Here is a 288,358-nt window from a genome sequence, read left to right as displayed (position 1 = left end):
CGGAGGATCCCACGTGCCGCGGAGCGGCTGGGCCCGCGAGCCATGGCCGCGGGGCCTGTGTGTCCGGAGCCTGTGCTCCGCAACGGGAGAGGCCACAGCAGTGAGAGGCCCGCGTACAGCAAAAAAAAAAAAAAAAAAAAAAAAAAAGACATGTACCACAATGTTCATTGCAGCTCTATTTACAATAGCCAGGACATGGAAGCAACCTAAGTGTCCATCAACAGATGAATGGATAAAGATGTGGCACATATACATATATACAAGGAATATTATTCAGCCATAAAAAGAAATGAAATAGTTATTTGTAGTGAGGTGGATGGACCTAGAGTCTGTCATACGGAGTGAAGTAAGTCAGAAAGAGAAAAACAAATACCATATGCTAACACATATATATGGAATCTAAAAACAAAAAATGGTTCTGAAGAACCCAGGGGCAGGACAGGAATAAAGACGCAGACGTAGAGAATGGACTTGAGGACACGGGGAAGGGGAAGGGTAAGCTGGGACGAAGTGAGAGAGTGGCATGGACATATATACACTACCAAGTGTAAAATAGATAGCTAGTGGGAAGTAGCTGCATAGCACAGGGAAGTCAGCTCGGTGCTTTGTGACCACCTAGAGGGGTGGGATAGGGAGGGTGGGAGGGAGACACACGAGGGAGGAGATATGGGGATATATGTATACGTACAGCTGATTCACTTTGTTATACAGCAGAAACTAACACACCACTGTAAAGCAATTGTACTCCAATAAAGATGTTAAAACACCCTGCCTTCTTCTAGGAGTCCCTCCTCCTGGCTGCAGTGACCCCTCCCTCCCAGGCTCCTGTCCCACGGCTGGCTCATCATGCCTCTGACCTACACCCTCCTCCTGATGCCCTCCGTTTAGTCTCCTGGGGGGGGGCCCTCTTCCTCACACATGAGCCCAATCTAGGATCTGTCTTCTGAGACCAGCTAGTCTACTAAGCCCCCCACCCTGGACTCCTCAGACAGCACCCTCCTATCTGAGTCCTCACCCCACTGGCAGCATCTAAGAGGCTCTGATGCAACCCACCCCTCCCTCGTCCTGTTCTCAACCTTGAGCTCAGGGTCACCATCTCCAGAAGACTCCCTGAACTGCATGTCGGTGCCTGTGTTCCCTACTACCTGAGCACTGGTCCTACTCTCGGGGGTCCTGTGACCGTGTCCCCGGAGGCTGGGGCCGTGCTCTCATCTCGTCCCCGCAGCCTGGCACGTGGTCCACACCCAGGGGCTCCCAGCCCCCTGCACCTCTTCTTCCTCTGAGCAATCTTCCCTTCAGGTCCAGCTGCCTGAGGTTTCTGGGTCTCATCCTGATGGCCAGAGAGGTGCAGGTGGGCAGAGGAAGTAGTCAGGTGGGCTCTGGAGAGCCGAGGCTGGGTGCGGGGGTAGGGCACAGGTTGGAAGACTGTGGACACTATTTGCAAGGCTGCTGCACAACCTGAAACCCCAGGCAGTGGCTGAAGGTGAATGAGATGCCCCAAAGGTAAAGTGGTTCCACAGCGCTGCCTTCTCCCTGACTGTACCTGAGTCGAACCCTGCCCTCTCCGAGGGATTAGGGAGCCACACCGGCTTGGGGCCTGGGCCTGGCGATGGGCTAAAGGAGAGGAAGGTTAAGAAACTTCACTTCCTACCCTCATCAAGATTTAAAATGAAGCTAAAAGGGTACATTAACCTTCCAGCACCACTTGAAATCTGGCTTCACATTTAGTGGGAATTAAAGTAATTGATGAACTTGTACTCGAGATGTAGGTTCCCGTAAATAAAAAGCTATGAGCTCTAAAAATAACACAGGTTTTTTGTTTTGTTTTGTTTTTTCTAATAAGGTAAAGATCAACAGGCAACACACCCCAGGAGGCTCCACGTCAAGCAACTAGGAAGCTGGAGAGGACGGGTAAATGAAAATGTTTATTCAAAAATCAATATATTTATCCTAAAAGGCGTCAGAGAACCACATCAGTAAAATCTGGTCCTGCTGAAGTCCCCAGAGTCACTCTGGGTCAAAGTAGTTTCCAGGCAGTAAGCGGTTAAGATAAGGGTTTCATCTCCGAAGTTGAAGGATGACCCTTGGGTGAGCTTTCCATTGTGTCGACTAAAAAATGTTTTAAAAATCAATATAACAGTGTAAAAAGGATCTTCTGAAGACCGAGTTAGTCCCGTCCAGAGCCAAGTGGGCTGCGATGAGTGATGGAGGAGGAGGGTGTGTAATCCTCCAAGGCTTGCAGCTAATGAGGCAGGAGTATTTGGGTGATTCTTGATGCAAGCGGAAAAACTGTTTCTGAAGAGGTCTAATTGCTTCTGCAGGAACAGATAATACAGACCCAGACCTTCCCATCAGCTGAGACAGTAACTGTACACTTTCCCTGACCCCAAACGGGTCCAACTTATAAATTTTGCAGTAAAATACGGTGGCTGTAATAACAAAGATTCAGTCAACAAACACGCGTGGGGCTCGTGCTGTGAGTCAGGGGCTGAGCTCCCTGCCACCGGGATGGAGATAAAGCTCACGCGGCGAACTCTTTGCCCTCAGGGAGCTCCACTCTGATGTAGTGGCTTTCAAACTCTTCTTTTTTTTTTTTTTTTTGCGGTATGCGGGCCTCTCACTGCTGTGGCCTCTCCCGTTGCGGAGCACAGGCTCTGGACGCGCAGGCTCAGCGGCCATGGCTCAAGGGCCCAGCCGCTCCGCGGCATGTGGGATCCTCCCGGACCGGGGCACGAACCCGTGTCCCCTGCATCGGCAGGCGGACTCTCAACCACTGCACCACCAGGGAAGCCCCCAAACTCTTTAACTGTGACCCATCAGCAGAGTATATATTACATCGTGGTCCAGTGCACAGTCATGTACTGTCCAGAAAAAAAGTAATGAAACAATATTCATTTTTACTTTGCATAAAAACATTTTCTATTCTAGCCTATTTTACTGAAAAAGAAAAATGTGTTAGTTGCCACCTTCAAAATGGATCTCATGACCCACTACTAATGGACAGTGACCAGAAGTTTGGAAACGCTGATCTAGTGGGGGGAAGAAGTGACAAGTGATGTGAGAGGAAGAAAGCACTATATGTGGAGTAGAGAGGAAGGCAGACCCTCTGGCTAGGACTCAGGGAGGGCCTCACAGAGGAGGCGGCATTCCAGCGGGGCTCTGAATGACCGCGTGATGCCTGCAATTTAGACAGGCTGAGCTGGGAAGAGTGATTATATTTGTAATAGTGTCTACATTATTATATTGTTGTTATTAATACAATAAACCTTTCTAACCCTTCTCAAGGGGCTTTCCCACCCACAGCTTTATTGGATCGTCCTGGCAAACCTGTGACTGAGCTAGAGGAGGTATTAGCTGCATTTGATCAACGGGGAAACTGAGGGTCAGAGAGGTAAAGGATTTTGCTCAAGGACGCACAGCGCCTAGACTTTGGCAGAGTCAAGTCTGAGCTCCCGTGGAGCCCCCCGCAGCTGAGCTCTGCTTCCCTTCTGGTGATGGGAGGCTGGGAGCTGCGCTGGGGCGTAAGCACCGGGCTCATCCCCTCTGCTTCTTTCTCTCCAGTTCTCCCTTCCCTTTCCCAGTGCTCCTGCTGCTGCCTTCCTAGCCGATGCCCTGGGTACCTTGGAGGGCACGAGGGGACTCTGACCCCCTCCAAGAGACCTTAGCTGGGTCTCCTGAGTCACAACCAGATGATCCCTCTTCTGGGGGTCTCAACTGGGAGAAAAGAACTTGGGGACCTCAAGCATCCCACCCAGACTCATGGGTAACTGTCCCCGCACCCACTCCTCCTAGCCCCTACCCGAAACTTCCCTTGCTCTCTGTGAAGCTAATCTCCAGTCTGGAGGCCAAGGTTAAAGCCACGTCTTTCTGTTCTCCAAGTACAAGATCTGCTCTCTCCCAACCAGCAGGCTGAATCCCCAGCTTCATGTGTTTGACTTCCTTTCTCTCAAGGAACTTACAATTTAATCAGGAGTCCCTAATAGTACACGCATTCTAGATTGCAATCATTTATTGCATCTAGCCTGGGGCTTTCCTGTCTGTTAGAAATATCAGGGTTATTTCCTTCTTTTAAGAGTTTACGTTAAAAAAAAAAACTTTACAAATAATGTTTGCTGTTTAATGTTCTCCCCTGCAGTATCAATCTGCAAAAATAGAAATCCTTTTTTACAATTCATCTTAAGGATAGAGTTCCAGTTTCTTATGATGTAATGAATGTATTGCAGATAATGGTCCAATAGTGCAAATGAAAGGCGCATATAATCAAAATGATAATGGAGTGTATTGTACTGCTTGTATAATAAAATCCATACCAATATGGAAATCATATCTCAAGGCAACATTCCTCTCTTTGATTTTTGTAATAATTGTACATGTAAGAGCAGGGCAGCGAGAAGTGGGGAGAACAAAGGCCTTTATTGCTTCATTAGGCAGCTGGCGTTCTGATGGTCCGGCCTGTCAACAGCCGTCCCTGAGTTTCCTAGGGAAGCTTCTCCCCTTCCCTCAGAAATGATTTATCGTTCACGCCAGCTCCCTCCTCAGCCTTTTCTCTGTGAAGATTCACAATTAGGCTAAGTGAGCTGTGATGGCAGTTTTGACCAGCACACCCTGCTTCCTGGGCCGGCTCAGTGTTTGGGTTCGATGGGAGCCGAGCCCCCAGAAGCTTTGCTGGGAAGAGAGAAGAGGCCTCGCTGGGGCCTGATGGAGCCTCAGAGCTGGGTCCCTTTCTACCCCACCCCCAAATTCTGGCACAAGTTGCCCCGCCTCAGTTTACCAAGCCTTTGGCGAGATGTCCTATGCGACAGGCACTGAGCAAAGGAGACCAAGAGGAAGGGACAGGGACCCTGGCCACACAGCCTCACAGTCTAGACAGGTTGGTGCGTGCCACTGAGCCTGCACGGCGTGGTGTGCAATTAATGGGAAGATGTCCACTCCGGAGTCAGGCTGGGGTGGACCTTGGTTTATGCAATGACTTGAGTATGACTTTGGCCTTGGCCTTGAGTTCTGCCAGGTCCTCAGGGGCCATGTTCACTGCTCTTTCTACTATACGTGGGGCTTGGTCTGTGTGTGCCCAGTCTGGGTGGGGAGATGTAGGGCTGAGGGGTCTGGATGAAGGCCGGAATGGCAGCCTTCAGAGGCTGGGCACTGGCAGGGTCTCAGTGACCGGTGGGCCTCCCTCAGTGTCTGTTCTGGCACAACCTCGCTTCAGGCTCTCCTCACTGGTCCCTCTTCTTTGGCTCCTGACCTCAGGCTGCCCTGGACTGACCATCTGGGCTTCTGACCCTTTGTTCAGGCCTCCTCCCCTCCCAGGCTTTGGGCATGGATGTGACCCTGCAGGTGGTAACCCTGCCCTACGGGACCTGTGTGGGTTGGTTAACATCAGCTTCCTCCTGGCCTGTGTGGGGTGAAGTTAATAGCAGTCATTGCCAATCGCAGAGCACAATTTGGCATTATCCCAGTGGGTTCTTCAACAGATGTTTCAGGTGGGTGCTTTGTTATCCCTGTTTTATGAATGAAGCTGCCATAGACATCATGTGCAGGCTTTTGTGTGGACATAAACTTTCAGCTCCTTTAGGTAAACATCAAGGAGCATGATTGCTGGATCATGTGATAAGAGTATGTTTAGTTTCATAAGAAACTGGCAAACTGTCTTCCATAGCATCTGTACCATTTTGCATTCCCTCCAGCAATGAATGAGAGTTCTTGTTGCTCTATATCCTCATCAGCATTTGGTGTTGTCAGGATTACAGATTTGGCCACTCTAATAGGTGTGTAGTGGTATTTTGTCATAGTTTTAATTTGTGTTCCCTGATGACATATGATGTGGAGCATCTCTTCACAAGCTTATTTGCCATCTGTTTATCTTCTTTGGTGAGGCGTCTGTTAAGATTTTTGGCCTATTTTTAAATTGGGTTGTTTGTTTTCTTGTTGTTTCGTTTTAAGAACTCTTTGCATATTTTGGATAACTGTCCTTTAGCACATGTGCCTTTTGCAAAAATTTTCTCCCAGTTCTGTGGCTTGTCTTTTTATTCTCTTGACAGTGTCTTTCACAGAGAAAAATTATAGAATTTTGATGACACTCCTTTTATCAATTCTTTCTTTCATAGATTGTGCCTTTGGAGTCATGTCTAAAAACTCATTGTCAAACCCAAGGTCATCTAGATTTTCTCCTATGTTATCTTCTAGGAGTTTTATAGTTTTGCATTTTACATTTAGATCTGTGATCCATTTTGAGTTAATTTTTGTGAAGGGCATAAGATCTGTGTTCAGACTTTTTTTTTTTTTTGGATGTCCGGTTGTTCCAACACTATTTGTTGAAAAGGCTATCTTTCCTCGCGTGTATTACCTCTGCTTCTTCATTAAAGATCAGTTGACTATATTTATGTGGTTCTATTTCTCTCTGTATTCTGTTTTACTGGTCTATTTCTTATTCTCTCACCAATACCACACTGTCTTGATTACTGTAGCTTTAGAGTAAGTCTTGAAGTCAATAGTGTCAGTCCTCTGACTTTGTTTTTATTCTTCAATACTGTGTTCGTCATTCTGGGTATTACGCTTCTCTATATAAACTTTAGAATCAGTTTGTCAATACCCACAAAATAACTTGCTGGGATTTTGATTGACATTGCATTGAATCTCTAGATCAAATTGGGAAGAACTGACATCTTGACAATATTGAGTCTTCCTACCCATGAACATGGAATATCTCTCCATTTATTTAGTTCTTCTTTGATTTTGTTCATTGGAGTTTTATAATTTTCCTCGTATAAATCTTGAACGTATTTTGTTAGATGTATACCTCAGTATTTCATTATTTAGGTGTTAAATAGTATTGTGTTTTTAATTTCAAAGTCCACGTGTTCCTTGTCATTAAAAAGAAGCGATCAACTTTTGTATGTTGATCTTGTATCTGCAACCTCGCTGTAACTGCTTATTAGTTCCAGAGCTTTTGTTGTTGTTGTTGTTTTGCATTTTCTACATAGATAATCATGTCATCTGCAAACCTATATTTCTTGCTCCCCAGTAAGTACACCTTTTATTTCCTTGTCTTATGGCATTAGCTAGGACTTCCAGTATGATGTTGAAAAGGAGTGATGAGAGGGGACATCCTTGCCTTGTTCTTAATCTTAGTGGAAAATCTTCAAATGTCTCACCATTAAGTATGATCTTAGCTGTGGGTTTTTGTAGATATTCTTCATCAAGCTGAGGAAGTTTCCTTCTATTCCTAGTTTACTGAGTTTTTATCATGAATGGGTGTTGGGTTTTGTCAAATGCTTTTTCTGCATCTGTTGATATGATCATGTGACTTTTCTTCTTTAGCCTATTGATATGATGGATTACATTAGTTGACTTCTGGATGTTGAACCAGCCTTGCATACCTGGGATAAAAACCACTTGGTCATGGTGTATAATTCTTTTCATATATTGTTTGATTCAATTTACTAATTTTATTTTTTGAGGATCTTGGCATCCATGTTCATGAGAGATATTGATCTGTAGTTTTCTTTTGATGTAATGTCTTTGTCTCTTTTGGTATGAGGGTGATACCGGCCTGATAGAATGAGTTACAAAGTGTTCCTTCCACTTATATCTTCTGAAAGAGATTGTAGAAAATTGGTATAATTTTTTTCCTTAAATGCTTGATAGATTTCACCAGTGAACACATCTGGGTCTGGTGCTTTCTGTTTTTTTTTTTTTAATTAAAAAAATTATTTATTTATTTATTGGCTGTGTTGGGTCTTCGTTGCTGCGTGCGGGCTTTCTCTAGTTGCGGTGAGTGGGGGCTACTCTGTTGCAGTGCATGGGCTTCTCATTGCAGTGGCTTCTCTTGTTGCAGAGCATGGGCTCTAGGCATGCGGGCTTCAGTAGTTTCAGCACGTGGGCTCAGCAGTTGTGGCACACAGGCTCTAGAGCGCAGGCTCAGTAGTTGTGGCACATAGGCTTTGTTGCTCCATGGCATGTGGGATCTTCCCGGACCAGGGCTTGAACCCGTGTCCCCTGCATTGGCAGGCGGATTCTTTTTTTTTCTTTTTTTAACATCTTTATTGGAGTATAATTGCTTTACAATGGTGTGTTAGTTTCTGCTGTGTAACAAAGTGAATCAGCTATACATATACATATATCCCCATATCTCCTCCCTCTTGTGTCTCCCTCCCACCCTCCTTATCCCACCCCTCTAGGTGGACACAAAGCACCGAGCTGATCTCCCTGTATTATGAGGCTGCTTCCCACTAGTTATCTATTTTACATTTGGTAGTGTATATATGTCCATGCCACTCTCTCACTTTATCCCAGCTTACCCTTTCCCCTCCCCATGTCCTCAAGTCCACGTCTGCATCTTTATTCCTGTCGGCAGGCAGATTCTTAAACACTGCACCACCAGTGAAGTCCCTGATTTCTTGTTTTCAATTTCATTGACTTCTGCTCTAATTTTTAGTATTTCTTTTCTTCTGTTTATTTTGGATTTAATTTGCTCTTCCTTTTCCAGTTTCCCAAGGCAGAATCTTAGATAATTGATATTAGTTCTTTCTTCTCATCTAAGTATATACATCTGATGCTGTAAATTTCCCTCTATGCATTACTTTCACTATATCTCATAAATTTTGACTGGTTGTGTTTTCATTTCTATCTAGTCCAAAATACTTTTAATTTCTCTTGAGATTTCTTTGACCCATGTTATTTCTTTCTTGACCAATATGTTGTTTACTCTCCACATATGTTGAGATTTTTCCAGTTACATTTCTTTTTATTGATTTCTAGTTTAACTCAATTGTGGTCTGAGAGCAGATATTATATGATTTAAATTCATTTAAATTTGTTAAAGTGTTTCATGGTCCATAATATGGTCTATCTTGATAAATGATCCATTTAAACTTGGGAAGAATGTGGATGAAGAAGTCAATAGATGTCTGTTATATCCAGTTGATTGATGGTGTTCAACCATGTCCTTACTAATTTTCTGCCTGCTGGATCTGTTCATTTCTGATAGAGGGTTGTTGAAGTCTCCAGCTATAATATGGATTCATCTGTTTCTTCTTGCAGTTCTATCAGTTCTTGCCTCATATATTTTGATGCTCTGTTGTTAGGAGCATACACATTAAAGATTGTTATGTCTTCTTGGAGAATTGACCCCTTTTCTTTATGTAATGCCCTCTTTATCCCTGATAACTTTCATTGCTCTGTCTGAAATTACTATACCTACTCTGGCTTTAAGTGGTATTAACATGGTATATCTTTCTCCATCCACTTACTTTCAATCTATATGTGTTTTTATAAAGTGGGTTCCTTATAGATGAAATGTAGTTGGGTCTTGTTTTCGGATTCACTCTGATAATCTCTGTCTTTTATTTGGTGCATTTAGACTATTGACATTCAAAATGATTATTCATATAGCTGAATTAATATCTACCATATTCATTACTTTTTTCTATTTTTTCCTTTGTTCTTTTTCCTATTTTTGTCTCTCACTCTTTTTTCTGACTTTTGTGGTCAAGCATATTACATGGTTTCATTTTCCCTCCTTTCTTATCAGATCAGTTACACTTTGGGGGGAGCTTTTTTAAAAAAATTTTTACACCACTTTGCAATATACATTTATTTACAGTTAATCCCAGCCTACCTTCATGTAACACTGCTTCATGGGTAGTGCGGGTACTACATAATAACAAAATAATTCTAATTCAAATATATTTTAAATTAGGATGAGAGCTGTCATGATTTCTACTCATGATGGGGATATAGTAGTTTCATACTCTGGTCCACATCATTTTTTTAAATTGAGGTATAACTGACATATTATATTAGTTTCAGGTACAACATAATTACTTGATAATTGTATGCAGTTGACCCCTGAACAACATGGGTTTGAACTGCATGGGTCCACTTATACAGGGATTTTTTTCACAACATATACTATCATATAAATATGTTTACAATCCATAGTTGGTTGAATCCACAGATGTAGAACCTGTGGATACAGTGTGCTGACTATAAGACTTTAGCATAAGTGGATTTTGGCATCCATGGTGGGTCCTGGAGCCAGTCCCCTGTGGACACTGAGAGATGACTGTTTACTGTGGAATGATCACCACAATAAATTGTCAACATCTGTCACTATAGATAGTTACAAAGGTTTTTTTTTCTTGTGATGAGGACTTTTAAGATCTACTTTCCTAGCAACTTTCAAATATGCAGTACAGTATTATTAACTATAGTCATCATGCTGTACATGACATCTCCATGACTTATTTATCTTAAAACTGGAAATTTGTACCTTTTGACCCCCTTCACCCTTTCTCTCTGTAGATCCAAGTTTCTAATGATCCAAGTATCATTTTCCTTCTCTCTAAAGATCTTCTTTTAACATTTCTTGCAAGGCTGGTCTACTGGCAACAGATTCCCTTAATTTCTTTGTCTGAGAAAGGCTTTATGTCTCCTTCACTTTTGAAGGATAATCTCACAGGGCACAGAATTCTAGGTTTGTGTTTTTTTTTCCCTCAACACTTTAAATATTTCATTCCACTCTCTTCTTGCTTGCATGGTTCTGAGAAGGTGGATGTAATCCCTATCTTTGCTTCTCTATAGGGAAAGTTTTCTTTCCTTTGGTTTCTTTCAGGATTTTTTCTTTACCTTTAATTTTCTGTAGTTTGAAAATGATATGCCTAGGTATCTTTTGGTATTTTTCCTACTTGGTGTTCTCTGAGCTTCCTGGATCTGTCGTCTGGGGTCTGATATTAATTTGGGTGAAATTCTCAGTCATTATTGCTTCAAATATTCCCTCTGTCCCTTTCTGTGTTTTCTCCTTTTGGTGTTCCTGTGATTCATATGTTACATCTTTGGTAGTTCCCACAGTCTTTGGATATTCTGTTCTTTTTTTTTTCTTTCAATTTTTTTTCTCTTTGATTTTCAATTTTGGAAGTTTCTGTTGTCATATCCTCAAGCTCAGGGATTCCTTCCTCAAGCTGTGTCCAATCTATTAATGAGCCTATCTGAGGCATTCTTCATTCCTATTATAGTGTTCTTGATCTCTAGTATTTCATTTTGGTTCTTTCTTAGGATTTCCATCTCTTTGCTTACCTCGCCCATCTGTTCCTGCATGCTCTCTACTTTATCCATTAGAGCCCTTAGTATATTAATCATAGTTGTTTTATTTAAAAATTTTTTTTAATTTTTAAAATTTATTTTATTCAAGTATATTTGATTTACAATGTTGTGTTAATTTCTGTTGTACAGCAAAGTGATTCAGTTATATGTACCAACAGATCTACATTTTTTTCATTCTCTTCCATTATGGTTTATCACAGTATATTGAATATAGTTCCCTATGCTATACAGTAGGACCTTGTTGTTTATAATCATAGTTGTTTTAAATTCCCAGTCTGATAATTCCAACATCCCTGCCATGTCTGGTTTTGACACTTGCTTTGTCTCTTCAAACTGCGCTTTTTGCATTTTAGTATTCCTTATAAGTTTTTAGTTGATATTTGGACATGATGTACTGGGTAAAAGAATTGCTGAAAATAGGCCTTTAGTAATGTGCTGGTGAGGTGGGGGGAGGGCCTTTTAGTGAGCTTGTGTTTGTGACTTGACAAGTGTTTCTCAGCTTGCTTTTTCCTCCCCCCTAAGGTGGGACAGAATGGCTAGAGTGGACTTGAGTGGAGTATTTCCCTTCCTACACGTCAGTTAGGTTCTGATAAACCCTTAACAGGTTAGATTCTGGTTAACTAGTTTCTCCCCAGGGAAGGCCTTGTTAAGAGGATAGAGTGCTCTTTAAAAAAAAAAAAAATTATTTATTTTTGGCTGTGTTGGGTCTTCGTTGCTGCATGCAGACTTTCTCTAGTTGCGGTGAGTGGGGCTTACTCTTCATTGCGGTGCGCAGACTTGTCATTGAGGTGGTTTCTCTTGTTGCGGAGCGTGGGCTCTAGGCGCATAGGCTTCAGTAGTTGTGGTGCGAGGGCTCAGTAGTTGTGGCTCATTGGCTCTACAGCGCAGGCTCAGTAGTTGTGGCGCACGGGCTTAGTTGCTCCATGGCATGTGGGATCTTCCCGGACCAGGGCTCGAACCCGTGTCCCCTGCACTGGCAGGCGGATTCTTAACCACTGTGCCACCAGGGAAGTCCCGGATAGAATGCTCTTGCATATTTTATAAAAGTTCATTTCCCCCTCCCCACAGCGTGAGGGGAGTTTTCTGATATTTACTAAGAGAACCTGGTAGAGCTCCTAAGGGCAAAATTCACAAAGACCAGGGGTCCCGCCTAGACCGGGTCTCCCTGGAATTTTAAACTCTTGGACTTGCCCTCATGGAGCCTCCAGCAATTTGTTCAGGTTTTTCTAGCCTGGCACTGGTTCCTGTGGAGGTTTCTACTCCATTAAGTTGCGATTCTCTGTACCTGCCTGTCTCTCTTTCCAGTTCTGGGGCAGCCGTTTGCCCTGTAACTTCACTTACTGATCAAAGAGTTGTTGATTCAGTTTGTTCAGCTTTTTGCTTGTTGTTAGGATGGAGTGGGGACTTCTAAGCTCCTTACCTGTAGAACTGGAAATCTTTTTAGATATTTAAAAAATATAGCATTTGTGCCTTTTTATTGTGGTAAAATATACGTAACTAAAATTTACCATTTAAAAAAGTCAGTTCAGTAGTACTAAGTATATTCACATTGTTGTGTAAACATGGCAAGACTGGGATCTGTCCCCAGGTAGCTGCCACTGCCACCTGGAGGAGAGTTGGCACCAGCAGCAGGAATGGGGCATGCTCCTCACTGAGCCATCCCAGTGGTGGCTGGACAGCGTTTCTGAGCTCCAGGTCTCTGGCCCCACCCCCACCCCTCCACCAGCCATCCGGCCTGGGCCAGGGCTGTGTGGTACAGATGACCTCCCCACGACTCCTTTTCTGTCCTTGGCACCGAAGGCTCTTGCACTGCAGGGAACAGCTCAGAGGACTGGATTCTGCTCCAGGCCCCACCCCTCCGGACTGTGGGACTGTCTGCCAGGCAGCAATCCATCCAGCCTTGGTTTCCTCTTCTGTACAATGGGGCAGTGCTGTCTGCCCAGCTAGGCCCCTGGGGCTTCGGGGAGCACACACCAGCGGCACCATGTGGAAACATTTTATGCACATTGTGAAGAGACACACAGACTACTTAGTAATCAGGAGTGTATGTGGTAAAACAGAACGGCTTTTTGTTTTTAAAATTTGGGTATTTACACAGAAGCACTCTCACAAGCATGACTGTTTGAGCGGCTCATTTATTTATCTTGCTGTGTAAAAAAAAATAAGACAGGAGCCCCTGTGGAAGCCACCAGCACTCTCTTCACAGGTCTGAAAGTTGATTTCCTTTGTCATCCTTACATTTCCCAAGGGCTAGCTCAAGTCATCCAATATCAGTATGGCAGTTTCGAGTTAAAAGGTAATTATTCTTCTTTACTGTATCGGGGACACAATTTTTTCTTTTTTAGTGATTTACTCTTCTTTGTAATTACAGATGTGGTGATTAGGATGTCTTGTATACCACATTACAGATTTTTTTATATGATTTATCCCCATCAGCAATTTAAAACTCTTCCTTTATAAGTTTTTATTCCTGTTTCTGAGACAGTGTTTAGGGACTAGGGCTGGTCCCAGGGCCTCTATGGGGGCTATTAGAGTCACTGTGTACACATATAATTAAGGAATTTCAAAACACAGATTACCGCCTTTGGGGCCAATAGCCAGCGCAGTTATCATCTATCATGTCAGTTCTCAAGACGGCTCTGTGTGTATTTGGTAAAGTAAATTAACATACAACAACTTGTCTTAAAATAATGCTCAAATTTAAGATGTAGCAGGAAGCAGTAAAAACAATCAATCAAGGGATCCAGGGAGAGTCAAAATCTCATATTTAAAAGAGGAGGAAATTCCCGCCTGGTGCCTTTCATCACCTGTAGATTATGCACGAAGCTGTCGAAATTCTCTTGGAGTCCCTCTTCACCTGCTTCTGTTTTCTGGCCAAACTTCTGTTGGATTTGCATCATCTGTGAGCAGACCTCGGGCTTGGAAGGGACCTTTGGAGCCTCATCTATGACATGTATTTTAGCCTTTGGAAATGTATTATTGTAGAGACAATGGAACAGCATTTCAGAGTTTGGAAAACAGGAGGGAAAACACCCATCAGTCTAGCAGCTGAAGACGAGCTGTCTCAGATACCAGCCCGATGGGAGGCCTGCCTCTGAATTTTATGTCCAAGCTGGGACTGCTGGCCTCAAAAGCCTGCTTCTGGTTTTGAAAGTTGGTGCTTTCCCAACATTATAGCATTAAAAAAATTTTTTGCTACTAATAAAATCATGTTCAGGACTAATATTAATGCTTTAAAACATACAATTGTTCTTTGGAGCCCAGTTAACAGAAGCAAATTCTTGAAAACAGATGTGTTTGTGGTCTGATGTTGATGTGGACGAGGCTTTAGCTATTCGTATGGGTGAGATGTTTCCCCATCTCCTAAGAAGGGAATGAAATGATGACGCTTCACAAACAAAACCCAAAAATCAACCATTGTTATCCTGCCCAGCAATAACTACTGGCAGTATTTTGGTGCCTGTCTTTTTAGACCTGCTTGATGTGCATTTTATTTAAAAAAATTTTTTTAATTAATTAATTTTTATTTTTGGCTGTGTTGGGTCTTTGCTGCACACGGGCTTTCTCTAGTTGCTGTGAGCAGGGGCTACTCTTTGATGTGGTGCACAGGCTTCTCATTGCTGTGGCTTCTCTTGTTGCAGAGCACGGGCTCTAGGAGCACGGGCTTCAGTAATGGTGGCACGCGGGCTCAGTATTTGTGGCTCACGGGCTCAGTATTTGTGGCGCACGGGCTTAGTTGCTCCATGGTATGTGGGATCTTCCCGGACTAGGGCTTGAAGCCGTGTCACCTGCATTGGCAGGCAGATTCTTTTTTTTTTTTTTGCGGTACGCGGGCCTCTCACTGTTGTGGCCTCTCCCATTGCGGAGCACAGGCTCCGGATGCGCAGGCTCAGCGGCCATGGCTCACGGGCCCAGCCGTTCCGCGGCATGTGGGATCTTCCCGGACCGGGGCACGAACCCGTGTCCCCTGCGTCGGCAGGCGGTAAGTCAGCGAATATTTGAGCACATGATTTTTAACGGCTGCAAACGATTCCATCACTCAGCTGAGACCACTGTTTCTGTACTCTTTGCACTACTTATGAATTTAGGCTCTTCATGTCCTTTCTTTTTGCTATTAAGTATGATGCTTCAGTGAGCATCCTCTTAACGTGCATCTTTGTGCATGTCTACTATAAAACCCTAAAGATAAATTCTTAGAAGTGTGGATACTGTGTCAAAGATTGTGAACATGGACATTACCATTTATTCCTCTTAAAAATAGCATTTTCCTTGGTAAAAGAAGCAAATTGCTTTAAGACAAATCTGCCGCACTGGTAGTATTCATGTAGAATATCTTGGCAAAAAGGGCTGAAGGTGAGTGCTGGCAACAGACCCTACTCCAGAGCAGAGACAGAAAATGACAAAGGGACCCTGGAGCTACAGCTCCCTGGGGAGGGGACTGCTAACTCCTCCCCAAACCGTAGGTAATCCTCAGTGAGGAGGGGGACAGCCAAGATTCTTTACCTTTTGAAGATGATTCAGTCAAGACAGGGAAATGGAATTTGGAGTTTTGTAAAAGGAGTGGTTGCTGCACAGAACTGGTTGTAGTAGCACTGTGGTTGGAATCATGATCACAAAAGGTTCTAGATGCTTTATTCAGTCAGTCAGGTTACAGAGTCAGGTTTTCACTGGGTGGAATTCTGTGGGTTATCAGCACTACGAAGTGAGCAGTATGTTGGCTACAAAGCTGTTTCTTTTCAATTTATTAGAGAAGAGCTGGGTCCCCAGGTGTAATTCATGAGCTGGTTTTGACAATATATTTCCTTATGGCTCTCACCTCAGTGGGAGTTTGTGGTTCCTGCCTTCTCAGAATGCAGCCACCTGTGTCTTATGGTAACAGCTCTCTAATTTTTCTAAGAAGTCCACTATTCCCCACTCTCAGTCTATGTGGTGTGGATTAGGTTGGTCCTACCCTTGGGATCCAGGAGATGACACATCACCTAGACCAGATAATCAGAATATGCTATCTCCCTGGATTACCATAACTGACCTAGGAACAGGCACCTGGCCAAGTTCACCAGCTCAGAATGAATCTCAGAACTTTGCTTGAGCAACTGTTGAAAGGTGCTCCTTTTTTTCTTGAAATTATAGTTGGACTATGTTATAATTAAGATTTTTTTTTTCACCAAAAGATACCAATAAGGGTATCTATCCAAAAGCAGCAGAATACACATTCTTCTGAAGTACACATGGAACAGTCTTAGAATAGACCATGTTTTGGGACACAAAACGAGTCTCAGTAAATTTAAGAAGACTGAAATCATATCAAGTATCTTTTCCTAGAACAATGGCATGAAACTTGAAATTAGTTAAAAGAAGAAAGCTGTAAAAATCACAGATACGTGGAGACTAAACAACATGCTACTGAACAATGATTGGGTCAATAAAGAAATCAAGGGAGAAAGAAAAAAAATACCTGAAGACAAATGAAAATGAAAATAGGACATACCAGAATCTGTGGGACACAGCAAAAATGGTTCTAAGAGGAAGTTTATAGTGATACAGGCCTACCTCAAGAAACAAGAAAATTTTTAGGGTTTCCCTGGTGGCGTAGTGGTTGAGAGTCCGCCTGCCGATGCAGGGGACACAGGTTCATACCCTGGTCTGGGAAGATTCCACATGCCGCGGAGCGGCTGGGCCTGTGAGCCATGGCTGAGGAGCCTGTGCCCCGCAACGGGAGACGCCACAGCAGTGAGAGGCCCGCGTACCTCAAAAAAAAAAAAAAAGAAACAAGAAAATTTTTAAATAAACAATCTAACCATCCACCTAGGAACTAGAAAAAGAAGAACAAATGAAGTCCAAAGTCAGTAGATGGAAGGAAATATTAAAAAATCAGAGTGGAAATAAATGAAGTAGAGACGACAACAATAATAGAAAAGATCAATGAAACTAAGGGCTAGTTTTTGAAAAGGTAAGCTAAATTGACAAACCTTTAGCTAGAACACTAAGAAAACTAGAGAAAAGTCTCAAAATAAAAGAGAAGTTACAACAGATACCACAGAAATACAAAGGATTATAAGAGAATACCTATACGCTAACAAATTGGACAACGTAGAAGAAATGGATAAATTCTTAGAATCATACAACCTTCCAAGAATGAATCATGAAAAAATAGAAAATCTGAATAGACTGATCACTAGTAAAGTGATTGAAATAGTAATCAAAAACCTGTCCCAAGGGGCTTCCCTGGTGGCACAGTGGTTGAGAGTCCGCCTGCCAATGCAGGGGACGCGGGTTTGTGCCCCGGTCTGGGAAGATCCCACATGCCGCGGAGCGGCTGGGCCCGTGAGCCATGGCCGCTGAGCCTGCGCGTCCGGAGCCTGTGCTCCGCAATGGGAGAGGCCACAATGGTGAGAGGCCTGCGTACCGCGAAAACAAACAAACAAAAAACAAATTAAAAAACCTGTCCCAGGGCCTCCCTGGTGGCGCAGTGGTTGAGAGTCCGCCTGCCGATGCAGGGGATACGGGTTCGTGCCCCGGTCTGGGAGGATCCCATATGCCGCGGAGCGGCTGGGCCCGTGAGCCATGGCCGCTGGGCCTGCGCATCCGGAGCCTGTGCTCCGCAACGGGAGGGGCCACGGCAGTGAGAGGCCCGCATACCGCAAAAAGAAAAAAAAAAAAAAAAACCTGTCCCAAAACAAATGTCCAGGAACAGATGGCTTAACTAGTGAATTCTACCAAACATTCAAAGAAGATTTAATACCTATCCCTCTGAAACTCTTCCAAAAAAATTAAAGGGGTGGGAATGCTTCCTAACTCATTTTACAAGGCCAATGTTACCCTGATACCAAAACCAGACAAGAAAAACACAAAAAAAGAAAATTAAAGGCCAATGTTCCTGATGAACAGAGATGCAAAAATTCTCAACAAAATATTAGCAAACCAAATACAACAATACATTAAAAGGATCATACACCATGATCAAGTGGGATTTATTCCAGGGATTCAAGGATGGTTCAACATCCACAAATCAATTTGTGTGGCACACCACATTAACAAAACAAGGACAAAAATAATATGATAGCCTCAATAGATGTAGAAAAAGCATTTGACAAAATACACCATTCATTTATGATTAAAAAACTCTCACTGAAGTGGCTGTAGAAGGAACATACTTCAACATAACATAGGTACTGGCACAAGGATAAACAAACAGTCCAATGGCAGAGAATAGAGTCCAGAAATAGACCCATATGTATAAGGTTAGTTGATTTATATCAAAGGTTAGTGGCACTGCAGTGCACTAGGGAAAGAATAACCTTTTCAGCAAGTGGTACTGAATCAACTGGATATCCATATGGAAAAAAGGAAACCTGAATCTTATCTTATACCATATGTAAGAAACAATTCCAGGTGAATCATAGATCTACATGTGAAAAATCAATAAAGCTTCTAGAAGAATCTGTGGAGAATATCTTTTTGATCTTTGGGCTAGGCAAAGATTTCTAAAACCAGACACCAAAAGCACTCATTATAAAGGACAAGATTAATAAGTTGGACTATATTATAATTAAGATTTTTTTTCACCAAAAGACACCAAAAAGGGGGTGAGAAGCATGCCTCAGAGTGGGAGAATATATTTGCAATAATTATATTTGACTAAGGACTCATACCAGAATTACCAAAAAACAAAACAAAACAATAAAACACCCCACCAACCAATAAGAAAATGACAAACAACTCAATAGAAAAATGGGCAAAAACCTTGAATAAATGTTTTACAAAAGAGCAATAAAGAGCCAAATGACCAATAAATATCTGAGAAGGTGCTCAACCTCATTAATCACAGGGAAATGCATATTAAACCACATTTAAATACACATTTGAATGGTTAACATTAAAATGACTCAAAAAAAAAAAAAAGACTCACACTACCACATTTTGGAGAGTATGTGAAACAATTGGAAATCTTATTTACTGCTGGTGGAAATGTAAATTGGACACTTTGGAAAACATTTTGGCATTATCTACTAAATTTGAACATATACATACCCTGTGATCCAGTGCTTCAACTCCTAGGTATATGCTCAAAATAGTTAAATATATTTATTCATCAGAAAACATTTATGAGAAAGTTCATAGCAATACTATTTGTAATAGCCTCAAACTGGAAATAACCCAGGTGTCCCTCAACAATAGAATAGAGGATTAGATTGTGGCATATTCATACCATGGAACACTCTACAGTGATGAAAAAGAGCAAATTACAATTATATACAACAATATGGATGAATCTCCTGAACATAATTTTGAGTGAAAGAATCCAGATGCAAAAGGGTATGTACTATTTGCTTCCATTTATACAAAGTTCAAAAATAAGCAAAACAAACTGGTGGTGATAGAAGTCAGAAGAGTGCTTATCTTCGTGGGTGGGGTGACTGGCAGGGGCATAAGGAAGACTATGGGATGATCAGAATGTGCTCTGTGTTGATTTGGTTGGTGTGCTCGCTTTGTGAGCATTTACTGAGCTGTGTACATTTCACTCTGTGTATTATTCTTCATTAAAAAGCTTAATGAATGACCCCATGTATGACCATGGGAAAGGTGTGCCTGATTCAGTGTGAGGGCAGTGTGAGGGGGGTTGCTGTCAGGAGGGACCATGGGGAGAGCAGGGGAGCACGGCATAGATTCACCTGTACTGCCCAAGAGACACAGGATCTGAATTTTTGCCTTATTTCTGCCCTTGGCTGTAGGATCTTGACCAGTTGTGATGGTTTTCTGGGCCTCTCTTGGACTGGATCATGGGTTCTAAACCATGGGCTTCATGGATGGGCTTTGTAGGTCTGTAGACTCCCTGAAACTGTAAGTCTGTGTGTATGTGCATTTTTCTGGAGAGAGGACCACAGCTGTTTACCTCAAAAGGTTAAGAGTCACCGAAGTGATGATTTCCAAGGCATCTATGGCTTTGCCTCCCATGGTTTTCTGGGGCACAGGCAGTCTGGCAGACGGCACATTTTATACTGGGTGGCAGCAGATTTAAGTCATTGGAATTAAAGCAGCTGGTGGCAGACAGAGAGTGGGTGGGCAGGGGGCCTTGAAGGGAAAGCTGAGACCATTCTTTTTTTTTTTTTTTTTTTTGCGGTACGTGGGCCTCTCACTGCTGTGGCCTCTCCCGTTGTGGAGCACAGGCTCCGGACGCGCAGGCTCAGCGGCCATGGCTCATGGGCCCAGCCGCTCCACGGCATGTGGGATCCTCCCAGACCGGGGCACAAACCCACGTCCCCTGCATCGGCAGGCGGACTCTCAACCACTGTGCCAGCAAGGAAGCCCCGAGACCACTCTTTTATCCACAATCATGGGGTTAGGTCATATCAGAGAATGTGCATGCAGAGGTGCGTGAGGGCTTTCTGTGCCAGAGATGAGGCAGTCTGTCTTCTTGCGCAAGACTGTTACGACTATGATTTCTTTTTTCCTGACAGCATCTACGAAACCCTTTGCAGTAAGAATTCCTAGTTTCTGTGATGTATCGCTTTGGGGGCACCGAGGGGTTGTCACAATGAATCACGTCATTCGTGAGCACCAGGGACAATAGGAACTGTAAGACTCCATCCCAAAAGGTCAACTTTTCTCTTGGAAAACATGTCACACTCGCTCTTAACAGCAGGAAGAATTAGAAGCAAGTTGCTGGGACCAGAACTTAGCCGGAGGATCTGCGGAGCACTTTCCCTTTGTTTGAGACGTGAAGTGACGTGATTATTATTATTTTTTTTGGTGAGGGAGGTATCTTGTTGTAAGTGATGGATAAACACATTTTATTAATATTGATTTATGGTACCATTTTAGAACCTTTAGAAGGTTTCACATTTGCATGTTTAATGTGGTAATGTCTGAATGAGAACAAGTCCACAGGGGGCCTGGGGAGAGGTCCAGCCCACTTTGTGCAGTGAATGGGAGAGGCGGCCCACGCTGCCCATGGAGGCTGCAGCCATGGTGACCCTCCTGTGTTGGGAACTTCAGACCCTTCTCTCTCTCAGCACTGCAAAGCGTATTCCATTGTTTTTTTTGTTTTTTTTAAAATAAATTATTTATTTATTTTTGGCTGCGTTGGGTCTTCGTTGCTGCGCACAGGTTTTCTCTAGTTGCGGTGAGTGGGGGCTACTCTTCGTTGCAGTGTGTGGGCTTCTCATTGCAGTGGCTTCTCTTGTTGTGGAGCATGGGCTCAAGGCGTGCAGGCTTCAGTAGTTGTGGCTTGTGGGCTCCAGAGTGCAGGGTCAGTAGCTCTGGCGCACGGGCTCAGTTGCTCCGCGGCATGTGGGATCTTCCCGGACCAGGGATGGAACCCATGTCCCCTGCATTGGCAGGCAGATTCTTAACCACTGCCCCACCAGGGAAGCCCCCCACTGGGTTTGATAAGGAGGAAAACGTTTCCAAGTGTTTGAACCCACAGCTCACTAAGCCCTCTTCATAACTGTGTGAACTTGAGCACATCACTCAAATTCTCTGAATCTCGACTTCCTCGTCTATAAAGTGATACGGATGATTTGGCAGCTCAGAGCTGTCATGATAACACATGTGCTTGGCCGCCAAGAGCACTCAGCGAGTGGTGGCTGTTATCATCATCCTAAAAAGCAGAATGAAACCAGGGCTTCAATAGCAAGGGCTGTGCGGGCCCAGGAAGGAGGGAGTCATTCTACGGGGGAGTTGGCGAAGACTTCAGGGACAAGACATTTGATATGAACTTTGAAGAATAGGGTTTTGAAGGAAGAGACAGAGAGAGGGCATTCGGGCAGAAGGAAGAGTCTTGAGAAGGGATGCGGAAGTGTGAGGATACACTGGATATTTTGGGGAAAGGGAGCTGCCTTGTGTGGCCAGAGCTGACGTTATGTGGGAGAATGCAACACGAGGTGAGAAAGTTAAGGTCAGCTCACAGGAGACTTCGGTTTGTTGGGCGAGGCAGGCATTGCCAGTGAGGCCCCAAATGCTCCAGTCATTCGCCACGACGGTCCTGTCTTGTTAATGCACCAGCAGTATCTGGAGATGAGGACGGTGGATTCCGGGGGCCCCTCTGAGAGGCCATGGCATCACCCTTCTGCTCCACTGGCCAATTTTATCCTAATGCTAAGGCAAAGGCTAGATTAGACAGTGAAGGTAAATATACACAGAGAAAGCTACAAAAGTAAAAATATAAGCGAGGGATTGAGCTGTTAATCACATTGCAGCATTTCGAAGAGGGAAGTTTACAGCTATACAAGCCTACCTCAAGAAACAAGAAAAATCTCAAATAAACAATCTAATGTTACACCTAAAGGAACTAGAGAAAGAAGAACAAACAAAACCCAAAGTTAGCAGAAGGAAAGAAATCATAAAGATCAGAGCAGAAATAAATGAAATAGAAACAAAGAAAACAAGAGCAAAGATCAATAAAACTAAAAGCTAGTTCTTTGAGAAGATAAGCAAAATTGATAAACCATTAGCCAGACTCATCAAGAAGAAGAGGGAGAGGACTCAAATCAATACAATTAGAAATGAAAAAGGAGAAGTTACAACAGACACTGCAAAAATACAAAGCATCCTAAGAGACTACTTCAAGCAACCCTATGCCCATAAAATGGACAACCTGGAAGAAATGGACAAATTCTTAGAAAGGTATAACCTTCCAAGACTGAACCAGGAAGAAACAGAAAATATGAACAGACCAATCACAAGTAATGAAATTGAAACTATGATTAAAAGTCTTCCAACAAACAGAAGTCCAGGACCAGATGGCTTCACAGGTGAATTCTATCAAGCATTTAGAGAAGAGCTAACACCCATCCTTCTCAAACTCTTCCAAAAAATTGCAGAGGAAGGAACACTCCCAAACTCATTCTATGAGGCCACCAGCACCCTGATACCAAAAGCTTACAAAGATACTACAAAAAAAGAAAATTACAGACCAATATCACTGATGAACATAGATGCAAAAATCCTCAACAAAATACTAGCAAACTTGAATCCAACAACACATTAAAAGGATCATACACCATGATCAAGTGGGATTTATCCCAGGGATGAAAGGATTCTTCAATATATGCAAATCAATCAATGTGATACACCATATTAACAAATTGAAGAATAAAAACCATATGATCATCTCAATAGATGCAGAAAAAGCTTTTGACAAAATTCAACACCCATTTATGATAAAACCTCTCCAGAAAGTGGGCACAGAGGGAACCTACCTCAACATAATAAAGGCTATATATGACAAACCCACAGCAAATATCATTCTCAATGGTGAAAAACTGAAACCATTTCCTCTAAGATCAGGAACAAGACAAGGATGTCCACTCTCACTGCTGTTATTCAACATAGATTTGGAAGTCCTAGCCATGGCAATCAGAGAAGAAAAAGAAAGAAAAGGAATACAAATTGGAAAAGAAGGAAAACTGTCACTGTTTGCAGATGACATGATACTATACATAGAGAATCCTAAAGATGCCACCAGAAAACTACTAGAGCTAATCAATGAATTTGGTAAAGTAGCAGGATACAAAATTAGTGCACAGAAATCTCTTGCATTCCTATATACTAATGATGAAAAATCCAAAAGCAAAATTAAGGAAACACTCCCATTTACCACTGCAACAAAAAGAATAACCTAGGAATAAACCTACCTAGGGAGACAGAAGACCTGTATGCAGAAAACTATAAGACACTGATGAAAGAAATTAAAGATGATACCAACAGATGGAGAGATATACCATGTTCTTGGATTGGAAGAATCAATACTGTGAAAATGACTATACTACCCAAAGCAATCTACAGATTCAATGCAATCCCTATCAAATTACCAATGGCATTTTTTACAAAACTAGAACAAAAATCTTAAAATTTGTATGGGGACACAGGAGACCCCGAATAGTCAAAGCAGTCTTGAGGGAAAAAAAATGGCATGGGAGGAATCAGACTCCCTGACTTCAGACTATACTACAAAGCTACAGTAAGCAAGACAATATGGTACTGGCACAAAAACAGAAACATAGATCAGCGGAACAGCATAGAAAGCCCAGAGATAAACCCACACACCTATGGTCAACTAATCTATGACAAAGGAGGCAAGGATATACAATGGAGAAAAGACAGTCTCTCCAATAAGTGGTGCTGGGAAAACTGCACAGCTACATGTAAAAGAGTGAAATTAGAACACTCCCTAACACCATACACAAAAATAAGCTCAAAATGGATTAGAGACCTAAATGTAAGACCGGGCACTATAAAACTCTTAGAGGAAAACATAAGAAAAACACTCTTTGACATAAATCACAGCAAGATCTTTTTTGATCCACCTCCTAGAGTAATGCAAATAAAAACAAAAATAAACAAATGGGACCTAATGAAACTTCAAAGCTTTTGTGCAGCAAAGGAAACCATAAACAAGACGAAAAGACAACCATCAGAATGGGAGAAAATATTTGCAAAAGAATCATCAGTGAAAGGATTAATCTCCAAAATATATAAACAGCTCATGCAGCTCAATATTAAAAAAACAAACAACCCAATCCAAAAATGGGCAGAAGAACTAAATAGACATTTCTCCAAAGAAGACATACATGGCCAAGAAGCACATGAAAAGCTGCTCAACATCACTAATTATTAGAGAAATGCAAATGCAAACTACAATGAGGTATCACTTCACACTAGTTAGAATGGGCATTATCAGAAAATCTACAAACAACAAATGCTGGAGAGGGTGTGGAGAAAAGGGAACCCTCTTTCACTGTTGGTGGGAATGTAAATTGATACAGCCACTATGGAGAACAGTAGGGAGGTTCCTTAAAAAACTAAAAATAGAACTACCATACGACCCAGCAATCCCACTACTGGGCATATACCCAGAGAAAACAAGAATTCAAAAAGACCTATGCACCCCAATGTTCATTGCAGCACTATTTACAATAGTCAGGTCACGGAAGCAACCTAAATGCCCATCAACAGATGAATGGATAAAGAAGATGTGGTACATATATACAATGGAATATTACTCAGCCATAAAAAGGAATGAAATTGGGTCATTTGTTGAGACGTGGATGGATCTAGAGACTGTCATACAGAGTGAAGTAAGTCAGAAAGAGAGAAACAAATATCGTATATTAACGCATATATGTGGAACCTAGAAAAATGGTACAGATGAACCGGTTTGCAGGGCAGAAGTTGAGACACAGATGTAGAGAACAAATGTACGGACACCAAGTTGGGAAAGCGCCACGGGGGTGGTGGTGGTTGTGTGATGAATTGGGCGATTGGGACTGACATGTATACACTGATGTGTATAGAACTGATGACTAATAAGAACCTGCTGTATAAAAAAATAAATAAAATAAAATTCAAAAAAAAGAGCTGTTAATCATATTGCAGCATTTCACAAAGAACAGGTTGAATTTTCCAATGAAACGATGACTACAGCATATAAATTAATCTTTTGTATAGGAAGAAATGAAAGTCATTAAATGCCATTGTCTTATTTTAAAAGCTGCAATATCCTGCCTGATTGCAAGTGCTTAGAGGAAGATGATTAAACGGAAACCTTATCTTCACTGTTCCAAGGAGAAAATTGGAGAAAAGTTATCCAATTATGGATGATAAAGCAGAGAAAAAAATTCGAGAAGAGGCAAACATGGGCAGCAGGTTATAAAGAACATGTTCCCCCCTGTGATCTACTCACCGTCAACACCCAGAAACGTGCACAGCCATGAAAATTATTGCATTGCTTTAACCTGCTGTCGGACGCCAATAGTATTTGTAAGTTCTTTCTTTAACCCATTTCCAGGTTCCTATTATTGGTATGATTGCTATTTTGTTATCTATCCCTATAGAGGAAACTAAGGAGTTTCAAACTGGCCATGGGAATGTGGGCACGTTATTTATTATTCCTGAAACTCAGTCTCCTTATCTGTAGGCTGGGTCTGCTGGGCATTATTGGCGAGGTTATGAATGAGAGCAGGTAAACCAGGGTTTCTCACCGTTACACTATCGACATTCAGGGCCGGATAATTCTCTCTGGTGGAGATGGGGGCTGCCCCGTGCATTGTAGAGCATCTAGCAGCATCCCTGGCCTTTTCCCATTAGCACTGCCCCCGCTCCTGACCCTGCAGTTGTGACATCCAAAAATTTCTCTAGACATTGCCAAATATCCCCTGGAGGACAAAGTCATCCCCGGTTGTGAACTACTTATGTAGGTAGAGCGTCTGGCTTTGTACTTTGCAGAGTCCACAGTCAGTTAAAATAGTAGCTATTACTGCTACTCAGTCAAGACTGGCTTACCGTTGTTATTGCTATCACAATCTTCTAACAGTTGCTTTCAAGCCTAATGTTGTTGCTAAATATACCCAATGCGTAATGACTTAGAAATTATCCCCAGATTTCTTTCCTTTTTATTTTTTGCCAATTCAAAGTATTAAATTTCTAACTTGGAACTCATGGGTCTGGTAAAATAAGATCGTTTTCCTCCAAAGGAATAAATATTTTCCCTCAGTTTTAAATTAAAATTTTAGATTCTCTATTTTCCTGGTAAATAAAGCGATGGGGCAGGTACCATCTTTGAAGTGAATATCACTTGAACCACACCTGGTAGAAGAAAGAACTACTGAACAATGATCATGTAGAAGGTACCATGTGGTATGCAACTACTCTCTAAGAATATGTTTTATGAACATGAATGCACATTTCAAGTAATTATCAGCTTGATTACATGGATATGAACATGGGACCAAGGCCACATAGAAACATCCAGCAATGATAGGGACAGAGCCACTTTCCCCAAATGTTTACATCTGTCTAACTAATGGGGATTCTATTTCTCGGAGGAGGAAGAAATTTAATCACAATTAGCACTCTATGTGGATAATTTCCATTCCCTTTAGACAGGTATTTTATCACCAAAGGAGAAATTCTGGGAAGAGGAAAGAGGGTTTTCTTTCGGGTCAACTAAGAGAAAGTATCTATATTAGTTTTCTAGGGCTGCTGCAATCAATACCACAAACTGGGTGGCTTAAAACAACAGAAATGTATTCTTTCACAGTTGTGGAGGCCAGAAGTCTAACATCACAGTGTTGGCCGGGTTGCACTGCCTCCAAAGAGGAAGCATCCTTCCTTTCCTCTTCCAGCTTCTGGTGGCCCCAGGCTTTCCTGGGCTTGTGGCCAAGTCACTCCAATCTCTGACTCTGTCTACACATGGCTTTCATCCCTGTGTCTCTGTGTCTTCTTTTCTTTTCTTTTTTTAAAAAAATATTTAGGGCCTCCCTGGTGGCGCAAGTGGTTGAGAGTCCGCCTGCCGATGCAGGGGATACGGGTTCGTGCCCCGGTCTGGGAGGATCCCATATGCCGCGGAGCGGCTGGGCCCGTGAGCCATGGCCGCTGAGCCTGTGCGTCCGGAGCCTGCGCGTCCGGAGCCTGTGCTCCGCAACGGGGGAGGCCACAACAGTGAGAGGCCCGCATACCGCAAAAAAAAAAAAAAAAAAAAAAAAAATATTTATTTATTTTTGGTTGCATCGGGTCTTAGTTGCAGCACGTGGGATCTTTTGTTGCTATGTGCGGGCTCAGTAGTTGGGGGGGTGGGCTCAGTATTTGGGGCACGCGGGCTCTGTAGTTGTGGTGCATGGGCTCAGTAGTTGCAGTGCACAGGCTTAGTTCCCCTGAGGCAGGTGAGATCTTAGTTCCCTGACTAGGGATTGAACCCACGTCCCCTGCATTGGAAGGAGGATTCTTAACCACTGGCCACCAGGGAAGTCCCTCTGTGTCTTCTTTTCTGTCTCTTCTAAGGATACTCATCCAGGATGATCTCATCTTGAGAGCCTTACATTAATTATACCTGCAAAGACCCTTATTCCAAGTATGGTCACATTTCAGGTTCTGGTGGACATACTGTAGGGGGGCACAATTCAACCCACTAAAGCATAATTTTCCCATGTGGAGCTTTTGAAAGTTAACCTGGATGGCTGATCACCATTAAAACTTCATTAAGCCCAACTCTTGCCAAATGGGGGGTCTTTCCTCCCTCTTGCAGCCTTCAGATTTCCCTCAAAACCAAGGGGCAATGGGCAAAATGATCAGAGAAGAATATTTAAGCATCCTAGGTCCTGCTTTTGGTTCACCTCTTCATGGAGCTGCAGGTGTGAACAAGGACCTCTTGGCTGTTGGTTACAGCTCCACTAGAAATGTCAACAGCAGGGACTCCCAAGGCTTTGCTATGCCATTGTAGGCTGGAGAGAGAAAACACTCTTCTTGAAATTCAAGCACTTCTAAATTTGCTGATGGTGGTCAATGAACTCATCAAGATGGAAACTCTGAGAATAAATAGTTAACCTTGAAACTGGGAACACAGACAGAACTTGTAGTTTGTTTTTCCTTCTTTGAATATCAGTTGACGTTTTTATCTGTGGCTGTGGAGGACTCTCTGTAAGTACTTCTCTCTTTGTGGGTGGTTCTTTATTGGAAATTCTCTACTACATGACGAGCTCAGGACTTTTATGTGTAGAAATGGAGGAATTTGAGCTGCCTGATTTTTGAGCTCCTGTTCAGCTAAGATATTTTTTGACATTGTACCAATTAAATTAAAATGGAACTCCTCCCCTTTAGTCGAAAGCTTTCAATTTCTCTTCAGTTCTAGATTGGCTATCACTGTTTCACCTATACCCCTTCTCCCTTCGATCCATCCACCCACTCATCCATCCATCCACCCACCCACCCACTCATCCATCCATCCATCCACCCACCCACCCACTCATCCATCCATCCACCCACCCACCCACTCATCCATCCATCCACCCACCCACCCACCCACTCATCCATCCATCCATCCATCCATCCACCCATTCATCCATCTACCCACCCACCCATCAATACATCCAACTGTCCATACAGCCATGTTTTCTCCTACCATCCCTCCCCACTTCCCTTCCTCCTTCCTACCCTGCTTCTCTCCCTCCTTTCATCCAACTCTCCATTTATCCATCCATCCCTCCTCTATCCATCCCTCCCCCCTTCCTCCACCCAACCATGCATTCACCCGTGTTTCCTCCCTCCCTCCTTTCCTCTCCCCAACTGTCTATCCATTCATATTTCCTTCCTCCCATTCATCCACCCCTCTAGTATACAGATTTAATTCACGAACTGCGGGTCAGGCACAGTGCAAGTAGGCTTTGGGGACACAGTGGTGAACAAGGCAGTTGAGCAGGGGTGGCCCAGGTTTATGTGACCGGAAGCTTATCCAATTGGGGGCCCTCTTCAAAAGAATACAAACTCACAAATACAAGATTGCTAGAGCGGTCCCACCGCCTCAGAAGGGGCCCATGCAAGTGAGGAGCCCTGAAGTTTAAAATCTGTTGGCTTCTTGGCAAATCCTCCCTTGCAGATGTGGTCCCTGCTTTCTTGGAGCTCAGATTCTGGTGTCACCCTACGAGGGGTGGGCCCCTCTGTCAAGCAGGGATTTAGGTAAACCTGGCTGGAACCCCTAAGACCACGCCTGCGAGAATCTGGAGTCTCCCACACCCCGTTTCCTTCATCCTGTCCCCGCCCGAATCTGCACATTGCATTTCAGTTCTTTCCCCGTCACCTGTACACAGGTTCAACCTCTTTCATTGGTTTCCATAAAAGATTCATTCCCACCAAGCTTTTCGCGAGCATGGCGGCTTTCGAGGTTACTAAGCTGCCACGTTGCGCTTTGTACGGCCTCTGCCGTCTCACCGCCTGACCGCCAGCGTCCTGCCTCTTCTTTCCCTGCTCCATCAGCTCACCCTCACGGGGCAGCTCCAGCCCTTCAGGCTCCTGGAACCTTTGCTTCTGTTCCAGTGGGTTTTTGCCAATTAATTTTTCCCAACGAAGGTGGGCGTCTCCCTGAGAGAAATTCACATGCTAGCTGCCGGAGAATATTTTCTCTGCCTCATTGTACTGGGTAAGTATCAGGATCATTCTATCAGAGGGGAGACGAGGCTAGGAAAGGAGAGCTCTGGTTGGGGCTCACCTCAGCTTTCCCATCCATAAGAATGGGAGCAATTCAGGTGAAGCTGTGGGAACAAGAACTCCGGTATGTGAGGCCCCTTCATGGGGTCCAAGGGGAGCAGCCTCGACAGCAACCAAAGGGCTTCTTGTTTCAGATGCTTCTCATGCCTTGGAGTCCAGGGAATGACTGCTCCTCGCGTCCACTCCTGCATGGCCCGAGGCTCTCTAATTCCTCAGATGCCTGCAGATTTCCAGCCACCATGCTCAGAAGGGTCTGATTCATTGCACTCCATTGCTGGTGTTTTGTTTTGTTTTGTTTTTGCTATTGTGCTGGAATCTTCCAACTGCTGGGGCAGGACTTCGTTCTCTGTTTAAAGCTCACCATCATCCACAGGGCTGCGGAGAATTTTCTGTGCAGCATTTTATCCATAACAGTAGAATAACCACAGAAACTTAGCTCCTAAGCAGCTCTTTTCATCATCAAAGCATTTTGAAAATATTAACTAATTAATATACAAGACAGAATGGTTAATAAGTATATTTTGAGCAAAGCAGCCACAGTGCTTCAGAGCAGGAGACCTTGGAGAGTTTGCAGGCGCTTTGGGTGGGTCTGGTCCAATGGCTACTTGACAAGCTTTGGGAATCAGGAGGGAGGATGCCCTGCCCACCACTGGGCATGTTCAGTAATTCTCTCCACTGTACCCCAGATGGGACGCTTACACCTGTCTGTTCTGACTGCCAGAGCATACTTTTTTCATCTCCTGCAGCAAAAGTTTGGAGGTTCTAAATGGTCCCAAAGACCAGCTCCAGATTGCCCCCAAACCATGCAACTCCCAGCCTGAAACTCACAAATGGTGCAGCTTAAACTGACCAGGCCCCCAGGAGGACTCAGCTGAGAGCAGACCTGTTTCTTTTCACCTCAATTTACTTGGCATTCAGTCCCGTTATTTCTGACATGCCATTTGGATCAAGCTCAAATATCTTCCAGTTGCCTGGAAAAGACACATGCATGGCTTTAGAGGCTACACATGAGGGTCACTCTGGGCATCTCTGTAACCAGGCAGGAGACGGATGGCTGATGGTCCCACAGCTAGGACGTCGGGGGAGGGGCTCGAGCCTCCCCGTGATGACCCAGTCTAGGGCTCCTCCTTTCTTTTCTTTTTTTTGGCCTCGTTGCGCAGCTTGCAGGATCCTAGTTCCCCGACCAGGGATTGAACCTGTGCCCTCGGCCGTGAAAGCGCGGAGTCCTAACCACTGGACAGACAGGAATTCCCAAGGGCTCCTCCTTTCATAACAAACTAATGATTCTTAGAATGATACCTTGTCCCCACTCCATCTGGATTATAAAAATGCACATAATTTGATTACACAATAAAATCAAAACCCGCCCAAATGCAGCATCCTAAAACTCCCCAAATTTACTGTGGATGCTAATTTCCAGGAGTTTGCTGTGCTACCATACCCAAGTCAGGAAATTAAAGGAACCGTTAAACTATTTGGAAACATTCAATGTCAGAATCTTTATAATCTAACTTTGTAGTAACCCCTCAAAACGTTACAACCTGCGTTTTTTTTTTTTTTTTTTTTTGCGGTACGCGGGCCTCTCACTGTTGTGGCCTCTCCCACTGCGGAGCACAGGCTCCGGACGCACAGGCTCAGCGGCCACAGCCCACGGGCCCAGCCGCTCCGTGGCACATGGGATCCTCCTGGACGGGGGCACGAACCCGCGTCTCCTGCATCGGCAGGCGAACTCCCAACCACTGCGCCATCAGGGAAGTCCCAACCTGCATCTTTTTTTTTTGTGGTACGCGGGCCCCTCACTGTTGTGGCCTCTCCTGTTGCGGAGCACAGGCCCCGGACGTGCAGGCTCAGCGGCCATGGCTCACGGGCCCAGCGGCTCCGAGGCATGTGGGATCCTCCCGGACTGGGGCACGAACCCGCATCCCCTGCATCGGCAGTCAGACTCCCAACCACTGCGCCACCAGAGAAGCCCCAACCTGCATTTTTTAAAAAAGTATTTTCTCTACAAGAATCTTATCAGCTGTACAAAAATCCGTACAGTTTTTGTACTGAAGCTATTTATTGATGTTGAGCCGCACATCTGCCTCTCCAGATGTGGCTTTCACTTGTCCGCCTGGCACACACTCCACTGCAGTGAAACAAAATTCTGAACGTGGGTCCCTCTGTCTGGACTGTCCCTATGCAGGGTCCCATCCTTCCCTCAGCACCCAGCTGAGGGTCCACGTCCTTGAGAAAGGCTTCCCTGAACTCGCAGACATCATTGCTCCCTCCGCTGCCCCCGCCCCCCTACATTCTGCTCCACACCTGTCCTGGCACTGCTCATGCCCCCTTGAGTGGGGTGATTCACACTCGCTCCGGTGGTTCTTTCTGGACCTGGAGCCTCCCGAGGACTGAGCCCCAGTCTCCTTCTTGGTCACCTCTGCTCCAGCGCCTCACACAGGGACCCAGGAAGGATGCGTCCTGGTGGGGGCTGTGGGTCACATTGTCCCTGCCCAGCTTCTGCCTCTCCTCACCCTCACCCACTCAGCTGGTCGCTCAGGTGCCTGGGGCCATTTTGTCTCATGGGTCCAGAGGGTGAGGTTTCCACGACAACCCCTTTATAAGTGGATGTTTGAGGTCATGGCTGCACAAAGGATAGAGCAAGCCTGAAACACTGACATGTATGTTTCCTGCATCTGTAACATCACACAGTTTTGTTGCCATAACATCTGAAAGTGTATCGGCTGGTACTCCAGCTAAAGCAACTTCAGCTGTCTTCTGGCCCCTGAATGCAGTTTTAGAGGGCCTATTTATAGCATTTCTTATATCTCCCTTTCTAGAAAACTGAGGCTTGGTCGTTTAAGTATCTTTTAGTTTTTACGTTTTTTAAAAAAGAGAAGTGAAAATAGGATGAGACCCCCCTGCCTTAGTGATATGAATGAAGGGAATAGAATTCTACCTCCTAGATAACGTTTCTGGGTTTTCCCAGTGAGTACCTATCACCACGAGCTGTGAGGAAGCAGGGCTCCCTGCTGTTGCTGAAGGAAGACTCAGTTTCCCTTTTACCTCATATCAGCCCTGCCCCCTGCCCCACCCCACCAGCTTCACAACTACTTGCCCAAGGCATGTTCTCACTCTTTCATCTTTGCCACTTTGATTGTCAAAAAAATGATACCGTATAGCTTTAAAAGGGTATCTATGTAAAACAAGCACTTTCTTAAATTGTGGTTGCGTGATCAGCTCTGAAAATTTCCTTTTCAAGCTACTGTGTGATGTTCCTACTTCTCCTTGACTGCGGATTATTGGGCTAGCAATTTCTGCCTATTGGTTTTCTTCAAAAGAGGAAAATTCATGGCTATACTTACACATTTAGATGGCAGTTTTCAAAAGGAAATAAATTATGCAAACCTCCTAAAAGTCCTCTGATCCGATAGTCAACCTGGGTTCTCACCCACTGCTCACCTCCCATCTCTCTTTGGCCCCTTCTCCGGCGGCCTGAGCCCGCCTCCCCTCTTGGAACATGTAGCCTCCTTTCTGTCTTAGGGGCTCTTTCTGCCCACTCCGTTCCCAGAACAGGGGTTGCCACTGAGTAGAACTTTTTGCTAAGGGATGAGTGGATTTCACAGACTCCAGAGAAGCACATGGGACACAGACAAGTAAATCTGCTTAGTTGTCCAAGAACTGGGCTCAGCAACTGACCTCAGCTCTTCGTAGTAAAGTCCTTGGGTAAACTGCTCAACATCAAGGAGCATCCGCTTTTCCCATGTGAAAAGTGGGATCAGAGTACCAGGTCTGATGTGAAGTGTGATGGAATCAATGGCAAAATGCCATGCCAAGGGGAGGCATTAATTACCTTCAGATAACCGAGTCCTAAGCCAAGAGCCATAGTTAAGGTCTTTGGGGAAAGTGATGATTAGCAGATTATATTTCATTTTAGATTTTTTTTAAAAAGTGCCATTTGGGATCAGTAACCGAATGAAAATTTCCGGTCCTTGATCTTTGCTGTCTAGTGAAGTTGGGCTGGTTGAGGACAAGAAGTGCTTGCTGTGTGGTCTGAGGGTGGCCGTGGGCACTGTACCCAGGGGAGGGGCAGGGGAATGGGCACTGTGTGGCCTGGTCAGCCTGGAGCAGCTTGGCTCCACCCAGCCTCCACTGAGTGTCACTTACTTTGTGCCGGGCACAGTGCTGGGAACAGGTAAGCCTGACCCTGGGCCTGGCTGGGCTTCTAGGGGAGACACAGAAGCAGGGCTGGCATGTAGCCAGTCCACCTCTATCTGGCATATCTGCCAGCATCTGTCCCATGTGTCCAGGTGGGGGCCATATGTGTTGTTAAAGATGTTGAATATCACCTGGCATGTAGGTAATGCCCATGTTCTATTAGTGTCAGGTACCCAGTGGAAAAGGGGGGCGTGCTGGGCTCAGGAGACAGCAGGTGTGGACTGGGCAGGGTGGGAGGGGCCTCCTAAGGACATCGTAGTGAAAGGGATGAAAATACATACACCACTGTCTGTCAGTCACCCAGAAGACGGGAAGCATCCCAATACAAATGCAAAGTACTGTCCCTTCATCCACAAACCTTTCTGTCCTGCAAACATGGGCTGAGTGTCTACTATGTGCCAAGCACCACATCCAAAGTTGACACCAAAAAAGACAAAGACTCTGTCCTCCTCCTCCAGACCTCACGGCGCAGTGGACGGAGACAGTTGCTCACGTGAACTTGATGAAAGTGACATCAGAGCTTCAAGTCAGCGGAGGCTGTGCCTGTTGGCGAGGGTGTTAAGTGGGGACCAGAGAAGGATTTGGGGGAGTCCAGGAGAAGGGCCTGGAAAGATGAGGATGGGCAGGATTCAGGTGGGTGGGCGATGACGACGGGAGGAAGGAGGACAGTCCGGGAGGAAGGCAGGCGTGAGCGAAGGCAGGAAGGTGGGACCCCATGTGCATGTTTGGAGACTGGAGGGGAGATGGTTTTCCTGGAGAACAAGGTATGAGGGGCTCTCTAAAGGAGGAGTGGGAGATAATGGCTAAGACCCAAGTGGGGCATACTGTGTGCTAAGCCCTTTGTATCCATTACCACACAAAAGTCTTGCTCTAGCCCTGTGAGGGGAGTCATTTACCCGCCTTTTCCCCACGTGACAATGAGAATACTGAGGCACCTGCCCAAGGGCAAACAGCTGGTGAGACCCCAGTGACTGAGATTTAAACCCAGGTGCTATGGACTGAATTGTCCCTCCCAAATTCATATGTTGAAGCCCTAACACCCCACATGTTGGTATTTGGAGATGGGGCCCCCATGATGGAATTAGTGGCTTTAGAGGAAGAGCAAGAGCAAGAGCAAGAGGTTGCTGTCGCTCCAGCATATGAGGACATAGTGAGAAGGCAGCCAGGAAAAAAGCTCTTGCCAGGCGCCTAATTGGCTACAGCTTGATCTTGGACTTTCCAGCCTCCAGAACTGGGAGAAATAAATGTGTGTTGTTTAAGCCCTCCAGTCTGTGGTCTTTTGTTACAGCAGCCTGAGCTGACTAATACACCAGGTTTGTCTGGGCCTGATGACTCCTCTCAACCAATCTGGGGCCACCCCAGATGCAGCCCCTCAACAAGTGTTCCCCAGGCTCCTTCACCAATGCCTACCACAGAAAGAGCTGTTCATCCTCTTCCTTGGGATGCACTTGGCTTCGGAGTTTCTCTGAGTTCTTGGACCCCACTCCCCCAGATAAAGCTGAGTGTTTCCTCATGGCAAAGCTAGGAAGCCAACCCCAGGCTGCAAAGCTCAGCTCCACCCCTGGGCTGCTTTCCCCCCAGAGAACACACTACTCTAAAAGAATCCTTTCTCCTTGTTACCTTCACACCAAGGTTATCTACTCAAGTATGTACTGAGTAAATGAGGTTGTTTGGCTTATGGATACAAATAGATACTGCTTTTTTGACTTGCAAAATGAATTTCACCGTGACTGGCTCAAACTTAAGTATGCTAATGCTCAATGAACCAGTTGTCTATTTATTTCTGTTTATGCCTGCAGACCCATTAGCAACTTTTTCTTGTTTTCTTTTAGAATATTAAACGATTCCAACATATTCTAAAAATTAGTTGATTAGCTTGTTAGGGCACATTTTAACTACTAACTCTGCCGAACCAAACGAGAAAATGAAGGTAATTTTGTTTGCAAGGAATGTATGATTCGGAGCTGACTGTTGAAAGATGTGCCACGTCAACGTAATGAGGGAGTGTAATATCTTAGTTTGCATCAATATGGAAATAACTGCATGCTTTGACAGACCTGATGCTGAAGGCAGCACCCGCCTGCTCATTACGCATTCCGGCTCTGATTATGAAAAATAGTGTGTTTTCTTTTAAAGAGGAATCCACATTATCAATCAAACCACACCAATTATTTCAGAAAGAGATCACAGTGAAACAGACATGGGAGCTTTTCAGCTAGGACAGCACCTGATAGGCAGGCTGATCTTAAAGTGTGTGATATTTTTATTCCATGACAGTTGTTAGTATTAATTAGGAACACTAACGAAGTATTTTGTGCCGTGGCACCCAGACAACCTGCTTTCCCTGCTATCATCTGGATCTTTATTATTTTGTTTTAATGAGCCCTGTCTTAAATAGTATCAATGCACTTCTAGTGATAGCTCTCTCATCCAGCCTGATTTTCCAATGCTCTTCAAACAGGGTTGTCATATCAGGGAAATAAGGAAAGGAAAGGGGAGGGAAAAAGAAAGACAACAGGAAAACCCTAGCCTGTGATGAGCAAAACCAAAACAGAGGTATGCAAATGAGATGCTCATTGCAACGGGATATGTTTCCTTGTGTGTGTGTGTGGCATGTGGGTTTGATGATTACCCACTTATTAGTTTTATTCTAACCTTGCAGATAGGTTAGAGGGAAAAGTCCAGGGGCCAGAACTGTGGCTCATGAGCCATGCTTAGGAAGTGGTCACTATAGTTTGCATTGATCCCCACTGGACTGCCAGCTGTGTGGGGAGGGGACAGGTCTCGCTCGTGTCTGGAGGTATTCTTGTCAGGTTATTCCCGAGACCTGATACAAAGTTGGCACTCAGGAACCGCTTGCTAACTGAATGACTGAAAGGAAGGAGCTTTCTCCTTCTAGTTTGAAACCTCCATCTAGATATACTTGGAGAGACAGAAGCACACGATTTTCTTGAACAAAACACAATGAAAAACCTAGAAGAGGCCTGGGGGACACTGATTTAACATGCAGGAATCAAACAGACCTGGACACACTTAAGGTGTGACATCGGGCATGTTGGGCCACATTTCCCATCCTCAGTTTCCTATGGAACAAGCGGGGGTGTGAATCAGGGATAAAATAAGGGAGGTGCTGGCAGAGGATGCATTCCAACCTCAGCAGGTCATCGCTCAGTAAATACTTGTTGAATGAATGAATTGGGAGAGAACGGTGCCCCTCTTGGTGCTCTTGCCCTTGAATTCCCAGCATGGGGGCATGTCCACCAGAGAGGTCCTGGTGGCTGTGTTGTTCCAGCGGTGGAACTGCTGGGTGGTCTGGGTGTGGGTGTGGATTTGCGTGGACCTGCCCGTGCATTCCGTCAGCACTCCAGGACAGTACAGAGAAAGCCCAGAGAGACACGTGCACTCACTGAGCCCTCTCCCTCCATGGGCACTGAACTCTGGCCGGGCGCCCATCAGTGCTGCTTTCCTGAGTCAGACCTGTTCAGGCGTGCTGCCACTACAGAGTGCATGAGAAGGCTGCTGAATAGCGGGTCCCTGCAGTTTTGGGTGCTACAGAGACCGTGGAGTCTCTGGCAGTGGGTGCTGAGGGGGGACATCTCCTGGACCGAGAGACTCAGCATTGGTGTTCTGGGAATTCCTGAGACCAGTTCCTGGAGAAGGCCTTCCTTTTTTTTTTTTTTTAAATAAGGCAGAGGGTTGTTTGTTTTTTTTTTTGTTTTTTTTTTTGGCTGCGTTGGGTCTTCGCTGCTGCTCTAGTTGCAGTGAGCTGGGGCTACTCCTCCTTGTGGTGCGCGGGCTTCTCGTTGCGTTGGCTCCTCTTGTTACGGAGCACGGGCTCTAGGCACGTGGGCTTCAGTAGTTCTGGTGCATGGGCTCAGAAGTTGTGAGTCACGGGCTCTAGAGCGCAGGCTCAGTAGTTCTGGCGCACGGGCTTGGTTGCTCCGCGGCATGTGGGATCTTCCCACCCAGGGCTCGAACCCGCATCCCCTGCAGTGGCAGGCGGATTCTTAACCACTGCGCCACCAGGGAAGCCCAGAAGGCCTTCCTTTTGCAGAGCAACATCCCCCTCGCATCCTGTTCCAGAAAGTACCACAGTGCTTTCAATTAACCAAACTGGTCTTTGCCTCCTGCCTGACCCCCATCGGCCCCATCTTGCACCAAAATCTGCTTGTAGTCAGCTGTGGGATCACAAAGGTGGTATTAGATCAGGCCAACAAGCAGCTAAGCTGCACTTCTAAATTGGGAGGATTTTTTAAAGAAAGAGGTGGATTGGCATGGTCATTTCCTCCTTCAAAATCCAAAAGGGCAACGGTCGAGGGCCTGACCCTGGATGAGTCAGAGGTGGCTTTAGGCTTGGTGGTGCGGTGGGATGGGGAGAAGGCGGACTTCAGAGCTGGCCAGACCTGGGTGTGAGTCCCCTGACTCCACTCAGCAGCTCTGTGACTTGGGGACAAGCACTTAACCTCTGTGTGTGCCTCAGTTTCCTCATCCTCTAAAGGTTGGGAGAACTGACCAGGAGCAGACAGGTAAGGCATACGGCTCAGGCCCCCAGTAACCCATAAAGCACTGCTACGTGTCAGGTGCTTAAGTGCTTTGCATAGATTAACGTGTTTAATTCTCACAGCAATCCTGTGGCTGTGATTCTATCCATTTTGCGCATGAGGAAACTAAAGGTGAGGTGTTCTTTCTCTTTTCCCTTGGGAATTATGATCTGGTGGGGGGCACTGACATATACCAGTTCCTGTAAATAGGAGCGGGCTGGTAAGCCCATCAGAGGTCTACAAAAGGTACTGGGAGAGTGGGGGTTAGGATTCACTTAGCTTAGGGTTAGGATTCACTTAGCTTAGCCCATCAGAGGGCTACAAAAGGTACTGGGAGAGTGGGGGTTAGGATTCACTTAGCTTAGGGGTGGTGGGAAGGCTTCTTGGCAGTGGTGGGTTTTAACGGGGCCGTGAGAGACCAAAAGAATGTTGCCGGGTGGAGGAGGAAGAGGGTAGTTCGGATGGAGTGGAAGCAGAGGCAGAGGGCGGGGGTGGGAAGGGTGTGGGAGGAGTGGCGGCCCTGCTGGGATGTAGCTGGGTGCTATAGCTGTGTGTGTGCGCGTGGGTGTTTGCACGGGTGTGTGTGTGTGCGTGTGCATTGGTGGGGGGCGGAAGAGGAGGAAAGCTCGGCCAAGCCCTTTGAGATTTATTCTGCAGAAAGCGGTCCTATCTCGCAGGTGCAGACTGTGAACCTAAACCACCTTTTAACTCTCTGTTATCGAATCCGTCCATCTTTTTAATAAGATGTTTTTAATGGCAGTGAAAGCCTGCCCTTTCCGATCAAGGTGGACCACTAGACTTGACATTTAATGGAAAACAGAGACCAGGTATGCAAGAGGAGGTGAGCAAGACAAGCACACGTTATTACAGAAATGATCCTGTAAAGGGGGTGGACATGTCTGGCTTCTGCTCAGGGACTTTGTCTGTGCCCGGCTACATCTATCTATAGATGCAGCTGAATTGCTGCACACCAGCAATGGCTGGCAGGCAGCAGGACAATGCGGGGAGATTCTGGCTTCTCTGAGTCTGCTGACACATCACTCCCGTCGGGAAGTTTAAGGGACATCTGGGGAAACAGCTGTAACAGAAGGTCAAATGTGCTAAGTAACCCAACAGGGGCATGTGAAGTGCCGGTGGGGGCACGGGCATTTTCCTCCGGGGTCTAAGGGAACGGCTCTATGGGGCAGGTGGTCATGCAGCATCGGGGTGGTCATTCTATTAGAAGAAGCAGCCTGAGCAAGATTTACTGGCCAAATGGAGTGACCGTCAGCCAGTAGAGAGAGTGGGCACTGATGAGATAGGAGAGGAGGAAGAGAGGTTGGTAAAGACTGGAGACCTGGCGCGGGGGGGTGGTGGTGGTCCCGAGGAGGTGCTCATCTAGCGGAAGGGACCTGCAGTTCTGATCCAGGAGGAAAAGGCTTTATCGCAGCCATCCCCAGGCTCAGGAATTCTCAGCAGCCTCTGAGGACCCCCGGAAAGGGGGAGGGACAAACGGGTGGCCGGGGTGCTCAGGCTGTAAGCAACAGAAACTGCCTCTAGACCTAAGCAAAAGGGAATTTATTGTAAAAGTGATCAGAATCAATGGGAAGACCAGAGACCTGGCTCAGAAGTAGGCAGAAACCAAGGAAGCCTGTTGGGGCTGGATGGGAGGACGCAATCAGAACAGTGGGAAGAGCCTTGCGGCAGGAACGCTGCAATCTCCATCATTCCTGACTAACTTGTCTCCCTGCTCAAGACTTTTGCTGACCAAGGGCTCAGTCTCAGAGCCTTGCACGAGCTACAGGCCTGCCCCTTGGCTTGGGGAAGGAAAGCCCTGTCTCCAATCCCACAAGGGAAGTGAGTTCCCTTGAGGAGACTGGAACGTTATCACAGAGGGGAAGAGATGGGTGGCCTTGAGCTGCTCCAGAGTCCAGCATAGCTGGACACATGGTTGGAGAGGCTGTGGCCCACATCTGGTTCCCAGAGCAGGCTGTCCTTTGCCCTGGTGACCCCGAGTACCATGTGCCCCACACGGGCTGGTGGCCTGGCGCTCTGGGCCAGACGGTTCCAGTGCCCTCACACTGCAGAGTGCGCACATCCTAGCTGCAGTAGACCCATGTCAAACAGGAGACAACTGTTCCCAAGCCTTTGCAGGAGCAAAGGCAGGACAACATTTCAGCAGCTTAAAAAAAAACTCTTCTAGCGTAAGCTATTACTCTACCAGGAATACTGAAATAAAAGCTGGGAAGATATGACATGTTCTGATAGACTGAGCCATGCAAAAATGACAAGCCATGTGACAAGACGGTATTTTGGGTTTGGGATAGAGTTAGAAATAATTACAGTATAACCGAGCACAGCTTTCCCACCCCTCTCGCTGTGCTGCTGGGCTCTTGTATGTGTAGACTGAAGAGAAAGGGGAATCATTTGACTCTAATTTCAAGCCTTGTTCCTCTAATGGTTTCTTGTGGAAGGATGTTAAATAATGAGAATTATTACAGAGCCTTGTGCTTGGAGCTACTCTTGTCAATGGCAGCTGTGGCCTGTGGGTTTGCCATTTTTCTCCAAGATTGGTTTGTAAGGCCTGTCTACAGATGTTTGCAGATGATTTCCTCTTAAACTTCGTCACTATAATTTGGGTAGGTGTCACCAGATGAACATGGGTATCTTGAGCTTGGCCCTATAGGTCCAACCATTTGGACTTTTCAGAGTCATGGAAAACTAGGAGAGCAGAGATTAGCACACAACCAAGCCCCCAGTGATAGTCCGTGAAAATGGTATTCATTCCTCCTCTTGATCCCTTCAACTCTGTTCCATTCAAAGATGTATGATGACCCTTAGTGAAGCTCAGCTGTGCACCTGGTGCCCAGGCTGAGGACGTAAGGTGAACGGGACGTGCTTCTCCCTCCAGAAGTTCATAGAAAATAAAGCCACTGGTTATAATAGTGTGGAAGGCATTCTAATAAAGACATGCACATGGGGCTTAGGAATTAGAGAATGGACTCCCAAGCCAGCTTTGAGTGGACAGGAATCTAAGAGAGGATGATGCTTGAGCTGGGCATTGAAGGGTATATTGGCCAGAACAGAAGTCTGTTCCAGGTAGGGGGCTTCATGAGTCATGACATGGTGGCGTGCAAGCAAACTGCAAGTTTAGGGAAAAATAAGGATGACAGGGTGGCTGGAACAAGGCAAGACCCTAGTTTTTTTTTTTTTTTTTTGCGGTACGTGGGACTCTCACTGTTGTGGCCTCTCCCGTTGCGGAGCACAGGCTCCGGACGCGCAGGCTCAGTGGCCATGGCTCAAGGGCCCAGCCGCTCCGTGGCATGTGGGATCTTCCTGGACCGGGACACGAACCCATGTCCCCTGCATCGGCAGGCGGACTCTCAACCACTGCGCCACCAGGGAAGCCCCAAGACCCTATTTTTAACTTTAAAGCTATTATGTTTTCCTGATTGTTGTAATAATAAATATATAAAGATAACTATGGTTAAATTTTTGGTGTTCCTGTATAATCTTCTTCTTCACATCTTCCCTCTTCTCCCCCTCCTCTTCTATGGCTGTTTCCTTCTAGTCATTTCTCTCTCTATCCCTCTTGCTCCAGAATTGGGATAAAACTGAACATATTGTTTTATACACTTTTATCACTTACTGATTATGTTATGGACATTTCCCTTGTCATTAAGTATTTAATATCTCATCATATGGATGTACTATCATTTTTGAAACCATTTCTCTACTGTGGAACATCTAGTGTGTTTTCAGTTTTTGCCTTATAAACAACACTGTAATGAACACGAAAATAAGAACTTTTGTCCATGTTTCTGATGATTTCTTTAGGATAAATTCCTAGAAGTCTAGAAGTGGAATTAAAGGGTATGACTATTTCTAAGGTTCTTGATCCATATCATTAATTGCTTTCTTTAAAAAAAAATTCACACCAACTTCCAGGTAAAGATGGCAGATTGAACATACTCATTTTGCCCCCTCTCCCCAACTACAGAAAGGGGATTTTTTTTAAAAAGGCATAAACATGAAAGGAGAACAGCAGCATAATCTGGGAATCTGGGAACCAGATGGACGAGTGGTAACTGCTTTAGTAGATTTGAGAAGACTGACTCCCCAGCCGGCGGTGGAAAAAACAGAAAACCAACTCATTGTAAGCAGCCAAATCCTCAAAACACGCAGGAGCAGGTGGCACAAGGGATTCTCTGGGAAGCTGAAAGTTGTTCCAGAGCAGTTGGATCCCTAGATCTCCCCCCTACTCTGTTGGCTGGGTGCGGAGTGAATCCCCTCCACCCCTCTACCTTGCAGAAGCTTGGACATTATTCTCTGCAGAAGGTAAAACTGAGCAACTCTGCACTGGGCCATCAGACCCAACATGGGCTAGGATGGGAGTGCTGATGGGCTAAGTGAACCTACACGCGGTGGTTGCAGGGACCCCCAGATCTCACCTCCCCCGACTCCTGGAACACTGACAGCCAGGCTAGGATCTCCAGGATGGAGACTGAAGGAATTTTCTCTAGGGAGTTTGTCCAGCACAAGGGGAAAGACTGTAAAGATGCTAATGCACAGATATTTTAGATGAACTTATAGGGAAGTTCATGCTTGACGTTCCCTAGCTACACACTCAGAGTTTCTAAACAGATGTTTTAGTTCCTCATGTTGAATCATGTGAAGGTGACCAAGGATTACCAGACATCTAAAGAAAGAGGCCAAAGCAAACTATCAGAAATATGGACCCCTACCTCACACCACACACAAAAATCAATTTCGGATGAATCATAGATCTAAATATGAAAGGTACAATGATAAAGCTTCCAGAAGAAAACAGGAGAATATTGTCATGACCTTGAGGTAGGCAAAAGTTTCTTAAAAAGGATACAAAAAAGGCATTAATTATAAAATAAAAAATTAATTAATGGGAGTTCATTAAAATTTAGAATTTCTGCATTTCAGAAGACACCAGTTAGAAAATGAAAAGGTAAGTCACAGAGTGGGACTAGATATTTGCAATTCATACATTAGACAAAGGGCTTCTATCCAGTTTACACAAAGAGCTCCTACAAATCAGTAATTAAAAACCAATTAAAAAACTGCTTGGAGATTAAACGACTTCTGGAAATAATGACTGGAAGATAAAGTTGAGGAATCTCAGAAAAATAGAGCAAAAAACCAATGGATGAAAAATTAAAAAGAAGATGAGTGGACCAGTTCAGAAAGTAGGAAGAGAGAAAATAGAAAGGAGAAAATAATAAGCGAACTAATTCAAGAAAAATTTCCCAAAGAAAAGGACACAGGTTTCAGATCGAAAGAACTTGTGTATTTACCATGAATCAAAATAGAGCCACATCATGAAATTTCAAGGAATTGAGGACCAACAAGCTATGAGCTGTCACAGAGAAAAGAAATAAAACAAACCCATTTTAAGAAAACAAGTCACATTCACAGGGACAGGTGTCAGACTGGCTTTGGACTTCTCAGCCTGGAAGCAATCTGGAATCTAAAAGATAACAAGCAATGCCTTCAAAATATGGCAAGAAAATGATTTCCAACCCCAAATTCTACTCAGCCTAACTATCAGTCAAATCTGAGAGTACAGTAAACTTATTTTCAGACTTGCAAAGTCTTAAAAACTTTACATCCCATATGCCCCTTTCTCAGGAAGCTGCTGCAGTTTATATTTTACCAAAATAACAAAGTTAACATAAAGGAAGATTGGGAGACAAAAAACTGGAGAAGTACCAAGGAGAGAGGCAAAGGAGCCCCCCAAATGATGGAGAAGGGCCCCAGCTGAGAACGAAACATGAAGGGCAACAGAGCAAAGCAGTGTAAGTTGAGACAAGGGTGCAAGGTTGTCACCACCAAGATGACTTCTGCTCTTTCACTATCTTTTTATTTTCTGCACTAAAAATATTTTTTAAATTGTGACGATATACACAACATAAAATTTGCCACTTAAACCATTTTAAGTGTACAATTCAGTGGCACTGATTACATTCACAAAGTGGTGCAACCGTCACTACTATCTATTTCCAAAATTTGTCATCACTCCAAACAGAAAATTTGTACCCATTAAGCAATAACCCCCCATTCTCTCCTCCCCCCAGTCCCTGGTAACCTCCATTCTACTTGATATGAATCTGACTATTCTAGGTACCTCATATAAGTGGATTCATACAACATTTGTCCTTCTGTGTCTGGCTTACTTCATTTAGCATATTGCTAGTAGAAGTTTCACCACGTCATGGCATATGGACTTCAATCCTTTTCTCTGTTGAATAATATTCCATTGTATGGATATCCTATATTTGTTGATTCTCATCCTTGTAAACCTGATGATGCCCAATGGACCTTTCCTGTGTTTGGCATCTTGGACCATCCCTGCTGCCTGCATCAGCTCAGGATATTTGTTGCATTTCACAGAGGTGTCCTGTTTTGACCTCTCCTTGATGGCTAGGGGTAAGTCATGGTGAGCTCAGGGGCAGAAAACAGCCCACTCCCCCAGACCTACTCCTGCTGGATCCCCAATATGTGCCCACACCCACACCCTGCCCAATACCCCGACTGGGGTGAGACCAACTTCCACGAATTACTCACGGCCTCTCTCACTGACACCACAAAAGGGACTCAATAATTCTCGGAATCTGGAGCCAGACCAGATTCTGGGTTCAGGGAATCTGAACCAAGAGACTTATTCATCATATCACCTCTTGGAAGCCTTCCCATAACAGCAAGAATACTGCCCTTCCAGTACACAGTGAGGCCTATGCCTGCTACTCAGTTTTCATATTAATTGTCATTAGATTCATTTATATCTAAGCAGTTGTTGATAAAGCAATAAAAATATTTGACTGAGAAAAAAGAAAGGTTAAACTAGCCTACATCTAGTCTAAGAAAAGTATCCATTTCACTACACAATATACATTTTTACTATTTGCTAATTTGATGTGAGACATAAAGGTATTACAGTTTTATTTTTCTTTGTTTTGATTATTGGTGAGACTGGCCAAGTTTTCTTATGTTCATTAGTCGTTTATATTTATCTTACGTTCTTCAGCCTATGCATTAAAAATTTTTCACATTGAAAGCAATGCTGAGTGTGTAGGGGCAACTTTTCATAACAAGTCCTACTTCCTTATGTACTTTTGCCCACCCGTTAGCATACTTGTGGAGGAAACAGTGGCTGTAAAATGGGGTTATGTAAAATCCCTGGACCCAGTGATTGCCATCAAAAGTACAATGCTGGTTATCCAGAAAGTCAAAGTTGCCACAGAAATTAATAAGCAAAATGTGGAATCGCTACAAAACCAGGAGGAGTGTTTGCTTTTCCTTCTAATCACATCCATAGCAAGCACAGGGGTTCATGAAAGCCCAGTCCCCAATGCTCTGTGTGCAGAGACAGGAATGCTTCTGGGATCTCAGGTAGGAGTCTCCGGGGGATACTTTAACCTGTTGGCCTGTAGCTCTGGGCCCCGTGATTTTTGTCAATATCCTGCTGAAAAAATGCTCAAGATCGCATCCACTGGTGTGTTGAGAAAAGTGACAGGTGACCAGTTTGTAGCCTCACTTGATTATCTGCCAAGGGGTCAGCATCTCTACTTGTGCCTCTTCCCCCTAATTGAATTCCTTAATTATCGTCATGTGTGTTTAAAGCAAGGAGATAATATAGACACCTGCCAACGTTTGTGCCACGTGGCTTTTAATAACCTTGAATGTAACTTAGGTGTCCTGTAGGGAAAGGTTAAGCCAGGTCCCATTCACTTGAAGGAATATTATATATTTGTTAAAATTAGGCTTACTGGGAGTCTGTAATAAGACAGAAAAATGCTTATAGAATGTTGGTAAATAAAAAGAAATCAGGACACACTGCTGCATTACTGTATTATCACAACCACATAAAAGAAATAATCCAGCCCAGAAAAAAAATCCTGGAAGGAAATGCTATGAAAGGTTACACTGGTTGTTCCTGGAAGTGAAACTATAGGTAAGTACCCACACTCTGATTCTTCCCACGTCCACAATTTTCTTTAATGTGAAAATTACTACTTTTATGATGACAATCATTTGTTAGAAATAAGAAATGGGTGTAGGCTATCCTGTGTTTAGTAAAACCACCAGGAGTGCTGACAGTTTTCTCCCAAGAGCTGCCTCAACTCCCTGGGCTTAGTTGTGCAGACATATTTGAGAGCATTGCAACTTGCTTCTATGTTTGTTTTAAAAACAAGAGCAGGTGAATGTGCCGGACATGTGGATTCTGTCACTCTGCCAGGTTGTGTGTGAATTAGCACAATCTTTCTACAGGACAATCTGGAAACACTCAAGAAAAGCCTTGTGATTCTGCATATCTGTTGATGGAGCAATTCTACAAATAGGGATTTCTTCTAAGGAAATAATCCTGGATGTTTTTAAAAGTAGAGTTGTAAGGTTGTCCATCATAGCAAAGCTTAAAGTAATGAACAACTGGAAACAACAAAAGGAGGCTGGTTAAATAAATTATGCTACATTCATGTAATGGCATCTTATGCTTCTGCAGGATATTGAATAAAATGGAAATTATTCAAAATATATTATTATATGAAATAGGCTGATTATAGAGTGGTATATCACAGTGTGATCCATTTTGTACTGAAATACACGTGTGCTAATTAAAAGTAATGGAAAAATATACACAAAATTGGTAACTATTGCTCTGTTTCTGGATGGCAGAAATAGGGGTGATTATTTACATTTTGGTTGATAGGTTCCTTCATTCATCCAACAAATGCGTCTTACCTGTCTTACTCCATGGAGCAGCTTTTGTCAGCGAGGGTGTGTCCTGGGTGAGGCATGTGCTGCGTGAGGTCTGTTGCGCTGGCCTGTGAGCTGCTCAGCACACAGGGCCCCAGCCATGCTGAGAATCCTTCAGAGTCCAAGGCGAATGGCGTAAGCCTTTGGGAAACAAGCAACACAGTAGATCGGTCAGTGCCAACGGGGCTTTTAAGTGGATCACTGCTTCCTCTAAAGGGATTGCAGGGAAAGAAGGAAGTCCTTTTTTCTGGCCTTCCTGAAAACAGTGTGCCCTGAGGAATCTTTCAAATCACATTTTTCCCCCCAGTGGTCTATCCATCCATCAACCCACCCACCCAACCACCCATTCATCTACCTACCCATGCCTCCCATCTATCTATCCACCCACAAATCCGACCACTCATTTATCTACTTATCCACCCATCTACCCATCTATCCATCCACCCACCCACCCATCAACCCATCTACCTGCCCGTGTATCTACTCATCCACCTAAACATCTATTCATTCATCCACTCACCCATCCATCATCCATCTATCCACCCACATGGATACTTATCCACCCATCCAGCTGTTTACTCACCCACCTATCCATCTATTCACCCATCCATGCACCCATTCTTGTATCCATGCATGCGTCCATCCAACTGTCTTTTTTGTTTCTTCATTCACTTCAAAAACACTGACTGGGATCTACAACTTGTCAGACCCCATACTTGGTTGGTGCCATACTTGATAAAGGACACATGCTCCACCCTCAGGGAGTTCACAGTGGAGGATGTCTCCATCACTCACATAAGGAAGGACTCAACAGTCCTTGGTGTGGCTTAGTAACCAAGTGGCAACCTTGGGGCCCCCACCCAGACTTGGTTGGGAGGGTGTGTGGGGATATGGGAAACAAACTTCCTGGGGGTGGAAGCATTTGGGAGTTTCCTCTGACACTAGGAAGGGTTTTGTGCTGGGACCTGGACTCCATTCCCTCAGACTTCCTGGGGAGTGGCAGGCCCTTAGGGTGGACAGGGGTATGGGTGTGCCTGGGGGGGGTCATACAGAGCCCTTTGTGCCCAAGCTCTCCTTTCTGGGCCCATGAACTGCACCATGGAGGCCAACATGGTCGAGACCAGATGGCTCTTCCAGGAATGTTCTGATAATGCGAGACCTCTAGGGCCTTGGTGACTCTAGGAAGGGGATCAGAACTCCCCAAATGACTGAAATTGAATCACCAGCTAACTCAGTCCATGGGGCTCTGACAAGATTCAATTTAACTCAGAAAAATAAAGATGATGACATTTACCGAGTTTTTGTTGCTATGGACTAAAATTCTACCATCTATGCCTTTCTCGATCTCAGGGAGTGATTCAAATAGAGACCTGGGTCAAAATCCGTTGATGCTGAAAATTTTAGTCGATCTGCAAGATTCTTTCCCAAGAGGTAGCAGCTCACACTCTCACCAACTTCTCTGTACCCTCGTCAGCTCACACTCTCACCAACTTCTCTGTACCCTCGTCAGCTCACACTCTCACCAACTTCTCTGTACCCTCGTCAGCTCACACTCTCACCAACTTCTCTGTACCCTCGTCAGCTCACACTCTCACCAACTTCTCTGTACCCTCGTCAGCACTGGATACTACCCACACTTTTAAGTTTCCACTCTATGATGAGTTAAGAACAGTATGCTAACATGCATTTCCCTGACTACTGATGAGGTTGGGCCTATTTTCATGTTGATTGTTTATTTGCACCTTTTCTTCTGTGGCTTGGCTTGTTATAATTGCAGGTGCTTTGCCCACAGACTCTCCCTATTTTTGGTACGTCCCTGGGAAACCTTTCTCAGTCATTACATATGGAACTAGGTGTTCGGTCCTTTGGTAACTGCACTTAGCTCGGACCTCGACCACAGCATTTATTTTGTTTGGTTTTGTATGTGGGAAGTTGATGAATCTGTTTACTTCCTGCTTCCTTTCTCAAAGGATTGGAGGCTGCATCATATGTAGTGTTTGTCTATTTGTGTCTTCTGCCAGACTGAACTCCTTGATGGCAGAGACTGCGACCCATTTAGCTTCGTGCTTATCCCTTCCACTATTTAGCTGAGAACTCTGAATGACGTCTCAAAGCATTTTCCTACACATTATTTATAGATCATAATTTAAAAAAAGAAGTACCTTTACAGTGGAGAAATTTGGCAGATAGTGCCTTACCTAAGTGGTCAGTGCCAACGTCACCCATAGAGGGCTGAGCTAACATGGGTACTTGGGACCCGTTGTCACGTGTCATGGTTCTGCCCAATGTGCGTGGCCCGAATTTAATGACTAACCCAACAAACTCCAATTGAGGGCCGCATGTCAAAACAACTGGCTGTTCTCTTCAAAGCTGTCAGTGTCAGGGAGGCAGATAGGCTGCAGATTTGGTCCAGGTTAGCCATGGACACCAGGGCCATGAGAGTTAATGCACCATGTGTCCAGGGAGTGGATCCTGAGTCAGAAAAATGCTGCTTCCCAAGACATTCTTGGAACAACTGAGGATTTGGGTATGGACTCTATGACAGTAACATTGTGTCAAGGTTACATTTCCCAAATTTGATAATTAGACTGTGATTACACGAGAGATTGTCTTTGTTCTTATGAATCTATGCTGAAATATTTAAAGGTTGCAGGTCATGGTTCTGCACCTTATTCTCAATTAGTTCAGCAAAAAAAAAAAAATCATTACATATGACGGGGGAGGGGGGAAAGGGAGGGATGGAGGAAGAGAGCGCACACAAATGTAGCTAAACATTAATAATCGATGAACACAGTTGTATAGGTAAATGTATATGAGCACTTAGCACCGTACTATTGCAACTGTTTTTAAAAAATAGCTTTGGCATTTTCTAAAATAAAAGGTTATTTCTTATGCTGGGCCAGGATATCAACACCCTCACAAGCTGTATTGAAATCAAGCGTCTTTTCTGGAGGGGTCCAGGGCTGGGGGACAGGCTCCAGCACCTGCCAGAGTACACTGTCTGTAACATGAATGCAGGTTCATAGCAACGTCTTTGCGTCAACTTTCATAAACTTCAGAGGGCAAGAGGGTTTAGAATGCTTTCTAATACTTCTTTCATCTCATCTCTTACTCTATCAACCCAGGACTGATTTATCCAAAACCAAACTCAAACACAAGGCTGTTGCTTAAAAAGAAGCAGACCCTTGGCCATTTTCCAGGGAGTCTGATCAGCTCAGCTGGTCATTCCAGAAGACACTGCCCCAAACGTTAGGTTTGAGTCATGCACTGGTTCTGATTTCAGTTGCTCTCAGTAGATGTCTATTCTGAGCAAGTTAACTGAATAATCCCTCTCTCTTCTATCCTGAGTTTTGCAGATATGAGCCATAGAAAAGCTTTTGGTTGCCAGATGTGGAATGGAATTAAGATTCATGAAAGAAGTGTGATTTACAGTGGCACCAGAGCAGTGGGTGACTGACAGGTGACTGGTGTAAGATGAGGAGCAGTGAGTCCAGGATCCACGTGCATCTCACCTTGGTGTAAATTGGATTCTCACTGGGAACACACGCACATTCACAGCAACCTTTTCTTGGGTTCGTAGGGCTGTTTCTAGAATTGAGAGACTGTGCCTACACCTTGAACAAGTTAAAGGAAATTGCTGAGGAGAGCAGAGTTACACTTAAGAGGTCTTCTCCTTACAGCCAGGATGGCTGGGAATATTAGGGGGAGAGAGGAACAGACTGATGGCGCGTGGGTCAGGGGGTCAGGGCTGCTCAGGCAGTGCTGGGGAGGAAGTGTTTGTGAGGCTGCATTAGAACGAGGCAGAGAAGGAGCTGGGGGGTGATGGTAAGGGCAACGGAGGGGGTAGGAAGGAGGATTTCCTGGGAGCAAAACTGGCCAGCCTGGGGCCAAGGGTGGTGTTACCCCAGGGCGCCTGCACTGGCTCAGCTCGGTGGGTGTTCCAGCTCCCTCGGGAGCAAAGGATGAATCTGGAGGAAGGGCTGGAAAATAAGAACCTGGATCCATGGTCCTGGGAATGGAATGATTTAGTCTGGAGAAGAGGTGGGTGTGGGGTTTGGTCGGATAGGCCAATACGTGAGCCAGGCCCATTTAGATGCAGAGAATAAAGGTAACCATTTCAGAGTCCCTGCCATCAGGGGACAGAGGGACATAGGTGAAGCTTCTCCCTCATCCAGGGTAGTGGCTCCAGGTACATGGATTTCACCATCTAGCTTGATCAAGAACACAAAATTCTGGGCACTGACCCTGAGTGGCCAACTCTTCCTTTCTTTGAGTCAGGAAGACACTTAAAAATCCCAAATTCACCTTCTCCACTTACCATCATTTTAGAAAACAGGGGACTTTCCACCATCATGAAAGTAGGAAGGACCAGCTCCCAGAATGGAGGACAGTGCTTTACATGGAATACGTTTAGTTTGGTAGGAACGCATGTCTTCTTTACTTTTCTCATTTTGTTCAAACCAACGCAAACTTCATGGAGCGGAGCCTGTGGCTTCAATGGGGCAGATTAACCCCAGGGCCCAGTGACGCTCACCTGTTAGCTGTGTGGCCGCCCTCCAGAGGGCCCCGGGCCTTCTAATTAACTGGAACCGGGATGCCTCTGTGGCTCCCTAACAAAGGGACTGAGGTAATTGGAGGCAGGGAACTCCTGGACTTAATGCGGTGATTTGATTTGTGACCTTTACTTCCCATTTTAAGCGGAAGAATGAACAACTATAATTGTGTACTGTGTTATTTTTTCTGTATTTAACCTTCGACATTACCTCCAGGCGAATACCTGCTCTTCCTTGGGCTGCTGGAAAGGGCTTCCTTGTTTATTCATTTAATTCTCAGCCCTCCCCCCACCCCACCCCAAGCTGACATTTTCAGCTGAAATGGAAGAAGGGAGAAAATGGTAGGTAAATCTTTAAGCTTCTCTGTGTCTTGATTCTGAGCTGAAGACTTTCTCTCCTGTTTCAGAGGACCTGAGCTATTTGACTGGATACTTCAAAATTCTGGCCCCATGTCCTTTAGGCGGACGTTAGGGGTGCACTGTGGTGACTCCCCATCACATGGTGCAGCAGCAAGCAGTGTGGGGAACTGGCTCAGATCAAGGCAAGATGGGTGAGGGGTGAAACTTTCCCCTTGTTGGTGAACGAGGACTGAATTCTGGCCAATGAGACGAGAGTTTTCGTCTGGCAGCTTCTGCGAAAGTGCTTCCCTACTTGTGAGAGTGCCAGGATTTCTTTTTCCCTCTGAAGGTGAACAAAGAATGCTCTGAATGCCACAGTCAGCTGTCCCAGAACCCCTGGAGGATGAAGTTGATGATGAAGATGGGAGACCCTGGATTTGGGTGATACTGTTGGCTGCCCCGTCAACACTGCCTGGCATCCCATCTACCTCGAGTTTGGTGTCCTGTGAGCCTGTGACTTCCAGTTTGTGCAGGGGTTTTGTTTCTTGCAACCAAAAGCCTCCGAACGGATGCCACGCCCTACGTTCTTCCCCTTGTTTAACCTGAGTAGGTGCTCTCCTGCTTCTCATGAATTCCTCCACCATCCCTTCTGCATTCTCTGGGGACTTGTGTGTGTGCTCAGAACTGTTAGAGAAAACTGATGAATGACTTGTCCCTTCTCCTTCCTGTGTCTCCCAATTTCCTCCTTTCCCCTATTTGGGTGGTCTGAGCTCCATACCCTCCAAGACCCAGTTCAAATGTCATCTTCCTGACTCCCAGGAAGATGCCTCCATTGTGCATTGATTAAGGGTGGGACCAGCCAGGCAGCTTCTAAGGGATCAGCATTATTAGGAATGGTTTCAGTGTGTGAAAAAGATCTGATACCAGTGGCTTAACGGAGACAGGGATCTATTTCTCACTTGCGTGGAAGTCTGAGCAGGAACGTGGGTCTGCTCCATGAAGTCGTCAGGGTACAAGCTCCTTCTCTCCTGTGGCTCCACAACCCCTCACGTGCTGCCCTTGTCTGCGTGGTCCAAGATGGCGGACCACCATGTCTTCACTTTGACTAGCAGGAGCGGGCAAAGGGAAAGAGGAGAGCTTGTCCCTTCCCTTTAAGATACACCCTTACTTTGGCTCACATCCTATTGGTTAGAACTGAATTAAATAACCTTAGCTAGCTGCACAGGAGTATGGGAAATGTAGTCTTCATATTCTCAGTGCTTGTGAGTCTAGCTAAAAGTCTGATTACAGTGAAAGGAGGAGGGATTAGGCATAGGGGAAACTTGCAGTTTCTTCAGAACATCACTGGCATCAATCACAGATCGGTGCTCGGTAATGCACGTTTCCACATGACTCCTTACCCAACAGGTGAAATGTTACCTGGTTCCATTCCCACTAAAGGAGAAAGAAGCTACTGTAACGGAAACCTCCTTGCTAGTGTCAACCCAGTGAGCAATTGTGCAGCAGGCTCAAGCAAGGCACAGAGCAAGCTCAGGCCACACCCTCCAGCTTAAATATGACCTCATTTCCCCCGATGATACTTGCCTGATTTGGTAAATCTCCGAACGTGCAGAACGTACATTACAGCAGCATAAGAAATGCCCTCTCCGACACGGCCATGCTGAGCCAAGGTGTCATGTGCAGAGCTTCTTCACACAGCCCACCAAGCTCAAGAATCAGGTGCAGCCATTTCATGCAAGGAACTCTTGTCTGAGTTTCCGGGAAGAAGACCACTGCATGCGGTACCCTAGGAAAAAAGTGCCAGGCATGTGTGCTGTCTACTGATTAATTTTAAAAGACAAAAGTGAATACACATATCTTGAGTTGACTGTCCCGTGAGGAGCCTCAGCACATGTCCCGAGCTGAGGGGTCTGCTCAGCTGTTTCACGAGGAACTCTGGTTTGAAGGGCCGGGGGCCAGGCCTCTGCATGGGGCCTGCTATGAGCAAGTGAAACAGACTAAGCACAAAGGGAAAAACGGTGGATGGGCTAGGCCTGAAGTGAGATTGCCAGATTTATGTCCTTTCCAGAGGAAATGTGGATCCTCTAGCAACAGGAGTAATGGAAGATTTCCCTAAATCTGCCCTCAAGATTTTCCTTGATTGATCTGTGGGTATGGAACCCTTCAAAACTGAATAGTGTCAAGAGACAGGACCTTCAAGATGGTGGAGGAGTAAGACATGGAGATCACCTTCCACCCCACAAATACATCAAAAATACATCGATCTGTGGAACAACTCTTACGGAACACCTACTGAATGCTGGCAGAAGACCTCAGACTTCCAAAAAGCTGTGGGGCTCACAGGGTCTTGGTGCTCTGGCTGGCTGTCAGGTCTGAGCCTCTGAGGTGGGAGAGCTGAGTTCAGGACATTGGACCACTAGAGACCTCCCGGCCCCATGTAATATCAATAGGCGAGAGCTCTCCCAGAGATGTCCATCTCAACGCTAAAACCCAGCTCCACTCAATGACCAGCAAGCTCCACTGCTGGACACCCTATGCCAAACAACTAGCAAGACAGGAACACAACCCCACCCATTAGCAGAGAGGCTGCCTAAAATCGTAAGTTTACAGACACCCCAAAACACACCACTGGACGCGGTCGTGCCCACCAAAAAGACAAGACCCAGCCCACCAGAACACAGGCACCAGTCCCCTCCAACAGGAAGCCTATATAACCCACTGAACCAACCTTACCCACTGGGGGCAGACACCAAAAACAATGGGAACTACGAACCTGCAGTCTGCGAAAAGGAGACCCCAAACACAGTAAGTTAAACAAAATGAGAAGACAGAGAAATACGCAGCAGATGAAGGAGCAAGGTAAAAACCCACCAGACCTAACAAATGAAGAGGAAATAGGCAGTCTACCTGAAAAAGAATTCAGACTAATGACAGTAAAGATGATCCAAAATCCTGGAAATAGAACGGAGAAAATACAAAAAACGTTTAACAAGGACCTAGAAGAACTAAAGAGCAAACAAACAATGGTAAACAACACAATAAATGGAACTAAAAATGCTCTAGAAGGAATCAGTAGCAGAATAACTGAGGCAGAAGAACAGATAAATGACCTGGAAGATAAAATAGTGGAAATAACTACCACAGAGCAGAATAAAGAAAAAGTAATGAAGAGAATTGAGGACAGTCTCAGAGACCTCTTGGACAACATTAAACAAACCAACATTCGAATTATATGGGTCCCAGGAGAAGAAAAGAAAAAGAAAGAGACTGAGAAAATATATGAAGAGATTATAGTTGAAAACGTCCCTAATATGGGAAAGGAAATAGTCAATCAAGTCCAGGAAGCACAGAGAGTCCCATATAGGATAAATCCAAGGAGAAACACACCAAGACACATATTAATCAAACTATCAAAAATTAAATACAAAGAAAAAAATATTGAAAGCAGCAAGGGAAAAGCAACAAATAACATACAAGGGAATCCCCATAAGGTTAACAGCTGATATTTCAGCAGAAACTCTGCAAGCCAGAAGGGAGTGGAAGGACATATTTAAAGTGATGAAAGGGAAAAACCTACAACCAAGATTATTGTACCCAGCAAGGGTCTCATTCAGATTCGACAGAGAAATCAAAAGCTTTACAGACAAACAAAAGCTAAGAGAATTCAGCACCATCAAACCAGCTTTACAACAAATGCTAAAGGAATTTCTCCAGGCAGGAAATACAAGAGAAGGAAAAGACCTACAATAACAAACTCAAAACAATTAAGAAAATGGTAATAGGAACATACGTATCGATAATTACCTTAAATTTAAATGAATTAAATGCTCCAACCAAAAGACATAGACTGGCTGAATGGATACAAAAAGGAGACCTGGGGCTTCCCTGGTGGCGCAGTGGTTAAGAGTCCGCCTGCCGATACAGGGGACATGGGTTTGTGCCCCAGTCCAGGAAGATCCCACATGCCACGGAGCGGCTGGGCCCGTGAGCCATGGCTGCTGAGCCTGTGCGTCCGGAGCCTGTGCTCCGCAGCAGGAGAGGCCACAACAGTGAGAGGCCCCCGTACTGAAAAAAAAAAAAAAAAAAGGAGACCTGTATATATGCTGTCTACAAGAGACCACTTCAGACCTAGGGACACATACAGACTGAAAGTGAGGGGATGGAAAAACGTAGTCCAGGCAAATGGAAATCAAAAGAGAGCTGGAGTAGCAATTCTCATATCAGACAAAATAGACTTTAAAAAAAAGACTATTACAAGAGACAAAGAAGGACACTACACAATGATCAAGGGATCAGTCTAAGAAGAAGATATAACAATTGTAAATATTTATGCACCCAATATAGGAGCACCTCAATACATAAGGCAAATGCTAACAGCCATAAGAGGAGAAATTGACAGTAACACAATAATAGTAGGGAATTTAACACCCCACTTTCACCAATGGACAGATCATCCAGAATGAAAATAAATAAGGAAACACAAGCTTTAAATGACACATTAAACAAGATGGATTTAACTGATATTTACAGGACATTCCATCCAAACACCACAGAATACACTTTCTTCTCAAGTGCTCATGGAACATTCTCCAGAATAGATCATATCTTAGGTCACAAATCAAGTCTTGGTAAATTTAAGATAATTGAAATAGTATCAAGTATCTTTTCCAACCACAACACTATGAGACTAGATATCAATTACAGGAAAAAAATTGTAAAAAATACAAACACATGGAGGTTAAACAATATGCTATTAAATAACTAAGAGATCACTGAAGAAATCAAAGAGGAAATCAAAAAATACCTAGAAACAAATGACAATGAAAACACGACAACCCAAAACCTATGGGATGCAGCAAAAGCAGTTCTAAGAGGGAAATTTATAGCAATACAATCCTACCTCAAGAAACAAGAAACGTCTCAAATAAACAACCTAACCTTACAGCTAAAGCAATAAGAGAAAGAAGAACAAAAAATCCCGAAGTTAGCAGAAGGGAAGAAATCATAAAGATCAGATCAAAAATAAATGAAAAAGAAATGAAGGAAACAATAGCAAAGATCAATAAAACTAAAAGCTGGTTCTTTCAGAAGATAAACAAAACTGATAAACCATTAGCCAGACTCATCAAGAAAAAAAGGGAGAAGACTCAAATCAACAGAATTAGAAATGAAAAAGGAGAAGTAACAACTGATACTGCAGAAATACAAAGGCTCATGAGAGATTACTACAAGCAACTCTATGCTAATAAAATGGACAACCTGGGAGAAATGGACAAATTCTTAGAAAAGCACAACCTTCCTAGACTGAACCAGGAAGAAATAGAAAATATAAACAGACCAATCACAAGCACTGAAATTGAAACTGTGATTAAAAATCTTCCAACAAACAGAAGTCCAGGACCAGATGGCTTCACAGGCGAATTCTATCAAACATTTAGAGAAGACCTAACACCTATCCTTCTCAAACTCTTCCAAAATATAGCAGAGGGAGGAACACTCCCAAACTCATTCTATGAGGCCACCATCACCCTGATACCAAAACCAGACAAAGATGTCACAAAGAAAGAAAACTACAGGCCAACATCACTGATGAACATAGATGCAAAAATCCTCAACAAAATACTAGCAAACAGAATCCAATAGCACATTAAAAGGATCATACATCATGATCAAGTGGGGTTTATCCCAGGAATGCAAAGATTCTTCAATATAGGCAAGTCAATCAATGTGATACACCATATTAACAAACTAAAGGATAAAAACCATATGATCATCTCAATAGATGCAGAAAAGGCTTCTGAAAAAATTCAATGCCTATTTATGGTAAAACCCTCCAGAAAGTGGGCATAGAGGGAACTTACCTCAACATAATAAAGGCCATATATGACAAACCCACAGCCAACATCGTTCCCAATGGTGAAAAACTGAAAGCATTTCCTCTAAGATCAGGAACAAGACAAGGCTGTCCACTCTCACCACTTTTATTCAACATAGTTTTGCAAGTTTTAGCCACAGCAATCAGAGAAGAAAAAAGAAATAAGAGGAACCCAAATTGGAAAAGGAGAAGTAAAACTGTCACTGTTTGCAGATGACATGATACTATACATAGAGAATCCTAAAGATACTACCAGAAAACTACTAGAGCTAATCAATGAATTTGGTAAAGTAGCAGGATACAAAATTAATGCATTTGCATTCCTATACACTAATGAAGAAAAATCTGAAAGAGAAATTAAGGAAACACTCCCATTTACCACTGCAACAAAAACAATAAAATACCTAGGAATAAACCTACCTAAGAAGACAAAAGACCTGTATGAAGAAAATTGTAAGACACTGATGAAAGAAATTAAAGGTGATACACACAGATGGAGAGACATACCATGTTCTTGCATTGGAAGAATCAACATTGTGAAAATGACTACACTACCCAAAGCAATCTACAGATTCAGTGCAATCCCTATCAAACTACCAATGGCATTTTTCACAGAGCTAGAACAAAAAATTTCACGATTTGTATGGAAACACAAAAGACCCCGAATAGATAAAGCATCTTGAGAAAGAAAAATGGAGCTGGAGGAATCAGGCTTCCTGACTTTGGACTATACTACAAAGCTACAGTAATCAAGACAGTATGGTACTGGCACAAAAAAAGAAAGATAGATCAATGGAACAGGATAGAAAGCCCGGAGATAAACCCATGCACATATGGTCACCTTATTTTTGATAAAGGAGGCAAAAATATACAATGGAGAAAAGACAGTCTCTTCAATAAGTGGTTCTGGGAAAACTGGACAGCTACATGTAAAAGAATGAAATTAGAATACTCCCTAACACCATACACAAAAAAACTCCAAATGGATTAAAGACCTAAATGTAAGACCAGACACTATCAAACTCTTAGAGGAAAACATAGGCAGAACACTCTATGACATAAATCACAGCAAGATCCTTTTGGACCCACCTCCTAGAGAAATGGAAATAAAAACAAAAATAAACAAATGGGACCTAATGAAACTTAAAAGATTTTGCACAGCAAAGGAAACCATAAAGAAGACCAAAAGACAACCCTCAGAATGGGAGAAAATATTTGCAAATGAAGCAACTAACAAAGGATTAATCTCCAAAATGTATAAGCAGCTCATGAAGCTCAATATCAAAAAAAAAACAACCCAATCCAAAAATGGGCAGAAGACCTAAATAGACGTTTCTCCAAAGAAGATATACAGGTTGCCAACAAACACGTGAAAGGATGCTCAACATCACTAATCATTAGAGAAATGCAAATCAAAACTACAATAAGGCATCACCTCACACCAGTCACAATGGCCATTATCAAAAAACCTATAAACAATAAATGTTGGAGAGGGTGTGGAGAAAAGGGAACCCTCTTGCACTGTTGGTGGGAACGTGGATTGATACAGCCACTATGGAGAACAGTATGGAGCTTCCTTATAAAACTAAAAATAGAACTACCATATGACCCAGAAATCCCACTACTGGGCATGTACCCTGAGAAAACCATAATTCAAAAAGAGTCATGTACCACAATGTTCATTGCATCACTCTTTACAATAGCCAGGACATGGAAGCACCCTAAGTGTCCATCGACAGATGAATGGATAAAGAAGACGTGGCACATATATACCATGGAATATTACTCAGCCATAAAAAGAAACGAAATTGAATTATTTGTAGTGAGGTGGATGGACCTAGAATCTTTCATACAGAGTGAAGTAAGTCAGAAAGAGTAAAACAAATACCGTATGCTAACAGATATATATGGAATCTTAAAAAAAATGGTTCTGAAGAACCTAGGGGCAGGACAGGAATAAAGACACAGACATATAGAATGGACTTGAGGACATGGGGAGGGGGAAGGGTAAGCTGGGACAAAGTGAGAGAGTGGCATGGACATATATACACTACCAAATGTAAAACAGATAGCTAGTGGAAAGCAGCTGCATAGCACAGGGAGATCAGCTCGGTGCTTTGTGATCACCTGGAGGGGTGGGATAGGGAGGGTGGGAGGGAGACACAAGAGGGAGGAGATATGGGGATATATGTATACGTACAGCTGATTCACTTTGTTATACAGCAGAAACTAACACACCACTGTAAAGCAATTGTACTCCAATAAAGATGTTTAAAAAAGAAAAGAACAAAAAGAGAAATGCCCTTTCCGCTGGCAGCAAAGCCTGGGTGAGAATTTCCAAATGCATTTGAGGTCAGCCTTTGTTGCCATTTCCATGCAGAACACCTCTGTCCTTAGCACATGTGAGGGACTGATGCCTTCCAGCCTGGGGGTCTCAAAACTTGGCTGAAGGAAAGGCCGTGTCAAATAAGCTGTAACATTATGTTGATTACATACAATAAATTGCTTATTTCAATCATAAAAAAGGTACGTTAGTCTTTTTTTTTTTTTTTGTGGTACGCGGGCCTCTCACTGCTGTGGCCTCTCCCGTTGAGGAGCACAGGCTCCAGACGCGCAGGCTCAGCGGCCATGGCTCACGGGCCCAGCCGCTCCGCAGCATGTGGGATCTTCCCAGACCGGGGCACGAACCCGTGTCCCCTGCATCGGCAGGCGGACTCTCAACCACTGCACCACCAGAGAAGCCCCGTTAGTCTTATTAATAGGAAAAGAATTTCTTCTGCCTGTCTGTTACACAAATATTTTAAATGTGTTGCTTTGAAGGAGGGCAAGTAATTATCCTGCTCCCAGGTAAGCCACATGTTTACTGGATTCAGATAGACTCTGGATTTTCATTATTTGTTAGTAAATCTCCCCCACACCTCCACCCCCCACTCCCCCATGGACTAAGATTCTTGAGGACAAGAATGTGCCTAAAATCTCAATATCCCCAGATACTGGTAAAGCCTTGAGAAAGCAGAACAATGGTCCAGGCTGATCAGTATTAGGATCTTGATGAAGGTTTCTGTGGCCAAATCAGTTGGAGCATCGCTGCCTACGACATTCAGCTTTTGGAAATTCATAGCCCACATTTGAATACCAGAGGCCCTGAGAAGGATTGCTGTAAATAACTCAGTTTAACTTTGTTCAGTCCAGTGTGTCTCAGCCTTATATAACCACCCTTTTTTTGGGTTATAGTTTGGTTTCTTTAAAAAATTATTACTGTGATGTATTTTGAGCATAAAGAAACTCTAGAGACTAGAGTAAGTACCCTGGTGCCTACCATCCTCTATGTTCAGTGTTAACATTTTGTCAAATTGTTTTGGATTAAAAAAAGAAGTCAGACACTTATTGAGTTGATGAGGAGCCTACAACGGGGAGTGATGGACTTGTACTTGGTGGGTCCCCACGAGACTTGACCCCCGTATTCATGCTCCACAGCATTACCAATAAGCCCTCCTGAAGCATTTAAAAATAAATTAAAAAGAAGGTGGAGCCTGGGAATCCTGACCTGGGGACCATGGCTCCCATCAAGAGAGCATTGAGAAGAGAAGTGACCAGGGGCTGGGAGGTGGCAGGGGAGGCAGAATGGGAAGCACAGATGTGGTCAGAGGAGTAGAAGGGGAAGCTCAAGGTCCATGGCCCCCGGGAGCTGGGGAGGGAGGTGTGAGTAGGCAGCTGGCGGCCAGCAGCGCTCAGCGTGGTAGAGCAGTTGAAGAAAGAGAAGCTGTCCACAAGGTCACGCGGTTTAATTATCCAACATCTTTACTGCGCTCCTGAGATGCGCCACTTCCGGGCTGGTTACGGGATCTCAGCACTATTTGATGAAGCGGCTTTAGTGGAGTGCTGGGGCGGGAAGCCAGGTCTCAGGTACTTCAGGTGGGGACAGGAGCAGCAGACGCAGCGGGACTGGAGATCAGGCGTGGCGGCCCTGGACGGGGCTGCAGGGCCAAGTGAGAATGTCCGTGTTAAGACGGTGGATCGAGAGAATCATTGGAGACAGAGGAGAAAAGACCTCAAAAAGAGGAGAGCGGGAAGGAGCCAGTGGGGGAAGGACTGATTCGGAGCTGGAGGGAGGGTGCCTTGAATGAGTGGCCACCAGGGCCTTCTGAACCCAGCTCACACGGAGCCAGTGGGTTCCCTCTGGGGGCTGCTATTCTGGATGAGGCCAGTAGCTGGCAGTCACAGCTTCACTGATTTCTGATTAGGGAGGAGGTGGTCTTGAAGGATGTGTTGAACATCAAGTGGTCCCAACTGTGTTGAAATCCTTCGGGGTTACTCATTACTGTCTCCCAATTGTGTGCTCTCTTCCTACGTTATCCAACCCAGGGGGCACCTGGCAATTTGTAACCATTTCTCTGCGATCACTGGGGCCCAAATCAAGCCCAGAGGATTGAAGAATGTCATGATAGTTCTGATGCCTCTCTGCCACCACTCTGCTGGCCAACGAGCATTGGCATATGTGACTCCATTCTGTCCAAAACTAATTCGGTGCTTAAGAACGCAAGCACTTTGCAAAGACCATCTGTTTACACTTCTGCTTAAGGAACTCCACTCTCCTGTAGCCTCCTAGGATTGGCTTCAATAAATCCTGACATGGAGGGATATTTTTTTGGTGGGCCTAGAAATTGAATGTTTTCCAAATGGTACATTACTGATATTAAAACCGATTTGTGCATCACCAGCCATCAAAGAAATGTACTAAATAATATCTCCAGGAATGAAAAGGCAATTGAGGAGCTTGTCCATGCGCATTTATCAGCAGAAACACTGGCCTCAGCTGTAAAACTCAGCAAGAGAGAAATCTATGGATCCCGACACACAAACAAAGACTCCCTAGGTATATGCAGACTTAAATCCACCTAAATCCACCTCGAAACAGCTGACAAAAAGCAAGCTGTCCCAGGCAGCCCTAGCTTCACTTTCTTCTCCCAGCCTGTGGCCACCAGGCACAAATTGAAGATTTTTGATGAGGGAGGCCTGGGCACGATTCCCGACCCCAGCTCCCCCCCACACAGGGACCGCATGTGATCTTGCACAAGCTACTCAAACACCCCAAAGTCTCCGTCTCCTTGGGAGTAAAGCGTCGTCCTCATAAGGTTGGGTGAATAATAAATGACAAATAGCACACAATAGGTTGACACATCTTACTTTACTTCCTTCCTGTCTACAGCTCTGTGCCCCTCCAGCATGTGTGTGGACACTGAGAAGTAAGTCAGTTTATCCTGCCTTCGCTGGGGTGGGTTTGCTTGCTGACTGTTTGCTGTCTCAAAGAATGTAATTTCCTAACGCTAAACAGAGTAGGGGATATTTAATCAACGTTTTGTTGAATGCATAAGGATCGCATACAGTATAATTCAGTGAGTAACTTAAGTAAAGCAATGGCATAAATATTTAAAGACTCCTTGAGGATGCAGCTGTACATCTGTATTGATTGCTGCTGCATGTTTTATAGACATTATGAATTTCTGTACATCATCTCAATGAAGAAGGACAGATCTCCCTATGATTTGAAGGCGGGTCACGATTTCTACTGGTCGTGGAGAGTGGAGTCTATCATCTGCCTTGTCATCACTAGGGGTTTCCAGGCCAGTCAAGGGGCTTCCAAGGGTGATTGCAGCAGATTTCTTCTGAATTTTATAAAATTATTTAAATATCAGGGCTGTGGCTTTCAAATCAGAATCACCAGAGGTACATGAAACATTTGACTCAAATTTTACTTTTGGAATACTTTAGTGACACGTTTTTTAGGACTGTAATTAAAAAAAAATCATGTCCATTCAAATGTGTTAAGAGTCCAATTTTAACCAGGTGGGGCTACCAGTCCAGTCACATGGACTGCCCCTGGAATAAGGCTTCTGGGGTTATCCCTGTGCACAGGTCTGAACTTTCAATACATGTGTTGCTGTGAGGGAGACTGTGGCTCTACCCTGGTCTTTTTCTGAATTTAGGTGTGTACACCTAATCTCAGAACCCATATGTTGTGTCCAGTTAAAGGCGAGGCAAATTCAAATGCATCTGCCTGGCACATGTTCCCATAATGCAAAATCTGTCAGGCTGACAGTTACATTTGTGCTTTGATAATGCTGACTTATGATAGTTTTAGAACTTGTGAATTTTAAGTGTTTATGTCTGACTTATATTCGACAAAACGTGGAGACAGTTGAGAGCAGAAGCAACGTATTATCTAACGGAAAGCAGAGGAGATTATCTTCGTGATCGTGGCTTAGGCAAAGGTATCTTAAATAGGATCCACACACTCCCACAAATGCTATCCACAAAAGAAGATTGCCAAAATTTGACTTCATTAAAATTAAGAACTTTTGCTCATCAAAATACTAGGGAGTAAAGGGAGTTAAGGGAGTGAAAAGGCATATTGAAGACCCAAGAAGATACCTGCTACACATGTAACTAACAAAGGACTTGTATCCAAAATATATAAAGAGATCCTACAAGTCAATAAGAAAGAGATAACCTAACAAAAATGGGCAAAAGGACTTCCCTGGTGGCTCAGTGGTTAAGAATCCGCCTGCCAATGCAGAGGACACAGGTTCGAGCCCTGGTCTGGGAAGATCCCACATGCCATGGAGTAACTAAGCCTGTGCGCCACAACTACTGAGCCTGCACTCTAGAGCCTGTGAGCCACAACTACTGAGCTCACGTGCCACAACTATTGAAGCTCACGTGCCTAGAGCCCGTGCTCCGCAACAAGACAAGCCACCTCAATGAGAAGCCCGTGCACTGCAACGAAGAGTAGCCCCTACTCGTTGCAACTAGAGAAAGTCTGCAATGCAGCAACAAAGACCCAATGCAGCCAAAAATAAATAAATAAATAAATAAATGGGCAAAAGACTTGAACAGGCACTTCACTAACAGGATATTCAAATGGCAAATAAGTATGTGAAAATTGTTTGACATTACTCATCAGGAAATGCAAATTTAAATCATAATGAGACATCACTGTACATTCTCCAGAATGGCTAAAACTGATAAGACTGTTAATACTAAGTGTTGATGAGGATGTGGAGCAATTAGAACTCTCATCCTTTGCTAGTGGGAGAGTTAATTTGTCCAATCTCTTTGGAAAACTGTTTGGCAGAGGGCCTCCCTGGTGGCGTAGTGGTTAAGAGTCCGCCTGCCGATGCAGGGGATACGGGTTCGTGCCCCGGTCTGGGAGGATCCCATATGCCGCGGAGCGGCTGGGCCCGTGAGCCATGGCTGCTGGGCCTGCGCATCCGGAGCCTGTGCTCCGCAACGGGAGAGGCCACAACAGTGAGAGGCCCGCATACCGCAAAAAGAAAACTGTTTGGCAGAATCTAGTAAAGCTATGCAAGCATATATTCTATGACCTAGAAATTGGAGTCTTAGGTAAATACCTAAGAGATATAAGTGCACATATCCCCCAAAAGAATGTACAGAAGTGGGCTTCCCTGGTGGCGCAGTGGTTGAGAGTCTGCCTGCCGATGCAGGGGACATGGGTTCGTGCCCCGATCCCGGAAGATCCCACGTGCCGCGGAGCGGCTGGGCCCGCGAGCCATGGCCGCGGAGCCTGTGTGTCCGGAGCCTGTGCTCTGCAACGGGAGAGGCCACAGCAGTGAGAGGCCCGCGTACAGCAAAAAAAAAAAAAAAAAAAAGAATGTACAGAAGTGTTCATACCAGCTTTATTTTAAAACTGGAAACAACCCAATGTTCATCAAGAGTAGATATACAATGGACTACTACACAGAAAGGAAAAAGAATAAATATTGCTATAGGCAACAACATGGATGACTCTCACAGACATAATGAAGAATGAAAAAAAGCCAGACACAGAAGAGTATATACAATGTAACCATTTATAAGATGTTTAAGAACAGGCAGAACAAACCTATAAAGGAAGAGGTCAAAACAGTGATCGTGTGTGTGTGTGTGTTCACACTTGTGTGTTTGTGTGGTGTGACTAGTAAAGGAGAATGTGAGAGTGTTCTAGGGCAGTGGTGCCCAACCTTTTTGGCACCGGGGACCAGTTTTGTGGAAGACAATTTTTCCACAGATGGCTGGGTGGGTATGGTTCAGGCAGTAATGCGAGCAATGGGGAGTGATGGGGAGCGGCAGATGAAGCTTCACTCACTTGCCTGCTGCTCACTTCCTGCTGTGCAGCCCAGTTCCTAACAGGCTGCAGACTGGTACCAGTCCATCGCCCTGGGGTTGGGGAGCCCTGTTCTACGGTGTTATATCCATTCTATATCTTGATCAGGGTGATGATTACTTGGGTGCAGAAATATGTAAAACACTAGACTAGAAATCAGGGTGGAAATGTTTTCTGTAGAGAGTTGGTTGCTAAACATTTCCTAGCATACCACTAGCTCCCATTTCTTTTCCATCTTTATTGTAATGTTACATATATGTAGTAAGAAAGTATGCAAATCTTAAGTCTTCTCTCGATGGATTTTTTTTACATATTTTTTGAGTTCCAGGAATTGCAGAGACCTGCACGAATCATGTGTATCTGCTTTTAGAATTGGTGAGTGTTAACAGGCAGAAGACAGGGTGTATTTTAGGTAACTATTACAGATGATAATGACTTTTGTTCTTGTTGGGCTTGAGTCCACGATAAGTATCTGCATGGCTAAAATTTTAAAGTATTTTAAAATCACTTTATGTGGCATAACATAAGCATCTTATAACCCACTCAGTCTCTGTTAGTTTATTTAAAAAATCTTCCCCCCTCTTATAATTGCCTTGCTTAATATACCGTATATTTTTAAATTATCCAACTTAGAGGGTTTGGGAAGACCTAAAAAAATTGTCATGTGTCAGAACATTAACAGCATATTTAGCAGTATTTTTTTTAAAGCCAAAGGCCTAGAGGATAAATTTATCAAGTGTACATTACAGATATGATTTCTTTAAGTATCTGTTTCTGCTCCATTTCAAACATCCTCATTGTCTAAACTGATGGATTTTTATTTTAATTAGTCTTAAATTCCAGGAGAGTGATCTTAATGTATAAGATGTGGCAGTTGACCAATGGTGAACCATGAGCCCAGTTCTGTCAGAGAGAAGCTGACAGCCACACAATGGCCTCTGGAGACTCAACTTTGGCCCCAGGCTTGTTGAACCAAATCGAGGCCAATAGAAGTTCTTGCTTTGGTAAGACATGGGAAGAGTCTGGCACTTTCTTCAAAAGTGCCTTTTTATTTTTTATATTTTAAAGTATGTATTTATTTATTTATTTTGGCTGTGCCGGGTCTTATTTACAGCACTCAGGTCTTCGTTGCAGTATGCAGGATCTTTAGTTGCGGCACGCGGGATCTTTTTAGTTGCAGCATGTGGACTTCTTAGTTGTGGCATGCAGGCTTCCTAGTTGGGGCATGTGAACTCTTAGTTGTGGCATGCATGTGGGATCTAGTTCCCTGCCCAGTGATTGAACCCTGGCCCCCTGCATTGGGAGCATGGAGTCTTACCCACTGGACCATCAGGGAAGTCCCAAAAGTGCCTTTTTAAAAACATGTTAAAGGATGCAAGTAAAAGGAAAAAACCTCTTGCAATGGATGTCAAAATCCCAGCAAGTTATTTTGTGGATGGCAACAAACTAATTGTAAAGTTTATATGGAGAGACAAAAGACCCAGAGTAGCCAACGCAACATTGAAGGAGAAGAAAAAAGTCAGAAGACACTACCTGACTTCAAGGCTTATTGTAAAGCTATAAAGAGTGTGGTTCTGGAGAAACAATAGACAACTAGATCAACAGAGTAGAGGAAGAAACAGAGAAACAGACCCACATAAATAGAGTCAATTGGTCTTTGACAAAGGAGCAAAGGCAAACAATGGAGAAAAGATAGTCTTTTCAACAAATGGTGCTGGAGCAACTGGACATCCACATGCACACACAAAAAAAACCAAAAAAAGAATCTAGACATCTGCAGTGGATGCAACCAGCTTATTTGATGCTGGGAGGTGGAAATGTTGGATGACATGCCAGAGCAGGGCTACCAAGGGGAGTGAGGACATCTTTCCTGAAAACTCTAAGAAATCCTGCCTAATTAGGAAGGTCAGCATGGCCTTCTAAGGTTGCTGGGATTCTACAGCATTTTTCACCCTCTGACTAGGCTGCCTCTGCTGCTCTTCTTTTATTGTGCCCAGGGGTGATGCAGAACAATCAAAATGTGTTGAGGTTTATTATACCCAACCAGGGGCTTCCTCTCTGAGCAAATAGGAGTGCAAAATAAATACTCATTGGCTTTTTCCAGGCTTATCTAAAGAGGCTTGCTAATGGTTGCTTCCAAAAAATATATTTCGCCTCTTTGAGTAGAAGAAAATCAATAATAATATTAGGTTTATGTGAAGGTCAGTCGGTTTAGCACTTAGTGTCTCTCAACCTCAGGTTTTAAAGGAAGCGATGAACAAAGATTATTTCTGACAATCCTGCATGGGAAATGTCTTGACTGAGATTCTTGGACTTAATAAAAGATTTATGGTGGAAATTCTGCAAGTAATATCTTGTTAAAATAACTTATGTTCTAACCTCAAGTGACAAGTGATTGCTCAAACTTGTTCCTACGGCTCCTGGGCCTTCTCTTTAATCTTTTATTAGCTCTGGTCTCCAAACTTGAAATACAAGGGACAACAATTGTTTTGGTCCAGTATCTTTTTTTTTTTTTTTTTTTTTTTTGCGGTATGCGGGCCTCTCACTGTTGTGGCCTCTCCCGTTGCGGAGCACAGGCTCCGGACGCGCAGGCTCAGCGGCCATGGCTCACGGGCCCAGCCGCTCCGCGGCATATGGGATCCTCCCAGACCGGGGCACGAACCCGTATCCCCTGCATCGGCAGGCGGACTCTCAACCACTTGCGCCACCAGGGAGGCCCTGGTCCAATATCTTTGATATGAGTGTCTCTTTGCTGTATTTAGAAATGTGCTCTTTTTCTGAATTACAAATGAAGAAAATGTCACCATTTGATGGTAATGGATGGCATTTAAGTGCACTCTGAATGTTGTCTTGCTTAAAAGACCCTTATAAGCAATCTTAAGTGATAGGCAGAGGGTGTTTTCTGGGATAGAGAAGACAGTGGGAAGAGTTCATAGCTCTGGTGGTGAAAGCCGGAAGCACTGCTTACCCTTGGTTCTCTAGGAAATGTTGTACTAAGATCTTTATTGTTATAAAATTAAAATAAAGAACAGCACAAGTTCTGGATATTTCAGAGAGGAAGAGTAGTCAGAATCATCTGGTGATTGTGGGCAGGTGATACTAGTTGTCTATGGTTAGGGACTGAACTGTGTCCCTACAAATTCATATGTTCAAGTCCTAACCCCCAATATTATTATATTTGCAGATGGGGCCTTTAAGCAAGTAATTAAGGTTAAATAAGGTTAAAAGGGTGGGCCCTAATCCAGTATGATTGGTGACCTTATAAGAAGAGGAAGAGACATCAGGAATGTGCACACACACAGAAAAGGCTGCGTGAAGACACTGAGAGGAGGTGACCGTCTGTGAGCCTGGGAGATTCCTCATCAGAAACCAATCCTGCTGGCACCTTCATCTTGGCTTTTCAGCTCCCAGAACTGTGAGAAAATAAATATCTGTTGCTTAAGCCGCCCAGGTTGTGACACTTTGTTATGGCAGCCCTATAGCATGTTAATATATCCACCCATCAGGTGAGACCGGCCTCCCTTGCAGCTCAGGCATGAGTATGTGGCCCATCCTAGCTAATGAGAGATAAAGGGAAGTGTCCTGGAAGCTTCTGGATGAGACTTTCCTTCTGATAAGGGGGGAGGGAGAGAGAGAGAGAGAGAGAGACATGTGGGGAGAACCCTTCACCCCTCTCTTCTTGCTTTTGAATGTTATTGTGTGAGGATGTGAAGCCCGGAGCTGCTGCAGCCACCTTAAGACCCTCTGGGGCAGGCCAGGAAAGTCTCCAGGGCGTGGTTCCAGAGCACCAATGCCGTAGAGCCACTGGTCAGCCCTAGAAACTGCTAGGGCTGTTTCCCTACACTCTTTGGGATTTGAGAAAAATAAACCCCCTATCTAAGCCACTTTACTTGAATATACAAGCCTGGGTTGAAATACGCTGATACTGTGATGAAAAAACAACAATAACAAAGGAAGTCTACTGAAAAGTCTCATTCCACATGGTACCATACCAGAGGATTTGTCTCATTGTGGAGAAGTCTCATTAACCCAAGCCATTAGAAAGTTGAATCTTCAGCTGAAAGGTTTCTCGGTGTTGGCAATACCTACTGACTGTAAGCAAATATAATGGCTGTATGTGCTTCCAACATAATTGGCATGGACTGACACTCTGCATTTCCCAGTTTTTTTCAAATATCCCCCTAAAGATCACTAGAATTTGCCCCCTTTTAATTTCCTCCATGAGCAACCAACCCATCATCTTGCTTTTGTATAGTTCCCATGACCTCCCTCTTGGGCCAAGTCGCTTATTTTTCTTTTTTTTTTTTTTTTTTTTTTTTTCTTTTTGCGGTATGTGGGCCTCTCACTGTTGTGGCCTCTCCCGTTGCAGAGCACAGGCTCCGGATGCGCAGGCCCAGCGGCCATGGCTCACGGGCCCAGCCACTCCGCGGCATATGGGATCCTCCCAGACCGGGGCACGAACCCGTATCCCCTGCATCGGCAGGCGGACTCTTAACCACTGCGCCACCAGGGAGGCCCCAAGTCGCTTATTTTTTATTTTAAAAAATTCAAATCAAAGTAACACTTGTGTATGGTTACAAAAGAAAGTTGTACGAAGGGACTTATAATGGGTCTCCTGCCCCACTGTTCCCCTCCCAATCCTGCTCCTCGGAGGTAATCACTTAAACCATTAAATCATCATTTATTAACTTTATATTCCCACGTTCCCCTTCCCATTTAATTATAATCATTTAGTTTTCTATAGTTTGTACCCATACTTAATTATCTACAGTTTGGCAGTTTCTTAAAAAGTTAAACATAAATTTACCCTGTGTCCTAGTAATGATTCACGCCTAGGTATTTACCCAAGAGAAACAAACACGTATGTCCACACAAAGACTTGCATGAGAATGTCCATAGCAGCACTATTCATAATAGCCAAATGGTGGAAACAACCCAAATGTAGACCAATGTATGAATGGATAAATAAGATGTGCTATAGCCATACAAAAATACTATTCACCAATAAAAAGGAATGAAGTACTGGCACATGCTACAACATGGATGAACTTTAAAAACATTAAGCTATGTGAAAGAAGCCAGACACAAAAGACCACATATTGTATGATTCCATATGTGCAAAATGTCCAGAAAGGGCAAATCTATACAGACAGGAATGTTAGTGGTTGCCAGGAGCTGTAGGTGGGAAGAGGGAGTAATTGCAAATGGGCGCAAAGTCTCTTCCTGAGACAACAGAAATGTTGCACAGCCCCATGAATTTTTTAATAAGCATTGAATTGTACACTGAAGGAGTGAATTTTATGGTATGTAAATTACACCTCAAGAAAGCTGTTAAAATATTTAAAAAATGACATAATTCTTTATTTCTTGTTCCATCACATAGAAACAGTGCTCTCTCCTTTCCCTTTTGTAAGGTGGGACTGTTATTGCTCCATTTCCCTACCCCTCACCTCTCCTCTTCCACTTTCTAACTTCTCTAAGTTGTATATTTACTTTGGTTCTGCAGGGAATGCCAGCATTTTATTCTGTCTATCTATGAATAAACTCTATAGAATTAAAGTCAGTAACAAGCATTTACATTAGCATGATTATGCAAATATTTTTCAGAAAAGAACTTACACTATGACTGCATTTCCTTCTCAATGGTTCCAATGTCCTTTTTCCTGGACCACTCAAAAGGGAATATCCAAATGGATTCTGCATTCCATCAATTCATTAAAATAATGTCACACTTTACTTTTCTTCATATTTGAGCAATGCCTCGCTTTTACCTTTGAATCCCTCCTCTGCCCCTGGATTAAAAAAAAACTTTCTATTTTAGAATAGTTTTAGATTTACAGAACAATCTTGAAGATAGTACAGAGAGTTCTTATATATCCCACACTCAGTGTCTGCTATTATCAACCTTGTACATTAGTATGGTATATTTGTCTCTATTAATGAACCGATATTGCTATGTCATTATTAACTAAAGTCCATCCTTTATTCAGATTTCCTAAGTTTTAATGTAATGTCCTTTTTTTGATTCCTGGAACCACAATACATTTAGTTATTTGCCTCTTCAGGTTCCTCTTGGCTATGACAGTTTCTCAGACTTTCCTTGTTTTGATGATCTTGACAGCTTCGAGGAGGACTGGTCAGGTATTTTGTAGGGTGCCTCTCTACTGGAATTTGTCTGATGTTTTTCTCATGATTAGATTGGGGTTATGGGCTTTGGGGAGGAAGATCACAGATGTAAAGTGCCATGATGATTACATCATATCGAGAGTACAGACCATCAATATGACTTATCACTGTCGATGTTCACCTTGAGCACCTGGCTGTGGTTGTGTCATCAGGTTTCTCTGCTGTAAAGTGACTTTCCCACCTCCCTTGCTGTCCTCTTTGGAAAGAAGTCACCATGGGCAGCCCACACTTCACTAGTGGGAGTCAGGCTCTACATCATTCAAAGTGGAACATCTACATACATTGTCTGGAATTTTTCTGCACAGGAACTTTGTCTATTCGCCTCCATTTATTTATTCAATCCTTCATTTTTATTAGTATGGATTCATGAATACAGCATGGATTTTTCAATCTCCCTAAATCTATGTAAACATAGTGAGAGAAATGATATAGCAAAATCCCAAACCCATGGATATTTATGACACAACTAGGTAGCACCAGATTGTCTCTATTCACCCCAAAATACAGGTGGGTGGGAGAAACACCAAGAGCCATAAGACTTGCATGTTATCAGTGTCTGTGCAGGAGGGAAGTGGAGGAGGAGATGGAGTGGCATTGAATGAATCTCAGTACAGGAGACCCCAAATACCAGGAGGGACTCATGGGAAAGAAGGAGGGGAAAGCAGGCAGTAGCAGCTGGACTTGGGGGGGGTGGTTCTGCCCTCTCTCAGTAAGAGTCAACTGCAAGGGGCTGTGGTACGAATTAAAGGGGTCCCTCATGAGGGAGAAAACGCTGGGAATATAATGAAAATTGAGCAGGATATGGATAAGAGAAAGGGGGGAAAGAAAAATCCAGGTCAAAAGGGGGCAGAGGAACAGAGGCAGGAAAGCCCAGAAAACAAGCCACAATACTTAGGGCACCACAGACGAACAACAGAAGAGGGAGCTCGGTGAAGTTAGGAAAGCTTGTTTTGGACCCTTCCTCATTCTAAAAGATCAGGAGAACTCATTTCCCATAAAAAACGAGTAACGGAAAAGTATCATGGCCAGAATTCCAAAATTATTCCAAAATTATCATTATTTAAAAAGGAGAGCAGAATAACAGCCCTACAGACACCTGTGAGAAAGGCATACTCAAGAAACAGATCAAAACTGCAACGCGAGAGAAGAAAATGTGAGCCAAAGGTTTTGTTTTTTCTGTTTTGTTTTGTTTTGTTTTTTTTGCATTACGCGGGCCTCTCACTGTTGTGGCCTCTCCCATTGCGGAGCACAGGCTGCGGACACGCAGGCTCAGCGGCCATGGCTCACGGGCCCAGCCACTCCGCGGCATGTGGGATCTTCCCGGACTGGGGCACGAACCCATGTCCCCTGCATCGGCAGGTGGACTCTCAACCACTGCACCACCAGGGAAGCCCTGACCAGAGGTTCTTAATTTTTAGTGGTCTAACTTAATTTTTTTTTTTCTTTTTTTTTGCGGTATGCGGGCCTCTCACTGTTGTGGCCTCTCCCGTTGCGGAGCACAGGCTCCGGACGCGCAGGCCCAGCGGCCATGGCTCACGGGCCCAGCCGCTCCGCGGCATATGGGATCCTCCCAGACCGGGGCACGAACCCGTATCCCCTGCATCGGCAGGCGGACTCCCAACCACTGCGCCACCAGGGAGGCCCCAAACTTAATTTTTAAATTAAAAATTTTTTTCCTTCAAGGTTAGTGCTCAATGTTATGTTTAAGAAATCTCTGCCTACTGCATGGCCATGAAGATATTCTCCTATTTTTTTCTAAAAGCGTTTTTGCCTGCCTTTTCACAAGTTGATCTTCAATTAACCTGAAATTGATTTTGCTAATGATGTGAGGTGGTGGTTATGATTCATTTTCCCCACATGGATATCCAATCGACTCAGCTTCATCCATTGAAAAGATCATCTTCTGTTACACTGATGTGTCTCCTCTGTCAAAAGTATAGTGATTGTACATGTGTGTATCCCTTTCTGGATCCTGTGTTCGGCTCCACTGCTCTATTTGCCAATACCACACTGCCTTCAGTGCTGCAGCTTGGCAATAAATCTTGATACCTGGGAGTGCAATCTTCTGCCTTTGCTCTTCTTCAAGATTGTCTTGGTTATACTTGACTTTTATCATTTCCTCATAAATTTTAGAATCAACTTGTCAGTTTGTATACACATTTAAAACATTTTCTGAATTTTTATTGGGATTGCATTGAGTCTATAACTCAATTTGGGAAGATTTTACATCTTTATAATATTGACTCTTCAAATTCACGAACGTGGTCTTCCTCCCTCTCTCCCTCCAAGTCTTCTTTCATTTCCACTGATACTGTTTGCCTTTTGTTGTATGTATAGGTTTTGTAACATCTTTTTGTTAAACTTATTCCTGGATATTCTGTTTTCTGATGCCGTTGTAAATGATATCACTTTTGAATTTAATTTACACTGTGTTTGTTGCTGTTACCACTGATTCCTGTATCTTGACCTTATATCCAGTGGCCTTAAATTCACTTAGTTGTATCATCTTTTACATTTCTCAGATTTGAACATGTCTATGAATAATGGAAGTTTTATATTTTCTTTCTCTATCCTTAAACTTTTTTCCTTGCCTTATTGCACTGGTGAAGACTTCTAGTACAATGTTGAAAAAAAAGTATATACATATAGCTGATTCACTTTGTTGTACAGCAGAAACTAATACAACATTGTAAAGCAATTATACTCCAATAAAGATATAAAAAATAATTATTAAAAGTAAGAGTGGGCAATCTTGTCTCATTCCTAGTCTTAAGCGGGGAAAGATTTCAATATTTCACTGTTAAATTATGATGTTTGGTGTAGTTCTTTTGGGGGGTACTCTTTCTCAGTTTAAAGAAGTTTCCTAATATTATTTATGTTATGAATGGATATTGAATTTTATTAAATGCTTTTTCTGAATCTATTGAGATGATTATATAATTTGATAATGTGGCGCATTATTTTGATTGAATTTAGAATGTTAAACAACTTTGCATTCTTAGAATAAATGCTACTTAATAATGATGTATTATCCTTTTAGTCTATCGTTGAATTTGATATAGCTGGATTAATATCTACCATTAAACATTAATGATTTCTAACAGTTTCCATTTCTCGCCCTTATTCTCTGTTCCTATTTTTTGTGACTTTTAACCTTTGTTTTTCCTGAGCACTCAAGCATTTTATTTTATTTAAAAAAATTTAAAAAATTTTTTCTAAAATTTTTAAAGGTTACTTTCCATTTAGTTATTACAAAATATTGGCTCTATTCCCTGTGCTGTACAATACATCCTGGAGCCTATCTTACACCCAATATTTTGTGCTTACTACTCCTCCACCCTATATTGCCCCTCCTCCCTAGTGGTAACCACTAGTTTGTTCTCTATGTCCATGAGTCTGCTTCTTTCTTCATATATTCACTAATCTGTTGTCTTTTTTAGATTCCACATATAAGTGATATCACACAGAATTTATCTTTCTATGTCTGACTTATTTCACTTAGCATAATTCCCATTAAGTCCATCTATGTTGTTGCAAATGGCAAAATTTCTTTATTTTTTTATGGCTGAGTAGTGTTCCATTATATATATATATTCTTTGTTCCTATGTTTGTCTTCCACTCTTGTTCTGCCTTTTGTTGTCTTAACTGAGCATTTTAATAAATTTCCATTTTTTTCTGCTTTCTTAGTATATCAGTTATCCTTTTTTTCCCCACATTTTTTAGTGGTTGCCCTAGAGTTTGCAGTATATACTTACACATAATCCAATCCACTTTCAAATAACACTATATCGCTTCACAGGTTGTGCGAGTACCTTATAATAACAAAATAACCCTAATTTCTCTTTCCTAGCCCTTGTATTGCTGCTGTCATTCATTTCACTTGTATATAAACATACATTATATATATGATTATACATACATAAGCTACATAATTGAATACATTGTGCTATTATTTTGAACAAACTGTTATTTGCTGGATCAATTAAGAGTAAGAAAAATAAAAGTTTTTATTTAACCTTCACTTATTCCTTCTTTGCTGCTCTTCCTTTCCTTATGTAGATCCAAGTTTCCGACCTATATACTTTTTCTTCTCTCTAAAGAAATACTTTTAACAGCTTTTGCAAGGCAGGACTACTGTAACAAATTCCCTTGACTTTTGTTTGTCTGAAGTCTTTATTTCTTCTTCACATTTGAGGGATAATCTCACAGGGCACAGAATTTTACTTGGGTTGGCCAAAAAGTTTGGTCGTTTTTTTCCATAAGATGGCTCTAGTTAGCACTTAGTTGTCTTTAGCTTAATTTGAAACAATTTTGTTACATTGTATTGTGACAGCTGTCATATCACCGTGTATTTTAAAAAACTTATCAAAATTGGTGAATTTTTGTGTAGCCATTTTAATATTGAAGATGGAAGAAAAAAGCAACATTTTTGGCATAGTATGCTTTATTATTACAAGAAAGGTAAAAACAACTGAAACCCAAAAAAAGCTTTGTGCAGTGTATGGAGAAGGTGCTGTTACTGATCGAATGCATCAAAAGTGGTTTGCGAAGTTTCATGCTAGATATTTCTTGCTGCACAATGCTCCACGGTTGGGTAGAACAGTTGAAGTTGATAGCGATCAAATCGAGACATTAATTGAGAACAATCAACATTATACCACGCGGGAGAGAGCCGACATACTCAAAATATCCAAACCAAGCACTGAAAATCATTTACACAAGCTTGCTTATGTTAATTGCTTTGATGTTTGGGTTCCACATAAGTTAAGCGGAAAAAAAACTTCTTGACCATATTTCCGCATGTGATTCGCTACTTAAACGTAACAAAAACATTCCGTTTTGAGAACAAATTGTGACGGGTGATGAAAAGTGGATACTGTACAGTAATGTGGAATGGAAGAGATCGTGGGGCAAGAGAAAGGAACCACACCAACCACACCAAAGGCTGGTCTTCATCCAAAGAAGGTGATGTTGTGTATATGGTGGGATTGGAAGGGAGTCCTCTATTATGAGCTCCTTCCAGAAAACCAAACAATTAATTCCAACAGGAACTGTTCCCTAAAAGCAGCAGCACCTGATGAAAAGTGTCTAGAATTAGTGAATAGAAAATGCATAATCTTCCATCAGGATAACACAAGACTGCACATTTCTTTGATGACCAGGCAAAAACTTTTACAGCTTGGCTGGGAAGTTCAATTCTTCTGCTGTATTCACCAGACATTGCACCTTTGGATTTCCATTTATTTTGGTCTTTACAAAATTCTTTTCATGGAAAAAATTTCAATTCCCTGGAAGACTGTAAAAGGCACCTGGAACAGTTCTTTGCTCAAAAAGATAAAAACTTTTGGGGAGATGGAATTATGAAGTTGCCTGAAAAATGGCAGAAGGTAGTGGAACAAAAGGGTGAATATGTTGTTCAATAAAGTTCTTGGTGAAAATAAAAAATGTGTCTTTTAGTTTTACTTTAAAACTGAAGGAACTTTTTGGCCAACCCAAATAGGTTGGTGGTCTTTTTCTCTCAAGACTTCAAATATTTTACTGCACTCTCTTCTTGCTTGCATGGTTTCTGAGGAGAAGTTGGATGTAATTCTTATCTTTGTGTCTCTACAGGTAAGGTTTCCCCCCCACCCCGCCTCTGGTTTCTTGCAGGATGTTTTCTTTATATTGGCTTTTCTGTAGTGTGAAGATGAGATGATTAAGTGTAGGTTTTGGGGCATTTTCCCTGCTTGGTGTTCCCTAAGCTTCTTGGATCTGTGGTTTAGGGCCTGATATTTATTTGGGGGAAATTCAGTCATTATTGTTTCAAATGTTTCTTCTGTTCCTTCCTTTCTTCTTCTGGTGTTCCCGTTACACATATGTGACACCTTTTGTAGTTGTCCAGCTGTTGTTGATACTGTCTTCTCTTTGCTTTTCAGTTTTGAGGTTTCTACTGAAATATCTTCTAGCTCAGAGATGCTTTCCTCTGCTGTGTCCAAATAAGCTCATCTAAGGCATTCTTCACTTTTGTTACAGTGGTTTTAATCTGTAGCATTTCTTTTTGGTTCTTTCTTAGGATTTCCATCTCTCTGCTTACACTGCCCATCTGTTCTTTTTTTTTTTTTTTTTTTTTTTTTTTTTGCGGTATGCGGGCCTCTCACTGCTGTGGCCTCCCCCGCCGCGGAGCACAGGCTCCGGACGCGCAGGCTCCGGACGCGCAGGCTCAGCGGCCACGGCTCACAGGCCCAGCCGCTCCGCGGCACATGGGATCCTCCCAGACCGGGGCACGAACCCGCATCCCCCGCATCGGCAGGCGGACTCTCAACCACTTGCGCCACCAGGGAGGCCCTGCCCATCTGTTCTTGCATGCCCTCTACTTTATGCATTAGAACCCTTAGCATATTAATCAGAGTAGCTTTCAATTCCCAGTCTGATAATTCCAACATCCCTGCCATGTCCTGTTCTGATGTTTGCTCTCTCTCTTCAAATTGAGTTTTTTGCCTTTTAGTATGCCTTATTGTTTTGTTTTTTTTTTTTTTTGCGGTATGTGGGCCTCTCACTGTTGTGGCCTCTCCTGTTGTGGAGCACAGGCTCTGGACGCGTAGGCTCAGCAGCCATGGCTCATGGGCCTAGCTGCTCCGTGGCATGTGGGATCTTCCCGGACCAGGGCATGAACCCATGTCCCCTGCATCGGCAGGCGGACTCTCAACCACTGCGCCACCAGGGAAGCCATATACTTTTTAATTGGACATGATGTACTGGGTAAAAGGAATTGCTGTAAATAGGCCTTTAGTAATATGGTGGTGAGGTGGGGGGAGGGGATGTGTTCCACTGTCCTATGATTGGGTCTCAGGTTCTAGTGAGCCTGTGCCTCTGTGCTGTGTGCTTCTCAGTTTTTTCCTCCTCCCTTAGGTGGGACAGGATGGCTGGAGTGGAGTTGGGAATTTCCCTTCCCCAATTCAGTTAGGCTCTGATGAAACCCCAGCAGGTTAAGCTCTTGTTAACCAGTTTTCCCCGAGGACAGGGATGGACAAGTGCTCTGGCATTTGTCAACGTGGTTCCTTTTTCCCTTCCTCTGCTGGAATCCTGAGGGGATTTTTTTTCCCTCTGATATTTATTTTGGGAATGTGGTAGAGCTCCTGGAAGTAAATCTGACAATATTTTGGGACTGGGTCCCCCTGGAGTTTTCAACTTCAGACTTGTCCACATGGAGCCTCCAGCAATTTGTCAATTATGGTGCAGGTTTTCCTACCCCAGCACTGGTTCCCTCCATGGTTTCTGCTCTGAGTCTCTGCTCTGGTAAGTCATGACCCACTGTACTTACCTGTCTGTGTCTCCAATCTTGGGGGCAGAGGTTTGCCCTGGGTTCTCCCCTCTCTTATGGATCCCAGGAGAGTTGTTGTGTTTTCATTCTATTCAGCTTTTTACTTGTTGTTGGGATGGAGTGGCCACTTCCAAGCTCTTGATGTGCAGAACCAGAACCTGGAATTTATCATTGAATTTGATTTACTCATATTTGTTTAGGTCTTTTGCACCTATGCTCATGAAGGATATTGGCCTGTGATTTTCCTTCCTAGCTAACTGTAGATTCTAGAATAGCTTGCTTTACATCAGTGGTTCTTACTGGCAGAGAGACTTGCCAGTTTATAAACCTCATCTATTACAGTCTGGAAAGAACTGTTGTGGAGAGCACCTACACATTCTGTCAGGCCAGTTGGTATGTGTGTTTGAGCCCACCCGAGTGTTTTGTATTTAAGTAAATTGTATCACCATCCATTGGTGGGTCAGACCCCAAACCGTATTCACCACTGGTTCCTCTCTTTACCCCACACGTGGCATCCAACATACAGCAATTCCTGTTGGTGGTACCTCCACGCATATTCAACATTCAAAGTACTTCTCACATCCTCACTGTCTTAGCCGCTGTCTCCCTTTGCCTGGATTACTGTAACTGTCTCTCAACTCATCTCCCTGCCTCACTCTTGCCTTCTGCCCCCACAAACCATCCTTCACTCAGAAACCAGAGAGATCTTTTTAAAAATCTGTATCTAAGCATGTCACTTCTCTGCTTTTATCCATCCAATGGGTTTTCATTGCAACTAGGATACAATCCAACCTTCTTACGGGGATTCAGATAGGATGCAGTCCTTGTCTACCTTGCACATCTCATTTCCTCCTCCTTTTTCTCGTTACTGGGATCCAACCTCCTAAGTATTCCATCAAATTACCAGGTGTTATTCTCTTTACAGCCCTTATCTCTATACAACCATATTTGTTTGTGTCGTGGTCATTTTCTGCCTGCCTTACCCCCACTCCCTGAGAGCTGGACATTCACTGACTGCCCAGTACTTAAGACAGTGCCTGATCCTGGAGGGTGCTGGAGACGTGTCTGTTGACAACCTGCTTTGTGTAACCGTCAGCCTAGTCCCACCTGCAGTTTATCTTTCAGAGTTTCCTTAAACTCTCTGCTTGGCTGCAGACTCCCTTTCTTGTTTTTCAAGACTGCTTTTAAAAATCTTTTAAAAAAAACCCCTCCTCTTTTTCACTTCAATGGAACCTTGCAAGGTAAGAGAGTCAGGTGTATGTACTTAGCCTGACCATGATTTTAGTAGTATCAGCCCTCACAATTTTATGGTTTTCTCTGGCACTATTTAATGTATTCATCCATTTCACTAGTTATTGAGTGCTTGCTGTGAACCAGGTACTGTGCTGGGCACTGGGGAAATACCAGTGAACAAAAACAGACAGATTCCTGTCCTTGTAGCTGGGAAGACCAGCAATAAATAATTAACATAACAAGAGAAAAATTATATAGTATGTCAGGAGGTGATAAGTCATATGGAAAAAAGAATTAGAGCAGGCTGAGGGGGGTCCGAGGTAGTGGGTATGGAGGTGGGAGCAGGTTGCAATATTTGGTAGGGGTGCCAGGGAAAGTGAAAAGGTGAAATTTGAGCAAAGACTTGAAGGAGGAGAGAGTTCACCAAGTAGCCATCTGGGAGAAGAGTGTCCAGGCAGAAGGAATACTAGGCTCTAAGGTGGGAGCCTGCCTGGAGTGTTTGAGGGACAGCAAGGGGGCTGATGTGACTGGCACAGAGTGAGTGAAGGGGAGAGATATAACAGAAGAGGTTAAAGAGGGACAGGGGGCCAGGATACTTAAGGTTGTTGCTATAGACTGAATGTGTGTCCCCCCTCCCCAAATTCATACGTTGAGGTCCTGAACCCTAATGTGATGTTATTAGAAAGTGGACCCTTTAGAAGGTGATTAGGTCATGAGGGTGGAGCCCTCATGAACGGGATTAGTGCCCTTATAAGAGAGACCCTAGAGAGCTGCTGCACCCCTTTCACCACGTGAGGATAGAGTGAGAAGACGACCATCTAGGAACCAGGAAGTGGGCCATCACAGGATCTGCTAGCACCTTGATCTTGGACTTCCAAGCCTCCAGAAATGTGAGAAATAAATTTCGGTTGTTTATAAGCCACCAAGTGTATGATATTCTACTACAGCAGCCAGAATGAACCAAGACAGTTGTAGTTGCCATTGTAAGGGCTTCAGCTTTTACTCTGAGTAAGATGGTGGCCATTGGAGGGTTTTGAGCAGATGACTGTTATGATCTGACTTATATTTTGAGAGGGTTTCTCTGGTGCTGTGTTGGGAGTAGGCTCTGGGAGGGCAAAGATGAAAACAGCAGATCCATTTGGAAGTTAGTGCAGTGTTCCCCACCTGCCACCTTAACAGGGCAGTGACAATGGAGATGGTAAGATGCGATCAGATTCCGGAAATGTATATTTCTAATATTTTCCTATAAGTTATTACAAACTTTTTTTAAAAAATTCATTCATTTATTTATTTATTTTTGGCTGCATTGGGTCTTCGTTGCTGTGCGCAGGCTTTCTCTAGTTGCAGTGAGTGGGGGCTATTGTTCATTGCAGTGTGTGGGCTTCTTATTGCGGTGGCTTCTCTTGTTGCGGAGCACAGGCTCTAGGCACACGGGCTTCAGTAGTTGTGATGCGCAGGCTCAGTAGTTGTGGCTCATGGGCTCTAGAGCACAGTCTCAGTAGTTGTGGTGCCCGGGCTTAGTTGCTCCACGGCATGTGGGATCTTCCCAGACCAGGGCTCGAACCCATGTCCCCTGCATTGGCAGGCAGATTCTTAACCACTGTGCCACCAAGGAAGTCCCAAAACATTTTTTTAAATACAGAAAAAAAGTAGTCTTTTAAAAATTGTCTTTTCTCTTGAAAAATGGGTCACATTTTCCTGTTTCTTTGTATGTTGAGTAATTTTGGATCGTGCATATTGTGAATGTTATGTTGTAGATACCCTGGGTTCCATTACATTCCTTTGAAGAGTGTTCATTTTTAAAAGCAGGCACTTAACCTGGTTGGATTCCGAGTGTGAACTGTCTGCCCTGAGGTGTGTAGCTGCTTAAATATGAGTTCAGTTCTTTTCGCATCAGCTGGGCCTCTAGAATCTGCCTTTTCATATGTGATTTGGCATAAGCCAGATATGTGGATTAAGTTTACACCCAGAATTTGGGGCTTCATCTTTATTGTTCTCCCCTTTCCAACATTTTCCCCCTCATTTTCTATCAGATATGGTTGTTTGAATTCTCTCTCCTTGTTCTTCAAATGAGAAAGACTAGAGGCTTTCTACTAGACTTTTAACTGCTCCATGGGGTGTACATTTGAGCCTTCACTAGGATAACACCCATCGAAAGTGGGAAACGCATCCAGGGTCCTTCACTTCTTCCAGGTGTTCACTCCCCTCCAGAATCTGTCTGCTCCGGGTTGCTCTCCAGTGCCTTTGGGTAATTATATTTTTATATTTTATTATCTGAACAAGTCTATTTGATTGGAACTTCTCAGTAATAACCATAATTGGATATATTTTGAAGTTAGAATTTGGGGCTTGAGAGAAATTTGGTTTTATTCCAAGGAGTTTTAACTAGAAATATGTAAAGATAGAGTCAGTACCAATAGAGTTGGGTAAGACTGGAGATGATGCAGATTTGGGAGGGAAGATCAGAAGTTCAGTTTTGGACATGCTGAGTTTGAGATGTCTGCTGAGTAGGCCATTGGACAGGTAAGCTCTGAGTTTAGGAGCTACTGCTCGACTAGAAACATGCATATTTTTGAGATTGTCAGCATATAAATTTTATTTAAAGTCATGAGACTGGGTGAAATAACTGAGAGAGTGAGTGTGGACACAGAAAAGACCAAGGACTGAGCTCTGGGGCACTCCAACATTAAGTGGGGAGAAGAACCAGCAAAAGACTAAGAAGAAGCAATCAGTATGGGAGGGAAACTAAGAGAGAGTGGTATCCTGAAAACCATACAAGGAAAATGTATCACAGAGGAGAAAATGCTTCTAATAGGTCAAGTAAATGGAAACTGAGAGCTGGTTTAGCAGCATGGAGGTCATTGGTGGTCCTGATAAAAGCCTTTTTGATGGACTGCTGGTGGTGAACATCTGACTACAGTGGGTTTAAGAGAGAATTGGAGAGTAGGACTGGGAGTATTAAAGGGTTTATTTAGAAGGGGTTTGTCAGGAGGTGTGGGGCAAGCATAAGGATGAGGGTGTCATCAGGGTGGTGCTTAGAAGCACACGATGCCTCGAATTGTTAGGGTAAAAGGGAAACCAGAAAGAGACTCACAATAAAAGCTCAGTTGCCCCCCAAATTCTCAAAATGTGGAAGAAACTATGAGGTGGGATAAAGGAGTGAGAAGGCCAGGAGGAATGAAGGCGATAGCGGTCAGAGAGTGGTGCCCTGACATTGAGTATTTCCACACTGGAGCAGTCCAGTGTGATGAAGAGGTCCGGAACGTAGCCATCAGAGTGGATGGCAAAGGTGGATGGAGATCAGTGGAGCTAAGGTAGTTGAGAAGTCATAAGGCCTGAGATGGATGGGGCATGCATGCAGATGATGAAGTCATCCACATGTTGGAAAGGTCTGGGGTGGGGAGAAAGACTGGCTCACTGGACCCAGTTGTCAGCGCTGGATGAATGAGGGGAAGTAAGTGGGAGATGAGAAGATGACAGTGAGGAGACGTGGTTGAGGCAGGTACAGCTGGATGGTAAGAGCCCAGCAAGAACGGGGGTTGCGTGATGGTAAAGGAACGACAGTTTTGAAGTTTCGCCCCCACCATTCTTGCCCCTGTGGCGTTGGCACAGAGGGAATGAACATTCCCGAGAGATCAGGGCTTTGAGGAGAGCAAGGCTTAGGCTTAATTACTCTTGTAAACATTAGGGGGATTATTTTTGCTCCATCATTCAAGCCTTCAATAAAAATAGTCAATACCAAATACTTTTCAGTCCCAGAGCTGTTGCTTCTTGACATTCTGTGCTCATGATGTTTCTGCAAATTGACTGTTCGGTGTTTTGTTTTACCTATCAGGGTTAGTGGTAAGCCAATGAACAAATATTTTCTGTCCCCAGAGTCTCCTCCAACTTTGAAATAGTTACTTCCCACTTCCTCCCCTGCCCCATCTCCCCTGGGGCTCAGCTGCCTTCGGTCCTTAGCCCTTCTGAGCGTTCAGGTCTCAGCTTAGTGCAGTTGTCCTGGACAATCCCCCCATCCTCCTCCCTAATCTGTTCTTTATTTCAACACCCTCTGCTTTTCTTTCATAGAACTTACTCCAATTTGTAATCAATTTATTGACAGGTTTCATTTAAAAATAATCTATCTCTCTGATTAGAACATCATTTCACTAGAAGCAGCGTCATCTGTCTTGTTCACCACCCATATTTCCAGTATCAGCCATAGTGCTTGGCACACAGCAGGCATCTAACTTGTTGGGCAGGTAATAGTATCTCCATTTTATAAATGACAACAATGAAACATGGAGAAAGTGATGAAGCCTGGATTCCAGCCCACGTCACCCAACGTTCCTATTTCCATAATCCCTCCTGGAATTAGGGAACGGCTCATTCTCTAATTCATCATGGTGGGTTAAAATGGCCACAAATTCTTTATCACATTGAGAGGTGGTGCATATGTCCCATTCCTCTGATCCCGGCTGGTCCTGAATTGACGACAGGGATGCTGCACCAGTGCCAGGCTCGGCCTCCCAGGGGAATGGCGACTCTGCATCCCTCCCTCTTGGAACACTTACTCTTGGGGCGCCTGAACTGCCAGGTGAGACTACCTTTCTGGAGAGACCACATGGCAATACCATGTGGGGAGGGAGAGTGGCCCAGCTGACCCAGCTTCTCAGTAGAACCCCTCCAGATGACTCCAGCCCCAGCTGCCAATCGGCTGCAACTTCACATGCTCGCAGGTGAGAGCAGGAGAAGAAACTTCCCGCTGAGCCTGTTACCCCACAGCACCACGGGAGATAAAATGGTTGTTGTTTTAGACAGGGTGGTGACTGGGGTAAGGCAAGAAGGCACCCAGGGCACAGGTATAAGGAGGAAGGAGGTGCCCACCCTGTACTTGCTGGACCTTGAGAACGAGTATCTCCTTAACCGCAGTGCCCTAGGGGCCTCACTTAGTCCTGGGCTCTAGTTTTCAGCCATTCGGTTTGGGTGGTTTTTACCCAGCACTAGAGAATTAAAACACTGTGGTACCTGGCACAGAGCAGGTGCTCAGGGACACACAGTAATGGAATCAAGTAAGGTACAAATCACAACTTCCAAATAAGGTAATTTCCATAGGAATCTCTGGCCCTGAAATATTTTGTATCGAACTTTCTTTGACACATCATTCTTATACATTTCCCTGCCATTCTAAACTCTGTCATTTTCTCCACTTCAGCAAATATTTCTGAGCATCTACTTTGGGGTCGGCACTGTCCAAGGTGCTCAGGGAAGGGTGGGGAGAGGGCAGGGGAGACAAATGAACAAGACGTGGTTCCTGCCTCCCAGGAGCTGAGCACAGAGCAAGGCAGCCCTCTGTGGACGGCTGAGGTAGCCGAGTAGGTTCCTATAATCCCATGGATCATACATCTTGTTCGTAATGTAAGTGTAAATATGTCAATCACACTTTTTCATTTTTATGTTGTTGTAACCATCCTTTTCTTGTTGGAACGTCTAACGGAGGTTTGGCCCCTGAGGGCTGACTGGCCACCTGGTTGGCTGCCCTTTCCCGTCCTTGGGTCTGGGGGGCCGTGTCAGTGGTGTTTCTCTTTCTTCCAGCCTCTTCTCTCCCACGCAGGGATGCAAACTCTCTGTCTCAGGGGCCAAGCAGGAGATGCAAATAAAGGTCAAGTGGAGGGCAGGCCCGTGGCCAAGTGAGGCCCTCGTTCCCTCTGAAGGAAGGCAGGACTCAGCAGATCCAGTCTGTGGAAAACACAGGCTCAGTGTTCTACATGGCCAGATTTTTTTTTTTTTTTAAAGATGTTGGGGGTAGGAGTTTATTAATTAATTAATTTATTTTTGCTGTATTGGGTCTTCGTTTCTGTGCGAGGGCTTCCCCTAGTTGTGGCAAGCAGGGACCACTCTTCATCGCGGTGCGCGGGCCTCTCACTATCGCGGCCTCTCTTGTTGCGGAGCACAAGCTCCAGACGCGCAGGCTCAGTAATTGTGGCTCATGGGCCTAGTGGCTCTGCGGCATGTGGGATCTTCCCAGACCAGGGCTCGAACCCGTGTCTCCTGCATTGGCAAGCAGATTCTCAACCACTGCGCCACCAGGGAAGCCCAACATGGCCAGATCTTAATAAAAGATGGATATCTGGATTTTTCCTTGAAATTGGCAAAAGAATGGTGATAGATGAAACAAAACTTGTCTGTGGTCCCCACTGGACAGGGGTCGGGGATGGTGGACACCTGGCCTCTAGCTCTCTCAAGCCACTGGCTGTGTAACGTTGGCCAAGTCATGTCCCTTCTTGGGTCTCATTTTCTTCATCTGGAGAATCATGAGTCTGGAAGTTTCCGTCTCCAAAGAGTGATTTAGCTTCAGGATTTTGGGGCCCCAGTACATGGTCTGACATATACTCCACTAGGTGGTCAATAAATTGATGTTGAACTAATCAAAGAATGAATTATTCATCTGGCCTTTTTGCAAAGATAATCAACCTCAGAATAAAGTCTTAGAGAAGTTCCTCCTTTTTCTTAAAGGATTCTCCACTGTTTTCTAAAAACTTCCTTTGATGCCGTTTGCCAGCCCCCTAGTTTTCCGTTTCTTTTTTCCGTGAAACCTTAGCTTTCGGAAAAGCAGACCCCCAGACCCCTCTGCAAATCTCTGGTAGTGCCGGATGGCATGGTCGTCCACCCTTTGGCAGAGCTTCTGGGGTGGTCCTGATGTGCTCCCGTGGTCCAGGGCCACTGATGGGAAGACCACACCCCTTCCGTATCAGATGGGTGTGAGCTTCTGAGAACCAGACTCCCCTGAAGACACAGCCCAGGGCCGAGGAGGAGGCCGGGCCTGTGGAGATGCCGTTAGCGGCTCAGCAGCCAGAAGGGAAACTGCTGACGGGGTTCACCCGTGGCTGTGGAAGGACAGGTGACTTCCCCAAGCATCTCCAGTCCAGGTGACTGCATGGCAGCTGCATCTTCTCCTTACGGAAACCCCTACCTGTGCAAACGAAGTCAGCCCTAACAGAACAGGATCACAAAGATGCTGCAGATTAAGATGGGGTTTTTCAGTACACATAGAATCACAGAATTTTTAAACTGAAGGGACCTCAGGAAAGAGGACAACTGGAAAAAGAGACTGACTGACTATGTGTCACCCACTCTTCTGAGAGCTCTATTTCACTCAATCCTCAGATGAGATGAGGCATTATTATACCACTTTACCAATGAGAGATGGAAGGCTCAGGTGAGGAAGGTAATTTCCCCAAGATCACGTAATGTGTAAGCTGTAGAACCAGGACTCAAACTCAGAATTATCTGGCTCCAAAGTCCTCATTCCTCCTGAGAAATCTAGAGCCAATTTACCAGCTTCATCTCCTTCACTTGATAGGTGAATAAATGCGAGCTCAATGGCTTTGCCAAGGTCAAGAGTGAGTGTGAGAGTAGCTGGGGTTGCTCATGCCCCATGTGTTTTCCATGGCAGGTGTGGCCAACCGGAGTCCTTTGGCAAAGCGTCCGACTCTGGATGACGCCAGGCTGGTGGAGTCAGGTCCCCAAGCACCAGGGATAGAAACCCTTGTGCCACCGCCCCCTCTTCATGGCATCCTCAACCCCGATTCATTTTGGATCAGGCCAAGCCAGTCACCTTCCAAAAGAAGCTACTGGAATGGTCATCAAAGGCCACCCTGAACATGGCTTGGGACATAAGAGCTTGTGGGCAGCGGTCCATATGTAGTAACCCACAGAACCCCTTCTCCTCTCATCTCCCCTTGGAGTGCCGGCAGGTTTGTGGCCCAGGGATTTCACTCAGGGCCACACTGGGGAAGCAGTGTTTGCTGACCTCTCCCCCTCCACCATCCACCTTGACCTGTGAGTTTCTGTGAGCTTCACAGCCGTCCTCAGATTCGTTTCAGCCTGGAAAGTTCTCCTGCCGCTAAGCCACCTGTCAGCCGGCACCTCCCACACCAGATGGCCGTCCCCTCCCGCCCCCTGTGCAGTCCAGCCAAGCCCAGGCCTGGCGTGGACAAAAGAGGTCCCGAGTGGCTGCGGCCAAGGTCTAAGTGTCCATCTGGACGCAGGTATCACAGAGCTGCAGCGCTGCCACAGAAAAGACTTTGGCAGGAGGGAGGTTCCCCGGTTTCTGGCCTTTGATTCCTTGTCAGTCTTGCTTCAAAATCAGACACTGTGTTCAGACGCCCAGCTTCTCAGGCAGGTAGGCAGCCCGCCTGGAGAAAGCCTTCCAAACACCTCCTCAGGTGGGGTGAGTCTGCTTTAGCAACCACTGAGGGCAAACCATCCCCTTCCTTTGCCAGAGAGAAGCCTGACCACAGATGGCTCCCCGCTCTGCCTGTGCAGGGCCTTGAGGTCTGCTGTCCCAAGGTCATGGCCAGCAACCCTTCCTGCCCCACTCCCCCACAGTTCCCCACCCCGGCTCCTGGGAGAGCCTTGAACTTTTTTCAGTGCCATCCCTCCCAAAGACTTCCTTTTAGCTCTTCAACTTGACCTCATACTGAGTCAGTCAAATGAAAGCAGGAGGCAATATTACTGTATCAAATTGTTTACAAAATAGAAAACTGAAGAGGAAGCTGTGCTTTGTTTTCCACACATTGAGAAAACTAAGGGACCTACTTCTTTTCAATTCTCTCCTTTTTCTACGTGAGCATAAGAAGGCTGTTGAAATGGCCTTGTGAGAAGCTTGTTTTTGCTTTCAGCCAGACCCTCTCCCTTCAAATCCCACTGATAGGTAATATATTCTGAATTAAAAAAAAAATCCCACTTCATTCTGAGTTTCCAAACCAGCATAACCCACTTCTTATTCTAAACAAGTGAACAAACATTAGTCTTCAGGGCCAAGATGTCAGTGTTAAAAAAACAACAAACCATAAGTCCAAGTCTTTACTACAAGCATTAGATGATAACTGCGGATTATCCATGCTTTTTCCTTACATCTTTTATTTTTTCTCAAGCAGTAGCTTCAGGAAGCATCTTCGTTTTCATTCCAGTGCGGCCTACATTGGATTCAACTTTTCAAAATGGCACCAGAAATATCTTATCAGTTTCCACAGTAACTGGTAAAATGGAACCCATAAGAATGATCCTTTTCTTTTATGAGAGACATGTTGGACCAGGGCAATCTTATTTATAATAAGCCTGTCTGGGATGGTGGGTGGATTTGGCAAAAGCGAATTAAATGTCGAACTTGCAGTTCTACTGGACTTCAGACAAACATCCATGTTGACTGAACACTGATTTGCTGGCACTCCTCAAATCATTGTTCTGCTATCTCAGCATCCCAACTCTTGCGATCTTTTCCATTTGCTTCTTTATGGATGGGCAAGTCACCTGACAGTAGCCGCCTGGACAAAGCTGGCATTGCAGTTTTGCCATTCTCGCTCGGCTGTCATCTGACGCCTGCCATCACTTGCCAGCCTCATTTACACATTGCCAATTCTAGGAGGAGAATCAGATCTAATTTGAGCACCGTTTTATCTGCTTATTTTACACACAGATGTGAGTACATTTCTCTCTCTATTACATAAGTATTTAAGCTTTCATTCCAACTGTCTTTAAGCAGTTACTACAGCAAACAACCAAATAGACAACCCCCGCGGTGCCAGAAATACCTTTTCACGGGCCTTGTTCTTCAAAGGCTCTCAAAAACAGAATGTTGTGAAATAAAGCAAGACTAGTGCAGGTTACAATAAAGTCACCCCCAATTAGCCAAGTGTCTCTCTGAACTATTTCATATATTCTGAAAGTGCGTGCTGAGAAGTGGTGGGTGGAGTGAGTCTTCTATGTTGCCAGTTTTGGCTCCTCCAAATGAAATATTAATATTACTACTGCTACATTTGGCAATATAAGGAAGCTTCCAGTAATAAGTTGCTTGTATTCATTGCAGGTTAGCAGAACCACAATTTATGTGGTATAATAGGTGTGTCCCCAGGCACACAGATTGATCAGCGAGTTACTGAAACCCTTGAGGATAATTCATTCACCCCAGTGAAGGCTCACCAGGAGAAGTGGATAAAGTGCTGCGTCAGCAAAACCTTGCTCCCATGAGTCAGGACTCAGTTATTCTTTTTGGCTGGATGATCCCAGATGCAAATGACTTACTGTTGGTGTCCACGCAGTCAATGGGTACAAATAAGCCATTTTATGGGTACAAAGAATGTGTCTCTGAGTGCAAAGAATTTCAGTCTGACTGATGTCTCTGGTTATTCTGGTGGGCTTTGTAGAGAGGACTGCCATGTAGTATTGGAGTTTAGAGGCAGGAGGCACCCCACCAGGATGGGAAAGATGAGTCAGCTCAGGCTGCTATAATAAATACCTGGGGGTGGGGGCTTAAACAACAGACATTTATTTCTCAGAGTTCTGGAGGCTGGAAGTCCAATATCAGGGTTCTAGCATGGCTGTGTTCGGGTGAGGGTCCTCTTCCTGGCTTGTCGATGGCCACCTTCTTGTATTCTCACATGACCGAGACCACATAGTAAGTATTTTCAGTTTTGTGAGCCATATAGTCTTGTAGCACTAATCTTAGTCAGGAAGGCTCTACCATCATGACCTAATTATTTTCCAAAAGCTCCACCTTTAAATACCATCACATCGGAGGTCAGGGCTTGCATATGTGGATTTTAAGGAGACACAGACATTCAGTCCATAACAGAAAGTGATGGTTATAGATGCCTTTTTGGGAGGGAGACTAAGAGGATGACTGATGAAGGACCAGCAGGGGGCTGAGGAGGATAGAAGCAGTCACACTAAGCTTTGGTGGCTTAGAGCATTTACAAGGTTCCCCTACCTCATCCTGCCACGTTGAAGGCTCTTTGGAAATTTAAACTGTTCTATGCTCCACACCCCTCAGCTTACCACACCCCAAAGCTAAACACTTGAGCTGAAGTTTGTGGTTCTAGGCCCAAAACTGAGGGGGGAAATGTGGTTCCTTGTTGAAGTTAAACCCAGAGGAGACTCTAGAAGGAGAGGGTTCTGGTGAGCAGAGGGCATACAGGAGAGCAGGATGCCACTGTCCTACTCTGCTTGGCCCAGGAAGTCTGGCAAGTGGAAGCTCTTTAGGTAGAACCATCTTCAGGCACCTCTTCACTGCATAAGTCACCAGGATTAATAAGATGAGAACCCCTCAGATAAAACATCTATTTTCCAATGACATCATTATTTTTGCCTATGGATGAGGTGTCCTCGTGAAGGAGTTTCCTGTTGCATAAGAAGACTTGCTTCTTTAGGATCATTTCGGGTTTGTGCAGAGGTAGTGCACTAAACAGAATTCTGGGCTCAGAAATTGTTTCCCATCATGAGCCGCTCAGGTCTGGAGATTCAATAGCTCCTGACCACTGTCTCCTTATTTTCTCCCTGGAGCCCAGTCCTACAACCAGAGGGGTCAGCAAACTTTTTCTGGAGAGGACAAGATAGTAAATATTTTCAGTTTTGCAGGCTATGTAGTCTTGTAGCACCTGCTTAATTCTGCTGTTATTGCATAAAAGTAGCCATAGACAATATGTAAACAAATGGGTGTGGTTTCAATAAAGTTTGAAAGTTTTCAATAAAGTTTCAATAAAACTTTATTTACAAAAACAGGAAGGGGGCAGGATTTGGCCCCTGCAGTAGTTTGCTGACTCCTAACTTAGATGATGTTGGTTGTTCAGCCAGCTCAGACAATAAATCATTCATTTGTTTAACCATGCATCTTACTCTGTATCAGAAACAGTTCTAGGTGTTTGGGATATATCAGTAAACAACAGTGACAAGAGTCCCTACAACTCTGTGCTCTTAGAACTTACATCTTGGTTGGGGAGGCAGACAACAAATCAATGTGATGGTTCCCTTCTATACATCTGCTCTCCATCTTCTCCACCTCACCCTAGAGATGCTCTGTGCTCCTGTGGCCGACATGGGCTGTGTCAAAACACTCTCTTGTTTCCAACTTCCTCCCATTGGTCTAGCCCATGAGAGGCACAGGCAAGGAGGATTTTTATTCCTCCAGCTTCTCAAATGCTCAGTCCGTAATACCTATAGTTGGGTGTATATCTGTATACAGATATCTATAGCTGCATACATAGGTGTATTTCTAAGCAGCATAACTGTGCTCAAGAGAACATATTAGAATCCCAATAGCACAGTGGTTAAGAGTATGGAATCAGACAGACTTGGGTGACTTCTTGGAGCTTCTGTCTTCTCAAGTGTAAAATGAAAATAATAATAAACTGCCAAACTCATAGGGTTGCCATGAGTGTTAAATGTGATAATGCAGGTGAAGTACATAGCGCAGTGCCTGGCACACAGAAGAACCTCAGAAAATGACAGCAGTGATCAATATATAATATGTGGTATGTTGCAGGTCATGTTGGTGAGTTAATTTAAATATTGTGCTTACTATGAACTCATCCTTTCGTGTCATGAGTATAGTAGGCCTAAGGGCAGGTACATGGAGAGATTCAGTTGGCTTTGGTACAATGTGCCTTATACTGATCCATGATCTGGGGGTGTGGGCTCATTAGGAGACCCTCCCACCTCCACCGCCACCACAAACGATCCAACCAACCCAACAAAAACACAATGGGTTCTCACAGCCACCAATTCTGAGACAACTACACTCATCTTGAGTCCCTTCCTTAACTCCTGGGTGGGTGACAGACCAAGGACCATTGCTGAAGTGAGTAGTGTCATCTGCTTTCTGTGCAAGAAGTGGCATGAGTGACAATATATATAGACTCCTGGGCAGTGGCCACTAACCTGGGCAGCTGGCTGGGACTGGAAGGTCAGAGACAAGGCAGTGGTGTCGAGGCGCATGGATGGACATATGTGAATGGGCACAAAGTGTGAAGTTTTTTTAAAAATAAATTTATTTATTATTTATTTTTGGTTGCGTTGGGTCTCCGTTGCTGCGCGCAGACTTTCTCTAGTTGCAGTGAGCGGGGGCTAATCTTAGTTGCGGTGTGTGGGCCTCTCATTGTGGTGGCTTCTACAGTTGCGGAGCATGGGCTCTAGGCACACGGGCTTCAGTAGTTGTGGCACACGGGCTCGGTAGTTGTGGCTCATGGGTTCTAGAGCGCAGGCTCAGTAGCTGTGGCTCACGGGCTTAGTTGCTCCGCGGCATGTGGGATCTTCCCGGACCAGGGATGGAACCCGTGTCCCCTGCATTGGCAGGTGAATTCTTAACCACTGCGCCACCAGGGAAGTCCCCCAAAGTGTGAAGATTTTTATATCACATATTAATGCTCACTGGAGAGCATCTACTACAAACGAAGAACTGAACAACAAAGGAGACAAAATGACTCAGCCAGGTGACATTAACCAGACTCCGTCACTGGCCACCTAGAAGTGACAATACAGGCACATGAGTGGAGGGGCCATGAGGGTAGAGGTGAGGGCTATGCGTGCGCTCAACAGTGTGGACTCCCACTTACCGGGGTCACTCTAGCTCTTGTCGCCTCCGAATGTCCAACCCGCAGCAACAGAGACCCATGCCAAACCTTTGATATGGCACTATTCCTTGAAGAGACCAACCAGTCACTTGGTGGCAAATCCAATTCATAGGGCCCCTGCATTCTGGAATGGCCCGCGAGTCATCCTCCAAGGGATAGATGCTTATTCCAGTTATGGGCTTACCTTTCCTGCCACAGAGGCTCAGCCAGCACTCCTAACTGGTGGCTTACGGAATGCCTGATCTGTAGCCATGGAATCCCACGTACTACAGCATTCAACCAGGGGACCCACTCCTCAGTGAGGGAGGTGTGGGACCGAGCCCCTGACTGTGGGATCCACTGTTCGCATCTGACACTGCACCAGCCTGCAGCAGCCGGCCTCAGTGAAGGCTGGAACAGCCTTCTGAAGGCTGTGCCAGCTCAGAGGCAACACTCTTGAAAGGCTGGTGTGCCAGCCTTCAGAACACAGTATATTCATTAAATCAGACACTGCCCTATGGCTGGGCCTGCCTCTCTAGTAAGGAGAATGCACCGTTCCAGGATCTAAGGAGTGGAAGCAGGTGTGGCCCTGCTTACCATCACGCCCAGTAACTGACTGGGGAACTCTGTGCTTCCTGTCTCTGCAGCTCTGGACTCCCTTTGAAAAAAGTTCCAACCTGACAAACACTACCTCAGTCAGGTAATCAAGGTTAACCTCAACAGTGATGTCCTATTGATAGCATATACCCTTGAAATGATGTGATGAGAATGACACTATCCCTCTGTCAAAACACACACCCTAGCCTAAGATGAGATAAACATCAGGCAAATTCCAACAGAGGGACATCCTACAAAACCCTTGACCTAGTACTTCTCAGAACTGTCAAGGTCATCAGAAATAAGGAAAGTCTAAGAAACTATCACAACTCAGAGGAGCCTAAGGAGATAGGATGACAAAATATGGTATCCTGGATGGGATCCGGGAACAGAAAAAGGACATTAGGGAAAAACTAAGGAAATCTGAATAATTATTATAATTTAATTAACTATATTTTAATTTAATTATCATTCAAGAAATAATGCATTTAGTTAATAATAATGGGTGAATGTTGGTTTATTAATTGTGACAAGTGTGCCATACTAATGAAAGATGTTGACAACAGAGAAACTGGGTGCAGGTATATGGGAACTCTGTACTATCGTCACGATTGTTCTATAAATCTAAAACTATTCTAAAATAAAAACTTTATTGAAAGGAAGTTTTTCGCTCTCAAAGGGAACCCACTCTTGCCGGGAGACACAGCAAGGGTCTCATTGAACTAGAAGCTTTGGCTGTTGCCCGGGAACTTTGGACTCTGGTGCCAGGGACCAGCAGATGAGGAATTGCCATCTTGGCAAGGAAAGTACCACGATCAGCAAAAGAAAGGGCATTTCTTTTCCTGTCCTTTTCGATGACGTTTGGGAATTTTGTGCCATAGCGTGACCATCCTGCTCTCTGGGTTCTCTGCTGTCCCAACTTTCCATGTCCAGCAGACCTGATTCGGAAGACACAGGACCTCCAGCCAGATCTCAGGACCCTGCAGAACCAGCTTCACCAACTCTTATATAGGCCGCCGTGTCTTGGGAGCCACAACACTTTTTTAAAAACTCCGTGTTTCAAATACATTTTCTGGCAAAACAATGTTATCTTTGTAAGATATCCCCAGGATGCCCCTAAGAGCCTGTTTAATAAATAATGGTGGAGTGGAATCCAGAACAGAACTTACCAGGGTGTTAGGTGAGACGCCCTGGAGTTCGGAGTCAGGTGCAAGTTCCAAGCCCAGCTCTGCCACTCACTCACTATGACCTTGGGCAGGACGCTTCGTATCTCTGAGCCTCCACTTTCCTATAAATCACATGGGAAGGTACAGCTGTTTCACAACCTGTAAGTACTAAGTGTGATGACAAATCTAGACCGGCACTTAATACCACTTTCTTTTTCCTCCTTAAATTGAATTATAGTCCCCCTTTCCACCAGGCTGGCAGAAAGCTCCATGTTAGTAATTACTGAGGGCCCCTCCCTTCCTTCAATCACGGACATTTTCTTGGTGGTAAGAAAACGAAGAGAAATTTTCCAGTCTTCCCATCCTCATGGACCTGCAAGACCCTTCACATGCAGGGGCATGGAGGGGTGCTGCCCACCTCCTCACCTGCCATTTTTTGGTTCATTCATTCATTCATCAAAAGTGGTTAACATCCAACTGCGTATTGTGTGTCAGACACATTTCTAGGCAGTGTAAGAAGCGGTCAAGGATGGAGCAGAGTGGACCTGGGGGTGCAACGCTGAGCTACCCATCAGCAGCAGAGCACTTATCCCTGCAGCTGCAGGATGAGTGAATGGGCTGCTGACGGCTCACAGCTCTGTCCCTCTCAGGCCCTCTTAAGGGGAGCCTGCGTCCGTCCACTGGGTGGTCACTGTGGGTGTACAAATGCCTGGCCCGTTGCATCAACTCTGAAGGGCTGCCCCTTTTCTCCTTCTGAAATTCCATCTTCAAGTAATTTCCTCAAAAGAGTGGATTAGGAATAAATTCTTGTATTTGAACACCTTGTATTTGAACAACTTCGTTGAACACTTTTCAACGATCCCTCGAGTGTACCATATGCTTCCAGCCAGGACCTTGGTCAAGGCACTGGGTTCAAAATGATACACCTGCAGAATTCTGAAGATGTTGCTCTACCGCCTTCTAGCATCTATTTTGGTGATGGTAAGTCTGATGCCAATCCAACTCTTGTTCCTTTGTAGGTATGTTTTCTCTCTGGAAGCCACTAGGCTCTTTTATTAATTCTTGCTATGAAATTTTACAGAGATATATCAGTTAGGAATGCTTTTAACTGCAAGTAAAACAACCTCCTCCTCAAAAAATCCAATTAACAGCAGCTTAAGCAGTACACTTAAGAAGTAGATGGTCCCAGGTTAGAGGCACCAATTCAGTGGTAATATTCAGGGCCTTTTCTGTGGGTCCTGCTTTACCAAGATGTCGAAGGAAAGGAGTCTTCTCATTCCTGTGCCTGTCACCTCATGGTTGGAAGACACCTTCCACACCACACCCTGCAACTAAGCAGAGGCAAATCGCCTCTCTCTACGAGGCTCCAACCTTACTGTGAAAGAAAAGCCCCACACCCACCCCGTCCCATAACATCTCGACATCTCACTGGCCAGAGCCTGGCCGCATACCGACCCCTGGACACTCGCTACCATCTGAGTGTTTGTGTCCCTACCAATTCCTATGTTGAATCCTAACCCCCAAGATGATTAGGAGGTGATTAGCGATCAGCGGATGGGGCCTTTGGGAGGTGATTAGGTGATGAGAGTGCAGCCCTCATGAATGGGATTAGTGCTCTTACAAAAGGACCCCACAGAGCTTCAGCGCTTCTTCCACATGTGAGGACACAGCAACAAGTCAGCCAACCACAGCCTGGAAGAGGGCCTTCACCGCAACCCAACCATGCTGCGGCCCTGATCTGGAACTTCCAGCCTCCAGAAGTGTGCAAAATAAATGTTTGCTGTTTATAAGCCACCCAGTCTGTGATATTTCATTATAGTCTGAACACACTAAGACAACACTCATTGGTGAAAGAGAATGTAATTTATTATAGTTGTTAAGACCAATTATAATTCATTCCCTGGGGTTAGAAGGGGGTATACTTTCCTGATGTCATAGGATGTCTGCCTGCTACATCGGCCCCCATATTGGAGACCTGTTAGCAGGAAAGAAAGAGGGAAATTGTTTTGGGTCAGCTGTAGAAGATGTCTGCTTCCTATGTCTACATGTGGCCTTTTTACTTTCATGCTTTTAATTTGAAGTCTCATTTTTTCTTTTACCCTGGGAATTTCCCCCCCATTATTTCTTTGATAGTTTCTTCCTCTCTGTCTTTTCTATTCTTTCTTTTCAGAATCCTTTAAAATGAATATTGGACTTACTGGATTAATCCATCATATTTATTAACTTTTCTGCTAAATGTCCTGTCTCTGTCCTTTTTCCATCTTTTTTTAGATTTCCTTGACATCATCTTCCAACCCTTGTATTTTTTATTTCATTTTACTTTTTTATTTCATGTACTATTTTATTTCAGATCTGTTATGTTTATATACATATATATTTCAACCCTTGTTGTCTGTTCTTTTTATAACATCATATTATTTTAATGATGCAATATAATCTCAAATCTCTCTGAGGATAACAGATAGTTTTAAAAAAATTCCTTTTCTATTTCTTGAGTTATCTCTGTTTCTTGAAGAGTTATTTTTGCTGATGTTCTTGTTTATTTATCTTTCCCTTTAATGTTGCAGATTTTCCTCAAATGTCTGGTGCATTTAAAGAAGAGGGGATAAAAACGCCTGTTTGGGGGCCTGAGGCTATGTTTGGGGCCTGCTGACCTGAAGGTTTAGCATTCCTTAGGGTGCAGGGGCCCTAAGAGTCAGCTTCTGCGATGGGATTGCCCCACATGCCAGAATGTCTGGGCCAAGAGCACCCTCACCAACAGCCCTTGTTCACCCTAGATTTTTATTAAATAAATTGATTTAGAGAAGAACTCTCCATTTTCTTCCCCCTAGGTAGTAATGCCTGGCCGACCCCTGTTGGGCCTACAGAGAAAGGGATGTGTGAGTCTGTGTGGGGGCTTGACCATTCAGAATAGAGACCTTTAACAAATGCCTATTTTCAGCCCAACTCCTCACTGCTGCCCCCTGGAGGTCTGCAGTTTCCAAGTCTGGAGACTTTCTGGGTACCTGTGCGCCAACAGAACTCTCCTGCCCCCCAGGTTCTTCCTCACTCTGCTCCGTTTCAGTAACCAAGAGTCTCCCGTTGCCTTTACATCATCTAGAAATTCATTTAAATTACTTATTCTCTGATGGCTCTCTTCAGGTCCCTTCACTGGTGCATGCTCCTACATTTTAAAATTTCTTCAGTATTATTTTAATGGGGTCTCAGGAGAAAGGAGAATGCTGAGGCTCAATCTTGACCTGGAAAGCTACTGTGGAGGTTCTTTTTTTTTTTTTTTTTTTGATAGCTTCATTGTTTAAAAATTTTTTTAATTTTAAATTGTGGTAAAATACATATAGCGTAAAACTTACCATCTTAACCATTTTTTAGTGCACAGCTCAATAGAGTACATTTACATTGCTGTGCAACCATCAGCACCATCCATCTCTAGAGCTCTTTTCATCTTACAAAACTGCAACTCCACACCCATTAAACAACAACTCCCCATTCCCTCTGACCACTCCCTGGAAACCACCCTTCTCCTTTCTGTCTCTATATTTGACTACTCTGGGGACCTCAGATAAGTGGAACCTATAGTATTTGTCTTGTTTAACAGGCTTAATGTTCTCAAGATTCACCCATGTTTTAGCATGCCAGAATTTCCTTCCTTTTTAAGGCTGAATAATATTCCATTTCATGTACATACCACATTCTGTTTATCTATTTATCCATCAATGAACACTTGGGGTGCTTCTACATTTTTGGCTATTGTGAAGAATGCTGCTGTGAACATGGGTGTACAAATACTGTTGAGTTGTAAAAGGGCTGCTATGCAGGAGATCAACAGCCAGTCAACTCCAAGTTAGATGTATTTGTGTGCCAATTTCCCATTGCACTGGGATGAAATCATCACCATCATCACATTGCCATCTATGTAATACTCCAGTGTCTGGAGTTTTACTTGACATACCTCTTCTAGGTCCATTATCATAACTCATGAGGTAGCTAATGCTGATGGCATTATTTTTGCATTACAGTTGAAGAATTTGAGCTACAGAGAGGTTAAGTGACTTGCCTAAGCTGGTAAGAGCTACAACTAAAACTACTGAATAATTCTCTCAGCTTGAAAGACATTGTTGGATTGTTGTATTTGCATAGACTCTGCTGTGGGTTGACTATGTAGACACAGCCATGGAATGATTATCTTTAATCTAGTAAATTTAATGCAACTTTTCCTAACTGATGAGACAGGTTGACATCGTAAATTTCATGTGAAAAAAAGAAATCTATCTGAAGCTCTGCCAGCTAAGACAGAATATCAGATATAATCTAACTATTAAAATTATAGAGATTCATTTCTCTTTTTTTATGGAGAGGAATAAGGTAAATGCTCTTGGGTTGTTGGCATTATGTCTCCCATTTGTATATTCCTTCTAAACATGAACATTATGTTGTTTATTCATCTGTTAATGACAGCTGATTATCAAACCATAAATATACATGTTAGATCTAATGGTTTGTGAATGTTAAGCATCAGACAGAAATATTTGTGGATATTTAGAGAACTCTATGTCTTCATCCCAATCACTACCTAGCTTGTCAGTTTTCTGTAGAATTATCTGATTCTTTGTGCTGTCAGCCAAATCATGTGTTAGGCAGAAAGCAGATTTTTTTCCCCATTATTGCTATTTTTTTCTTCCTGTCAGTAAACAGATTAAAAAAAGAAAGAAACATAACTCTCTTGTGTAATCTAGGCTACAGATGTCACATTTTTTCTATTTCTTTTGGAAAATAGCAAATGTGATTTCTTAAGGCTTTTCATTTTCAAATCATTTCAGGGACGTTAGCAAATACATATGCAGTCAGTATTTTTGTACCATATATTCAAGAAAAATAACAGATATGAAGATGCTAAAGTTCAAATTAAGGAGCCTTCATCCTTCAGCCCTAAAGTCCCATGGTACTTATTTAAAATTAAAAAATATTTAGCTACTAGCAGTTTGCTCCCTGAATGCCAGGATACATTAATTTATTTTCTAAGCAGAACCAGAGTAGCCTGGTGTTTAAGCTCTGACAGTATGAGAATAGGTGCTGGAGAAAAACACATCGTTCCCCAGGGTACAACCAGGAGCCTCTGAGAACTTTCCTTACAATGTCTTCATTCTTCCATTCACCCAGCAAACAGTGAAAAGCACCTACTGGTGCCAGGCCTGCACTCAGCCCTGGGGGAACAGAAATGCCTGCGCTGGAGGTTCTCAAGGCTGGTAGGATGGAAGGTAACATGGCACAGCGGAAAGGGCTTGGTCAGAATCCTGTACTTACCTGCAAAGAGTGTGGCCTTAACCTCCTCAAGCCCTTCTTTGGCAGGGATGAAAATATACACCCCAAGGAGCTGGGAGATTAACTGTTTTACCCACAGCTGGCTCAAGGCACAGAGCTAGAGCCCTCAAGACACTCCTCATTTATTTCCATTTCTTTTACTCTCCCTGATTCCTTCCAATGGAATTTCTATTCCACACACTCTACCAACAATGCTTTCTTATCTTCCTCCATTTTTGCTGCTGCACTGGACCCTACTGACCCTCAAAGTCTTGCCTTTTCTCCAGCAACACTGTCCTGTTCTCTTATCTCTCTGACCTCTTCTTTTCTGGAGCCCTTCTCTTCACTTTCTCAAATATTGGATTTTCACAAAGTCTCTGCTCATTTAACCCTTCATAATAGTGTTCTTTTAGCATCAATCATCTCTTCAAATCCTTCTTCTTCCTTAGGCATCACTAATGTCCATGTTCCTGGCTTCGATCATCACCCTCACTCTGATGACCCCCAAACTGACATCTCTTGTTATTTTCACATTCAAACCTGTAGCTTGAATTTTCAACCGAATAGTCAACTTGGATGTTCACCTTCAACTCCAAAATCTCTAATGTTATATAGATCACCTTTCACCCAAACTCCCCTACTAGAATTTTCTTTTTTTTCTGTCATTAGCACCATTTTCTCAACTATCTACAAAGGAAAAATGAGACTCAAATCTAATTTTTCTTTTCTTTAACTGCTTTTTCATTTACTTATACCATTTTTATTGTCCCCTCTTTCAAAACATTTCTGAGCAGAAAAGCATTAGATTAAGTCACAAAAAACAACAGCAATTTAAATTTTTATTTAAAAATTTATTTATATATATATTTATATCTTTATTGGAGTATAATTGCTTTACAGCATTGTGTTAGTTTCTGCTATATGACAAAGTGAATCAGCTATATGTATACATATATCTGCATATCCCCTCTTGAGCCTCCCTCCCACCCTCCCTATCCCACCCCTCTAGGTGGTCACAAAGCACCGAGCTGATCTCCCTGTGCTATGCGGCTGCTTCCCACTAGTTATCTGTTTTACGTTTGATAGTGTATATATGTCCATGCCACCCTCTCACCTCATCCCAGCTTACCCTTCCCGCCCCACCCCCGTTGTGTCCTCAACAGCAATTTTTAAAACCTCTAAATAAATAAACCCATAAACTTATAAAGCAGCATATACAGTATGATCCCAATTTTGTTATAGTTGTATTATTTATGCCTCTCTCTCTCATCTGCCAATCAAATCTATCTACAAATGTGCATAAAAATGGACTGAAAGAACGTTCAGAAAACGTTGATGGTAGGTGTTCCTCAGTAATGGGATTGTGAGTGAATTTTACTTTCTTTTTTACGTTTCATTTCCCTCTTTATTTTTAATTTTTGGACTTTTGATGCCCAGAATAGGACTAATTATAAGCCTTAGTTTATGATACACACTCACAGTTTGTCCCTCTTATTTACCCTTTCGTTTAATTCTTTGATGACTGCAGTCAGCATCTATGCCCACCATCTAATAACCCAAGCTCTTAAACAGTAACATAAGCTTACATTTCCTGTGTGCTAGACCCCACCCCCAACATCTCCTGGGTCCTACCAGCAAGGCCTAAGGGGTCCCAATGGTCCACATCCTGTCCAACACTTAGGATGTCGTGTTTCTTAACTTTTGCCAATCGAATGGGAATAAAATAGCATTACTGTGGTCTTGGTTTGCACTTCTTTAGTACCAACAAAATTCAATATCTTTTTGTATATTTACAGGTTATATATATTTTTTCCTCCTCTGTGAATTTATGGACTTATGGCCTTTCCATTTTTCAAATAGGTTGTTTGTTTTTGTTATACTGATTTGTAGGAATAAGACAAGGATGCTCACTAATGCCACTGCTACTCAATACTGTCCTAGAGGTCCTTGTCAAAGAATAATAAAGACATGAAAAATAAAGACATTAGGACTGGAAAGGAAGAAATATATGACTATCATTATTTGTAGATAATATTAGTGAGTACATAGAAAACCCCAAATAATCTACACATTTTTAGAATTAAAGGTGACTTTAGCAAGGTGGTTGAATATGAAATCAAAAGACAAATGCCAGTGGGATTTCTCTATACGCCAGCAGTAAAGTTAGAAAATGTAATATTAAGAAGGTCATAATTATAAGAGCAAAACAATACTGTACAATACCTACAATTAAACAAAATAAAAAGATGCAAGAGAAAATCTTAAAAATATGAAATTCCTCAATGAGACACAATTAGAAGCCCTAAGTAAATTGAGAGAAATCTGATGTTCCTGGATAGGATTTTAACCCGCTCCCCCTCCCCAATCTGGAATACTCCTCCCATTCATTAGCCTGTGAAATTACCCACCACTATAAAAACTGACACCACCATGCCCTGGTGCCTTTCTCACCTTCTGAGATGGCCCACACTCTGTCTGTGGAGTGTGTTTCTCTCTAAATGAATCCACTTCTTACCTATCACTTTGTCTCTCACTGAATTCTTTCTGCGATGAGACATCAAGAACCTGAGCTTCATTAAGTCCTGAAACCAGATGTGTGATCTCAACTGGAAGACTATGGGTTTTGGCAGGGTTCAAGTCCCAGTCTGGGTTTTGGCTGGGTTCGAGTCCCGGCACGTGGGTTCAAGTCCCAATCTGAGGTGCACGGTTTCATCCTTACCCAATGAGACAGAACACATGTGCAGAGATGCAAAGGTATAAGGTTAAAGGAAGAAATATATGTCTTAGTGTGAGTTTTCCTGGAAGCAGAGCCTGAGACAAGGATGTGGGTACAAGTAGTTTATTTGGGATGAGATCCCAGGAAGTAGGAGTGAAGGAGCAGGGAGAATGAGACAGGGAAGAAGGAAAAGCAAAGGGGGCACTTCATCCCGTAACAGTGGGCAGCAGGGGCAGGTTTCAACTGGGATCTTCTGAGAAGTCGATGAAATGGCTCCAGAATTGTCCCCTGATTGCAGGACAGGAGACAGAGTCTCCGGGATGGAAGGTGGAAAGATGGACAGCATGGGTGAAAGGAGTTGGCTCTCACACAGATCTGCCTACACTAGTCGGGGCTGAAATCAGGGGTGGTCCAGAGGATGTGACCTAGGGTGCCAGAGGAGTCCACTATAGACTGATTCCATTTGGTTGAAAGAAATAGTTTACACATACATAAAAGACAGGCATGAGAAGCTCTCTTCACTGTGATCAGATTAACTGATGCCCTCTATTACCTTGATGAAACGTGGTCCATGTTTGTGTAGAACGCCTGGACTAGTAGGTTACTCTTTAGAGCCCGCATTCTCAAATGTTAGGGAGCACCAGAATCACCTGGAGTGTTTGTTAAGCCATAGATTTCTGGGCTCCACCCCCAGAGTTTCTAATTCAATAGGCCTGGGCTGCATTGGAGAATTTGCATGTCTAGCAAATGTACAGGTGATGTTGATGTTGGTGGTCTAGAGATCACTCAGTGAGAACATCTGTGCATTCTCCCCACCATCTGGGTTGTGTGATTACCCAGAGTCTATTGTGTTCGTTCCCAAACCTGTTTATGTCAGTTGTACTTGTTACCGCAACCACATAATTTAATTAAGTGTCAAATGAACAGATGAAACGTGAGGGGGCAGAGAAAAATACACGTGTCTGTAAAATACGAGTTGAATGCTATTGAAAAGATTCTACCTAGATGAGTCACTGAAAAAGTACTACAGAATCAGGAGTGGTCAAGACAATGGTTCAAGAATCAATAATTGAAAATTGAAAATAGGATATTATTCAAAAGACTATTTGCAAATATCTTTTAGTTCTTGCTTCATTATAAAGTATCTCAAAATAAAAATGTATGCCAACGTATTCACAGTATGATCTATGTAAAAAGTACATCTGTAATGCCCTTGAGTACTTGACACTCTAAGAAGAGGTCTTGCACCTATATTAGAATATTGTCAAATACATATAAATTTGTTTTAATTTAAATACAGAGCTTAAGGTACTTATGAATTTTTTTCTGATTCCCTGCTTGAACCATTTTGATCAACTGACCTACCCTGATCCGACTGAATGGGAGAACTTCCACCGCCTCCACTATGAATCTTTCTGCAGTTTTTTCCCCCAGTCATGAAGCTGGAAACTAGAAATTCCAATGAGGATTCCTCAATGTCCTAAATAGTATTTCGTTATTTAAAATGTCAATTTAGTGTTTCAAATTGGCAGCAATGTATAAAATGTACAATTTTGTGCTATCTATTTGAATCGTTACCCTACCCCCAAGTACACACAGAATAAAATCTAAACACTTGGTGTGTCATTCAAGGGCTCTCTCTGACCTGATCAACATCTGTCTCTCACTCCCTGTCACTTCATTCTTCTCCCCTTCATATCCCTTGAATCACACATGAATTACATTTCCTAATTATGCAATATGTACCTTTTTTATGAGCTCTTTCCTCTGGTTATCCATCTAGAGACTCCTATTTATCCTTTAAAGCCCAGCCCAAATGTCCCATTCCCGGGAAGCCTTTCCCAACTCCCTCCTTTATTCTAATAGTCCTTTGTGCATGGTCTTTGATAGTACTTGTCAGATTGCTTTGGATTTTTTTGCTTTGGTTTCAGTGGAACCCATAGAATCTTAGCTTTCAATGTCTAGGACATTTATGATCTTTTACCACATTTTACTTTACCACTTTACCATAGGTTTATTCCAGTTCTAACACTTGGAATGGGCTCAGTGACATTGTTGAAAAATATGAATGGGGTTTCCCTGGTGGTGCAGTGGTTGAGAGTCCGCCTGCCGATGCAAGGGACACAGGTTCATGCCCCGGTCCGGGAGGATCCCACATGCCGCAGAGCAGCATGGATTTGACAATCACAGTGACTAGGAATTCACGATGTCTGAATACATAGCAGAGATGCAGGGAAGCAGTGAAGGGAACCATCAAGAACATATCCTCAAGTCTCTACCTGAATCTAGGGATGAAAAGCAAAACCTCTGACAGTCATGACTTGTTTTCTTTTCTGGATGACACAGCAAAAATGCTTGCCACCAGATGAGACAGGAGAGCAGCCATCTGGAAAAATAAATAACCTAAACTTCACACTGTACATCAGGATAAATTCTAAATGAATCAAAGATTTATAAGCAAAGTAGAAAACCGTAAGTTTACTACAAGAGAAATAAGAATTCCTTTTAAATCTTGGAGTGGAGAAGTCCTTTCTAACTGTGACAAAAGAAAACACTGATAAATTTGGCAACACAATAGTAAAAGTCTCTTGTATGGCAAAACAACCACAACCATATCACACACAAAAAAAGAAAGCAAACAAAAAACTTGAAAAGCAAAGCCAAAAGACAAATGAAAACTGAACAGATAAATCATAATTCGTACCATAGTAAGAGGACTAATCCTCCGAATATGTAAAGAGCTCCTAAAAATTGATAAGAAAAAAAAACCCAAACCAAAACCTCAATAGAAAAATAGGCCAAATGATATGAATAAATAGAAAAGGAAATACAGATTGTTCTTAAACATATGAAAAGATGCTTAACCTCTCTCAAAATAAGAGAAGGGCAAATAAAAATGGAGACGCTATTTTTCATTTATTAGACTGGAAGAAAAACATGTTTGATAACACTCTGTTGGTGAAGTTGTGGGCAAACACGTATGTTTATACGTTGCTGTTGGGTGTGTAAATTGGTGCAGCCCTTCTGGAAGGCTATTTGGCAATATCTATCAAACATATATCCCTCTGACCCTGAATTCCAGTTCCGGGAATTTGTACTGTAGCTCACATGTAAAATGACTTATGTACCAGGTTATTCACTGCAGCACTGTAATCAGGAAAGCCTGGAGAAAATCCAAGTCCATCAACAGATGGCTGGTTAAATGGATGATGCATCCACACAATCTCTATTTAGACAAAGAAAGATCTCCAAGACACACCATTATGCAGAAAAAAGCAAGGGAAAACCGTGTACATGATATACTACTTTTATGTAAAGGTGTGTATGGCAGGTGGGGGCAATAGAAAAATCTATATTTGTATTTGCTTGATTTGTGTAAAGAAGCTTGGAGAAATACATTAAGAATCTCAAAACAGAGGTTATTCATGTATAGAGATGGAAATGGGTACAGACTGAGTGGAGAGCAGACTTTTTCCTGATTACCTTCTCACATTAAAAGGTGTTCGATCTTTGTGAATGTGTTAGCTATTTAAATAATTTAAAACAAATTAGGTATCACATCTTAGCCTGCACTGGTAGAGTTTTGGGTAGGATGACCTCCCTCCTTCTTAAGCTGGTGATTTGGCAAAGGAAGATTAGAGAGAATTTATGTTCTTGGGTGGTTTGAGTCTTTCCATTAATAAAAGAGCAAATAGAAGTCATGTACTAATCCAGGACTCATGTTTTCTTACAATGGTTTTTAGTGAAATAAAGGGATTTAAATGTGTGGTCCAACCTACTTTTGAGACCCATCTTAAACTGAGTTTTGGAAGTCTAGAACTGAGGAAGCAGAACCGCAGGAAGGGTTTTTGGATCAGTCACTTGTAGCTTCAAAGGCAGAGACAAAGGAGAGGTGGCGAGCAGCAGGGTTTGGCAAAAAATTCAGCACACGCCAATTTTACCCAATTACCTGGATCTTTCTAACACAAAGAGCCTGTAGGTAAAAATAATCCTGGACAAGTAACATCATTCCTTATTTTATTTTGTGCAACTCAGATAAGTATGACTCAAATCCACAGCACATCCGTGTCGAAATTCCACAGACCCTCTCTTAAGGGGAAGGAATGTCGTGCTTATTCATGCAACACGTACTCCCTGAGTGAATAACTGAGTGAACAAGGCTTTGTGTCTCTATCTTTTGGGAAGAACTTGCACCACACAGCCGGCAGGGTAAAAAGGAAATTAAGATGCATGTGGCTGGCAGACCAACTTGATGAGAGGTTCTCCCTTAATTAAAGAGAACGTGAGGTGAAGTCGTTGTCTGCAAGTTACAGACTTTGAGAAATTGTCTCAATAAAGGAGAACTTCATTTGGCCTTAGGTAAAAGCCAATCAATAAATTAGTTGGCTGAGGGCAGAGACGTGAAGAGAGAGAGAATAAGGGTCAGGCGAGGGATCTGTGTAAAAACAGGGTGGCGGGCGAAGAATCAAGGGCGGTGGGGCGGGGGGCGCCAAGCAATCTACAAAAGGTAACAAAATAAAAGGAGAGGAAGAGCCGCTCCATCCCCAGTGTGCATTTCCCTGTGATGGATGAACTAGCTGACCTTCGGTAGTGGTGCTTAGCCTTGGGAGAGGGGACAGGGCGGAAAGGGGGCCCACTGTCACAGCGCCCGTCATCCATTTCCCACACGGGATTGTTTCCATTAGGATAGAGGGGGGAGCCAGCAGGAAGTCACCGTCTTTGAGGAGATGTCCCGGGCCCTGCAATTCTGCTCTGAACAGTTGCTGATGAAGCTACCCGACTCTGAGAGGTGTCCTGGCCGAGCCCGGGACCTCTCCGCGCAGGCCGCGCGCTGAGGGCTGTGCTCCATCACCCGCAGGCGGGCGGGCGGAGCAGGTGCCGGCGAGGGCTCCCGCTGGCCTTGTAAAGCCTGAGTCACGGTGACAGAATTCTTCCCATCATCGTTTATGCGGCACCTTCCCGGCTGCATTACCGTCATTTAGCCTCCTTCCGACATCCACAAAGCACTTCCCTGCCGTCTGTCGGTTATTTCTCACTCTCCTGAGGTTCGCCGTTCTCATCCGCTGTCTTGAGGAGAGGAGGGGACAGGAGAGGAGAGAGATGGAAGGACTCCATCCCTGGCTGCTGCCCTCCCGAGGCCTCCTGTGCAGGCTGGGAGCCTGGCTTCCCTCCGAACCGCCCTCCTGCCTTTGGAGGTGGCACCTATCAGGTGAGTGCCGCAGGGCTGGACATACGGGGCCTGGCATCTGGCCCTCTCTCCCCCACTGTTCCATTTTACGACCGTGGGCAAATCTTTCAGGCTGTCTTGTGTACCCTGAGCTATAAAATGAACAAATTATGGTGGCCCCCTTTTTTTCCCCACAGCGATGTCAGGCCAGGTCTTTTGTTTTCCCCTACTGTAATAAACTGGAGAGACCAAATATGGGAATCAAGAAGACTTCACCGCCCTCTGAAGAAGGCCTCATTTCCATGCTCTCCTGCTCACCTGCATCCTTGCTGAAAGGCACCTCTGGGAAGGGGTCCCCACCCCCTTCCCAACTCTCCAATGGCCCCAACTCAGCAAAGTCAAAATGGGTCCCCAGAGTGGCCTGCGGCCCACCACGGGTTTGTCCCCTCCCCATCTCTTACAGCATGGCCCCCTGGCCCCAATTCCTGCCCCCCCGCAACCGCTCTCACCTGTTCCAGCCACACCTAGCTCCATGTGCTTCCCATACACACCTGTATGACCCCTCCTTGTAGATACCTGTACCTGTGCCTCTGACTCGGCGCTTGCTGGCTCCCAAAGCTGCCTGGTCCCTCACCTCCTGGGGTTGGCTCAGATGTCACCCTCTCTGGGAGGGCTTCCCTGACCGTCCTTGGCACCCCTGCCTTATTTCCTCCACAGCACTTACACCAGCTGACATGCTCAGCACCCTACCTATGGGTTCGCTTGTGTCTCTCTCCCCAGACCAGGCTGTGAGCCCCCTGAGGGCAAGGATTTTGCTGCTTTCTTCCCTTCATCTTCAGTACCTTCACTGGTGCCTAGCACATGGTAGACAATAAATGTTCACTGAATAAGTGAATATAGCTTGATTGTAGCAATTAATCATAATCATCATAATAATAAACTAGTAATAAACATTTGTATTACAATCTGCAAAATGCAAAGCCCCATAGTATTCATGTATTTTCATGTATTGCAGGCACATTTCTTAGTCACAAATTTGAATGTGCAAATGTGATCACTTTCTGTATACTGGGAGTTCGCTTGTTTCCAAACCCCAATTCCAACTGAGGACAGAACATTCCATCTTGCCAATACAAGGGAACTCAGCATATTCACCAGCCCCCTTCCACCTCCATGGCTGGCTCCAGGGCACCAGCCTCTGGCCTGCTGCATCCTCTCAGGCTGGGTTGGGTGAGGAAGTGGCAGTCTCCTGATGTGCCTCACCCCCACCTGGCTCTCCTGGGGTGCTAGTCCTGGGAAGGCCCACGTCTCCCTGCCTGTGCCAGGCTGGGGAGCCCACAGGCAGCCTCACCCGGGAGCCCCTCGCCAGGCCCCAGGCCATCTTTTCCCCTCCACTCAGGCATGAGATGACTTTGCCGTCTCATCTGATGCCCTGAGGAAGCACAGGCTGGTCCCCCGTTCCTACGGTTTCCATAGTCATTACTCTCCTCGGATTCTCTTCAAGGCTCTTCCCTCTCAGAGTTCGAATGGGGAATAATGTTGGGTCTTCTGACCCGTCAGGGGCATCTGAGATGCCAGCCTGGGTGTTGGGAGAGGAGAGGGCCCCTCACTGGTGTTTGGACCCAGCCTCCTCTCCCGGTTCCTCTAGCCTTTTCCTCAGCCTCTTGGAGTGGCAGGAGAACCACGCTGCCGGTGGCATGTTCTTCCCTCCACTGTGGTTCACACCCTATTTACCAGGTTTCAGTTTTGATGGGCCAGCCAAGTTTTCAGAAATCCCCAAAGTCATTTCTCTCTTCAGCACCTGCCACTTGCAAACCAAAGGCAAGGCTGGCTGTCGAACCCTGGCTAGGCGTGGACTTTTGAAAGTCTGTTGGAAACTAACTCAAAGGGAAAGCACAGCAGCCATCCAGAAGGAAAGATATGTTGAAAAATATTTCAAAATTGTATCTGCATGCAAACGCATTGCTGAAATACAGTTTACCCAAACATTTCTACCTGCCTACATAAGAGCATGTGACTGTATAGTCCTATTGTAGAGACAAAACAGAGCCTTCACAGGGAGGAAGGGCACTGCCATCCTGAAACCCATCATTTGGTTCCAAAACTTGGGTTTTTTCTATGTCAACATTGCCTCTTTGGTCTCAAACTTGGCTCTCTGTTAAATATTTGATGACCTGTTGCTCTCATTAGCCTAGAGACCATATCTGATTGAATTCCATGTCTTAAATTTAACAGACCTGTTAGATGTGGATTGAATACAAATTTCCACTCCTCAAAGGCAGCTACCCTTGGGGGGCTTATTATAGAAATCACCCCTTTTCTGGTGTTTGTTCCTCTTTTCCATCTCTCTGTAGTGTATCTTGCTGGATAATTTTGGGGGGGGGATATTTTCTTGCCGAGGCCAGATTAATAGGTGCTTTATAACATTTTCAAGTAATAAGTCTCATTAATTTTTCTCTTTAATAAATGCAAAACAGAAAATAAAATTATTGTTGCAAACAAATACTTTACAGACAAAAATCAAACACAGCAAACACAGCATCAGACTGACATATATACACTACCATGTGTAAAACAGATAGCTAGTGGGAACCTGCTGTATAGCGCAGGGAGCTCAGCTCGGTGTTCTGTGATGACCTAGATGGGTGGGATGGGGGTGGGGTGGGAGGGAGGCCCAAGAGGGAGGAGATGTATGTATACATATAGCTGATTCACTTCGTTGTACGGGAGAAAGTAACACAACATTGTAAAGCAACTATACTTCAATAAAAAGAAACACTATAGAAAAAAATGTAAATGTTTATTTTCCTGGTTTTCTCTGTATCTCTCCCCCTCCTTCTTTAGTCATTCAATCATTTTTGAATTCATTCATTGAACAACTATTTACTGAGCAGCTATTATGTCCCGGGGGCTGCCCAGGCACCTGCTGGGTGCTGGTACACAGTTTTCTGGTGATACAGTGTCTACCCTCAAGGAGCCAGTGATGGAGGAGGAGGCTGGGGGTATGGGAGGCTTCCCCAAGGAGAAGACCCTCGAGGTGGGCTTTGAGGAGATGATCAGGGGAGAGAGGGCTAAGGGTGAGAACCTTGCTCCAATTTCCAAACACACTCCTTTCCCTGCTGTTACTAGCCCCCAGGTTTTGTGTGATTCCATGTGGTTTTGCTACTCCATGCTTATACCTTCTGTATCATCCTTTTGATAAACTCTCCTCAAATAAAATAATTAAAATCTGCCCTTTGTTTCCTGCCAAGCCCCTGACCGATACAACGGCTTGGGAAGTTGTTTGATTGCCTTGTCTAGGCTACGAGCCAAGATCCAACTGTGTGTTTGTGTCCGTGTGAGGCGAGGGATTGGGGTGTGTTCCCTGGGCTCTCCCAGATGGAACTGGATAGAACAGAATGCTGGAGAAGACCCCAGGGGTGAGAAGCAGAGAGGAGGAGGAGAGGGTCCCTAAGGGTGGGTGGAGGTGGCCTGAGAGCCTGAGTCAAGGGCCAGTGCCTGACGAGGAGCTGCAGTTGGCCTGAAGAGAAAATGAGCCATTTCCAGCCCTGAACAGGGTGTAGACATCTGTATCATTCTTCTGAGCCCTCTGTGCAAACTTGACTAATGGTACAACTGTTTGATGATGGGATCTTACACCCTTCTATCCAACAAAACGTAGCAGTGGGATGTTTTTTTCCTAAAAGACCAGAATAATTGGAGACAACCAAATGTTCAACAACTGGGGACAGGTTTAGTTTGTTTAGTGAAATATTATTTAGGCCCTACAGATGATAGTTATGAAGATAACAGGAAAACATGGAAAATGTTTCAGTATGTGTTAAAAAAATGGTCTGTTCACTATGTAAAAATATGTAAAAAATAAAAAAACTTTGAAATTAGGGTGATTGTATTCATTAAGGTAATCCAGGTAGTCATAAAAGAGAAACTCTGAAATCTCAGTGGCTTAATGCACTAGAAGTGAATCTTCACTCACAGCAAGTTCAATACAAGTACTCAGAGCCCAGGGCTCCTTCCAGCTCATGGCTCTGTGACGACACAGTGAGGAAGGTGGCTGTCTGCACGCTAAGAAGAGAGTCCTCAGGAGAAATCAACTTGCTGATACCTTGATCTTATACTTCTAGCCTCCAGAATTGTGAGAAAATAAATTTGTGTTTTTTAAACCAGCCAGTCTGTGGTATTTTGTTACAACAGCTTGAGCAGACTAATACATGACCCCTCCCCCCACCAACTTCTTAGCAAGACTATTTGTCCCTTCAAAGCTCAGGTAGGATGCCACTCCCTCTGGGAATCCCATCCCTACCCCAAGCTTCACTGAACATCTCTCCCTTGGACTTTCCCAGTGTCCTGATGTTACTCTGCGCACATTGCTTACGAAACCTTATGGAGAAGGTGAGCTCCACAACAGGAGGGACCATATCTGTATCTGCATGCACCTGGCATGGCATCTTTGTCACACAGTGAACACTCAATAAATAAACGGCTAGCAAATGAATGAAGGAACAAATATTTCTAAACCAACAACAGTAGAACAAGTAGATAATCATCTGGACTGATTTAAGGCTGGCCAGTGGCAGTCTTTGAGCTGTGTGGCAAAGAGTCAGAGAGGTTTCTGTCCAAAAGCTGTCTGGAGAGATGTTATTTATGCTTGACTATGCTGAGCTTAATAATCCAAAAGGGCTATTATGAATATGTTGAATGAGAAACAGGGCCCCTCTCCTTAGCAGGGTGGCTCATCTGGGATAAGCTCGGAGGCTTGCAGGATTTGGAAATCTAATTGTTTTTCTGTAATTTTTGATACCGAGTCTGTAGTGACTCTCCTGGCTGAACTGAAGACGTCACAAGTTTCCTAAAACAGTATATGTCCAGACACGTCACCTTTCTGGAAGGTGCTCTTCGCTCCTCCCTACTCTATTAGGTCGGCTCTTTAAAATTCTGTCTTTCTTTCAAGGGTCCCTTCAGTCCCCTCTGCTCTCTGAAACCTGCCCTGCCCACTGCAACCTCAAGAGCAGAGCTCTCACTGTTGATTTCAGGTCCATGAATTATACTTTCCTCCCGAAGTCACCACAGGATGGTGGCATTCAAGAGACCCTGGGTTGAGGTGATGTCAACAACAACAAAAGAAGGCAGACTAAATCTCTCTGAAAATCATCTCCTCTATAAAAGCCATGAGAACATTAGGAGAAATGGTAAAGATCAATTTTTCTTAGAATTCTGGAAATTAACCAAAGGCTTGCAGTAACCCGAGGAGCATTTATTCAAGAAAAATGGTTGAATATCAGTATGAAAAGCAAGATTTATGGCAATTTTATTTGCCTTATTCTCACTGTCCCCTCCTCAGCTCTACAGTAAACTTGAAAACCAACAGCCTGCAATCACAATGAAAACCAGCAGCCTGGCAGCCACTGGAGGGGTCAGAACAGCATTGAAACTCCTTCCAAATTCCATTACCAGAGAACTGTCACTGTTTGGCCAGTCTAGTTATTTCCTGGAAGACATCCTCACAAGGCTGTATTTATTTGATCTGACTCAGAGCTCCCCCTGTATGAACAGCAGACAGAATTTGTCAAAAACAATTAGAGGTAATTGTTTAACATTGCAGCTTCCTGAGGTGGTAGATAACAGTTGGGCAAACAATACACAAACCAAGAAGTTTAAAGGGAAAAACTAGAAAATGAGATATCCATAGGGAGATTCGGAAATCTCTGACATCTTGTTAGGAATCTAGAAGGCCGTGTACATGTTTTGGGATGTGAACATGCCCCGTGCTATGCATATGCTCAGGAAAGACCTGAGAAGGCCCTAAGTTCTCAACTTTGGCTACCTCTGAGTTTTTGTACAAGAAGGAAGTGAAGGTGAAGATGGAGTTGAGGCCTGGTTGAGTGTTAGGAGTGCCCAACATATATACAGAGACTCTCAGAAAAGACTGGGAGACATATTGGTTACAGGCATATCAGGAAATCTCTGTCCAATCATTAGCTGACCACTAAGACAACTGAGCAGAGACTTCAGTGGCCACACAGACAACAAAGAATAAGATTTTACAGAACTGGCTCAGAAAAGTCTCTAAAAAACCAATAGCAATTACAACAAACAGCAACAAAAGCAATCTCTGGGGAGGGGGGAGAATCTGATTTACAGAGTTGTCACATTATATTATCTTAAATATCTAGTTTTCAGCAAAACAAAAACACAAAAATGAAACAAACCACAAGACTTGCAAATAAACAAGAAAGTATGGTCCATACACAGGAGGAAAAAAGTCAATGGAAACTGTTCCTGAGGAAGCCCAGACATTGAATTTACTAGATAAGGATTTTAAATTATTTATTTAAAATATGTTCAAGAACTAAAGGAAACCATGTATAAAGAACTAAATGAAAGTATGAGAATGAAGTCTCACCACATAGAGAATATCAATAAGGGGATAGAGATTATGAGAAAAAAAAAAGAAATTCTGGATTTGAAAAGTGTTATGATTGAAATGAAGAATTTACTAGAGGGGCTCAATCACAGATTTGAACAAGCAGAGGACAGAATCAGAATAGCTGAAGATAAGTCAACTGAGATCTTCCAGTCTGAGGACAGAAAGAAAAAAGAATGAAGAAAGATAAACAGATCTGTGGAACTCCGTGAAACACACCAAAATATGTATTCTCAGCGTCCCAGAAGGAGAGGAGAGAGAGTAAGGGGCAGAAAGAATATTTGAAGAAATAATGGCCAAAAACCTCCCAAATTTGATGAAACATATTCATCCACACATTCAAGAAGCCTAGCAAATTTCAAATAGGATAAACTCAGAGATTCACACCTAAATACATCATAATCCAACTGCTGAAAGACAAAGACAAAGAGAGACTCTTAAAAGAAGTAAGAAAGAACTTGTCACATATAAGGGATCCTCAATAAGATTAATACCTGAGTTCTCATCAGAAACTAGGGAGGCCAGAAGACAGTGGGATGGCAATATCAAAGTGCCAAAAGAAAGATGGTCAAGCAAGAATTAAATCCAGAAAATTATCTTTCGAAAATGAGGTTAAAATAGTTCCAGAAGAACAAAAACTGAGTAATTTCATTGTTAAGAGACCTGCCCTACAAGAAATGTTAAAGGGAGTCCTTAAGGCTGAAATGAAAGGACACTGGGTGGCAACTTGAATCCATATGAAAAAATAAGGAATACCAGTAAAGGTATTTACATAGGTAAATATAAAGGGCAAAATTAATGTATTTTTATTTGAAATTCTTTGTTTCTATCTGATTTAAGAGACAAGTACAGAAAGCAATACTTGTAAATTTGTGTTAAATGACATACAATGTATAAAAATGTAATTTGTATGCCAATAATAGCACAGAATGAGGGAGAGAATGGAAATATATAGGAACATAGTTTTGGTATAATATTGAAATTAAGTTGATATTAATCTGAATTGTATCATTGTAAATTAAGATGTTAATTGTGATCTCTAGGGCAACCCCTAAGAAAATAACTACATTTTTAAAAAAGCAGAAGAGATGACAATGGAATTAAAATGGTACATGAGAAAATATTTAACACAAAAAGGCAGTAATGAAGGAATAGAGGGGAAAAAAAGACATACGATATATCAAGCAAATAGAAAAATGGCACATATATATCTTATCAGTAATCATAAAATGTAAACGGATTAAACCTTCAATTAAAAGGCAGATATAGTAAAATAGATTTTAAAAATGATTCAACTATATGCTGTCCATAAAAGATGTGTTTTATTTTTGTTTTTTTAAAAATATTTATTTGTTTATTATTTATTTATTTATCTGGCTGCACTGGGTCTTAGTTGCAGCACGCGGACTCTTAGTTGTGGCATGTGGACTCTTGGTTGCGGCATGCATGCAGGATCTAGTTCCCTGACTAGGGACTGAACCCAGTCCCCCTGCATTGGGAGCGAGGAATCTTACCCACTGGACCACCAGGGAAGTCCCGAGATGGGTGTTAGATTCAAACACAGAAATAGTTGAAAATCAAGGAACAGAAAAGATAGACCATGCAAATATTAATCAAAAAAGAGCTGGAGTTGTATACTAATATCAGACAAAACAGACTTTAAGCCAAAAATTGTTACTAGAGACAAAGAAGGACATTTTATAATGATAAAAGACATCAAGAGTATATGCAATAATAAACGTTTATGTATCTAAAACAGTTCCAAAATGCACGAAGCAAAAACTGACAGCATTGAAGGGAGAAATAGACATTTCAACAATAATAGTTGGACACTTCAACACCTAACTTTCAATAATAAAGACAACCAGACAGAGGATGAACAAGGAAATGGAAGACTTGAGGAAACAAGTCTCAATAACTTTACAAGGGTTGAAATCATACAAAGTATGTTCTCCAACCAAAATGGAATGAAATTAGAAATCAGTAACAGAAGGAAATTTGGGAAATTCACAAATATGTGGAAATTAAATAGCATATTCTTAAATAACCAATGGGTGAAAGCAGAGATCACAAGTGGAATTAGAAAACTCTTTGAATAATGAAAATGATAACACAACATACCAAAACTTATGGAACACAGCTAAAACAGTGATTAGATGGAAATGTATAGCTCTAGAACTTCCCTGGTAGTCCAGTGGTTAAGACTCCATGCTTCCACCGCAGGGGGTGCATTCAGGGGGCGCGTTCAACCAGGTTCAATCCCTGGTCAGGGAACTAGGATCCCACATGCTACGCAGTACGGCCAAAAAAAAAAAAAAAAATTTTTTTAATAGCTCTAAATGCCTATAGTAACAAAGAAGAAATATTGTGCACCAATAATCTAAACTTCCACCTTGGAAACTAGAAAAAGAAGAGCAAACCAAATTCAAAGCTAGCAGAAGGAAGGCTATAACAAAGACACAGGTGAATTAATGAGATAGAGAATATAAAAACAATAGAGAAACTCAATGAAAACGAACAAGATAAAAAAATTGAAAAATCTTTAGACTGATCAGGGAAAAAAGAGAGAAAACTCAAGTTACTAAAAGCAGGATTGAAAGATGGAACATTACTACTAAATACAAAGGATGATGTACTATGAATAACTGTACACCAACAAATTAGATAACCTAGATGAAATGGACAAATTCCTAGAAAGACAGAAATGACCAAAACTGACTTAAGAAGAAACAGAAAATTTGAATAGAAGTAAAGAGATTGAATTAGCAATCAAAAAGCTTCCCACAAAGAAAAGCCCAGGACCAGATGGTGGAAACTAATAATTTCCACCAAACCTTAAAGAAGAATTGGCATCAACTCTTCACTAAATCTTCCAAACATAGAAGGGGGGGACCACTGCCCAAATCATCCTAGAGATCAATATTACCCTAATATCAAAACCAGACAAAGATATCACAAAAAAACTACATACCACTATCCCCTATGAATATAGGTACAAAAGTCCTCAACAAAATACTAGTAAAGTGAATCCAGCAACATGAAAAGGATTATATTCCATGTCTAACTGGGATATATCCTAGGAATGCAACATTGGTTCAGCCTATAAAAATCAATGTAATACACCATATTAATGGAATAAAGGACAAACCCCATATGATTATCTCAATAGATGGAGAGACCCTGTGTCCAAATCCTGTCTTAGCCACTCACCGACTTTGTTGTCTTGAGCAAATGCCTTGACAACTCTGAGCCTTAGTTTCCTGAGTGGTGAAGAATTAAACCAATTAATATAACCAGCATAATCAGTATATTCTAGTAATTCTTACTGGAGAATGTGGGAGATTCCAATGCAGTAGACCAGGAGTAGGCTCAGGTATGTGTATGCACATTTGGTTAAGAAGCTTTAACTGAAAAGAAAATATATGTGTTAATGTAAAAATTACAAAGACATATATGATAAAAATCCTCTCCCTGGTAGTGAACAGTTTTATATTTTTTGTGGCATGTATGCTGTCTCCTTCCCCCTTGGGTGTGTGCCATGTGATGCCACTGGGAGCCACATCTGCTGAGATTGATACTCATTAACAGGTGTGAGAAATCCCAGCACATAGTAGGTGTTCAATGAATTTTATTTGCTCTTCTCTGGATACACTTCTTGTGCCCATGGTGTGATTTTTATGGAGCTCACTATTATTCACATTGTTGTGAACTGAATGCTTTGTCTTCTGAACTAGTTTATGAACTCCTTCAGAGGAGGGGCCTATGTCTTTTGTCACTTTTATGCTCACCAAAGGGTCATGCAGATAACAGGTGTGTAGATTTACTTTGAAAAAATATGTTGTTGAGGCCTTATTAGAATTGATAAGCTAAAGGAAACAATTTTGCTCTTATTTAAATTTGTAATGTCACTTGGAAATATTATAATTTAGCAAAAATGCACTAGATGCACTATTCTCGTTTCCCTGGTGGCACTTAATTGATCACAGTTCTAGTGCTTGGGCCCTGCAGAGTACAATTACGACAGCGAACAGCATGGCACTGAGCACGCAGTAGGTGCTTAAACAACTGCTGAATTCACTGAAGAGTGGTGCGGTATGGGCTCATTGTTCTTGATGAGAGAACAAAGAAAAACACAGAACCTGTTTAAGACATGAAAGATGTTAGTGTCAGGATGGGCACATTTACCTATACCAAATGTGCAAAGCAGCCTTTTGGAGACAAAAACAAAAGGTTATTTTGAAGGCAATCAATTTTGTTTAATTTTAACATAGCCACATTTATGCCAAGCGATTAGCATTTTCTCGTTAGCTTAGCAACTGTGATATGGCTAGAATATTTGGCAAAATGCTGATTTTAGAACTCAGATGCTGTGCCAACCTTGCTAAATGATCTAGATATAATTTTTAAACCGCCCAACCACTTCCCAGTTGTTTACGTGGGCCCTAACAGCTTTTCATCAAAAGAACGATACTTTCCTTGGTGGAAAGAAAGGTATTTAAAGTGCTGAAAATAATGTTGAATATTAGGAAAAAAGGCAACACATGTGAGGTGTTTGTAAGGTAGAGATATTGCATATTAAAGAAAAATCAGTCCCTGGAGGAATCTGCCACAGTCATTTTCATACGGCCAGAAGCTACGAACGAGGTCCTGGTTTGCTGCTCTCCTGGACCACACTCCATGGGGTGGCAAGTAAAAACGAAGAGCCTGTACAGCTCACACTGAAATGCATTTCTATTTTGATTTTGCCTTTTCATGTCAATTAGAGACTCTTTGTTAAAATGATTACGTAATTTTTGCAAAACTACATTACTGCAGACTGGAGGATATAAAGCCTCTTAAATGTGACTAACGTACTCACAAATTCCTGCCCAGAGCACAATTTCTCAAGGGGGCCTTCTGCATATCATCTTTTTAAAGTGCAGCGGAGAAAGATGTAAATGCCCAAGAGATACAAGCGAGGCTTTTGGCTGAGATGGGGGATAAACTCCTTGTTCACATAGTCGACAGAGGTTCCAGGAACTTAAGCGTCCTTTGCTTTGGAACACATCTCCATGCTCGGCTCCTGTCTTGTGATAAGGTTACACTGAATGGGGCTGGCATCCTTCAAGGTTACTGTTCCAGAAAATATTTGCAAATAATTTGATGTGCTGTCAGCTAGCAGGCTGCAGTGAATTCTTATAATTCAACATACTAATGTGGGTTTTCATGCCTTAAGCTATAAATAAGTTGGATAAGCAAAAGTTTCTGTAATGTTTATTTAATAACAATATTTAAAAAATAAATCTTTATTATTCCATTGCGCTCCGATGGAAGTCTTCCACTCTGACGGCTGTCTGTGACCTCAGGCGAAGGTTTCTTCCTTCCTTTGTCTCATTTGATATCACTAAAGAAACATGCTTGTTTTTCTTTTCAGGCTTTTGGAAGTAGCACTCTGATGCTGCTGCTTACATGCTTCCCATCCAAGTCTCTGCTTGTTAAATGACTGAACTCAATTCAAGTTGAAAAATGCCAGCGGGATGGTGCCTCCCTGGGCGCAGGGCCCTGGGCTGGGGCCACAGGAAGTTGAAGCAGTCACCCCTGGACCTGGAACCCCAGGCTCATAAAAGACCGATCATATCACAAAATCAGTGCCCCTGGACTCCAGGAGAATGCAGAAGAGATTCATTTATCGGTTGGTGGAGGAGGAGGTGACCCTGAGTGACACCTACAGAGATGAACATAAAATGTCACCAGGTGGAGGCGCAGGAGCCAGGCTGCGGGCAGAAGCACCTGACGGCACAAGGCTGAGGAGGCGGAAAGAGCGCGGCTCATCAAGGCAAGACAAACTGCAGCGGCCATTTTTCTACTAAGCATCTGGAATGAGGTCATTCAAACTACGGATCAGCCGAGTATACCTGCATGGCTCGGGGTGTGCAGGAGACCTCCAGGAACGTCCTGAAGCTGGGCGCAGCAGCCTAGAGCAGTGGGGTTGGGAGTCAGCAGGTAACAGGATCCTGGGGACTAAAAGGCATCTGTCCGACTGGGGGCGCCCTTTCCAGGGCCCGTGGCTACATGCCCTTCCTGTGGGGTTGCTGTCACTGGTCCTAAAGGAGTCTGGCATCTGACAATGAAAGGACACTAAAGTGACGCTCGTGCTTAGCTGACGCTCGCGTGGCCCAAAGTGCCCCACGCGCTCATCAGGGTTGGAGTGGCGGATGCTGCGAGGTGGCAGAGGCAGGAGGTGGGGAACAACTTTGCAGCTTCCTGTTGTCCCCAGGGCTGTTCCCAAAGCCAGGGCGGGTCCTGCCTTTGGGGAATTTGGTCCGCGCGCAGAGGCGGCCAGCGCACAGGGCACAGCTGGGAAGGAGCAGGCTAGCATCCACATCCTCCCCGGAAGGAGGCGTGGCCCTCAAGCTCCTGTGCCTATTTTCTTAGAAAATAACTTTATCGAAATATAGTTTATACACTATACAATAGGCCCATTTAAAGTGCACAGTTCAATGGTTATATATTCACAGAGTTGTGTACCGACCACCACGATCAATTTTAGATTACTTCCATTACCTCCAAAAGAATCCTCACACCCCTCACCTGTCACTCCCCATCCCATCCCTCTCCATTTCTCCACGCTCCCAGCCATAGGCAACTGCTAATCTACTTTGTCTCTGTAGGTTTGCCCGTTCTGGACATTTCATGTAAGTGGAATCATAATATGTGGTCTTTGTGTTGGCTTCTTTCACTCAGCATAATGTTTTCTAGGTTCATTCATGTTGTAGCTATAAGCTCCCTAAGTATATGACACGTGATAGGTGCTAAAACATATGTGTTGAATGAAACAATGCACAAATTATAGTAGCTGTGGGGCAGTCACAGTCCTGGACTTGCCACGCAAAGACCTGGGTTTCTTCCCCACCCAGCTCCGCCACGTGCTGCCCTCTGAACCCGGGCTCTCATTCCGCCTCACTCATCAGCACTCATCTGCACCACCAGGAAAGTGGTCTCTGGTTCATGAAGACTTGAATGACTCAGAGATTGTAAATTATTTTTGTAAATCGTAATGTCACACCTACATTTAGGGAAATACTACGAACAGAGCAGTTAAACAATACAAAACAATTTCAGCCTCTGACCAATAGTCAAGAGCTTAGCAGCACAGGTAACAATTTTATTAACACTTTTTCTCCTTCCTCTCCTGCCCCACAATAAAATATACAGGTAAAGTAAAGGTTAAACCAGCCTTGCAGGTATTTTCGTTGCTTTTTGAGCATACACAGTTTGGGGGGAAAGAATTTACTCATTAGAGTTATACTCCACTAAGCAGAAATTTATCTACAACTATGATTTCTTTTTATATTTTAAGTAAGTAGACTAGCTTTTTTTCCTCAAGCAAAGTCATAATTGTATTTATTTTAAATTTATATCCTGTCTGCTTCAAAAAGAAATTTGAGGCAGCCAGGAAAATCATAAGCTATAAAATGAGTAAGCTCCATTTTATACTAATAAAATAAAAGTTAGGATCTCATCAGTGAAACAACTTCTCTTTGTGCTGTACTGTGTGCAAATATTTGGATTACTAAAGTGAATTTATGAAGCAATTACTTTTAATGCTATAAGAGGAAATTAAGTACTCATTGATTCTTGATTTATAAGCTAGAGCTAAAGATCATGAAAAAGCAAATATAACTTAATTAAATGTCCCTTGGCTTTGCTACTCTTGAGGTCTTCACTCATAAAGTTAGTAAAACAAACCATTCCTAGAACATAAATATATATTGGTTCTTCCAGTTGGGAAGGCAAATAATTTACTGGTTAAATATATTCAGCAAAGTTAACCCAAGTGAGAGATTTTCCCAGTGTCCTCCGGGGCTTAAAGAGATAAAAGCTATTGTTGTAGTTTTAAGGAAACCATTGTCCTGGGAAGGATAGGCACTAACTTGCTGTAAAAAGGAGTAAACAAAGGGCATCTCTTTTTTTTTTCTATTAGAAAATATATTTTAATATGCTCACAAAATGGACTATAGATCTGTGAATGAAATAGAGCTTTATAGTCTATTCACTGGCTACATACTTGTGGTTATTCATTGCTGACAGTGAATGCATTAACCTGGGATAATTTAATTGAATCTCCTAGTAATGTTGCTATTTTTCTACTCTGAAGTGTAAATGATTTTTAAATATTGGGTCTAAAATGTAACACTTCAAGTAATATACAGCAAATCAAAAGCCAGTGCAAGTCCCCTTTTGTGCTTCATGAGTTACTGATTGGAACAGAAAGAAAAAAGAAAGGAGAAAGAAAAGAAAGAAAAAACACAGCAGCAAAACAGTGTCCAATGGAAATAGACCCACTGGCCAAGGAGTGCTCACTGTGAGGAAGCTCCTCTCACATCTCCTTTTCCTCCATCTCCACTGTGATAGATGGAGTCAAGGTTTAGGCTCCCTACATAGCTGAGTCAAGGGAGGATTTATTCAGATCAGTGGTAGATGAGCATGAACATTAAGAGTTGCAAAGTTTCTCATGGAAAATAAAAGCTTTGAGAAATTCTCTTCTTCATCATTGGGACAGACTGGAATCTCATCCTCAATGGCATATCAAACCAGTTTGAGGAAGAAAGTACCAAGAGAACTGGCTTTGTAGATTCTAGCCAGGAAGCGTTAGGGTAATAATTATGGAAAATGGAATATGCTGACTCCAAGAAGATGAAATTACCACCAGCAGGGCCTGGACTTTAGAGACACTTTTTAAGGAAGTATTCACGGGCTGGCAGACTCTCTCTTGGGTTGGTCTTTTTAAAAAAATTTTTTACATCTTTATTGGAGTGTAATTATTTTACAATTTGTGTTAGTTTCTGCTTTATAACAAAGTGAATCAGCTATACATATACTTATATCCCCATATCCCCTCCCTCTTGTGTCTCTCTCCCACCCTCCCTATCCCACCCCTCTGGGTGGTCACGAAGCACCAAGCTGATCTCCCTGTGCTATGTGGCTGCTTCCCACTAGCTATCTATTTTACGTTTGCTAGTGTATATATGTCAATGCTTCTCTCTCACTTCGTCCCAGCTTACCCTTCCCCCTCCCTGTGTCCTCAAGTCCATTCTCTACATCTGTGTCTTTATTCCTGTCGTGGCCCTAGGTTCATCAGAACCATTTTTTTAGATTCCATGTATATGTGTTAGCATATGGTATTTGTTTTTCTCTTTCTTGCTTCACTTTGTATGACAGATTCTAGATCCATCCACTTCACTACAAATAATTCAATGTTGTTTCTTTTTATGGCTGAGTAATATTCCATTGTATGTATGTGCCACATCTTCTTTATCCATTCATCTGTCCATGGACATTTAGGTTGCTTGCATATCCTGGCTATTATAAATAGTGCTGCAATGACCATTGTGGTACATGTCTCTTTTTGAATTATGGGTTGGTCTTGGGATTAGGCAAACATTCATAGTGGTTGGTTGGCATTAGGGGCATTCTGCAGTGACAGAGATGTTTTCCTCCTGTTTTCTGCCCTATGACTGAGTCCAAGACGTTGGCCTCATTATGTTCTAATCACAGGTACCAACTGGTCCAGATTTGCATACTGGGTGCACTAAGAAATACACTAAAAATAAAGAAAATCAAGGTGAAAAGTTATATTAGGTTGCTAGGGGTTCCATAAAAAGTACCACTGACCAGGTGGCTTAAACAACAGAAGTTTATTTTCTCATAAATCTGTGGGCTGGAAGTCTGGGATCAAGGTGTCTGCAGGGTTGGTTTCTTCTGACTAATGACCAAGCAGATATGAAAAATAAACAAGTAGAACTTTAAAAATGAAAACCAGAATGATTACCATTAAACTCAAGGGAACGCAATTAGACACAGCTGATGAGAGTTAGTGAAATAAAGGTAGCTCTAAACACTTTCCCACAGTGAAGCACAGAGAGATTAAGATACGGAACAGAAGAGAGTGACAAAGAGATGTGGCAGATGGAATGAGACCTATGTCTAATTGGTGTTTCTGAACAAGAGAAGAGAGAAAATGGTGCAGAAGCGATATTTGGAGAGATAATATGACCAGTCATTTTCTACAACTCATGAAAAATACCAATCCAGAGATTGAGAAATTTCAGTGGATCCTAAGCAAGATGGATAAATAAAAGGAAATCCTACACATAGACCCATTACAGTGAAACAGAGAGAAACAGAGACAATCTTGAAAAAAGAAATCCAGAGTGAATTAAATTACCTTCAGAAGAATGACAATTAGGCTGATCACTGACTTTTATTTTTTTAAATTTTTATTGGAGTATAGTTGACCCACAACGTTGCGTTAGCTTCAGGTGCACAGCAAAGCAAACCAGCTATACACACACATAAATCCACACTCCTTCAGACTCCCCTCCCACACAGGCCATTACAGAGCATTAACATCTTAATGTTTTTTAAAAATTACTTAATTTATTTATTTTTGGCTGCATTGGGTTTTCGTTGATGCACGCGGGCTTTCTCTAGTTGTGGCGAGTGGGCTGCTCTTCCTTGTGGTGGCTTCTCTTGCTGCGGAGCGTGGGCTCTAGGCTCCCAGGCTTCAGTAGTTGTGGCACGTGGGCTCAGTAGTTGTGGCTCCTGGGCTTAGTTGCTCCGTGGCATGTGGGATCTTCCCAGACCAGGGCTCGAACCTCTGCCCCCTGCATTGGCAGGCTGATTCTTAACTACTGCACCACCAGGGAAGTCCTCACTGACTTCTTAATAGGAACAAAAGAAGCTCAAACAGGGTGGAGTGGTATCATCATCATCCAAAGAGTCAATCTAGAGTAACGTATCCAGTAAAATATCTTTCAAGAAAACTGAGAGACTTTGCAGAGACTTTGCAGTCTCTCAGTAGAGCTCTTTCAGAATTTCCTTTTAGAAGGAAGTTCTAAAAGATGGACTTTAGGCAGAAGGAAATTGGTCCAGATGGAAGGTTCGAGATGTAAGAAGGAACTAAGAGGGAATAAAGTTTGTGCAGCTTAGCAAACATGGACTGAATAAAACAATATTAACAATTTTTCCCTGGGTTGATAAAAAGATAAGAACACTTACAAAATAGCACTAATGTCTGGAGGGGATGATCAGAATTAAAGTGTTGTTAGGTCTTGTATTGTTTGAGAGGAGAGTAAAGATAGTCGTTAGTTATGCATTTTGGTAAATTAAATGTGCATGTTAAAATCTCCAGGGTAATGATTAAAATAATGAAAATGAGATTTATAATTTCTGAAGTAATAGAAGGAAAAGGGAAGTACCCAAGTATAAAAAGTCTAAAAACAAACAAAAAATATATTTTGTTTAGGGATACAAATGCACGATAAAATTATTAAAAAATAAGAATGATAAACACCGAAGTCAGGACCATGGTTACTTGGTGGGAAGTGGAAGGAATCAGAAGATCAGGGAGGGACAGGCAGGGGAGTGACTTCAAACATAATTGAAAAAAATTTTTTCTTAAACTGGGTGATGGGTACATGATCACTGAATTGTTGTTACTTACATCTTAAATGTAATTCATAATTTTTATACCTACTCAAATTTGATTACAAAGAGATTTTCAAAAGAAAAGGAAAAAAATACTCCCAAACACTTTCCATTTTTTTGCAGACACTAATAACTCTAAGGACTCAGATTTCCATCAAGGGCTCAGCGTCTCCCCTAAGCCCTCTGCGGACAGATACAATCCCGCTCCATCAGCAGCTCAGCGCACTGCACAGAGAAGGCGTTCAACACATGCTGCTGGGTTTGCGTTTAGATTGGAGCTATGATTATCAGTAGGATGACTGTACTTATAAGTTAAAGGGACTGAATTTAATTATTTAAATTATTTAAATAAACAGTTTTTCGTAGCAAAGCTTAAATAGTGTCTCATCTCTTTAGGGGGCTGTCTTGATTTGGGTTCCTCTAGAAGCAGATCCTGAGATAAGAACTGAAGGGATAAGTAGTTTATTTGGGAGGTAATCCCAGGAAATACTGTCAGGGGCACAGGGAAGTGAGGCAGGGAAGGGAAGGAAGCCGCAAAGGCGGAACTATGGAGCCAGTCACTGGGGTGGGCTCCGTCCCTCTGTGGCTCCATAAAGAGGGAGCAGTGTCCCTCAGAGTTAACCCAACCACGGGGCCTGGCCACTGGGTATTCTCACCACCTCCCACGTCACCAGGGGAAGCTGCTTCCTGAGCATCCCCTCTTGCAAACTTCTGACCTGTCCTGTGCACAGCCCAGACCTCTCCCTGGCTGGTGCTAAAGCCCCTTGGCAGAGAGCTGCGGTGTTTGCATTGCAGTAAGCCTCCTTCGGCTTGCTGAGGTGAAAACTCAGGGGGCAGGGGCAGGACACCCACAGCACCTGCTAGAGCACTAGAGGCCTTTTGGGTGGAAAGCCAGACAGGGGAGTGACGGCAAGCCTGGCAAACCTGTCTCCCCATTCAGTCTTCGGGCAAAATTTAAGGGGTTAGAGGCAGAAGACTAGATTGGCTAGTCTCGAATCAGTCCATATCAGCTACTCCGGCTGCTGGAAGCCCGCTTGTCCTCATTGAAAGACTTCTCTCTCCGTAAAGGGCTCCAGTAGCAGCATTTCTATTCTTTGAGTTCCCATCCTAGAGACATGGGATCCTGTCTCTGCTAAATAACTCCAGGTTTGATTGAGCAACAACCTGTTTTAAGGAAGCAAAACCAGTTTCAGCTGGTCGATGTTTTACGTGCTGCTTTAGCATCATTTGGGGCTGCTAATCAGGCCTCATCTCTTTGATTTGTTAGTTACAAGAACCAGTACGTTCCATTTATTATTTAAACAAATTTGAGTTGGGTTTTTAAAATTATATCAGAGCATTTTTTAAATATTTATCTTTGCCTGTTATTTTACTTTATTTTTTATTTCATTTATTTATTTTTGGCTGCATTGGGTCTTCGTTGCTGTGCGTGGGCTTTCTCTAGTTGTGGCGTGCATGCGGTGCATGGGCTTCTCACTGCAGTGGATTCTCTTATTGCAGAGCACAGGCTCTAGGCACACGGGCTTCAGTAGTTGCTGCACGTGGGCTTAGTAGTTGCAGCACGTGGGCTCCATAGTTGCAGTACTCGGGCTCTAGAGCACAGGCTCAGTAGTTGTGGTGGCTTAGTTGCTCCACGGCATGTGGGATCTTCCTGGACCAGGGCTCTAACCTGTGTCTCCTGCATTGGCAGGCAGATTCTTAACAACTGCACCACCAGGGAAGCCCTCGAGTTGGGTTTTCTATCACTTGCAATGTGAAGAGTTTTCACTACCACAAAAAGTATAGTACACAATTAAGATTAAATTGTCATAATCTTTATTAACTAAGTAAAACTAATCACTGAAATATATAAAGGAAAACTCAAGAAATGCAGGAGAAATAAAATTGTAATGGAAGACTTTAAAACTCCTTTTTAACAACCAAAAAGAAAACAAAAGTGAGCAGGTGGAAGTCTGAATACTATAATTAACAAGGCAGATCTAACAGATGTATTAACTTTACAATGTATACCTGTGCAGGTGCCAATGGTACACTTACAGATTTTTCATGATTAAACTGCAACAAAACTTAATGTGTTCCCTAAAGAAGAAGAAGTACCACAGTCTCTGCCAAATATTCTGGGAGCTCATAACAATGGTGGACAAGAAACAATCCCCCCAAGCCTCTAAACCAAACAAGAGCTGTCCTTTCTAAACCATTTTTTGAACCAAAAAGGAAATAAAACTTTTAACTATAGAATATCTGGGAAATAACTACAATAAAAGTACGACTTTAAAACCTTTGAGATATAGCTGAAGTTGGACTCTAAGGGCATTTTCTATTAATTAAAATAAGAAAAGAAATAAAAGAAAAAAGAAAAAAATACATAACTCAAGTATCCAAGTCAAGTAATAAAAAGAATCTATTTTCTGCTCAATTTTGCTATGAATCTGAAAATGCTCTAAAGAAAATAAAATCTGTTAAACAAAGATTTCATAAACCTCAGGAAAATGGAAATAGAAAACTGAGACATAAAACTAAATATTAATAAATTATAAAATGGGGGGCTTCCCTGGTGGCACAGTGGTTGAGAGTCCGCCTACCGATGCAGGGGACACTGGTTCGTGCCCCAGCCCGGGAGGATCCCACATGCCGCGGAGCAGCTGGACCCGTGAGCCATGGCCGCTGAGCCTGCGCGTCCGGAGCCTGTGCTCCGCCACGGGAGAGGCCACAATAGTGAGAGGCCCGCGTACTGCAAAAAAAAAAAAAAAATATATATATATATATATATAAAATGGTATCACTAATAAATAAACACAACAGATATTTCTTGGGAGGTAGGGATCAATGCATTGTATTAAACTACTAACTAGCTTAGTCAAGAACTAAGAGAGAAAGCCCAAATATACAAAACTAGGAATCACACAGGGAAATGAAACATGGAGACTGATAAAATTTGAAGGATTCTAAGATACCACTTTGCTTAATTTTATGCCAATCCACTTAAATATAAGAATGAAATAAATGATTTCCAAGGAAAATACCCAAGTCCACAATCAATGGAAAGATAATCAGAAGATCTAAATGGGCTGATAACCAAGGAAAGAGGAAGTAGTTTAAGAAGTCTTAGCCTACACAGGTTCCAGACCCAGAGGGTTTCATGGGCAATTCATTTAGACCTTCAAGGAACAGATAATTTCTATGCTTTTTGAGCTCTTTCAGACCACAGAGAAACAAGAAACACCTCTTAGAAAGCCAGAATTTGTAAAAGACAGCATGTAACAAACCAGCCAGACTACTGACAGACAAACAGCAGGACAATTTCACTTAATACCTGGGTGAAAACTGGAATCCTCTACTGAAATATAGAGTCCATGGGATATTAAAGGAATTATGACCAAGAGGAAGTCTCAGTAGAAGAGTAAAGATGGTTTAATATTATAAAATCTATTAAGATATTCCATCATATATTATCAATAGATAACCAAAAGCTCATCTGATACGTTTCAATAGCTACTCCTATTTTTACAAAGCCCATGCTAAAATAGAAATAAATGGATACTTGCTAGATATAATTTTATGTGTGTGTGTGGTATGTGTGTATTTTATAACAAAACAATAGCCAATATCCTGCTTACTAATAATACACTGGAAGTAATGCTCATTAAAGTCAATAAAAGACAAGAGTGCTGTTATTATAATTTGAGAGTTACCACTAAATTCCCATGCAACAAGGTTTTAGCAGTTTATACTCACATCAACTGAATATGAAAGTGCCTGTTAACCTACACTCTTAACTACATTATATATTATAACCCTTTTAAATCTTTGTCAACTTGATGTAGAAAATAATATTTTATAGTAGTTTTAATCATTTCCTTAAGTATCAGTAAGCTGAATTTTTACATGTTTAAAAGCCATTTGTACTTTTCTGAATAACCTATTCAAGTCCTTTGCCCATTTTTCTTTTTGGTATTGTTTGATACTGTTGAATTTGTAAATTAACAATATTAATCCTTTGTCATGGAGCTTATAAATATTTTTCTGTTGTCTTTAATCTTATGTTTTTGACATGAAGAAATTTAAGTGTTTTTATATAATAAAATATTCAATCACCTCTAAAGTTTTCTGGCCTTGGTGCTTATATTGAGAAAGGATCTCTTCCAAGAGCATAAAAATACTCCCCACTGTTTTTTTCTAACAGTTTTATAGTTATAGTTACAGTTTTACATTGAACCCTCTGAACCACCTGTAATTTATTTTGGTGTAAGGACGGAGGTAAGGCTACAAAGAGCTAGCAAGTTTTCCCATCTCCACTTAATGAGTAATTCATCTTTCACTCACTGATTTCAGGCATTGTCCTTAAACACTATTTTCTTTTGTAACCTCAGGTTTGCTTGTGTATATTCCACTTGTCTGATTATTGCTGTGCCAGTACATATGGTTTTAGAAACCAGCATTATTGGTTCTAATATTTGCCAGAGCAAGTGCGCCATTATTCTTGTATTTCACATGTTTTCTTGTTATTCTCACAAGATGGTTCTTCTAGGTCAGCTCCAGAATTATTTTTTCAAGTTCCAAAAAAAGTTCTGCTGGCATTATGACTGAGACTATTGAATTCTAGTTTGATTTAGAAAGAAGTACTGTATTGAGTATTTCTACCTAGGAGTAAAATATATTTCTCTACCTTAAAAATCATTTTTATGTTCCTCAGTGGAGTTTTATAATTCTATTCATGTATATCCTATGCATTCTTCACTAACTTTATTCTTAGGTGTATTATATTTTTGATATTAGTGTAGATTTTCCATTTTATTTCTTTAAATCATGTTTTGAAACTGGTTATTGCCTATATATTGAAAGCTATCTGTATATTAATTTTAACTGGTAACCTACATGGTAATATAAATAACAATATTATGAAAAATAACTATATTTTCTAAAAAAATTATAGTAAATAGAGTGGCATTGTTTTACGTTTTTACAAATCCCTTTAATGTTTGGCTTAATGCAAGATGGCTTGATTCTCTTATCTCTTTCTGCAGTCAATTTATTGTATTATCACATATCGTAGTCTGGAAAACTGTATTATGTGCTAGTGAAAGAATGAGAGTGAAAAAATCAAATAACATCTTTATGTTATTATAATATTCTCAGGGACCTCCAGCGGTCCCCAAAACACACTTTGAGAACCACTGCTTATAACCACTATTATTAATTTTATTTACACAGGCTATAAAACATAATTTAAAAATTTTACTGTTTGTTGAATGTCTACTTTGTGCTAGACCCTCTCCTGAAGTCTTCAGGATAATCCCTCAGGGTAGGCATCATTACCTCCTGCCCCATCTTCCTCTCCCTGGTTTAGAGATGAGCAAACTGAAACACAGAGACTCAACCGTTTCTCCGAAGTCGCACACTGGAGGGCAGTGGTGCTAGAACCCATATCCAGGTCTACCTGACTTCAAAGCTCAAACTCTTTCCATCATCCCTGTCTCTCAACATATTTCATTAAAAACACTATATTAAGGTGAATTAAATGACAGCAATTTCTTTGAGTTCTTCCCTCAGTGCTCTGTTTAAATGCAACATGGTATTATGGTACTTTGTGTGGTCAGGACCCAAGCTGACCTAAGCCCTTCCCTGGCCCCATCTATGCAGGACAACCAAAGCTCCTCCACATGCTTCGCTGCCATTAATTCTGACGAATGGCTCAGAACACGCTTTTAGCATATTGCATCACACGCTTTGGCAGAAGGACGATTATTCTGTAATAAATGAAAGGATCACATCCTCTTATGAAGAACAGGCAGCAGTGGAAGATCAATTTCTTAAAAAGATTTTCTCTTTATTACTGTCAAGGGGTTAGATCTAGGATAGTGTAGCATACAGATAATAAAGGTGAAATACAGGATACTTTGCAGATAACTACTATCCACTTTCTTTTTTCTGACAGTTATGGAGGGAAAGGAAAACCACAGATGTCTGATAAGACCCAGAGACATCCTTTCATTATGTGTCTTAAGAGACAGGAACAAGTGAGAGTAGAGGAGATCACAGGAAAAAATTAGGAGGATAAAGAAAAAAACCGAAGAGTCCCGTATTATATGGGTGGTTTCTGATTACTGCACATCTGCAGACAATATTTGAGATTTATTTCTTCTCTCTGGAGCTTCCTTGCTGGACTAAAGTTGATGTCTGGAGCTATGTATAGCTTCTGTGAAAGGATCCCTTGGCAAATTAAATTCTACGGTTTTGTCTTCATTCATACTACATACTTTATACATCTCTGCAAATAACCATTGGAATTTAAACTAGAAAGCAACAAAATAGTCCTGGCTGTAGGTCTAAACAAAATTGGAACATTTGACTATTCTGAAGTCATCATCCCTGATCATCTTTTTCTTTTAACACTTTTCCCATTAAAACAGTTCTTTCTCGTTTTTAGAATGATCATCAGCGAAGAATGAAAACAAAGATGCTACTGCACAGTTTCTCAAAATAAGTCTCTATGCTAACATCATCCATATGAAAATAGGAAGAAAATTACCATAAAAATTTAAAAGGAAAGGAAAGGAAAAAGGAAAAAATACAAATTAATCTGCACTCCTTGCCCGCATTGGCCTGGCCTTGAGAACATAGTAAAAGTCCTTTACAAATGACCACAAGTAATTGTGGGCAGATTCAACTTTTAATGGAATTATTTCAAGGTCTAAACTTAAGGTTCCCATAAACACAATTCCAAATCTCAAAGTACTCCAAAGGCCTTCACCCCAGTCAAGAAGGAAAAGTAAGACACCCCTCACTATATAAACATCACTAAGACAGAAGCATGCCATGCTATAATATCGAAGGTGGGGTTCATGCTGATTATAATTGATGAACTGACCAGGTTTCAAGTCAGTTTGGGATCTGGGAAGTTTCTAGATACACTTTAAGTTCAGGTAACAATTTATCCTTTTTCTATATTTGTTTTTAAGTGATCAGCTAACTGAAAGAAAGAGAAATAAGAGTATAGATTACAAAGAAATTATGAAACAGACCACATGAAAATGAACATAAATGTAACAGAGTAACTAGAGAGAAAAAGGGAAAACAATTATCCATAATTTCACCATCTTAACACTGCTATTTGTAGCATTTTAATTTTTTTCCCTTCTGGTCTTTTTTGCTATGTGCTTATGTATGTACACACTCTTTTTTTTTTTTTTTAAAAATGGTCGTAAAGTGAGAGAGTGGCATGGACATATATACACTACCAAACGTAAAACAGATAGCTAGTGGGAAGCAGCCGCATAGCACATGGAGATCAGCTCAGTGGTTTGTGACCACCTAGAGGGGTGGGATAGGGAGGGTGGGAGGGAGGGGGACGCAAGAGGGAAGAGGTATGGGAACATATGTATATGTATAACTGATGCACTTTGTTATAAAGCAGAAACTAACACACCACTGCAAAGCAATTATACTCCAATAAAGACGTTAAAAAAAAGCAAAAAAAAGATCATATTCATATTGATATAACTTGTATCTTGTTTTTTAAAATTTAGCATTTGGTATCATTAGCATTCACAAAGTTCCTACATAATTTTAATAATTCATTTAGTGGATGTACCATAATTGATTATTCCCTTACGACTGTTAAGTGCATGTTGCATCTAAACTTTGTGTGTATGTATATAGAATATCTTCATGCATACTGCTTTCCCTTTTTTCATCTTTTATTTTATCCCTAATTCCCACTTCCCCATTTCTGACTTTCTTCACTAAGGTTAAGATCCATCCACATTGCTATGTTGTTGTTTCTGGCTGCAGTAAACATTCCTTGGTGTGCAATCATCCCACTCTATGTAAGCTGTCCACTCTCTAGGGCTGGGACCCTGGGTTATCTCCAACTCCCCTCCACTACCAATAACCCTGTCCTTTACATGTCCCTTTTTGAATGTGTTTGAGAATTTCTTGGGAAGGTGTATCCAGGGTGAGATTGCTGGATCACAGGGCTTGTAGTACTAACTTTGACCAAGAACAGCTGAGGTTGCTTTCAGAATGGTTGTGACTTTCTATGTTCTTACCAGGAGTACATGGAAATATTGTATCTCCATGTCTTTTCCAACACTTGAGGTCATCTCACTTCCTAATTTTTTCCAATCTCGTAGATGTAAAGTGGTATGTCATGGCTGGTTTAATTGTCACCTTCTGATTTCTAATAAATTTGAGTGTCTTTAAATTGGCCTGCTAGCCTTTTGGGATTCCTCTTCCGTAAATTGCCTTTCCATACTTTTCCCCCATTTTTCTATTGGGGCTGTCCTTTTTTTTAGATTTGCGGGAATTCCTTCACTATCCCAGGTATCTTTTGTTGGTTTTAGACACTGCAAATAAATTCTATGCTATCATCTTACTTTAATCTTTATCTATAATGTCTTTCATGGACCAAAAATCCTTTCTTTTGATGTAATTAAATTCATCTTACACTTTACGATTTGCGCTACTGAAGTTTCATTTATAAAGTCATTCCCTTCTCCTAGATCATAAATACACTGTCCTATACTTTATTGTATGGACTTTATTATTTCATATTTACAATTAGGTTTGATCTGTAGTCCACTTTTGAATGTGGTGATAGGTAGGAATCTGATTTTTTTCTCCATATAGTGAGCAATTTCCCCAACCCTATACAACAAAATAACCTGTCCTGTTCAGATTGATTTGTGCCACCTTTGTCATATATTAGGTTCTCATATATACACGGATCCGTCTCTATCGCATTAGTCAGGCTGTTGTCTGCTCTTATACTAATTTCACATTTTATTTCTTTGTAGTACGTTCAAACCAATGTTGACTTTTCTTTTTCACAGTTAATTTAGCTAATCATGGATTTTTTTTCCCTATTTATATGTCAGAATAAGTGTCCTGAGTTCCTAAAAAATTCCAGATGGAACTCTGGTTGATATTACTCTGAATTTATACAGTAATTTGGGACAGTTGACATTTTTATAATATTAAATCATCCTACCCAAGAGCATGAAAGTCACTCCATTTATGCAACTTATGATCTATGCACTTCTATTGGAGTTTTAAAGTTTCCTCCAGAAAGCTCTTGTATATTCTTTGTTAATTCCTAGGTACATTGTATTTTTTCTACTGTAAAGAGTATCTTATTTTTTAAATTATATCTTCTAGTTGGTTATTGCTGGTATCTCCTAATCTAGCAAACTTGCTGAACTCTTTTATTAGTTCTTTTACTGATTTTAAATAAAAATAGTTACTTAATAATTATTTCATCAAAGTTTTAAAATTTAGTTGCACACAGTTGTTCATAATTTTCTTTCATTACATTACATTTAAAATTTCTATTATGACTATTAATTTTGTCCTATACATTTGATATTTTGCTTGTTAATTCTGCTCTTTTCAAGTAGATGAGTATGCCATCTATACATAATGACAGATTAATCTCTTCTTTTCTAATCCTATGTCTCTATTGTGATGTGAGACAATACTAGTTAAGAGTGGGCTTTCTTGTCTTGTTTCTTTCTTAAAGGGAATGACTGTCAAATTTCTTCACTGAGTATAAGTTTTGGTGGAGGTTTCTGACACATAACCTCTAATAAGTTAACACGCACTCCTATTCCTCGTTTGCTAAGAACTATTTTAAAAACCATAAATGTGTTTTTGTCATATAATTTTTAGGAATCAATTTTGATAATCCATTGTTATTTCTCCTTTAATTCATGAATGTGCTGAATTACATTCATAGGTATTCTGAGGATGAACCATCCTTGCAGTTCTGATATAAACCCTACTTGATGATAATTTATTAGCTTCGGTTCAGTTAATATTTTACTTGTCCATCTATGTTCATAAGTGAAGTGAACATGCAACTTTCTTTTCCTGTGTTTTTCTTATCTAGTTTGGGAATCAAGCATACACTAGCCTCATCAAATCATGTAGGTAGCCTTTTCTGACTTCTGGAACAACTTGTTTAAGATAAAAATGAATTATTCTAGGACTTCCCTGGTGGCACAGTGGTTAAGAATCCGACCCCTGGTCCAGGAAGATCCCACATGCCGCGGAGCAACTAAGCCCGTGCGCCACAACTACTGAGCCCACGTGTCACAACTACCGAAGCCCGCAGGCTCTAGGGCCTGTGCCCCGCAACGAGAAGCCACCGCAATGAGAAGCCCAAGAGCCCCACAACAAAGAGTAGCCCCCGCTCGCTGCAACTACAGAAAGCCTGCGCAGCAGTGAAGACCCAACGCAGGCAAAAAAAAAAAAAAAAAAAAAAGAATTATTCTATAAAAAATTGGTACAACACCCTCATAAAACCACCAGGGTACTTTTTTTTGAGGGAGGGGAGATGAGGTCTTCGAACACCTTTTCTATTTATTTAACATTTATTTCATTAAAGTTTTAAGATGTATTTGCACACTGTTGTTCAAAACTCCTTTTTATTACATTTTAAAATATGCATTGTGCCAGTAGTAATTTTGTCCCTTACAGTTGATAATTCCTTTTTTCATTTCTTTTTTTCTCTCAATCAGTATTGCCAAGGCCTGTCAGACTTATTAATCTTTCAAAAGAAGTTTTGTTTTTCTTTAATCTTATTTTTTTAATTATATTAAATTATATTCTATTCATTATTTCTTACCTTCTTATTTGGTTTGGATTGCTCTGTAAGCTTGTTTTCCAATTTCTTACCTTAGCTTTACTTTAATTTTTTGTTTCACCTTTAAAATTTGTTTTTATTGAGGCATAATTTACATACAGTGAAATGAATGATGTCTGTGTACAGTGTGATGAATATTGACAATTATATACTCCAATAAACCCCAAACCCCAATCAAGATATAGAGCATTTCTGTGATCCCAGAAGTTTCCTCCTGCCTTTTTCCACTCAACCTTCACCAGCCCCCTAAGAGGCAAATACTACTTTGATTTCCATCACCACATATCAGTTTTGCCTTTTCTTCAACACTGAGTAAATGAAATCATACAGCAGGCACTCGTGTTTGGCTAGTTTTGCTCAGCATATTTTGAGATCCATCCTTTTATTACTAAAAAGTATTCATTGTATAATTAAAATCATGATTTGTTTATTCATTCACCTGCTAATGGACATTTTGAGGGGTTTTTTTCCCCTCCAGATGATCATGAATAAATCTTCCAAGAGTATTTTGTACAAGTCTTTTTGGGGACATCTGTTTTTGTTTTCCTGGGTAAATCCCTAAAACTAAAATTACTGAGTCATAGGTCAGATATACGTTTCATTTATCAGACACTACCTATGTGTCTTCCAAAGTATTTATACAATGTGTCACTTCCACTGCCAGCGCAGGAGAGGTTGAGTGCTCTGTGTCCTTGCGAACATGTAACGTGTTCGTCTTGTTGACTTCAGCCAAGCTAGTGAGCGTGAAGCGGGTTTCTTGTTGTGGTTTCAATCTGTATTTCCCTCATGATTAATGATGTTAAACACCTTATGTGCTGATTGACCATTCATATACCTTCTTTTTTTAAGTATCTGTTTAGGTACTTAGACTATTTTTAATTGGATTGATTATAGTTTTATTATTGAGTTGTGGAAAATATTTGCACAGTCTGGATTCAAATATTTTTCCAGATATATGTATTAAGATCATTTTAATCAATCAAAAGAAAAGGCAATTTTTCAGTGACTTGCCTTTTCTTTTTCTTGATAGTATCTATTGATGACCAGAAGTTTAAAATTTTGATGAAATGCAATTTATCAATATTTCTTTCATAGTTTGTTCCTCTTTTTGGTTCCTGCTAACAAATATTTGGTAAGATATTCTCCTGTTTTTTTTTTTTTAATAAATTGACTTATTTATTTATTTATTTTTGGCTGCATTGGGTCTTGGTTGCTGCACACAGGCTTTCTCTAGTTGCGGCGAGCAGGGGCTACTCTTCGTTGCGGTGCATGGGCTTCTCACTGTGGTGGCTTCTCTTGTTGTGGAGCACGGGCTCTAGGCGCACGGGCTTCAGTAGTTGTGGCACGTGGGCTCAGTAGTTGTGGCTCACGGGATCTAGAGGGCAGGCTCAGTAGTGGTGGCACCCTGAGTAGTGGTGGCTTAGCTGCTCCGCAGCATGTGAGATCTTCCCGGACCAGGGCGTGAACCCGTGTCCCCTTCACTGGCAGGAGGATTCTTAACCATTGCACCACCAGAGAAGTCCCTCTCCTGCATTTTCTTAAAATTAAGTTTTATATAGGATGAGCAAGAGAGTAGCAGTACATTGTTTTCTTCATATACAGGCAGTCCCTGACTTAAAATGGTTCAACTTATGATTTTTTTTTATCATTTTATTGATATTTTCAAAGAACTAGCTTTTGGATTCACTGATTTCTTTTTACTATTTGTTTAACATTTTATTGATTTCCATCTATATGTTTATTATTTCCTACCATTTACTTCATGTTTAATTTGTTTTTCTTTTTTCCATATTCTTAAAGGGGAAGCATAGATCATTAAGATTAGACTATTATTCCTTTCTAAAACACGCATTTAAAGTTATACAATTTTCTCTAACCACTACTTTAACTTCAACCCCCAAAGTTTGATATGTTGCATTTTCAATAAAATTCAGTTTAAAAATTTTCTAATTTTTCCTGTGATTGTTTCTTTGCCTCATGTGTTATTTAGAAGTGTATTGTTTAATTTCAAAATATTGGAGCATTTTATATTTGCAGACAGTAGACTGACAAGGGCTTAATTTCCAAAATATACAAATAGCTCATATAACTCAACAACAAAAAAAACAAACAACCCATTTGAAAAATGGGCAGAAGACCTAAATAGGCATTTCTCCAAAGAAGAAATACAAATGGCCAATAGGTGCATGAAAAGATGCTCAACATCACTAATTATTAGAGAAATGCAAATCAAAACTACAATGAGGTCCCACCTCACACTGGTCAGAATGGTCATCATTAAAAATTCTACAGGGCTTCCCTGGTGGCGCAGTGGTTGAGAGTCCGCCTGCTGATGCAAGGGACACGGGTTCGTGCCCCGGTCCGGGAAGATCCCACATGCCACAGAGCGGCTATGCCCGTGAGCCATGGCCACTGGCTGAGCCTGCATGTCCGGAGCCTGTGCTCCACAACGGGAGAGGCCACAACAGTGAGAGGCCCGCGTACCACAAAAAAAAAAAAAAAAAAAAAAATTCTACAAATAACAAATACTGGAGAGGATGTGGAGAGAAGGTAACCCTCCCACATTGCTGGTGGGAATGTAAGTTGGTAAAGCCACTATGGAAAACAGTATGGAGGTTCCTCAGAAAACTGAAAACAGAAATACCATATGACCCAGCAATCCCACTCCTGGGCATATATCCAGACAAAACCCTAATTCAAAAAGATAATGCACTCCTATGTTCATAGCAGCACTATTCACAATAGCCAAAACATAGAAACAACCTAAATGTCCATCAACAGATGAATGGATAAAGAAGATGTAGTAAATATATACAATGGAGTACTACTCAGCTGTAAAAAAAGAATGAAATAATGCCATTTGCAGCAACATGGATGCAACTAGAGGTTATTATACTAAGTGATGTAAGTCAGAAAGAGAAAGACAAATACCATATGATATCACTTATATGTGGAATCTAAAATATGACACAATTGAACCTATCTATGAAACAGAAACAGCCTCACAAACATAGAGAACAGACTTGTGGTTGCCAAGGGGGTGGGGGGTGGTAGAGGAGGGACGGATTGGGAGTTTGGGATTAGCAGATGCAAACCATTATATATAGAGTGGATAAACAACAAGGTCCTACTATATAGCACAGAGAACTATATTCAATATCCGATAATAAAGCATAATGGAAAAGAATATTAAAAAAGAATGTATATATATGTATAACCAAATCACTTTGCTGTACAGCAGAAATTAACACAACACTGTAAATCAACTATACTTCAATGAAAAATGGAGCATTTTAAAGATATTTGTATTGATTTCTAATATAATTCTATAGTGGTTAGAGAACTTACTATGCATAATTTCAAATTTAGCAAGACTTGTTTTGACCTCTGTGTCCACTTAAAAAGAACTTGTATTTTGCAGTTGTTGGGTGAATTTTGTCATAAATATCATCAACTTAAGCTTGATAATGCTATTATCTCTAGCATTAGCAAATGCTATTATAATAGCTATTATAATGTTGTTATTATGTTATAATGCTATTCTCTTATTTGTCTGACGTTTTGTCTACTGGTCCATCAATTACCGAGACTGGAGTGTTAAAATCGTTAACTATACTTTTTCCGCCTACTTCTCCCTACAGTTATTTTGTTTTTTAATGTGTTCTCATGCTCTGATTGGGTTCATACACATTTAGGATTGTTAGGTCTTTCTGATTAGTGGATCCCTTTTCATTAAAAATCTCCCTCTTTATCTCTTGTAGTACTCCTTGTCTTTAATTTTATGTTTAATATTAATAGAGCCACACCAGTTTTCCTATAATTTATAATATAGTTAAGATTTTGATATCTTTTTCTATCCTTTTACTTTTGACCCACTAATGCCTTTATAGCCTTTATATTTAAGGTGAAACTCTTGTAAAGAGCAAATAGGTCTCGCTTTTTTTTTTTTTTTAATCCAATGGAATTAGGCTAAAGTCAACTGAGAATAAAGAATACATTACACCAAAATGGGTCCAGGAAACTAGTAGGAAAGTGAGAACTGTTTTAGTAACCAAGAAGGTGTCTGGCTAATATGAAAGGAAGAACATTTTAAATCCAATTATCCAGGTGGCCTGAATTTACTAAGCTATTTCTTAACCTCTAGTTTTATGTTTTCTTGACAGTCCTGATCCAAGAATGCATTACAGGAGGGCGGAAGTCACTTAATTTTAACCTCTTAGGGGAAAAACAGCAAGTAAAAAAATCAAGTAAGAGATTTTTTGCTTGTTCCTCTTTAGAACCCTGCCATTACTGAAGATGTGCTCACTGGATAATTAAGTACTCTAGCGATAATTGGGGCATTAAGACGCTGGAACAGAAAGACGAGATTTCATTATTTTCCAATAACCTGTAGTCTCTAGGCTGTGGTGCTCCTACAATCAATATTTTTATCTCTGTGAGGGCAGTGTACATTCATTTTGTTACACATCTAGCATTTCCAAAGAGGCCATTGTTTCACACAAATAGAGTCAGCCCAGTACTCTGTTATTATAATGAATTCTCCTCCAAGAGGCATAAAGTACTAGGAAAATTGCAAACTTCTGTTTTAACCAGCATGATTTCCAGCAGTTTTAATGGATTTTTTTTTAAAAAAGAAGAAAAAAATCACCCTGACAACAAACAGTTGTGTTTATCATCTCTGCCACGAAATAGTAAAGATCTGACTGCTGTTCAGGTAATCAATTTCCATGAATTACTAATAACAGTTATAAGACCGATTAAGTCTCCCAGGCTCAGCAACTCAACAGTTGTGTGTAAGCTATAATTTGCATTAAAAATAGTCATCTCATGATACAAATCCTGAGACCATACTAACTGCTAACTTTTATGTAAGAGACATGGTTTGTTATTTATACAACACGTGCTTGCACCTAACTGCACAACTAAGGCTTATCACAGAATTTTTGCATATCAAACATTTTAATTTAACCTCAAAATTTAGTTTCTCAGTTCTCAACCTACCATGGAAATCATGTTTTTAAAATTTGCAATTGTAACATAGTACAGACTGATTTTTTTGAAGGAGTTTGCTAAATAATGAGAAGAATATTAATTTAGAATTCAGTCTTCAAGAAACATACTGGATCATAACTTGGAAGTGCTATTTACAAAACTCTCCCTGAATTGTGTTAATGTCTGCTTCATGAAACAGGTTCTATGCCTTGCTGCCTTTGAAATCTGAAAGAGGAAGATTTTGTTTTTATTGTCTTCTGACTATATATTTGCATGCCTCTGACTTTGATTCACTCTGCTCTCTGAATGTGAAAAATGAAAAGGCCATGTTTATGTGACACTCGCTAGGACAATAGCCAGGTCCCTCTTGGTAGCTGAAAATCTAGATCATGAATCTTGATGGAGAAAGATGTCGTTCCATAAATATGCAGGATGTCCTTAAGCCAAGAGATCTATCATGTTGGCCTTATTTGTCAGATGCAGAAGAGCAAAGCTGTTCTCCTGAGATGCTTGGGGGTCCCAGCAGAGGCTCCCTTCTGGAAAGAAGACTTCCGCAGGAAGCTGGTCTGAAGACTGTTTTCTTCCCGGCTATGCTTCCCAAAGAATGTCCGTCAAAGTGAAAGATAAAGAAGCATTACTTAAACTGTGCAGAGAAAACTCCAGCAATCAATACCATCTACAACCCTAATCTTTTCAATAGGTTAGGCTGTGAAATTTGGTTAGAAGATCAATTTAGGTATGTTTTCCGTTCAGGTGTGAAGTGTGTTTTATCCTGACGGTGTGGAATTTCACCTTTTACTGTTAGTTATGAATACAAATCAGAGGTCAGAGCTGAAAATTTGGGCTTGGAATAATTTCCCCATTAGTCCTATGTAATGCCAGCCTTCTAGACATTTAAGCATTTTGAGATAACATACGAAATGTGCAGCATAAATTTTTAAATCTAGCCTTCTATGAAAATGATTACACATAATACCAAATAACTACAATTTATGGTTCTCTGAGAAAACAGGAGGAATCAAATTATTCTTGAAGTCAGATTTCACATGGCTATCAATGGGCTGTATGAGACCAAGTGACAGGTAAAAATGGTACCCGTCACCACCAAGTAGATAGTGTGACCTTAAGTTCCTTTATACTCCATGCACTCCTATATTTGAGCGTGTTTTTCTAAATTCTAAAATAGAATGGCCATGAGAATATATACTGCCCATAACCCAGTTATATTTAGGAAATGATACTCTTTGCTACCATATGCATTTGTGAATGTGTAGGGGAGTATTTATCAGGGAGGTGGCAGTGGGGTGAGGGGAACAGTTTGGAAAATTAAATTGTACAAGTTAAAAAAATTTTAAAGAAATTTTAAAAGACAAGCCAGTCATCTATATTCTGAAGAAATTTTGTATCTATTTTTGCTTTTCACTAATGAATGTTGGATCAACAGTTGTAACTTAGACACATTTTCAACAAATTTTTTTTGTCTTTTAATTTCAAAGTCTTAAAATGCTAAAGCAGGTCGGGATGACTGAAACTGTGTAGTTCAGGGTTCCCCTCGAGGCAGGAATTTCTTAGGGAACAAACATTCCTACAAATAGTTATCCAGAAGCCACTGGAACCTTCTGTGAGGCCCACACTTCTTCCCTTGCGAGGCAGGCTGCACAACCGTTGCTGGTAGAAGAGTCTTTCTCGTTTGCCACGGAAGGTCCCTCTCTGTGACATGCATTCTACCGTGGCACCACATCCTCTTTAACGACAGAGAACAGCTTTTCACAGGAGGACTCTTCAACCTTGGGAGGGGATTCTAGCACCTTCAAACCCTCCCTTCTCCAGCCTAAAGAGGGTTTCACACTCCTTCCTTTAAAAAGGATAGTAAAGGGCTTCCCTGGTGGCGCAGTGGTTGAGAGTCCGCCTGCCGATGCAGGGGACACGGGTTCGTGCCCCGGTCCGGGAAGATCCCACATGCCGCGGAGCGGCTGGGCCCGTGAGCCATGGCCGCTGGCTGAGCCTGCATGTCCAGAGCCTGTGCTTCACAACGGGAGAGGCCACAACAGTGAGAGGCCCGCGTACCGCAAAAAAAAAAAAAAAAAAAAAGCATAGTAAAGGGAGCAAAAATGGCTCTCAACCTTGTTGGGTCATTGTTCCCTTGGAAAATCAGATGCAAGCTGGCTTCCTTTCCCTTTCTAAAGCAAATAGACACATGCACTTGCCCTTAAAAGTGGATGGCAATCTCAGGGGTTGCAAGAGTGCAGGTTGAGAACCGCTGGGTCTCATAGGGGGTGTTCTGGTTGTCACAGGGAGCACCAGAGGCCAGTGAGCAGCACTCGGCGTGGAGGTGTAAGAGGGGAGGATCCACTGAGGGAGCACTGGGCACAGGGAGTCGTGGGGACATTTGTTTTTATTTTGATTCTTTTCAGTGAAACCACTGGCACTGGGGTGTTTTGTTTGAAAAACTAAATGCAGATGAATTCTGGTTCACTAAGGGCTGTGGATGTGCTGAGGATCTGATCGTGAATGCGGGTGCATGTTAGCGTCTGGCTTGGCCAGCATCACACATTAACCTGGCGGGAGGCCCCAGTGGCTGAGAGCGCTCTCCCTTGCCGCCCCCATCCTTACTGTTGCATGGCCGTCATCATGGGAAGAGCAGCCAGTCTCTCCATACGGCAGCTTATGCTTTAGAACGAACAGCAATGACGCTGCGGCCTCGTAATAACGAGTGAGGAACAATTTCATTTTCCTGTTACAGATGAGGAAACCAATCCTCTGAGAAGATAAATGACTTGCTCAGGGTCACGGGGGTGAATGTGTCCAGGACCCAGCCGGCCGGGTTCCCCGTCACCCCACCCAGCTCTTCTATCCACACAAAGCCAACTCTCACCTACTAACCCAGGGAGCTGCACAATAATCTCACTAAAATAGAATGAAAAGGGCCATATCCTAGCCTTTCCAAACCTCACTTGTCTAAGGCAGTGTCTTCACACAAGTGGGTTTGAAGCCCTAGGAGTGAATCCTTCACTGCTGGTCCCAGAGGAACCAGGGATGACCGGATGGGAGGAGCAGCCTTGGCAAGGGGGAGTGACCCATGGAAGGAGGTGATGCCATCCCCTGCGAGGAGGGGATCTGCTTGACCCCCAGCTTCAGGAGAACAAGTGGCCTTCCCTGAGACTTTGTTCGGGGGCCGGATAACATCTAACAGTAAACAAAATCCTTAAGAAATCACATCTTGCCCCTGGCCCCACCCAAGAAGTGTGAGGATGACAGCCAGCTCCATAAAGAAAACACAAACACAAACACAAACCCCACACACATGAGGAGATGCATTAGGCTGGCGACCAGCTGTGTGTAGCTAATCTCTGCTTTTGGGTGTCTGATGCCAGTGTCTGTTTGACTTCAGCAATGTCTGCTCCATATTTATGCTCTTCACTTTCTTTTCTGACCTTGAAGACGCATGGAAATATTTTCCTCCGCCACCCTTCCGAGCTTCAGAGGTGAAGTCCGTTCACGGCAAGGAAGGAGCACTGGTTGTTCAGACTTTGGGCTGGAAAGCTCTGTAGCAAATCAAATGCCCTCCCGATATGAGACAGAAGGCACATCCCCAGAGAGGTCTCTTAGGCTGGCCAGAGAGGGGAAGTAAGTGCTCCCGTGTGCTGCCTTTCAGGCTCTCCAAACAGCTTGAGGCCACGTGACCAGGAGGCCTGAGCAGGGCACGCGTGCCAATCAAGCAGAAACCAACCCATCAGGGCCCGTTGCAGAGACTCTGAGGGGGGACCCCGTGTTTTGCCAGTTTGGGGATGGCCCTGGCCTCACCCCACACAATGCAGGATACTTTGGGTGCTGAGGTGGGACTTTTACTAGGAAAACAGATATAAGTGTGTTGTAGGTGGGCCCCAGTACAGGACCCTGCTCACTGCCAGCATGTGCCTCAGGCACGTCTTACAGGAGGGAAGCATTGCTCACTGTCTGGAAGTGCCGGCTCTGGGGCTGCTGCGCACCTCGCTTCCTCAACCCAGGCTTCTGTTAGAGATGCCAGCTGAGCCTTGGAGGACGAGATGGTTAATCTTATGTGTCAACTTGACTGGGCCACGGGGTGCCCAGATGAACTATTATTGCTGGGTGTGCCTGTGAGGGTGCATCTGCATGAGATTAGCATTTGAATCGGTGGACTCAATAAAGCAGTTTGCCCTCCCCAGTGTGGGTGGGCATCTTCCAATCCACTGAGGGTCTGGTGAGAAGAACAAAAAGGCAGAGGAAGGAGGAATTCGTCCCCTTCGCTTCCTGCCTCACCGACTGAACTGGGATATCTATCTTCTCCCGCCACTGCACTGGAATTTACCCCACCGGCTCCTCTGGTTCTCAGGCTTCGGGGCTCTGAAGGGAACTGTACCACTGGCTTTCCCGGGTCTCCAGCTGCAGACGGCAGATCATGGGATTTCTCAGCCTCCACAGTCGTATAAGCCAACTCCTCATAATAAATAGATAGATAAATAGACAGACAGAGAGATAGATAATTTCCTGCTGGTTCTGTTTTCCTGGAGAACCTGAGTAACCCAGAGGACTTGGGACCATGGGACTCTTTCTAGAGTCAGGGCTCAGACCTGGGTCTACAAAACACAAAGCCAGCACTCTTCTGACTGGTCACACTGCCCCAGAGCCAGTAAGATGGCAATATTCACAATAGGATGGTCTCCCCCACCTACTCACAGGGCCCGAGATGACCAGAGAGGAGGCTGAGCCGCATGTGCAAAGCCCCTCAGATGGTTTTAGGTGCGGCACCAAGATGGGCAATGCTACCAGCGCACTCACTCAGGGACAAAGTGATTCCCTTTCCAATTCCCTCTGGATCACTTTGGTTCCAGTCACAAAATCCCAGTTGGGTGTTAGTCTTTAACACCTTTCCAACGTCCCAGGCTCAGAGCCTCCTGCAGACAACAGCTTCAGGCCAGCTGTTAATAACACTTTTTTTGCGTTCACTGCATTTGCTTTTATAGTTATTTTTTTTCCCATTTGTGACAAGTGATACTTTTCACTTACAGACGTGACGTGACATTTAAAATTTAAAAAACAACGTATTATTTTACAAAAGGTAATCAATTTAAAGAAAGATTCTAATTAATTGAGAGGACAAATGGTGCACAAATTTCACCAAGGTTTGGAAAACACTAGTATTAAGACCTAAAATGCAATCTTGGTTTTGAACCCTGGCTCTGCTGTTCCCTAATCATGTAGCTTTGTACAGATCATCTAATTATTGTTAAATAATGAGATACTGAAAACGGAGTTCTCCTTGGTGTATAAAATAATAATCAATTATTTATTGCTATCGTTATTGAATAGTTATATTTAAGAGTATCACATCTCAGTCATGCTTGTAGTTGTCATTTGTTGCTATGACAACTATGGGTGGACAAGGAGTGTGCAGAGAGTGCCCGGATACTGTAGGATCTCGGATGGAGGCGTGAGGGCTGAGACCTGGGCAGGGAGGGAAGAGGCTCATTGTCCTGCTTGGCAGTAGGAATTGCAGAGCTCTTCATCAGAAATGGATTCCTGATGGCATCACAAGGACAATACGGTGTTTGTCAGCTGGGCCAGGGACACAGGCTCCTGCTCTCTTGGGGAATGAAAGGGTCTCTGCCAAAGGGGGATCCAGAGAGGGGCTTCAGGGAAACCCAGAGCTAGACGCCTGTCGCTGTGTTACAGGTAGGGGCATGTCAGCCAGCAGCACTCCCTGCAGCAGAAAAGCCAGCCCCTCACGGGGAGGGGGATCCCAGGGTCCATCTGAGTCCACAGGGAGACGCTTGCATCTACTCCTGCGGGCGCCTCTGGGAGATGCTCCTGCAGATTCCTGTTTGCCTCGTCCTGGGAAAACTTAGAAGAGGAAGGTTCTCGGCATATTGTGTGGCTCTTCCCACAGTTTTGGGGTCGTGACTCATACTATTTTTCTGACTCATCTACTGCTTTATTTCACCTCTTTTTAAAAAAACAACTTTCTGAGGTAAAGTTGACACATAATAAATGACACATATTTAAAGGGTAAAATTCGATGAATTTTGGCGTATGTACACACCCATGAAACCATCTGCACAGTCAAGACAATGAACATAACTGTTTCCCCCAAAGTTTTCTTAGTCGTCTGACCCCCAATCCTCTCTGCACCTCCATCCCCAGACAGATCTGTTTTCTGTCATTATAGATGAGTGTGCATTTCACAGAATTTTATATAAACAGAATATCACAGTATATATTCTTTCTTTGTCTCCCTTCTTTCAGCATAAAAAATCATCAGTGCTGTTGTAATAGTTCATTCCATTATATTGCTGAGTCCATCATATGGATATATCACAACTTGATAATATGTTCACGTGTTGATGGACATTTGTACTTTTTTCCAGCTTTTGACTATTATAAATAAAGCCACTCTGAAGGTTTGAGTAGAGTCTTTGTATGAACATATGCTTTCATTTCTTTTGGGTAAATACTTAGGAATGGCACGGCAGGTTTGTATGGCAGGTCTATGTTTAACTTTTTAAGAAACTGCCAAAATGTTTTCAGAAGTAGTTGTATCATTTTATATTCCAACTAATCGTGTATGGGGATTCATTTCAGTTCTTCCAAATCCTCCCCAGCACTTGGTGTGGTCAGTCTTTTCCTGTTAGCCATTCTAGTAGACATGTAATGATATCACATCAGGGTTTTAATTTGTATTTCCCTAATTGAGTACTGATGCTAAGCACTTTTTCACGTGCTTATTTGTCATCTGCACATCTTCTTTCATAAAGTGTCCGTTTAAATATTTTCCCATTTTTAAATTGGGTTGTATTATTCAATTATAAAAGTTCTTTAAGTATTCTAGATACAAGTCTTTTGTCAGATAAATTTTTACAAATATTTTCTCCCAGTTTGTGGCTTGCCTTTTCATTTTCAAAACAGAGACTTCTGGGCCTCCCTGGTGGCGCAGTGGTTAAGAGTCCGCCTGCCGATGCAGGGGATACGGGTTCGTGCCCCGGTCTGGGAGGATCCCATATGCCGCGGAGCGGCTGGGCCCGTGAGCCATGGCCGCTGGGCCTGCGCATCCGGAGCCTGTGCTCCGCAACGGGAGAGGCCACAACAGTGAGAGGCCCACATACCGCAAAAAGAAAAAAAAAAAAACAAAAAAACAAAACAGAGACTTCTGAAGAGCAAAAGTTTTAGTTTTAATGAAATCAATGTAATACATTTTTTATTATATTGTGCTTTTTGTTTGTTTTTGTTATATTTAAGATATTTTTGCCAAATCTACATCATTAGGGTTTTCACTTATATTTTCTTTAGAAGTTTTATAATCTTAGCTCTTACATTTAGATATATATTTCACGTTAATTCTTATATATGGTGTGAGGTAAGTGTTGGGGTTCTTTTTTGCATATAAATCCAATTGCTCCAGCACCATTATCCTTCCCCTATTACATTGCCTTGGCCCCTTTGTTGAAAAGCAATTGATCATGTATATGTGGGTTGACTTCTGGACTCTATTCTGTTCCACTGATCTCTATGTCTATGTTTATGGCATGTTTATGGCAGGACCACACTGTCTTTTTTTTTTTTTTTTTGCAGTATGCGGGCCTCTCACTGTTGTGGCCTCTCCCATTGCGGAGCACAGGCTCCGGACGCACAGGCTCAGCGGCCATGGCTCACGGGCCTAGCCGCTCCGCGGCATGTGGGATCTTCCCGGACCAGGGCACGAACCCGTGTCTCCTGCATCGGCAGGCGGACTCTCAACCACTGCGCCACCAGGGAAGCCCCATACTGTCTTGATGACTGTAGCATTTTTCTTTTTTTTTTTTACTGAAAAAAATTTTTTTATTATTATTTTTTTGGCTGTGTTGGGTCTTCGTTGCTGTGCGTGGGCTTTCTCTAGTTGCGGCAAGCGGGGGCTACTCTTCGTCGTGGTGCTCGGGCTTCTCATTGCAAGTGGCTTCTCTTGTTTCAGAGCACGGGCTCTAGGTGCGCAGGTTTCAGTAGTTGTAGCATGTGGGCTTCAGTAGTTGTGGCTCGCGAGCTCCAGAGGGCAGGCTCAATAGGTGTGGCACACGGGCTTAGTTGCCCTGCGGCATGTGGGATCTTCCCTGACCAGGGATTGAACCCGTGTCCTCTGCACTGGCAGGCAGATTCTTAACCACTGCACCACCAGGGAAGTCCCATGACTGTAGCTTTTTAATGAGTCCTGTAATCAGGGAGTGTACATTCTCCAATTTTGTTTTTTTTTTCAAAATTGTTTTGGATATTCTAGGTCCTTTGCATTTCCACGTAAATTTTAGGGTCAGTTTTCCAGTTTTAACTTGCCTTCCTGCATGATGCTTGGTCTAGGCATTTTTGGTTTACTTGGGCACCTAGGAAAGGTGGTGAGTGCAGCCCCTCTGGTCCATGAAACAACAGGCTAGGGAAAACACCTGTGTCTCTGTCGCTCTCTTTCCCTGCACCCCTGCTCCTAACTTGTATAATTATTCAATGAATACTTCTGGCAATTAAAATTCTTGTTATATAGTCATAGTCTATGTCAACCATGTCTTCATGGTTGAATCTCTTTCTCTCATCTGGATGCCAGCAATGAGGATTCGTGGTACAGATGAAGACGGTGGAACACTTATTTTAATAGGCTAGAAGACTTCCTGGCATGTTTTGAGTAAATTGTGCTACAGTCATGCAGAACTGGATTAATGTCTGTTTTTTTTTTTTTTTTTTTTTTTCTTTTTTCTGTACGCGGGCCTCTCACCGCTGTGGCCTCTCCCATTGCGGAGCACAGGCTCCGGACGCGCAGGCCCAGCAGCCATGGCTCACGGGCCCAGCCGCTCCGCGGCATATGGGATCCTCCCAGACCGGGGCACGAACCCGTATCCCCTGCATCGGCAGGCGGACTCTCAACCACTGCGCCACCAGGGAGGCCCTAATGTCTGTTTTATAAATAAGAACCAAATGGTATCACTTTGTCTGTAAAGTGTAACAGCCAGTGTCACCCGGTTACATCTCCGTCTGCTGTGTTAGGAAGCATTATCGTCCTTACTGTTTTATGTTTCTCTCTGAAGTACCAGGAAAGGACTTTATGTCTCTCTGAAGTACCAGGAAAGGACTTTATGTGACTCAGTCTAAGAGAGCTTTGTATCACAGCCTAGAGCTGACAAACACAGAATCCAACCCCACTGGCCACAGGACACAGGGCTGGGCCTAGGGTAAAGCTGTGAGGTACCTGGAGCATAACATGTACTAGCCGTCTGGTGACCCTGAAAGTGAGTGCCACATGAAAGCTTGCACCCTGGGTGCCTCCCTCTCCTCACCCTAGTCCTGATTTGCAGGACAGTTGGCCAGGGAATATTTTGGAAACCAAAGTGGACCTTAGTCATCAAGGACTTGCGTTTTCAGCCTAGTGTCATGCATTTTCTATACTCTTTTTAAATTAAAAAAAAAAAAACTTGCCCTCCTTATGCTTCTCCCACCTCCCAAGTCAAACCAAAACAAAACAAAAAAGACACAACTCATCCCCTGAACTGAGTTCACACAGTGGGTTTTAATTAATTTAATTTTTCATAAATCAAACTTTTCTTTTGGGAGGTTTCTACTTTGTGCCAGGCCCTGGGCTATGACAGGAAAGGCTGGGGTGGCCCCTGCCTTCCAGGAGAGCATGACCTCATAGGAAGAGGAATAAACCCATAAATCATTAAAGGCAAAAGGGAACTGGAAGATGCTGCAAGAGAGGGGCAGGTGCCTTCTGTCCTTGCTCAGGGCAGGGAGGGAGCTCTTCTACCTCCAGGGAGAGTCTCAGGGAAGAGGAGGTGAAGGTTAGCACCCATCAGTTTTTATCACCCTGTTAATGGCAAACAATTATGACAACATGGCATCACAGGTAGGGAACACTGTAGGAGCCCGTATCTGCTAAGTGCTTTATGGCACTTTCTCCTTTAATCCCCATAAGAATCTGATGTATACATGTATACACACACACATGTATACACATATATATTATATCTAATGTATTGTGTGTGTATATTTCCCCCATTTTACAGATAAGAAAACTAAGGCTTAGAGAGAGGCTAAGTCACTTAATTGGGATTTATTATTATTAGCAGCTAGTAAGGATAAAAGCCAAGACTTGAACCCAGGCAGTCTCATGTCATAGCCCAAACATTGGCAGAGAAAAACGTTTCTTTACGTTAAATGGACTCACGTTGAGCCTTGGGTGGAACTATTTTGGCTCTTTTTATTTGGAATGTTACAATATTTAAGTGTGTTGAAAGGTATAGCTCGATGCGTACTTTCCATCCTAAAGCGTGTGCGCTGATGGTCGTGAGGCTTCTGCTCTCACATGGGTGTGCGGGAGGACAGACCACACCACCCCTTTGTCCATGTATTCATGGAGCTAAATAAGACTTTACCAGCTACAATAACACCCGTCAGTTATCTGTGCTATAGTGTAAACAATGGAATTCTTATTATGTACTCAGAAACCACAAAGCCATTTCCATGGAAACTCTGTTTTCATGTCATATCTTTAATGAATAGGTAATGAAAGAAATGCTGCATTTACAACTTCATTACTAGTTAAACAAATGAAAAGCACACACTCACACACACACAAACCAGCCGTAAATGTGAATTACGGCCATTGTCATGTTTTAGAGCACAGTGAACATCACAGAGGAATTTTCAAGGCTGTCATTTTGGATTGAGTGGATGGAGGGAAGACAAAAAAAGAAAATATGTTGCCAAAACCCTACCCACCATGCCAACAACTTGCAGTGTTAGTCTCACTCTTTATCTCATTATGATTTTAATAATTTTGGCACAGAATGGGTCCCCATGCCCAGGAACAAGTATGTCTGGGAGTGGAGAAGGAAAATGTCAAATGGAACCCTTGTTTCCTTCAGATACCCCCAGCTGACCTGCCTCTTTTTTTTAAGAGGATATGTTAAAAATGGTAGTCTTCTTTGAGCCTTTCCCATCACGAGAAGGTTGACGAGATAGGAATCTGATTTGCTGTTAAAGGATTGCTTTAATGTAACATAAAAGATTATCTACTCACTGCATCTAATTGCCGAGGGGAATCAGTTCTGTGACATCAGTGCAAGTATCTTAAAAAAGCCTTTTACAAGAATTATTAACAAAGAATGTGTAGCCTCTATTTTGATGGTCTGATCCAGACGTGTGAGCAGGTCTGAAGGGACAGTGATAGAACCGCAGGATGACAGGGAAGAGGAAGGGGCCATGACGCCGTCTCCACATACTCAGCTGCCCACCACCTCCCGGACAAGTAGACTGGTGCTTCCCTGCCACTGCCCACACCCCTCTCCACCCCGTGCCATGGATGGAACGTGCAGATGGGGTACAACATCTCAGGGGCAATTCGATCGGCACAGAAAATTCTAGAAAACCTTATTCCCGTTCCATCAAACCGTCCTGTCTTCCGATCCTTGCCCAGGTCAAGTGCCTGATAGCTCAGGAAATGTCTCATGTTTCCCTGCATGGTTATGTACCATCAGGCGACCCAGAAATGACGTCCAGTGGTTCACGGAGCGGCACGTCCTCATTCACTAGACCCCGTCATTTGAGGTTTGTGATAATCTCAAAGATAACTGGGCTGAAACTCATCTTCATCCATTACTGAAGAGAGCAGGCTAAGAAAATCCACAGGGAAAGAAAGATTTCAGAAAAGATACATAGACTTCTTTCAAATGCCCTTGGTGGCGGGTGGGGGAATGCTCATTTGTCTAGAAAACATAACTTATCTATTCATTAAAGTTCTTTCCCTGAGAGCTTTGGACAGGTGATTTTTTCTAGTGTAACTCAGAGTACTTGAAAATCATAAAGCTGCATTTCTTTAATAATACTCTACGGAGGAGAGGCATCATGCTGTAATAAAGAAAAATATTGTTTGGGCTCCCTTTGAACTTGCTGTGTGGCCTTGGAAATTCGCTTCTCTGGGTTGTTTCCTTATCTATATATTGAATGGGTAGGACAAGATGGTCTCTGAGGTTTAATGTTTTGTGAATTCATGTGCTTTTCACCAAACCCCAGGCTGACCCACCTCCACTAGGCTGAAGCACAGAGGTGCCTGTGTGAGAAGCAGCTGGACACAAACACTGCCACTGGAAGGACCCCCAGGGCTCCTGACCTGATGGAAGCTCCTGCTCTTCGTCTCTGTCCATGGTCACTGTAGTCTTTGTCCACACATGCCCATGGGCAAACCGCAGCTTCAGCCTCCCTGGGGGATGTTGTCCTGTGTCTTTGAGGCACCCCTGATGTGAACTTGGGAGGGCTACATTGCCAGTATTATACGAGCCAGTCTCTAACACACCCTCCAAACTCAGCACAATCCATCCAGCCATTTCTGTGTACTATACAGGAGCATCGACTCTGCAGTGGGTGGGGGGAGGTCACGGCCCTGGACTTGCTGTCAGACCTTCTGGGCTTGGGGTCCAGCTCTGTGAACCTGGACAGATCACTCCAAGCTTCTCTCTGCAAGTGAGAACACCAATACCTACCCCCCAAATATCTCTCTAGGTAGATCTGAGGACCACCCGAGAAAGTGGGGGTGGAATTGATTGATAAACTGTAAAGTGCAATACAAGTATTACAGAAAAAACAGAGCAGACACACTCATCTTCCTCTTAGACTCAACCAGCTGCTGTCAGTCCCAGTGCTGACCCCCTGAGGGCACCTACCATATTCAAGTTAGGTCAGGTCATGGCTATATTCTGCCACATTCCTCTGTTTAACGCTTTTTTTTTTTCCTCTTTCTTTTTAGAGATTAGCCTTTTTTTCCCCTTAGTTCTACTCATAGCACCTTCCACAGTGCTGGGCAGAAAGGATTCCACAATTATAATACTTTACATATGTTTTGGTCGTTTGACAACAAACAATTATAGAATCTACACAAAATACAAAGTGGTTTTTCCCTATAGATGAGTCACCTTCTAAAGGGCAAAAGATCCTTTTGATGAACACTTTCATTTCTGGAATTCTACCCTAAGGATATAATCCAAAATATATAAAAAGTTTTATATGTAAAGATGTTCATTGAAGAGTTATTTATAATAGGGAAAAATTTTAATTAATATAAATGTCCAAAAGAGGAAAAGAAGTCAATAAATTTGAGTGTCTCAACTATGTAGATTATAGTGCAGCCATTGGAAACAGTATCTGAAAGAGTGGAAGTGCTACAGTTTCACATCCAGGCAGGAAAAAAACAAGAGTGCAGAATTACAGACTCACACCTAATCCATTTATTCAACAAACATCTCTTGAGCACGTGCCATGTACCAGGCATTGTTACAGGCCTGGAAGTAGAGCCCTGCACAAGGCATGTGGGCTCCAAGCTCTAGTGGAAGAAACACACCAGCGTAGGGGGGAATGGGTGGAGATCTAAAATAAGCCAGCGAATAAACAAACAAGAGAAATGCCAGGTGGTGAGAGAGCTGCACAGAGAGAAAGGACTGGGGCCATCAGGGAAAGCCTCTCTGTGGATGGGATATCTGAGCTGAGGTTTGAATTACAATATGGAAACACACCTGACAATACCAATGGGACAAGCACTCCAGGCAGAGGAAAGAGCCAGTGCAAAGGTCCTGAGGTGGGAACAAGGGGGATCATTTGAGGAACAGACAGAGGGCACAGTGGCCAGGGGGACAGTTATGAGCGAAGGTTGGAAAGGAAAGCAGGGCCATGTTCTGAGGCCTTATTAGTAGGGGAGTCAGCCAGGAGGCTGAGATGAAGATAGAAGGAACCACAGGAGAGGGTGGTATGTGGGACCCCAGGAGGGGGATGGAATACTCAGCTGAGGGCCAGGGGTCCTGGCCCTTCCAGGGGTCAGGAAGGTGGGAACAGAGAAGAGAAGGTTTTCACAACACGCAGACAGTTGAGGACACCAGTAAGAGACATATATCTCCCTGACACCAAATCAGAAGCCTGGCTGGAGCAGGTCAAGGACATGGGGACAGAGACTGCAGTCAGTTCTTCCAAGGAGTTCTGATGAGATGGGAGTAGAGAACAGGGTAATAGGTAGAGGCGATGCAGGGCCTGGGGAAGCCTTTTCCCTGCCAAGATAAGCACTAGTGGAGCCCTTTTATACTGTTGGGAGTGAGGAGGGAGACAACGATGATTCAGGAGAGGAGAAGCGAGTCACTGAGAGGGTGCTCAGGTAGGAGAAGGACCAGCCTGGATACACATGGCGGGGGGCAGGGGCCACTGGGTTGGTGGTGCTGGTCATGGGAAGATGGGGCCATGACTCTCACTGCTCCTATTTCCCCAACTAAGAATAGTTACCAGGTAAGACAACAGAGCTCTGTGTGTGTGTGTGTGTGTGTAAGTGATTTCAGAAGAAAGAAGTTATGAAGCAGGGATACGTTGGGTGCCCATTAGGATTCGTCGCTGTGAGTTTTACACTCTGGTGAGAATGGCTATCATCATAAAGCCTATAAACAATAAATGCTGGAGAGGGTGTGGAGAAAAGGGAACCCTCTTGCACTGTTGGTGGGAATGCAAACTGATAGAGCCACTATGGAGAACAGTATGGAGGTTCCTTAAAAAACTAAAAATAGAGCTACCATATGATACTGCAGTCCCACTCCTGGGCATATATCCAGAGAAAAACATACTTTGAAAAGATACATGCACCCTAATGTTCATTGCAGCACTATTTACAATAGCCAAGACATGGAAGCAACCTAAATATCTACCAACAGATAAATGGATAAAGAAGATGTGGTACATATATACAATGGAATATTACTCGGCAATAAAAAAGAATGAAATAATGCCATTTGCAGTGACAAGGATGGACCTAGATATTGTCACAATGAGTGAAGTAAGTCAGAGAAAGATAAATATCATATGATATCGCTTATATGTGGAATCTTAAAAAATGATACAAATAAACTTACTTATAAAAGAGAAATAGACTCACAGACTTAGAAAACAAACTTATGGTTACCAAGGGGAAAGGTCAGGGGGAGGGATAAATTAGGAGGTTTGGATTAACATATATACACTTCTATATATAACAGATAATCAATAAGGACCTACTATATAGCACAAGGAACTCTACTCAATACTCTGTAATAGCCTATACGGGAAAAGAATCTGAAAAAGAATGGATATATGTATATGTATAACTAAATCACTTTGCTGTACACCTGAAACTAATACAACATTGTAAATCAAATTTACTGCAATATAAAAAAAAATTCATGGCTGAGAGTTTTAAAGTCTCCCCCACCACCAGCATGACCGTGAGCTTCTCTCTAACAATGTCCAGCTGCTCAGGTGGGCATGGGGTGGGAGGTGTGACCAGGATGCTTACATGTACCTAATGCCCAAACCAAAAAATGGTGAGGAGATAGACCAAAACGCTTGTGGTGGGTGTTTTTCAGTGGTGAGATCATGGCGAGATTTCTTTTCTCCTTTCAGTTTTATATATCTTCCAAATTTCCTATATGGAATTTTAATAATAGTGGGAAAATAATTATAGTTTTTAAAAGAAAAAATATGGATGAGGGTGGTTACAACTCCCCATATGTCAGATATTTTTCATCTGGCAGGGTTGCTCAGTGATGGTCCAGCAAAATATTCAAATCAGCTGGAGAGTATTTCCAATTCACTTTTTTTTTTTTTTTTGCGGTACACGGGCCTCCCACTGCCGTGGCCTCTCCCGCTGCGGAGCACAGGCTCCGGACACGCAGGATCAGTGGCCATGGCTCACGGGCCCAGCTGCTCCGCGGCATGTGGGATCTTCCCGGACCAGGGCACAAACCCGTGTCCCCTGCATCGGCAGGCGGACTCTCAACCACTGCGCCACCAGGGAAGCCCTCCAATCCACTTTTTAAAAGTCAACTTTGTATTTTGTGTAATTTGAGATTTAAAGAAAAGTTGCAAAGATAGAGAATTTCTATGTACCATTCATCCAGATTCCATAAATTGACAACATATTACATAAACATGCTGCATTTGTCAAAATTAAGAAACTATCACTGGTGCAGTACTATAAACTAAGTCACAGACTGTAATTGAATTTTGCCGGTTTTCCCACTAACATCCTCTTTCTCTTCCAGGATCTAATCTGGGAAACCACATTGCATTTAGCCAATTAGCTCTAAAAGATTCCTTGGCCAATGTGCAAAAATTGTTAATTTTATCTACTCCATAGTGTCACTGTGAGAATTAACTGAAGAAATCTGTAGGAAAAAGCTTTGTAAACTAAAAAGTGTGACACTGTACTGAATGATGATGATGATGATGATGATACAAACTTCACATTGGGGTTAAACCTGTGTGCTGAAATTGAAGGGGAAATGAGAATAGAAACTTGCATTTGTAGACCATCTTGTACTTCTTTATGTGCCTGCAAGTCTCATCTGCTAATAAAAAGCCACCATATACTGTTTACTGTATATGTCAAGCACTGTGTTGTGCGTATATTAGTTTCCTGATGCTGCTGTAACAAAGTGCCACAAACTGGGTAGCTTAAAACAGCCTAAGTTTACTGTCTCACAGTTCCAGAGGCGGAAGTGCAAAATGAAGGTGTTAGTAGGGTTGCATCCTTTTCAGTGGCTCTGAGGGAGAATCTCTTCCACGCCTCTATTTTAGCTTCTTGGGGTTGCTGGCAATCCCTGGCTTTTTTTGGATTGTAGAAGCATCATTCAAATCTTTGCTTCTGTCATCACAGGTGTTCTCTCTCTCTCTCTCTCTCTGTCTGTCTGTCTTTCTCTGTGGCTCTGTGTCCAAATTCCTCACTTCCTATAAGGGCACCAGGCATTGGAATAGGGCCCACCCGTATCCAGCATAACCTCATTGTAACTCTGTTATGTCTGCAAAGACCTTATTTCCAAACAAAGTCACATTCACAGGTTCTGGGTGGGCCTGAATTTTAGGGGGACACTAGTCAACCCAGTACAGAGCTCTAATTCATTAACTCATTTCATATGGTAGTTCTATTTGTAGATTTTTAAGGAACCTCCATACTGTTCTCCATAGTCGCTGTACCAATTCACATTCCCACCAGCAGTGCAAGAGTGTTCCCTTTTTTCCACACCCTCTCCAGAATTTATTGTTTCTAGATTTTTTGATGATGGCCATTCTGACTGGTGTGAGATGATATCTCATTGTAGTTTTGATTTACATTTCTCTAATGATTAAAGATATTGAGCATTCCTTCATGTGTTTGAAGGCAGTCTGTATATCTTCTGTGGAGAAATGTCTATTTAGGTCTTCTGCCCATTTTTGGATTGGGTTGTTTGTTTTTTTGTTATTGAGCTGCATGAGCTGCTTATAAATTTTGGAGATTTAATCCTTTGTCAGTTGCTTCATTTGCAAATATTTTCTCCCGTTCTGAGGGTTGTCTTTTGGTCTTGTTTATGGTTTCCTTTGCTGTGCAGAAGCTTTTAAGTTTCATTAGGTCCCATGTGTTTATATTTGTCTTTATTTCCATTTCTCTAGGAGGTGGGTCAAAAAGGACCTTGCTGTGATTTATGTCATAGAGTGTTCTGCCTATGTTTTCCTCTAAGAGTTTGATAGTGTCTGGCCTTACATTTAGGTCTTCAATCCATTTTGAGCTTATTTTTGTGCATGGTGTTAGGGAATGATCTAATCTCATACTTTTACATGTCCCTGTCCAGTTTTCCCAGCACCACTTATTGAAGAGGCTGTCCTTTCTCCACTGTACATTCCTGCCTCCTTTATCAAAGATAAGGTGACCGTATGTGCGTGGGTTTATCTCTGGGCTTTCTATCCTGTTCCATTGATCTATCTTTCTGTTTTTGTGCCAGTACCATACTGTCTTGATTACTGTAGCTATGTAGTATAGTCTGAAGTCAGGGAGCCTGATTCCTCCAGCTCCATTTTTCATTCTCAAGATTGCTTTGGCTCTTCGGGATCTTTTGTGTTTCCATACAAATTGTGAAATTTTTTGTTCTAGTTCTGTGAAAAATGCCAGTGGTAGTTTGATAGGGATTGCATTGAATCTGTAGATTGCTTTGGGTAGTAGAGTCATTTTCACAATGTTGGTTCTTCCAATCCAAGAACATGGTATATCTCTCCATCTATTTGTATCATCTTTAATTTCTTTCATCAGTGTCTTATAATTTTCTGCATACAGGTCTTTTGTCTCCTTAGGTAGGTTTATTCCTAGATATTTTATTCTTTTTGTTGCAATGGTAAATGGGAGTGTTTTCTTGATTTCATTTTCAGATTTTTCACCATTAGTGTATAGGAATGCCAGAGATTTCTGTGCATTAATTTTGTATTCTGCTACTTTACCAAATTCATTGATTAGCTCTAGTAGTTTTCTGGTAGCACCTTTAGGATTCTCTATGTATAGTATCATGTCATCTGCAAACAGTAACAGCTTTACTTCTTCTTTTCCAATTTGGATTCCTTTTATTTCCTTTTCTTCTCTGATTGCTGTGGCTAAAACTTCCAAAACTAGGTTGAATAAGAGTGGTGAGAGTGGGCAGTGTTGTCTTGTTCCTGATCTTAGTGGAAATGGTTTCAGTTTTTCACCGTTGAGGACGATGTTGGCTGTGGGTTTGTCATATATGGCCTTTATTATGTGGAGGAAAGTTACCTCTATGCCTACTTTCTGCAGGGTTTTTATCATAAATGGGTGTTGAATTTTGTCGAAAGCTTTCTCTGCATCTATTGAGATGATCATATGGTTTTTCTCCTTCAGTTTGTTAATATGGTGTATCATGTTGATTGATTTGCGTATATTGAAGAATTCTTGCATTCCAGGAATAAACCCCACTTGATCATGGTATATGATCCTTTTAATGTGCTGTTGGATTCTGTTTGCTAGTATTTTGTTGAGGATTTTTGCATCTATGTTCATCAGTGATACTGGCCTGTAGTTTTCTTTCTTTGTGACATCCTTGTCTGGTTTTGGTATCAAGGTGATGGTGGCCTCGTAGAATGAGTTTGGGAGTGTTCCTCCCTCTGCTATATTTTGGAAGAGTTTGAGAAGGATAGGTGTTAGCTCTTCTCTAAATGTTTGATAGAATTCACCTGTGAAGCCATCTGGTCCTGGGCTTTTGTTTGTTGGAAGATTTTAAATCACAGTTTCAATTTCAGTGCTTATGATTGGTCTGTTCATATTTTCTATTTCTTCCTGATTCAGTCTTGGCAGGTTGTGCATTTCTAAGAATTTGTCCATTTCTTCCAGGTTGTCCATTTTATTGGCATAGAGTTGTTTGTAGTAATCTCTCATGATCCTTTGTATTTCTGCAATGTCAGTTGTTACTTCTCCTTTTTCATTTCTAATTCTATTGATTTGAGTCTTCTCCCTTTTTTTCTTGATGAGTCTGGCTAATGGTTTATCAATTTTGTTTATCTTCTCAAAGAACCAGCTTTTAGTTTTATTGATCTTTGCTATCGTTTCCTTCATTTCTTTTTCATTTATTTCTGATCTGATTTTTATGATTTCTTTCCTTCTGCTAACTTTGGGGTGTTTTTGTTCTTCTTTCTCTAATTGCTTCAGGTGCAAAGTTAGGTTGTTTATTCAAGATGTTTCCTGTTTCTTAAGGTGGGATTGTATTGCTATAAACTTCCCTCTTAGAACTGCTTTTGCTGCATCCCATAGGTTTTGGGTTGTCGTCTCTTCATTGTCATTTGTTTCTAGGTATTTTTTAATTTCCTCTTTGATTTCTTCAGTGATCACTTTGTTATTAAGTAGTGTATTGTTTAGCCTCCATGTGTTTGTATTTTTTACAGATCTTTTCCTGTAATTGATATCTAGTCTCATAGTGTTGTGGTCGGAAAAGATACTTGATACAATTTCAATTTTCTTAAATTTACCAAGGCTTGATTTGTGACCCAAGATATGATCTATCCTGGAGAATGTTCCATGAGCACTTGAGAAAAATGTGTATTCTGTTGTTTTTGGATAGAATGTCCTATAAATATCAATTAAGTCCATCTTGTTTAATGTATCATTTAAAGTTTGTGTTTCCTTATTTATTTTCATTTTGGATGATCTGTCCATTGGTGAAAGTGGGGTGTTAAAGTCCCCTACTATGATTGTGTTACTATCGATTTCCCCTTTTATGGCTGTTAGTATTTGCCTTATGTATTGAGGTGCTCCTATGTTGGGTGCATAAATATTTACAATTGTTATATCTTCTTCTTGGATTGATCCCTTGATCATTATGTAGTGTCCTTCTTTGTCTCTTCTAGTAGTCTTTATTTTAAAGTCTATTTTGTCTGATATGAGAATTGCTACTCCAGCTTTCTTTTGGTTTCTATTTGCATGGAATATCTTTTTCCATCCCCTTATTTTCAGTCTGTATGTGTCTCTAGGTCTGAAGTGGGTCTCTTGTAGACAGCATATATATTGGTCTTGTTTTTGTATCCATTCAGCCAATCTGTGTCTTTTGGTGGGAGCATTTAGTCCATTTACATTTAAGGTAATTATCGATATGTATGTTCCTATTCCCATTTTCTTAATTGTTTTGGGTTCGTTATTGTAGGTCTTTTCCTTCTGTTGTGTTTCTTGCCTAGAGAAGTTCCTTTAGCATTTGTTGTAAAGCTGGTTTGGTGGTACTGAACTCTCTCAGCTTTTGCTTGTCTGTAAACGTTTTAATTTCTCCATCAAATCTGAATGAGATCCTTGCTGGGTAGAGTAATCTTGGTTGCAGGTTCTTCTCCTTCATCACTTTAAATATGTCCTGCCAGTCCCTTCTGGCTTGCAGAGTTTCTGCTGAAAGATCAGCTGTTAACCTTATGGGGATTCCCTTGTGTGTTATGTGTTGTTTTTCCCTTGCTGCTTTTAATATGTTTTCTTTGTATTTAATTTTTGACAGTTTGATTAATATGTGTCTTGGCATATTTCTCCTTGGATTTATCCTGTATGGGACTCTCTGTGCCTCCTGGACTTGCCTGACTATTTCCTTTCCCATATTAGGGAAGTTTTCAACTATAATCTCTTCAAATATTTTCTCAGTCTCTTTCTTTTTCTCTTCTTCTTCTGGAACCCCTATAATTCGAATGTTGGTGCATTTAATGTTGTCCCAGAGGTCTCTGAAACTGTCCTCAGTTCTTTTCATTCTTTTTTCTTTCTTCTGCTCTGCAGCAGTTATTTCCACTATTTTATCTTCCACATCACTTATCCGTTCTTCTGCCTCAGTTATTCTGCTATTGATCCCATGTAGAGTATTTTTCATTTCATTTATTGTGTTTTTAATCGTTGCTTGATTCATCTTTAGTTCTTCTAGGTCCTTGTTAACTGTTTCTTGCATTTTGTCTATTCTATTTCCAAGATTTGGGATCATCTTTACTATCATTATTCTGAATTCTTTTTCAGGTAGACTGCCTATTACCTCTTCATTTGTTAGGTCTGGTGGGTTTTTATCTTGCTCCTTCTCCTGCTGTTTTTCTGCCTTCTCATTTTGCTTATCTTACTATGTTTGGGGTCTCCTTTTTGCAGGCTGCAGGTTTGTAGTTCCCGTTGTTTTTGGTGTCTGTCCCCAGTGGCTAAGGTTGGTTCAGTGGGTTGTGTAGGCTTCCTGGTGGAAGGGACTAGTGCCTGTGTTCTGGTGGATGAGGCTGGATCTTGTCTTTCTGGTGGGCAGGTCCACGTCTGGTGGTGTGTTTTGGGGTGTCTGTGGACTTTTTATTATTTTAGGCAGCCTCTCTGCTAATGGGTGGCATTGTGTTCCTGTCTTGCTATTTGTTTGGCATAGGGTGTCCAGCACTGTAGCTTGCTGGTCATTGAGTGAAGCTGGGTGCTGGTGTTGAGATGGAGATCTCTGGAAGATTTTCGCCGTTTGATATTATGTGGAGCTGGGAGGTCTCTTGTGGACCAGTGTCCCGAAGTTGGCTCTCCCACCTCAGAGGCACAGCACTGACTCCTGGCTCCTCAATTTGGGATGATTCGTTGTCTATTCATGTATTCCACAGATGCAGGGTACATCAAGTTGATTGGGGAGCTTTAATCCGCTGCTTCTGAGGCTGCTGGGAGAGATTTCCCTTTTTCTTCTTTGTTCTCACAGCTCCCGGGTCTCAGCTTTGGATTTGGCCCCGCCTCTCCGTGTAGGTCTCCAGAGGGCGTTTGTTCTTCGCTCAGACAGGACAGGGTTAAAGGAGCAGCCGCTTCAGGGACTCTGGCTCACTCAGGCCGGGGGGAGGGAGGGGCATGGAGTGCGGGGCGAGTCTGCAGCGGCAGAGGCCGGTGTGACGTTGCACCAGCCCGAGGTGCGCCGTGCGTTCTCCCAGGGAAGCCGTCCCTGGATCCCGGGACCCCGGCAGTGACGGGCTGCACAGCCTCCCCGGAAAGGGGGCATGGACAGTAACCTGCACTCACACACAGGCCTTGTGGCGGCAGCAGCAGCCCCAGCGTCCCACGCCCGTCTCTGGGGTCCGCGCTTTCAGCCGCAGCTCGCGCCCGTCTCTGGAGCTCCTTTAAGCAGCGCTCTGAATCCCCTCTCCTCGCGCACCAGGAAACAAAGAGGGAAGAAAAAGTCTCTTGCCTCTTTGGCAGGTCCAGACTTTTTCCCGGACTCCCTCCCGGCTAGCTGTGGCGCATTAGCCCCTTCAGGCTGTGTTCACGCTGCCAGCCCCAGTCCTCTCCCTGCGCTCCGACTGAAGCCCGAGCCTCAGCTCCCAGCGCCGCCCGCCCCGGCGGGCGAGCAGACAAGCCTCTCGGGCTGGTGAGTGCCGGTTGGCACCGATCCTTTCTGCGGGAATCTCTCCGCTTTGCCCTACCCAGGTACGGGGGGAGTTTCTTGCCTTTTGGGAGGTCTGAGGTCTTCTGCCAGCGTTCAGTTGGTGTTCTGTAGGAGTTGTTCCACGTGTAGCTGTATTTCTGGTGTATCTGTGGGGAGGAAGGTGATCTCCGCGTCTTACTCTTCCGCCATCTTCCCCAGAAGTTCTGTTCTTTTATTCTGACAATACTCTCCTAAAACCCACGTCAACATATTATGGAAACTTGCCATGTAACCAAATGCTGTGCCCAGTGCCCAGCCTTGTAAATGTGGGTAGGATGGAGGTGGGGTCAGGGCCAACCATGAGCAAACAGAGGGGACGGCACATGTAAAAAACACCTCTCGCCAGGTGAAGCCCAGATGATGTCATGACATGCCGGGCAAGTGCAGGATCCCGGGGAGGTGAACTTGGAAAAGCTCCTGTGACAGAGGGAGGTGAGGGGGCATCAGAGGCAGACACTTGGGAGTCGAGACCTTGAGAACTCCCAACCCCGCCAGCCAGGAGCACCCCGAGGAGAGTCAGGTGGTTTAATTCTGGCACAACAACATCATCTGTCACATTAAATTCATGCTTTTAATTGGACTTCTATAGTTTCATGGTTTTGTTTGTATTTAATCTTTAAGTTTGTTTTGGTTTTTATAGATGTATAAGAGCTATAACCATAAGGAAATTATACCTAATTTATGTTTGCACATATTTGAGTAATATTATAATAAAAAGAATTAAGGTCAACCCAAGGAATTCATGAAGTTCTGTTCTAGATGGAGAAAAACCAGCCTCTGCTCTGTCTTGCCTCCCAGTTTCACTCCTGCCAGGACCTACCAAGGACAACGTGCTCTCACCCCACTTTGCGGGGAGGAAATCTGGTCCCCAGGAAGGCAGGTAAGTTCCCAAGTGACGTCACACAGGTGGTTTACAGGAGAACTGCGAGGACCCACCAATCGGTCAGGACTCCAAGCAGTATGGGGCAGAAAACTCAATTCAAACCAGCTAAAAATTTAAAGGGAATTTATTGGTGCACATGACTACATAGATCAGGAGTAAAGCTTACTTTGGGCTGGGTTCGATATGGGGTTCAGTATATGACCAGGACTTGGGTTACCTCTTCTTCTTAGCTCCTCCACCATTTCTCAGGTCAGCTTTGCCCCCAGGGTCCCAAGATGGCCACCAGCAGCTTCCTGGACTTGCTGCTTCTCCACTCAAGCCCAGTGGGGACATAGCAGCCTACAGGAAACCCCCATGCACCCTCTTGGCTCTGACTGGGCTGCATGCCCATCTCCAAAGCATCCCTAGACCCAGGGGAAAATGTGTGCTAGTTGCCTTACATTTAGGTTATGTGCTCCTCTCAGAGCCAGGAGCGTGGATAAGGCCACCAGAAGTGCATGGATTGGGGGTGACATTCCCCAGAAGGAAACCACGTGAAGTTACTGAGAAAAGAGTAAATGGAGGCTGGACACAAACCTAACAGATGTTAATGTGAAAAAACACAGCGGTTGCAAGCTCTTATCTGAGTTTTTATTCCAACTCTACCACTTTTCTTGTTGTGAAACCTTGAGCATCTTGACTTCTCAGTACCTCAGTGTCTTCAGCTGTCAAATGCGAATCATGATAATATCTATATTTTAGTGTTTTGGGGGCAGGGTAAAAATTAAATCAGACAATATACTTAAAATGATTAGCCCAGCATCTGGGAAATAGAAATCCTCACCAAATGTTAGCTGTTATTCACACCAGTTTTTAATCTGGTCCCAAAACACAGAGGCCAATAGTGAGGATAATAATGTCCAGGGTAAGGGCTGGTGAGGGATCCTGAGCTTGACAGGTGAAAAACCTGTACTTGCTCAGAGTAAATACACCCGGCTCATCCCCTAATCATAAAACCTCTTAAAACTGGTGTTGGTGGAATAAACAAATGAAACTTAATTTAATTTAAAAGCTGTTGCATAGCAAAGGAAACCATCAACAAAACGAAAAGACAATGACTGAATGTGAGAAAATATTTACAAATGATATGACTGATAAGGGGTTAATATCCAAAATATATAAACAGCTCATACAATTCAATATCAAAGAAAACAAATGACCCAGTTAAAAATAAATAGGGAGAAGACCTGAATAGATATTTTTCCAAAGAAGACATACAGATGCGCAACAGGTACGTGAAAATATGCTCAGCATCACTAATCATCAGAGAAACGCAAATCAAAACCACAATGAGATACCACCTCACACCAGTCAGAATGACCATAATCCAAGAGTCTATAAATAACAAATGTTGGCAAGGATGTGGAGAAAAGGGAGCCTTCCAACACTGTTGATGGGATTGTGAATTTGTGCAGCCATTATGAAAACAGTATGGAGGTTCCTCAAAAAACTATATATAGAACTACCATATAATCCAGCAATTCCGCTCCTGGGAATATAACTGAAGAAAGTGAAACACTAATTTGAAAGAATACATGCACACCAATGTTCACAGCAGTATTATTTACAATAGCCAAGATATGGAAGCAACCTAAGTATCCATCAACAGAGGAATGGATAAAGAAGATGTGACATATATATATATATTATATATACACACATACATAATATATACACAATGGAATATTACTCAGCCATAAGAAGAGTGAAATTCTCCCATTTGTAACAACATGGATGGACCTAGAGGGTATTATGCTTCATGGGTATTATTAATTAGTATTATGCTTAGAGGGTATTATTATGCTAAGTCAGACAGAGAAAGACACAAATACTCTATGTTATCACTTATATGTGGAACCTAAAAAAAAAAATGAATGTATATAACAGTACAGAAACAGATGCAGATATAGAGAACAAACTAGTGGTTACCAGTGGGGAGAGGGAAGGAGGGAGGGGAAAGAGAGGAGTATGGGATTAAGAGATGTAAACTACTACGTATAAAACAGATAAGCAACAAGGATATATTGTACAGCACAGGGAAATATAGCCATTATTTTGTAATAACTTTAAATGGAGTTTAATCTATAAAAATATTGAATCACTATGTTGTACACCTGAAACTAATATAATATTGTAAATCAACTATACTTATGTTAAAAAAGTGGGGTTGGTGGCAAGGTTTCCTTAAAGGTGGAAAAGTTCAGGTTCATAGATGTCCTGTGTCAACAATGCAATGCATGCCCCTGTGTGGGCGTGTGTGCATGGGTGTGTGCATGTATGTAGAACGTGTGTGAGTATATGGACATGTGAGTGTGTGTGTGTAGGGGATCTGGAATACTGATTTTTTAAAAACTGGGGTATAGTTGCTTTACAATTTTGTGTTAGTTTCTGCTAGTTTCTGCTGTACAATGAAGTGAATCAACTATACGTATACATATATCCCCTCCCTCTTAGACCTCCCTCCTACTGCCCCCCATCCCACCCATCTAGGTCACCACAGAGCACCAAGCTGAGCTCCCTGTGCTATATAGCAGGTTCCCACTAGCTATCTATCCTACACATGGTAGTGTATATATGTCAATCCCAATCTCCTGATTCATTCCCCCTTCCCCCACCACCGGTGTCCACACGTCTGTTCTCTACGTCTGTGTCTCTATTCCTGCCCTGCAAATAGGTTCATCTGTACCATTTTTCTAGGAATAGTGATTTGAGGTCCTCAGACCAAGCTCAGTTTTGGAACCACACAGGTAAGAGGATACCAAAGGGCAGGTGGCCTGTGGGGACAAGAGCCTATGAACCCTGGAAACTGCCAGAGGCAAAGGTATGGCTCAGGGACCCCCAGGCCTCGCCTTTCTCCCTCCTAGTGAGGCTGTGATCTTGCTGCTACTGACTCTGGTTCAAGGACCAGGAGGACCCCAGGTGTAAAACTGTCCCTTAAACGGAAGCAACTGGAGAGAATGTGTGAGTCTCTCAGCATGTGGTGGGAATCTGAGTATAAACAGGCAGTGGAGTAGCAGGAATTCCTCTGTTTTCTTTGCAACTCTGTTGGGACCCAGCTGTGCTGTGCAGGGAATGAGGTGAACGGGGAAAGGCCAAAACCCAAATCCAAACCCCAAACCAAAACAAAAGCAAAATCTTTGCCAGTGCACTCCGCACCTGCTTCTGCTCTGTGGAGCTGCCCCGCTCCTCACACCAGGTTCTGAATCCTGGGGACTTTTACCAGGTGTGTGTGTGTGTGTATTTGTGTGTGTGTGTGTGTGTGTGTGTGTGTGTGTGTGTGTGTGTGTGTGTGTGTGTGTGTGTGTGTGTGTGTGTGTGTGTGTGTGTGTGTGTGTGTGTGTGTGTGTGTAACTCCCTTGGCTGCCGAGGCAGTATCTTTCCCTACCTGGTATTATAACAACAAACAACCCCTCCAGTGGGCATTAGGCTGCATAGGGTGATGTGCCAATGAGCAATATTCCTTAGGATGGGGACAGAGAACACTATTCAGCCTTGTTCGTCTGTAAAGAGGATGTTCTGTTTCAACTAGTTCCAGGTGATGAGAAATTCACCAAGGTGATTTAGATGCCTTAAACATTCTGTTGAAAGTTTTGGTTTTCTAGATAGGGCTCTAATTCAAGCTCATGTTGAAAATTTAATTAAAAACCATGAAAAGGAAATGCAGGGAATAAATCAGTGAGGGGGCTGCTCAGGCGAGCACATTTTTTTTAACAGCAGGTTTCTTTCTGATAGGCAATCTGAGGACCTGCAGCATGAAGGATTGAGAATCGTTCTTGAAGACAAAACTGCAAAAAATAATGTGTGGTAATGCCTTCTCAGAGTCATCTGATTCATAACCAGGGTAAAAATGGAAGGGCATAATTACTGCTGTGCACCAAAATTGATGTAAAGAAGGTTTATCGTTGGGCATTCATAGTGCTGAAAATTGGGAAATAATCTAACTTTCTAAAATAGGAAAACAGTTAAATCATGTTATTTTCACATGCTGGTCTTTAATGTAGTTATTAAGAATCAAATTTGAAAAATATTTAATGAAAGGCAAATACCTATGACTCAATGCCCAGTTTAAAAAAAGAGGGTTCAAAACTCTGTATATTGTATGATCCAAATTTTGTGTTAAAATATACAGAGAAAAGACTGGAAGGAAATCTTTAATATGATAACAATGGAAGTGAGATGTATGTCTTCACTGCTGAGTGGGGAAATTGGTGGTATTCTTCTTCTTTCTTCTTCATGCTTTCTTTACAAAACTTTTGCAAATGCACATATGTGTGCATATATATATACGTGTATAATCATACATATAATGTGATATAAACATTATGTATATATCACATTTATAATCAGAAGGCTTTTCTTTTTTTTTTTTTTTAATTTGGCCATGCCGGGCAGCATGTAGGATCTTAGTTCCCTGACCAGGGATCAAACCCGTGCCCCCTACATTGGAAGCGTGGAGCCTTAACCGCTGGACCGCCAGGGAAGTCCCTCAGAAGGCAGTTTTGAAGATATTCAGAATAATGGGAAATGGACATTGATGTTCAGAATAATGGGAAATGGACATTGGGGCTGTAAGTACATATTGTCAGTAGATTAAGAGCTTGGACAGTTATCTTGAGAACCCTCACTGAGCTGTGGGAGAATTCAAAACATCAAGTCTTCCTGACTCTAAAAAAGCTTGCCTTCACTCTGCCTCTTGCTGATGACTGCAAACTTCTGCCTTCCTCCTTCCTTTTACACCCAGCCTTTTTTTTTTTTTAAACTTTTTACTTTATATTGGAGTAGAATTGATTAACAGTGTTGTGTTAGTTTCAGGTGTACAACAAAGTGATTCGGTTATACATACACATGTATCTATTCTTTTTCAAATTCTTTTCCTAATAAGGTTGTGCGGCGTTCCCTGTGCTGTACAGTAGGTCCCTGTTGGTTATCCATTTTACATATAGCAGCGTGGACATGTCAGTCCCAAACACCCAGCTGCCTTGAGCTTCCCACGTGCACCTCCGCTCCTCTGACCTGATGATGATTTGACTTCTACTCCTCAGCTCCATGGACAGTCTTCTCCTTTAGAACGCTGGTGACCTCCTGATGTCTGAATCCTCATTTGTCTTAGTCAGCTTGGGCTGCCGTAGCAGAACCAGAGCCTGGTGGCCTTAAACAACAGACACTTACTCTCACACAGTTCTGGAGGCTGGATGTCCAAGATCAAGATGCTGGCAGGTTTGGTTTCTGGTGAGACCTCTCTCCCTGGTTTGCAGGTAGTCACCGTCCCGTTGTGTCCTCACATAGCCTTTCCTTTGTACATGCACACTCTTTGTGTCTCTTTCTCTTCTTAAAAGGACACCAGTCCTACAGGCTTAGGGGCCCACCCTTACCACCGCATTTAACTTTACCTCCTTAAAGGCCCTATCTCCAAATACAGTTACAGTGGGAGTCAGGGCTTCAACATGTGGATTTCAGAGGGGACACCGTTCAGTCCATGACACCATCCTGCCAGCACTGATAGCTCTGTGTCCACCATCTTCCACTTGGCTTCTAGGTACCATGCTCTTCTGCTTCTGTCTGCCTCTCGGGTATTTCTTCTCTAGCTTATTCACTATTATACTTTTTTTTTTTTTTTTTTTGGCTGCATTGGGTCTTAGTTGCAGCATGCGGGATCTTGCTGTGGCGTGCAGGGATCTTTCGTTGTGTCACGTGGGCTTCTCTCTAGTTGTGCTGCGTGGGCTTCTCTCTAGTCGTGGCATGTGGGTTTTCTCTCTCTAGTTGTGGCGTGCAGGCTGCAGGGCACATGGGCTCTGTAGTTGTGGCGCGCGGGTTCCAGAGTGCGTGGGCTCTGTAGTTTGTGGCATGCAGGTTCTCTAGTTGAGGCGTGTGAGCTCGGTAGTTGTGGTGCGCAGGCTTAGTTGCCCCGAGGCATGTGGGATCTTAGTTCCCTGACCAGGGATTGAAACTGCATCCTGCATTGGAAGGCAGATTCTTTTCCATTGGACCACTGGGGAAGTCCCACTATTACACATTTTAAACTTGCTTCTTAAATGTTCAGGCTCCTGGGGCCCTCCCTAGCCCCCCTGTTGTCTTATCCTGAGTGATCTCATCAACCTCTGGAGGTCTGTGTGCTGATGATGCCCAAATCTCCACCTCTGACTCTCCACTTCTCTCCCCAGCTCCTGTCCCATCATTCGTACTGCCTACACCAGTCATTCTTAACTGCGGACAATTCTGTCTTGCAGGGGACATTTGGCCATGTCTGCAGATGTTTTTGGTCATCTCAGCTGGGGTTGGGGGCGCTACTGGCATCTGTGGTTGCTGCTAAACATCCTACAGTGCAGAGGACAGAATGATCCAGCCCCCGAAGTCAATAGTACTGAGGCTGAGAAACCCTAGCTACATCTTGGCTGAAAGTGTCCCCCCATCTCCTCTGTTTCCCAAACGCGAACCTTCCTTTCCAAGCTGTGCCCCTCACACCCAGGTCATCCAGATGAATTCCCAGCTCCCACACCCTCTTCACCCGCTGCCTCAGCTGGGGGATCATTTAGTCTCCCTGATGCTGCAAATTCTTTGGGCTCAAGACTCGCTCCTCTGTACATACTGTTTTTCTGCTTCTGGAAGATCTTTTTTGTTCAATTTGAAAAATATGTAAAAGTATACATTGGGGAAAAAAATCATCACAATCTCACACTTGATAGGTGAAGTAGAAAGCCCTTCAGTCCCTCTAATTTCACCCCTGACAGATAACCACTGATGACAGTTTGGAGTGTACCCTCCTAGTTATTTTTTCTGAAAGGATATGACTATAGACATGCACACTTAAAAAAAAATAAAATGGAATTGTGCTATATGTATTGTTCTGCAAATCGTTTTCATCCTTTAAAATTATATCATTTCCCAGCTCAGTATACACAGCTTTTCCTCATTCTTTTTAACAGTATCTGGTGGTACTGTTCCGCTCTTGTAATACTACAAACTTTTGTAATGTAAAATAATGTGTTCATGACTAGGGCTAATAAATTATTATGAAGGAACTATAACCCCGGTAAAGAGCTATGGGCCTAAACTATTGGCTAAGTCAGAAAACGTGTCAAAATGCATGGCCACTTGCAAAAATTTGGTTTGAGTTTGAAAATAAAACCTCCCTGCCCCACCTCCCCTCCCCCCCACCCCGACCCTGGCTTTTTTTTAAAGCTCATGTGCTACCTATTGGAGATTACTGCGATAGTCTTACATTTATCAACGAAGTTTACAAAAGCTTGGAATAAGAAACTCTCTTCCTCAGAGAGCCTAAAGAGGAGGCAAGGGCTTCCCTGGTGGCGCAGTGGTTGAGAGTCCGCCTGCCGATGCAGGGGATACGGGTTCGTGCCCCGGTCTGGGAAGATCCCACATGCCGCGGAGAGGCTGGGCCCGTGAGCCATGGCCGCTGGGCCTGTGCGTCCGGAGCCTGTGCTCCGCAATGGGGGAGGCCACAACAGTGAGAGGCCCGCGTACAGCAAAAAAATAAAAATAAAAATAAAGAGGAGGCAAGCCCTATGCAGCCCAGTCCTCCTTCCTACCCCCGTTCACCCATTCTCAGCCCACGAAACTTAAGCATAATTCCGCCTTCAGCGCACTACCAAAAAAAAAGTCATTTCAACACATTTGAGAAGAGTGGGTGGATGGCCTTCTGAATTGTTTGGGAATTTTTGAGTTATGAGTCCCTGACATACACAAATACTACAAATAAATTACCAAACAAGCATGAAGTGCTCAGAATCCTTTGCTTCCAGGTGTATGTGTTTATAAACAATTAGATTCAGCAGAACCATAGAAGGATATTTTTGTTCTATTCTACTGAATACAACAATGAAGTCTGGTGGAATAAAGAAGTCCTTGCTCCATATAAAAAGTAACAAAAGCTCAGTGTACCTCAGCGATGTTTGTCTTAACAGGATTCCTGGAATTTGTACTGTTTATGTTAAGAACATACTACTCAGTTCATTTATAAAGTCAGCTAACCAGTGGCCATGAGAAAAACAGTACCCTATAGAGTTTCAAGACTGAATTTCTTTCAGAAGATATGTGGGTGTTATTGAATCAGAGACCCAAAATAGCAGATTAACTGACCAAAGCTACCTAGCACATACAGTTGGGGTAGTAAAATACCATAGGAATTTGGATTATGCACTCAAACCTAAAGGATCTTTCAGGCTAATCTCTTCCTTTTGCCTCAGTGGTGTTTTTAATCTATGTGGGTAATTGAAACAATCTGCATTTTGACTGTGAGTGGTCTGAAAATGAAGTGACTGCAAGTTAGAAATAAGACTGTGTAGGGTCAGGTGGTCTTTAATACATCAGGTGATGAAATGAGATCTTTCTTGATCTTGAGGGCATACATGTTTATTCAGAGCTTCCTTAGTGTTTACGTAGAACTGGAAGGGCTGGGGGGGGGTCACCTGGTCCCACCCTCAATGCCTGACTTTATAAATGGGGAATCTGAAGGTCAGGATGTCAGCAAGTCATCTGGCTGCTCAGGGGTAGAAATGAGTTTGATGCGAGTCTCCTGAGGAAAGTTCAGTATTCATCAGAGGGCAGAACTTGAACTTGGAAGGGAAACTGGAAGTGTAGTGGCCGTGAAGAGTCCTTAAATCTGAGCACAAACTTTGTCTAAATCCTTGGCTAGTTTCTGAGCTATGGCAAGCATGTTCTTTTAACACTTGGAAGGTGGATGCAAGGGCACTAGGTGCTGTTGTAGCTTGTACATACTGTGGCTGATTTACCAGCTCACCTTGTTGCTGGGGTGGGTGTAGCTAGGTCTGCAGCTCCCTCATTCCTGCCAGGTCCCTGCAGCTTCTCTGGTCCAAGCCCATGCTGAGATGCAGAGGCAGCAAATGGACATAAACTGTCTGATGATCCCCTATCATTACTTAAAGTCAAATCCCTTAGAAAAATTGCATATTCTCTGTCATTCTTATTGGTTCTTATTGTTGTTGTTTCAAAATCACACCCTGAGTGATATAGCATTCAAACAGAAAAAAATAAGAAAGCTGCAGTGACTATATTAATGTTAGAAGAAATAAATTTTAAGTCAAAGAGAATTATTAGAGACCAAGATGGATAATTCATAATGGCAACAAGGTTGGTACAGCAGGAAGATACGACAGTTACACTAAATGTGGGTCCCTATAGTAACAGAGTTACAAACTACAGGAAGCAAGATGGACAGAACTAAAAACAGAAATAGACTAATCCACAATTATAGTTGGAGATGTCAGTACTCCCATTTTAATACTGATTTTAAAAAAGCAGTAAAGATGGACAAGATTTGATGAACACTATCAACCAACTGGACCTGTTGACATTTATTCCACTCAATAAGAGCAGAATGCACCTTTTTTTTTTTTTCAAGGACATGTGGAACATTTACTAAGATAAACTGTAAAACAAGTCTCAATAAATTTAAAAATGTTAAAACAATACTCTAATCACAAGAGAATTAAACTAGCAATCAATAACAGAATCATCTTTGGAATATCCCCCAATATTTGGAAGTTAACCACTTCTAAATAACCAATGGATCATGGAAAAACTTTCAAGAGAAATTAGACAATATTTTGAGCTGAATGAAAATGAAAACACAATTTATCAAAATTAGTGAGATACAGTAAAAGCAGTGCATAAAGTAAAATGAATATCTTTAAATGCTTATGTTAGAAAAGCAAAATGTTCTCAAACCAGTAACCTAAGCCTCCATTTTAAAAAGCTAGAATTAGGTAAGCAAATTAAACCCAAAGTAAGAAGAAAGCAGGAAATAATGAAGAGTGGAAATCAATGAAACAGAAAACAAAAAACATAAGACAAAATAATTAAAACCAAAAGCTTATTTTTGGAAAAATATCAAAAAATTTAATAAACATCTACCTAGACTGATCAAGAAAGAAAGAAAGAAGAGAGATTGGTTCAAGATGGCAGAGTAGAAGGACGTGTGCTCACTCCCTCTTGCAAGAGCACTGGAATCACAACTAACTGCTGAACAATCATAGACAGGAAGACACTGGAACTCACCAGAAAAGATACCCTACATCCAAAGACAAAGGAGAAGCCACAATGAGATGGTAGGAGGGGCGCAATCACAATAAAATGAAATCCCATAACTGCTGGGTGGGTGACTCACAAATTGGAGAACACTTACACCACAGAAGTCCACCCACTGGACTGAAGGTTCTGAGCCCCACGTCAGGCTTCCCAACCTGGGGGTCTGGCAACGGGAGGAGGAATTCCTAGAGAATCAGACTTTGAAGGCTAGCAGGATTTGACTGCAGGACTTTGACAGGACTGGGGGAAACAGAGACTCCACTCTTGGAGGGCACACACAAAGTAGTGAGCGCATCGGGACACAGGGGAAGGAGCAGTGACCGCAGGGGAGACTGAACCAGACCTACCTGCTAGTGTTGGAGGGTCTCCTGCAGAGTCTGGGGGTGGCTGTGGCTCACCGTGAGGACAAGGACACTGGCAGCTGAAGTTCTGGAAAGTACTCCTTGGTGTGAGCCCTCCCAGGGTCTGCCATTAGCCCCACCAAAGAGCCTGGTAGGCTCCAGTGTTGGGTCGCCTCAGGCCAAACAACCAGCAGGGAGGGAACCCAGCCCCACCCATCAGCAGGCAAGCAGGTTAAAGTTTTACTGAGCTCCACCCACCAGAGCAACAGCCAGCTCTACCAACCACCAGTCCCTCCCATCAGGAAGCTTGCACAAGCCTCTTAGATAGCCTCATCCGCCAGAGGGCAGATAGCAGAAGCAAGAAGAACTACAATCCTGCAGCCTGTGGAACTAAAACCACATTCACAGAAAGAGAGACAAGATGAAAAGGCAGAGGGCTATGTACCAGATGAAGGAACAAGATAAAACCCCAGAAAAACAACTAAATGAAGTAGAGATAAGCAATCTTCCAGAAAAAGAATTCAGAATAATGACAGTGAAGATGATCCAGGACCTCAGAAAAAGAATGGAGGCAAAGATTGAGAAAATGCAGAAATGTTTAACAAAGACCAAGAAGAATTAAAGAACACCTAGAAAAATTAAAGAACAAACAAACAGAAATGAACAATACAATAACTGAAATGAAAAACACACCTGAAGGAATCAGTAGCAGAATAACTGAGGCAGAAGAACGGATACATGACCTGGAAGACAGAATGGGGGAATTCACTGCCACGGAACAGAATAAAGAAAAAAGATTGAAAAGAAATAAAGACAGCCTAAGAGACCTCCGGGACAACATTAAACATGACAACATTTGCATTATACGGGTCCCAGAAGGAGAAGAGAGAGAGAAAGGACCCGAGAAAATATTTGAAGTGATTAGAGTCGAAAACTTCCCTAACATGGGAAAGGAAATAGCCACCCAGGTCCAGGAAGCACAGAGAGTCCAGGCAGGATAAACCCAAGGAGAAACACGCTGTGACACATAGTAATTACACTGACAAAAACTAAAGACAAAGAAAAATTATTGAAAGCAACAAGGGAAAAACAACAAATAACATACAAGGGAACTCCCATAAGGTTAAAAGCTGATTTTTCAGTGGAAACTCTACAAGCCAGAAGAGAGTGGCAAGATATTTAAAGTGATGAAAGGGAAAAAACTACAAACAAGATTACTCTACCCAGCAAGGACCTCACTCAGATTCGATGGAGAAATCAAAAGCTTTACAAACAAGCAAAAGCTAAGAGAATTATGCACCACCAAACCAGCTCTACAACAAATGCTAAAGGAACTTCTCTAAGTGGGAAAACCAAGAGATGAAAGGGACGTACAAAAACAAACCCATAAAATTAAGAAAATGGTAATAGGAACATACATATCGATAATTACCTTAAACGTGAATGGGTTAAATGCTCCAACCAAAAAACACAGGCTCACTGAATGGATACAAAAACAAGACCCATGTATATGCTGTCTACAAGAGACCCACTTCAGACCTAGGGACACATACAGACTGAAAGTGAGGGGATGGAGAAAGATATTCCATGCAAATGGAAACCAAAAGAAAGCTGGAATAGCCATACTCTTATCAGATAAGATAGACTTTGAAATAAAGAATGTTACAAGAGACAAGGACACTACATAATGATCAAGGGATCAATCTAAGAAGATATAACAATTATAAATATATATGCACCCAACATAGGTGCACCTCAATACATAAGGCAACTGCTAACAGCTATAAAAGAGGAAATCGACAGTAACACAATAATAGTGGGGGACTTTTAACACCTCACTTACACCAATGGAAAGGTCATCCAAACAGAAAATTAATAAGGAAACATAACCTTTAAATGACACAACAGACCAGATATATTTAATTGATATTTATAGGACATTCCATCCAAAAACAGCAGATTACACTTCAAGAAAAAAAAGGGAGAGGACGCAAATCAGTAAAATTAGAAACAAAAAAGGAGAAGTTACTACTGATCCTACAGAAATACCAAGGATCATAAGAGACTACTACAAGCAACTGTATGACAATAAAATGGACACCCTGGAAGAAATGGACAAATTCTTAGAAAGGCAAATCTCCCAAGACTGAACCAGGAGGAAACAGAAATATGAACAGACCAATCACAAGTAATGAAATTGAAACTGTGATTTAAAAACTCCAAGAAACAAAAGTCGAGGACCAGATGGCTTTACAGATGAATTGTATCAAACATATAGAGGGCTTCCCTGGTGGCGCAGTGGTTGAGAGTCCACCTGCCGATGCAGGGGACATGGGTTCGTGCCCCGCTCCGGGAAGATCCCACATGCCGCAGAGTGGCTGGGTCCGTGAGCCATGGCCACTGAGCCTGTGTGTCTGGAGCCTGTGCTCCGCAATGGGAGAGGCCACAAAAGTGAGAGGTCCACATACCACAAAAAAATAATATATATATATATATATATATATATATATATATATATATAGAGAGAGAGAGAGAGAGAGAGAAGAGGTAACATCTATCCTTCTGAAACAGTTCCAAAAATTGCACAGGAAGGAAACCTCCTAAACTCATTCTGTGAGGCCACCATCACCCTGATATCAAAACCAGAAAAAGATATCACAAATAAGGAAAATTATAGACCAATATCACTGATGAATATAGATGCAAAAATCCTCAACAAAATACTCGCAAACAGAATCCAACAACACATAAAAAGGATCATACACCATGATCAAGTGGGATTTATCCTAGGGATGCAAGGATTCTTCAATCTACACAAATCAATCAATGTGATACACCATATTAACAAACTGAAGAATAAAAACCATATGATCATCTCAATAGATGCAGAAAAAGCTTTTAACAAAATTCAACGCCAATTTATGATAAAAACTCTCCACAAAGTGGGCATAGATGGAACCTACCTCAACATAATAAAGGCCATATACAACAAACCCACAGCAAACATTATTCTCAATGGTGAAAAACTGAAAGCATTTCCTCTAAGATCAGGAATAAGACAAGGATGTCCACTCTTGCCACTATTATTCAACATAGTTTTGGAAGTCCTAGCCACAGCAATCAGAGAAGAAAAAGAAATAAAAGGAATCCAACTCGGAAAAGAAGAAGTAAAACTGTCACTGTTTGCAGATGACATGATACTGCACATAGAGAATCCTAAAGATGCCACCAGAAAACTACTAGAGCTCATCAATGAATTTGTTAAAGTTGCAGGATACAAAATTAATGCACAGAAATCTCTTGCATTCCTGTACACTAACATTGAAAGATCAGAAAGAGAAATTAAGGAAACAATCCCATTCACCAATGCAGCAAAAAGAACAAAATACCTAGGAATAAACCTACCTAAGGAGGTAAAAGACCCATACTCAGAAAACTATAAGACACTGATGAAAGAAATCAAAGATGACACAAACAGGTGGAGAGATATACCATGTTCTTGGATTGGAAGAATCAATATTGTGAAAATGACTATACTACCCAAAGTAATCTACAGATTCAATGCAATCCCTATCAAATTACCAGTTGCAGTTTTTACAGAGCTAGAAGAAAAAATCTTAAAATTTGTATGGAGACAGAAAAGACCCCAAATAGCCAAAGCAGTCTTGAGGGAAAAAAACGGAGCTGGAGGAATCAGACTCCCTGACTTCAGACTATACTACAAAGCTACAGTAAGCAAGACAATATGGTACTGGCACAAAAACAGAAACAGATCAATGGAACAAGATAGAACGCCCAGAGATAAACCCACACACCTATGGTCAACTAATCTATGACAAAGGAGGCAAGGATATACAATGGAGAAAAGACAGTCTCTTCAATAAGTGGTGCTGGGAAAACTGGACAGCTACACGTAAAAGAATGAAATTAGAACACTCCCTAACACCATACACAAAAAAAACTCACAATGGATTCGAGACCTAAATGTAAGACCGGACACTATAAAACTCATAGAGGAAAACACAGGAAGAACACTCTTTGACATAAGTCACAGCAAGATCTTTTTTGATCCACCTCCTAGAGTAATGCAAATAAAAACAAAAATAAACAAATGGAACCTAATGAAACTTCAAAGCTTTTGCACAGCAAAGGAAACCATAAACAAGACAAAAAGACAACCCTCAGAATGGGAGAAAGTATTTGCACATGAAGCGACTGACAAAGGATTAATCTCCAAAATGTATAAGCAGCTCATGCAGCTCAATATTATAAAAACAAACAACCCAATCCAAAAATGGGCAGAAGACCTAAATAGACAGTTCTCCAAAGAAGACATACAGATGGCCAAGAAGCACATGAAAAGCTGCTCAACATCACTAATTATTAGAGAAATGCAAATCAAAAAATACTACAATGAGGTATCACCTCACACCAGTTAGAATGGGCATCATCAGAAAATCTACAAACAACAAATGCTGGCGGGGGGGTGTGGAGAAAAAGGAACTCTCTTGCACTGTTGGTGGGAATGTAAATTGATACAGCCACTATGGAGAACAGTATGGAGGTTCCTTAAAAAACTAAAAATAGAATTACCATATGACCCAGCAATCCCACTACTGGGCATATACCCAGAGAAAACAAGAATTCAAAAAGACACATGCACCCCAATGTTCAGTGCAGCACTATTTACAACAGCCAGGTCATGGAAGCAACCTAAATGCCCAACGACAGATGAATGGATAAAGAAGATGTGGTACATATATACAATGGAATATTACTCAGGCATAAAAAGGAACGAAATTGGTCATTTGTTGAGACATGGATGGATCTAGAGACTGTCATACAGAGTGAAGTAAGTCAGAAAGAGAAAAACAAATATCGTATATTAACACATGTATGTGGAACCTAGGAAAATGGTACAGATGAACTGGTTTGCAGGGCAGAAATAGAGACACAGATGTAGAGGACAAACGTATGGACACCAAGGGGCGAAAGTGGTGGGGGGGGGAGGTGTGATGAATTGGGAGATTGGGATTGACATATATACACTAATATGTATAAAATGGATAACTAATAAGAACCTGCTGCATAAAAAAATAAATTAAATAAAATTCAAAAAAAAAAGAACGAACGAACACAAATGTACCATTATCATGATGAATGAGAGACGGGATTCTACAGGTACTTAAAAAAACAATGAATTATTAATATTAGGAAAAACTTTATGCCAATGAGTGTGATAACACAGATGAAATGTACAAATCCCTTGAAAGACATGGATTACCAAATGAACTGAGGTAGAAACTAAAAAGATGAAAAAGTGAATCCTCTATTAAAATCACTCCTGCAGAGAAGATTCTAGCCACTCATGACTTTACTGGTGAATTCTATCTAATATTGAAGGCAGAAATAATACCAGTCTTCTAGAAAATCTTTCAGAAAATACAGAGAGAACACATCCAACTTACTTTATGAAGCCAGAATTACCCTGATACCAACCCAGAGAAAGACATCAGAAGAAAAAATATTAGAAAATCGAATCCACTAAAGCAACAACAACAACAAAACAAATACTAGGAATGCAAGGTTGGTTTATCATTAGAAAATTAACCACTGTAAACCATTATATTAAAAGAATAAGGGGAAGACCATACAATTATCTAAATAGAAGCAGAAAATCACATGATAAAATACAACACCTGTTTCTGTAAACTCTTTGCAAACCAGCAATAAGATAAAACTTCCTCAAACTGATAAAGAGAATTTATAAAAAACCTACAGCAAATATCATACGTAATGATGAAATAGTGAACACTTTCCTCTCTGAAATCTGGAATGGTCAAAGGATGTCCACTCTCACCACATCTATTCAGCCTTATACTGGAAATCCTAGCAAGTGCCATAGGGTGCACACACACACACACACACACACACAGGCATACAGATCGAAAAGGAAGAAGTAAAACTATTTTTTATCCTCAGGACACATGATTGTGTACATAAAAAATTATTCCCAAGGAATCTCCAAAAAGGTACTAGAACTAATCAGTTATGTTAGTAAGATCCCAAAATATAAGGTCAGTATAAGATTCAATGATATTTTAATGTACTAGCAATGAACAATCAAAAAATAAAATTTTAAATACCATTTACAGCAGTATAAAAATATGAAGTATTTAGGCATAAATTTACTAAAATATGTCCAAGAGCTATACACTTCAAAATATTGGTGGGATAAATTTAAAAACATAAAGAAAAGGCGAGGTATAACATGTGTATGGATTAGAAGATTCAATATTGTGAAGATGTCAGTGTTCCCCAAATTGATCTACAGATTCAACAGAATTCTGATCAAATTCTTCGCAGTTCTTTCTGTAGAAACTGACAAGCTAAACTAAAATGTATATGGAAATTCAAAGGACCTAGAACAGCCAAAATAATTATTTAAAAAGAACAAGGTTGGAGGACTCACACTACCTGATCTCAAGATTTAATATAAAGTCACAGAAATGAAGACAGTATGGTATTGGCATAAGGATAGACATACAGGCCAAGACTCTTATTTATACGATGAATTGTTTTGCACAAGGTAATTCAATGTGAACTCTGGGTCTTTTCAAAAGAACAGTTGGATAGCCGTATAGAAAAAGTGAAACTCAATCCTTCTCTCTCACCATACTAAAAGATTAATGTAAAATAGATCATAGACATAACTGCATGACCTTAAAACTATAAAACTTCTGTAAGTGAGCATCAGAGAAACATTTGTGACTGTTGGTTTAAAAAGATTTCTTAAACAGCTAAACAAAAACAAACAAAAAAACTAAAAACAAAAAAACCCTTTTGTTCTTCAGCCAAGTTGAGAAAATGAAAAGGTAAGCCACCACCCGGCAGAATATATTTGTAAAGCAAATATAGCAAGGGGCTGGTGTTAAGACTATGTAGAGAACTCTTACAATGCAAATAACAATAAAAAACATGAACCCAATTTTTTTTTTAAAAAGGAGCAAATGATTTGAACAGAAATTTCATAAAAGAAGATTGACAAATGGCCAATAAGCAAATGAAAGGATGCTCACAGAAACAAATTAAAACCACAATGAGAGACCACTAATCAACCATCTGAATGGTTAAACAACAACTAATGACATCAAGTATTAGTGAAGATGTGGAACAAGTGGAACTTTAATACACTGCTGATGAAAATAAAAAATGGTGCAGCCACTTTGAAAAACAATTTGGCAGTTTTACTGAAGTTAAACCTACTTGCCAAATGACTATCAATACCACTTGTAAATGTCTACACAAGAGAAATGAAATATGTCTACACAAAGACTTGTACATGAACGTTTGTAGCAGCATTATTCATTATAGCCCAAAACTAGAAACAACCCAGATGTCTTCATATGGTTAATGGATAAACACATTGTTGTTTATCCAGTCAATGGAGTATAACTCAGCCATGAAAAGGAACAAGCTATTGATATAACAATACAGATTTATCTCAAAAAACGAAAGAAGCCAGACACAGAAGAATATAGGCTGACAATTCTATTCATATAAAATTCTGGAAAAGGTGAAACTACAGTGACACCAAATAGGTTGCCAGGGGTCAGGGTTGGAGGTGGGGGGGATTGACTGCAGCAGGGAACTTTTAGAGTGATGAATATGTTCTATGTCGTGACTGTGGTGGAGGTTATGTGACTGCGTACATTTGCCCAAACTCATTCACGGTGTACTTAACAGAGGTGAATTATACTGTATGTAAATTAAACTCCCCAAATGTGTCCCCCCAAAAGTAAGAATAATTTCTGGACAGATAAGGACTTCAAACAGGAAATTTCCAAAAAATTACATGTTCTCCTCCCTTGTTGTACATACACAGTCTATCACTGAGAAAGCAATAAGCTGATTCTTGCTTAAGATTAAGAGACACTAGGCAGAGTTTATGAATCCCATCATTACATGGGATATCAGAGGACTGTTCCCATGGATCTGCCACACCCCTGTGCAGTAAGTGTGGCTATCTTTTCCCTCTCTCCTCCAATAGCTTCAAATCTCAGAGACCTTGGCTCAAAATGAGTTGTACACCTGCAACTTTTTCCTCTTGTCTAGCATACCTTCAGGCAGGACCAACCCAATAAGACTATTTTATTTTCACAGTTTACCTAGGGGCATTTGAACTTCCCTGGTACCCGATTTCACTGCCAATTCCTCCTTATCTACTCCAAATCCTTAATGACTCCATTTTCTCTCATTCCCTTCCTTTTCTCCCCTGAAAGCCAATGAAGCAAAGCTTATAACCATCTTCTGTAAAATAACCATTCACACCCCTGAGGTATGATCATTCAATCACACTCCATCCTTGCACACTGAGCTAAATACTCCTTGTGTTCATGCTTTTCATATTTCCCCATATTTCTCCCCAGAGAAAGGCGCCCTGGGCCTCTGGTTGAGAGTGCACTCTGGGAAAAATCATTGTTTTCCAGGAGCCCAGGATTTTGTGTTCCAGGAAGTGAGGAATGGGTTCTGCTACTTATTCATTGCACAACCCTGGGGCAAGTGGCCTCTCTGAGCCTCAGTCTCTTCATCTGATTATTGGGAATCATAATATCTATGAGAGGTGCTGCTGATGAGCACATACTCACTAATTTTCCTCCTCCAATCTTGCTTCCCAATCCAGAAACGTGCTAACTTCCCTTGTACCTTGGAAAGTGTCCCTTGGCAAGTACTATGACTAAACTCTACTTATGTGGGTGATTAAGATATTGCTTAGACACTGTATTTTTGAAAATTAATGAAGCAAGATAATAATAGCTAGTATTGATATAGTCTTTGGTCTGTTATCTTAATTATGCTTTATGAAGCTACTATAAAACTGTTAAGTAAGATTACTGCAAGTTAATTAATATTTATTATACTCCTGGAAGCAAAGTAGAGCCTTTATAAATCAGGTACAGTGAACTAAAGAAAATTCTTCCTGAGTTTGCAGGATCCAGTGCCACTGATGCTGTTGATCTGCAGCTAAATTAACCCTCAATTTTCAGCCAGTGCTGCTGAAATAAGCAGGAACCCTCATGTATGAGGCCTGGTGTGAACTAAGAACCAAGAAGAAAGAACTAAGAAGTCATTGAGGACCTGCAAATTACAGTACTTGAGATAATGCCTGCAAAATGACAATAACAGCCCTTTTTTTCCTTTTATCTCCTATTTTTCCTTTAGTCTTGTCACCAGCTTCCCAATTTGTTGTCTTTCCATTAGTATACACCTGTTCTTTCAGGGGAAGGGAAAAGAGGCGGTGGCAGGGGTAGGGAGGGAATGAAAGATGTGAAAGCACTGAATTAAAAGTAGCTACTGACTTGTCAATCAAACTTTGATTTTGTGCTTCATCAGTGTTCCATTTACCTGTTCTTGCTTTATGCTACGTGGCCTGGTGGTGGTCTGTGATTTGGTGACTTAGTGAGTAGTAATATTGGGTGTCCGTACATGCTTTAATTTACATTATCTTATAGCTGCCTTTGATAAAGCTAAACATGCTTTACACATAGCCTCTCTCCCCCTTATCATCGCAGATTTTCTATTCAAGTTTGTTCCAGAATTGGTTTACATTTAACTATCTAATGGAATGTGGACCAATTTGAGGACAGAAGGGTTGATTACCTTGTATCTAAAAGCCTACCCTGCACTCAGAATAGACAGGTGTGTGTGTATACTCATATGCACACGTAAGTCATTTATAAATATTTACATATTACCATATGTACAAGCCATATTTCTAGGATTTGTCTAGATGTTGGGATTTACCTACACTGTGGTATCGGGGAAGGCATATGACATCTAGCAGAACAGCCCTGAGAGCCAAGCCTGCCTCTAACACTCACTAGCTATGTAACGATGGAAAGTCACTGTGTACTCTTACTGCCCCAGTTTCCTCTTCTTTAAAATGAGGACCATAACACAATAACAATAATTCCACCCATCGCTCCAATCTTATACCTTATTATATTTTCCAGGCACAAAAACCATGCATTTGAAAAATGCAAAATTCTGCCCAAGACTAGTTATTGCTTCCAGATTTTATGGTAAGATGGATATCCAGGTTGTCAGACTGTAATTGAATTTGGTACAATCTGAATACAAAATCTCTCTAATGATTTTAAAAGATTTAAATTCCATGCTTTTCTAAGATAAGTTTCTACTTCACAACTATTAGGATGACTATTATAACAAATATTTTTAAGCCCTCAAAACAACTAATATTGGCAAGGATGTTGAGAAATTAGAACCCTCCTGCATTGCTGGTGGGAATATAAAATGATAAAGCTGCTGTGGAAAAGAGTATGGTGGTTCTTTAAAGAAATTAAACATAAAATTACCATATGATCCAGCAATTCCAATTCTGGGTATGTATCCAAAAGAATTGAAAATAAGGACTTGAACAGATATTTGTAAACCAATGATCATAAGAGCATTCACACTAGCCAAAAGATGGAAGTGGATAAACAAAATGCGTTCTCTCCATACGATGGAGTATCATTCAGCCTTAAGAAGAAATGAAGTTCTGACACACTCTACAACAGGGGTGAAATTGGAGGACATAATTAAAAGTGAAAGTAGTCAGACACAAAAGGACAAATATTGTGATTCCACTTATAGGAAGTACCTGGAATAGTCAAATTCATAGAGACAGAAAGTAGAATAGAGGCTTCCAGGGACTGGTAGAAGTGGAGACTTACTTAATGGGTACAGAGTTTCAGTTTGGGAGAATGAAAAGTTCTGGAGACGGAGAATGGTGATGCTTGCACAACAACGTGAACGTACTTAATTCCACTTATTTAAAAATGGTTAAAAGGTAAATTTTGTTATGTATATTTTACCACAATTAAAAACTTTTCCCATGCTTTTTTTCCTGATCTAGCTACTTTAACTACCGGTCTTTTAAATACTACATTTCAAAGTTACCCAGCTTGAAAGACCCAGTAGAAACTGGTTAACAAGAGAAATTACTGGGGTGGGACCTTGGTCATGTAACCATCCCCCCGCACCAAGTTGTGAAATGCTTTCTCTCAGCTGCGGTAGCTCTTATTTTAAAGTATAACCATGTGTTCAAGTTTTATACATACCTATATCTCATTCCATAGTACTATCTGTATCCTATTCCATACCTTTAAAAAAAAAAAAAAAAAAAACTTGGGCTTCCCTGGTGGCGCAGTGGTTAAGAGTCCGCCTGCTGATGCAGGGGACACGGGTTTGTGCCCCGGTCCGGGAAGATGCCACATGCCGCGGAGCGGCTGGGCCCGTGAGCCATGGCCGCTGAGCCTGCGCATCTGGAGCCTGTGCTCCGCAACGGGAGAGGCCACAGCAGTGAGAGGCCCACGTACCGCAAACTCTTTTATTTATTTTATTTTTAATAAATTTAATTATTTTTGGCTGCTTTGGGTTTTCATTGCTGCGCGCAGGCTTTCTCTAGTTGCGGCAAGCAGGGGCTACTCTTCGTTGCGGTGCGCGGGCTTCTCACTGTGGTGGCTTCTCTTGTTGCTGAGCATGGGCTCTAGGTGTGCGTGCTTCAATAGTTGTGGCTTGCGGGCTTAGTTGCTCTGCGACATGTGGGATCTTCCCGGATCAGGGCTCGAACCCATGTCCCCTGCATTGGCAGGCGGATTCCTAACCACTGCACCACCCCGGAAGTCCCCATACCTTTTTAAAAACAATTTTATTTATTTATTTGGTTGCACGGGGTCTTTGTTGAGGTAGTCAGGCTCCTTAGTTGCGGCATGCGAACTCTTAGTTGTGGCAGGCATGTGGGATCTAGTTACCTGACCAGGGATTGAACCCGGGCCCCTGGCATTGGGAGCACAAAATCTTATCCACTGTGCCACCAGGGAAGTCCCCATACCTTTTAAAACGAGGTGGACATGCACCCTTTTCAAAAAGTGTTCATTTTATGTTATTTTGTTGTTGGGTTTGGTTTTGTTGGGGTGGTGGCGGCTTTTGTTTTATGTTTTCTTCCTTGTTTTGCTTCCTTTCACGGCAACACGCTTTGCACTATATGGTCACGCCTTCGTTTCCACCACTGTCCTTTCTCATCCTTCACTTGTCCTGACTCTCGAAGCCTCCCAGCTAATTTATCGTGCATCAGTGAAAACGTAACCCTTCACCTGCATCGTACTTTCAGACAATCTCAGATCCGTCTGGTTTTCTTCCAAGGAACTTCTAACTCGCCAGCCGCCCCACAGCTGCATTGTGTTACTTCCTCTCCTCTCCTACCTGAAGGCCCTGTCTTCCTCAACCAAGACCTTTTCCCTGATAGGTCCCTGTTCACCTTCGGGACTGGAGCATTCCCTCATTTCTCGGTACATTTTCCTCCATGTCCACCCCTGCCCTGGAACTAAGTGCTCCCCCAACACTGTTCACTCAGGTCGAATGCACCACAACGTGCGTGTGTATTGGCTCCTTTTCTCTCCTTCCCCTGCCAAGAAATTTCTCTGCCTAGCATCCTGCTTGTTCTCAAGTTCATTTTCATTTCGCTTTGCTGGTGCTCTTTACATAATGTTTCTAAATAGGAAATTGGAAATTTAAGAACGTTTTCTATGTTCTTTTTTTTTTTTCCCAAATGATATTGTAGCATGAAAAACATCTGATTCCCAAGAAAACCTCTGAATTTCATGATGGTTCCTCTCCATTGTTGGGCTAAATTCGCTGCCTTTTCATCACCTTGGCGTTTAGTCACATTAGCCTGATTGTTCCATGAGAAGATTTCAGTCTCTGCCTTGCCTTTTATTGGCCCTGGTCCCGAGCAGCCTTCATGGGAGGGTGGATTTGAACGTGGTGGTCTGCTGTGTCCTGGGCAGGGAGGCAGCTCAGCATTGCAGGTCAAAACGTGGCTCTGAGCCAGACATGCAGGTTTGGGCCCTACATCCACCACTTGCTGCACCCCAGTCAGCTCTGTGAACTTGGGCAGATAACTCAGCCTCCGTGAGCTTCTGCTTCCTCATCTGCAACATGAAGGGGCTTTACAGTATCTACCTCTCTGTGGGAATTGATGAGCTAACACCCAAAGGTCGGTGCCATGAGTTGACAATCACCCAGCATCTGGACTGCATGCTCCCCTGGGCAGGACCTCGCTTTCCCCGCCTTGTCCCTGGGTGGGGACCCAGGGTGCCATGCGCAACCTGCCTGGCTGGCACACAGCGGAGTGTGAAGGGGGCAGGTGGGGGATGAAGACAGGCGATGCTCTCTGGTGCCATGCTTGCCTGACCCTCAGGGCCTTCCCTTTATGACACTCGCCACCCCCTTGGCGGATGCCTCATTCACAAGCCCACACTAGAAACACGTACACCCTTCTTGTGCAGCCTCCTCCTTTCAGTTCCGGCATGTGCTTCATACCAGACGTCACGTTTCTTCTCAACCTGGACGCCCTCAGACTTTTCTCTTGTCTCATCCCGGGAAAGCTTGCCTCGTCCTGCCAGATCCAGACCCAGTCCCCAGTCTGGGCTCACCAAATGGCTTACCTCTTCTTCCACCTCTTTTATACCCCTGGGTCTCTCTCCAGGAAAGGGAATCTGTGCTCTGCCTGCCTTGCATTGTTTGGAAACCATGTCCACCTTTATAATGAAAGGCTTGTGCAGTTATAGTCTGATTTTAGTAACACAGGGGCTTCCCGTCCTGGAGACAAGGCTTTTCCCATTTGAAAACATGTCTCAGCCTCTGCCCTTCCTGTGAAGGTCACACCAGAGTGCAGGCTCTGGCACCGGGCAGTCTGGGTTTGAGTCCAGATCTCCTACTCTTTAGCTGTGTAACCCGGGGCAAGGTACTTAACTTCTCTGTGCCTCATTCGTACAACGGGCTTTTACATCTCACAGGTTGTTGTGGGGATTAAATGAGATAATGCCTGTAGGATGCTTAGTGTTTAGAACGTAGTAACGTTCCCAGTAAATATTTCTGAGACTCCTACCACCAGTAGCTAGTCTTGCCGTGCTTTCTAATTTCTGCTTTTTGTTCAGCCAAGCCACCCAGAATCGCAAGGACACGTTGTGCTGGGCAGAGCTCATGTCCAGTTCCCGCCCGGGTCAGCACCCACATCCGTCCTTCCGTCCTGCCGTCTTCTCCCCTGGGCATTCCCACGGGAGCTGGCGGCACTGCATGAGGACTCACGGACGCTTCCTCTAGGCACCCGGGTGCAGCTCGGCTGAAATCTGTCCTCCCGTCTCTGTGCCTCCAGCAATGGCCACTGTCAGTTACTGGGCCAACAGTGAGAGCCAGCACAGGGCGAGGTGACACAGACGGTCTCGGGAACCCGGAACACGTGGTGGTGACAGATACATACGTGAAGCTTCAGAAACCGACGCGGAGGCTCAGCGAGAGGGGTCGGCCGTGGGGGCAGGTGGGCGCGCAAACCACCTGCGGGTGGAGGCCACAGAGGGCCGGGAGGGCGTGATGCTGAGGTGGGGCCTTGGGGGCAGCGCATTCCAGGCAGAGGGAAGGACTTGAGGGAAGCCCAGAGCTAAATGCAGCCACGTGTTACCGGAGTGTGAGGGACAGAACGCTGCGACTCCGACTGAAGTTGATCAAAATACCAGCTGGATGGCTGATAAAACCTCCTGGAGAACGCAGCTTGATCCTCAGGCTGGCTCCCTAATAAATCCGCCCCCCCCCGAAAAAAATTACCTCCCCAAACTGCTGGCCTCTTCCTCAGGGTAGAAGCTGCCCAGGTGTCACACCACACGGGATGAGACAGATCCAGAGGGGCCACATGAGTGTCATCCCTCTCCCTGTCCCGTGCCCGCTGCCGTGTGGGAGACACTCCTCTCTGGGAACTGCGGAGTGGAGACGTGGGCCCTGCACTGACGTGCCCACCACCACCCGCTGTGCTCCATGCCGCTCTCCCCGCTGCATGCGGAGCCCAGGGTTCACCCCTCTGTAGAAGCTCTGTCTACACTGGGAATTCTTGCCTGTCCTGCCAACGCTGGGAGCCAGAATCCTGACTGCAGGGTCCACTGTTGTGTATCAGGAGCTGACATGAATGTGTAACGCTACTTGCACTAATTTCAGAGTCAGAACTTCATAAAGAAAACCAAAGGATGTACTGAAATATCATGTAGGCACCTCGAACTCACAGTGCTTCTCTACAACCAGGTCCTCTTTCAGTGTCGCCTGTTTCAATAAATTGCTGCACCAGCCAAGCACGGCAGAGCCATCCTTAACACTTCCTCTTCCATCCACTACCAAGTCCTGCCCATCCTACCTCCCAAATATCTGCCCAATCCATGTGCACCTTTTCCTCTTCCTCGAAAACCCCAGTCCAAGCTACCACCACTTCCTTCCTGGACTCCTAAGAAAGCCACATGCCATTTGAACATCCCCAATCCATTTTCCAGCCAAAACCAGGGTGATTGTTTTCAAAGTAGAAACCTAGCGGTGTCTCCACCACCCACTCCCTTCTCTGCTCCTAGGATGGAGATCCAAGTTCTCACCAGGACCAATGGGGTTTGCACGGTCCCAGCCTCCTGCCTCTGCTTGTTCCCACACAGAGGCTTCCTCTCTCCCTTCTCCTCCCCTATCTCCTGGACCTCTGCTCACCTTCCACCTGGGAGCTTCCTCACCCTCACTGTCAGGCCGATGCATCCCTCAGAACTCTGCCCATACGGAATTCCCTCAGGGAAGCTGCCCTGACATTCCCAGCAACCTCAGATACCTGGTCACCTGTCCTTGGAGCCCCTGTTCCCGCCCAGCCCTCACCAGGTTTCCTTGATCAGGCTGCAATCAGCATGATCTTTCCGCCTCTCCCACCAGCTTGTATGTTCCCTGAGGAGGGCTTTGCTCCCCTCAGTCTCCCCAGGGCCTAGGACAGTAGTAGAGACACAATATAAATTAATGAACTCCTCACTATGAATTTAGAGGCCATCAAAAAGAGTCCTACCAGTGGGCTCCTTAAGTATGAAATCTAATGCCAAATCCCTATGTAATTTTAAACAGGTCTTTCACTAAAACTGGGGGAGAAATGTCATAATGAGAGCTACATGGAGGGTACGTTTTGCATACATTTGCAGAAGTGGAGAGGTGTGTAAAATGACATTCTCTGGAAAAATTCCCAGACTATTAATATTAACCCAAGGTTAAAACGAAAAGTTATTTCCCTGGTGAGTTGCACTGAACAGGAAAGTAACACGTGAGGGTGGAGCATCATCTCACGGACCTCTGAGCTCTTCATGACTTTGGAGGAGGGAAAAGAAACTTCTCAGAGCAGGCAAGGGTGAGGCAGTAAATGTCTCTGCAGCAACTGCTCTAACAGATTTATTTGTGGTTATAAGATGGAGCAATACAGACATGGAGTTCGTCGCATCTATCATTAGGGTGCTAATGAGAAAACATCACACACATATCACCTCAAAGCTGCAATTGAAAGAATCACTGTATCACTGGAAGGAGCTAGAAATGGAGTAATCAACATCCACAAAATCTATTGTTCCCAGGGTGCAAAATTGAGGGATTATTTCTACTGCAAGTCAGAATGAAACCTGTTTACGTTTGTCAGCAAAATGATCACATTTTACACCATTAACATTTGGCAAGATGGAGCACCCTCCATTAGCTAATCTGTAGATGCCCCAACCACGGATCTGGGAAAACAAAGAGCCTGGCGGTGCTGACTGGTCCCCACCGAGCCGGAACGATGAGTGAGGGCTGCGTCTGGGTTACAACTCAGGTAAGGCGGCATCCTCGTGGGTAAAATGGAATGGTTCATTAAAACAATTCAGGATCTGGTGACTGCTGGGAAAAATGTCACCGGGATGCATTAAATGTCAGGAGGTACTCAGGCGCGGACCGCTGGCACATTCAGATATGCATGGGGTGGCCATAAAAGGCCTGGGACATAGCAGTAAATAAGATAAACACCCCTCATTAACTAACGTCCCAAGGACAGAGAGCAGGCTCCATGTATTTGGCTCTAAACATCGCCACTTGAGCCCCCAGTGCCAAATGCTGAGCTGGGACCCCTCCCCGTCCTCCAGCCCGGCTTTCTCCTGGGGATGCGGCCACTTGACAATGTCCTCTGGTTTCAGTCCTTCTTGGTGGAATCTAGCAAATGACTTTTCCCAGCTTCACCTGGCCTCCAGTCCTAGCCGTCCTTCTTGGCTCAAAACTCATTTGTCATCTGGGAAGTAAGGTTCACAGGAACCACCCACCTGCGGGCCACTGGACATTCTCCCCAGGGAGAGGAGCCCTCACAAGACGCTGCAAAGCAAAACTTGCCTGGTGTGGGGATAGATGTGGTTGAACAGTGAGCACTTCATGGAACACAGAGGATACTCCTAATGACTTGCTGGAGATTATCCAACAGATCCATCAACAGTGCCAAGACTGAAAACTAACCATTGGTCCCCAAATTTTCCTTGATAAATGGATTTGTGGAGTTTTATACATGTGAATCTAAGAAAATATTTTGAAATAGAAACAAGATTTATTAAGAAAGAATCATCACTCAGAATTTGTGCTGACACATAATGGGTGCTCAAGTATTTATTGAACAAACAAATGAAAGAGTGAATCCTGATTCCAAGAACAGACGTGTTACCATGGAGTAAAGTAAAGCATTCCATCTTATTACGCAAACTGTTCTTAGCAGAAGTATGACAAAAACCAATCCACATGAAGCAAATAAATGCAGGGCCCTGGGAGCAGGGCTGCCACAGGTATTGTTATGCAGAAGGATTAGCAATTGTGGAAACTAAGAGCCATCGAGGTAAACGAACTTTAGTCAGCAAACGGGGCCATTTAATATGTACTAGCTGGACAGCTTACAGTTGTCCATGGCTGGGCTAAAATCCAAACTGGAATCTTCTAGCACAGAAGACTCACTAATGGACTTTTCCAATGTGATCCCTACTGCCGTGATGAAACATGAGACGGATGTGAGCTCCAGACAATGGTATCTCTACTTTGCATTTGCATGGTGCTTTGAAAAAGTACTTCTATCCATTATGTCATTTGCACACACAGTATCTCTGGGAGGAGAGTGAGGGTGATATCGCCCTCTGTAGAGATGGAAAACCGAAGCTGCAGGAAGCGTCCCTTGCCCTTGGTGGCCCCGGGGTCAAGGGGGAGCTGGACAGAACCTTCTCCCCTCCTCTCAGCTCTGCGTCACAGCAGGCAGGTAGCTACATATGAACAGAGAAAGGGACGCAGGGGCCAAACAGCAGGAAACCACGCAGCTTGCAAACAGCAGGGGTCCATGGGCAAAGAAACGCAGAAACTTCCAGACTGACAGGAAACCACACATGTTGGGGTAATAAGTGTCCTGGAGACAAAGACAGGCAGGAAAAGGGGGGAATCTCCAGCGCCTCAGTGTAACTTGTTGCTCGTTAAGCTCTCATCACAATAAAATGAGCCTTGCAGATAATAAGCACCCACCAGGCACCGAAGCCATGACACTTCCGATCAAAGCTAAATAAGGACAAAAATCCCTCCTCCCCTGGGGAAGGTGGCGGTGAGATGAAAGCCAGGGATTACAACCCCCAAACCCCTCCCTTTCCAGTGAATATTCCGCCCCTTCATCTGTATGCCCCACATAACCAGCTTGCCAAAGAAACTCAGGGCAGCTATGCACCTGAAACTGCCTGCTCTCTTTTCAAGAGTGTCCTATCGCTTAAATTTTCACTTTGCTTTCTTAACTTCCCTGTCTCGTCTCTGAATTCTTTCTGCCATGAGAGACAAGAACCTTTTACCAGGAACATCTGGACCTAGCAAGAGACCAAGTCCCACTGGGACACTAAATTCCTCCCACCTCTGGCTACTTGTCTGTGTGTTCCCTCTGCTTAAAAAACACCCTTCCCCACCCCATCCCCACATTCTGTAGGTAGAGAACTTCACATCTCAGCTTAAACAAACTTTTCAGAGAGGCATTCACAGGTCACCCCATCCAAATTTGTCCTACTTTTCGTGTCCTTCTCAGAACTCATCAAACTGTGTAATGACCTGTTTATTTCTGTGTATAAATATCTGCCCACCTCAGGAGCCCTAAGCTGCACAAAGGGCAGAGACCCTTTCGGGTTTGTTCCCTGATAAAACCTGCTTCACTGGCATCATCCCCACCTGCACTGTGTCTGTTATCAACCTCTAAGCTCCAAACCCAGCCGCTATACTCCCCTTGGAGTCGGGGGCTGTTTCTGCAAACACCAGCTCTCCTTTGCCAGCTGGTCTCAATAGGGGGCGCTAGAGGGAGCCTGGGCAGGTGGCAGGTGGCAGGTGGCAGGAGGAGGGAGGAGGGATTTGCTCCTTCTTGCTGGCTCTTCCTGCCAGAGTTTCCCAAGCAGTTTCCAGGTTTTGTTTTCTTTTTTCTTTTCCTTTCTACATTCCCTGAGGTTTCCATCATGCCCTTAGGCATTCACTCCCCAAACCAGAGGTCTGAGTCCCAGCTCTGTAGGTTCTCTCCACCAAGGGCACAGGTCACATAATGTATATAATTATACATATATTATATGCATAATCATCTCAATGTTCCCCCAGCCCCAGTGGGTGGTGGCTGCTTCCTGCAGTTACTACCTGCATTCCCCTTTCACTTCTTCGGTCCACCAATCCTTGCTAACCAGTTTCTCATATTAAATTCTCTCTGTTAAGATAACTAGTGTAGTTTCTGTTTCCCTGACTGGACCCCTGCTGATACAATCACCAAAGTCATCATCATGGTTAATATTTACTGAGTGTTTATTACACACCAAACACTGCTCCAAGGGTTTCACGTGAATCCTTCTAATTTTCCCGATTAATTGAGGTAGGCACCAGTCCCTGAGACTTACAAAAAGAAATGGAGAAACAGATTCAGGAAGTTGCCTAAGATTTCACAGCCAGTAAAAAACAGAGCCGGGATGCTCCTGAATGAATGAATGAATGAATGAATGAATGAATGAGGGAATGAAGCCCTCGGTGCGCCAGGACCAAAGGCGCGTTGCCGCGCAGTGAGCCATCCTGGCGTCCGCTCCCCACACCTTCCCACTTAGAAGCCCTTAATGTGGTTTGGTCTCCAGTCTGAACACTTGCAGGTACTGCTGTTCAGCCCATTCTTAGAGATTGGCCCGAACAAGACAAGAAAATCTCCTTCCCTGAACCTCAGTCTCTGTGTTCAGCCGCCTCGGTCAGCGAAGGTCGGGGAAGCGGTGAGCACCAGGCAGGTGGTGGGAGGCGGAGCCAGGGGCCATCTCAGGGGGTACCTGAAGGGATGTGGTGTCCATCACATAACCCCTGCGCTGCTCTTGCTTCTGCCTCACAAAGTCCTGGAGGGCCACCAGGAAAGGCAGAGTGCTTACTGGGGGCATAATGGAGAGGGTTGAAGCTTCAAAACATTGGTGGATGCCTAACGCTGAAGAGGAACTACGCTTTGGAGTGAGGTTGTTAGGAGTAACCCTGCCGCGCTTGGGCTGAGGGTGCTCTGGAGCAGTAGAGGCTCTCCTCCACTCTGCAAGATAATTACTTCAATTTCCTTCACTCACATGGACGTTTAATTTTATAACATTGCTATTGGGCCCAGGAAAAATCCCCTCAGAGCCCATTATTAACTTCCTGAAAATGGAAAGCATCATCTCAGAACAAATAGCTAAAATAATATTTTGCCAGCATTTTATTTTTGCGTTGTGAAGGGGGAAGCTAAGCAGTCTTTTGGAGTTTGGTGTGTTAGAACAAAGTGCTTTAGAAACAAAGGAAACTGAACCAAATGGTAAGGGAGATGGGGGGAGACTTTTCTCCTCCCGACAACCTTGGAGCCCAGTCATCACTCTTCAGAGAGGGAATGGTGGACCAGGGCAGAGGCGAGACCTGCCCCTGAGGAGACCCCGGCCTCCCGCGCCATGCCTGGTGCTCCTGTGTGGCGGTTTGGACCCTGGACTCTTCCCCATCCACTCTGCCTCTTGCATCCACAAGCTCAGAATTTGGCATCTCTCAGTTACGCCCTCAAATAATCAACTCGTGTTAACACACGGCACTCTCAGCCACAGCTGGGCTGAGCATCTACCCACACTGTCCTGTTTTCTGGGCCTTTGGGCTGGCAAATGGGATTCCATTTCTCAACACCCAGACTGAGAGTTTAGATCAGGCTTACCCCAGGGCCGGGAGCAGCTCGGTTCACTAACCATCCTGAAAGCAGAGAGAATGACAGGGGTTTTCTTCCTGCCCGAGTTCCCTTACTACCCCACGCTCACTGCTTCACTGCTCACCCATCACCGATCACCGAGGATTTACTGTGGGGCTTCCTGGGCCCACCTTTGCCTCAGCACGCGTGAGTGTGGGGCATCCTGTCCTGCAGCCTGAGCCCCTCAGTGCCGGACATGGGTGCTTGACACATGGCTGGCCTGGCGGTCATCCTGAAGAAATGCATTTATTAATTTACTGGTATAGGAAGCACTCACTCTGAGACGTATTCAGAAACACGTTTTAAAACTATAATCCAGAAACGTAGTTTAAATTTTAAATAAATACACTAACCAGTGCAATTTGAACAAGGCTGCAATGTGGTGAATTTAGGAATCGATGCTGACATTGATCTTGGAATTCCAGTCCCCCCCCCCGCTTCAAAATGCCTGGGTTGTGGGTTGGATGAACTGGAGGTTGTGCAGGAACGTTCTAAGGATGCAGAAAGCTAGGCACAGAAGACTTTCCTTGGGGGCAGAGGCCAAGAGAAAGGACTGGGCTGACCTGCCATGGGAACAAACTTGCTAATGCAGATGCTCATTTTAATTATACCTTCTGTGTTAGGTACTAATATGTTAGATGCTGAGTTAAACAGTCCCCTCCGGAGAAACTTCCCTCCCTCCTCACCACCTTCCTCCCCACCTCCCACTCTCCCATCCCCAAAGCCTCTTCCACACACGCTTCAAGCTTTATTTCATCCACTTAATGCACTCTGCTCTGTGCTCAGGTACTTAAAAATCTCCCATTACTATCACTCTGGCTCTTTTACGGCTTTTTTTATTTGCTCTATCATTTCACAGTCCAGTTGCTCTTTTTGGTCAGGTGGACTATAAAATACTCCAATAACAAGTTCACACCAGGAGCCTGTGGCGGGCTCAATCCATAATGGCTGCAGACTCTTCTGTTACTAGCGTGTCCCAAGTCAACACTTCCCAAAGGCTGCACATTCTCCTCCTACCTGGAGAACTGCTTTCCTCTCTCTTCTGTTGACTGCTCAGAGGGTATCTCCTTTCATACTAACAATTTTCCTTTCAAATAATCCAGCTTTTTCCAGCCTTACTTCTTAATTATCTCTCTTTTCTAAAGGTATTTTTATCTATTGCTATACACTTAATATTATTTCTCTCTATATTGACGCTGGTAACTATGAAATAAAATCGGTGATGTAGCCCGTCTCTGTGGAATGTCTTCACTGGCATGCGACCTTTGCCTCTATCTTCGTAACACCTTCGCAGGCTCAGTACCCACCTGGGGAGGGACAATGGCTAAGAGCGCCCCCGCCCGGGGGTCAAACCTCACACTACCTGTTCTGTGTCCTTGAGCCTCTCTGAGTCTGTTTTCCGTTTCATCTGTGAGATGGGAAGAATAATAGCTCCTCCCCTGGGGGTCGTCCTGAGGACAGGACCTGAGTAAGCACCTGGTACACATGGGGCTTATTACCAGGGGTCAGAGGGAGCATGTCTCTCTCCTGGGGGCACATCTCGTAGAAGAACACAGTCCTTGCCGATCCCCTTCTGGCCTCAATCTCAACCAAGAACGGCCCAGACAGAATTCAAAACCCCGCGTCACTGCTGCCCGGCCAAGGCCAAACCTGCGTCAGCCAAATGCAGCTTGTCCTGAGTAATTAGCCTCTGCATAAGGACGTGTGGGTGTTCACTTACTAATTCAGATCCAAGATGACTCGTAGGCTTCTATCACCTCATTTCATTAATCCAAATTTACTTTAAAGTTTATTTTCTAAAAGCATCTCCCAGGCTTATAATATCAGTAGAAATCTTGTATCAACGAGGCCAAATTTGAGAGTATTATTATTATCGCTATCTTTCTTCAAAAGAATTTTTTATTACATATTAACTGTATACCAGACTAAGGGTGAGGTGCTCAGCAAGTATCTTAACTTGTAAAATGCTTTGAGGTGGGTGTTATTTTCACCCATTTTACAGATAAGGAAACTGAGCCGGAGAGAGGCTAAAAGTCTTTCTTTGCAAGGTCACATCGCTGGAAAGCTAGTGGCAGATGGGATGCAAGCTTAAGCTTGTCTGACTCCTGTTCTTGGACGTTCCCTCCCAAATCCGCCCTCTGGAAGAGGACTGCATCTCTCGGGCCCCACCTGGTCCCACGTGGGCTCACATACACTGGCCTCTCATTTCCCAGTCACTTGGAATTCCGATATCATGAGTTAGAAAGCGCCAGTGTATCAAAGTGTTGGTGGGTCCAGAACATCGGCTCGGTGTATGAAGGATGGAGTATTTATTACCTGCAATCATTCTTCACACTGAACCCCTGCCACACTAATTGCTGGCTGGAACATAATATGGAGCTATCCAATGACAGCAGTACATTCATATCACACAAATATTTTACATAAAATTTGTGTACTTTTTCTATCAATTCATCCCATTACAAGTAATAACCTAAAATTGAGATTCTTGGGACTTCCCTGGTGGCGCAGTGGTTAAGAATCCACCTGCTGGGGCTTCCCTGGTGGCGCAGTGGTCGAGAGTCCGCCTGCCGACGCAGGGGACGCGGGTTCGTGCTCCGGTCCGCGAAGATCCCACATGCCGCGGAGCGGCTGGGCCCGTGAGCCGTGGCCGCTGAGCCTGCGTGTCCGGAGCCTGTGCTCTGCAACGCGAGAGGTCGCAACAGTGAGAAGCCCGCGTACAGCAAAAAAAAAAAAAAAAAAAGAATCCACCTGCTAATTCAGAGGACATGGGTTCGAGCCCTGGTCCAGGAAGATTCCACGTGCCACAGAGCAACTAAGCCCGTGCTCCACAACTGAGCCTGTGCTCTAGAGCCTGGGAGCCACAACTACTGAGCCCGCACGCCACAACTACTGAAGCCTGCGTGCCTAGAGCCCGTGCTCTGTAATAAGAGAAGCCACCGCAATGAGAAGCCTGTACAACACAACAAAGAGTAGCCCCGACTCGCTGCAACTAGAGAAGGCCTGTATGCGCAGCAAAGAAGACCCAACGCAGCCAAAAATAAAAAGATTAATTAATTAATTAATTTAAAAAATAAAATTGAAATTCTCCCCTCTTCCAACTTATTTTTCTCCCAGATATTTTATCCTTTTCTGAATAGAAAACACCTGAATAAAAGATGAATGGATCAATTCATCAGTAGGACATGAAATCTACTTATTGTCCCAGGTAACTATATTTACTTACAACGTACCCTCATCCATTTCTAAAAATTATTTGAGGTGACTCATGGTAACAAATATACAGATGCCAAGTTCATTAAGACAAATTAAAAAAATTAAAGACTGCAGAGATGGAGAGGAACATATGGTATTCAGCCAAGTGAGACCCTCACAAGAGTGTTATGTCCAGTGGAGATTAATTGTAACAGTATCAGTCATTACATCTGCCATTTGTTAGCACATCCTCTGTTTCACTTGCTTTATATACACTATTTCATTAAAGGCACCCAACCAGTCTCCTGGCAGGTATTATGGTCCCTGGTTTCAAGACAGAGTGACAGTCCAGGGAATTACGGTAATTTGCCCAACGTCCCAACTTCCGCAGGCCCCGGGAATGCTCTGATGGCCTTCCTGGCCTGGTCTGGTTCGAGAAGCTGGCACTGCCTCCTCTGGCCACACAGCAGCTCTGTCCAGCACGTCCAGCACTTCCCACGCCTGTCTCTGAGCAGCACATCCTCCCCGCACTCAAACAAGCCTCCACTGCCCTGAGCAGGCCTTGGTCTAGTCCTTAGCCCACTGCCCAGCCACACAGCCTGATCTTCGGGACTGAATGTACTCCCCCCAAATTCATATGTTGAAATACAAGCCTCTAGGGGAATTCCCTGGTGGTCCAATGGTTAGGACTCCACAGTTTCACTGCCAAGGGCACAGGTTCAATCCCTGGTAGGGGAACTGAGATCCCACAAGCAGCAAGGTGCAGTCAAAAAAAAAAAAGAAAGAAAGAAAGAAATACGTCCAAGCCTCGAATGTGGTACTATTAGGAGGAGGGACCTTTGGGGGTGATAAGTTCATGAGGATGGAGCCCTTAGGGATGGAATTAGTGTCCATATAAAAGAGACCCCAGAGAGCTCCCTCACCCTTCCTCCATGTAAGGATATGAGAAAAACGGCCGTCTGCAACCCAGAACAGGGCCCTAACCTGACCATGATGGCGCCCTGAGCACTTAGGTACAGCCTCCAGAACTGTAAGCAATAAATTTCTGTTGTTTTTAAGTTACCCAGTCTGTAGTATTTTATAACGGCAGCCCAAACTGACTAAAACACGTGCCAACCCATCCTCTTTTCCATTGGGTCACCAGCTTTCCACAGCTGCCCCTGGGTGACTTGTGTATTGGGAGGACCCAGTGAACATGCACTGAATAACTGAATGAATCACTAAGCGAGGGAAAGATGAATGGGTGACTGGAGAAGCCACAGGATCACACCCCTGGACCCAAACCCACGTGTGCCAGTGTCTCTAAAGCTCAGGCTCTTTTCTCTGTACCCTGGCCTCCTTGGCATGCTGTGACCTCTCGGGCTGTACACAAATATGCCGAAGCTCTGAGTGCATGGCACAGCCTCAGGCCACTGTCCATTCTAGATTCCCTGGGGACCTGTCTCCTGCAGCTGTGTGTTGCTGCAGCCCTGCCCTCCCTTTGCCACCATCTCCACATTTTGCAGAGGCTCCTTGGCAGCACAAAAGTCTAGCCACTGCAGTTCCAGAAGGCTGGACGTGCCCTGGTGCCCTGACACCTACAACAAAGTCATATCTTGCTAAAGCACTGCCAGCCACTCCAAAGCGAAGGCCACGGGGTTTAGAACAGGACCAAACTCGACTGTCTCACAAGTTTCAGCCTCTGTCTTTGCCTTGAGAAGTAACAATGGAATATTCCATGAGAGTCACACGTGGCTTCCTTATAATGCCAGTTCAATACATTGTTTTGACGGAAACATCACAAATCCGTTTTGTGAAAATCCAATGATATTTGCACCCAAGAATTCAATACTAGGACATGAAACTCAGGGAAAGAAATAATCAAATTGTCCACCCAGAGTGGAGTTAAAACTGTCATAAACATTGATCCTTCATTGCAGGGAACAGAAATAATAAACAGTTGCTGAAATTGCATAGCTGCAGAGATTTCATTCTCTAATTGTCAAAAAGCATTAAACATCAACTATTTATTCTGCAGCAGAGGAAGGGAAAACAGACTTCAGTGCATCCCTTCACCAGAGGTTGTCCCTAATTGTCATGCATAGATTGCAACAGAGGTTACTGAGAAAAATTGTTTGCATTTATTAATCAAAAGGAGTCAAAGGCACACAAGATATCATCAAGGCTCCCTTGTGCTGGGGGTAGGCTGACAACTAACATTCCTGATGAAGTGTTTGCAGAGTGTTTGCAATCTGTTCAGAACCTTTTTTCTTTGCAGGTGCAAATCTTTCTATCTGAAACATCAAAGAAACAATTGAAAATTAAACATAGTAAACATCGCGATACAGGTTTCAATCTTCCATTTTTTTTAAGACAATGCAAGAGGTATAATTAATTTCAAAGCAATGTTTGTGTTCCTTCAAAATTCATTTGTGCACATTAGCATTTCATTAGTTGCCTGTTAAGCACCGTTGCTCCTCTCCCCCTCTCTTTTGCCCCTTTCGTTTTTTAAAAATTAGAAAGTTGAACTGCTCCCGAGATGTCTTTTACACCAAAGCATCCATGCATAGATTATTATCTTGCTCAGTCTGTTTGATCAGTAGAATAAGTCACAACTGCTTGGGTAAAGTCAGGCAGCAGAAAATAGATTAAGGGAGAAAGAATTCCTTTCTGGTGATGGTAAGAACTTCAGAAGCAAATACAGCCTCACCGAATTTTGCTACTGAATAATGTGTTTACTACACTCATGGTAGGTGCCTTTGAATATGTTGATTTTCTTAAACTGCTTCTCCACACCCTCACTCCATTTAGTTCTAAACTCATTTCCACACAACCAGCATATATTACTTTGTTTGACATCTAAACATTAAAAGTGCCTTTTTCATATTTTGTATTTAACCAATATCTGGGTTTTGGACATTACATTCAACTGGTGATATTTCCTGCATCATATGAGTTAGATACTAATAACCTTCTCCCTTAAGGTCTATTAATTTTATACATCCTGGACAGGAGATCGACTTTCTTAAACAGTTGCAAGGTCACTCGTGTTAATAAAAATATAACCCTTTATTATGCTCCATAAAATGGCACAAGGTAACATGAATTCTGTGGTTATTAATATTTTTTTAGTAAATAAGAATAATGTAGGCTTCCCTGGTGGCACAGTGGTTGAGAATCCGCCTGCCAACGCAGGGGACACGGGTTTGAGCCCTGGTCCGGGAAGATCCCACATGCCATGGAGCCTGCACTCTAGAACCCTCATGCCACAACTACTAGGCCCACGTGCCTGGAGCCCGTGCTCTGCAACGGGAGAAGCCCCTGCAATGAGAGGCCCGTGCAAGCCAACGAGGGGTGGCCCCCACTTGCCACAACTAGGGAAAGCCCACGCGCAGCAACAAAGACCCAATGCAGCCAAAAATAAATAAAATTTTAAAATATTTTTTAAAAAAAGAATAACGTTTAAGGTTTTGATTGAACATATTTATTAAGAGAGAACGTGTTATTCAGTTACTTTGTCCAATATTCAAGTATGACACATAATTATTCTATTTGTATTTAAAATTCTTAATTTGTGTAGCTCCAGTGGGTGGGGAATAGAATACCTGTTAACAAAAATTCAGCACGGGAGACCAAACAGGCCTTAACCCTAGTGGATTGCCTCAACCCCTGCCTCCTGGGAGAGCTGTATTTGACGCTTGTTCTGTGAACAACTGGTGCAACAGGACAGGTTGTGACCCGCGGTCTATCTAATCAGTGCCAATTCCACAAGTATTTATCGAATGGCTACTCTTCAGTCGCCAGCAAGAGCCTTGTAACAAGCTGGGATATTCCACAGCATTGGAATGTGCTCATGAATACCGTGCCCACCTGCTGTAGCACCCCTTTCCAAAAGTAAGACTGGACGAAGAGAAATTTATTTTTAAATTGTCCTTGACCATCACAGAGTCTTTTAGGAGCGCTGTAACCAGAAATTCATAAATATTTTATTTGGGTGACTTCAAAGCAATGATATAGGATGACTCTTGCGTCCCCCTACTCAGTACTGAAAATGACTGGAGGAACTGATATTGCAAAACACTCTACAAAGTGTTATCAAACTAAGAACAATCAAGATGGCCCATCGACTGTCTGGACAATCGGTCACAGGCTTGGAGACACAGCTGCACACATGCAGTTCCTTGACTTCACCTCAAGGAACTGGATTTGGGGATGTGCTGTTATCTCTCCCCTTGTGCCCCTCTGCTGGGCCAAGATACAGAGACCGTAACCACCACCAGCAGGGTTAGTTAGTTAGTTAGCCACCTGGTAGATCTGTAGTTAACCTCGTACCCTAAGGGAGAGAGAAGGAAGGCTCAATTAGTGACTAGTCCACCTTGTCCTTGTTTTAAGTCTGGTCCGTTTCTTTGGGTAGAGAATGCTAACCAAATCTGAATGGGAATAAGCCAAGGTGTTTTGGTCGTTAAACCAGGATGAGAAGTTTCTGGCTTCCCTGCCCTTAGCAATTTTGAGGAGTTTTCTTTTTAAAAACTGGAAACAAGCTTTGAGTATTCCCAGGAGTTGTGTGAAATGGCCTCTGCTCTCCCTGCTGTGATCTTAAACATTAAACCCCACGACGTTCAAGGAGCATAAGGAAAAAGGAGGGGAAATCAGAACGGGACTGAAGAAGATCAGTTTTCTGAAAGCTCACTCTATCACTTTATCAAAACTTCTGACTAGGAGCAATATTAACTTCTCAGATAAGAAAAGCCAGGGTTCTACAAAATCGCAGACAAACCTAAAGGAAAAACCTTCAGAAGAGCAATTTTCCATGCCGTGGGGCTCCCTTCAGGTGAGTGTCAGCCCCGCACCCGGCACGGCTGCCCGGGGGTCCTCGCGCTTGCTCTGCGGGATCCTCAGGCTCAGGGCGCTTACATCTTCAAGCCATAGCGCGTTAAAACGCCTGATGAGGTCACTTGGAAATGCACCAGTTTAAAACTGTCAGCCTCTCTCAAGCAAGTAGTCATTAAAGAACATACTCAAGCTCCCCAGTAATTTACTTGTTCAAGATGTCCCAGAGGCTGCGTTTTGATGCTGGAGACCGGCAGGCAGAAAGCACAGATTAACAGCTGAAGGCCTGCTCTCCAGAGGGCTCACAGCTGGAAGGGCATTTACGTCCTGTGAGCCTTCACAGACAATAGGGTATGCAGGCTTCATGTGCCCAGTAATGAAGGCTAAGTCTAGGGTAGCTCTGTTTATTTGCTAGGTCGGTAATTTCAATGACTGATTTTCAAAGACTTCCTTCAGAGAGGAGAGAAGTGATTCCGCTAAGATGTAGAGTTAAAGCGTCTTCAGTGAGAGATGCTGTGTTTTTCTTTTGAGAGCCTAAGTCTCCATACTGATCAAGAAATACAAACTCCATTTTACATGGAGCACGGTGATTTGAACTGTGATGAAAACTGAAAGTGTAGAGCTTCCAAAAATTTCATATGCCTACTGAGACTTGAAAACGATGAAATTCTGGAGAGATTAAAATTTTCTATTCAAGTCAAGTAAAAGAACATGGGATTGATTATTTTATTCCCTTTTCTTGGTTCCAAGATGACTTGCTGTGTGATCAAAGGGGAAAACATTCATTCATTCATTTTATAGGAAACAGTTACTGAGTACCTACTATGGGACAAAGCCTGAGCTAATTTCTGGACGTAAAGATGAAAATACAAGATGAGCATGCAATCAGGAAGACACTCATCTACAACAGGCATCAACCGAGTGCCAGTCAACGTCCCCCTCATGCTAGGCACCAGGGGACAGACCATCTCTGTCTTCATGGGGCACAGGTGTCCTGCATGAGACACAGACATGAAACAAGTGACTCCACAGTTACTTATTGCTGAGTGTGGCCAGTGCTGTGAGCCCCTGGGATGGGGAGACAGTCCTTGTGCAAGGATCCAGGAGATGCTTCCTGAGGAACTGACGTAAGTGCTGGCAAAACAGGGCCACCAAAGAAAGAATGTTTTTAAGAATTATATTTGAAAAAAAATTATTTTAAACCACCAATGTGGTCATTGTGTGAAAAATCAGAATTTTATTGAATGGCCATGTGTTTATTGTGGGGTTTAGTACTGTCTTTGTGTTTCATCCCATTTTGTAGACAGGCACCATCATCACTCCTCCAAGCTTCTGAAAGTCTCGTTTTGGTTCTGGACTGGTTCTGGACAGGGACCAGAGAAGGTGCTGCCTCAGGAACCAGTTTAAGGATTCTGAGCTTTGCTCTAACAGCAAGGGGATTTTAGGCAGCTCAGTGGTATGGTCAGATGTGCATTTTTAAGACCCTTCTGTGTGTTTAGGGGGAGGAGAGTGGGAGAAGAGAGGAAATATAAGGAGACTGGTGAGAAGGCACAACAACAAAAAAATGATAATAATTAACTACTACTTACCGAACACTTCCTTTAAACACGGTCCAGCGGGAGCAAACTGCTCCATGCTGGCAGGAAAAGTTCCAGGGGGTGGGCTCAGGCAGGAGGCACTGCTCCGTTTAAAGGATAAATAATTGATTACTTTGCAGGCAGATGGTCTGGGGCAGGGCTTTCCAGGCAGAGAGAGAAGGATGTGAGCCTGAGTCTCAGTGGGGACCACAGGTGACTTGGGATGATGGCACAGGGGACACCCCTGGGAGCATCGTGGGAACTAAGGCTGTTCAGGCAGGGAACCGTGAAGGAGAGCAGAATCCGAAAACTATGGGGAGTGAGGGTGGATTCAAATTTGGTGAGAGGATATGGATTCTTAGAAAGCTCGCTCTGGGGGTGATGAGGAGGAGAACATGTGGTGGACAGAGCTGGACTGTTCCATTAGTTCTGCTGAGAGGCCATTTCAGTTGATAACCAGGGCAGTGGCCATGGGGCTGGAGTCAATGTGTCTGCCTTTTTGATTTCACCATCACAAACGTTTCCGACGGTAGGAAGGGGCACAGCGGATTTTACCAAATAGCACTAAGGCCTGGTGACGAAGCGGGGACAGCTCACCTTCAGTAATGGACCACCCCCTTCCCTGGCCCTCGCTCGCGAGCCTCTAGGCCTCTTGAGAGGAGGAGCATGTCATGTTCGCTGCTGCATCCCCAACACCTAGTACAGGGAGGGTCAGCCATATAGTTTTTATTTAAGAAAGTGAAGCTCAGTCGTGCTGATGGGAGGACGATGATGTTCCTAATGAAATAGAAGTAATGTTTCCAACTGGTCATGACAGCACTGCATAAACGTTTCTATCCATGGCCGTATTTCAGCCCAGAAGACTTCTGCATGATGGGTCCGGGGGATCGCTGCTCTCTAGCTACGGACAGCCCCCGTCCCACTTTAGTCCTCCCCTTCAGAACAAAGATGAGTGAAATACCAGCTGCTGTCTGCCCCACATCCTGACAGTGAGCAACGGAAGCTGCCCCCTTTTCTAATCCAACTTTAGAATCATCCAGCATAAACTCATCTTTCCCTGTTGAGATCTCAATTCCCCAAATTTTGGGGGGGGGGGGTTACGTCCTCCCTTGCCACGTCAGGATAAATAGACCTAGACCTAATTTTGTTGACTACAGATGTGCCCTGGGTCGTCTAGGGCTCATGGGTCCCTCGCACTCATGGGATGGATGCTGAGGAAGCAGGAGAGCACACCGGGTTTGGGGGTCTGCCAGGCCTGGGTCCACTTCTGTTACTTACTAGCTGGTGAGCTTTTAGTGAATTATTTGGCCTCTCTAAATTTCAGCCTCCTCATCCATAAAATGGGGATAACACCTTCCACACGGGGTGGTACATGAGGGCAAAGTACTGTACCTCATAAGAAGAGTCTAGCATGTGGCGCACAGCAAGGAAGCTCTGCCCAGTAAGTGGCAGCTGCGTGGACCTGATGCTGGAAACTCCTTCAGACCTACTGTGACTCTGACAGAAGGCCATACACAATCAATAACGTCGGTAATGTTCCCAAGTGTTAGTTTGGAGTCTGCATGAATGGAAATTTCTGGAAGTACAGGCACCTTTCACCCAAACAGAGTTACTCTTTAAGACTGATACAGAAAAGAAAGGCACAGCACAGACAGAATGAGGGGTATCCTTGTCAAGCATGAGAGACAGAGTTAAACAGTAAACAGTAAACCAATGTCTTTTTTTTTTTTTTTTTTTTTTTTTTTTTTTTTTTTTGCGGTACGCGGGCCTCTCACTGCTGTGGCCTCTCCCGTCGCGGAGCACAGGCTCTGGACACGCAGGCTCAGCGGCCATGGCTCACGGGCCCAGCCGGTCCGCGGCATGTGGGATCCTCCCGGACCGGGGCACGAACCCATGTCCCCTGCGTCGGCGGGCGGACTCCCAACCACTGCGCCACCAGGGAAGCCCAATGTCTTTTTTTTTAATAGTTGAATTCCTGAGTGATCAGCTACTACTGCCTGGAAAAACCCTTCCAGATGGTATCATGTGCCTTCAAATAAGTGGCTGTAATAATAAAAAGTTACACCCACTCTAACGTATGTGGCATGGAACAATTTATGAGAGCTCAGTACCGCTGACAGGCCCAGACTGTCCCCCAACACCCAATGTGAAAAGAGGTCTGAACCACCTGGAGAGTTGAGGTTTCTGGGAATCTGCAGAGTAAATTGCGTTGGGTTTCCTGGAGTTGGTATGTTCCCTTAGCCTGTAAAAAGCTGATAGGTTAAGGAGGAGCCCACTTCCTGCTGCTCCACATGTGACTGACTCGGTGCTTCTTGGAAGAAAGTCTCTTATGGACTGAATGTTTGTGTCCCTCCCCAAAATTCGTATGTTGAAACCTAACCCCCCAGTGAGATGGTATTAGGAGGTGGGGCCTTTGGGAGGTGATTAGGCCACCTAATCATTAATGGGATTAGTGCCCTGATTAAAGGGCCCGTGAGAGCTCCCTCACCTCTTCTGCCATGTGAAGACACAGCAAGAATATACCAGCTATGAACCAGGAAACAAATTCTCACCTGACACCAAATCTGCCAGTGCCTTGACCCTGCACTTCGGAGGATAGTGAGAAATAAATGTCTGCTGTTTATAAGCCACCCAGTTTATGGTGTTCTGTTCTAACAGCCGGAACGAACTAAGCGAGTCTCTTCTAGAATCAAGACCCAACAGAGATAGTTTTAAAAACAGGCCAAGCATCCCATCCCTGTTTCATCTCATATTAGGTCATATTTAAAATATGCAGTGGCATTACCCACTGAAACTCATAAACATGGATATCACCTACTTTAATGGCTGACTAAATTCTTCTAGATTTTTCACTAGATGTTACCATATTGTGGTGCACATGTTTGGAGCTACAAAATATTGGAATCTCAAGTGTCAAATACTATTTCATCCAAGTTCTAATGCACATGAGACAGCTTTCTGAACTGAAATCCTAGGTACAAAAATACAAGGTATATACATCAGCAATGGAGGCAGGGAGAGAAAATGCTGGAAGAGTCCCGTTTGCCAAATTCCATGGACACTTTTGCAAAAGGTGTCATTACTTCCTCATTCCCACTGGTTCCTTAAGGATATAGTTTTAGAACAAAATTATTGAAGATTTGAAATATACAGTAAAACAGAAAAAAAGAAAAGGGAAAAGATTTACACAATCTCAGTTTTGTGGGGTTTTCTCCACTCCATCTCTTGTATACACAGTTTTTGCCTTTTTTCCCTCCATGATTTAGATTTTCTGTATGCAAGTTTGCATTGTCAGTAAACATCATAGGATATACTTTTACTGTTGTTATTATACATCTTTCATAAATATCATTTTATACATTTCCAAAAATTCCATTTAGTGGGTGTTCCGTAGTTTACATGGCCATCCTCCTGTTGCTTTAGACAGGTTGTTTGCTATTTTTTTTTCCTTTTACAACTTACATGGCAACTTAACTTGTGCATTAAGTGGTTTTAAATATATGTTTTAGATTATTTACTTGATTCAAGTATGAGATATGAGACTATTGGGTTTAAAGTAGGTAAGATTTCAGGGCTCCTGAGACTTACAGTGTATTTAGAGGATGCTTATCTCGTAAATCACTGACCATAGGTAGTTGAGGTGGCCAGAGCACTGAATCACATCAACCACCTGACTGGGTCCAACATGTGCTGGGTCTTTACATGAAGTGCCCTGTGCTAAACTTTGTGGGAGGAAAAGAACTGATGACACTGTTCTCAGCCTCAAGCAGCACATCTTCTACCAGCTGGGGGTTGTCACTAGAATATTTGTGCATCCTCCCTCATCTTCCTCATGCCCGTTCTCTCCTCCTGGGCTGGTTCTTTCCTTATGCTCTCCCCCACCTCCTGCTCTGTGGACCACATGCCTGGTTTCCTTGCCCTCTGATTTTCAGTTGGGTCAATGGACAGCATGGACAGGAGATTAGAGAGAGGTAGGTGGTAGGAGAAGTCTTACCCCATCCCCTGCCTCACTGCAGTTCTGGTGGCTTCTGCGGTGGCAGCTGCTGTGGGAGGTCCCTCTTCCAAGCTCTTTGCTGGGCCCTGGTGGCACAACTCCCTCCCTTTGCCCCACAAGCTTTAGGGGTGGGAATGGTTTTTTTTTTACTGCGGCTGGTCTCTGAGTGCTTCACCACTCCTTGTTATTGCTTTGACCATCCCATCTCTGCAAAGAGTATGTTCATTAAACTCTCCTCCCATTAAATTCTCTGAGCTTCTTCTGTTTGCTTTCGAGGCAGATACACCTCCTACCCAGCTTAGGCTCCAGTTGCTCCCTGCCCCACTCCCGCACCTTCTCACCTGCCTGGCCAAGCACAGACTGCAGGGATGCTTACCATCCGCTCACCCCGGGCCAACAGCCAAATAGCTGCAACGTGCTCTTGGATTGAGTCCATCCTCAAAATCAGCACATAACACTGCTTGATGATTCTTCTAAACTTCTTTGGCATTTTTCCTTTCCTCATCTCCAAAATAACCGTTTCATACAGTTCCTCTTTTCTCAAACCCCTCAGTACTCTTCCGTGTTCACTATCAACAGTTCACTCTTCACTATCTGCTATCCTCCGCATCTTTGACCTCAGCTACCAACACTCTCCCACTTGCTGACCATATTCTGGCTATACTGGTTTTTCTTCTGTTCCTTAAATGCATTAAGCTCCTAATTGCCTCCTACCTCCCTGAGAAAAGAGACACCCTCCTGTTCCCATCAGCCAATTCACCCAGTGACCTGCATTGGGACCCACACTCTGCACCAGCCCTCTTACAATGAGAAAGAAGTGCCCTTGCTTCTATGGAAAGCAACTCTCCTCCTCATGTTCTGCCTTCCAGCCCCTCTTGCCTCATCATGCAATTCCACACCCTCACTCCTGTAGGACCAGTTTCTGTCTCCACCAGATCGTCTCCGTGAGCACTTAGGCATGCTTGATGAGTGTCTCCCACCACCACCTCAAGCCCTCCCTTGACTCCCCAGGCCCCTTGCTCTGATCCCATCATGTTAAAGCTTTCTGGAAGTGCTGATGCGTGCGTCCACCTCCTCCCACCCCATCCTCTCCTCGGCCACCTCCCCAGCTGGGCTGCTGCCCCAATGGTCCCCTAAGGCTGCTCTCACCAGGGTGCCCAAGGTCCCTCCAAACAGTCTAACACAATGGTCTTTTTTTTGTCTTCATTTCGTCTAACCTGTTAGCAGCATCTAACAGTTAACCATGCTCTCCTTGAAAGTATCTTTTTTTCTCCACGTGGCTTCAGGGTCACCTAACTCATTGATGGCTTCTTCCCAGTCTCCTTTGCTAGTTCCCCCTCCTCCACCAGAGACCCTAGTCTCAGCAGGCTGTCTTCTTTACCTCTCTCCCCCTTGCTAATTTCATCTAGCTTCGTGGCTTTCAGTGCTACCTGGGGGTGATGAGATACCAGGTTTATACGTCCAGTCCTGATCTCTCCCTTGGGCTCATGCATCGGGCTTGGCATCTCCAGGCACCTCAGACTTAACATGGCCACACAGAACTCTTGAATTTGCACTGTCTTTCCTCAACTCACACATCAATCACATATGAGGGAAGAAATACAGGTGCTTATTCTCCTGCCTTTCCCACTGCAGAGAATTGCTCCACCATCTGCCACCTGCTCAAGCTAAACCCAACTCACTCTCTCTCTACTCAGCTTTCACCTGTCTCTCCCACACAAATGGCTCCACCTCCAAACTACACCCTCAATCCACGCATGTCGTTCTATCTCGCTGCTCCCAACTGGTCCCAGCTACCTCTATTTCTTACCTAGATTGGGGAAACAGCCTCCTAACTAGTCCTCCCATGTCCACACTTGCCCCTTGCAGTACTGTACGACACACCGGCTAGTGTGATCTTTTAAAAATCTTTCTGCATCACTTCCTTGCTTTAAACCCTCCATCAAACTAAGTCTCAGTGTACTGGGAATAAAACCCAACCCTTTAGTCTGACCTACAAGATCCTACATGAGCTGCCAGCCTCCCCCCATCTCTATGGCACCCATGTCTCTGACCTCAGCTACCAACACTCTCCCGCTAGCTGACCACACTCCAGCCTCCACACTGGTCTTTCTTCTCTTCCTGCTGTCCACTGACCTCCTCAGGACCTCTGTACCTGTGGTCCCCTCTGCTGGGAATGCAGCCCCTGGAGCATCTCAAGGCTGGCTCCTCCCTGCTCTTCACAGGACAGCTCAGATGTCACCTCTTCCCTGAGGCCCCCCTCAACCAGCTCACCTGCTCTTGCCTCTATTCCACTGCCTTGAGGCAGTTTCTTTATGGCACTGAACTCTTTAATTTATTTTGTTTACTTGTTTGTTGTTTGCCTTGTCTGCCCTTCCCCATCCCACTGGAACGTATGCTGCAGAGAGTGGAGCTCTGCTTTGTTTATTCACAATACTAGGTCCCCCATCCAGAACAGCGCCTGGCACATACTATGTGCTCAAAACTATGTGTTTAATAGCAAATGAATTCAGCAGAAACTGAAATAACTGTAACAACTATAACTTAAATAACTGCAACAGTCAGACGGGAAAACACATGCTCTGTGCCCTGAAAAGGAACTCAAATGTATTTCAGCTCTGAGCCAGCTGTATTACATAAGGATCTCAATGACTCTGGGAAGTAGGGATTGTTACCCCCATTTAAAAAATGAGGAAATTGAGGCACACAGTGATTGAGCAACTTGCCCAGAGTCACACAGGGCAGCTGTACTGGTTGGTTATGGCCTGAGTCCAGTTCTGACTTGAGATGCCTGTGACATCTCAGTTATAGGATGTTTGACTATCACCCCATGGTGGTTAATTTTATGTGACAAGTTGGCTGGGCCACAGTGCCCAGACAATTGGTCAAACATTATTCTGGATGTTTCTGTGAATGTGATTTTTGGAAGAAATTAACATTTAACTTGGTAGACACTGAATAAAGCAGATTGCCCTCCATAATGTGGAGGGCCTCATCTGATCAGTTGAAGGCCTGAATAGAAGGCCTGAATAGAACAAAGACCGATGTCCCTCAGACAAGAGGGAATTCTGCCAGCTGACTGCCTTTGGACTTGACTTGCAACTCTTCCCTGAGTCTCCAGCTTGTTGGCCTGCACCATCTGAAGGGAAACAGGATTTGAATCTGGCTTATAGGATTTTAGAACCTATTCTTTCCACTGGGCTATGGTGCTTCCCAGAAAAAAAAAAGGAGGAAATGAGCACATGAGCAAGAGAGATATAAAGATGTGTAAGGTGCAAACAAGGAGTGAATCTATCTTGCCATAGGGCAGTGACTGGGGACCAGGCTCAGCCCTCCCCTGGGCCTGATATCCTGGTCAGGTTCCTGACAAGAGAATTCCTGGGCCTGCTGAGGGCTGATGGTGTCAAGAGAGGGATGAATTCTGGCAAGGGTACAAGTGGGTTAAAAAAATCTTGCCAAAACCTGAGTGAAAACTCCAAATTACAAGTTGATGAAATCTGGCATCAATATACCCTGCGATTTCCCAGCACAACCTGTGAAGCCTCCGCCTTAGGACTCTAATGTTCAGATAAGGCCTTATCCCAAAACAGGCAAAGGGGGTTTGATGAGGTTGTTGTCACTCAAACTCCCCCATTATTTCTGTGAAGATATAAGACATGGCCAAGAGGTGCTTGGTTGAAAACTTCGGGGTACTTAATCCAATTAGTAACTCAAGCCCTTAACGTGCTATTATGTCCAAAAATGCTTTTAAATTGCCATGTTTTAAACAGAAAGATGAAACAGATATTTTACTAAATATTTATCTCATTAATAAACACAAGATAATCATTGCTTTTTATTTTGAATTAACTTTTCCATTTGGGTTCAATGCACATTTCCTAGATGTATTCTTTTCTCTTTATATGAGGGAACTTAATTACAAAAGCACAATTGGGCTTCTACTCTGTATGAAAATGAAGCAAATGAAATTGCTTTTTCCCTCCCAAAGGTTGTTGTGATGAAGAAACACAATTGAATGTGACAGTTCTCTGCTACCCAGGAATTGTTTTTGGATGAAGTTTGGGGATTATATGCAATTATACTAGAGTAAATTTTCCATGACCATTCATGTTCAAGGACCTATTTTAAAAATAAAAGGAAAAAAAATTAAAAAATAAAAGGAAAGGCTAAGTACAGAATAAACAGAACCATGATAAGAATAAACAGGACCATGATAAGAATAAACAGGACCATGATGAAAAGTGTCCTTTCTACCTCTGTTATATCAGTATTACAACATTACACCTGTGTATCAGAAATGAGTATAATGAAAAATGTGCAGCAGAAAACTGCTAATTCAATCTGTAGGAAATCATGCTGGCAAGGCATGGCATCTTTCTATACGTCCTTTTCCATGTCCCCAGTATTCACTCTTCCTCCTCGTTACACAGTTCTTCCTTCCTCACTCTATGGCCAGATAAGACAAAGTGAAAGATGAGTGAATATGGTATCTGGCAACTTGGCACTGCACAGCACCTGTGGATGGATGGGCAGTACTGGCTGCTGGCTTACTCCCCCATTTGCCAGCAATTAGGCCTGCAGATGGCTTCCCCCAGAGAGAACCATGGCCCAGGAATGCTGCCTGAAGCCTAGCAGGCTGTGCACTGCACGATGGCAGCGGTTGGGCAGGGGAGAAGTGGATCAAATTCACACAGACTGCAGTGAGAATGGGGCCTTGGAGTTGTACAATGTGGTGGCATACCCCACCCTCCAAACCAACCCCCTCAGAGGCAAGTCATCCCTTCTCTGGCTGGCCTCTGGGAGCTCGCCTGCAGCTCCTTATCTCTACTGATACCACTGGTACAGAGGGGCCTTTATGGTATCCAGCCCCAGAGCCCTTTGCCCCTGGGTTGAACTCTGGGTTCATGCAGATTCTGAGCCACAGCACTTGTTCCTCCGTCACTGTGGTCGGCTCAAGGCTCTCTGAATAGGCTACTGACTCAGTTTCCCTACTTGGTGACAGCTGGCTGCCCTGCTCCATAGCCCAGTTCCTCACTCTAGGGTGGCACTTTGGCACATTTGCCTCATATATCTCTTGCTAAACTCCCTTCCATGGGGCCTGCATCCTGCCCTAATCCTACTCCGGAGGTCATGGTCAGATCTTCCGAACAATGACCCACTCCCTGCCAGACTTCTGATTTGTCTCTGCTGGATCCCATCATCCTGGCTGGATACCCCAAAATTCCAAAATCTGAGGTGAGCAGGAATGGTTGCCCCCCAGACACACTGTTTGGGGTTGCTTGGCTGTCCTCTTTATGCATCCCCCCAAAGCCCCTCCCTCAGTGGTGATTGGGTCCTTCGACCTCGCTTCCATCTCATTCTGGGAAGTGAGTAAGTCTCCATCCAATCCAGCATGCTGCTCCATCCCTGACAAGTGTCCCTTGAGAAATATTTCAGGAAAGAATTTTATCTGATCACTACAGGCAATGATCAAAGAAAACTAATTCCACTGTGTTTGTTACAACATCAGTGAAAGAAGTCAAGAGTATAGTCTCAGAAGGAGCATAAAGTATGCAATAAAGGCTAATACATAATTAATGAATATCATGTCCCTAACATGGTGCTCTTCAAAACCAGGCACACAATGTGTAATTATTCTTCACATCATCATAAAGTAGGGAGTGGGCAGATGCTAGTTGCCTTTTATAAATAAGGAAACGGGAAAAAAGCCAAATAATTTTTCCAGAGGAAACCACCACTGGAAAGTAGAATGAAACCCAATAATCTTGAAACCCAGTTGTGATGCACTTAAAATGTCAGTATAAATCTCCATCTCAAATTTCCACTAATCTAAGGCAATCACTTGGCATCTCTGTTTTACGGTATCTGGTGTTGAGAATCCCAGCGCTGTCACAAGGTTGAACCAGTTTACGAGTCACACAAGAAAATCAGTCTAATTACTTACAAATGGCCACACAGTATCATGGGTAAGAGCACAGAATCTGTCATGTTGCTTCTGTTTTAGTCCCAGTTCTACTGCTCACTCACATAGCTCTTTTGTAAAAATGAATTAAATTAGTAGTTAGATAACTGATGATGTTTTGATTACTATATACGCTTAGTATATATGGTGAGCACTATATAAGCAGAAGATCTTATGATCACATTATATTTATGTTTCATTCTGACCCCAAAATGGAATTAATTACTTTCTTGATCATGCTTGTTATTCATCACAATTGATTTGAAAGATCTCTGGTTTAAAAAAAAATGAAAGGGAATTCCCTGGCAGTCCAGTGGTTAGGACTTGGCGCTTTCACTGCTGGGGCCTGGGGTCGATCCCTGGTTGGGGAACTAAAATCCTGCAAGCGGGGTGGCCAAAAATAAACAAACAAACAAAATCCTCTAAGATAAGTTGAATATATTCAACAGAATGATTCCACAAGTTCTAAAGGGAATGGAGGCATCTTTAGAATGTTGTGAAGGGGCCACAGGTTCAAATGTCTCCAGGCAGCTTCAATGAAATTGAGAAGCGACCTGGTGTAAGACAATAGGAAAGCCTTTTAAAGTAAAATTGGCTAAACAAAGCATGCCTTCAGGCAATGTTTAGTGAGCACTGGTTCATGAAGAAATTGTTCTAATATATTTATTTGCACCTTTTTGGTGTCTTCTCTCTCAAAACTCACAAAAGAAAGTTTTGAATAAACATACACATTAAATTACATTCCATGCACAGGCCTTCTTTCATCTTCATTCTTTAAAAGAACCTATAACTGATTCTAGGTTGGAGGTGAATTTACAGAACCAATCCTTTTTTGTTTGGATGATTCTAATTATTCTAGCAACCCCTCAGCCTGCAATTGGTGAGATATATTTGTGCCTTTTTATGTAAATCTAATTTGTGTTCTTGGGAATTTGGGTTTTTGTTCGTTCTCTTTTCTCCATTAGAGTGGAAACTCCTCAAGTGTAAGAACCATGTTTCAACTCAGCCTAATAATCAAACGTATCTATTAAGCACCTAATTGTATTCAGCGCAGAGCTAGGCAAATACAAAGAGATTTCAGAGCTCAACCTTGCCTCTTGTTCTTGTAGTCTCAGAGGTGGCTCAGCTCAGTGACATGCTCTGTAGACCACCCAGCACTGTCTCTCTGAAGTATTTGCTGAGGGGTTCCACTGGGCCAGACCTCTTCTAAGTGCCTCATGTAATCTCACAACAACCCTGTAAGGCCATTCCTATTATTATCCCCATTTTACAGACCAGGAAAGTGAGCAGAGGAGATGAAATACCTTGCTAAGGTGACACAGCTGGTAAATGCAGACCTAGGCTAAAGAACCATGCTTTAGAACCCAGTCTGCCTTCTACACATCAACACTTGTGCACAGAGGACCTGCAGTGGATGTAGCACTTCTGGAATTCTTGTGCAGACCTCCTCAACCCCCAACACAGGCACCTTCTAGAATATGAATTTCGGACACATATAATAATAATAGAAAATCAGGTTCACTGGGAATAGGTATCTATTTTTACTCCTGCCCCCAAGCTCTAGACATAGTAGATAAAATAATTTTTCAAATATTAACTCTATAACATTGAGAAGAAAAAGAAATGTTAGTGATTTCTTGGATAAAAGGAAGCAGATGGGATAGGATTTATGGAAAACTGAGACTAGAGGAAATCATGGCTACAGGAGACATTTCTCAGAAATTTACAGATCAAGTCGACAGAAATAAAAGTGAGCCCAAATGTTACTGGAATAGCACAACTTATAAGCTTGATCTAGTAGCTATACAGAATTTTCTAAACAAAAATAGAGAACTGTCATTCTCTTCAAACATCCAAAAAGCATTCACAAAAATTAAACATGAATTATGCTAAAAATAAAATCTAAAACAATTCCAAAAAGCATAAATCTCAGAGGCCACCTTTGTTGCCCATACTGCATTAAAATCTGACTAGCAATTAAAAAAAAGAAAACACTTTGGAAACAAGGGTAAAAATACACCTTTTAGACTTCCCTGGTGGCACAGGGGTTACGAATCCGCCTGCCAATGCAGAGGACATGGGTTTGATCCCTGGTCAGGGAAGATCCCACATGCCGCAGAGCAACTAAGCCTATGTGCCACAACTACTGAGCCTGCGCTCTAGAGCCCGCAAGCCACAACTACTGAGCCCACGTGCCACAACTACTGAAGCCCGAGTGCCCTAGAGCCCATGTGCTGCAACTACTGAAGCCCGCGCACTCTAGGGCCCATGTGCCACAACTACTGAGCCCGCGTGCTACAAGTACTGAAGCCTGCGCGTCTAGAGACTGTGCTCTGCAACAAGAGAAGCCACTGCAATGAGAAGCCCGCACACCACAACAAAGAGTAGCCTCCACTCGCCGCAACTAGAGAAAGCGCACACACAGCAATGAAGACCCAATGCAGCCAAAAATAAATAAAATTTAAAAAAACACACAACCTCTTAATTTGTTCTTATTATTCATAATTATTATTTAGAAATGAATGGCAAGTGCCATGTATATAAACAGCAGCAAAGATATACAGTGAGGGCAATTTTATTAGGGTAGTGGATGGAGGTGAAAAGAATAGAATGGACTGAGGAGTTACTTAGAAGCAAAAGCAACAGAACTTGGAAACAGATTTGACTGGTCCCTGCCCCCCGCCTCTCCAGGCCCTTTGCTGCCTGGGTCCACAGCCTTGCTTTCTCTGAGCAAGATTTTGTTGGCTTGTTCAGCACTGTATCCCAGGGCCTAGCACAGACCCAGACCCAAGCTAAGTTATTCATATATTTTTGGTGAAAATCTTTTTTTAGGCCTGTCCACTCAGTATGGAATCCTACCCAATGAGGCCACTGACATTTAGTTACAACACTTTCCCATCTCCAGAAAATACCATGCCTGGCCAAAGCTTTGAGAGATAAAGACCATCTCACCTTTACAAATACTCTGCAACTGACAAAACTCTTCAATATAAATTATCTAGTTTTGATCCTTCAAACAAGATTATTCTCATTTCTCAGATGCTGAAACCGAGACCCAGCGTATCTGAAGTCACAGCTAGCAAGTGGCAGAGCTAATGTTACTTGCTCCTCTAAATGAAACTTGAATAGTCTATGAAAATAAGTAAATAAGCTAACATTTATTGATCTGTCGAGTACATACTATGGACTAAGCACCATGCTGGTGTTTGTTTTTTTTTTAAATAATTATTACCTTATTTTGTCCTCAAAAGAACTTTGCAAGGTATTTGTAATATACATTCACTGTCTAAACTAATGAGAAAACCAGATAGGGATCTGTCCAAGGTCACAAGTAGAGCAGCCAGACTTTGAACCCAGGTTATGAGTTCAAGGCTCCTGCTCTTTTCTAAAGGCACACTGCCTCTCATCGGACCCCATGGATTCTACTTCACCATTATCAGAGCACTGACAAGTAAAAATTTCAATGCAATTTAATTATGATCTGGAGCTTTTCTTAAGGAGGATGCTGTTTTTGTAGTATGAAAGTGATGCTTTATGAAAACTAACTAAGCTAAGGGACTGTTTGAGAAACTGAAATACTATTGATTGCTTAATAGCTGCTGCATAGATTATCGGGGACACAAATCACCTATTACTCTTTGAAGAGCAAGAGCCCAATATCTGGAAGAAGCTGGACAAATGATAGCACATGCATATTAGAATCCAGTAGAAAAGACCCACAATAAAAGAGGTTTATAAATATTTCATAGGTTCAATAGCTATTTCCCCTAGAGTTCTAGTTTTTGTAACCATCATAATCAGTTATTTTTAAGAGAATATCTGGAATAGAACCTTAAATTCTGACAGGTAACTACAGCAATATTATAAAAGCACAAATCATCTGGATTAATTTTATGTGAACTGTAGTCTAAAAGATATCAATTTATAGATTTAAGAAATAGGTTTGCAGGCAGAAGCAATTCTTGGATACCTTAATATGGTAAAATGAATAGCTCTAATTACTGAGTGTGACACCCACTTTGTGTTTGCTACAAATTTTAGAGCCATAAATTATAAAGCTACTTTGTGGTCCATATTTTAAGTGTTCTGAAATTGGGATCAGTGTCCAGCTACACATGAAAATTGTCCTGAAAGAATAAACTGTATGTTCCCATTTTTTCACTGGGAAATGAAAATATTGAGGAATTTATGTTAGGATAAATAACAGCTTGGTAATTGGGCTCATTTATTCATTCTTTTTACTCATTCACAAGTTCAAGGAGCATTTATGGGATTGCTACTAGGTACCTTTAGGTTAATTGTTTTGGGGAAGGAGAAAGGTGTAGGTAAGCTGGAGCAGTGTACTTCATTGATTGGTATTCCTTAAAAAAAAACTTTGATATATAACTGACATACAATAAACATGTTTAAAGAGTACAATTTGATACATTCTGACATTTATATCAACTGTGAAATCATCATCACAATTAAGATAATGAACATATCCATTACCCCAAAACTTTCCTTATGCCCCTTTGTAATCTTTCTCTCCCACCTCTCTCCACCAGCCCATCCCCTCAATTCCCCAGGCAACCACTGATCTACTTCTGTCACTACAGATTAGTGTGCATTTTGTATAATTTCACATAATTGGAATCACACAGTATGTACCCTTTTTTTTCTTTTTTTTGGTCTGGCTCCTTTAACTTGGTATAGTTATCTTAAGATTCATCCATGTTTGTTACATGTATCAGTAATTTATTCCTTTTATTTCTGAGTAGTATTTCACGGTGAGGATATACAACTTATTTTTCCATTCACCTGTTGATAGACATTTGTGCTGTTTCCAGTTGAATCTACTACAAATAAAGCTGTGAACATTTGTGTACAAGTTTTTGTGTAAATTTAAGTTTTCATTTCTCTTAAATATATAGTAGTGTAATGACTGATTTATATGGTAGATGTATGTTTAACTTTGTAAGAAACTGCTGAAATGTTTTCCAAACTGGTTGTACCATGTTACATTCCTACCAGCAGTGAGAGTTCCAGTTTTTCCTTAGCCTGTCCAACACTTCTTACCATCAGTCTTTTTAATTTTAGCCATTTGTGATTTGCAAATGTTTTTTCCAAGTCCAAAGTTTATTTTTTCATTCTCATACCAGTGTCTTTTGAAGAGCAGAAAGACATAAATAGCTGGATCTTGTTTTTTTGTTTTTGTACTTGCTTTTAATCCAGTCAGATAATCTCTGTCTTTTGATTGGAGTGTTTAATCCATTTATATTTAATGTAATTATTGATGTGGTTGGATTTACATCTGCCATTTTGCTATTTGCTTTCTATGTGTCTCATAGCCTTTTTGTTCCTGTTTCTTCTTCACTGCATTCTTTTGTATTAAATATAAAATACATTCTTCTGTATTAAACAGATATTTCCTAGTGTACCATATTAATTCCTTCATTGTTTTTTTAACTCTTTTTGAATTATTTTCTTAGTGGTTTCTCTGAGGATTATAATGCACATCTTAATTTATCATAATATACCTCAGATTAATACTAACTTAATTTCATGAAAATAGAAAAACTTTTCTCCAATTAGCTCCATTCCTTTCTCCCTTCTTTATGCAACTGTCAGCATATAACTTCATCTATATATGTTACAGATTCAACAATACAGTTTTGTAAATATTGCTTTTTATTTTATTTTTATTTTTTTTCTTCCGGTACGCAGGCCTCTCACTGTTGTGGCCTCTCCCGTTGCAGAGCACAGGCTCCGGACGCGCAGGCTCAGCGGCCATGGCTCACGGGCCCAGCCGCTCCACGGCATGTGGGATCTTCCCGGACCGGGGCACGAACCCGCGTCCCCTGCATCGGCAGGCGGACTCTCAGCCGCTGCGCCACCAGGGAAGCCCCAATATTGCTTTTTATAATCATATCTTTCAAAGAAGTTAACAGAAGAAAGAAGACAAATGTATGCATAAAGTCTTTTCTATTAACCTACATATTTATCATGTAGGTACTCTTCATTTCTTCCTATGGATTTGAGTTACCATTTGGAGTTATTTCCTTGCTCCAATATACCTCCATTCCCTAGCCCCTCCATTGTGCTATTATTGTCACATATGTCACATAATTATATGTTGCAAGCTCAATAATACAGTTTGATAATTGTTGTTTGTGTAATTCTCTTTTAAATCAATTAATAAGAGAAAATATATATTTATACTTTTATAATTACCTCTACTGGCTCTCTTTATTCCTTTGTGTGGATTTGAGTTATAGTTGTTATTATTTCCTTTCAGCCTGAAGAACTTCCTTCAGCATTTCCTGAGCATAGATTTTTCTGCACTTTGCTGGAAATAAAGGCAGCCTCTCTGCCACATCCTGGTAGAACTACCACACAGTGGAGCTGGCGGGAAGGGGAGGAAGGCAGTAGCTGTAGGCTAAAATTCCACAGTCTCCCACTGTTCCTTTCAAGATTCAGTAGTTTCATTGAATAACTTCTCAACCTGTTGTCTGTCGTTGGTCAATTCCTAGAGCCCTGAAATGATTAACTGTGACCATTTTCTAGTTTTATGTTGCTTTGGGGGAGGAGAGGATTTGCTAAGACCCTCACTCAACCATTTAGGAGTCTAAAGCTACCATCTAGATGTTTTTTGTTTTTGTTTTTTGTTGTCCCATCAGTTCTTGGTTCTCTTTTTCCTCTTTCTGTGCCTTCTTTTGGATTAAGTAATTGTTTTTTTAAATTCCATTTTATCTGTTTTGTTGGTTTATTAGCTATTGCTCTTTATTATGTTATTTTACTGTTTGCTTTACGGTTTATAGTATATATATTTAACTTTTTACAGTCAACCTTCAAATGTCATTACACTGTATCACATTTGTCATAGGAAGTTTACAAGAATATACTTCCATTTCTCTCTTCCTGGCCTTTGTGCTATTGCTATATATTTCACATATGTTATATACTATCAACCCATCATACTTTGCTACTTTTTATTTAAGTAGTAGATTATCTTTTAAAGAGATTAAAACAATAGGAAAAAAATCTTTGTATTTAACTTTGTAGTTACCATTTCTGGTACTCTTCATTTCCGTGTGTATTTCCATCTTGTATCATTTTCCTTCTGCCTGAAGGACTTCCTTTAATATTTCTTGCTGCTCAGGTCTGCTGGTGATGAACTGTTCCAGCTTTTGTATGTATATGTACGTATTGCCTTTATTTTGAAAGATATTTTTGCTGGGTAAAGATTCTAGATTGAGACTTTTTTTCTCCTTTCCCCCCAGTACTTTAAAGATTTTGCTTCATTGTCTTATAGCTTGCATTATTTCCACCAAGAAATCTGCTGTCATCTATCTTTGTTCCTCTGTGTGTGATTTTTTTTTTCTGTTTCTTATTTAAGATTTCTTCTTATCACTTGTGTTAAGTGTTTTGGTTATGATGTGCACTGGTACAGTTTTATGTTTCTTGAGCTTGGGTTTGTTGAGCTTCTTCTATCTATGGGTTTATAGCTTTCATCAAATATGGAAAGATTCTAGATATTGCTGTTCAAATATTTTTCCTTCCCTGCTCTTTGCTCTCCTTTAGAGACTCCATTATAGGAAAATTAAGCCACCTGAGGTTGTCCCACAGCTCACTGATGCTCATTCATTTTATTGTTTTTTTCTGTATATTTCCTTTTTGATAGTTTCTATTGCCATGTGTTCAAGTTTACTAAGCTTTTCTTTTGATGTTTAACCTGCATTAATCCCATCTAGTGCATTTTTAAGTCTCTGATATTGTAGTTTTCAACCCTAGAAGTTCGACTTGTGTCCTTTATTTATGTCTTCCATGTTTACGCTTAACATATTCAGTCTTTCTCTAGCTTCTTTATATAGTCACAATAATTGTTTTAATGTCCTTGCCTACTAATTCTATCATTGATGTCATTTATCCATCAGTTTCAATTGATTGAATTGTATTTTTTGGCTTCTCTGTATGCTTGGTAATTTTAAAATTATTTACTCATTCATTCCTAAAAATATTCTTGAGCTTTGATCTGGGACCCAGTTAAACTATTTGGAAACAGTTTGATCTTTTTGGGTCTTGCTTTTAAGCTTTGTTAGGTGGAACCAGAGATGTGTTTAGTCCAGGACTGATAACCCCACTTCTGAGTCAAGACCCTTCATAGTGCTCTAATATGCCATGAATTACGAGGTTTTCCACTGTGGCTGTTGGAAATAGGCACTATTCTCTGCCCTCCACGAACTTCAGACGCTATTCTCTCTAACCCTTTTGGGTGACTCCTTCCCTTGCCTTGAGTAATTTCCTCATATGGATGCACTGATCAGTTCTCATTTGAATATTCTAGTGGGACACTCTGTAGAGCTCCAGAAATCTTTTTGTGCAGCTCTGTCCTCTACAGTATTCCTCTCTCTCTCTTAGTTGCCTTGGCATCCCAGGACTCCCTGCCCCGTCTCCTCAATTCAGGGAGTCCACTGCACTCTGCCTAGATTTCCCCCTCCTTTTCTGTGGCCTGGAAACTATCTCCAGGCAGAAATCTGGGGCAATTACAGAACTCATCTCATTAGTTGTTCACCTCTCAGGAATCTCTTTTCTTAATTGCTTGATGTCCAATGTCTTGAAAGTCATTGTTTCTAATAATTTGCCTTGCTTTTTAGTTGTTCTGGTGGAATAGTAAATCTGTAAAACCTGTTACTTCATCTTGGCCAGAAGCAGAAGTCTGATTAATATTCTTTTGAAAACACTCTTATTACAACATTTTATTCAACATCCACTGTGTACCAGGCATTCTGCCTACTACGTTCATGGTCCCATGAGGTTTTGTTTTTGTTTCTTTTTTTATTTTTCAGGAGAGGCAGGGGGGAAGGAAAGGGGGGTAGAACACAAAAGTGGTAAGACATGATTACCCTACCCCCATGCCCCTGCAAAGGAACTCACAATCTAGACAAGATCTATTCACAGTTCAGTGTAAAGACAACTAACACTACAAAGAAGATAAGGACCTAGAAACATTTATTCAACAAAGACACTTGAGGGCCTATTCTAGTTGCTGTAAAGCTGAGTGGTGAACCAGACAGACATAGGCCCTCCCCTCATGAAGCTTACTTTTTAGTAGAAGATTAAATAGGGTAAAGGGACAGAGAATGGCTGGGGTGCTACTTTAAAAGGGAAAGGCTTGGGTTTCCCTGGTGGCACAGTGGTTGAGAGTCCGCCTGCCGATGCAGGGGACACGGGTTCGTGCCCCGGTCTGGGAGGATCCCGCATGCCGCGGAGCGGCTGGGCCCGTGAGCCATGGCGAGCCATGGCCGCGGAGCCTGCGCTCCGCAACGGGAGAGGCCACAACAGTGAGAGGCCCGCGTATCGCAAAATAAAAAAAAAATAAATAATAAATAAAAGGGAAAGGCTTTCTGAAGCAGGAACACTGGAGGAGAGACCTGAATTCAATGAAACGAGTAGTAAGAACAAGTGACCTATAAATTAATTTCAAAGGAAGAGACTTCCCCTTTTAACTGGGGTGATCAAGGGAGGCTCATGAAGGTTACATCTGAATTTCCACAGGATTTTCATAAAGAATGACTCGTTGCTGGTGAGGGGGTCAATGATAAGAAAGGGAAAGACATTTTTGTAAGACAGAGAATAAAGCTGCTTGCCTGGAACTGAGTATTCCAGGATGGGGGTTAAGTGAAATGTGGAGGAGAGAATCAATCTTAGGGCCCAACTGCAGAAGGCCTGAATGGACAGGCTAGAGAACTTCTGGTCTTTGCTTTTCTGAAATGGTGCAGGAAGTGAGGCAATTGAAGTTTTAGGATGACTACTCAAGCCTACATGTATACAGGATAAATTAGAAGCACGGCACAAGGATGGAAGAAGAGGCAGGAGCCGGCCCACCAATGGCTGTGTGGGAAGGTGTGTTGGACCTGGAGGGGGATGGGAAGATGGCATCACAGCTCAGAAGAAGAATCAGCAGTTCTTGGACACTCAGTGTGGTGCTGGGCAGCCAGGGTGTGAGGGGTCTGCGATGCCACCTGTGTCCAAATTCACTGTAAAGGCTTAAACTCAGTGACCACAGAGTAAGATGGTGATAGAGCCTTTCTGCAAAGAAAGACCCCACTTAAAAATATCAGACTGTTTTAGTTTAGTTTTTTGCTGTGCCTTTTCTTAATCCACATAGGACGGTGATGCCAGTGGGCTCTTGTGCTGTAACAGACTTGATTTTCAAGTGAACAGCTCCAATCCAGCATCTTTGAAAATCTGAAATGTCCCACTTTCACTGCCAACTAAAAGTACTGCATTAAAAAAAAAAATCACCATTTTCAGAAAGTCTTTTTAGTTTTCCTATCAGGACAAAGATTTCTGAAAAGACAGAGGCAAGCTCCTTTAGACATCACATAAAGTTAACTACGCTCGAGGGACAATTGCAAATGAACTAAGGGAAGCTGCGGCCAAACAAAATGCGACAAACAACTGTCATATTCCACATGGTCAATCAAAAGCTGGAACAACCTGAATGTAACAGAAGTTTATTATGATGAAAATAATGATCTCAGGACAAGGGATACTTAATGATTTGCAGATTTAAGTATGAAATAAATATTCATCCATGTCCAACGGTAACTTTCAAGCTCTAACCATTTTGTGTGGCTGAGAGTATCACCTGGAACTGTGGGGGCACTTTTAAAGTGAAAGGGGAAGCAAATAATTCATCTTCATTTTAATTTCAATACAATTACAGAATACACTGCTACACTAGAAGGATGAATGATACACTGAGGGGTATCTTTTTTACATTCCAGAGTATCTCACTGTTTGGGCAGAATGGTTCTCTTACTGGAATTGTTCACAAAGCAACCTATTATATGGTGAGAGGTACCCTCCGGGCACCATTGAAATTAATATGAAAGGAACAATCAAGAATGCCAAGTGCAGTGCATAAAACGCAGGTAGGTGGTGGAAGACAGATAAGCAGCCCAGGAGGTTTAAGTTGCAGAATCTGAGGCTTCAGAGAGATGTGTTATACAATTTACGTTACAGCCAGTCACAATTTTAGAATGGGCAATGAAAAGCTCATATAGTTAAGTACTGAGTCCATAAAAAAACACAAAAAGCTTTACAACACAAGGGAACTAAATGATGGATAAATAGACGAAGAAGATAATCAAAGAGCAGGAGGAGAAAGCTTTCACAAAATTCCTCTGGTTTTGGCAACTTAACCCACACATCACAGGTAGCACTGTCTCTACAGTGGGATTATTTTAAAAGAGGCTTTCTCAGCCTTGGAACTATTGACATTTGGGGCCAGATAATTCTTTGTTGTGTGGACCTGTCCTGTGCATCATGGGATGTTTAGCAGCATCCCTGGCCTCTGTCCATTAGTTGCCAATAGCACCTCCTCCCTCAGTTGTGACAACCAAAAATGTCTCCAGACATTGCCAAAGTGCCCTGGGGAAGGGGGCATTGCCCCCATTGGAGAACCACTACCTTAGAGAAAGCAACAGTATAAACTACTCCAGTGAATTATTTCCCCCTGGAATCATATGCACTTTGCCCTTTAAAGAGTATTAATTATAACCAAATGCTAATTCTAGTCAAAAAGTCCCATTGCACACCAAATTAATATGAAGGGTAACCTAATGGTAGTTTACAATAACCAGTTTCCGTGAGGTCTAGAAAATCTCTTTGCTGCTTTCTCCCTCAATCTATCTTAAAACACTGGGAAAGTGTCTGGTTTCCTATCCATTTGTGTAGTGAGCCATACTTTTTTGTAGCAAATAAAACCACAGACCGGCACCCTCCTAGGATATAGCAGCTAATTAGTAGCTCAACACTTTCTCCACTTGATGAGATATAAAGAGAAAGCCAGGTGTATTTTGTAAATGAGAGAGTGAGGGAGAGAGGTTTGCATTTACCCTGAGACACTGAAGCAGCAGCAAGTCTCGTGGTCATCAGGCTATCGGAGATTTCAAGAAGCCATTTTGATTTTTCCTTGAAGGTTACTTTCTATTCATTTATTTTTTATTTTAAATATTACCGTATTTTTATTCGTCTCATTGATGGATGCTCCTTCGTTGCGGCGGCAGCGAGCGGAAAGAGGCCAGTGGGAAAAAAGGAAAACAAAAACAAAAGTCACCTTTCTTCACGCACGCACAGGGTGGTGATATTGGCCGAAGGTGATGGCGAAAATTTGTCGACGTGCTCGCGCCGGCTGAGGCCAGCCTGCTGTAAACCTTGGATGGAAGCGCATTCCGGTGCCTGGAACTGGCCCAGCATGGGGAGTGAGGAAGCCGTTCCCTCCCCCGCAGTCAGTCGTACCTCGCCCAGGGACGGTCCCGGTCCCCTGTCTCCGGCCGTGACTGAGCGGAGAACACGCACCAGGAGGATGGGGTCTGGCAGCGAGTCCCCACCGCCCTGCTCTCCCGATGCGGCCCGCTCACTGGACTGCCGGTTGTTAAAGTTACTTTTAAAAATTGCATGCTGTCGGGCTTCCCTGGTGGCGCAGGGGTTGAGAATCCGCCTGCCGATGCAGGCGACACGGGTTCGTGCCCCGGTCTGGGAGGATCCCACATGCCGCAGAGCGGCTAGGCCTGTGAGCCATGGCCGCTGAGGCTGTGCGTCCGGAGCCTGTGCTCCACAATGGGAGGGGCCACAACAGTGAGAGGCCCCCGTACCGCAAAAAAAAAAAAAAAAAAAAAAATTGCATGCTGTCTGCATGGTTATTGCTGTAAATTAAGCTCGTTTCTCCCGGTCTTTTTTCTAACCTAGAAATAGGGCTAGATTTTAACTCTACGAGGGCAGGGATGATGTCTTGTGGGCCTTGCTCACCCCTCTATCCATAACACCTAGCCCAGTGCCTGCACTATAGCAAGCATACAAGGCACATTTCTTGAATGAATGAGGACAGAAATGCCAACTCTGAAGCAAACAGATTAGGATGCCAGCTCCTTAACAATAGGGGCCTTTTCTTATTTCTGTGCCACCGCCAGCTCTGTGGTTGGCGGTTGGTGCATAGTAGATGGTCAGGAATGTTTGTGGAACTCGTCTGAATGTCAGGTCCCTGCCTGTATCTTTTGGGCAGCAAAGCACATCAGGGCAGCACAAAGCCGAGGCAGGTGTGCTGCCTGAATCTGACCATGCTCATCCATTTGGTTGTGTCCAAGTACAACACAAAGACAGATTCCACCACGCGGAAACAAATCAAGACATCTGAGCGGAAAGATTTCAATACGCGCTTTGCAAAACAACATTGTCACCCTTCTGACAGAGGAGGAGGTGGATTGGGTCCCTCAGCATCATGGTCTCACTCCTGGAGAATTTCTCAAGTGCCATAATAACCACCCATAGAGGATGTGCTATCATTGGTCGTGCTGCCGTCGAGGCAAAGGCTGGGGACATACTGTGCAAATTATACCACCACAGGCATCAAGGAGCTTAACCTCATCTTAAAAGGCATTATCTCTCATGTTGAAACTTTAACAACACATCTACAATGAAAAATCAAAAGTGTGCCAAAACGCAGAGCTGCTGGAGGAATAAGATGTGGCTCTTGGGGAAGGCGTGAGATTCTGTCTAAGCACAGAGGGCCGGGCCAGTGGCAATGGGGTACGCACTAGGCTGCTAGAATGACAGTGCCCAGAAGCTACTGTGAATGGTAATGACAGGCAATAAAATACCCCTTTAAAAATCCAGCCAACGATAAAGACATTAGACTGTAGCAATGCTTCCAAAACCAACCATTAGGACGTTAGCATAGACACAATGAGAAAATACAACTAAAAATTATTTTCAATCTTACCAAATACTTGCAGGGAAACTAGGCCAAGAAAGCCATCAAAATCAAATAGAAGCAACGTGAGTTTATATAATCCAGAAGTTCAAAAAAATCAAGAAATGCATCGCAAAGATATTTCAAGAAAAAAAATTAATGAAAGCTTCATTAAGATGAAGAAAGAAGAACACAATTCTTCTCTATTCCCCCCAACCCAACCACTATTACTAGGAACAGTGTCATATTTTGTGTGGGAATTCCAGGACGCGACCATAAAATACAACACCAATTTATGCAATTTGAGTTAAGTTTGATTATACAATGTATGTGACAGACCTCTTGAATTAATTGCATTAAACGTTTTCAGTTATAGAAAGAAGATCCATGACTCACCGAGGCCATAAATGAAATACGGCACAGGTAGTAATGACCTGAATTGCATTCTTGAGTCTTTAAAGATAAATTAGACAACAATGAGAATTTGATAGCTAACGTTGCAATTAGTTACAGAGATAACGCGGTGACCTACATAACTTACTGTTTTAAAAAAATTTAAAATTTACACAGGTTAATAGCATAAAAGATTCTTCACTCTCATGGCAGCAATGCAGTTCTATTAATGCACTAGTGTGGCCTTCTTATAATTGCTTAACTCTTCACACGCAAGTAGAATTACTCATGTTAATTCTCTGACCAGGAAAGGCGCGGATCAAACTAATGTTCACTGAACATCGCCTCATCCTAGGCACTTGGACGACTGACATCACATTCGATCCTTCCATTGCTCCTTTGGGGTTATGTCACCGGCAAAGCCCATTAACAATTCTCAGGAAATAAAAATAGAATCTGGGTAATAAAATAAAGTCTAACCTTTTTTTTCTCCTTATGCTTAGTCTGGTATCACTCGCTCACAGGGGGTCGCGTGCAGAGGCCTTGCTTGCACTCGGCGCTTCAGACCAGAGTCCCCGGTTCGAAACGGCTGCGCTGATACCTCAGGAGGCGCCACACGACACTCGACTCAAGATGGCGGCGGCGGGCCGGGCGCAGAGACGCTGCGCCTGCCGGGAACTGGATCTGGAGCGTGAGCCGCGCACCTGCCCGGCCTCGCGAGAACCTCGCACCTACCCGGCCTCGCGAGAAGTCCGCCCCCTCCCCTCCCCACTGACAAGATCCCTGTACAGCAGCCCCGCCCACGGCCTGTCAGGAGAGCGCGTGCCGCAGAGCCCTGCTCGAACCGAATTTGCTCTCGTTCTGGTGACACGAGCAATACCAGGCGGAAGGACCCTTGTTGGGGACTGACTCGGGCGGGGTCGGGGGGGGGGTTGGTAACAGTTAGAGACCCTCCCATCCTGCAGATGAAGCAACGGGGGTGGGGGTGGTGATGTGGCTTTCCCGAAGCCACGTGTACCTGCCCTTCAAGCCCTCTTGTCACTGGGCTAGATTTGGGTTGTGTCATACTGTGTCCCTTCTTCTGGGAAGCCAGCTGCCCTCAGTCTCCAATAATCTTCCTGGTCTATGGGGTTTGTGTGGCATGGACGGCTGAATCTTAGTCCAGGAAGAAACAGTTGGCCCAGGCAGGATGAGGTAGGGTCACCTGGAGAATCTATTCTGGGTTCTCAAGCCGACATGGACCACATGTGCCTAAACTGCAGCAGCCTCATTGCTTTGAGTAAGAGGAGTCTGCCTGGGCAATGACCAACACGGTGAAATGATGGAGAAATGGGGAGAGAAACACTATCAACATCATTTTAATTGTACCCTGAAGGCAACTCTATCTCAGAAAAAGAAAATTTTGTTGCTGTTAACTAAACTATTCTCTAATACCCCTTTTCTGTTCTATGATCCCATCCAAGATTCCCCATTACGTTTAACCTTCAGGTCTTGGACCTCTCTGGGGCTGTGATCGCTTCCCAGACTTTCCCTGGTTTTTGTTGACCTTGGCAGTGTTGAGGAGGACTGGTCAGGTATTTTGCAGTATGTCCCTCAGTGTTGGTTGGTCTGATCCTTTTCCCATGCTTAGTCTGGGGTTGTGAGGTTTGGGGAAGGAAGACAACAGACTCATCGTATTTTATCAAGGGTACATGATTGTCACTGATGATGCTGTGAATTCCCTTCCATCAGCAACCGCCAAGAACACTGCCGCAGTTAAACGAGTATAGGTTTGTCGCTCCCTGCACTGAGGGAGCACACACCATAGAGAGCTGCGGGAGTCTCAGCAGAGGGTGCTAGAAAGAACCTACCACAGACTTTGGGCTTTGGCTGGATGGTTTGGGGGCCGGTCTAAGGAACTGAGGGTTTCCTCTGCACTGTAAGCTCTAGATGGTCAGAGAGCAGGGCAATTCTATGATTGGTATCTATAGGGAGAGGATTCTAGCACAAAATTTTTCCTCCCCATAATTAATACTTTGTTGAAAAACTGACACCAAAATAGAAGATCATGGCTGTAAAATAAAACTACACTCTCTGGTTAGATTAACTAGAATTACCGAACTGATGAAGCTTTCTGCAACAGAACGCAGTCAGGAAGGTGTGTGGATGACTAGTGTTGCTTTCCTCTAAGTGAATATCCTTCCTTGAGCCTGGCTTTTCCTTCTGTCAGCCGGCACCAACGCTGCTGGACATCCTGCAGAAAGAAGTACTGTCTGAGCACGGCTGGACATGATGAATATAAGCTGTATTCATCTTGTAGCAGCCTGGACATTTTACATCTGTAAAATCAGAATTTGGATTTTAAACTAGCTATTTCTTTTTACGTTTTTTTCTTTTCCTCTTCCAAGGATGGATATAGTAAATCTCTAGCCGAAGGCTATTGATCCTTATCTATATTTATCTACCTACATAGACAGATACAGCTATATCTACATCTTATCTATGGGGAGGCTGCACACGGAAAAAGCTGTCATGGTGAAGAGGTGCAGTCACTCACTCCGGCTGAGAGAGGGGGGTGTGTGGTATTTTGTGGGTGGCATAGTGACCTCGTTTTTGCCCGTGCTTAGATAAAAGTATAAAGTGGCCTTGCTTTGTCTCACTTAATCATGGTCTCAGAATAACTGAGTTTGGTATCTGTGAGATTGCATCTCATCAGAGAAGAGCATGGTCTAACTGTGAGAGCCAGACCACCTCCTGAATGTCAGGGGCGTCTTCTCTGGCAGTGGTAGCCTCCATCACCTCTGTTTGCCAAGTTCCCCTGCTGCATCATTCCTTCCCCACCCCAACCCCTTTCCATACTCTATTCTTTGGAAGGAAGACACAAAGTGTAGGGGTGGGAGTTATGCTCCACCTCCTTGGGAGGAGGATGTCCTTGAACTTTGAAATCTTTTTCACTTAAGCTGGTTTGAGTCGGATTTTGGGAACCCCGGACAGTTCTGATGAGTGTTCTCAGGCCTCCGTGTTCTCATTATTAGGCCTGTTGTGCTTATTTCAGGTCCTCTTCTTTATGAAAGCTTTAGAATGAAGTCACCCAGGAGATTTCTTTGGAAACAGATTGAGGAAGACGATATGTCTGGACTGATGAATTGGGTTCTAGGTCTTTCCAAGGTTTTCTGTTGGCAGGTCCCCTGTATCAACTAAGAACCAAATGTGCTCCTGGGAGGCTGGGTTGTCCATCATGCTCCAGACAGAAACTTACTTTGAAAATTCAACTTGAACAGAAAACCAAGTGCTACTCAGTGTGTGTCTGTCTAGAAACAACAAGATGCCATACTAATGGGAGAAGAGTTTCGAACAAATCAATGAAGCAGCATTCTGGCCCTGAGCTGGAATGATCTGAAGAAAACAGATGGCTCCTGAAAAAAAAAAAAAAAAAAAGGGCGCTTTTGTTCTGCACTAGAAGAGATAGAGTTCTTTCACTTCAGCAGTCAGTTTCTATTCACCACAAGCGTTCTCCTGTGTAGGAAAATCAATAAGGACAATAAATAAGTGGCAATCTTATTGAGGGCTGCTTACTAAGTGATTAAATGTTTCAAACCCCAAATACTTGCATGCTTCAGGGATACAAATCTAAATGAACATATGTAAATGGAATTAATGCTCAAATAATTTTCTAGTTACTTAGCACAAATGTGCAATTATTAATACTGCCATAATTTATGTTTGAATATTTATCGCCATTTTCCTAAGCATAAAATCTTTAATCTGCTTTTCTGACATAATTTGAAAATAGATCTGGGAATCTTTTTAATTATCTTTTCCTTTGTAGTAGAGAGAGAAAAAAGACCAAGAAAAGGAAGCCTTGCAGGAACGCTCGTTCTGAGGCGAGGGGGGATCATTTCTGATGTCTCCATTCCCCCCACTGGAAAGGGAAGCATACGGTCTTCCCAAATCCATGATGAATTTGATACTGGGATGTCAGTTTATACTTCACTCTTTGTTGCAAAGACCATGCAGATAAGGGGTTTACAGGTTATTTTTAAGAAAGGTTCTTTGAGTTATAATGAGGTGCCTGCAGGAGGGATACAGTATGAGTCTTCCGACACATTGACATTGAGAGGAAGGTTTACAGCTGAGCCAGGAAGGTGTTTTCTATCTGCTCTTACCACCTCCCACCCCACCACTCCCGCCTCATGCTCCTTGGCCAGCGTGAAACCGAGCAGCACCCTGTGGGGCTCCTGGCATGGAAGCCTTTCTGTGTCCCTCATTCCTTGTTCGTAGGGAACAGACTCCAGCCTTCATGACCTTCCCTGAGTTCCAAAGGGCATATTCAGACAATTACTATTCAAGGAAGAGAGGGGATGCAGAGACAAGGGAGGAGCAGCCAAGAAACCATAGTGCAGCCTTGGGACAGGGTCCTGGTTCCCCCTCAAGGGATACACATAACAATGTCTTTGAGCTCTTTATAGAACTAAAACCCCCAGCAAATGGAAGATGTCAGCATTCTTCATTCCACAGAAGACCACCTGAGGCCAGATTATAGGAACTAGAGAAGCTCAGCAAGAGATTACCTGAGGGCTTCCCTGGTGGCACAGTGGTTGAGAGTCCGCCTGCCGATGCAGGGGACACGGGTTCGTGCCCCGGTCTGGGAAGATCCCACATGCAGCAGAGCGGCTGGGCCCGTGAGCCATGGCCTCTGAGCCTGCACGTCTGGAGCCTGTGCTCCGCAACAGGAGAGGCCACAACAGTGAGAGGCCCGCGAGAGATTACCTGAGACAAGATTAAAGGAGTGCAGGCCCTGCACACACCCTGATCTTATCAGCAACCCTGCCCTTGACCAATTGCTATAAAAACTCCTCATCAAAACACACAGTTTTCAAGGGCAGGAGCTCACTGTCTCCCCCTCTGCCTGGCAAAGCAATAAAGCTATTCTCTTCTACTTCACCCAAAACTCTGTCTCCGAGATGCAATTCGGCACCAGTACACAGAGGCCACGTTTTTGGCATCAAGCAGAGGTGGGCCCTGAAGGCTACCTTCTTGGTCAGTCTGCATCCTGTCTAATGCCAGCAGGGGTTCGTGTCCTGCTTATCACTCCCAGCCTGCAGTCACATTGCCTCAGCTTGAAAACTATGGTCCTTTAGATGCTATCCAACTGTTTTCTAGACTTTGATGCAGGATAGAAAAGCCTCCATGCCCACCCTCTTCACCTACACTTCCCTGCCTGCCATCCCCACTGGAAGGGAAATTGCTAAGCAGACACTGAGAAAGGTCGAGAAGACAGGGGAATAGCCTCTTATATCTGCATCCTTTTTCTGAGAAAGAAGACTTGGGTCTGAATTCCCACTCACTTGCTGGATGATGTTGGAGAAAGTTATCTTTGGACCTCTGTTTCATCATCTCCTAAGGAAGGAGGGAGGGAAGGGAGAGGGAGAAGATGGAAGGACAGAAGAGGGAAGCAGGGAGGTGGGAGGAGAAAAGAGGCGTAAGCTGGATAGTCTCTAAAGCTTCCTTCCAATGAGATTCTATGGTCCTGAAATTCCCAGATACTTCAATCCTTGTTTGCTATGCCTTCTACACTTCTCATGTGTCCTGCCAGCCTCATCTCTCCCATGTACTGGCTGCACGGTGGCCATGGTCCTACTCTTTAGGAAAGTCCAACAAGTTTAGTATGCAGAATTTTCACTGTCTACAAGCCTCCAGGCACCTAAGGACTGGGGGAAGTGAGCTGGGCTTGGATGTCAATGAGATAAATGTAGTTCTAGTTTAATGAAAATTAAATTATACGGGATCAGGCAATATTGTTGACATTGACTTTAATAATAGAGAATGGAGAACTAGGTAAGAAGAGAAAAACCACAGAAAGTTGGTTTGGTTATAAAAAGTAAATGATACTGTCATTTATGGAAATTCTAATCATATCTCATTACTATACAGATACTTGTTATCTTGAAGTATATGTTAAATTGTTTAAATTTAAAAATGTGTATTATTTATTTTGAATTAGGCATTTCATTCACTTTGTTCAAAGTACCAAAGTTTCAAAGTGTGTACAGTGAAGAGTCTTCCTCTGACACTCTCCCTCAGGGATGCAGTTCCCCTTTTCAGGGGCAAACAACATTACTAATTTCTTATATATCCTTGTTTATAAATGCAAATATATAAATTAAATATATGATTTTTTTCCCTCTCTTTTTACACAAATGATGACACACCATAAGTTGTGTACATTTTATACCATTAAAAACATCAACAGGTCACATGGGCTCATCCTTCATAATTGCTCATTTGCTTAAGAAAAACTTGGCATATTTTGATTGTCACTGACTCTATTTGTTTATGTATATAATAAATACATGTACAGGGCTTACAACATGCCATGCATTGTTCTCAACTCTTTATAAATATTAACTCATTTGATGCTCATCTATCCTGTGATCTACTAAAGGTATCCTAAAGGAGGACTCAGTTTATTTAATCAGTAGCTCTTGAGGGAGTTGTCCCACTCCCTAGGGGGCATTTTGGAAATTTCCAGTGGTGATTTTTGGTCATTACAGTGATTGGTTGGCACGACTGGCAGGTATTTGGTTAAGAGGTCCTGCAATGGATGGGATGTCCCACTTGACAAAACATCATCCTATCCTTGGTATGACCTCTAAATGTCCTACTGCACATTCAGGTAGGTAAACACACCACTCATGATTATCTAATCTTAAAATCCAGCACTGTTCAATGCATAAGCACAAAATACTTTTTACATGGTTTTCACATACAAAGCAATGTCCAAGAATGCAATAATGATGAAAACTGAGGGAAGATTGTATTTTGTTTCATTGTTCACTTTATCACGAGTGTTCCCCTATTTCAGAAAATCATATCACTGACAATTCATCTCATGAGATTTGAGTCCTCAATGCAGTACACCTGTATCAGAGCAGACCATGTCCTTGCTAAACAGTCTACATCACCAAGTGGCTTGGGCGCACTTTTTCTCTCTAACCATGATTTGGAATCAAGATACCTAGAGATAAGTGTCAGGATATGCTTTCAAACACTGGTCAAACGTTTTCAATTCAATAGACCATGACTACACCAAAACCAAGAGTCACCCAAGAATTGCAGAATGCGCGTGGCTGCTGTCTTAGGGCTCGCAGTGTGCCTGGCATTGCGCCTCACCTCTGGGCCAGTGGGAGCCTGGGACTTGGTGCAGGCAGGACTTATAAAAGCCAGGGTGTGGGAGGGGGCAGGACCAATTATGTTTATCTCCCTGGCAAGAGTTGGCCCTGGAAGAAAAGAAGGACCCAAACATCTAGAGTGAGTGGACTGGAAAAGGGAACAGAAACTGTGGAATCAGGAAGCAGAGCTGAAAATACTCTCAGAGAAAGCGAAGGTAGAGTGACCTTTGTGACAACCTGAGGGGGAACCAAGGAACAAGAGGGAACTGCAAGGCCCCCGGGGGTGGCTTCCCTTCTGGAACTAGCCTGGGATGTTGACCAACCATGAGGATGCACATGGCCACTTGCTCTAGCTAGCTAAAGCCAAGGTTAAAGACTTCACAGTCTGTTTTTGCAGAGGTGCTGGTGGTTTAATTATCATCCTCTACATGGACAATATGACTGCTTGAATTTGACAAAGCACTGGAGATAAAGGAAATGAACATTTAACTTAAAAAGACTCAGACAACTTTTTAATCGATTCTTTAGGGATTTAAACGTAGGATGAGCTATTTCGCCAGTAGTGTGTGTACATTTCTCGTAAATTTAACCTAAAAACGCTGGACTATTCTCCTTTAGTGTAAGATTGAAGATGAGGTTAACATTCCTGGTATTTGCATCCTTACTGGTTCCATCTCATTCTCACTTTCCTCTCCAATCCATCCTCAGCGTTCAGTAAGAGTGAATTTTTTTTTTAAATGTATATCGTCATGTCCCTTGCTTAATACCATTCAGTGGTTCCCCAGTGAACTTAAAACCAAGACAAAACATAATTCCTTAGCATGATCTATAAGTCCCTGCACAATCTGTCCCCTGCTTCCCTCTCAAGCCTCCAATTATACTGTTCTTTCCCTCACTCACCATTTTCCTGTTATATAGGCAACCATCACCTCTATTCATATGTTCCATAAATGTTCCAAGCTTTCTTCCACCTTGTGCCTTCCCATGATCTGCCATCTACAAGCTGGAGAACCAAGAAAGCTGATGGCGTAATTTAGTCCAAAGGCCTGAGAATTAGGAGTACTGGTGTCCAAGGGCAGGAGAAAACATATGCCCATTTCAAGCAAAGAGCAAATTTACCCTTCTTCCACCTTTTTTTCTATTCAGGAACTAAGCAGATTGGATGTTGCCCACTGGCATTGGTGAGGGTGGTCTGTCTTAGTCTGATTTAGATGCTAATATCCTTTGGAAAGACCCTGACAGACATACCCAGAAATGTTTTACCAGCTATCTGAGCATCCTTAGCCAGAGAAGTTGACACACAAAATTAACCATCATACTGTCCATCAAATCAGTTCACTAAATATAATGAAAAAACAATGATCAACAACAGGAAGATATATCTGGGGGAATTTATTGAAATTTAGAAACAAAGAACACTCCACACAGAGAAAAAGACAGGACAAGTCTCTTTGAATGTAAAAAGTAAAACTGGTCTCAGAGCTCAGGTCAGCAATATACAATGCCAACAGACAGTGGAGCATCCATTATAGATTCTGAGGAAAAAGATATGTGACCCAAGTCTCTATGTGCAGCCAAATTGTCATTCATATATTATGACAACACAAAGACAGTCACAAGAACACAAGGACTAGGGAGATATATTGCCTTTCTATGTGAATCAAAAAAGTCTGCTTAATGAAGAGAGGATGTAAAATAGGAAGCTATAGTTCTAAATGATTAAAGGTGGGCATTGAATCCACATAAATAAAGTTAAATAACATGGTAGTGATGTTATTAAATACAGAATATAAATTTATATGTAAAATTTTTTAATTTTTTAATGAAAAAATGAAAAATTTTACAAAAATTGTTACAAAGAGAATATAAATGGTTCATGCAAAAATAAAAACATAGTGATAATAGACTGAGATTTTAAAATGTATACCAATTAAATATACTAGAATGTACCAATTAAAATTAGGAAGAAAAGAAGTGAAGCAAGCAAAAGAAATGTAAGGGTACTAATTTCATCATAACGTTTTCATTTTCTAAACTGAGAAATGAAGAAAGATTTTAAACTATTGTTTAAAGTTGCAAAGGTAGCCATTTGTTAGAAATTAAAACAGACTGTGTGTCTTCTATATGCCTCCCAGGGCAATAAACAATCAAAAACAAGCCAAAATATATAGTGAAAGAAAGAACACAAAGAAAAAATTAAGGAAACAAAACCCCCAGAAAACATTAAATAGAATTACAAAATTGAAATGAAATGTAGTTATTATAAAATTCAATGCAAATGGAATCAAAAACTAAAGCCAGCTATATGTCCTTAGTGACAAACTTTGAAAGTAAAAGAATGGCCAAGGATACACCAGGCAGCTGCAAACAAAATAAAAGAAAGCAGGGTTTGCAATATTAATATTAAGTTGAATTCAAGGAGAAAAGTATTATAATGCTGAGGTACAAAATTCAAAATGAAAATATATGTTTTATTCATTTTTATATACCAAAAAAATATAGCATCTAAATAGATAAAGTAAAAATCGCAGGAAATAAAAGGATAAACTAATTGAAACAAAATAGTAAGGGGAGACTTTAACACACTTTTCTTAGTCACTAGTGACTTCCATAGACTAAGTAAATAAACAGACACACACAGACACACACACACAAACCACTGGATCTCATATAATTAATAGCAATTTCTTTTTTAGTGTCCATATATTTTTCAAAACTTGGGTAACAGATAAAACCTCAGCAAATTCTAAAAAAAAAAAGGTACAGATTTTCTGACCATAATTCAATAACAGTAAAATTGAATAGCCAAGGAGAACAATAAAAATAAAAAGCTCTCTGTGGGATTTCCCTGGCGGTCCAGTGGTTAAGAATGTGCACTATCCACTGCCAAAGGTGAGGGTTCAATCCCTGGTCAGGGAACCAAGATCCCACAGGCCTTGTGCCCAAAAAAAAAAAAAAGCTCTCCGCTATTAGTAAATGTACAAACATCTCATAAACTACTCTTAAGCCAAAGGATAAATCAAAACCATAAATGTAGAATAGCTAAAAATAATAACAATAACAATGCAAAATAAATCCTAAAGCTGTACCCAGATAAAACATCCATTTTCACTTCTTTCACTACCAATCATTAAAAAATGAAGTAAATGAATTAGGCACCCAAATCAAGTGTTTAGAAAAATAACAACAAAATATACACAAACAGCAAAAGGAATTAATAAAGATAAATGCAGATATAAATGAATTAGCAAACAAAACTTGAAGAATTGAAACCTAAAATCAAGAGCCGTTTCTTTAAGTTGAAAGAGAAAAATTCCAGAGTAAAATAATAAACTACTTGATAGACTAATCAACAAAAAAGTGAGAAAGCCTAAAAACACAAAATTAGAAATAAGAATAGAAAAATAACCATAGATACAAAGGGAGTTAAAAGAATTCAAAACAATATTTTGCACAACTCTGGCTAATACATTTGAAAACCTGAATGAAAAGTCAATCATTATATTTCTGTCCCCCAGGTTGCCAGCCTCCTTTGCCAAAGGGACATCTGCTGGGGGCTTTTGGGAAAGTGTCTGCATTCCAGATAAAGGACAAACATAGATGCCGTAGCCCTTCTTCTTTTTGAACACAGATGTACTCCCAGAGATGCCGCAGTTTCCTTGTAACCTTGAGAGAAAAGCGGAGGCTCAGACGCGGGGCAAGGTTGAGTCACCGAATGAACTAACACCTTCTACCTCCAGGCTTCTAGTTGTTCATTTATCATTATGCTAGAAGTTTTAGTCAATATAATTAGACAAGTGAATTAAATAAGAAATATAAACAATAAATAGGAGAAGGAAAATTATCATTATTTTAGATGCTATGACTGATAGAGTACCTGAGGGAATGAACTAAAAAATATTATTAAAAATATAACTTAATAAGGCAGCTTGCTACAACATTAATATACAAAAATAAATGGCTTTATCACTTAAATACAATCACTAATTAGCAAATATAATGAAAGAAAATATTGGGACTTCCCTAGTGGTCCAGTGGTTAAGACTCTGCACTTCCAATGTAGGGGGTGCAGTTCAATCCCTGGTCAGGGAACTAAGATCCCATATGCCAGATGGTGCGGCCAAAAAAAAAAAAAAAAAAAGAAAGAAAGAAAATATCCCATTTATAATAGCAACAAGCTGATAAAGTAACTAAGAACACATTTGGAAAAACAGGACTTAAAACTGCAAAAATTTACGAGATATATGCAGAAGTATGTGCCCAACAAATGGAAAATTGTCATTCTACTCAAAACCATTTCAAATGTTCATGTATTATACCATAAAGAAATCTCAGTTCTCAAAGGTAGAAATCATAAATTCAACTTTCTGACTATAATTGTTAAACTAGAAATTAGTGACTAAAACTTTGGACATTAAAAATTATTTTCTAGATAACATAATTAAAAAAGAAAATTAAAGTTAAATTATAGACTATTTAGAAACTGACAAAAATCAAGACACTATAAATCAAAGTTATTGAGATGTGGCCACAATACTACTGAAAAGAAATTGTATTGCCTTAACTATGTTTATTAGGAAACAGTGAAGACTAAACATAATAAATGACTAACCATTTTTTAAAGAACTAGAACAAAAAATCTTAAAATTTGTATGGAGACACAAAAGACCCTGAAGAGCCGAAGCAGCCTTGAGGGAAAAAAACAGAGCTGGAGGAATCAGACTCCCTGACTTCAGACTATACTACAAAGCTACAGTAATCAAGATAATATGGTACTGGCACAAAAACAGAAATATAGATCATTGGAACAGGATAGAAAGCCCAGAGATAAACCCACACACCTAGGGTCAACTAATCTATGACAAAGGAGGCAAGAATATACAATAGAGAAAAGACAGCCTCTTCAATAAGTGGTGCTGAGAAAACTGGACAGCTACATATAAAAGAATGAAATTAGAACACTCCCTAACACCATACACAAAAATAAACTCAAAATGGATTAGAGACCTAAATGTAAGACTGGACACTATAAAAATCATAGATGAAAACACAGGAAGAACACTCTTTGACATAAATCACAGCAAGATCTTTTTTGATCCACCTCCTAGAGTAATGGAAATAAAAACAAAAATAAACAAATGGGACCTAATGAAACTTAAAAGCTTTTGCAAAGCAAAGGAAACTACAAACAAGATGAAAAGACAACCCTCAGAATGGGAGAAAATATATTTTTCTTAATTTTTATTTATTTATTTACTTTTTATTTTATTTATTTTATTTTTGGCTGCATTGGGTCTTCGTTGCAGTGTGCGGGTTTCTCATTGTGGTGGCTTCTCTTGTTGCCAAACACAGGCTCTAGGCATGTGGGCTTCAGTAGCTGTGGCACATGGGCTCAGTAGTTGTGGCTTGTGGGCTCTAGAGCACAGGCTCAGTAGTTGTGGTGCCCGGGCTTAGTTGCTCTGCAGCATGTGGGATCTTCCTGGACCAAGGAACAAACCAGTGTCCCCTGCATTGGCAGGTAGATTCTTAACCACTGTGCCACCAAGGAAGCCTGGGAGAAAAGATTTGCAAACAAATCAACGGACAAAGGATTAATCTCCAAAATACATAAACAGCTTATGCAGCTCAATATTAAGAAAACAAACAACCCAATTCAAAAATGGGCAGAAGACCTAAATAGACATTTTTCCAAAGAAGACATACAGATGGCCACGAAGCACATGAAAAGCTGCTCAACATCACTAATTATTAGAGAAATGCAAATCAAAACTACAATGAGGTATCACCTCACACTGCTCAGAATGGGCTTCATCAGAAAATCTACAAGCAACAAATGGAGAGGGTGTGGAGAAAAGGGAACCTTCTTGCACTGTTGGTGGGAATGTAAATTGATACAGACACTATGGAGAATAGTATGGAGGGTCCTTAAAAAACTAAAAATAGAACTACCGTATGACTCAGCAATCCCACTACTGGGCATATACCCAGAGAAAACCATAATTCAAAAAGACACATGGGGCTTCCCTGGTGGCGCAGTGGTTGAGAGTCTGCCTGCCGATGCAGGGGACATGGGTTCGTGCCCCCGTCCGGGAAGATCCCACATGCTGCGGAGCGGCTGGGCCCGTGAGCCATGGCCGCTGAGCCTATGGGTCCGGAGCCTGTGCTCCGCAACGGGAGAGGCCACAACAGTAAGAGGCCTGCGTACCGCCAAAAAAAAAAAAAAAAAAAAAAGACACATGCACCCCAATGTTCACTGCAGCACTATTTACAATAGCCAGGTCATGGAAGCAACCTAAATGCCCATCGACAGACGAATGGATAAAGAAGATGTGGTACATATATACAATGGAATATTGCTCAGCCATAAAAAGGAATGAAATTGGGTCATTTGTCGAGACATGGATGGATCTAGAGACTGTCATACAGAGTGAAGTAAGTCAGAAAGAGAAAAACAAATATCGTATATTAACGCATATACATGGAACCTTGAAAAATGGCACAGATGAACCTGTTTGCAGGGCAGAAATAGAGACACAGATGCAGAGAACAAACATATGGACACCAAGGGGGGAAAGTGGCAGGGGCGGGGGCTGGTGAATTGGGAGATTGGGATTGACATATATATACTAATATGTATAAAATAGATAACTAATAAGAACGTGCTGTATAAAAAATAAATAAAATAAAATTCAAAAAAAATTATTTAGGTACTCTGCCCTCAAAAAGGTGGAGCATAACTCGTTACTCCTTTAGTGTAAGCTAAGTAGGGTAACTTCCTTCCAAAATGTACAGAATGGAAAGGGGGCAAAAAAGAGTAGCTGTACAGTGGAGAGACCTCCCAAGTACTACCTCAGCCAGGTAGTCAAGAGCAGCATCCACGATCATAAATCATGTGGAGAAGATGTACTCTTGACATGATGTGATGAACACGGCCCTTTACCTCTATGATCTTCCTCCCAGTAGCCCATAACTCCAGTCCTATCATGAAAAAAAAAATCACACAAATTTCCAGAGAGGGGCACCCAACAAGATGCCTGACCTACACTCCTCAAAACTGTAGAGGTCATCAAAAACAAAGAAGTCTGAGAAACTGCCACAGTCAAGAGGAGCTCAAGGAGACACAAGGATTAAATGTCATGTGATGTCCTGGATGGGATCTTGGAACAGAAAAAGGACATTGGGAAAAAACTAAAGGAATCTAAATAAACTATGATCTTTAATAAAAAGGTTTCAATATTGGTTCTTTAATTGCTACAAGTGTGCCATACTATGTGAACGATAGGAGAAACTGGGAGCCAGGTATACAGGAACTCTCAATCTTTCTGAAAACCTAAACTGTAATAAAAAGTAAAGTCTATTTTAAAAAAACTCGTAATTGAGGGAGCTAGGATATGGACAAAGCAGCTTGACTCCATTGCTCGTACTATTAAGAGAAAATAATTTTCTAGAAAAATAAAAATTATCACAATTTTCTTAACAAAGAGAATAAAAAAAACCTAGATAGAACACTAAGCTCAGATAAATGTAACAGGCTGTCAAAATTGTATATCTCCCCTTTTCCCCCTCCCTACAAAAAAAGGCAACAGGACCAAATAGTTTAATAAACAAGTTTTTTCCAAAAGAACCAATGACTCCTGTGACATTTCCGTTGTTCTAAAAAAAAAAAAAAAAAAGGATGGAAGTTTTCCCAACTCGTCAGGAGAGCCAGTATAATCCTCACATCAAACAGGACAAAAATAGCAGACACACATACAATAAACCAATGCTATTTGTGAACACATATGCCAAATTTGATGTAATAATCAATTTTATGCTGGGGAAGAGCAGAGGTAGGCCAGGGTGTTACCAGAGAGGCCTGGGGGTTGCTGCTATTTAGCAACTAGTATGGAACTAGTTCAATAGTTAATAGCTTTCCTTATATTCTGGCTGTCAGCCCTGGTATCAGCCCCTTTATGTTGTATATCTGAGCATACCTGTGTTTTCAAGTCTGTAAGTACAAAGATCAGGGGCTGAAAGGACACAGACCAAACTGCTAACAGGGGTGAGAGGACTGAGACCAGAGCCATGGCTGGTAAAAAAGGGAACTTTTGCTTTAACTCAATAATCTTCTCTTATTCGGGGAGTACAAAACTTGCCCTAACAGATATTAAGATATATTATAAAACTCAGCATTTAAAAAAGTGTCATACTGACTCAGGAATAGGTAGAAATGTCAGTAGATCAGAATACAGTGTCCAGAATAGACTTGAGCATATATAGAAATTTAATGCATGATAAAAGTGGCATTTCAAATCAGTGAGGAAATGATGGATAACTCAGATGTCTAGCCATTTGGAAAACATAAAGTTAAATCTCTATCACATTGTTTACATTGAAATAGATTAGATGCTTCAAAGATTTAAATGTAGACATATAAAACCATGAAAGTACTAAAAGAAGTCATGAGTGACTTGTATAATATTGGCATGGGGAAAGTTTCTCTGATATGTCAAGGAAACTAAAAACCACACAAAACCAGACAGTTAGGCTCCCTAAAAATTAAACACATTTGCACAATAAAGAATACCATAAACAATCAAAGATAAAAGATAAGCTTGGGAACGTATTTGCCACACATGTAGGATAAAAATGTGTATGCATTGTAAAAAATAAGAAAAAGTGAAAAATCCCAAGACAAATTGGAAAAAGGAAGTAGTGGAAGGAGAAACAGGCAAAATCCTGCTGGAGTGCCAGTTAGTGATTCTTCCTCACATATAAAACATGCATGCTCTTTGGTCTAGGCATTCCACTTCTAGCAATCAATTCTCTAGACACACTCATAGGAATTGTGGCATTGTTTGTAATAAGGAAAAAATGTAGAAAAACCAAATGTACACTATAGGGTATTGATTAAAGAAATTGTAGTACATCAATACAATGAAATACTCTGCAACCGTCAAAAATAAAAAGGTAAATCTATGTGCACTGACATGAAAGTCTCCAAGATAATTATTTAAGTGAAAAAAAGTTACATAGCAAAGTGGCCACATTTTTATAAAATAATTAGAATACATACATTTACATAATTATAGAAAAGGATCTTGGAGGAGTATATACCCATCTGGATACAAGGATGATTTCTGAGAAGTGAGAAAAAAGTGGAGCGGAGACATCTCTATTCTGCTTCTTACACTTATGCATAGTTTGAATATTTTTACAGTTTGCATTATACAATAATTAACATTCAAAAATAATTTTAAAATTGTTAAGATTCTTTTCTCCCTTCTATCTTCTGCATTATTAGAAAAATAAAATTTCTAGAACAGAAAAAGGCAATCAACCTCATTGATTAGTCAGCTGAAGGAGTTCAGCGTCACAGCCAGTCTCAAATTTTCAGCCAGAGTGCTAGTTCATTCATAAAGAACATTCAGAAATGGGATGAGGAGAAGAGCCCCAGGGAAAACCATCACCATCTCCCCCACAAACGGGTCCCTCATCCCTCACTCTCCAAGCAGACTGATGGCATTAGCCAGGGACAATGAGTGGAGAATCAACAGCTTTGGACAGGAAGCTGCCATTCTGAAGGGAAACTTGGCAGGAGAACTGAACCAATGGGAGCTTTGTGAAGTGAAGAAAGCCCACCAGCTGTGGAGCACTGCTGACGACTGTGGGGTATGAAAAAACACTGGACTTGAGAGTCATGACATTTGTGTTGAGGCTCTCCATTGATGCTCGAGTTAGAAAATCAGATAATCTCTTTGAGCTTCGTTTTCTTCATCTGAAAAATGGGATGAATGATACCCATCTCACAGGGCTGTGATGAAAGGTTAAATTTAAATATGGGTATGGAACACTCTGTCAATAGAAAGGCAGTGTGCATGTGAAAATTGTTACTCCACTACGTGTGGAATGTGTAAGCCAGTAGAAGGCAGTGGTGGGACCATAACTCTCAGCTCATGAAGATAATGCACCATGGAAAAGCTAGGGTTGCTGGATAAAATACAGGATGCCCAGTTGAACTTGACTTTCAGATAAACAATAAATACCTTCTTAGTATAAGTATGTCCAATGCTAACTGAGCACAAGTTAGCATTTAGTTTTAACTGCTTTCTAGTGTTCTCTCCTCAGTTCAAACAAATTAGACACATCTCCCCAAGCACTTTGAAAGCTCTGTGGGAATACAGATCATATCATATATTTATCTTGGATCCTCCAGGATGCTTGAACACTGTCATACACATAACTAGTGTGAAATAAATGACAGTGAGAGCAAGGATTAGGTTTGGGTGTCATTAGTTCCACTAATACCTTCAGTGCTTGAAAACATATGCTACTATCCTCAGGGTCTTCCTTCTCATCCAGCTGCCCCGAAACCTGTGAATCAGCTAGTGCTCACAGGCTCAAATACTGGCCCATTTCTGAGTTAAAGAAAGAAGGTCTCAGAAACTTAGTATGATATAAATGGCACTAAGCTCATTCTTATCTGCTCCCATACCACTGCATAACTTTGGTGTGACTTGAGTTACCCACACTTGGCTTAAAATCTTAAATTCCTCCTATACTCTGTTTTAGTGTTCCTACTTGGTCATGCTTCACTAAGAGATAAGTAGAAAATTTTAGACTCTTTTTGCTTTATTAAAAAAGAAGAAAGATAATTTATACCTTTAAACATGGAAACTAACTCAAGTTTGGCTGGGTTTTAGGCTTCCAGATTTTGAAAAGAAGGCAGCCTTTCCACACACTGGTCCCTGTCATTCTTCTCACTTGGCTCTTTCTTGCTAAAGTCTTCAATGAGGTTTTGGAGCTGTCACAAACGTCCCTGGGTTAAAAGAACATATTAAATCAGTGTTTGGTTAGAAGAAGGGAGAAAAACCAAAGAATCTTAAGAGTTACTCTATCCATAGACAAGATGATAATCTGGATGCACTCTGCATAACACGTGGTGGTTTTTTTTTGTTTTGTTCTGTTTTTTTATTTTTCTGTTTTTTGAGAGAAGATACAGAACTTTCTCTGGAATTCTTTGAAGAAATATACACTTGAATCACACAAAAAGAAAATGTGACAAGGAAATACTTTGCATACTGAGTTGTGGCCATGATTATGTAGGAGTGTACACCATTTCCAATTAAACAAAGAAATAGGCAGGAGAAAACACTTTCTGAAAACCAGAGAGTCTCTTGAAAGAAGAGTGGAATTTGCACTCTACCTTATTCATTAAAGTTAGAAACTGCCATCCCTTTAATGAGCAGCCTGAGGGTGGAGAAAGTGTCTTGAATAGCTATATTCCAGGGAGTACTTGGCATCATCACTGAAACATAATGTGGGATTGCAATTGTGTGGGTTTTTTTCCCAGTGAATAGGAAGTGATCAAAGATAACATTGCCTGAGAAAGAATTAAAATAGTGTAACATTGCATCAAGTTATAGCCAATGCCAATCATTATATGGATGAATGAACAAGATCCTTTAAATAATGGTATAGACGTGCTGTGGCATTCAAAATATAATGACCAACTTCAGTGGGGTTTAAATAAAAATGCGAAAGCATGTGCCCACTCATCTGGCCAGAACATTGAAGTATAAGCATGTCTCTTTAAACAGATCTGTAAGCCACATCCTTCATTTACATCATCTATAAAACACTGGACTACAGGAAGTAAATTAATTCAAAAAAACTGCCTTAGGAATTTTATCTGAGCAATGGGAAATGTTATCTACTAGGAGACTGGAAAAAACCAGGGGCAGAATCAGAAAAAAATAAAGTACAAAGGACTTCTATAATTACAGTGTGATCACCTTTCCCTCCGTGAAAGGACAGGAAAGGAAGGCACAATACAGGAATTGAATTCATCATTGTGTAGATGAGAGTTCCTGGCATACAATGCTAGACAGAGCTATTTACTGGAAGAAGTGTTGGTTTATTTACATGCTTAACAGCACCACCTTCTAGCTTCGGCCAACTGACAAATAAGCAAGGAAGAGAAAGAAAAGGCCATCGTCCCTATTCCAGAGAGAATCAGAACAGAACAGACAGGGGCTGTCACAAATCCATACATCTTGACCCGTCATTTATAAACTGGAATGTCCAGCTCCTCCAAACATTTCCAAAGAGATAATCTTTCCTTTTTCAGTAACAAGAATCATAGCAAGGAAACTTGACTCTGCATCCAAAAGGAGGGATGAGAGAGGGGGAAAATAATCGATACTCGCCTAATCTCCATAGCACAACTCTTTCAAAAGATGAGAAAAATAAAATTTAATCTTTGTCAGAGGACTCATAAAGAAGGCCAAATGCACCCCTGTGCACATGACTAAAACAAAGGTGCAAAATATCTGATCTGATGAACAAAGATTGGCTGATGAATGGAGTGAATTGTTTTAATACAGTAAACAGGAGATCTGAATAAAGAGATCAAAGGAGACCAGAGAGCACAATGCACCCACAATTGCAATTGCTCCCCAGGGAGTGACAAGAATAAACTTGGAAGATTTTGCTCAGAGATACCACCACTGATTCTAAACTAGTTGTCTATGCTAATCAAGGCACAGCCTTTGAGCTTCCTCTAAAAGTTTCCACTTTTTTAACTTAGAAAATAATGCTTGAACTTTCAGTTGTTATATATAAATTCTGACAGATATCAAGAGGGGAAATGAGGGCACTGAGCAGGAAAACGGAACATTCAGGACATTGTTCTAGTCTTGCTATTCCTTGCTGTGCAAGCTTTGGCAAGTGATTTTTATCTCTGGGCAACGATTTCTAAATTTTACCTGTTTACCTTACCCTAAATATTTGTATTTAGCAATAAAACACACTACCAAAAAAAAAAAAGGCTCATTTTTTCCCCCATTCACAACAGACCTGGGTAGAGAGAAAATTCACATGAACTATATTGACAGAGTATCTCTATTTTTCTCTTCTCGTTTGACATTTTAGTTTACTGAGTGGGATAAAGTCTATAAAGAGGTTATCTGGGTAGCATTTACTTGTATTATTTTAAAATTTGTTAACAAGGCTATAGTTAATTGGACAGAGATAAAAAATGAATGTGCCCACAGTTCTGTTTGAATTTCAGTTGAAGTGGCCCAAGGAATGATGATAAGCTCACAGTGAAGCAGCGCCTGGGAAGGTGGTGATGAAAATGGTGGAAAAAAGGGGTGGGTGGGTGGGCATTACCTTTCTAGAAATTGTTAATGCATCCTTCACAGATTAAAGCATTTAGTGTGTTCAGGGAGGGGCCTCACAGACCATGAGCACTCACCAAGGATGTGCCGCATGGGGACCTAAACCCCATGTGGCCATCTTACCCATGACGTGGGCTGAGCCTAGGCGGGGCCTAGGCCAGGGGCTAGGCCATTGCCTGGCAACCATTACCCAGCAGTCTTTACCCGCCCGCCATTGTGCAGCAGCCATTGCCCAGCAGTCTTTGCCCGCCCAGCAGTCTTTGCCCGCCCGCCATTGTGCAGCAGCCATTGCCCAGCAGTCTTTGCCCGCCCGCCATTGTGCAGCAGCCATTGCCCAGCAGTCTTTGCCCGCCCGCCATTGTGCAGCAGCCATTGCCCAGCAGTCTTTGCCCGCCCGCCATTGTGCAGCAGCCATTGCCCAGCGGTCTTTGCCCGCCCGCCATTGTGCAGCAGCCATATTGCCTAGCAGTCTGCCCATCTACCATTGGGCAGCAGCCACTACCCAGCAGTCTTTACGTGTCAGTCATTACACGGTAGCCATTAACTGCTGCCGTTACCTGCCTTGTGACCAGGAGGCCACTGCCTCCTGCCACTGTGCAGCAGCCATTCGTGTCCGTCCCCAGTGACCCAACTGCAGCCGCAGAGCCACCCATGCCCCAGCTGCGCTGCTGCAGGAGGAGCTGGCTGTGGAGTCTCCCTTCCTGACCCAGGAATCCTTTAGAGCTGTAGGGCCCAGCCTGAGGACCCGGGGCCACTGTTCGCTGAGGATTTCTGGCAGTCAGGCCCCACCGGGATGTTTTCACAAGGGATCCCAGGTCCTGAGGGGGATGAACTCCTTGCGAGGGAGAGAAAGTGACTTCTCACGTGGGCAGAGGCTGAGACTGAGTGACACCTGACCACATAGGCAGTTGTCCAAGGCGCCAGCTTGTAAGCAGCCACAGGGAAGTCTGGATCCTTCTAGAATTCTAAAGAGAGTCAGAGATTGTTTTATTTACCACTATGCATCTCACGTCTGGGGTTGGACGATTTCTTTGAGATGCTGATTTTGGTAAGGTTATCTGCTTAAGGGGGTAGATGAACCATAAACTTCCGACTTGCCCCAACAGGTGTGACCGCAGCCCGCCAATCCCCATCATCGGTGGTTGGCCCACTTCTGTTCTTCCTCCCTCCACCCCTCCACCTCTGCAGTGCGCTATCTCACCTGTAAGTAAATGCCGGACAAAACAGTTGTAGGATTGTGCTCCCGGTGGAGGCAGAGGACTTGGGGGTTAGCAGGAGTGTGTCATTTACATCTTACCCCAGCCCAGAGCTTTGTCACTTTGCTGTGGTGGGACAAAACCCAGGTCACCATGAACTCAAAGAGAACTTGGAGTGGAGCAGGGCCCCAGAGCAGCAGGAGACCTCAGTCGCAGCAGCTGGAAAGAAAGGGAAGGAACATGGCAAATAGTGCGAGGGTTTCTCGACACCCTAGGGGGTAGAATTAGAGAAATCTGTTTTATGACTGTCATTGTGACTCTTTTCTCCCCAGGCTGGGTGGCCTGGGAAACATGGAGAACTGAAGCTGCTGTGGTACCTCAGAACTTGGACGTTTGGCAGACAAGTGCTGGCAGAGAGACTGCTGGCTTTGGGAGTCATTTTGTCAACAGGCCCCTGTTTGTGCAAGTGTTTGGGGAAGGTCTTAACATTCAGCTTCTGGTGCAGGATGGGTGACTTAGGTTTCAGAACCCTGGACCACATCCCCAAACTCCTATGAATGAGCTCGCCAGACAGTCTGAAGGGGTAGACAGACTTCGATGAAGAGATCAACCAGAAACTGGATGGATCCTATTAATGAAATTTCTAAATCCATGCCAGACCTAAATACAAATCGTGGACTAGAACTGTATCCTAGAATGGCATAAAAAGAGGAAAGGTTTTGGGTAAAAATATGGCACTTCCATCCTGGAAACAGAATTTCATCTTGGAAGCTTAAAGTTCCAAGCTTTAAACATTAAAGTTACAAGCTTATCACAATATTTCCAGCATTGACTGATTATGCAAATAAAGTGGTGAATTTATCATTTCTTTCTTTCTCTTTTTTTTTTTTTGCGGTACGCGGGCCTCTCACTGTTGTGGCCTCTCCCCTCGCGGAGCACAGGCTCCGGACGCACAGGCTCAGCGGCCATGGCTCACGGGCCCAGCCGCTCCGCGGCATGTGGGATCCTCCCAGACCGGGGCACGAACCCACGTCCCCTGCATCGGCAGGCGGACTCTCAACCACCGCGCCACCAGGGAAGCCCTATCATTTCATTTTTAAAAGAAAATGTTCTACATCATTTACATCCCTTGGGTTAGGTCGATTTTTTGGTTTTGTTTTGTTTTTTACATTTTTAGGAGAAGGTATTTCTGATGAAAATAAAATTCACGAGGAGAACTCCATAAGCTCTAGCCCAGAGAAGATTAGCTGCAACTACAAAATAGCATGCCTGACAAGGTTACTTCAAGTTTGTGTACATCTTATTCTTAACACTGTATTCTCTAAAATCGGTGATCTTCAAGCAGGAAGAGTAAGACAGAAAAAGCGGAGGGCATGTTGCAATTTCCAGGGTAAACTTCATAGTGTGCCAAAGAAAGATTATTCTTTAGATTTAATGCTTTAATTTTTTAAAGAAGTATTTTTTAATAATATTTATTTACTTTGTTGCACCAGGTCTTAGTTGTGGCAGGCGGGCTCCTTAGTTGTGGCAGGCGGGCTCCTTAGTTGTGGCATGCAAACTGCAAGTTGCGGCATGCGTGTGGGACTTAGTTCCCCGACCAGGGATTGAACCCAGTCCCCCTGCATTGGGAGTGCAGAGTTTCATCCACTATACCACCAGGGAAGTCCCTAGACTTAACATTTATTTTTATTTTTATTTTTTTGCGGTACGCGGGCCTCTCTCTGTTGTGGCCTCTCCCGTTGCGGAGCACAGGCTCTGGACGCGCAGGTCCAGCGGCCACGGCTCACGAGCCCAGCCACTCCGCAGCACGTGGGATCCTCCCAGACTGGGGCACGAACCCGTGTGCCCTGCATCGGCAGGCAGACTCTCAACCACTGCGCCACCAGGGAAGCCCTAGACTTAACATTTTTATAATACAAATGACAGAAGTTAAAGCTTGACAAAATCTTTCTGGCTTATGGAGGATATGCAAAGGTTAAAGAGGAAAAGTTAAATTAATTAAAATTAAAAAGACTGAGGAACTATCTTAATATTAAGCTGGTTTGAAGAATTTATCTACTAAGAAGAAAGGTAGAGAAAATAACCATATGAAAGCATAAAATATGGTATAGACTCATGGAAACGTCCTGATATCTGAATTAAAAATCAACATTGCATTAGAAAACTTCAACCACAGATGTTAAACGATAGATTGTAGATTTCCAAAATTAAGGGACTAAGATGACCAAATTCACCTTTTCATCCTTACTTTTAAACCAAAATGAACTTAGATTTAAATTTGAAAGCACACGAGGGTTCAGGTCCTTAGTACTGCGATTTCATTCTGAATAACTGCCTTTTATTTTGGATGCCTATTGTGTCTCTACCTCAGGTCACAATTTAATCTCTCTTTAAACATAATTTAAGGCCCAATTTAATCTCAATATGACAGCCAATAATTAAGAGAACTCATGTTGTGTAGCTTAATGTTTGGTTGTGTTGGTCATGTATGTGTGTCATGTATGATATTGTTTCATACCATGCAATTTAATAAACAGCATCACTTGATATGTTTCTTTCTAAAGAACAAAAACCAAGCTACCATCTTTTGAGAGTCAGAACATAGGTTTTCATGGTGATGTTGTGAACAGCAAGATATTTTATACACTGCACTACTTCTAGTATTTGTACATTACATATAAGAATGTATAAACCTCTAGATTGGGCCTCCCTGGTGGCGCAGTGGTTGAGAGTCCGCCTGCCGATGCAGGGGATGCGGGTTCGTGCCCCGGTCTGGGAGGATCCCATATGCCGCGGAGCGGCTGGGCCCGTGAGCCATGGCCGCTGGGCCTGCGCATCCGGAGCCTGTGCTCCGCAACGGGAGAGGCCACAACAGTGAGAGGCCCGCATACCGCAAAAAGAAAAAAAAGAAAAAAAAAAAAACCCTCTAGATTGTGTGTATTTTACACATACAAATCTGAATATTATATGTACAAATATGAAGTAACCATTTTGTAATTATAGTAATTACTTGGATTAATATTTTGTATCCGTAGTTTTCAACCTTCTTCCCTTTTTATTCAGGGAACTCTTTCAACGGAATTCTTATTTGGAAGCCCAATGTGCAAACCAGACAAAGGTGGCTCTGCTCTGATCAAAGTGTTTGTAGGGCCCAAGCGGCAGCAGCCGTTTAGGTTCGGTCTCAGTGGCCCTCCAGCCCTTTCACAGGGTTTCTAGTTCTGGAACACTGGAAACCACGGTCATATATAATGCCCTACCTTTGTACTGGGCTTTTATATATGTTACAGTATTTCATCCTCATAATATTGTCATTCCATTTTGCAGATGAGAAAATGGGAAGTCAGATCAATTCATTTTCCCACTGCCACATAACTACTGAGTGATTAGACCTAGGACATGAACTCTAACCCTTGACTCCAATGTTATTCCCATTATTTCCTACTGACTACAACAAGAGAAACATGCTCAGAGTCTCACCCCAAGTAGGATGAGATAGAATTCATGTAAAGCATTTTTCTTAATGTTGTCTCTCTTCAGCAGATATGACTGATTGTCTTCGCATGGGTCACACCTCTGTGGTTTACCCAGATTACTGATTGCAGACGCTGTGAGATGTGTGTAATTCCCAGCCCGTAAACCTGGCCCTTTCTCTCCCACTTGAGAAACTGTATTGGACTAGAGGGCATGAGGGTGATGTTATTATCTGGATCTATTTTTATTCATGAACAAGGTGAACAGTTCACAAGTTTCAGTATTTTAATTAATGGTAGAAACAATTGATTTTCATCATTCTAGTTGAGAGACAGTATATCTAAAGAAGTAGAATTAGTGATCATCATCTTGAAAAATATTATTAGAATATAATAATAGAATCAAAAATTACCTTGGTAGGAGAAGAGACTCAGTAGGGGCCAAAGAAAAGAGGAAAATTAAGGAAGAAAAATAAACTGCTTGGGTGTAAGATGGGAAGGGTTTAGTATAACTGGAATTAATGTAGTAATCAGAATTATAACATTTAATACCAGTCAGTGATGAAGCACTTAATTTTGCATGTGGCAAATATATTCAATACTAGTCAGATGTTCACCAAATGAGCTTTCCCAGTTCTACATTTTTTCACTTCTGAGGATCTAAAAGGATCCTGGAATGGAGTAAGAAGGAGCTACAACTATCAGGGAAATGCAAACCAAAACCACAAGATATCACTTCACACTTGTTAGAATGGTTACTATCAAAAAGACAAGAAATAACAAGTGTTGGCAGGAATGTCTAGAAAAGGGAACCCACGTGCCCTGTTGGTGGGAATGTAAACTGGTGCAGCCACTGTAGAAAACAGTATGGAGGTTCTTCCAAAAATTAAACATATAAGTACCATATGATCCAGCAATTCCTCTTCTGGGTATTTATCTGGAGGAAATGGAAAAACTAACTGGAAAAGTTATATGCACCTCCATAGTCACTGCAGCATTATTTACGATAGCCAAGATATGGAAGCAACCTAAGTGTCCATCGATGAATGAACAGATAAGGAAAATGTGATATATATATATATATATATATATATATATAATGGAGTATTAGTCATAAGAAAAGAAGCAAATCTTGCCATTTGTGACAACATGGATGGACCTTGAGGGCATTACGCTGAGTGAAATGTCAGATAGAGAAAGACAAATACTGTATGATCTCATTTATGTATGGAGTCTTAAAAAAAACCCCAAAACTTGACTCATAGATACAAAGAACAGATCGAGAGTTGCCAGAGGTTGGACAGGAAAAATGGGTGAAGGGGGTCAAAAGGTACAAACTTCCAATTAAAGTCACAGGGATGTAATGGACAGCACAGTGACAATAATTTATAAGATTGTATATTTGAAAGTTGCTAAGAGAGTAGATCTTTAAGGCTTTTATCACAAGAAAGAAAAGTATACCTGTGTAGAGATGGATGTTAACTAGATTTACTGTGGTGATCATTTTGCAGTATATGCAAGTATTGAATCATTATGTTGTATGCCTGAAACTAATATAATGTCATATGTCAATTATATCTCAATAACAACGACAAAAGGAGCCACACCTTAAAACCCCTGAGAAGAAAATAGAATGATTTGAGTCTGGAGAAGGGAAAGCTGAGGTTTCAAGTGAACCAGTTTGAGGAGAGAAACATAAAAATTATGAAACCATCTTGTCTCAGTCTCTTAAAAGGCAGGATGAGACGTTTACAGGAAATAGATAAGAGAATTTTGCCATAATGAGGGTGGCAGACAAAATAAGATGGGTGAACAAGTGAAGGTGAGAAACTCATTAAACACATGAAAAGTTCTCACTTATCTAAACAATTGAAGTTTGTTCTTAAAGACAAAGGTATGGACCAATGAGTCCCCTTGGATCCCTTATATATGGTTTTATGACTCCTGTGGCCAACAGAATACAAGAGAATTTGTAGCAGAGGAATTATAGACATGTGGCAGTAGTCATGTCCCATGGCATGTTAATAGATGCTACAGGAAAGTTGGTTCGGGTTCAAATAACTTTGGGGAGTACCAGGTTTACAAAAGGTATACAGGTGTCTTCAGGACAAGACTTCTCAGAACCCTTGATATGTTCATGTACATTGTAAAGCTCTCAACACAAGAGAACCAGAAGCATTTTACAAACTTAGTTAAATAACCTTTTTTCCTCCCTCTTTATAACTCACAGAACACTGGAGCTCTGGGGAACATAGTTAGAGAAATGATGATGTACAGCACTATTCTTAAGCAAGGATGCATAGTCAGAAAGTTGGCAGATTGCTCCTAATTAATAAGAAAACTCAGTACGTCTGGGATCAAACTTAGTAATTTCACACTATCTTTCCCTACCCCAAATCACACAGAACTAGGGTTCTATGGAATGCCCTTAGTCCTCTGGGTTGTGCTGTTCTAGCCCAACTGTTTTTGCTCACCCAACACAACTTACAAATTCCCACCTTCCTTCGTTTAACAGACTCTCCCCAGTTAGAATGTCCCGCACTGAGCCCTTGCTAGACGCAAATAGAGCACAGAGCTGGTGGCAGGAGAGTAAGAAGGAACTGAAGGATCCTGTCCTGAAGAAGCTTCCAGTCACCACACAGCCTCCGACCTGAAGCCTTGCCAATGTTTACTCTGTGGATGTTATGTTTACACCTCTCTTATAACTCTTACTATATTTTGCTTGGTACAATAGTTATTTTAGATTTAGTATTAATTGAGTACATTTTCCATGCCAGGCACTGTGCTCAGTGCTGTAGAGGCCAAGGAAATGAGTCTTGTCTTCAGAGCAGTTAGCATTCAGGTAAAAAACAATATGTTAGAAAAGTCATCATTTTTTTTTTCTTTTTTGACAAATTGACAAATAAAATTGTATATATTAAAGTGTAAAACATGTTGATATGTGTACATTTTGAAATGATCACCACAATAAAGTTAACACATCTATCACACCCTATAGTTACCTTTTTTAAAAAAAAATAAAGGGGCTTCCCTGGTGGTAGAGTGGTTAAGAATCCGCCTGCCAATGCAGGGGACACAGGTTCGAGCCTTGGTCTGGGAAGATTCCACATGCCACGGAGCAACTAAGCCCATGCGCCACAACTACTGAGCCTGAGCTCTAGAGCCTGTGAGTCACAACTACTGAGCCTGTGTGTCACACCTACTGAAGCCCTCGTGCCTACAGCTCGTGCTCCGAAACAAGAGAAGCCACCGCAATGAGAAGCCCATGCACCGCAATGAAGAGTAGCCCCCCTGCCCGCAGCTAGAGAAAGCCCACGTATGGCAACGAAGACCCAACGCAGCCAAAAATAATAAATTAATTAATTAAGAAAAAAATATGGAATGTGAATTTGCATGTCATTCTTAATGAAAGGGCCATACTAATCTTCATATCATTCCAATTTTAGTGTATGTGCTGCTGAAGCGAGTACTAGTCATTGATTGTTGACACAAGTCTTAGGTCTCCTGACTTATGTAAAATTTTCCATTAGTTTTAGACATGTAAGTATACAGATACACCCTCATGGCTGTATTTTCCTTCGCCACGCCCCTCCCAGCCTCTAGTCCCATACAGGAAATGAAAGGCTGTTTCCTAATATAGCTTCGAATACATGCTTCTTTGTACACAGAAAGTGACCATGTCTAACATGCCCTGAACATACTTTTAAATTGATTTGAAGGAGAAGTAGGAAATTTAATATTAACATTGCTCTATATCCTTTTTTTCTTTACAATCTTTTGGGCTTTCCCTTTATTTCTTAGTTATTTTCTTCCATATTTTTTCCACTTAAAGCTAAATAACACTATTTAGTTACTACTCTACTTAAAGCTAATAACAGGAAGTGAAAGTGGAAATATTTTTTAAAATAATTATCAGTATTACCCCTTAGAATTTTGCTTTATGAAAATATTTTTAAAGCTATTGCTCATATTGAAGTTTTAGCATTCATTAATATATGTATTTTGTGCAAACTCTACACTCTCGGTTTGGCTGTTATACACACAAATTAATGAATGCACTTTAATGAATTTGATTAATATGCAGCAGTTTAAGATCCATTTTGTATTATTAGTACAGAAATGTTCCTCATTGAGTGCTGCTGAATTGGAATGGTGTGTTTGCCTGGGAAGGCTGACGCACACACACACACACATACACTTCACAAATAATGTAAAGCTAAGATTTTCGTAATTATCCTAATTCACTCATTAAGATATTAGCAAACTGTCGCATCCACAAAAGACTCTCTATGCATGGAATTTTCCATCTTTTGCCTGCACCCAAGATATGCATGCAGTGCCAGTGCCAGAGAGTGTAAATGGAAACCCTACTTTGGCATTTTATTAGCAAATTTTGCAAACTACAAACAGCTTGATTGTTGTATAAATTTATAGTTGTACTTGCACATTTCTGATGGTGGTTTTCAGCATGCAAGTTTTATCTAAGAGCTTTTACTTGGAACTGCACAGAGCAATTCCAAAACCTCAAAACTAAAGGAAAATAAAATTGAAGTGCCTTTACAATTGAGTGATTTATACATTAAACTATTTTTTTTAAACAAGATTAAAAATACTGTGCTCCTAGAAACATTCTCTCCTGGTAGAAGCCACTCAGATGGAAAATTTCATCTATTTCAAACTGATTTTTTGCCTGACTGACTCTCACATATTTTCCTAAAACCTGGTCATGGCAAATGATTTATTCTACTTGAACAATACTGTGCAAGTAGCCAGGAAGAGTCAAGTGCTGAAATGGTAGAAGGCAGTTGTCCAATTAGGTGCTCAACTATATTTTGACCTTTTTTTTTTTTTTTTTGCGGTACGCGTGCCTCTCACCGCTGTGGCCTCTCCCGTTGCGGAGCACAGGCTCCGGACGTGCAGGCCCAGCGGCCACGGCTCACGGGCCCAGCCGCTCTGCGGCATGTGGGATCCTCCCAGACCGGGGCACGAACCCGTGTCCCCTGCATCGGCAGGCGGACTCTCAACCACTGCGCCACCAGGGAAGCCCTATTTTGACCTTTTTATGGTTACACATACTTACTCTGTTCTTACCTTCTGATCCGCTATTCAGCAGCACTTTCTTCTAGATGAAAATATCTGCATATTTCTGTACTAGGAATACTTAGCCAAATCTGAACTATAGAATGCATTTTAGATCAAAATTCCAAATAAGGATAAGGTGGGAAAACCCATTTTCCTACAGTTTAAGAGCTAATAGAGGGAGCTCAGGTATGGTGTATAAAGGGTGCACATATTTTCAATGTCCTTCCCACAGTAACCCTCCCCCCTCCTCGGTGCAGTGGCATCTGTGCCACCACAATGCCCCTAGTGACAGGGATGCTCTGCATCTTATTAAAGATGATTGGTCTAAATGGAGCTACCTGGCTACAACACACAAGGCCATTCTTCACTTAGATAATTGTTGCTTTTCTTCAGATTCTAATCTCTCTTAATTGAAAAATAATTTTTTCTTCAACTATTATTGTCATTGACTCACCATCCTCTGTGGCAACATATATTCCTCTTGAAAACTTGATTTTAAAGAAAACAAACAGCATGTAAAAGTTTCTTACAGAAGCAACTGCTAGGTGAAAAAGTTAATGGGAGTCTGGTATTCTCTGAATGGGTTCATGTCATAATCTTAAAATAAAAAAAAGAATTATGATCTCAAGTAGTATGTGAGAAAGATACAGAAGTAAATCCAAACTTTGACATTTGGAATTTTCTTTGGCTATAGCAATGGCTGGTGGGTTTTCTCCAGGGGTAGACTCTCAGCTATTTTGATTCTACTAAACAAATCAAAGGAGCCACCATTATTTTTCTAAATAGCAGTACAAAAAAAACAAACACACACACACACAAACAAAAACAAAAACCCCCCTCACATTCCAGACCAGGTTCTTACCTTGATCCACTTATACTCATACAGAAATTCCTTGAGTGAAGGAATTTGGAGCTTCCCAAGGCAGCACTGGGCAAGCCACAGAGAAGGGTAACTTGGCCAGTTAAGCCCACCTCAAATGACCGTGTAACTCATTTTCTGATGACAGAAAATGAACAAAGGCATTAAGGCTCAAGCTTCTTCCTTTATAACGCCTCACTTGAAATCAAGAGGTCAAGAAAAAGAATTCTTTCTTACTACCCTGACACAGGCCATCAGGGACTAGAGAGAGATAATGTGTTAATACTGTTAACGAAATGCTACTGTGGCCCTTATTAACTCAGGACTATTTTACTAATTCCAAGATACTTTAATTAAAATGAAAAAAAAATTATGATGCTCTCTAGAAAGTCATTTTTGTCTCTTTCCAGCTGTCCAGTGACATATTTTTAATCTTGTAAAGTCACTTGTTTATAATTTAAACTAAAGTTTAGTTACCCACAGCTTGTTTACCTGTACATACTGGCTAATTTGTAATGACAGAAGAGAAAGATAACAGAGTACCACTAACTATTGTGAAGAAAGTACAATTAATAGCATTCTGCCCCTGATTTGGGGAAATATATGTGGTGCATACATCAATCAGGGTACTGTTGTAAATAATAGAAGGTACTTTTATTATTTTAGGCAGAAAGGGATGTTATACAGGGAATTAGAAACTTAAACATTCATTAGAAGAGCAGGCTCTCCACTGACCTTCAGGAATGACTCCCAGGACAGTTTTGTAGAACCTAGCTTCCAAGGGCAATGAGTCAGGAAGCTGTAGCAGTAACTGCCACCCCCAGGGTCACTGCAGATCTCCGATTTTAGTGGCTTTCCAGGGATCACGAGGCCACCACTGCAATTATTGGCTCTAGGGAGTCACCACTTAGGCTGCAATCTGCTGATGAGAAATTGCAGCTGGAGATCCTAACCTCAGGACCACACTGTGCCTGCTAAATGCACAGGAGGAAAATGGATGTCTCCTTGCATCCTAGCCTCTGCCTCCATTGAACTCAGCTCCGCATGCAGGTCTCATGAAGGTGCATCTGATTGGTCAAACCTAAATCACATTGGTTTCTTTAGCTGCAAGGGAGTCCGGGAAATGTAGGTTTTGTTTTCATTTTTTGCCATGACTCAAAGCTTAAAGATCTGGCTCTTCTGTTCAGTTTCTCAAACTGAGACTCATTGGAAAAATAATGTATAACGTTACTTGTTTTATTATAGCAATTCCTAATTAAAGCAGTATTTAATGCAATTTCCAGGATTTTTTTTTGAGTATTCTGTTATTACTGCATTACTTTGGGCATTGGGAAGATGTAGTGTATGTTGCTTGTTCCTTATAAAAATAAGTAAGCACAATAAAAAGGATGCTAAACATCAAAAAAAATTTTTTTTTCAACCCAAGAAAGCATACTAGCAGGAGATAAGAACAGAATTGAGATATTCAGCTTATCAAATCTACCCCCAAACTCACAGACTTTCTACTATGTTAGCCATGCATAAAATCCTTCATAGTTTCTTTGCTTTTTAAAATTGGTGTTATTCCTACTTTTATCTTTTGGGGGCTCTTACAGATAGTTATTGTAAAGTGATTTTTGAGATGGCTCTATCACTCCAATTTTGTCAGGAGTAAATTGGTCTCCTGATCTACTAGAGAGAATAATGTCCCCCTACAAAGATGTTTACACCCTAATCCTGTGACTATGTTACATAACATGGAAAAGGAGAATTACGGTTGCAGATAAAATTAAGGCTGTTAATCAATTGACTTGAAGACAGAGAGTTTATCCCAGATTATCTAGGTGGGCCTGATATATTCACAAGGGTCCTTAATGTGGAAGATGGAGGAAGAAGAGGAGTTCAGTGTGATACAATGTGAGAACTTGACCCACTGTTGCTGGTTTTGAAGGTGGTGGAAGGAGCCATGAGCCAAGGGATGCAGGCAGCCTCGAGGAGCTGGCAAGGGCAAGGCAATGGATGCTCCCCAGAACCTCCAGTAAGGAAGCAGCTTGCCGGCCCCTAGCTTTTACCACACTGAGGTCCGGTTCAGTCTTCTGAACGACAAAACTGTAACACAATAAATTTGTGTTAAGTCACTGAGTTTGTGGTAATTTGTTACAGCAGCAATAGGAAACGAATACATCTGACATTTGAGATTGGGGCTCCTTTTCTGAGTGTCGCTTTTTTGACATTTTAGCAGGCAGGTTCATCTTGAGTGGTGTCTTCCCCCTCGCTCTATACTTCCCCGACCCTGTCTCCCTGTTTGTGGACATTAGGACGCCCCCTGGGACCCCAGGTCTTAACCTAGTACTTCAGTGTCCATTCCCACAGTGACACTGGTGCTGTCCCAGGGCCAACAGCCACTGGACCAGAGGACAGCTTGGCCCAAGAGTTGTCAGTGTTGCTCTCTGCCTCCTTCTGCCACTGCCACAGTCAGTGAATGGCAATTAGGGGTTTAGGGGGGGCTCCTTCCACATGTTAAAAGCATGACCCAGCTCTCAGTTGTGTGCAGAAAGCCCAACTTTGTCTCCTACTGTACCTAGGATGCTCCTGTACAGGTTACCCCACAGGAGTCAGATCTTTACCACCCTGCCTGCTTTAGTGCTCAAAGCCCCGTAGACTTCTGGCTCATGACACTTTCTGCTTTGTAGTCCTGTTTCTGGTCTGTTAGGATGTTTAGCTTATTTTTCGGCTTAGCCATATTTTTACACTTATAATATATAGTTAATATTTCATTTAATTTGTAAAATACATATGAAATATTGGCTGCGTATCTTGTCATTGCTGTGTTTGGAGTGGAGGGGAGACATTCTAAGCACCACCTTCACCACAAGACCACCATATGCTGTATGTATGATGATTAACGTTTCACAGAGCACTGGGCCCCAGGTTTGCACCATGTTTTAGTTGAAGAGAAAATACAGTGAGTGGTTAGATGTTTCCATTGCTCTCAGTGATTTGCTTTCTGTATTCTCAGGGATGTCACTTTCTCCAACAAATAATACCCTCTTGGCAAAGGCTTGGCTGGTTGAAAATTATGAGAAAATTTCATTGTATGGCACCTCAAGGTGGCTGTTCCAGAAATTCATCTTAAAACTTGCTGTTTCAGGAAACTGGCTCACCTCCTCTGTTTTTTCTATAGTCCGTCAACTCCACAAATTGGCTAGGCGTTCCTGGAGGATGACTGTTAGGGTCAGGAGCGGGCAGGAACGGAACACCCGGTGTTACGTCAAAAAAGGCGACAGAAGTCCCTGGCTTCGTCATGTACTTTAAGAGTGTGGAAAATAGCTGTTCACAATTAACACCAGAAGTGCTCATTAAACAGATTTTCTGTTGAGAATGATTCCCCCTCAAATGTCTCAGGCTATCAGGTAGCTAAAATTCTATCAGGATTATGATACCCACCAAGTTACAAGTTATAAGAAATGATACTTGAAATAAAGGCTTTGCAGGCAAATTAAAACAGTAATAATTTCAGTTAATGTGATGGTAACTTTTTTTTTAATCCCTTAATATTATTCAGCCCAAATGACATATTTGGGAAAAAAATGAGCTACTAAAGAAGATTTCCTAATTGTATGTAATATGCCTGAAGGCATATTACAGATGTAATTCAGATGCCTGGACAGAGAGGAAGATGGCTCTGATGATGATATTGTGCAACAGAACTACATTGTAGTCACAAACAGTCATAACGTAAAATTATTTCCCAGAAAAAGGAAGCTGGGAATATGTTACAGCTTCCACAGTAAGCTCTGTAATCCTGGCGACACTCTGGAGATCATAGAACTACATGTGCAGGTTTCTCTGTCAGCCCCCTAACCTTGCAGATCAAATTTTGACACCTAACATCTCAGTATTTCTCAAGTGATAGCACTTATTTTTTCTAAAATTCAGTCGAGTCTCTTGCCTTCTTTGTTTAGTTTATGCCAATGTGGTATTATCTCAGCTGGCTCATTTTGACTCATCCTGCCTTATCTACAGCGAACAAAGCCCCAAAAGCTGTTTCTTGAGGTGAAAGGAGAATTAGTTAAACCAAACATGAATCCTTTTAACTATTTATAAGTAGGAATAACTGTTTTAAGAAGGTTTTTTAAAAAAATTTTATCTTGTTGAGCTACACCATGTTATCTATCAATGTTATCAGTCAAAGTGTCTACATTTACTACAGGTCAATGGCCACAGGCTTTTGCATAGAATTTCAAAAAGGCATACATGTGATCTTGACAAATGACTAAAAATCGAAACTTTAGGAAACTGTGTACTGTTTTGCAGTCTAACTCAGGTGAGTAAATCTAGAATATTTTTTTAATGTTCAGGCAGGGTTTGTAGACTAGACTGGCAAAGGCTCCTATAAAAGTAAGTCTCACGGTGGTGACCCCTTCCCTCCCCACATCCCATGGTTTCTTTGCTTGCCCTTGCTGACTCAGGGGTCAGATGCCATCACCTCTGATTTTAGAATTCCCAGGATAAAGGCTCAGAATCCATCTGGGCCACACTGTTGTGAGCTCTGCTTCCTCACTGGTCTCAGAGCTCATCATGGTACTTTCTCCTTCAAGGAGGCTGACTCCTTTCCCACCTTCCCATCTTCCCCTTACACTGGGCTAAGTGCATTCCTCTGGTGTGGCTGGGACAATAGAGGCTTCTGGGGTAGCCTGAGCTTCCAAACAGGCTTCTGGGCTGGTGAGTCTGTGTTCACAGTCCAGTCTCCCTACTGGGCCTGTAGTCTATTTACGCCTGTCTCCACAAACTCTCAGGGCCAGCTTCATGATTGCTTTTCAGTTGGGTCTCAGCACTAGCAAAGCACAGCTGTGGACTCTAGCCTGCTATTTGGCCAGGGTTGTCACTGGCTTGGGTTTAATACACCCAAGGGAGAGACCGGAGATGGGAGAGCAAAAAGGAATAAACAGTTGTTTCTCTGGCCTTGGTCAAAAGTCTCTCCAACTGTTTCCAGACATTTGGAGAAGCACTCAATGTTCAGGATGAGCTCAGGGCTCAAGTCTTTCCAGAAGACAAAGGAAGATCGAGACCTATTCCTAACTTCAGCCCAGACTTTGTAAGAAGGCCTCCACCTCACTGCAAAGGCTCGGCAAGGTACCTTCAGAACAGAAAAGGTTCCTGCTTTTGCTTGTTTCCTAGAAGGCCCCCCCTGAATAATGGAATCATCCTAGCTGAAAGGAGGAGATAGCTAGCACTAGCGGGCATAACCAACACCAGATACTGGATGAGGATCAAGCTGTGGTTCTTCAGAGGACAGTGTAACACTTAGACCAAGGCCAAGAATTAGGCTGAGCTGGGATGCTACAGAGTACCCTCTGACCTCTCACCATTTCATGATACCAGAGACCTGCCTTCCTGTCTTTACTTTCCCTGTGAAATAAAGATGATGGATATAATCCTTTTTTTCCTCACAAGAGAAAGGGTCTGTGCAGATATCTATCTACAGTTTAACTTCTTGTTTGTCAAGCTCTATGTGTGGAGCCTTCTGTGTGCAATGGGGGAGGAAGGAGAGAGACATTTAGTGCTGTGAAAGAGTCCTGCTCTGAATAGCTAGGACTGGATTTGTCCCTCATGAGCTGATGCTCCTGAGTTCTCAATTTATTCCTCTGCAAAGAGGGTTGAAAATAAAAAAAGCTCTGCTGACTCCCCGATTTTGTCAGGAGGAGCAGGTTGGAAAAGGGATGCGTAAGCTCACAGAAGTTTACAAACATGTCTAAGAAATACCTCGTGAGCATCACTGTGCAAGGCCCTGGAGATCAGCAATGAGGAAGACACTGACCCTACCTCCTGGAGACCAACGGTCTCAGCCATTAAGAGGTAAAGTCACTGTCCCCAAAGACATGACATTATTATTATCCTCTGTTAGTGACTTTAGTCCAGTGTCCATGTTGCTGCAGGGTTACTTTTTTTCAATAATGATCCATATGTTTTTTCCCCTCCCCTCTGCCTAATTCTTTCCTTGTATCTTCCTCTTCTTGCAAAACTGAAGGTAGTACTTGGGGGAAATAAGGGACAGTTGGTTCTGGGAAATACGGCAGGGATCAGGGAAGGCTTGCAGGCAGAAGGGACATCTTAGTTGAGGCCTGAAGGATGAGCTGGATTTCATCAGGCCGAAGGGGGTTGGAAGTGACAGAGGAGGAAGTCCAGGCTGAGAGAAAACAGCGTGTGCAAAAGCCTAGGGCTGAGAGAGAACATTGGGCATTTGGAGAAATGTTAGTGATTAGGGGTGATTGTAATAAAGAGTCCAAAGGATCGGGGAAAAAGGGGTAAAAATGATGAACATGTTCACACATCTGGACGACAGGCCCATGGAAGACAGATTAGCAGCTAGCTGGCTCTAGGGGGCAGAACCAGAAACAAAGGGTAGAAATCCAGTGAAAAGGACATTGACTAAAAATTAAATTATAATAATGGCTTCCACTTAGCTTTTACAATATGCCGGAAACTGTGTTAAGGGTTTTATATCCATTATCTTGTTGGATCCTCAAAACCACCCTTTGAGGTAAACGCCATGAGGAAACAGAGACAGGTTAAATGAAATAGCTCAGGGTCACACAAGGGAGGACAGGGCAGAGCTGGGATTCCAGAGTTGATGCTCCTGGTCTCCAACCTCCAACTGCTTCCTTGTGAGAATTATGCAGCCACAGAGCAAATGTGTAACTCTGAGAGTTCCCCATCACTGCAGGTGTTTAACCATGTGGCTGGGGTATTGTGGAGAATCCAGACACCAAGGAGAACGAGTAACTTTCTGAGAGTCTTCCTTTTGTGAGATTCAGGGATTCAATGACGTGTCAACAGCTGCATATGTAAACTAGCCCTCAAAGACAACCACCTTCTACGTTTGGGGCAGCTTCATTGTCGTGTGCAGTGGGCTCTCCTGGGGTACCTTTAAGGGGGGTGTTTGTTATCAGTCTCCGTTGCAGAAGAGAAGGATCTAACAAGCACCACAAAGGAGGCGGAGGGAAATGGACGGAATGAGGGCAGCTCAAACCTCCAGTAAAGACGTGCGTCTTTCACAAACATCTGCTTTAGCTAATGCTGGCCTTGGGCAGTATTAAATTATGTATTCAGCTCTTAAACTATCACAGATTCATGTTTCAAGAACATAACCGTGAGAAAATACTGCACCAGTAGCAGAAAAAAAACAGCCTAGCTCATTTTGGATTAAAAAATTTTGGGTGGATTTCTATAATAATTCTTCATTTTCTTTCAAATTAAAGGGCATTGTGGGAGACCAAATAGGTTAGAATGCATAGAATTTTTTTTTTTTTTTCGGTACACAGGCCTCTCACTGTTGTGGCCTCTCCCGTTGCGGAGCACGGGCTCCGGACGCGCAGGCTCAGCGGCCATGGCTCACGGGCCCAGCCGCTCCGCGGCATGTGGGATCTTCCCGGACCGGGGCACGAACCCGTGTCCCCTGCATTGGCAGGCGGACTCTCAACCACTGTACCACCAGGGAAGCCCCTGCATAGAATTTTTTGCACTGACTTATTGAAAAAATAAAAATAAAAAATTGCTTCTTTTGCTCACCATTCAGTGGAGGGTATCCAAATAACAAACAACAATAAATTACACAATGAATTTGGGAATCTTAGGGATAGAGCGACCTTAGAAAGCATTTTGATGTATTTTCTAGAACGTGGGAACTGCCTTTTATTTATAATGAAGTGCTCCTCTAAGGTCTCAAATCATGATCTATGTAACCTGGGTAGCCCAACTCCTATCCTTGTACCAGCATTTTCTTAAAACAGAAAGAGTCACAGACTATCACAGTATGAGGACTTCACCTGTGAATTAAAGCAGGGAGGGGGGTGGATGGAGGAGGACTCTCTTTTATCATCAATCTTGACACATTTAGTGGTTAGTAGTCAGAAAACAGTATCTGAAGTTTACCAAAATGTGTGTTTTTCAGAAATCCCAATAAATTAAAACTGAGTCACCGACAAAAATCTGCTTTGTAATGGCAACCCGAGGTCCTTGTATGCTGATGGAAGATATCTTCCAGAGTGATAACATGCCAGGTGTTATCTCAAGCAAAACTCAGAGTTGATTCTCTTCTCTCTTTAGCATGAGCAAGATATTTTCATTCTCTCTCCCTTTCCTCTCTCTCCAAACACATAATAGCTTTCATATCCCCTAAGAACTTACTCATTTAAAATCCTGCCTTCTGAACTCTTTCTGGTTCTTTCCTTTCTTTCATGAAGGAAAAAATTAATCTCTTATGTATGTTATCAGCAATATGTGCAGAGCATATGCTCTTAAAAAAGTTGGGATAAACCAACTTTTTAAAAACAATATTCAAAGTCATTACTTTTGTAGCAATTGTTTCCTACTTTACTCCTTCCATAAATATTTAAATAAATGTTTAGATCATTTGTGTTTAAAGAAAGATATGCCACTAGCCTTATAGAAAAGAATTTTTCTGGCAACTTGAAAATGTATTTACAATAAATGGATAGCAAAGATTTTACAATAAGCGTCCTATAAGTAACAAAATATCTCAGCTGTCAAGGAGCAGGCAGGTGGGCAGGTGGTTCTTCTTAAACAGAATTCAACCCACTGACGCCAGCCATGGTCCAAATGAGGGGGCCGCTGTGGATCAGGGAAGACAGAGTTGGAAGGAGACAGTTACAGCTGCAGCGAACTGAAAACATCTCTGCTCATTTCCTCTCTGGTCTAAAGCACACAGGAGAAGCACTGATCTTTGCCAGCCAGCCCCAAACACACACTGTAAGAGGAAGATGAATTAAACTCAGAAGCGTGCTTGCTCCCATGGCTGCTGAGGAAGCAGGGAGGATTTTGGTGTGGGGGACGCAGGACTGACGGTGTCTGAGGAGGGCAGGTGGGGTGATGCTGGTCGGTGCCCAGAGGCCATCAGAGGCTGGGACTTTCGGGCCTGTCCCCATGGGTGCCCAGCAACAGTCTCAGCACGGCAGTCCGACCTTCCAGGGCTTCTGGACACCCTGATGCCTCTGTGCCAGGGATTACATGGCTGGAAGAGGTGTAGGAGCCAATCAAGGTTCTTTCTGACGATGACATTTCTCTCTGAGGTCTTCCACTGGTTTAAGTGATTGACCATCACTGAATAGTATCAGTCATGTCAAGCTGTCCAAACTCACACGAGTGTCTTTGTTAAGCACTTTATTCCTCCAAGTCAGCACGAAATTTGAGGTCTGTAGAATGTTCTGTCAACGTTTTTGTTTCCTTTTTTCCTCCAAAAGCCATTTTTCAGGTTGCGTATTTGTGTATGTGTGTTAAAACTAAAGACGTCTGTCAAACACGTTTCATTTAAATGGTTTTTGTGTTTGTCTCTTCATGGATAGGGAACTGTTTTAGTTTCCTTTGCTGTTTGTCTCCCTTCATTTGGCAAAGCCGTCCCCTCTTCCCCCAGTGATTTAGAACAGAGAGGAAAGTAATATCAGGCCTTAATTTAACAGCAGCACTACATCTGCCATTAGACAACTTTTACTTCCTCTCCGAGTAGCAGAGAAACTGTCTTTCCTCAACAGAAATGTCAAATGAACACAGTCCTTAAATAAGAACACGAATTTGACCTTTACCGGATGTCTTTATTCTTTAACATTCTTCACAGATACACACTTGAAAAAGTTAAGACTTAACTGATACCCAGCATGGATGTTTTATTGTCTGTTGTTTCTAAGCTGCCAGAGGCTTTCTTACGTGGACAAAGTGACTATTTCTGTCATAGTGGAGCACAATTATTTATTCACCTAACAGAGCAGAGGAAATAATTTTTAAACTAAAAACACAAGATGGGTTGTTTCTACCACAAACTTACCACAGAAACGGGAATCTTACTTCCTAAGTAGAACCAGACCCTCACTCCATTCTCTGCCCAGCAGAAAAATTACATGGCTTTTAGCTTTAATGGCCTTTTAGGCTTGTCGCCAAAAGAAGTTCCAAAAAAACTTTTCTGGTCCCAATTTGCCCTCTCAGCCCAGTTCTTTCGTAAGCAGGAAGGAGAGATCCTGGAGAGTATCCAAAGCCAGGCTCTATGAAACGCAGCCCGAGGCCAAAGAACCGCTCCACACAATTGAGAGGAGAGAAAAAGGAGGCCCACGACCACAGAGTCCGACTCTGACAGAGCAGGCTTCAGGGTGGTGGGCACGGCTTAACTGACGGAGTGACTGCCGGGTACGTGTGTGACTGACGCTGTACAGACTGATACGTGGCTGCCGAGGTGGGGCTGGGGGAGCACCTGGGCCACGTGCACGTAGAGATGTGGCTGACGCCCTCGCCTGTTGTCGCTGTGCTGTGTTCCCATCCATTTCTGTCTTCAGTAAACAAACGCTGCTTTAGTTTTTTCTTTAAAGCTTTGCATTTTTACCTGTACATTTCACATGTCAGTCCTGAGCTGTTCCTGATGATGAAGCAGAGAACACTTCTCCGATTCTTCACAGGCATCTTCAAGCTACAGGAATTTCAGGAGAAGAACATAAGAGCATTCAAGCCAAGGCCACAGGGGAATTTGAGAGTAATGCCCATACGTGCCTGGTTAGACATTATTCTGTTAGCTCAGCTTCCTCACTCTTAAGACAACTGTAACTGTTACAGCTGTAGCCTCTGTGATAACTATGTCACACGTAGGCTTCACCCTCCAGAACTCTGGTATTCCATCTGGTTCTCTTTTCTTCATTCATTCAACACCTGTATCCATGCTACTGATGCACTGTGAGAGATTCAAGGTCGAATTCCATTCAGTACCTGCCTTCAAAGAACTTAGAGTTACCCAGAGAGATCATAAGATAGCACAAAGGACAGGAGTAGCCATCACGATTTGCCCAAAGCAGTGAGGGCCATTAGGAAGGCACTGGAAAACAGCAGTTCTTCAAAGAAGGGGAGGGTTGCTTCAGCTGTGGTGATCAACGATGACTGAAAGGAGGGAGCGGCACCTGAGGAGGCCTTGAAGGATCCGTGGGCTGAGGTCTGCAGAGGCTGAGGGCGGGCATTCCAATTTGAGCCGAGGAAGCATGGAACATCATTTTCTTTTCACTTCCTCCAGGCAGGTCGGTTCCTGACGGAGCTGGGAAATGCCTCAGTAATGTTGGTGGATGTGCTCCAGGCACTTGCTTTCTCCAGCACAGCCAGCCAGGTTAAAAAAATGTAAAGCTGACACAAATAGACACAAATAAAACAAAAGCTTAAAATGATCTGGATTTGAGGAACTTTAAAAAATCTCTCTAAAACAGAAAAGGGGGTGCCCTGTAGTATCAATGCGTAATTTGGCTGGGTTCTAAGTCATGCCTGAGTGCTCCCTGAGCCTGGCTTGGAGTGACTGGAATGTTCCTTATGTCTGTGGGATTCTCAGACACAACAGGAAGATGAGAGCCCTGCCCTGGACGCCTCTGGAGATGGAGCTTGTGTGACTGTTTTCAAAATAAAAGATGATTCCCGAGAATCAGAAAGCTGCAAATGCTGTGACAAACTTACACCTCGGGTTTTGTATGAACAAATCTGAACCTGTGACTGGAATGTTCTCACAGTTATTTAAGTTCCCAGAGTGTGTCGAATCTTCCTCCTAACGACATCATTATTGTTGAAATGTAAGAAAAAGAAAGCTGAGAAATGGCATCCTTCTGAATAAGTGTCAGAGAGACAAAAATGTAAAGGTCCATCATAAGCACTTCCAAACCTTTCAAATATAAGACAACACAGTTAAATCATTTTTATTACAGGCATAAAATAAAAATTAGTATAAAATATTAAATGTTTATGAGCACAGACTCTGCTTTTAACAATTTACAATTTAGATGGGATGATTTAGCAATTAAATTATCTCATAATTACTCTCCTTGATACATTAAGTTCACTAAATTTCACCTTCAGTCATTTAATGGCAAAAGACAATGGTATTTTTAGTCCTATTTAAAATATTAGATCTATAGTCAAGAAAACTCTTCTACCAGAAGGCTTTTCCTTCTCAGTTCACTAGTCTCTAAATGGTGCACATGAGACAATGGCAAGGTTTAAACCCCTGGGGTGGGGGGTGGCAGTGGGCAGAGAGTGCATTCCATTTCATGGCCAGTAGGGCAGCTACACCCTGGAATTTCTGTCTTCCACCCAACTTAAGAAAGAGTGGCTTGGGGAAAGGCAGCGTTTGCAATGCAGAGGGCTGTGAAGGTTGCAAAGGCCCTTTGTGCAGGCGTCCCAGTGCACAGGAGCAGCGGATGGCTCTCATTTATGTTCCATCTGTAGCAGGGTGACAGCTTTCATTCTGGAAGGCCAGGGGGAGCAGGAGAGTGGACTCTTTCCTTCAGGCCATATTAGAAGGCTCCATTACCACGCACCCCCACCCCGCTTTCTGAGACTATGCAGCCTCCAGAAAGCCCACAGAGGTTACAATATCTTACTAAGGCAGTATGAACAGGTAAAGAGGTTGATAAAAATCCAATGCAAAAGCTGGTCAGTGGGGGCTTCCCTGGTGGCGCAGTGGTTGAGAGTCCGCCTGCCGATGCAGGGGACACGGGTTCGTGCCCCGGTCCGGGAAGATCCCACATGCCGCGGAGCAGCTGGGCCCGTGGGCCATGGCCACTGGGCCTGCGCGTCCGGAGCCTGTGCTCCACAGCGGGAGAGGCCACAACAGTGAGAGGCCCACGTAACGCAAAAAAAAAAAAAAAAGCTGGTCAGTGGGCTTGAGCAAAAAAGCATCTGTGAGTGGTAGGTGGAACTGCAGTGTCCTAGAGCAGGGGTTTGCACTTGACTGGCATGAGGAGGGTGTCCGTGCTTCTGGGAAGGTAGCTGCCCAGTGCAGGATGTCAGAGTGGGCCAAAAAGGCATCTTTGTGGGAGGGCAGTGGGTGGAGGTGGGCTGATGAAGAGGGTCAGAGACTGAATGAGTGAAGAGGGCATTCACATTGGATTCTGATTAACTAAATACTGTGTTAAGGATAATGGGAGCTAGGTTTCTCATTGTCTGAGAAGGGAGTTACAATTATGGAAAAGATGAGAGCCAAAAGTTTTCACATGTTGGTATGAACCATGGTTTTCAATACATCTAGATAGATATAGAAAAATACAATATGTGTATGTATATGTATATATATTTCCTACCTCTGTCCACCAAAAGGACCTGGAAACAGGGACATCTCAATAGTACTGAGCACATCTAGCACTCAGATATTGGTTTCTAAATACCATTCTTTACTAAAAGAAACCAGGGCACCTTGGAGAAATGGCTGATTCTATGGCTGGTACAGAGAAAGAATAAAATGAGCTTGGAATTTCTTTTTGTGCCCAGAAGTAAGAAAGTGCTTAAAGAATGATGAGGACATGCCAAAAGGACACAGGAACCAGACTGAAATGAAGGGGCTCTCACTGGACAAATCTGGTATAATTTGAGGATCAAACTAAATAATTTTAGTAATGAATTATAACCCATTACATAGAATAGGAAACCATGAGTTCACAGTGATATAGATAAATGAATGAGTAAATTGGAAGTATGATGAGGAATTAGATGTTTACATGGTCTCAAAACACCTACCCGCAAAATACTTATTAATTACAGATAGAAAAAGAGAACTTCTACAGTGGAGAAGCCTGGCAGATTCCACCCTAATCAAAGGATCAAAGTAGGCAATATCAGTAATGGAACAAACTGAGACTGTATGCCACCTGGTAAGTTCCAAGAGAAGAACACAGCATCATGCCTATGGTTTTCCTGCCACAGATATGTATTGTGACTCTAATCACAAGGAAATAGGAAACCCAAATGGAAGGAAATTCCACAAAATAACTGGCCTATAATCTTTAAAGCGTCAAGGTCATGATAATCAAGGAAAGACCAAAGAGATTAAAAGAAATGACAACTGGGACTTCCCTGGTGGTCCAGTGGTAAAGAATGGCCTTCCAATGCAGGGGACGTGGCTTCAATCCCTGGTCGGGGAACTGAGATCCCACATGCCACAGAGGAACTAAGCCCTCGCACCACAACTACTGAGCCCATGCGTCTCAACTGGAGAGCCCACATGCCACAAACTACAGAGCCCACGCTCTCTGGAGCTTGTGCGCCACAACTAGAGAGACGAAACCCACATGCCACAACTAGAGAGAAGCCCGCACACCACAATGAAGATCACTTGTGCTGCAATGAAGACCAGACACAGCCAAAAATAAAATAAATAAAGATACCTATACCAACCAACTTCTAAAAAACAAAAAAAAAAAAAAAAAAGAAAGGAAGAAATGAAAACGAAGCTCAACCTGTGATTCTGAACTGGATCCTTTGCTATAAAAACATTGTTGGGATAATTAGGAAGACTTGAATGCTGCCTGATGGTCAGATAGTAGTATTATATCAATGTTAATTTCCTGATTTTTTTAGTTGAATTGTATTTCTGTTGGAGAACATCCTTGTTTGTAGGAATACACAATACATATAAGATATTCTGGGATGTTGGGAGCATCATGTAGGCAACTTTCTCTGAAATCGTGCATGAAAAGAGATATTTGTACCATACTACAATCTTTTTGTAAGTTTGAGATTTTTAAAAAGCAGTTAATTGAGGGAGGAACCAAGATGGTGGACTAGAAGGACGTGCTCTCACTCCCTCTTGCGAGAGCACCAGAATCACACCTAGCTGCTTGACAATCATCGACAGGAAGACACTGGAACTCACCAAAAAAGATACCCCACATCCAGAGACAAAGGAGAAGCCACAATAAGACGGTAGGAGGGGTGCAATCACAGTAAAATCAAATCCCATAACTGGTGGGGGGGTGACTCACAGACTGGAGAACACTTATACCACAGAAGTCCAACCACTGGAGTGAAGGTTCTGAGCCCCACGTCAGGCTTCCCAACCTGGGGTTCCGGCAATGGGAGGAGGAATTCCTAGAGAATCGGATTTTGAAGCCTAGTGGGAATTGATTGCAGGACTTCGACAGGACTGGGGGAAACAGAGACTCCATACTTGGAGGGCACACACAAAGTAGTGTGCGGATTGGGACCCAGGGGAAGGAGCAGTAACCCCAGGGGAGACTGAACCAGACCTACCTGCTAGTGTTGGAGGGTCTCCTGCAGAGGCGGTGGGGGCAGGCTGTGGCTCACCATGGGGACAAGGACACTGGGAGCAGAAGTTCTGGGAAGTACTCCTTGGCCTGAGCCCTCCCGGTGTCTGTCATTAGCCCCACCAAAGAGCCCAGGTAGGCTCCAGTGTTGGGTTGCCTCAGGCCAAACAACCAACAGGGAGGGAACCCAGCCCCACCCATCAACAGTCTAGTGGATTAAAGTTTTACTGAGCTCTGCCCACCAGAGTAACAGTCAGCTCTACCCACCACCAGTCCCTCCCATCAAGCCTCTTAGATAGCCTCATCCACCAGAGGGCAGACAGCAGAGGCAAGAAGAACTACAGTCCTGCAGCCTGTGGAACAAAAACCACATTCACAGAAAGACCGACAAGATGAAAAGGCAGAGGGCTATGGACAAGATGAAGGAACAAGAAAACCCCAGAAAAACAACTAAATGAAGTGGAGATAGGCAACCTTCCAGAAAAAGAATTCAGAATAATGATAGTGAAGATGATCCAGGACCTCGGAAAAAGAATGGAGGCAAAGATAGAGAAAATGCAAAAATGTTTAACAAAGACCAAGAAGAATTAAAGAACAAACAAACAGAGATGAACAATATAATAACTGAAATGAAAACTACACTAGAAAGAATCAAGCAGAATAACTGAGGAAGAAGAACGGATAAGTGACCTGGAAGACAGAATGGTGGAATTCACTGCTGCGGAACAGACTAAAGAAAAAAGAATGAAAAGAAATGAAGACAGCCTGAGAGACCTCTGGGACAACATTAAACACAACAACATTCGCATCATAGGGGTCCCAGAAGGAGAAGAGAGAGAGAAAGGACCAGAGAAAATATTTGAAGAGATTATAGTCGAAAACTTCCCTAACATGGGAAAGGAAATAGCCACCCAACTCCAGGAAGTGTAGCGAGTCCCATAAGGATGAACCCAAGGAGAAACACGCCGAGACACATAGTAATCAAATTGGCAAAAATTAAAGACAAAGAAAAATTGAAAGCAGCAAGGGAAAAATGAAAAATAACATATAAGGGAACTCCCATAAGGTTAACAGCTGATTTCTCAGCAGAAACTCTACAAGCAAGAAGGGAGTGGCATGATATACTTAAAGTGGTGAAAGGGAAGAACCTACAATCAAGATTACTCTACCCGGCAAGGATCTCATTCAAATTCTATGGAGAAATCAAAAGCTTTACAGTGGGCTTCCCTGGTGGCACAGTGGTTGAGAGTCCGCCTGCCGATGCAAGGGACACGGGTTTGTGCCCCAGTCCGGGAAGATCCCACATGCTGCGGAGCGGCTAGGCCCGTGAGCCATGGCCGCTGAGCCTGTGCATCCGGAGCCTGTGCTCCGCAGCGGGAGAGGCCACAACAGTGAGAGGCCCGCGTACTGCCAAAAAAAAAAAAAAAAAAAAACCTTTACAGACAAGCAAAAGCTAAGAGAATTCAGCACCACAAAACCAGCTCTACAACAAATGCTAAAGGAACTTCTCTGAGTGGGAAACACAAGAGAAGAAAAGGACCTACAAAAACAAACCCAAAACAATTAAGGAAATGGTCATAGGAACATACATATATATAAATACCTTAAACGTGAATGGATTAAATGCTCCAACCAAAAGACACAGGCTTGTTGAATGGATACAAAAACAAGACCCATATATATGCTGTCTACAAGAGACCCACTTCAGACCTAGGGACACATACAGACTACAAGTGAGGGGATGGAAAAAGATATTCCATGCCAACGGAAATCAAAAGAAAGCTGGAATAGGGCTTCCCTGGTGGCACAGTAGTTGAGAGTCCCCCTGCCGATGCAGGGGACAGGGGTTCGTGCCCCGGTCTGGGAAGATCCCACATGCTGCGGAGTGGCTGGGCCCGTGAGCCATGGCCACTGGGCCTGTGCGTCTGGAGCCTATGCTCCGCAATGGGAGAGGCCACAACAGTGAGAGGCCCGCGAACCGCAAAAAAAAAAAAAAAAAAAAAAAGAAAGCTGGAATAGCCATACTCATATCAGATAAAATAGACTTTAAAATAAAGAATGTTACAAGAGACAAGGAAGGACACTACATAACGATCAAGGGATCCATCCAAGAGGAAGATATAACAATTATAAATATATATGCACCCAACATAGGAGCACCTCAATACATAAGGTAACTGCTAACAGCTATAAAAGAGGAAATCAACAGTAACACTGTAATAGTGGGGGACTTTAACACCTCAGTTACACCAATGGGCAAATCATCCAAAATGAAAATAAATAAGGAAACAGAAGCTTTAAATGACACAACAGACCAGATAGAGTTAATTGATACTTATAGGACATTCCATCCAAAAACAGCAGATTACACTTTCTTCTCAAGTGTGCATGGAACATTCTCCAGGATAGAACACATCTTTGGTCACAAGTTAAGCATCAGTAAATTTAAGAAAACTGAAGTCATATCAAGCATCTCTTCTGACCACAATGCTATGAGATTAGAAATGAATTACAGGGAAAAAAACGGAAAAAACACAAACACATGGAGGCTAAACAATACGTTACTAAATAACCAAGAGATCACTGAAGAAATCAAAGAGGAAATCAAAAAATACCTAGAGACAAATGACAATGAAAACACGATGATCCAAAACCTATGGGATGCAGCAAAAGCAGTTCTAAGAGGGAACTTTATAGCTATACCAGCCTACCTTAAGAAACAAGAAAAATCTCAAGTAAACAATCTAACCTTACACCTAAAGGAACTAGAGAAAGAAGAGCAAACAAAACCCAAAGTTAGCAGAAGGAAAGAAATCATAAAGATCAGAGCAGAAATAAATGAAATAGAAACAAAGAAAACAATAGCAAAGATCAATAAAACTAAAAGCTGGTTCTTCGAGAAGATAAACAAAATTGATAAACCATTAGCCAGACTCATCAAGAAAAAGAGGGAGAGGACTCAAATCAATAAAATTAGAAATGAAAAAGGAGAAGTTACAACAGACACCACAGAAATACAAAGCATCCTAAGAGACTACTACAAGCAACTCTATGCAATAAAATGGACAACCTGGAAGAAATGGACAAATTCTTAGAAAGGTATAACCTTCCAAGACGGAAACAGGAAGAAACAGCAAATATGAACAGACTAATCACAAGTAATGAAATTGAAACTGTGATTGAAAATCTTCCAACAAACAAAAGTCCAGGACCAGATAGCTTCACAGGTGAATTCTGTCAAACATTTAGAGAAGAGCTAACCCCCATCCTTCTCAAGCTCTTCCAAAAAATTGCAGAGGAAGGAATGCTCCCAAACTCATTCTATGAGGCCACCATCACCGTGATACGAAAACCAGACAAAGATACTACAAAAAAAGAAAATTACAGACCAGTATCACTGATGAATATAGATGCAAAAATCCTCAACAAAATACTAGCACACAGAATCCAACAACACATTAAAAGGATCATACACCATGATCAAGTGGGATTTATCCCAGGGATGAAAGGATTCTTTAATATATGCAAATCAATCAATGTGATACACCATATTAACAAATTGAAGAATAAAAACCATATGATCATCTCAATAGATGCAGAAAAAGCTTTTGACAAAATTCAACACCCGTTTATGATAAAAACTCTCCAGAAAGTGGGCATAGAGGGAAACTACTTCAACGTAATAAAGGTCATATACGACAAACCCACAGCAAATATCATTCTCAATGGTGAAAAACTGAAAGCATTTCCTCTAAGATCAGGAACGAGATAAGGATGCCCATTCTCACCACTATTATTCAACATAGTTTTAGAAGTCCTAGCCACGGCAATCAGAGAAGAAAAAGAAATAAAAGGAATCCAACTTGGAAAAGAAGAAGTAAAACTGTCACTGTTTGCAGATGACATGATACTATACAGAGAATCCTACAGATGCCACCAGAAAACTACTAGAGCTAATCAATGAATTTGGTAAAGTTGCAGGATACAAAATTAATGCACAGAAATCTCTTGCATTCTTATACACTAATGATGAAAAACCTGAAAGAGAAATTATGGACACTCCCATTTACCCTGAAACAAAAATAATAAAATACCTAGGAATAAACCTACCTAAGGAGACAAAAGACCTGTATGCAGAAAACTATAAGACACTGATGAAAGAAATTAAAGATGACACCAACAGGTGGAGAGATATACCATGTTCTTGGATTGGAAGAATCAATACTGTGAAAATGTCTATACTACTCAAAGCAATCTGCAGATTCAATGCAATCCCTATCAAATTACCAATGGCATTTTTTACGGAAATAGAACAAATCATCTTAAAATTTGTATGGAGACACAAAAGACCCCGAATAGCCAAAGCAGTCTTGAGGGAAAAAAAAGGAGCTGGAGGAAGTGGACTCCCTTGCTTCAGACTATACTACAAGGCTACAGTAATCAAGAAAATATGGTACTGGCACAAAAACAGAAACATAGATCAATGGAACAAGATAGAAAGCCCAGAGATAAACCCACACACCTATGGTCAACTAATCTATTACGAAGGAGGCAAAGATACACAATGGAGAAAAGACAGTCCTTCAATAACTGGTGCTGGGAAAACTGGACAGCTACATGTAAAAGAATGAAATTAGAACACTCCCTAACACCATACACAGAAATAAACTCAAAATGGATTCGAGACCTAAATGTAAGACTGGACACTATAAAACTCTTAGAGGAAAACATAGGAAGAACACTCTTTGACATAAATCACAGCAAGATCTTTTTTGATCCACCTCCTAGAGTAATGCAAATAAAAACAAAAATAAACAAATGGGGGCTTCCCTGGTGGCGCAGTGGTTGAGAGTCCGCCTGCCGATGCAGGGGACACGGGTTCGTGCCCCGATCCCGGAGGATCCCACATGCCGCGGAGCGGCTGGGCCCGCGAGCCATGGCCGTGGAGCCTGTGTGTCCGGAGCCTGTGCTCCGCAACGGGAGAGGCCACAGCAGTGAGAGGCCCGCGTACAGCATAAATAAATAAATAAATAAATAAAAAATAAAAAAATAAACAAATGGGACCTAATGAAACTTCAAAGCTTTTGCACAGCAAAGGAAACCATAAACAAGAGGAAAAGACAACCCTCGGAATGGGAGAATATATTTGCAAATGAATCAATGGACAAAGGATTAATCTTCAAAATATATAAACAGCTCATGCTATTCAATATTAAAGAAACAAACAACCCAGTCCAAAAATGGGCAGAAGACCTAAATAGACATTTCTCCAAAGAAGACATACAGATGGCCAAGAAGCACATGAAAAGCTGCTCAACATCACTAATTATTAGAGAAATGCAAATCAAAACTACAATGAGGTATCACCTCACACCAGTTAGTATGGGCATCATCACAAAACCTATCTACAACAAATGCTGAAGAGGGTGTGGAGAAAAAGGAACCCTAATGCACTGTTGGTGGGAATGTAAATTGATACAGCCACTATGGAGAACAGTATGGAGGTTCCTTAAAAAACTACAAATAGAACTACCATATGATCCAGCAATCCCACTACTGGGCATATACCCAGAGAAAACCATAATTCAAAAAGACACATGCATCCCAATGTTCACTGCAGCACTATTTACAATAGCCAGATCATGGAAGCAACCTAAATGCCCATCGACAGATGAATGGATAAAGATGTGGTACATATATACAATGGAATATTATTCAGCCATAAAAAGGAATGAAATTGAGTCATTTGTTGAGACGTGGATGGATCTAGAGACTGTCATACAGAGTGAAGTAAGTCAGAAAGAGAAAAACAAATATTGTATATTAACACATGTATGTGGAACCTAGAAAAATGGTACAGGTGAACCTGTTTGCAGGGCAGAAGTTGATACACAGATGTAGAGAACAAACGTATGGACAGCAAGGGGGGAAAACTGCTGTGGGGTGGGGATGGTGGTGTGTTGAATTGAGCAATTGGGATTGACATGTATACACTGATGTGTATAAAATTGATGACTAATAAGAACCTGTAGTATAAAAAAACAAAGAAAAAAAACAACTAATACTAAACTTTCTTTGGGTTATTTGTATGGAGATATGTTAATATAAATGTTTCAGACATTACATGAAATTTCTAAAAATCTTGTATGTTCTGGTATAATGTTATAAGTCATAATTCTAGTTATTACTTTAAAATGTATATCTCAGAAATAACTAAATTTCCTTGTCAATTGCATTATTATGAACTTTCATCAAATCTTTAACTGTGGTCATTTTTAAGTCTTTTGTCATTTACAGACAGTTCTGTGTGCACTCTGATGCTTTTGCAAAAATGTTCCTATAAAAGGGTTTCATCTTCAAGGAATTCATGGAAAAGACTGACAAGTACAGGTTTCTGGTAACTGACTATTCTGCTGAACTGAATGAATAAGCATTTTCAGAACTCTTATGGAAAACTGATGAATTCATAAAAGTGCTAACAAAAGATCAAGATGAAAAAAAAATTAATTACATGGGACTGAGTGAACTGATGAGGATGATTATAATTTTTGTGACTTTCTCTTTGAATAAAAAAAAATCCCACAAGGACTCAGAGGCAAAAAATACACAAATCAATTTTCACTGCAAAGTAAAGGAGCTGTTACAGTGGAGGATTATTGGACTGAATGTCAATATTATGACACAGTATGAGTGTGTTTCGTGTTTGGTAATTGCAATCATTGTTGCTTTTGTTGTGGTCATCCATTTACAATGCTTGGTGTCAGTTTATTTATCTCTTGTAAAAATAAAATACAGTGTGTGTGTGTGAAAAAATAAATTAATTTTAAAAAGCAATTAATTACTTCTCTCTTCAATGAATGTTGACTGTCATTGTAAAATAGGCGATGGTTACCCTCATCAGGATTTGCACAATCCGCCATTCTCAAATACACATGTTGATGAGAAGATGGAGTTTGGAAACATTAGGAACAGTTGGCTGTACAAACAATTCAATTACTTTCCTTAAAACAACAAATAGATAATTTTCTTTGTTTATCCAGTCTCTGTTTATTATGGATTGCTACACTGCAGAAGTTTTCAAGCTAGTGACTATGTCCATATGAATGCATCATATCACACTGAATATAATTCTTCAGTAGATGCATTAACAGACCTTTTTTGAAAAATGATATACTAATGATGCAAATTATTTAATTACAGCATTATGAATGGGCCTATCATCTTGATTTATAGAATTTTGTATAAATTCTACTGGTTTATGGAACTTATGTACATGAACCTTCAAGCCTGATATTCCCACATAAGTAAAAACTTTTTGGTAAGCAAATTTGCTAGCCATTTACTACCTTCTTGATCTAAACTATCATTTCTCTTAAAACCACATTATATTCTCTTAAAACCACATTATAAATTTTGGAGATTAATCCTTGGTCAGTCGTTTCATTTGCAAATATTTTCTCCCATTCTGAGGGTTGTCTTTTTGTCTGGTTTATGGTTTCCCTTGCTGTGCAAAAGCTTTTAAGTTTCATTAGGTCCCATTTCTTTACTTTTGTTTTTATTCCCGTTTCTCTAGAAGGTGGGTCAAAAAGGATCTTTCTATGATTTATGTCATACAGTGTTCTGCCTATGTTTTCCTCTAAGAGTTTTACAGTGTCTGGCCTTACACTTAGGTCTTTAATCCATTTGGAGTTTATTTTTGCGTATGGTATTAGGTAGTGTTCTAATTTCATTCTTTTACATGTAGCTGTCTAGTTTTCCCAGCACCACTTATTGAAGAGACTGCCTTTTCTCCATTGTATATCCTTGCCTACTTTGTCATAGATTAGTTGACCATAGGTGTGTGGGTGTGTGGATTTATCTCTGGGTGTTCTATCCTGTTCCATTGATCTATATTTCTGTTTTTGTGCCAGTACTATACTGTCTTCATTACTATAGCTTTGCAGTATAGTCTGAAGTCAGGGAGTCTGATTCCTCCAGCTCCGTTTTTTTCCCTTAAGACTGCTTTGGCTATTCAGAGTCTTTTGTGTCTCCATACAAATTTTAAGATTTTTTTGTTCTAGTTCTGTAAAAACTGCCATTGGTAATTTGATAGGGATTGCACTGAATCTGTAGATTGCTTTGGGTAGTATAGACAATTTCACAATATTGATTCTTCCAATCCAAGAACATGGTATATCTCTCCATCTGTTTGTGTCATCTTTGATTTCTTTCATCAGTGTCTTATAGTTTTCTGAGTACAGGTCTTTTGTCTCCCTAGGTAGGTTTATTCCTAGGTATTTTATTCTTTTTGTTGCAATGGTGAATGGGATTGTTTCCTTAATTTCTCTTTCTGATCTTTCACTGTTAGAGTACAGGAATGCAAGAGATTTCTGTGCATTAATTTTGTATCCTGCAACTTTAACAAATTCATTGATGAGCTCTGGTGGCATTTTTAGGATTCTCTATGTATAGTATCATGCCATCTGCAAACAGTGGCAGTTTTACTTCTTTTCCGAGTTGGATTCCTTTTATTTCTTTTTCTTCTCTGATTGCCGTGGCTAGGACTTCCAAAACTATGTTGAATAATAGTGGCGAAAGTGGACATCCTTGTCTCGTTCCTGATCTTAAAGGAAATGCTTTCAGTTTTTCACCATTGAGAATGATGTTTGCTGTGGGTTTGTTGTATATGGCCTTTATCATGTTGAGGTAGGTTCCCTCTATGCTTACTTTCTGGAGAGTTTTTATCATAAATAGGTGTTGAATTTTGTCAAAAGCTTTTTCTGCATCTATTGAGATGATCATATGGTTTTTATTCTTCAATTTGTTAATATGGTGTATCACATTGACTGATTTGCATATATTGAAGAATCCTTGCATCCCTGGGATAAATCCCACTTGATCATGGTGTATGATCCTTTTAATGTGTTGTTGGATTCTGTGTGCTAATATTTTGTTGAGGATTTTTGCATCTATATTCATCAGTGATATTGGCCTATAATTTTCTTTTTTTGTGATATCTTTTTCTGGTTTTGGTATCAGTGTGATGGTGGCTTTGCAGAATGAATTTGGGAGTGTTCCTCCCTCTGGAATTTTTTGGAAGAGTTTGAGAAGGATCGTGTTAGCTTCTCTAAATGTTTGATAGAATTCACCTGTGAAGCCATCTGGTCCTGGACTTTTGTTTGTTGGAAGATTTTTAATTACACTTTCAATTTCACTAATTGTGATGGATCTCTTTATATTTTCTAATTCTTCCTGGTTCAGTCTTGGAGAATTATATCTTTCCAAGAATTTGTCCATTTCTTCGTGGTGGTCCATTTTTTTTGGCATATAGTTGTTTGTAGTAGTCTCTTATAATCCTTTGTATTTCTGCAGTGTCAGTTGTGATTTCTCCTTTTTCATTTCTAATTTTATTCATTTGGTCTTCTCCCTTTTTTTCTTGATGAGTCTGGTTAAGGGTTTATCAATTTTGTTTATCTTCTCAAAGAACTAGCTTTTAGTCTTATTGATCTTTTCTATTGCTTTCATTTCTATTTCATTTACTTCTGCTCTGATCTTTAGGATTTCTTTCCTTCTACTGACTTTGGATTTTCTTTGTTCTTCTTTCTCTAGCTGCTTTAGGTGTAGGATTAGATTGTTTATTTGAGATTTTTCTTGTTTCTTGAGGTGAGATTGAATTGCTATAAACTTCCCTCATATTTATTTATTTATTTGGCTTCACCAGGTCTTAGTTGCGGCACATGGGATCTTCACTGCAGTGTGTGGGATCTTTAGTTGCAGCATGCGGGATCCTTAGTTGCCGCATGCAGGATCTAGTTCCCTGAACTGGGGCCCCTGCATTGGGAGCATGGAGTCTTAACTGCTGGACCACCAGGGAAGTCCCTGAATGTTGCTTTTCTGAACTCAACAAAACCTCATGGAAATCCCTCGAAAGCAACTGGTATGACTTTAATTCATTTTAAAGTGTTGCATAATATTTCATAATGTGGTTGTGCCATAATTTATTCAGTCATTCTCCTACTGGCAGGGTTTAATTTAATTTTTCCCTTTTATTTTTTTGCTAAACAATGTATGAATAAATATTCTCTTATATATGTCCTTATGTCCTTCTGCTTTTACTTCTGTGGATTAGATTCCCAGGAATGGGATAGATGTTTCCAGACAGCATCTTAAAAAAAGGGTTGGAACAATATATAATGTGTGCATATCTTTTAATGCTCATCCCTAACAATATTAAGAATTAATTTTGAGTTATTTAAACTTCTTCCTAGTCCAGTGGCTGTAAAGTGATTCACTCACTCCTTCAACAAACACTTACTGAACACTTATATACCAGGTGCTGTTGTTGGGAGCTGTATATAGCTGTGAACAAAACAAATCAAGTCCTTGTGCTCACAGAGCTTCCATTCTGGGGAGGTCAATGGACAACAAACACGTAAATACATGGAAGTCACAGAGGGGAGCTGAAGGGGACAGGAGCGACAGAGGCAGTGGAGCAGACAGTGCTATTTGAGACAG

General features: G+C 42.6%; 1 pseudogene; it reads right to left on the bottom strand.

Annotated features, from left to right (window-relative positions):
- Positions 1-260,243: 260,243 nt before the first annotated feature.
- Positions 260,244-260,343, bottom strand: LOC132501588 (U6 spliceosomal RNA; annotated as a pseudogene).
- Between the last annotated feature and the right edge of the window lie 28,015 nt (positions 260,344-288,358).

Source organism: Mesoplodon densirostris, chromosome 1 (genome assembly GCF_025265405.1).
Source record: "Mesoplodon densirostris isolate mMesDen1 chromosome 1, mMesDen1 primary haplotype, whole genome shotgun sequence".
Lineage (NCBI taxonomy): Eukaryota > Metazoa > Chordata > Mammalia > Artiodactyla > Ziphiidae > Mesoplodon > Mesoplodon densirostris.
This window is presented reverse-complemented; position numbering and strand designations above follow the sequence as displayed.